The sequence below is a fragment of the Salvia hispanica genome, chromosome 1 (genome assembly GCF_029641045.1).
Source record: "Salvia hispanica isolate PSC_SH4W2 chromosome 1, Shi_PSC_v1, whole genome shotgun sequence".
Lineage (NCBI taxonomy): Eukaryota > Viridiplantae > Streptophyta > Magnoliopsida > Lamiales > Lamiaceae > Salvia > Salvia hispanica.
Genome location: NC_142692.1, coordinates 32,613,757 through 32,902,114, shown reverse-complemented (window position 1 = coordinate 32,902,114; position 288,358 = coordinate 32,613,757). Strand labels below are relative to the sequence as shown.

Genomic DNA, 288,358 nt, shown 5'->3' with positions numbered 1-288,358 from the left:
ACTATGGTGATTGGTGTTTTTCACTTTTCTTTTTTTGTGCAAATAGACTAGTCGGTAAGATTGATTGAATTTGAATTCATTTTAGTACTACTATAGTATTTTTTTTATATCTTACACACATATTATAAAAATAGGAGGAATGCTTTTTTATAAGAATCAATGAATTAATAAACAAAATTATTTTATCATCCTCTACAAACTCATGTTTCCATACGTATCTCATGGAATTTAACGGAAAAGATAATTCTGACATCATGTTAATGAATGTCTCATGGAGTCATGGTCGTGCTCGTGCATGCCCACTGGATCGGAGAAGACCTGTGTAGATGCATGTGAAAAGCTCATGAGATTGGTCTAATTAAGTTGGTCTTAAATTAAGACCGATATTTATTTTCAAAGAAAATTCCAATTTCTAATTGTCAAGATCAAAGTCCATTGGACGTGTCAAGATCAAAGTCCATGGTACACCCGTCGTACAAGGCATGAAGACTGACTTAACTCCATTATATTTAGCAATCAATTTTTAATTCACAATTTCTCATTCACTTATATTAGAAAAAATGAATATACCATAACATTTTAGTTGGAATAGCTCAATTCTGCGTATATAATTTCACAAAATTAAATCTTTTGTCAGGCATATTACCGAGACAAATTATATTAGCCAAATTAGATTACAACAATCCTAGTCAATAGTAGTACTCATTATGTCCTAAGTTAGACGTCACACTTGGATTTGTGTGTTAAGTGAAGAAAAAAAATACATATTTTTATATATTGATCGAGGTGAGAGATTTTTTCCAAAAAAGAAAATGTTGCATCTTTTATAGGACAAACAAAAATAAAGTGTTTTATCAACCTTGAGATTAGTCTAATTAAGTTCGTCCTAAATTAAGACCAATGTCTATTTCCAAATAACAGTTCAATGTCCAAATTCAAATTGTCAAGATCAAAGTCCACTATATATATCAAGATCAAAGCCCACGGTACACTTGTAATACATGGCAACGTACTTAGGTGGCAGAATAATCTCTCTAAATTAAAGTTGACGTCCTAGTGAAATTATGTAATTTTATGTTTCGCAATCTTCTTTGTTTAATGTAATTTTAGTATTTTTTTTTATTAGTAAATTCAATTGGAATTTTTATAAATATTAAATTGATTCAAAATAATGAATGTTGAACCGAGAAAAGTAGTTGCAAGTGAAACTATTGCGAAATTTCGTATCGGGACTCCGAAAAACAAAATGATAATTTAGCAATTAAAAATTACAATTAAATGAGTAAATCATTAGTAGGATGTAAAGCCGTCTTCCTAACATTTACTCCTTTAGTCCCATTTCAAATGGAACTTTTTTTTTTCACCAAAATTTTATGCAGTTCTGGTCCATGAGTTGAATGAAAAACAGAAAAAAGTATAATAGAGAGTAAAATATAAAAAATAATATTTTAATTTTATGAAAAGTATCATTTAGAATGAGATATCTTAAAGAAAATGTATTCGTTCCGATCCTAATAGAAATCTCATTTTTGACCGGTACGACTTTTAAGAAATTGTTGACTTTGTAACAGAAAATGGTAGAAAAAGTTATTGGAATATGAGTCTTACTTTTATGTACTCCCTCCATCTGCGAATAGGAGTCTCGTTTTTTCATTTTAGTCCGTCCGCAAAAAGGAGTCTCGGTTCACTTTTACCATAATTGTTGTTAGGGTCTCACCTTCTAGTAACTCATTTCACTTGCATTTCATTTAAAACTAATAAGTACATACAAGTGAGATCTCTATTCTATTAACTTTTTTTCACTCATATTTTTTAAAACATGTGCCGCCAAGAAATTGGGACTCCCAATAATAGTAAAAGTAAAATGAGACTTCTAATAGCGAATATGGGTGTATCACGTATTAAAGTTTATTCTCTAGTGCAATATGCCCATCGGCTTAAGTCGCCTTGTTCCTTTCAATCAAGTCATTACATATTGGAAATTCGAGAAATCAAAGTTGACTAACGACTTATAAAATCTAATAACCGATTACCATTGGCCACAACTCAAAAGATGAGAAGCCTAATTACAATGCTAATCTTACTCTACCTATTCACATTCACAACAGCAGCCTCCAAATACCGACTCATTTTAAACCGCGGCGATTCCATAACTGTAGGCAAAGAATCACAGTTCCAGACTTCCCCCGACGCCGCCTTCACCTTCGGCTTCTACAGCCTCGGCACCAACGCCCACTGGCTCGCCATATGGTTCACTAACTCCGCCGATAAGACCGTTGTCTGGACCGCCAACCGCGACCGGCCCGTCAACCGCAAGGGCTCCAAAGCCACCCTCCTTCGCGACGGCACCATGGTGTTAACCGATATCGATGGTGCCGTCGCCTGGCAAACCAAAACCACCTCCTTCGACGTCACCGCCGCTCATCTCCTCAACACAGGCAATCTTGTATTACAGAATCAAAAAGGAGATATTCTATGGCAGAGCTTCGACTCTCCCATGGACACTCTCCTACCTTCTCAGCCATTCACCAAGAACACTAGGCTCACATCCGTCTCAAGCCAAGCAAGCTTCGCCACTGGCACTTTCAGTCTCTACTTCGGAAACGACAACGTTTTGAGACTGATCTCCGACTCCCCGGACACCTCCACCACCTACTGGCCTAATCCGGATTTCGACATCTACAAAAACGGCAGAAACAACTATAACAGCAGCAGGATTGCAGTGCTAGATGATCACGGCCGCTTCCTCTCTAGCGATTTGTTACAGTTCAACGCTTCCGACGTAGGCCCGGGCATTAAGCGGAGGCTTACCATGGACTACGATGGCAACCTTCGGATCTACAGTTTGAACGCCTCCACGGGCTTATGGTCCGTCACGTGGCGGGCGCTGTCCCAGCCCTGCGACGTGATGGGCGTGTGCGGGAAGAACGCGATCTGCGTGTACGCGCCCCTCCTGCCCAAGTGCACGTGCCCACCGGGCTACGTTATGGAAGACGACACCAACTGGAACACCGGATGCAAACCGGCATTCAATCTAACCATGCTGCAGTCCACACGAGTTACCTTCCTGCAAATTCGTTACGCGGATTTCTATGGATTCGATTTCAGCATCACCAGCCCCGTCACGTTGGAGACGTGCACGAGCATGTGTTTGGAGGATTTCCGGTGCATAGCCTTCGGCTACCGTTTGGAAGGATATGGGCACTGTTTTCTCAAAAGCGCAATGCTCAACGGCTACGCGACGCCCGATTTTCCGGGTAGTATATACATCAAACTGCCCAACACTTTGGCGCCATCTAAGCCCAATATATTCCATGCCTCGAGCCTGAGGTGTGGCTCGGATGAGAGAGAAGAACTCTTAGGTTCCTCTTCAATGAATGATTTCAACGTGTATATGTATTCATTTGCAGCGGCCCTGGGGGCTATAGAGCTGATGTTCATACTCCTAGGGTGGTGGTTTCTGTTTCGAAAACACGGGATCCCAGCCTCGGTGGAGGCAGGGTACAACATGATCTCGAGCCAGTTCCGGGAGTACACCTACTCAGAGCTGAAGAAGGCAACCAAGAATTTCACAGAGGAGTTGGGGCGAGGGGGCTCAGGAGCCGTCTACAAAGGCGTCCTCTCCGACGACCGGGTGGTGGCGGTGAAGAAACTAGGCGACGTTTTTCAAGCTCAGGAAGAGTACTTCGCGGAGATAAGCACGATAGGAAAGATCAATCACATGAATCTGGTGAGAATATGGGGATTTTGCTCGCAGAGAAGGCATCGCCTCCTCGTCTACGAGTACTTGGACAACTTGTCGTTGGACAGGCATGTTTTCGGCTCGAGCTTCCTTTCATGGAAACAGAGATATACTGTTGCATTAGGAACGGCAAAAGGATTGGCGTATTTACATCACGAGTGTTTGGAGTGGGTGATCCATTGTGACGTGAAGCCGGAGAATATTCTTCTCGATAGTGATTTCCAGCCCAAGATTGCAGATTTTGGGCTGGCGAAGCTGCTGCAGAGGGAGGGGGATGGGTTGGAATTCACGAGGATAAGAGGGACGAAAGGGTACATGGCGCCAGAGTGGGCGCTGAGCCTTCCCATCACCTCCAAAGTGGACGTGTTTGGGTACGGGGTGGTGGTGCTGGAGATGGTGAGGGGGGTGAGGTTGTGTAATTGGGGGGAGGAGGAGGGGGACGGAGGCGGGCCAGTTTCCAGCTTTGTGAGGAGATGGAGGGGGGAGGTGGAGGGGGTGGTGGATGGGAGGTTGGGGGGGCGGTTTGGGCAGAGGCAGGCAGCAGCGTTGATTCAGGTGGGGGTTGCTTGCGTGGAGGAGGATAGGAATAAGAGGCCGAGCATGGCGACTGTGGTGGAGAGTTTGATGGCATGTGAATACGAAGAAGATTGAGTTTCTTTTTCTTCTTTTTATGTTTTGGACACCTCATTCATCGTGTTTGTTCTAATGTTATGGATGTTCATATATGGATTCTATAAAGAGTGAGTGATGATAACAAAAAGTGTAATGCATGTAAAATGACAACAGAAACAAAACAATATATTGGTAGCATCAATTGACGCTGCGGTAGTCATACAAATGAAGCAAAGCAGAAAATGTAAATTATTGTTCCAAGGATAACACATGCCCACGGTACAAAACTAAGGGACTTAACTGATATCCGATGAGAAGCCGCTCGTGGTCATGGTAGAATTGTATAAGGCAGTCTGCATCATGAACGAACACAGTTAAGAAACAATTGAATAGATCATTGAGGAAAGCTATTGTGATTCTTTTCAAGAATGAATAACTCAAGAAATTAGAAAGTGTCCTTGCATAACATTTATATTGGTCTAGAGCAAGTGATGATGTAGTGCCAACACAAATGCAGGTATACCTTGTCTCTTAAATTCACCAAGATGAGATGCTTCTCAGTTCCACCTGATACAAGATTGTAGACTCTCTCTAACAAAGCCTGCAAGTAGGATATTTTAATGTGATAAGACACCAAACAGTTAGTTCAAAGAAAGATATGTTGACCGGTTCTGTTGTATCCTACATAAATTTCTTGCTCAGAAGTGTTCCCTCAGCAAACTGTGAGCAGTTACAGGCTAATTAGCTGGACATACCTATGCCTCCCATTCTGACAATAGGAAGGATTTGTAGGTCGACTGACATGCTAATTAGGTTGTCCTTCATCAGTTATATAATCTCATCAAAACCGACCACAACATCTATGCCCGTGACTGAATCACTCAGATCTTCATCAAAACTAACCACAACATCTATGCTCGTGAGCGAGTCACTCGGATCTTCATCAAACTCAGTTGACTTTATTTTCTCCGTTAATCTCCTCAGCCGGTTTGAAGTTCAGACAATCATCTCTGTTGCAACCGTCAAATTCGTATTTTGGTTATATGTTTAGGACCAAAATTGACCTTTACTCTATAAATAAATATGAATGAAAAAAGTTAAATAAGCTAAGAAAGAGACTGCAAACAATCAAATCTGCTCTTAAGCATCACCCCACAAAAAGGAAGCACTATCCCTTGTATGATGAAACGCTGAGTTAAGAGACATGAAAACCTGACCCAAAAGTACTTCCACTCTTTCTATATATGGCATCCATCCAACATTTCCAAATTCCATGAGCAAAATTGATGACATACGGCCAATGTGGTCGCTTGACATGGGAAGTGAGGTCCTGTTCCTGTTTGATAGGCCCTACATACCATTTCTCCAAACACAATAAAGTAGTGGATTAGAGTAGAGTAGTTTTTCATTACTCCAAACGGTTGGTGAGCAATTCGGAAAAATCTGATGGATGCTCATCCGCTGCTTAATTTGTCACCACAAAACTCGAAGATTTGGTATTAATTTTGTAACAGAGTCAGGCGCGCTCCATTTCCACAGGAGCGGACGGCTTGATCGCATTTTGAATGCGTTTGTGACTGTGTTTTAGGATGTTGAAACTTGAAACGAAACTTTTGCAAAATCATGTCATACATTTTCTGTTTCGCATGCAGCAGTAATTAGGCCTAAATTGAAGCATTATACAGCCCATAAAGCGGTCCACATTCATTGCCGAAAGCCCAAAACGGGAGCCTAATAGAAGCGAGCCCATAAGGCAGTCCACAATATTTAATAATTAATCTACCATTACTGCAAGAATACAATTATAGTTATAGTAGTAGTAAAGGTATCGAATCACATAAAGATGTACAAATAATTTAATTGAGCTTATTGAGCTAAAGCAATAAATTTCAAAAGGGATGAAATAATGAAAGCTAAAATGGAATGAAGAAGATAAAGGACGAGGTTGGTCGTTAGTAAGATTTTTAATTTTGGATCATTGATCTTTGTTCTTTCTCTAGACAGAGAAATGGTTTTAGAGTGAAAATGAACTCTGAAGTGAATTGTTAATTTGCGGCAAAATAAAAATGTAGAGTGTTAAGGTTGATATAATAGTCAAGAAATATCTCCAATGATTTGTGACAATTATTTTTCTTATTCCGATATTGATATTTCATCTATAAATATTCTTTACACTCTTTTTTTTTTATTATTCTTATTTTAGTTTATAATTTTGACAAATTCTCCCATTGGGGTGGGGTGAAATGACCAAATCAAATAGTACTACGAAAAATTGACGTTAATGTGTAATCGATGTCATATTTAAACTTTCTACAGCCCTAGCGAAATTATGTAAATTTTTTGTCTCAATTATGCAATCTTCGTTGTATGATGTATATTTTTGGTATTTTTTTGTTTATTTGCAAATTTAATTAGAATTTTTATAAATAAAAATTGATTCAAAACTGTTGCAAAAATATTGTACTATCTTGATTATTGATGTTACCGATAAATAAAATCATTGTGACTAAAAGTTTAGGCTGGAGTTGGGGCCTGGGGGAGTGTTGTACTGCTTAATTGTATGCTGTCTAAATTTATAAAATATGAAATGAGTAAATCATTATTGGGTTAAAGGTTGACTTTTTTCTAGCAATAATGTTCTTTTGCATTATGGCGATTATCTAAAGCCGCCATATCCCTTTCAATCAATTCATTTCATACTCAAAAATTCCAAAAATCAAAGTTGACTTAACAACTTATAAAATCTAATAACGGAATTCAATTGGTCTCATCTCAAAGAATGAGAGGCATAATAACAATCACAATCTTCCTCTTTCTATTCACATTCACAACAGCAGCCTCAAAATCTCGACTCATTCTAAACCGCGGCGATTCCATAACCGTAGGCAAAGAATCAGAGTTCCTGACCTCCCCCGACGCCACCTTCACCCTCGGCTTCTACGGCCTCGGCACCAATGCCTGCTGGCTCGCCATATGGTTCACCAGCTCCGCCGACAAGACCGTCGTCTGGACGGCCAACCGCAACCGGCCCGTCAACCGCAAGGGCGCCGCCAAGGTCACCCTCCGCCGCGACGGCGCCATGGTGCTAACCGACGTCGACGGCACTGTCGTCTGGCAAACCAACACGACCTCCTTCGACGTCGCTGCAGCTCATCTCCTCAACACGGGAAACCTCGTGCTGAGGAGTCAAAAAGGAGATATTCTATGGCAGAGCTTCGACTCTCCCATGAATACTCTCCTACCTTCTCAGCCATTTACCAAGAGCACTAGGCTCACATCCGTCTCAAGCCAGGCAAGCTTTGCCACCGGCATTTTTAACCTGTATTTCGGAAGCGACAATGTGTTGAGATTGATCTCCGACTCCCCGGACACCTCCACCACCTACTGGCCTAATCCGGATCGCGACATCTACACGAACGGCAGAACCAACTACAACAGCAGCCGGATCGCGGTGTTAGACGATCACGGCCGCTTCCTCTCGAGCGATCTGTTGCAGTTTAACGCTTCCGACGTAGGCCCGGGGGTTAAGCGGAGGCTTACGATGGACTACGATGGCAACCTTCGGATCTACAGTTTGAACGGTTCAACTGGCCTATGGTCCGTCACGTGGCAAGCGCTTCCCCAGCCCTGCAACGTGAAGGGCGTGTGCGGGAGGAACGCGATCTGCGTGTACGCGCCCCTCCTGCCTAAGTGCACATGCCCTCCGGGCTACGTGGTGGAAGACGAAACAAACTGGAATACTGGATGCAATCCAATGTTCGATCCAAAGCTGCTGCAATCGAAAGCAGTGAATTTTCTGCAGATCCCACACACGGATTTCTACGGATTCGATCTCAACACCACGTTCCCCGTCACGCTGGAGACATGTAGGAGCATGTGCTTAGAGGATTTCCGGTGTGTGGCCTTCAGCTACCGTTTGTTAGGACAGGGGTTCTGTTTCATCAAAAGCGCGATGCTTAACGGCTATGCAGCACCCGATTTTGAGGCTAGTATATACATCAAACTGCCAGACAGTCTGGCGCCATCTAAGCCTAACATATTCCATGCCTCGAGCCAGACGTGTGGCTCGGAAGAAAGAGAAGAACTCATAGGTTCATCTTCAATGTATGATTTCGATAGCAGGAGGTTTAAGTGGGTGTATATGTATTCATTTGCAGCGGCGCTGGGGGCTATAGAGCTGATGTTCATACTCCTAGGGTGGTGGTTTCTGTTTCGAAAACACGGGATCCCAGCCTCAGTGGAGGCAGGGTACAACATGATCTCGAGCCAGTTCCGGCAGTACACCTACTCGGAGCTGAAGAAGGCAACCAAGAATTTCACAGAGGAGTTGGGGCGAGGGGGCTCAGGAGCCGTCTACAAAGGCGTCCTCTCCGACGACCGGGTGGTGGCGGTGAAGAAACTAGGTGACGTTTTTCAAGCTCAGGAAGAGTACTTCGCGGAGATAAGCACGATAGGAAAGATCAACCACATGAATCTGGTGAGAATATGGGGATTCTGCTTGGAGAGGAGGCATCGCCTCCTAGTCTATGAGTACTTGGACAACTCGTCGTTGGACAGGCATGTTTTCGGTTCGAGCTTCCTTTCATGGAAACAGAGATATGCTGTTGCATTAGGGACAGCCAAAGGGTTGGCGTATTTACATCACGAGTGTTTGGAGTGGGTGATCCACTGCGACGTGAAGCCGGAGAATATACTTCTGGACAGTGATTTCCAGCCCAAGATTGCGGATTTTGGGCTGGCTAAGCTGCTGCAGAGGGAGGGGGATGGGTCGGAATTCACGAGGATACGAGGGACAAAGGGGTACATGGCGCCAGAGTGGGCACTGAGCCTTCCCATCACCTCCAAAGTGGACGTGTTTGGGTTCGGGGTTGTGGTGCTGGAGATGGTGAGGGGGGTGAGGTTGTGTAATTGGGAGGATGGGGATGGGGGTGGGGCGCTTGCCAGCTTTGCGAGGAGATGGAGGGGGGAGGTGGAGGGGGTGGTGGATGGGAGGTTGGAGGGGCGGTTTGGGCGCAGGCAGGCGGCAGCGTTGATTCAGGTGGGGGTTGCTTGCGTGGAGGAGGATAGGAATAAGCGGCCGACCATGGCGACTGTGGTGCAGAGTTTGATGGCATGTGAATATGAAGAGGATTGAGTTTTTTTTCCTTCTGTATATGTTTTGGACTACTCATTCACCATTCTTGTTCTAATGTCATTCCGATAAAAAAAATACGATTAAATCACGAATATATATAGAAGATTATCATATATGGATTCTATAAAGGGTGAGTGATGATAACATAAACCATAATGCATGTAAAATGACAACAGAAACAAAACAATATATTGATAGCATCAATTGATACTGCGGCAGTCATACAAATGAAGCAAAGCAGAAAATGTAAACTATTGTTCCAAGGATAACACATGCCCACGGTACAAAACTAAGGGAGTTCATGATATCCGATGAGAAGCCGCTCGTGATCATGGTAGAATTGTATACGGCAGTCTGCATCATAAAAACTTGTCAGGGACGAACACAGTTAAGAAAATACGATGGACTGCTCGATCAACTATATGAAATTAGCACCCATTAAAGAGTTCTTTAAATAGAGCATGTCAAGTAACGAACAAGTATTTAGCAGCTTCTCTACGCCAAATAAGGGTGTGGGGAGTGGGAACTAGGGGGGGCTGACATAGAACAAAAGAGTAACCTACAAATATGGAGACTATCAGAATCACGAGATGGACCTAAATCTCCAGTATAGCTCAGAGGACAATAGGCAGAATCAAGTCATGAATAATGTAAACCGGGAATGAATATGATTGATCATCTGGGTATGATGGTTACAAATTCTCATACATGATTTTTATACAACTATTTCTTAGTTATGCTTTGGTGGAGGAATTTAGGCGACATGAAAGTCTTATACTACAAGACAACCTTGATGTAAATTTGGGGCGCTTAATTTTGATCTAACTAAAGCACCAAAATAGCATATATAGTATCTATGATGTTTTTGAACAGTAACTTTAACTACCTTTCAGGAGTTTGAGCTTGGCTTCAGTCCTTATATTTCATTGTCTCTTTCTGAAATCCAATTGTGGGAAATTGTTTAGCATAATCCTCAACCTCAAGTCGTAGCTTTGATAGTGCAGATTGATGAGTGTCTGACTTCATAGATGCCACAAAGTCCTTCAACTTGGTTCCTAATGATTGCAACAAATGGCTTTGTTATTAGAATTAGCATGCACTCGTAAGAAACCATGGTTATCAAAATTGGGACAGATGGGCATGTCAAGCAAGAGAGACAGAGAGTAAAGGTAAAATGCGAGAAATGACAGAAATAACAACCATTTGCGTCAGCCTTTATCTTTAGGGCCAATTTTACAGCTGCATCAAAGAACTCGGCAACTTTGGCAAAATCAACCTCAACGAAACCCCTTGACGTGAGAGCCGGAGTGCCTAGTAGAGATGTTAAGGATCCCATCATCATGAGTTAAATGGTATAAAATCAAAGCCGTCTATAATAGCCAGGGGAAAAGGCTTACCCATTCGAATACCTCCAGGTACCATGGCAGACACATCCCCAGGAACGGTATTTTTGTTGGCTGCAACATGCACAGCCTCCAAAACCTTTTCAACTCTAGATCCATCAATACCCTGCAGTTGATGAACAGGTAATTTTCATGCGTAAATTTTTCATGCTCTATGATTCAAGATATTTTGAAGTTCGTAACAAAAACATGAAACCGAAAAGTAGTTTTGCTTTCTAATAATAATACTATATAAAATGAATGTATCAGTTTAGTTAAATTGTGAAAATAATGAAAGGCATAACACTCATGTAAAGGCATTTTCACTTGTTCTCTCCTCAAAAACGAAGATGGAAGATTTTCCTAAAGAGTTGTCCCCTTTATCTAACTCAAGATATAGGATGACACTAGGGACCAACAAAGTTGTTTAACACAGACTCTAAACTGTAAATTATTAAATTTACTGATTCGTCTTCATGGAGAATATTACACTGCAGGAATTGCTTGAGAAATTAAAACAATAATATTTGCATAACTTCATCATATTGGACCAAAGTACTAAAATTTATCAAAGATCAAAATTTCCTGTTAAACTGATAATAGGCCTTACGTAGAACATGTATTTGCAAAGGATGAGCACCCTTGGCAAAAATGACATCATTCAGCTCCCAGTAGGAAATTTAGCAGTTATATAGCCTTTTTTTCTTTTAGGAAAGTCATATATTAACCTTGATAATACTTATTTGTGTTATTCTTAAGTTATAGCCCGAACGTGAACCATGCCACTTTTTAGCCCAATTTTAAGAACATTACAAATATACTAGCATGTACTTATCAGTTGTTCACTTATTAGCCAGCATCAATTTTCTGGCCAACTGAAGTCGACGTACATTTCCAGAAGCTATTTTTTCCAATATATTAATTCAAGTATGAATTGGGTAACATGACAATTCGATGCCGGCAATACATGTCAGCTTTAGCTGCCCAAACATTTGATGTGGGCTATTAAGTGAATAAAGGAGATAATGACAAGTTATACTTGTAATTTTTTAACATTGGGCTAAAAAGGCAAATTTTTTAACATTGGGCTAAAAAGGCACTACGGGGTCAAGTTTTGGGCTATAACTTAACAATACCCCTGCTTATTTTCCCAGAGATGAATGCTAAGATAACTACAGAAGTTTCTTACATGTGAAACAATTGACTAGAAAATGTCATTGAGGAAATCTATTGTGATTCTTATTAAGGATAGATAACTCAAGAAAATAGAAAGTGCCTTACATAACATTTATATTGTTCTAAAGCAAGTGGATAATGTAGTGCTAACACAAATGCGGGTATACCTTGTCTCTTAAATTCACCAAGACAAGATGGTTATCAGTTCCACCTGAGACAAGATTGTAGCCTCTCTCTAACAAAGCCTGCAAATAGGATGTTTTAATGTGATAAGACACCAAACAACTAGTTCAAAGAAAGATATGTTGACAGGTTCTATTCTATCCAACACAAATTTATTGCCCAGAAGTGTCACCTCAGCAAACTTTGAACAGTTACTTAGAACTTGCTCTTGATAAGCTTTGTATTCTGGTGTCATGGCCTGCAATTCAGAATAATAAGATCAGCAATTATCAAAATTATACTCCTATTTAAAAAAAAATCACTAGAATAATTGCCTGTTTTAGTGCAACTGCTAAGCCAGATATAGTATGATTGTGTGGTCCACCTTGAAGCCCAGGAAATACAGCTTGATTAATTTTATCCTCAAAATCATACTTCACCTGTAAGATGGAAATTAGTAATCTACTACCGCAGAATTCGCTTTATTCATTATGCACATTTTGGCACTTACACAGCCCCAAGCCTCCCTCACAAGCAAAAATAATTGGGGAGACGATAGAGCTTAATGTTTTTAAAAAAGATACCAGTGAGTAATATCAAGAAGACAGCAGCAGAAGCAAGAAAAATAAAATGATATAAGAACTCACTTCTTGCCCTTGTTTGTTAATTTCTTTAACTCCCTTCCTAAAAAATATCATTGCCCCACGTGGCCCACGTAATGATTTGTGTGTAGTAGTTGTAACTACATCTGCATACTCAAATGGTGACGGGATGACACCAGCCGCAACCAACCCACTAATATGTGCCATATCAGCCAACAGAATGGCCTTTTGTTTGTCACAGACCTGTCAATAAGGCAAAAAGAGTAGCAACATCAAGAAAATCTATTACTAGAAAAGAACAGATGGTATTCAATTATGAACCACAATAAAAAACAATATTCAAGTTTACCTTGCGAATCCGTGCATAATCATATAAACGAGCATAAGCACTTGCACCAGCAACAATCAGTTTAGGCCTGAAAAGTACCGCACTCTTTTCCAGCTGCAACAACAAGATTTAAAACTTCACACGTGCTGGATGATCCAAGAAAACCAGGTTGTAGAAGGAAAAGTAACTTTTTCCCCAAAAAATCTCACCCCATGGGCCATGAAGTACTAAATGGAACTACAAGAGGCACAAAGGTGGAAACCAAAAATGTTGACAGCAAGGACATACTACATTATAAAGATAATGATGGACTAAACTTTTGAAACTTTGGCATAGTTTTTAACAAAGCTTCATGGTAACACATGAAGGTGCCATTCATACGAGAGTCATGAGACATCCTAGATTCAAGACTTCATATAGGAATGATACCAGGTACCTGGTCATAGTCAACATAGCCAGTGCTTTCGTCCAGTCTGTAAGGCATTGTCTCAAAAAATATGGACACGGCACTAATCTTCTTAGTGTCAGTCTGTATATTCCAGAAATTTAAAGGAGCGTCAATAGCCGGTAAAAGATGTGCAACTAAAGGGAAAGAATGATAAAAATGGAACTTGACAAGCTTGGAAATACCTGATAACCATGTGACAAATGACCACCGTGAGGAAGATCAAGTGCCATTATCCTCTCGTGAGGTTTCAATAAAGCAGTATAAACTTGAAAATTAGCAGGAGAACCAGAAAGGGACTGCACATTCACTGCAAAGATAAGTATAGTAGTCTTGATGTCTAGTATAAAATGTTAACAACTAAAGTAGGAAATTGTGTTGATGCATGAAAAGCTCTTCATTTTATTATAAAGTTATATGTTTTGAGACTTGGCTTCATACCACATCCAAAACATAAAGGACAATTATGAAGAACCACTACTCATTAAGATAACAATAGCAATATATTATTGAAAATATAATCATTATCATCAATCATCATCATAGTCATGAAAATAATGCAACCCAGGAGCTCAGGGAGAATATTACTTTCACATTATATAAAGAGCTTTTGCAGATATATACCACTCCAAGGTAGTAGTTTTAATTAGCTATATAAGTGTCTCTTTACAGCTGACTCCTTGTTCTATGCAGATAAGGAGGGTAGCAACGAGATATCATAGTTTAGGTGTTTTTAGTCAAGAGCAGGGTACTTGCAGCATAACAAAATGCTTATGGATCAACTGGAGTATCAATATGTAACAAGCTTCATTGGGTATTTAGTGTCAGCGACTCAACATGAAGTTTCCAGATCATCAACATGCTTCATTGGGTGCTTATATTGTCAAGGAATTTTATTCCTCAGTGGTATGGAAATTCTAGATAGTACAATACAAATGGTAAACTGCTTACCACCCCATTTTTCAGGATCCAATTGAAACGTTTCTAAGGCACGCTTCTGACACAGTCTCTCTGCCATGTCAATGTACCTTAACACAGAAAGATTAAGACCATCAATGCTTAGAAGGTAAAGGAGAATGAGATTCCCTCCATCTACATATCAACCATCTAATTTCAAACACATTATGAAGAACTGAAATTTTTTTTAAAGAATCTTAGCAATGTTGCCCTCATATGCAGCTGAAAATCAAGTAGTAAACCTCTGTTCTGAGCTCGAAGTTACTTTCGAGAGGAACTCTGGATTATTGTTGAGGCGTGAAATGGTTTTCTATTTGTACATGAAAACCAGTGGTTCATGTGACTAATATAGACCAATTTCCAAAGTGTAATAGTAATTTCTATCTCCCTATTATCACTTATCAGTATATAACCAAGAAATTTCAAATAAATCAGTTCTGAATAGCATTCTGAGTCGCTGACACCGAGCAACAAAATCAGAATGCAATGTGTTATTTCAAACTGGAAAGATCCTCACGCGACAAAATAAACGAACACGGTACAGAGGATAACTTTCTACATACTCATTGCCTCCATAATATCTCGCACCAGGGTACCCCTCGCTGTATTTGTTAGTCATAACCGATCCAACAGCTTGCATTACAGATAACGAAGTGAAGTTCTCCGATGGTATAAGTTCCAATCCCTACACTCATATTTAGCTCAACAATCAAATATCAACACATCTTCCCAAAACGTTGCCAAATCAAATCTCATAACACGAATCCAATAACAAACATGGAATGTATTCGGATACCTTCCATTGCCTGGCCTTCTCAAGCTCAATGATGTCTGCGACCTCCGGATCCACCTCTTCCAGCGGTGCATTCAATTGATTTATCCACTGGCAATGCCGATTTCAAGGTAAACAAATACGTGCTTCTTAGACTAACAATTACAATAATCGGAGCTCATAATTATAAATACAGAAATGAGAAAGAGATAGTTACGGTGACTCGAGAGCTGTAGTGGCGGGTAGCAGCTGGATTCGCGAAGGAAGACTGTCACCAAATACATGAATGGCAATAAAATTTAGAAAGCGCAGTCGACGAAATCGGAGATGATGATAATGAAGATAAAACGAATAAACCTGACCGTGTAACGAGGGGAATAGAGAGAGCGAATGGAGGAAAGGCGCCGGAGAGCCATGGCCGCCGCAAAGTGTATTTTTTCTCACTCAGCTGAGAGTGTGTGTGTGTGTGAATGGGATCTGTGCTAATGAAGGAGGAGAGATCGGAAGTTGGTGTTGTGGGTTGGTGACGACGGGGAACGCATTATTCTTTTGCTTTTTATTTTAAGAAATTATAAATTGCCAAGAAGCGTTGAATCTATATAGTTTGCCGCTAGCCAAACGGGGGTCCCGACGGTATGATATATTTTTGTTTTAGGCCTTCATTTTCAACGATAATACATGAGTTAGAGTTTTTTAAAAAATCGTATATATATAGAGTTTGCAACGAGTTGTATATCCAGAGTTTGCAACTAGCCTTATATTTAGAGTTTGCAACGAGCCGTATACATAGAGTTTATATAAATAATAATAATAAAATAAAAAATCGCGTCGGACATCCGCCGGCGACGTCCATCGGTCTGCCACAATGGCGGACGTCCCATAGCCGTCGCGTCGGACGTCCCGGCAGCACCGCGAAACTTCCGTGTCCGCACCGGACGTCCGTGTCCGCCTCCATCCCACGTAATGGCGGACGTTCGCGACGTCGGGCACGCCGGTCTGACACCCTGCGGACGTCCGCCGCTATGAGTAAAGGCCAAAACTAGTCCTGAACATATGTCCGTCCATTTTATGATTTTGGTCATATATTCTTTTGAATTTTTGCATACGGAATATTTTAACTCGGATCACAATTGATCATATATTAATAATTGGTTTGGGTTAAAACCGTTTAAAAATCGGGTTAAAATCGTTTAAAAAATGACGAAATTGTTAGTGTAGGACCAATTGTTATCCGAGTTGAAATGTTCAGATGCAAAAATTCAAAAGATAAAATATATAGTCAAAACCGTAAAATGAGCATATATTCAGCATCAATTTTGGCATTTACACAATTAATATTTGTCCATAAAAAAACCTGGTGCATATCTCAATTTTTATATTTTATAGTATGTCAAATTTGGATTTTAATTTAAGTTACTACTATCTCTATTTTATCATTAAAAAAAAAAAAGACGTTTCTTTGGGCATCAAGATTAAGTATATACTCCATCTGTGACTCTGTCCAGTGTCCACTATAGTCTATACGTGAGGAAAATGATGAAATATTTATTAAGTTAGGTGGAAAGAATAAAATACGAACAAAAAATAGAAGAAAGGAGAAATAAATGAAGGATAAATGTGACACCCTACGGCCTACACATATGTGGGATATTTTTATCCTGAAAATGATAGTACAATCATAGAAATATTCAACAAGGCATACGATCTTTTACCGAAAGCAAATGGGCAACTAAGACTATGAAATATGATCCTATGTTCGTCACTACAAGTTTGTTTCCATGCTCCGGTTATCTGTCAGTCTCCTCCACACAGTGTTCCCACAATGCACCAATGTCACGATTGCCATGACATAGAGTAGAGGAATGCTGACGACACAGCCCCCAGACGCAAGATTTGCTAGTGTCTGCAAGGAGACCAGGGTTAACTCAAGACTAGGAGAAATATAATTTATACTACAGAGCATTACAGCAAATGATCTCAGATTTTTTAACTGAGAATTTCTACTTTTTCTTTCCCTCTAATGTTTTGAAGAAATTCAATACAGACATCTCATGCGTATGTATATCAATCTCAAACAAAACTATACAAATTTTGGCCTTAAGGAACACAAACCATTGAAAAGATCAACATAAATATTCGAGATGTCATAATGTTACAACTTTTTGTTCCTTGTGTCTCCCAAGGACAACAAGAACAATGTACAGACATAGAAACTAATAAACTAAATATAGTCATGGGGAAGATAGACCAATATAAAAGGGACATCTTTCCACAAGAAATTAGGATGTGTTCGAGTTTAGCATAAGTACCCTATAAAAACTAAGTTTAAACTAGCGACAATTATTTTCACAATGATCTGGGATGTTCATATGGTTTCCTATTTGTTAGATGGCAAACATCCATATCAATCAATGTGAATTGCATAAAAGCAGCAATAAAGCTTCTTCGCCAAATATGAGTAACAAAAAAACTCTATAGTTCTGGTAAAGCAGTATCAACACAGAAGCGGTGGTTGTTTGTTCAGTACCTCGTGGAAAGTATATAAATAAAACTAATGGTTTACCAAATCTATGTTTACTCAATCTCCACATTCGTGAGGCAAGGCAGACTGGCAGGTAAACAATCTGTAAACCCAGTAAAGTTCTACTTTATATACATATTGCTAATGATAGAGAAAAATGGCACTTACAAACAATCCAGCTGCTAGATGAACAACAGGAGCAAAATATTGGTCCTTTTTGTTTCCTTCCGAGTAACCATTGAATGCAATAACCATAGAGAATGTGTGAATTGTAACAAATGCAAGGGCCATAATAGCTGCGGAAAAGAGCCGTAAGCAGTGCTGTTAGAACCATGATATAAAAAAACATGGATAATACCACAGCAAACAAAAAAAAACATGTATAAATTGTGGATGCCAACTTTTCATCCAATACGATATCATCCATCATTACAGGGTTAATTCAAACAGTTAAATGCTTAAATTGCAGCAACAGTAACAATCTAAGTTAGAAATGCAACTAGATGTGTTTACATGAAATATCATCTAATATCTTCATGGCATTACTTGTTTTATCACTTTATGTGGACTGTATCACATTCAGCAGCAGCCTTTAACTAAACTTATAAAAGATATAGCAGCATCTTTACTTAATCAAACTGGTCAAACGCAACATTTCAATCCACACCAAACACACTAAATCTTGATGTAACTGAGGAAGAGCATCAATTCTTTGCAAGAGAAAACGCATGCAAACAAAGAGTCTGATGAAGTAAACTTCATATGATTGTAGAAAGTAAGTAAATTGGAGTGCTTATAAGTATGACAGCTGGGAGTTAGCTAGACAATCAAAGACAACTTGGGAGTGTGCATTTAAGAAAAAAAAACACTAGCTAGTGAATCTTGTATATATCATCAAACATGATATGTAACCAACATTTCATAATAAGTCATATGCTCAAAGTCCATGCAATCAGCTATATTACTCTTAGCCTTCATGCTTAAAATTGCATGATGTCAAATAAACCAAACACTTACCAGAGACAAGAAAAAATGGTATTTTTGAGCATTTTTCAACATAATATGTTGCTGGTCCAAATGCAGGAGTTAAAAGGCTTATGCAGAAGAAAACAGCATGAGCCACACCATGACCCATTCCACCAGCTGCAAGTAAAAAAGTAATAGCATTCAAAACAGGACAACAGCAGAAGGTATGGGTAAATTACTATAACCGAATAACCAGTTCAAGTTCAGGGGTTGGATTAGGGGAAGGAAGGTTTAGATAAACTGCATATTTCACATACAGAGTAATATATATGGAAAAGTTTTCTAAAGCATCCATCAACTCTTCTTTTTATCATTTCAGTAAGACCTCAGAAGTCTGAGTTAAGTAATTATTTACCCTGCTAAAAGTCTTATATATCTGAAAACTATTTCATCTTTAAACTGTAACCAAATTTATTAGCTTCCAGGATGAATCCTTTCAAGGTTCTGATGTCACTTGCAATCAATATTTATAGGAACTCTAAATAGATATTAAGAGTGTTCATTTAATATGGAAACTTGAATAGAGATGAAATGATTTAAATGATTCAGCTTGATATGAGTGGATTTCATCGACATACAGACACCAGGCTGACACTCTTTTCATAAAAATTTGACAAGTAGTGACAACACTTTGTATGTATCTTGACCATCAGAAGGCGGTCTACAGAACTGAAGGCTGGTCCAAAAAGTGCACAGATTGCATTCACATTTTCCCATAAAGGGATTCACGAATACTATAAAAAATTAGAGCTCATCAAAAGGGTTTCCACAAACATGACTAGGTAAGGAAATGGAGGACATCAGCACCCTTGCACACAGAAATACAAATACAATCCAACAAATGTACCAAGTGCAATTTGCATCTTATCAGTGATGTATAGGCGAGGCTTGGAGACTCTATCTGCATAGGCATCCAACATTTCTTCCATCCTCCTAATACAGATTAGTAAAACAAATGCTCAATAAGAGTAATTCGCGTTAAATATATAATATACAAATGATAACAAGTTAAGCAGCGGAAAAAAAAAGCAAATAAAATTACAAACAAGCTGCAGAAAGCAAAATAGAAGTAATGCATGACATGACAGACCGGGCCATATTTGGTGCATATTTAAATATCTATACACAGGAATGCTTATGAAATATGAATCGAGGAAATGCCTCTTCTACTTGATTGTCTTATTCATGGAAACAATGTGCAATCAAATACTGGCAATAAATGGGCTACAAGTCTCCAACTATAACATAACATCAGAATATTATACACACATCCAATCAGGATTAGATATACTATTTAGAATCAAGATTAATATTATTTGAAATCTTTGTCAGATGATACAAAAGCTGATTCCTTAGATCCCCAATCAAAGCAGAAAATGCAATATCAGGAAAGGAACAAAGCATGAGTAGTCTTCTCAATTTAACGAAGGCACACTCTGAGATGGAATTTACTGTTAAAAATATGAAAATGTAAAACCCGAAGTCAAATTCAGGGACATAAACTAAACCACTCCAATCTCATTATAATTTAGTCCATGTGTGACAAAAAAAAAAGAACAGGACGTGTCCCACACAAGACATGAAAATACATAATACTACTAGGTAATACTAGCATATATTTTTGAATCCACATAGCTATGCTTGCTTAATAAGATAAACGAACATAGATTTAACCATATGAAACCTTGATTTAACAAAAACAATAAAACTCAAAACCCTTGATAAATGGACAATTCCGTTTCCAAACTACGTACTCTCTAGTAGAGAAGGCCGTGAACCAACTCTTGATTTATGAATTTCTATTATCAGCTTATCATCCATGATATGATCTCATCCAACCACTAAAACTAAGAAACTAGAGCCCCTAAAAAAACACAGAATCCAACAATAACAAATTTAATTAAAAGCATTTCACGGTAAGTAATAACAAAACTAACTTGTTGACTCTCCACAAGAAAAGGCGGAGAGCTTCTTGGAGGGCAACGGAAGTCAAAATTAGAAGCGAATAAGGCCACCACGTCGCCGTTTTGAACGGTAGAAACGCTCTCCAGACTGCCGATAATGCAATGAGACTCATCAGCCATACCAAAGTACTACAATCAAAAAGTAGAATTCACAGCTCAAAAATGTCATCCTGCGGAAAGTAGGAATAGCCCTAATGCGTATGAATTTCCATAAATTCCCAAATTGAGAAGAAAGAGGGGGAAACCTGGAAAGAAGAGTTAGAGTGAGGAAGGGCTTGCGGGAAATAACGGCGACGAAGAGTGAGAGAGAGGGGCCCAGTGCTAGCAACGCGTAGCCGATCCCCGCCGCCACCGTCATCTTCCTACGCCGTAATTGAGCTTCCCTCTTGAGCTGAATCAACGCTTCTTTGGCTTGACTTTGCGTGATCTAATCAAATGTGGGCAGTTAGTTGAAGGTGTGCAGTTTAATTAATTGAATTTTGTAAACAAAAATGGAAGAAAAACTTTTTTGTACAGTGATTAATACTCAAGCAAACAGTTCATCGCATACTATCCAAAATAAATTTGAAATTGCAAATATATATTCAAAGAAAAAAAAAATTGAAAATTAATTTTCTGTATAAAAATATTCAATAAGATTGGGCAGGTAACGAAATTAAATGCTCCCTCCGTCCCACAATAATTGTCAATCTTTTTCATTTCAGTCCGTCAACAAATATAAATATCATACTTACGAGAATAGAATTTATTTTAAATATAATAATATTAAAATTATTATTTTTTCATTTATTCATTTTTTCTTTTCTTTTTTTGTGTTTATACATCCAAACCAAATTTAACAAAAAAAAATAAATCAGACCGAACAAAAATTCAAAAAATTAACCAAATTTTTAATTTTGATTTGGTTTGAATATGATATTCGATATTTGATTATTTTGTTCACCCTTAGGCCTTCCTCAACTGGGAAGGTGCAATGCATCACCGTTGGGATGTAGGGGTGGTATGATTTTATTATATCAAAATTACTATAACGCTTATAATGCATTCAAATTTTCACATTCATTTTATCATAGTCTCTCATTCATACTCAAACACAATTATCTCCTTAAAAAAAAAGTACCCCATCTCTTTATATAAATGTATCCGAATGGCAACAACATCGATGGTATTATTATTAGTACGATATGTATGCAGATCTTATAAATTTTTAATGCATAACATAACAATTAAAGAGGAATGAGACCTAGATGAGATGGTAGAATGAGCACGCTACTTCTAGCTCAAGCGTCGCAAGCATTTTCCCCAATCAAGATGTAACACCCGCCCTTTTTATTCCTAAGAAATTTGGAAACTGACCTATTAATTAATACGTATATATGTTTCGGGCCTAATTTTTCTTTTACTTCTCGTTATGATTAATCGTTGTGATGTTTTTTTTTTTGAGTAGTATTATCACAATAGATGTAGTTTTCTAAAATAAAAGTTCTTACACGAGTTCAACGTTTGAGTAGAAATAAAATAAATATAAAAATACTTTCCACGCCCTCCAAGTCTCGCTAAATAGTCACGCCTTGAACCCCGATACCTACACGAATGGATAAGAAGCATGTTAAATCAAGACGAGACGATCGACGAAAGCACATCACATCAAACACGCTTATCAAACGACGGCTCACGTTTTCCAAATGACGGCTCACGTCTTTTTAAGGGACGACACATAATATTCTTGCCATTTATGGTATTGTGAATGGTTGATTGGACAACTTTCATTTGGCAAAAAGTCCATGACTCTTGGACGATGCATTGCCTTCCTAAACCAAGCTATTAACCATGTAAAGCCATGCATTCTTTTCCTCTATAAATACTACACCACTCCTTCACCTACACTTTTGCTTCAACACTAGATTTCTCTAAACAAAATCTCATTTCAACTAATGATGCTAGCAAGTGCTTGAAGAAGAAGGATTTATTCTCTACACACTACATTCTTCTTTTTCCTTAAGGTAATTATCCTTAAACATTTGATTTCTTAAGCTTTTACTTCACTTTTGCATACTTTTGCATTTCATTACATCATGTAGTAAAACTTATCCAATTACTCTCATCTTTATCACCATTGTTAGACCAAGCTTTTCTCACAACTTTCATGCTCAACTTAGACCTTGAACATTGGACTCTTAGTCAATACCATTTTCATAGCAAGAATCTAGCAACACAGTGTATTAGCTTCTAAATCATCCTTATGCTAGAATCTCTAGAGCAAGTGCCAACAACACCAAGCTTTCATCATCTATCTCAACTCTAAGTAATAACCAACCATAGCCACTGCCCCAATGAGAAGGAACTCAAGATGGAAATTAGATAACAGAGAGATAAAGAACTTAGCCTTTAAGAGTGCACCGATGGACACCGAGCTACCGGAAGGCGCCGCTGCTGTCACCCGGAGCAGCCACTGCTGCTGCTGCTGTCACTGGGCGGCAGCCGCCGCCGCTGCTATCTCCGGCAGCCATCCACGACGCACACCGCGGCCCCGAAAGAATCACGCTGCACCCTTCCCCCCCTCACTCGACGAATTGGTGCCTGAAATCGAACTAAGAGTGAGGAATATGTGTGTGTTTTTAATCGTGAGTTTAAGTAGAGAAAAACCTACCTGAAAGTGGACGACGGCGGCGGAGATCCTGTGATGGGTGGACGCCGGCGACGGAGTTTCTTCTCCGGGAGGCGACCGAACTCCGTCGGCCGAGAAAGATAGAGAGATGCCGGGGGAGAGAGAGAGACGAGGCAACGGCCGGCGTCGCTCGCCGGCGACACCATGACCGGCGCGACGGTAGAAAGAGAGAGGGTGAGAAACGTGAGGCGAAGGGGAGAGGAAGAGGTCCCCCTCTGATTCAAAATCTGATCTTGAGTTTTATTAGGGTTTCTTTGATTTTAAGTATTTGGGCCTCTCTTTTGGGCCAATTAATTTTGTGGAATAGTCTCCTAATTATTCTAGTATGGGCCAATAGTTTGAGGAAAGGAAAAAAAAAAAAAAAAATGGGCTTTGAGCCTATGTGAGGAAATGGGCTTTATCTCAAAATTTTGGGTTTGATATCACTTAAAATGTTGAAGCCTTTAAATAATTAATCTTGTGATTAATTAATACTTTATCCTCCTTAATTAATTAATTTCTTGAAGTTAGGAATGTATGAGCTAAATGAACCCTCTCCCAAAAATTTATTTATTTACTTTAAGGTCTCTTATAAAATAGGGATCCCCAATTTAAATGGAATGAAGTTATCTTGATCGAACCCCGAACATAGGATGCATACTCCTTGTAGGATCATTTCATGTCATGGACCTTATGTATGTTCATAAGACTAATTTAAATCATTATACTCTTTCAAGAAGGGCATGCTCGCGGAGTTTGATTTCCAAGGCCAAGCTTTTGTAGCATTTTATTCGGAAGCTTTGAGGTGGGCTTTATATCCAACACATTAAGTGTGGATAAAATTATCAAATATATGAAATGATTTTTGTTTGATAAAATCGCACTTACTTTTTTTTCAAATGTTATCGTGCCATAAATGATTTGTTTTATGATGCCTATCTGTTTGGCGATGCCAAATGAATGAATGAATGAATCGAATTCGGCTCCAATAGGACCAAGTTCCTATTCGAGTTAGTGTACACAAAGGAATGGGCCGTGAGTCATCGTAAGGGTTGGCCGGTCAATGTGATCGTGGAAGGTGGCCACCTTCCCGACACACAATGAACTATCAGATATGGCGGATTGATGGAATGAACTTAGCTTGATCAAGCGAACTTTATGAAAATGAACTTAGTAAGCTCGGGCCTTTAAGAAAACCCCGTGTGTTACTGTGATGACATGATAATGACTTTTCTTATATATGTGTAACTTTTGGCAATGTGTTCACTGAGTACCTCGTACTCAGCCCTGCATGTATTTCTAAATGTGCAGGTTGAGCAGTGATGAAATGGTGGCTGAGTGGAGTTGGTGGTCGTCTCATCTCTTTTGTAGGGTTCTTGTGGCATATGTCTTCACACATATGGCCATGTGTTTACAACTCCTTCCGCTGTGCACTATTGTAGTATTATTTACTAGATGGATCGTAAGAATAATGATTAGTAACAAGTGACTGTGTCAAACACTCTTTTAAATCTCATCATCTTTCGTTGTCTTGTGAACCTCCTTTGTCTTATTAAGAAGTATGTGATTGTCTTATCGTTATTTCTTTTATCCCCTTTCTATCCTCTCTTCTTATTTCTCTCCCCTAGTCATGATTCACCGAGAAATGCTATCCTTAGCAAGGTGCGGTCGTGACACAAGATGCGCCTCAAGAATTTCAAGATGCCTCAAATCGAGGTACTTTTATGTATCAAGAACAAACATATGTCCGCTTCCAAATTGATCTCATCAGAGAAATTTGAGCATACAACCAACACATTCTAGCATTGAATTCAATCTTTATTTAATCTAATTTAAAGGATTTTAATTAAAGTAATCATGTTATAGATAAACTTATAATATTAGTTGTTTTAATTTTATAAATTGGTTAATAATTAAAAAGTAAAAATTATAAAATTGGTGGACTAAAATAATAGGATAGATATGAGTTGAGCCTTGAGGACTTAGGAGTGTGTGGCATGAATAAAATTTTAGGAAAATGATAATCCGATAGATAAGAAATAATACTATGTATGGACTTGGACATTTTTTTAACATACACTAAAATATATTCTATCACGGAGAAAGGAATTACAAACAGAAGTCATATTCATCGCAATTCACAAAACAAAATGCTACGAGGCATGAGATAATCTACAAATCCTACAAACATGGAGTACAAAAATTTCAGAGCTCCATTTTCAACCACAATTTAATTTAACAACCATCATTTAAAAGTAACAAGAAAACCTACTTCATGGAGTATTACTTTGAAACCAAAAACAAGCATAATTTAAAAAGTAATTAAAGTCCCAAATTCCCAATTCTAGCTTGAGCTGCTCGATTATGCGTTCGCAAACCAATGGAGAGCCCTGGCGATCTCAGACGACAAATATGCATCCACACACGCATATTGGACCTGCTCCGCACTCAGCCGCGGCGCATCCCAACGGCCCACCCTCACCCACTGCGGCTTCTCCACCTCCTTCCGCAACACAACACTCGCCAACTTCTTCATTATTAAGCCCACTGCTGTAAACATCCACCGCCATCCCCCTCAGGTCCACGTACCGAGCGCCGCCGCCGATCCCGTAGTCGGTCTGCAGCTTCTCCATGTCCTCCTTGATTCCTACGCCGTAAAAGCAGCACCAGCCGCTGAACTCGCCCGAGAGGAATCTCCCCAGCGATTCCGGGATCCAGTCGGAGTGGAGGATCTGGAACACGAGGCAGCGGTCGCCGACGGGGTTGCGCCAGGAGGCGAAGCTGGGGCGCCACTCGACGTCGTGGCCGACGGTGAGTTGGGTTTCGTGGCTGTGGAGGTTTTTGACGTCTCCGATCCAGTCGGTGACGACGGCGTAGTTGGCGGTTACAGTGGTGTAGATGTCCTGATCGAAGAATCGGACGTTGTAGGCTTCGTATGTGTTTTCGCGCATGGCGTACGGCGCGATGGTGATCGCCATTGTTGGAGTATGGAGCTCTCTTTTTTCAATTTGTTTTGGGGATTTACAGCAATCGGAAATTTGGAAGAGAGGAGTTCTCTTATAATTAGGGCTCGTACAAATTTCACGGATAGTCTTTCTTACAGAAAGTTTTGATATTTCTTTTTTTCTTTAATCGAATTTCATGGTTGGTAATTAATTTCATTACATATTTTATTTTATTAAGCAGAATTTTATTACCATCATTTAAACGAGATGAGTTCTCTAGGGCATCCAGGATGGGGCGCCCTATGCGACGCCCTAAGCCTCGCCCTATGCACTGCCACGCCAGCATTTTATCCTCCTCCCATTCCATCTGCAGTGGGGCGGACTATAGCCCGCTCTAAGCGACGCCCTAAGCATTTTACTTTTATTTTGTATTTATATTTTTAGGTTTGCAAATGTAAATAAAAATAAACATATAAAAACAACACAATTAAAGGAAAATTCTAAATTTACTTAATTAAAAAAAAGTTACAAATTAAGAAATAAAAAAAAAGCACTAAATACAAAAAAGGAGGCTAGTCTAGAGTAGTCCCAACTTACGGCTAAGGCCATCGATCATCCGCTGGATGCCTTCGATTTGAGCCGGGTTGGTCGCCTGCATAAGGGCGGTGTGCGCGTCCAACAACGTCCTGTAGTCGGAGGAGGCCGCCAAATCCGAGTAGGCATGGGCCGCAGTCGAAGTCGCGGACGGCGTTGAACTCGGGGTCGGCGACGGGGCCTGGTCAGGCGGCGCGGCGGAGGAGGATGTGCCCTTGCCCTTGGCAGCCTTGACGCTAGGGGGGACGCCGGGAGGACATCGGTGTGCCGGAACTCTCATCCTCGAACACCGGATTGTTGAGGTCCATTAGAGACGCGCCGCTATCGCTACTTGTATAATCAGCGAAGGTGCGCTTCGACGCCCTCCTCCTCGCCTCCGTCGATGGGGGGAATCACACCACCAACGAACTTCTGTTTGTCCCTCAAGAGCGCCCAACACTAGTAGTGCTTGAAATCGTCGTACAATGAAATGTACAACTGCATCGCTTTGTCCCGCACATCCGTGAGACTCTCGCCACTGCCATGCTCCCTCCCGCACTTCTCGTACTCCCCCGCGAACAAATTTACCTGCTTCTTTATTTGATCTCAGTGCTTGCGGAGCTGCTCCCTGTGGCGCTTGTAGGCGTACGCCGGCTTGACCTCGTTGTATTTCTCGGCGATGCGCTCCCAATACACAGTCACCTTCTGGTTGTTGGCGTACACCGGATCCTCCGAAACATCAATCCAACATCTCGTCAAGACGATGGATTCGGTGTCAGAGTAGTTAGTCCTTCCCGGGGCGAACTCTTCACACACCTCCATTGAAGGCAACTTCTGGGCTCGTACCTTGGTCCGCTTCTTCTTGGTGGCGAACCCAGACGCGGCGGCGGCGGCGGGCCGGCCGCGAGGTGCGGCGGTGGGGAGAAGGCTCCATGTCGGACAGCCCGTACGAGTCGGTACTGAAGTCGGGATCGTCGGGTTCTGTACCCGGCCATCGTGAACTACCGAACATCAGACTATTCGGATAATCTCCGGAATCCATTTTGCTTGAATTGTAGAAAAATGTAGTGTGAATTTGATAGTGAAGTGAGTGAAAAATGAAGTGAAAATGAGAGGAATATATAGGTTTTGAAAATTTAATAAAAAAAAAAAAAATGGAAACGCGTCGCATCGTCTGCGTCATCCACATTGGTGGACGATGTGACGGACGATTGGGTATCCTCCGCGCATCGTCTGCGGACGATGATTAACCCATCGTCTGTGATGCTGCAGTGACGGACGATGCGACGGACGTCATCCGCACCATTGCGGATGCCCTTACTGAAAAAACTCGGAGTGCAATTTTCTATACATACTCATATTACCATTTTCGTGGGAAGATTACCTATTTAAAGAAGAGTATTCTAATTCAATATCTCAAGAATCTAAATAATTTACATATTCCAAACAAACTACCTTTGTAATCTCAAGAATCTAATAATTACATATACCAAACAAACTACGGTACCTTTTAATTAGGGGAATGATATATTACGTATTTTATGTCAGATATTTATATGAGCACCACTTTTATTTAAAGTTTGGTTTATTATTTTATTAATCTATTTGAAATTATGAGACTACGAGTAAATCGAGCTTTGATTTTTATAAATTTTGTGAAATTAAAAATTTCAATACATTTTTTAATATATTAAAATTAAACTAAATATATAAATTGAAACAAACAATGTCAAAAAATGTGCGTTTAAAGAGAGTTATACTCACCTAAGTTATGTAACATATCATTCTTACCTTTAATTAAATATGGTAGAAGTACATAGGAGAGAATTTAATGATTTATAATTCAAAATATATTTAATTTGTGAATTCTATATTGTACAAATTCCTCATAATTTAAATATCTGGAAATTCAATATTTTTATTTTCCTAGCTCAAGCCTAGAGATAGATTTAACTAATTATTTGTGTTTATATAGAATAAATACCAATGAAATGCTGTGCTGTATACTTGTATTTGCACTCCATATAGTAGTGCAGAATAAATAAAAGTGAGAATGTATGAAAAATTGAAAATATACCAATAATATCATGGTTATACGAAAATTTACCAATAAAGATTGTGAAAATGAATAGAGATTTATTGTAAGTTAACAACATTAATACTTATATACTACTAGTAATAATCAAAAAAGAAAAAGTTACTGCACACAGTCAAAAGTGTTGGACATGGGCCAATGGCGTGTCGATCAAATATATAGTACGATCCTGACATCTGCCATTTTCTACCCAAGTTCATCCCTAGCCCGACACAGACCCGGGTTGACCCGATTCCGTCGCTTACGGTTGAGAGATTCTGTTCGTTCGTTGAGTCGATCACAACTGAAGTGAAGATGCGTTGGTCCCCTTTTCTAGGAATTCCGATTTTATTGGCCTTGCTCTCTTTCTTCCTCTTCAATTTCCCCCCTCTCAAATCCCCCACCAATCATCCTCCGCCTGTACGCTTTTCAATTTCACATCTCTGATCCTAATGCCATCTATACACTGTTTCTGATCCACCTCTCTTCAATTTTTTGTGCAGAGGCTATTCACCGCGGAGGAGCTAGCTCTTTACAATGGAACTGCTCAGCACCTGCCGATTCTTCTTGGTATTCTGGGGTACTGATTTGCTTTCAAATTATTCAAACAAGAAAAATCGAGTCCTTTTTCGTGGTTTCTGTTTATCTAATGTTGTAATTATCCTTTGCTTGGGTGTGATTAATACAGGTCGGTTTTTGATGTGAGTAAAGGCAAAAGCCATTATGGTGCTGGAGGAGGCTACAACCATTTCTCAGGAAGGTTACTTATTTCTTTCCTTTGATTGTTAAATTCAGACTTTCTCTTAGATGTTTTTGTCTAGTTTCTATGACGGATGTGTATATTATACGCGGTTCATGTTATATCGATAACTGCTCGAAATGCATAATTTGGAATTTTGATGTGTATAACTCATTAAAGTATCTGATTAGGCTAGATTTGAGTAATGTTGTTGATAGTAGAGGGAATTGCTGGATATATAAGAGTTTCCTTGGACTGTTTTGTGATTACCTGTTGGAAAGGGATTATGGTTGCATTCGGAGCTATCATTTGCTGATGCTTTTGGAATATAGAATCGCCGTCTAGATCTGAGTTTGATTTTATTAGGGGGTTTCTGTTATCTTATCCAAATAATGGCTTATATTTTATTAAAACTTGTTTGGAAAGTGTGGACAAATTCATTTTATTTCAAATGGCTGTATCCATGGATGGAGTTGTGGACGTATGGTTTTAACTCTTAGGACTATTTTGTTTGCACCTGTTGGAAAGAGTAATGGCTGCACTCTGAGCTATCATTTACTGATGCTTGTGGTATGAGTTTGATTTTAGTAGTGGTTCTGTTAGCTTACAAAATATTGGTTTTAAAATAATCAAACTCGTATGGAAACGTCGGGCAAATTCATTTTTTCAAATGGCTGTTTCCGGGGATGAAGTTGTTGATGTATGACTTTTATCCAAACTGGACATGCTTACCTTTTCTCCCCTGAATGGTCCGTCCAACTCCAAAGTAAGAATGGTTTGGAGAATCGTGGTCAGTGTTTTTTGTTGGTTGTGGTGAAGAATTCTGAAGGAGCTACTTTATAACATAGAGTTAACATACATTTTTTCTTGCATAGCTCTATTAAAAATGGATATCTAAATTGCTTGATTTGTTGAAGAATAAACAACTGAATGCTTCGAGATCTAAATGGATGTTGTAGACTTGTAGTGCAATCCTGTTTGGTAAGAGATGGCATTTTGTAATGTTGCCAAAAAATATCTCTCAATCTTATTTTTGAAGATTTATTCATTACTTTGAAGGGAGAAGGAATCTGATTTTCAAATAATTGATGGGTGAAATAATTTCCTATTCATGTATGAACCATGTTATGAGAAGATCCTATGATTCAAATGAATATAAAATAGGAAAAAGTTTTTTTGATTTATTGTTCTAAACCCACTAACCAAGTAAACGAAATTGATTCTCTTTTTGTAACAATTTCACCTTTCCCTTTTTATATTATCATGTCAACTTTGTATATTTTGTGCAATAAATATAATCTTAGATCAACGAGATTCATGAAGATGAAATTACCAACTCCCTTTTTGTATGCTCATCTTTGATTAATGATTTTCTTAGGGATGCCTCACGAGCATTTGTCTCAGGAAATTTCACTGGTAAGTAACTTCCGTCGTTTCCCAACTCTCTATGTTTGGGGTACAAGTGACCATAAAACAGTTGCATTGAGTAGTGCTTTACTGCATCAAGGACATTCACAGGAACATTCAACAACTAATTAGTAGGCCTCTAACTGGTAACATGATGTTATAAAAAAATACAAAATAAATGCTGCTAATAATGATAAATAGTAACAATAATACCTAAAAGTGTATAATAATAAAGCCTGGTGAGGATATATATAACAATAATTACAATAAATAACGGCATTAGCTAAAATTCAAAGTGATAGCATTTTAGAAAATCAAATTATCACTTGAAAATTTAGTACCTCAAGTTGTGATCAGTTTGTTAACTGTAAAATTTTCTTTGATATATTCACGTAGGAGATGGACTTACCGATAACTTGCATGGTTTGTCTAGCACTGAGGTAATTCATTTAATTTCACTTTTGTGTTGTTATTTGATTATTTTCTGTTGACAGTATTTCATGTTGGCATCAAAGAATCTGCTTATATTCAAATGCTTACTACCAGTCAGTCTCATAATTTAAAAGGCAATATAGGACTGCAGCTAACTAGGTGATTCAAAGTTCATGCTTACATTAGGAATAAATTAGTCATTGTTTCTATCCTTTCTTTTCAATTACCAGAAAAAAAGATGCATCCTCAAATGCACCGTATCTAGAACATGTCTTCTCTTACGGATTTATTGCTTCTCATTTTATAATTGGAAACCTTTCATGTTTGATTAATTTCCAATTTTCCATAGGTGAAAGGCATCGTTGAATGGCGAGATTTCTACTCCAGGACATACATGTATGTTAGTATTGCATTTATTATATATTTTTTTAAAAACTATTGGTGATACTATTATTATGTACGTGTTGAAAAATTGGCACCGGCACTAACCCTGGAAGTATATTGTTTTGATATATAGTTCTTTGGTGAATTAGTCGTTTAATCCTTTTAAAGGCTGATTCTTCACCCAAGCATATTTTATAATCCATATTTTCTACAATGTAAATAAAATTGGTCTCTCAAAGTCTTATATATTACAGATTTGTGGGTAAATTAGTCGGTCGTTATTACGATGCTGAAGGAAACCCAACAAAATACTTGAAAGGGGTTGAAGCAAAGGCAGCCAGAGGCGCTCAGCTGCTCGAGAAGCAGAAGAAAGAAGAAGCTAATGTAGTCAGCTGTAATTCAAGGTGGAGTCAGGAAGAGGGATCCGAGGTATAAGTTCTGTCTCACAAATTCTATTAATTTTTAGTTGTGTTTGCTGTGACTATTTGTGTCGGAGTGTATCTCAACTAGAACAATTACATTCAGGTATGGTGTGACGAAGGTTATCCTAGGCTAGTTCAGAGGCCCGTTGAAATAGCTTTGACGGGGAAAATGAGCAAGCGATGTGCTTGCTTCAAAGAAGACGAACTGGACCACGTCGGGTTAGAAGTCTATGACGGATGTGATTACTTATCCAAGACATGCCGATTATAGCACAGGTACAGCATCTATACTACTCTACGTCATGTTGTCAGAGTTTTGCAGTTTTGTCGCCATAATATCAGTCTCTCTACATCAGGTTTATCCTCCCGATAGCCCTGCTTCGGGCAGCCAGATTTGGAACAAGTATGTTTATTTCCCTTATGCAAAATTTTCCAAATCATTGAAGATATATATACAGTGGAGTTGTATATTGGCTGATAAAATTTTATGCACACAAATCTGAAATCTCTGCATGTTCTCTTTTCCGGTATGTGTGAATCCGTTTTTGGTTACTAACTAACTGACTAACTACTCTATCCGTCCCACTACAGTAGTTGGGGCATTTTTCCGGGGCACGCAGATTAAGGAATGAGTGTTTAGTTGTTCAATAAAATAGAAGAGATAATAAAGTAAAAAAGATTAAATGCTTTGTTTTTTGCCATAAAGAGAAATGACTCAATTACAATAGGACGATCGAAAAGGATTATGACTTAACCTATGGTGGGACGGAGGAAATATATAAAAATATATAGAAGGCATGAAAGGAATGAATTTGCTCTATAGTTACACATGAATTATAATTTTTTTCCTTCCGATTAAGGCCATACTTTTTCTCCTTATCCATTTGTTACTCTATTTTTAGCCAACTAATGACATTATGTGGACGTCGTAAAAGGCAAGATCTGAAAAATTGGAACATACCCCTAGTTTCATTTCACGCACACAACCATCGAAACCCGATCAACTATGGCCCGTGAGGCGCAGAGAGAAGCCACGCCTCTGTGTGGGGCGGGGCGGCGTCCGTGGACGGCTGAGGACGAGAGCGAGGAGGCGCCAGTGTGGACGTTTAGGGTGGTGGTTCTAGGGTGCACATCCTTCTTGTTTCTCTTGGTAGTGAACAAGTATTTGGTGACGGAGACGAGTGAATGCATCATGGGGATGGGATTGACTGTTGTTGTTGTGTATCCCTTAGGTTTTCTCATGGGAAAGCTTATCCCAAGAAGAGTGGTTTATTATCCCATGTTTAGATTGGAGTTCTGCACAAATGAAGGACCCTTTAGCTTTAAGGAGTATGCATTGATATCCATATTTGCTAACTTGGGTGCCACCATTGGTGGATTAACTTCTTCTTCTATCTATGTGTCCTACATTTAGGTTTTTTGTGTTTTTAGATATCTTTCTTGGATTATTTTGTGTTTTCCTATCTTTAATAGAATTTAATTTTATGAATTTTTAGTGTTTACTAGTATGGGCACTATTGTAGCGAATTTATCATAACTTTTGGAACCTTTGGTTGACTGTTGATTAATTCCATGACTTCAAAAAGTAGCGAATTAAGCCATAGCTTTTTTGGACATTTCTCATTTGTCTTGTGCGATTAAAATTTTGATGAAATTTGTATAAATAGATGATAATTGTTTGGAAATATCTTAGAAAAAATTAGTTCATCAACTTCCGAGAAAGTGGTTAAGGCTCTTTGTAGGACACCTGTGCCTTGTGAGATAATTAGTGGTGAATGAAATTCTCGAAGATATTACCAGATTGTATATGTAGTTTAATGACTTACGGCCTACTCTCAGACATCAACTAAAGCGATTTTGTATTATATTATTAAATTTTATAGTTTTATTTCTTGTTCTCCGTTGATTATTATCGTTTCTCGATCTCTCACTTCCATCATATTCTTTCTTTATACTACCTCCACCTCCGTCCACTAAAATTTGTCCCATTTTTTCATTTTCGTTCGTCTCTCAAAATTTGTCTTATTTCATTTTTACCATTTTTGGTAGTGGACCTTATATTCCACTACCCAAAAGTATGATCCACAATTCACTAATTTTTTCAACTCACTTTCCATTATATTTCTTAAAACTCGTGCCGGGTCAAAGTGGGATAAATTTTGGTGGACGAAGGCAGTATAAGTCTGATTCAATAAATTAAAGAGTAAAAGTCAATTTTGATCCTAAATATATGACCGAAATACAAATTAGGTCCAAAACATAAAAGACAAATGAAATCCGTGTTGATCAAGTTCATTTTTTATGGTTCCATCAATTTTTGACTGTCATTATAATTTACTCAATCATAAAGAATTGGTACATTACTTAAACAATTGGGCCGGCCCATAACCTACCATTGGAAAAGATCGGCTGCAAGAACCTAGAATTGGTACATTACTTAAACAATTGGGCCGGCCCATAACCTACCATTGGAAAAGATCGGCTGCAAGAACCTTGAATCACTTTAGTCACCAGGTTGTGTCTTTTGGAATACGGAGTATAATCTATTTTTTAATTGAAATTGTGTTAAAGGAGTAACTTGCTTTTACTAAAATGATCTTATTACTCCTCTTTGTTTCTTTTGCTAGTGAAAAAGTATTTGGCGACGGAGATGGTAGATGAGTGATAGGTTTGGCATTGTTCTACATTAAAGTGGTCGATTTCTAGATGTATGTACTATGTAGTGGAGATATAATGACAAAAGATATACAAGTTTCATCATAACGTTAATTGGTGAGACAATTGCAAAAGTACAAATGTTATGGTTTAATTTGCTACTTTTGAAAGATACGAGAACCAACTTATAGTCTAAAGTTATGATTTAAATAACATTTTTTCTTTCTTAATAGTGGAAATAGAGAAGAAGATAAATGGTGCACTAGGTACCTTAAGTTATGACTATGATTTTGAGCACCACCATTATTTAGTCCATGTTAGTATTACTTGTTTGTTTCATGTATAGATTTTATTAATTGTACTTAAAAATTAAAGTTCAATTTGTTCATTTTATTAGTAACTTTTAATAAACAAATAAAATAACATTTTTTTATTTAAGTTATAAAATCAATTATATGAATAACAATGTGAAGATATTAGAATCATACTAAACAAATAAACACATAAATAACATAACACTAATCATTGATTAAACGAGAACAATAATGACTAGTGATGTCCATATACAGTATACACTAACATACCATAATATTTCCCTACAAACATATCATAACATTTCACTATATAAGTCAAGCATTAATTAAACTAGTATCACCCACGTACTATGCACGAATCATTTTATTTTCTTCACACACTTATTTTATACTATAAAATAATTTTACGAAACAATAAACAATATCATCATATAAATTCAAAAATCATAAATATATATAATAAAAATGTATTAAATTCTCATTTTATGTATTATAGATATAGATATTGTTTGATAACAATTCTAAAAATATAAGTAAATTAAAATACTATGCCAATTATTGAATATTTAAAATTGTTATAAAGAATAAATTATTATAAGACAACATTCACATACACATATACAAAGAAGTATGTCAATAAATAATTAACTATTAACATAATAGAGAAAATATAAATTATACAGGTCCTATATATTGCTAGATGTCTTGAACGTCAAACTTGTATCTTTTTTCAACCTTCAATTTTCTTCATTTTTTACTACAAAGTGTCTGCAACAAATTTATTAATAGAATATGTACATGTAGATAAATATATACACATTATTATCTTATTTATTACTATAGTCTATCCAATTTTTGTGACACTACTTAATAGTATAACTATAACTTCATTGATAATGTAGATAAAATAAAAAATTGTGCTAAAATGAAGAAATATATTATGCATGTTTTTGAGTTAGGAATGTTATAATTTTGTCCTCTTTAAGAATTGCTAGAAATATTGAGATAAATTTTCCGAACCATACACATGCGGTACTCTAACTATTACAATCAAAGAAAAAGAACAACAATAAATGAAATATAAATTACAATGAAAATTATAAATTAAACTAAACTATAAGTCGAGTCGAAGAAAATCCGCTTTCCCCAAGACAAATTATGTCACGACTATCTCTCTTGGATTGTCGTATTATTATCTTAACTTGTAGAAACATCTCAAATCTGATAGGCACCGATAAACTCGATGATGCTCCAAAAATTGAGCAATACAATACTCCAAAATGCACAATAAAATATTGAGAGCTTTAGAGAGATTGAAAATTTTTGGTTGTGTATAATCCATTTACTCTATGCTTTTTATAGATACTTAAGATTGCGCTGGTAAGACACTTCCTAGTCGAGCTTTATTTCATTGCAATATAGTGACCCTATACACTAAAAAACCAAACCTTGAAACCTAAATCATAAACCCTTAACTTTAAGATATACTCATCATAACCACGATTCAATAAAAATTGCATAGCTTGAAAATTAAAATATGATCCATTAAACATACTACAATAAAATGTAAACATAAATGAAAACATATTTAAACATTGGAATTAAGTACATACTATAGTAATAAAATGTAAAACACCTTATTACTACTACAATTTAACCAATTACATTAGCCCTTGAACTCCAGCCACCTTTAACTCATAGAACGAATAATAAATTCATAGCCTAAAATACGAGCGGCGCCTTTGAGTCTCTTCGTCCTCCACATCTCTGGAGTCTCTTTATCTTCTTCAACTTCTTTTCAGTTCCAGAGCTTTTCTTCTTTCCTTCTACCCAACATTTTAATATCTAGAAAAAAATTGATCTTGAAGGTATGCAAATAATACCAACCCATTACCCATGTATCTCATCTCCGGTTTTCTTGCTGGAATCACGATGGAGGACTCTAGCAACTATGGCAAGGAAAATTGCGACGAACTTAGTGGAGATATTTATGAAAATTTATAGAGAGGGAAAGAAGTTGGAAGGAGTAGAGAAAATTAATGCCCTAAATGTGTGGAAGAAGAAAAGACAGATAATTTAGTGAATTTATTTATTATGGCCCGCATATGATTGGTTCCACCATTCACCATTCATTTGATTAATTTAAAATTATATAGAAATAAATGGATGAAATTATATAATGTAACCGTTATATTAAGTACTTAGTGGAGATATTAAGTACTTATTTAAAAACTAATAAAAATTTAGTTAAGGAAATGCTTATAGTTGGTCAAATTATTAAGAAACGTTCACTAAACAAAATTATTAAGAAACGTCCACTAAGCACTAATTTTAGTTTCATTGTTCCATTGTTCCGGTGAAAGTTTATCATTTTTAATAAAAGTATAATATAATTTTATATTTCTATAAATACCCCCAAAACTCCCCCTTTATATATGTATAGATATGAACATTAATTCTTTATATAATTTATGAAGATATCATTTTATGCTTGCTAGTTGCATAATAAAATAGTATTCCATCCATCCCATGAACCCAGGTCATCCTTTCCTTCCTCAAACTAAGGGGTAACAAATTCAAAAGAAAAATACTAATCACTAAGTATAATTTATTGATCTGGTTTTTCTCTATTATCAAAGTTCTGGAATTGACCGTTGATCTTCTAATTTCTTCTTATTCTTGTTCTTGCTCTCGTCATCTTTTTTCGATGATAAACACTTTACAAAGTCCACCACGGGCGATGAACATTTCTTCTTTTCCTTAGACTTAAAACCCTTATTCTTGGAAGTTGAATTTTTCCCCATTGCAAAAGTTTTATGATTTTTCCTAATAATTATCTTCCATTTAGGTGTGTTTGGGAACATGGAATTGGAACTATGGAATTGGAATTGGAGCCTCCAATTCCAATTCCATTATTTGGTATCACAAAAATGAATAGAATTGGAATTGAATTATAATTCTAAAATTTTTAATTTCATGATTTGAATTTTATATCAAAAGAAGAAAATTGGAATTCCAAAGTCATAAAATTAGATAGTTTTTACTATCCACTACACACATTTCACATAAACTACACACGTTACACAGATTACACACATTTCACACACACACACTTCACACGTTTCACACACTACACACACTACACACATTTCACACACTACATACACTACACAAATTTCACTCATTTCCCGCACTGCACACATTTACACATTTCAGACACTACACACGTTTCACACACTACACAAAATTCACAAACTACACACACTACACACATTACATAAATTTCACAAATTTCACACACTACACAAATTTCACACACTACACACATTTCACATATTTCACACATTTCACACACTACACACACTACACAAATTTCACACACTACACACATTACACACATTTCACACACTACACACATTTCACATATTTCACACACTACACACATTTCACACAGTACACACATTTCACACATTGCACACACTACACACACTACACACATTTCACATATTTCACACACTACACACATTTCACACATTACAAACATATCACATATTTCACACTCTACAGATATTACAAAAAATTCACACACTACACACATTTCACCACTACACACACTACAGACCATTCACATATTTCACACACTACACACATTTCACACATTTCACACACTACATACATTTCACATATTTCACACACTACACTCATTACACACTACACACATTTCATACACTACACACACTACACACGTTTCAAACATTTCACACACTACAAACATTTCACATATTTCACATATTTCATACGCAACAAACATTACACACACTACACACACTACACACATTTCACACCCTACACACATAGCACACACTACACACACTACACACATAGCACACACTACACACATTTCACACACTACAAACATTTCACATATTTCACATATTTCACATACTTCACACATTTCACACACTACACATACTTCACACATTTCAAACACTACAAATTCGAATATGTGTAGTGTACAATCCATTCCTCTATTTTCATACTAATCACGAAGAACATCAATTCATCACAGCCAAATTTCAACAACTAAATTAGATGAAATCAACTAATCAAATTTTCAAATAATTAAGATTCGTAATCAGACCAATTTTTCATAAAACGCAAAAAAGCTGAAATCAAGAAGATAAGACACAATTTAACATGCAATACAACTCCGTTATTCACCACCACAACCATCCGCGCCGCCCCCAAAACAAAAATACGAAATTGAAAAAATAAATGTGTGTAGTGTGTGAAATATGTGTAGTGTGTGAAATGTGTGAAGTGTGTGTAGTGTGTGAAATATGTGAAATGTGTGTAGTGTGTGAAATGTGTGAAATGTGTGTGGTGTGTGAAGTGTGTGAAATGTGTGTATATTTATCAAACATGTTAATTCAATTTCATATCAATTCTCATTTTACCAAACAATGAATTTGGAATTGAATCCAATTCAATTCCATAGAATTCCAATTCTAATTCCGTGTTCCAAATGCACGTAATTCGTATACAAGTATATTATCATGCATTTAATTTTCTTGGTTAAAATCTTCTTGCATTTGCATAATAATCCACACTAGATTTTTGAAAGGTGTGGGGCCGGGTATATTATTGTTAATCTAGTAAATTTCAATTAAATTGTAGTAATATTTTATGCATAGAATTGAATAAATTATAATATATTTAATAGTACTATCCCACTTGAATAAAAATAATATTCCATTCATCCCAAAAGATAATTAAACTTTATGGAATCCTAGGCACGAAACGCAACACTTATGTATTAAAAAATAGCATAGGATTCAATTATGAAATATTAGTTATGATTATTCTTGAAATAAAATGTTCAACTCAAAGACAAATTTACAGTTTTTAATTTATTTTTGTATAAAAAAAAGCTTCAAAAATTGGAAGTTTGAACCAAGATCAAATAATTAAATTCCACCATGTTTAGATCATAGACAACTATCCATTTTTCAAGAGTGATAACTGATAACTGATAAACATAATTAATATTTTCATAATCACATTCTATAATAATACTATAAAACAAAGAATGAAGCTATTGAGAAAACACAAAGAAAGAAATGAGCATAATTGATGCGTTTTGTGCCTTTAATCCCGCGTTTAACGGACAGCAGAGTGTGATTAAAAGCAGGAGATCCAACTCTTGACCGGCTGAACCACCACCAGCTCCGCCATGCTCCAGCCGTGGGCGGAGTTCCTAGACCTCTCCGCCCTTAGGCCTCCCGCCTCCCTCTCCGAATCGATCTGCCGCGTCACCCAAAACCTCCGCTATTTCCGCCGAAACTACGTCGTTTTGACCATAATCATCTTCCTCCTAACCCTCCTCACCCGCCCCCACTCCCTACTCTTCTTCCTCTGCCTCTCCGCCGCCTGGATTTACTTCGTCCTCTCCCGCGACTATCCCCTCCACGATCACAGATTCGCCATCGGATTTCTCGGCGTCGTCACTTTGAGCGCGCTGTTCTGGAATCACTTCTGGACGAAATTGTTCCTTTCCTCGATGATCGGAGCCGCCCTCGCGCTCGTGCACGGCGTTTCGAGGCTGCCGGAAGATTATTCCATCGGTAACCCTAGCGGCGGATACCGTTACGCTACCTTTTGAGAGGTGAATCGTTTCAGTATTTCAATTGGATTATTTGCTATTTCAAATTAATGCAAGTTGCGTTTGTTCAAATCGTTTTTATGTTGTTTTCAGCGATTGAATTTCATCAATATTCTTCATATTTATAATTAATTTTTTAATTCGTAGGAAAATACAAAATTCCACAACACTATTAAAAAATATTCACACATAACTCTATTATACTTTGTCAATACTAAAGGGAAATAAATTAAAAATAAAAGTTGCACACCTCATGGGAAAAAAGAATTTGTTGATCTCATTTTCCCATGAATTTATCGTGTGTATCTTTGGATTGGACTTAAAATTCTCTAAGTTTTTAGCATTGCTCTTTGGACTGAGTATCGCTTTTGACTTGCAAAATTCTCTAATTTCTTCTTCTTTCCCTGTCATCTTCTGGCAATGATATCCACTTCTTGAACCCTGCAAATATACTCTTTTTCCCACAAGTACGACACTCATTTGATGAAAATAAGTCCATGTCGATAAACTAAAATTTGTGATTTTTCCTAGTAATTATCTTCCATTAATTATGTACTTGTGTGTGAGATTCGTAATGTTGTATAATCATTAAGTAATTAATCATGCGTTTATTTTCTAGGACAAAATCTTGTGCATTGGTCTCCACACCAGATTTATGAGAGGCGTGGGATGTATAGTATATTATGTTCGATTTAATGAAATTGCAATTAATTTGGAATATCTTTTGCATAGAATTGAATATATTATGAAAATTTAATGAAATTGCAATTAATTTGGAATATCTTTTGCATAGTATTGAATATATTATGAAAATTAATACCATTGCACGGGAATAAATATGCTACATGTTTGCAATATATTGTGTTAAAATAAAAAGGGGTAAGATTATACTATTCTCTAGGGTGATTTAATAACATTACACGGGAACAAAATATATTAATTTATAAGTAAGATTTTTTGCATAGAATTTAATAGAACAGATTTTATGAAAGGTGTCGTGTATATTAGAGCAAATTATCAAAAAAATCACGAAGTTCAGAAAAAGTCTTTAACATATAGAGATTTATCAGTTTCTCGTGATTGAACTATTGTACCGTAAACTTTTCATGCATCAGACTTGTATACACATTATTTGGCACATATATAGATATTGATAATGAGTGATTAATTTGTCAGCACAGAGTTTCGGTTATAAGTCTAGACCATATTTTCTTATTTATATTATCCATTATGGAGTTGTTCGGTTTACAAGATTTTATCCCGTGATTAAATATGTATTATATTTGGTTCATGTGATTGAATAATCCCTAACTTAATCCTAGATGAATAATGATGAGATAATTAGTCATAGTCAATCCCATCCAACTAAAATAATCTCCCAACTTAATCCTAGATTATATCATGATACCATTTTATCTAAGAAACCAGACACCACCAATGTATCGATGTATTATTAGATGATGACAATTATTTTTAACAACAATATACACTCATTTGAAACAGAACTATATATAACACTAGAGTCGCTCACTATCTAACATGGATCAAGATTTGACGAAGTAGGTGCAGCATACCTCGACGTAAACCCTCGAAAATCTGGGTCGTCGGCTTCCCATTCGATCCCATCGTTGAAGTTCTGAGCATAGCTCAACGGACTGTACCTAAAAGCCTCAGATTGCTTGCCACGCTTTTTTGACTTCAAAAACGGGAAACTTATAAAGCTAGAACTGTTGGTGCTGCTATCTTTGAGCTTTCTTTGGTTTCTTGAGCGTGAGAATACGAGTTTGAAACACCCCCAGCATGAATGCATCTGATCTTCTCTTGCATCATCGTCACCGTCGGGAGATGAATATCTGTGTTTCATTTGAGGATTTTTTGCACATTTCTGCTAATGTTTTTTAAGTTATGGGAAGAGCCTGTGGTAGAGAAAAATAGGAAGATATATCGATTTGAGTTTTTTTTAGGATAACAAGAATATTATTGTGTCCATAAAATATTCTTTTGTTTTTGGCTCTTTTAGTTTATTAAACGTGGGAATTGCATTATTTGGTTTGGTGGATGTAGTACTTGTAATTATTTGATACCTAACCAGATATTTGATTTTCTTGTGAATTATGGTCAATCAGTGATTTCAAATTTGTATTTATCATTAACTTTATGGTAATTTGTGTAAATTGTTATCCACACAAAGACATCAAACTATAATCATAGGAAAATTCCTTTTGTAATATAATACAAAATTTAAATAATACAACCCCATCAAAAGGAAAGTTGTGCATCTACCCAAAAACATGGTTTCACATTTCAATAGTGGATGAATGTTGCGGAGATACTGATGCTCACAACGCAAAGTTTGACATTTTAATTGTCGCAACTATCATCGAATTTATGAGGTGTGCTAACAGCAAGACCTTAAATTCTACACGTATTACTTAGCATTTTTAGACGCACTGATTGTTCGATTTTTAGAATCCCGTCAAGTTCGTCGGTCTAACGGGTTGAAGGTGCTTCTATACATTAAGCAAAACTCGTTTGATCTGTGAAGAAAAGCAGCAATCTGAGTGCATTAGCAGTGGTGCTTATCTTGCGAAAAAATGAATTTTCTCAACTCCTGAGCCCATGATTTTGTCACGCGCTGAGCTAGCACGTGTAAAACATCCCGACATTCAATCATACGAGCTGGTGCGGTGTCATCAAAATCTTCGTCGTCAAATTGGACTTTCTCTCTCTCATCTCACTCTCTCTCTTCCTAGTCCCCAAAAGTTTGTACGTACGCATTGTTAAAACCTAAAATCCTCTCACCTAATTTACTTTACATCCATAAATTTCCACATATCATCACTCAATTGGTTTAACCAATTTTCATACCGGTTGATCTGATCGTCCCTGTTATCGGAGCGCAGAGGAGGTCAATTCTTCCGGTAATCATTTTCCTGCGATAATTGATTACAATTCGATTGTGTTGACCTATTACTTCCGATGATCAATTTTTTGATTGTTTATTTGATATTTCGTCTCTGAATTTGTGAATATTGCTACTGGTTTTGCTGTGCGGCAGTGCTTTCCTGTTTTCAAAGAGGGGAATGGCTGGAGTTTCTGATGATGATCAGGTCACTAGCGTATGCGGTCACTGGTTAGTTTCATTTCCGAATTTCCTTTTTTTTTTTCGAAATATTTATCTGTTTCTATTGTATGATTATGATTCCGAGTTTTATATCGTGGTCAATGTTTCTGTTGTGGATGTGGAAATTCGCATTTTAAGTGGTCAACCATCATCTGATTGTTTGAGAAATTTTGCAGCTAGAAAACTGTGGCAGATTGAGTGATTACACAATAAGATTATGTGCCTGTGTTTGTGATATTGTGATTTATGTTGAATCACATGTCTTTTCTAATCACGAGTTGATTATCGAATTACAATGCTGGTGCGGACTTTCAGTGCATCTCGAGTCTGTGTCGAATATACCGGCACGTTCATGTGATATGTGCAAAGAATTCTTTGCACTTCAACTCTTTTGCATTACTGCCTCACTTACTTTCGTGTACACAAATACATCTAAGCAATCATAGTATGTTTTTGGTAACGTGACATTCAGTTTCTATGTCAATTAAGATAACCATTTAAAATATAATTAAATCAATAAATACATTTTTCATATTAAGTACAGTTATGGTGCAGTGAAATAATGTGATGTACTTGCTATTGCATAGTATACCGAGCTTGGCTTTCCTAGTTTTCTGTTTTAATCTAAGCAGATTGGAGCAGAAAATCTAACTATCCACTACCCTTGACTGCTGATTTAAGCCTTTTAGTTGTTATTATTTCAACCAACTGTTTAACAAGCATCAATATTAAAGAAACTGTTAAATCTTCAATCTAGGAGTATTCTGGTCCTTTGCCTCATGGATGTGTGATTGAACATCCTTATGTTTAATTTTGTCCGCTTCAACTTTTGGAATATCTACATTGTGTGCTGAATTATTATACATTCGTTGCAGTGACAGAGCTATTCCATCTTCCAATATTGACTTGCATTTTGCTCACTGCTCCCGGAATCTGGAGAAGTGTAAAGTGTGTGGTGATATGATACCACGAAAACATGCAGAGGAGCACTTTCTGAGTACCCATGCCCCGGTATACTAATTTATTTCCGCTGTTTAAATTCTATGAAATTTATAAAGGAAATATATCTCTAGGAACAGGGACATCCAATTGATTGTCTTTGACATGGAATTGGCTTAATTCTTCATCACGTTGCATGAATGATTATGGCAAATGAACATAATTTTGTATGAAAGAATGGCAATCTAAGACTATTCTATGGTATGGGAATAAAGAACTTGAGTGAGGAGAAAAGAAAGCCCGAGAAATGGACCAGCCATACTGTCAAATCTACTATGAATTTACTATAAATGTGAGATCAAGCAGGTCTGCGAACTGTATACAAAATCTCTCGGTAATTGAGTCTCAATTCATGAAATCAAAATATCATGTGTTTACACCTCAAAATGTTTTCTACATGCACTATTGATCCATATTCTCTTTTAATAATAGAAATCTTTGTGTTTTATACTTTTATATCAAATTTATGTAACTGTCACCAACTATGCTAATTATTCTAAAAAGTCTCCGGAAGTAATCAACTTTTCAACTCATTTATAGTACTTCGGTTAAAATAACAATAGTTGTCTTGAAGAATGACTGCTTATAGTAGTATTAATTAATTACTATGATACTAATAGTTTAGAATGCTGTGTTGACGGAAGGATGATTTGTTTTTGCATCATTGTATTTGCACTTAATACATTTTTCTTGAGTCTCAATCGTAATTGTGTTGTGCAAGTTTATTGTACTCATGGCTTTTCAATTAATTGGCAGGTCTGTTGTTCCCTGTGCAGTGAGACTATGGACCGTGATATTTTAGATGTTCACAAAGGAGAAAATTGCCCGAAAAGAATTGTGACTTGTGAATATTGTGAATTTCCACTGCCTGCAATTGATCTATTAGAGCACCAGGTAGTAAGTTGTTAGTTTGATTTGTGATTTTCTTCATATGATTCAATGTGCTATTCATTGTTCATTTCAGGAAGTTTGTGGAAATCGAACAGAGTTATGCTACATGTGCCATAAATATATAAGACTTCGAGAGATGCATAGCCATGTAAGCAGATGCACTGGTCCTGTTAGTACTGTAGCTGAGTCATCAAGGTTAGTAGAATGTGATATTCATTTATTCAGCCTCTTGCTTTTGTGATATTATTTGATGCTTGGTTACTTTTTGTGTTATAAAAATTATTTTCAAAATTTGAGGTATGTGATTTGATAGCCCGACTACACAATTTGAGGTGATATGTAAGTGGATATTCTTTGTTTTCAGAAGACTGCCAGAGATGTGGTTTTAGGTGAAATATTTACTAGTTTTCTTCTGGATCATTTTTATCGTGTTTTCTAGTTGGTGACTCCCTGATAAGGTAGTCTCCTGTTTAAGCCTTGAAAAAAGTGTACCTGGGTTTTTCTGTTTCAGTTTGGGAAAAAGAATGATCGATATAGTGTCACTACTGAATATTTATGGGACTAATAGTAAATATAAGGGAAAATAGCCATTTAACTTACGAATTTTGGTCGAAATTCTTTCCGGACACATAAGATTTAAAAATGAAAAACTAAAGTTTCAGTTTTCTCAATTGTCCCAATTGTCACCACCCTGCAAAACGGCGCTCGCATGTATAAATTTGAATGAGCTGGCGCTTATGTGTATAGCTTTGATAAGGTTGTACATACGTGTGCTACATAACGTCATTTTCGTTTAAGAAACTAAAAAATATTAAAAAAATGTCTCTCTTTCCAACCCTATTTGGGTCGGGCCTGATTTTGAAACCAAGAGAGAAAAGAAAAGAAAGGGAGAAGGAAAATGAAAATAAAATAAAAGAAAATTCCAAGATGGCATCGTTTTGATCATCACCAAACGATGTTGTTTTGTTCATCTGATGTTTTGTCCACGTCGGGAATTCCGGCTGCCAAATTATCAACAACTTTACCCAAAAGTTGACTGATTAGATCATTGAGAAAATTTGGAACTTCAAGATTTAATATTCTGTTTTCAAACCTTAAGACACTAATAAGAATTTAACTAAAATTTGTGATTTAAATTGCTATTATCTATATTTATAACTATGTGTACATAGATTGTATGATAAATACTCCCTCAATTTCTTCATAGTTGAGTCATTTTTCCATTTCGGAAAGTTTCTTCATAGTTGAGTCATTTCTATATATGGTAACCTTTTTCTCTTTCTTACTTTACTCTCTCTTACTTTATTCTCTCTACTTTATTCACTATATACTTTATTCACTTTATACTTTATTCTCTCTACCTTTTCCTCTCTTACTTTTTTATCTATTTATTTAACACACCCGATATTCCTTTCTAAAACTCCGTGCCGAAAAGTTTCGCCTCAACTATGGCGAAACGGAGGGTGTAACTAATTCTTTCTTCTTTTTGTTTGTTTGTTATACTCTATTGGGTTATTACATGCATTGTCATGTTCCATAGGATCTTCCCCTTAATTATAAACTTCTCATTAATGTTGAGGTGCAATTTTACATTACTGTATTATTCTACACTCTACAGTTTGTCAGCCATTGCTTGAACAAAATCAAATTAGTAGTTCTGAAGTAATGAGTTGCTATGATTTCTTTCACAACATTCCTTAAGATTGTCAGTTAACACCAGACTCTAACGTCTAACATAATTAGAGTAAAATTCGGTGGTACTTGTTTTCTGTTTGATTTTAATTTTTACTCAGTTGAGGAATAGTTATGATATCTTTGAAGGAACACGAGAGCACTGGAAAGGGAAAGGGCTGCAGGTGCTCCGAGGAGGCAACCGCGTGAGTTTTCACCTAGGCGTCTACTGTTTACTATTGCAATAACAGGGATTGCTGTTCTATTAGGTTCGCTTTTCTTCCAGAGGAAGCCAGGCCCCACTCCAGTCAACTAAGAATGCTTTTCTTTCTAGGCTACTACTGATTACACCATCTTACTTGGTTTTACGTCTAATGTTGGCTGCGCCTGTGTAATTACCGACATGGTTATACTGTTGAAAGATTTGAGCGCATGGATCTTTGTATCAATCGACAGACATTATTGTTCCATTGGGTAAATAGTCTTATTTGTAAAAAGGGAACCGAATCTTATTTGAACCGGGAAAGAATAAATTGTCTGTTCTTCCAAATGCATACCTACTTATCAGTATTATGTTGGTATGTTATGAGATATTCTTGAGTGTTTGTAAAATGTTTGCCAGTTATTGTGCTATTCTTAATTTTGAAATGGGAGTGCATGATAGGCCGGAAGTCACGGGAATTCAAAATCAAACAAGCCCTAATTGGATATATTACGGTTGGGCTATTTTGTTGTAGGGATGAAGATAGCAAGAATGAGTTGCTAATAATAATGTTTATTTCTCAATGAATAATTAACAAAGAAGAGACATTTATTTTTGTGTGAGAATAATACAGAAAAACAAAATGACAGTATCGGCGAAGGCACGGTGAAAAGAGAATAAAAAATTAAAGAAGCAAAAGCAAAAAGGCATAAAGAATGCTTTTGAAGCTTCTTTTGAATGAAGCATTGGTAATTCTGCATTTTGTTGGATAATTGTTGGCGCAAGAGCAACTTTGTGCTCTTAGCTAAGAGCATAGAAGTGGGTCCGGACTAATTTTTACTCATTGTCCTTAACTAAGAGCACAATATCTACATCCGTCTTAGCTAAGGATAAGCTCAAGGGTCCAACCATTCTATTATTCAATTTAAATAAAAACATTTCCGCAAATAAGGATCACCCCAAAATGTCCTCTAAACAAATACAGTATATTTTTCATTTCTGTCATAAAGGGATATTTTAAGCATATACAAAACTGTTACCAAAAGTGATATAATATTCTCTCATTTTCCTCACTCTTTATACTATTATTATTAATCAATATTAATATTATTATTTTAATATTATAAATTAAATAATTAATTTATTTTTTAATATCATTCAAATATACTTAATTAAAATTATAGTTATAATTATATTTAATTATTATTAAAATAATGTTATTGTTACCATACTAAAAACTAGTTAATTAATAAATAATTATTGTATAATTATTTAAATTATGAGCTGTATAATATTATATAATAATAACTGTTATTATTATTATTATTATTATTATTATTTTATATTAAATTAATAACTAATCAATATAGTCATAATAAAAATTTCAATAGTGAATTGTATTCATAATTATATAAACAATTGACTATTTTAAGTTAGGTGTTTCAATCTTAAAATGAGTATAAAATAATTTAATTAAAAATATTCAATTGATTTAATTAGTTTTTATTATGAATGCAATTAAAAGGAAAGAAGAGAAAGGAGAGAAAAGAAAAAAAATGAAAACATAAACCAAGGAGAAAAAAGAAGAAGAAATGAACTACATAAATGGTACTTGATCTTTATTTCATATCGCTTTTGGTACCTATAAATGACATTTTTTGTACTTGATGCAAATTTCTTCCCAAAATACCCTCTAAACAAATACATTTTCTCATTTATGTCATAGATGATATTTTGGACAAACATAAAATTAGTACCAAAAGTGATATTATAATATCTTCTCTCATTCTCCTCACTCTTTATATACTATTCTTATTAATCAATATTAATATTATTATTTTGATATTAAAAATTAATAATTAATTTAATTTTAATATCATTCAAATATAGTAAATTATAATTATAGTTATAATTATATTTAATAATTATAAATATATTATTGTTATAATATTGAAAATTAGTTGTAATTAATAAACAATTATAGTATAATTATATAAATTATGAATCACATCATAGTATTATGTAATAATAATAATAATAATAATAATAATAATAATAATAATAATAATAATAATAATAATAATAATAATAATTATTGTAAATTGTATTCATAATGATATAACGGGTTGAATATTTTTAGTTAGATGTTTCAGTCTTAAAATGAGTCTGAAGTAATTTACTAAAAAATATTCAATTGATTTAATTATTTTAAATAATTAATTTAACTAGGCATTTTGTTCTTGATTTATATTATGAATGCAATCGATATGTCTGTGTAAAAAACTAAAAGGAAAGAAGAAAAAGAAAATAAAAGAAAAAAGAAGGAAGAAGAAATATAAACTAAGGAGAAAAAAGAGAGAAGAAAGAAAGATAAAATACTAAAAAAAACGAAGAAAATGAAGAAAAAAAAGTATGAAGAAGAAACTAAAAAAGAAATAAGAAAGGAAGAAAAAACAATCACATATTTGGTACTACTATTTAATAGAAATTTCCAAAAATATCCCCCATAACAAAAAAAATCACATGTTTGGTATCTGGGATTATTTTTGTCACGAGGTAGCAAAAACGATATAAAATAAAGATCAAGTACCATTTATGTGCGAAAGTGAAAGATCAGGTACCATTTACGTAGTTCAGAGAAAAAGAAATAAAAAAGGAAGAAAAAATAAATCACATATTTGGTATATAATTGAAATTTCCAAAATATCATCCATAACAAAAAAATCACATATTTGGTACCTAAGGTTATTTTTGTCTCGAGTACCAAAAACAATATAAAATAAAAATCAGATACCATTTATTTACGAAAGTGAAAGATCATATACTCTCCATTTATATAGTTTACTCTATTTAAAAATGTTATTGACATTTTTAGTTTTATGGAGTAAGATTTATAAAAAATCAAAGCTCGATTTGTTATTTTTTCAATTATTTGAAGTTATAGAGATAATAAATTAATTTCAAATTTTATAAAATTAAAAATGTAAATAATATTTTTTTAATGTATTAAAATAAAATTAAATATATAAAACAAAATAAATAACCCTAAAAGTGCGTGAAATAAGGATGTTGCTCATTTGTTGTTTATTTGATTATTTGATGTTATGGAGAAAATAAATTTAATTTTAAATTTTGTAGGCTAAACTTTTTGGTACAAGTTCAAGAAAAGAATATTGAGTGTGTTAAATAGATAGATAGAAAAATAGAAAGAAAAAAAAAGGTAGAGAGAAAAGTAAAAAAATGAATAAAGTAGAGAGAATAACGTAAAAAGTGAATAAAGTTGAGAGAATAATGTAAAAAGTGAATAAAGTAGAAAGAATAAAGCTACTCTTCTAGTATTTTTTAAAAATGACAACTATCTTCATTTTGGATCGTTCCTTAAAAATAGAAACTTTAGAATCTTTCTATTTTAAGACATGAATCCCACAATCTACTAACTCTATTTTTGCTACTTTTTCTCTTTCTCAATCTTACTTTCTTCATTTTTTCTTTTCCTTTCTCTTACTTTACCAATTCTTTTTACTTATTTTACCAATTATGCATTAAAACTGTATCGTTTTAAATATTTCTATTTTTTGTATACGGAGAGAGTACCGTGAAATTACTCAACTATAATATAACTTTTAGAAATGAACGGAACGGAGGACTCCACTGCCTCAGTAATAAATGGAGGAAGCACTATTTGCCAACTGTCAAATCTCCTTTTTCTTGCCTGTTTTTTTCTCCACACAAAGCAAATTATTGGCGTAGACTTGAAATGGCTGATGAAGCTCTGGATTTGCTACTGCAAACCTTACTCCAAATCTATAAACGCGACGATGATCTGACCATCCGTCGTGTAAAACTTCTAATTATATGCATCCACGACAAAGCTGTCATTTTGATGCATTTTGTCCAACATTTTCCAGAAAAAGAAGTAATAAGGGAGGTAGCAAATACAGCAAAAGAGATTATTGAATATCTCTTCTCCCCACAGAATCTATCAGCTGATTGTGGATCTGTCAGACTTTACGATCAGTTGAGGGAATTGGAAGAGGAGCTCGACTCAACTGTCGAAGATGTGGTTGACTACATACGTCAACAGAGTGATTCCCCTGCTGTCGGTTCATCATCAGTATCTACACTCGAGAGTGAAGTTGTGGATCCAGTGGTTGCAACGGAGCTGATTGTCGTAAATTCAAAACGGTTCAGGAGATTAGCCGAGAAAATAGAGTCAAGTGACAGAGAATTAGCAGATGTAGATCCGAGTGATACACCTCCACTCACGATCAAAGATGTTGCGGTTGGTTTTTCTGAAGATCTAAGTGACTCTACTGCTGCTACATCATCATCAAGACCTGCATCGAGCAAAGATGATGTGGTTGTGGTTGGTTTTGATGAAGATATACTACAGATGATGGACCGAATAACTGACTATTCATCCTATTCCAACCTACAAATCCTCTCGATTGTCGGAATGGGAGGTATTGGTAAGTCCACACTTGCTAGACATATTTTTGATCGTACATTGATTAAGCAACATTTTGATATTCAAGCTTGGGTCACAATATCACAAGATTATAGTGTAGAAAGTATTCTCTCTCAATTACTAGCTTCACTCAAACGAAAAGTAGATCCAGTTGGAAGGGATTCGTCGAAAGGATCCCAAGCAGAGGAGGAAGAAATTTACAAAATCTTATGGGGGAGGAGGTATCTCATTGTAATGGACGACATTTGGAGTGCGGAAGCTTGGGATCGCGTACGGATGCTATTTCCTGACAATAGAAATGGAAGCAGGATCATACTAACCACAAGGCAAATGGATGTGGCTACTGCCGTATCGCACAATATTCATAAGATGGATTTCTTGGATGACCAACAAAGTTGGCGTTTGTTCCAACAGAAGGTTTTTGGAGATCAAAATTGTCCTCTTGAGCTACAAAGTGTAGGGAAAAAAATTGTAAAAGGATGTGGAGGACTGCCCCTCTCAATTGTTATTGTGGCAGGACTTTTATCGAGGATTCTTAGAACGCCAAAGATGTGGCAGAAAATTGAAGTAAATGATGGGCACTTGGGATCAATATTATCTTTGAGTTACAACCACTTGCCTCAACATTTGAGGAAGTGTTTCTTGTATATGGCAGCCTTCCCTCAATATTATGACATCCATGCCTCTGAACTCATCAAACTTTGGGCAGCTGAGGGCTTTTTGGAATGTCACAACGAATCTGAAAGAGTAGAAGTGGTGGCGGAAGAGTGCTTGGAGAATTTGATCAAGCAAACTCTAGTTTTGGTAACTAGACGGAAAAGGGATGGTAAAATTAAAAGTTGCAGGCTGCATAGTATGGTATGGGACTTTTGTGTGAGACAGGCCGGGCAAGCGAAGTTCCTTCTTTCTGTTACGGACTACTTCCCTAATCCTATCTTGAGAAGGCATTTTCTTCCACAAGTCCTTCAAAACCATCGTCGCATAAGTGTTAGTTGGCATGATCTTAATCTTAAAGACTCCATGCATAGCTCATGCACCAATTCTATTATATGCATCCCACAGAGAGGGTATAGGCCCAAAGGCTCTGTACAAAACTTTACTTCACTTAGGGTCCTTCATGTTTTACGTAGAAATGACTGTTCATATTGGGAACTAGGTCAAGTGTTTGAATTGATTGATCTCACGTACCTTGCTTCCAATATTCCTAATAGTATTGTCCCTCCAGTTATAGCAAAGCTTCAGAATCTGCAGACCTTAATTATTTACAGATCTGATGTTCGTTTGCCAGTGGAGATTTGGAGTCTGAGTCGGTTGAGACATCTTATCGCCTTCTCCTTTCATCCTTTACTTCTTCCTGAAGGAGTAACTCATTCTCTAAATAGCTTACAAACGCTTTCTGTGGCAACAAACTTTGTATGTAGTGAAAGGATGGTGGATATGATCCCAAACATCAAAAAGTTGGGAATATGCTACTCTGAAGAGAAATTTAGTGCAGGCTATTATCTTGGCAATCTTGAACATTTGCTTCGACTTGAGAAGTTGAAATTAAAGATGCAGAGTTCATCTGTGCCGCATCTCTACGGTCTTACTTTTCCCTTATTGATGAAAAAGTTAGAATTGAGTGGCAGATGGATTTCTTGGAAAGATATGACAATTGTTGGTTCGTTGCCAAATCTTCAAGTGTTGAAACTAAAGAACTATGCTTGCTTTGGGGAACAATGGGAAACCATTGATGAGGGATTTGGTAATTTGATACATCTGCTTATTGATGAATCAAATCTGAAGTATTGGACAACTGATAGTAGCCATTTTCCGAGGCTCCAGTGCCTAACACTTCATCGTTGTCCATACTTGGATGAGATTCCATATGATATTGGAGAGATTCCAACACTTCAACTGATTGAGGTTGATGATCATAGCCAATCTCTTTTGGACTCGGCAAAAAAAATACAAGAGGAACAATGGGAATACGGAAATGAAGACCTAAAAGTTCATGTTAAGCGGTCCTGATCATCTTTCAAACCTGTCTGTGTGCTTCTTATCAGGTAAGGAACTCATCAAAGTTGTGATGTTTAACATCTTTTTTTAACTTTACAGAAATAAGATTGGTAAACTAAGTAAGTGGTTATGAAAATGCACACAGTTTGCCAATAGCTAAGCATCTTCCTATCTTTTTAACATTTCACAGTTTTTAGAATGTCGCTTGATTCCTGTCATTTTTTCTTCTTGTTTTTTCAGATGCAGAGCTTTGATGAGGCGGCTTAGCAGATATTATACTGATGAAAGAGGCAGAGAAATAAAGGTGCAGTGGTTGGTTATGTTTGTTTAAGTGTGAATGGTTGATAAACTCCTCCTTGCTTGCAAACTAGTTTCAAATAACTGTGAATGATAAATGTTTTGTTATGATGTTATAATGTATTTCTCAAAGTTAAATGTTTGTTTTGGATTAACATTTGTAGTTACATTTATTCTACAATCAGATGCGATTGTTAACATAGGGATGAAATCAGCTTCTAGGAATAGGACTGGTTGAACATCAATTATGTTCACACAAAAACATTCAATGTACTATATCATGATCATACCATAGATTTTGTATCTAGAAATAGAAAGGAAAACAATCCCAGCTGCATAAGTTAGAAACTGCCTTAGTTTGAACAAGCTATGCTCAAAATTCTACTTAGTAAAAGCAAATTGAGATATTTCTTCACCTCACAGTCGGCTTCGGATTCCAGCAACAAACATTTCTCCAAATCGTTAAATGTGATGATGATCTCACCACTTGTGTAAAACTACTAGCTATATATGCATACACAAATTATATGCCATGAATTAGATTGAGGATCTATATCAGTATAATAATATCTTTTCCATAGGCCATATTATTTAAACTTGCCCAGACAAATATGATTCCGAGTTTTATATCGTGGTCAATGTTCTGTTGTGGATGTGGAAAATTGCATTTTATGTGGTCAACCATCATCTGATTGTTTGAGAAATTTTGCAGCTAGAAAAGTGTGGATAAGATTATGTGCCTTGTGCTTGTGATATTGTGATTTATGTTGAATCACATGGCTTTTCTAATCACGTGTTGATTATCGAATTACAATTCTGGTGAGGACTTTCAGTGTGTCTCGAGTCTTTGTCAAATATACTGGCACGTTCATGTGATATGTGCAAAGAATTTTTTGCACTTCAACTATTTTGCATTAACTTTCGTGTACACAAATACATCTAAGCAATCATAGTATGTTTTTGGTAAGGTTACATTCAGTTTCTATGTCAACCAAGATAACCATTTAAAATAGAATTAAATCAATAAATACATTTTTCGTATTAAGTACGGTTATGGTGCAGTGGACTAATGTGATATACTTGCTATTGCATTGTATTACCGAGTTTGGCTTTCCTAGTTTGCTGTTTTAATCTAAGCAGATTGGAGCAGAAAATCTAACTATCCACTATCCTTGACTGCTGATTTAAGCCTTTTAGTTATTATTTCAACCGACTGTTTAATAAGCATCAATATTAAAGAAACTGTCAAATATTCATTCTAGGAGTATTCTGGTTCATTTGCCTATGGATGCTTGATGAACATCCTCATGTTTAATTTTGTCCGCTTCAACCTTTTCAAATATCTACATCAGTACATTGTGTGCTGAATTGTTATTCATTCATTGCAGCGACAGAGCTATTCCATCTTCCAATATTGACTTGCATTTCGCTCACTGTCGGATCGGGATGTATGGGCCCTTAGGGTTGGGTTTCAACCTTTTTTGTACGAGAGATATGTAATTGCAACCTCTAACCAATAATTAGATCATGTTTATCGGCGGAGGTGATTGGCCTCCACCTCACTTTGCAATTGAAAAAAAAAAAGAATTGAAATGGTGGTTTGTCTCTCTCGTCGGCCATGGTCTGTTGGTTGCCAACCATCAGCCAGACGGTCTCTCCAATGTGTTGATGAATCATCTAATGAGATTGTGCCATGTGGCACAATTTCATTGGTTGATCTTATTTTTTAAAAATTAATTTATTTTTTATACATTATATTAAAAATTTATAAAAAATTCTACCAAAATTCATAATTTTTCATCGTCTATAAATAGAGACCACATTTGCTATAGTTTTGCATATAAAAAAATCTTATCTTTTCTCATATAATCCTTCTTCTTTGGTATAATTTCTTATTTTGTAGTCCTCTTTGTTGTTCATTATGAATAATGATGAGAATAACATATTTCCTTCCCGAATTTTTGATCATTCTCCAGATTATTTTCCTAACTTTGATGTTTTTATAATTTTTAGTTTGTTATTTATTATTTTTTTTATAATTTTTATTATGCAATAATAAATGTTTCATTCAATAATATTATTGTTAAAAAAATAATATATAATGTTATAGTTGGATGGTCATTAATAAACCATGAAAGTATATTTGATTGGGTTGGATGAATATTAATGATGGATAAGATGATGTAGAGGAGATAAAAATAAATTCAATATTAAAAAAAATGGACGATTTGGTTGGATGTGTTGGAATATTTGACACACAACATATAGAAACGCTCAACAAGAATGAAGTTATGAAGGTATGTGGGAATAAAAAGCTTCTAACAAAGGTATTACTCCCTCCGTTCCATAGTAATAGAGTCATTTTGCTATTTTGGTACATTCCATAGTAATAAAGTTATTCCATTTTTAGTAAAAGTCAACATATTTTTCCACACCTACTTTACTCTCTATTACTTTTCTCTTTCTTTATCTTTTTACCTTTTTCATTTTCCACTTTATTTTTCCTTTACTTCTAAGTAATTGAGTCTAGAAATCAACACGGACCACTGGTCCAGCAGTGTAGATCACCTACACATTTTCCTCCACTATTTCCTACTCCACTCCTCACAAACATGAATAATGGGCCTCTGATAAACGATCTTGAGAATTATTATCAACTAGTATCACACCTGTGCGATGCACGGATTAAGATATTTTGAAACATTAATTTTAGATTATTAATTAATTAAACTTGAAATAATTAATAAAAAATTATAAAAACTTGGAGAGCATTAATTCACAAAACATGAACGTGGACATTTGAAATAACATCATTTCATTAAGTTCTAAGTTCTAAGAAGAATAAAAGGAATCCACATATCATACTAATTAAAAATACTACTCATATATTAGAATCAATCGAAATTATAACATTCGTGAACTACTTTCTATATAAAAATTATAATCGTGAATAAATAAATTTAAATCAATATTAAACTATTATTGTTATAATTCAACACACGTAATAACCACAAATTTAAAAAATTGACGTGCAAAAAAAAAAAAAATAGTTAAATGATACCAATAGTATTAAAATAAAAATAAATAAATAAATATTAAAAACAATTAAATTATAACATATTTAATTTACCAAGGGATATGTTAAATAATTACTAATGGCCATTATTCTAATAAAAAGACTATTAAGATTCTAATGATTACTATTGGAAATAAAAGTTATAATTATGATAATACAAAATAAATAAATTGTTGATAATATATTAGAGTGATATAGTAGAATATAGTTGTAATATCTAAGTGATTCAATACAATGGTCAAACAAATTAGTGAGGGTTACAAGGACCAATAATATGGGAAAGCTTAAACTTATTGAATAGTCTAATAGCTGATCCTTATAACGAAAAGAATAAATTACAATTAATCAAACTAATAATAATATAAATATTGAAGAAGATTAAACTAAAAGGACAATAATATAGGGAAGTGATGTAGTTCATCACCATGAATATATCTAATTTACAATGAATCAAGACTAATAATAATATTAATATTGAAAAAGATTAATCCCTGATATGTTTGGATATGAGTATGCCAACGGTGACGCTACACAAAAATCTCATCACATCATCGATCTTCGTCCACAGCATGCCCCTATACCTCATTCTATGATACAATTTGTCATCGAGAAAAGTGAAATAAAAACAAAACACACAACCGCAATGAAAATACAACAAATAGTAAACCTGAATTTGTACTAATAAGCCTCACTTCCTTAAGCATTGCACCAAACCTTGTGTGTAAACTTCACGGAAAAGTTGCTTGAATACTAATGCCCTGAGGGAAAAAAAAAAATAGTCCACAATTAATGATTTTATATAATTTGCATAGAAACTGAAAACAACGCATTAAACAACATACCACACTGTAATGAAAAATACATTGTAAACTGAGGATATTGTTTGGCTCTATGAGCAGTAGCTTCATAAACGTGAATACAACGAACATTGATTACCAAATAATTTGTGGAAGACTCTAGTTTACTGAGCAAGGTGTGGAATGTGGAATGGTTCTATGATGTCGACTTTTCTTCCTATGATATGAATTAAATATCAAACTTGAGTTATGTAATATAAAGCGGAATGTGTGTATAAGTATTCCTTCAAACGCCATATTTATAAGTAAAAGATAATCATGAGATGATTTAACTTCTCCAAATTAAAGTCTATTAATTTGCACCTTTAAATATGAATAATAAGTTTAAAAACTAAATAATTAATTTAAAGCAACGTTACATTTGCAGAAATTTATGTCATTTGACTATTTGTATTAATACTATATTTCAATACATTGAATAAATGTGGCGTTTCATACCTTAGTTTAATACATAATTCCTAAGATATGAGTAATAGTATTAATATAATTATGACAATTACAAATAAAGTTGAATGTAATTTAGTAAAAAAAATTTAATTGCATTTACATCCATAATATAAAATATAATTCAAAATATTCCAAAACTTGATGTATAGATTTATGACTTGATCTCTGCGACGACCTTTGGGATATCCCAAAAATATCTGACCTTTCAATATTTATTTTTTCATTTGACCCGATGCATCTTGGTTGTTTTTGTATCAAAATCTAGCATTTAGTATGTGAAATTGTTGGCGCACACCTGCTATGGCGTATGAAGCTGTGGATTCGCTGCAACAAACCTTACTCCAAATACTTCAACACCACGATGATGTCACCACTCGTAGTGTTAAACAACAAATTGTATCTATCCACGACAAAGCTGTTGCGTTGCAGTTAAGTCTCAAACATTGTCCGGAAAAGGAAACAATGAGGGAGGTAGCAATTGCAACTGAAGGGGTTATTCAATATCTTTTCTCATCAGAGTATCTATCAAATCAGAGATCCATAAAACCATATGACAGAGTTTCAGTTTCAGAACACTTGTAGCAAGTGGCTAAAAGGCTCGAGTCAACTGTTGAATATGTATTTGATAACCGCAAGAGCAACGATGTACATGTACGCAAACCGAGCGATTCTCCTGCTGTCAGTTCATCATCAAGTTCTGCACTCAAAAGTGGAGTTGAAGATCTGATGATTGCTACGGAGCTGATTGTTAGAATTTCAAACTGGTTGAGGAGATTATGGGGAAGATTAAAGTCAGCTGGGAGAAAAAGGTCACCTCCGAGTGATTCACCATCAATACCTCCTCCCACGAGCATATATGGTGTGGTTGGAGTTGCACCTACAAACAAAGATGTTGTGGTTGGTTTTGATGATGATATGGTACAGATGTCTCATTGGTCATAGCGGACGAAGAGTCCTCCCTATTGTTGGAATGGCAGGAATTGGTAAGTCCGAACTTGCTAAATATATTTATCATGATCCACTTATGAAATTCCATTTTGATATTCAAGCTTGGGTCACAGTATCACAAGATTATAGTACAACAAGTATTCTCTCACAATTACTAGCTTCACTTAAACGAAAAGTAGATCGAGTTGGAAGAGCTTTAATGAAAGTAATCGAAGCAGAGAAGATTGCAATTTACAAAATCTTAGCAGGGAGGAGGTATCTCATAGTAATGGATGACATGTAGAGTGCAAAAGCTTGGGAACGCGTAGAGAGCCTAATTCCTCATGATAATAATGGAAGCCGGGTCATATTAACTACAAGGCTAATGGATGTGGCGACTTATTCTGCCACTCCGCAGAGCATTCATATGATACGCTTCTTGGATGACGAACAAAGTTGGCGTCTGTTCAATCACAAGGTTTTCGGAGATCAAGATTGCCCTCTTGAGCTACAAAGTGTTGGGGGAAAAATAGTAAAAGGATGTGGAGGATCTGCCCCTCTCAATTGTTACTGTGGCAAGACTTTTATCCACGATTCCTAGAACTCCAGACTCGTGGAAACAAATTGAGGGAAATGATGGGCAGTTGGGATCAATATTATCTTTGAGTTACAACCACTTTCCTCCATATTTGAGGCCGTGTTTCTTGTATATGGCAGCCTTCCCTTGTGATTATGAGATCCATGCCTCTGAACTCATCAAACTTTGGATTGCTGAGTGCTTTATAGAATGTGGAAATGAATCTATAAGCGCAGAAATGGTTGCGGAGAAGTGCTTGGAGGATCTGATCAAGCAAAGTCTAGTTTTGATCAGTAGCCGCCGGAAAATTGATGGCAAAATTAAAAGTTGCAGGCTGCATAGTATGGTACAGGACTTTTGTGTGAGACAGGCCGGAGAAGAGAAGTTCCTTCTTCATGTTATGGACTACTTCCCTACTCCTATCTTCAGAAAATATTTTCTTCCACAAGTCCTCCAAAATCATCCACGCATAAGTGTTAGTTGGCATGATCTACGTCTTAGAAACTCTACGCATAGCTCATGTACCACTTCTATCATATGCATCCCGCAAAGAGGGTATAGGCCTAAATGCTCTGTACAAAACTTTACTTCACTTAGGGTCCTTCATGTTTTACGTAGAGATGATCGTTCGTATTGGGAACTAGGTCAAGTTTTTGAATTGATTAATCTCACTTACCTTGCTTTCAACATTCCCGATAGTATTGTCCCTCCAGCTATAGCAAAGCTTCGGAATCTGCAGACTTTAATAATTTATAGAGATGGGGTTCATTTGCCAGTGGAGATTTGGAAGCTAAGGCACTTGAGACATCTTATCACCTTCTCATTCCGTCCTTTACTCCTTCCTAAAAGAGTAACTCTTCCTCTAAAAAGTTTACACACACTTTCTTTTGCAACAAATTTTGTATGTAGTGGAGGGATGGTGGAAATGATCCCAAATATAAATAAGTTGGGAATATTCTACTCTGAAGAGAAGTTTGATGCAAGCTATCATGTTGACTATCTTATAAATTTGGTTCGACTTGAGAAGCTGAAATTGGAGAAGCATAGTTCATTTGTGCCTCGTCCGAATTTTGTTTTTCCTCGGTCGCTGAAAGAGTTAGAACTGAGTGGCAGGTGGATTTCTTGGAGTCATATGACGATTGTTGGTTCGTTGCCTAATCTTCAAGTGCTGAAACTAAAGAAATATGCTTGCTACGGGGAACATTGGGGAACCATTGACGTGGAACATTGGGGAATCAATGACGGGGGAATTTCGTAATTTGATACATCTGCTTATTGATGAATCAAATTGTTACAGAAGTCCTCCGTAACGGTTCCGATAACTATATCCGGTGAAGAATTGCGAAGCCCGGCGGCTCTCAGAGCTCGACGGAGATGAATTGCTGACTGATGCGGGGGGTTCCCGTCGACAGTTTAAGATTGAGTAACTTATGTTTGCACGTTCAAGTGGGCAAAATATTTCATTCATAAAAATGCAGATAATGAAATAGCCCTATTTATAGACTAAGGACCCTAGGGTTGATTCGACGTAACCTAAACATTCGGGAAAGAATCAACAAAGGAAACCCGAACGGGGCTTATAATACGCCCGACTCCACAAGGAATTAAAATAGTTCGAAAAATACAAAATTAAATAAACATGGAAACAAATACTAAAATAGTTTGCTGCATCTATTTGGCGACGAAGTCGCGATACTTCTCTGGCTGTTTGATGTTCTTCCGTGGCTTCAATTCTCAATCTGATGGCTCATTCGTCTTGTCTCCTTGCCCCATCTGCTTGCTTGCGTCGGGCGGTGCTTCTTCCTCTGCATTTGGACTCTGCTCCTTATCAATACTTACGTCCTCTCTCTCCGCCGTTGAGCTGCTCTCTGGTATGTAAGTTGTGTTCCTAACAACTCCCCCCTCGTTAAAGCCTTCCTTGTCCTCAAGGAAAAGATCCGGAAAACACTGTTGTAAAGGGTCAGCTGGCTCCCAAGTCGCTGATTCAGAACCATCTGACCATCGAACCATAACATGCTGAGTTGGTTCCCCTTTATGCCACAATACTTTGGAATCCACAATAGCCACAGGCCTGACTACTGGACGATCGCCGATGAAGTTCTCCGGTAATTGGACTCCCTCCAACGGTTCATCCCCTGCAACAAATTCCTTCAACAAACTTACATGAAACACACTATGAATACGGCTCCCTTCCGGTAGACGTAGTCGATAAGCAACCTGGCCCACCCGCTCTAGTACTTCAAATGGACCATAAAATCTCTTACTCAATTTTGCGGATAGCGGCTTCGCGGCGACAGAGTGTTGACGATATGGCTGTAATTTCAGCCACACAAGATCACCCACCTCAAACTTAACATTCCGTCGGTGACGATTGGCCGTCGCTGTCATCCTCTGGCGAGCACGTTCCAGATTGCGCCGAAGTTCAATCAAAAGCTCCCCACGTTGGCGAATCATGTCTGCAACCTTCGGCGGCGTCTTTGAGGATGGAAGCGCTACCACCAATGATGGTGGTTCTCGGCCATACAGATCTCGATATGGCGACGTACCAAGCGCTGCGTGATGGTGACAATTGAGTGCCAATTCAGCCCATGGTAAGAAATTCGCCCACTTCGACGGCTTATCTGCTGTGAAAGCTCGTAGGTACTGCTTCAACCCTCTATTTCGCACCTCCGTCATGGTAAGCAGTAGTGAGTTAAGCTTAGTGCCACTCAACCTCATAATCTCTTCCCACATGGCGTTCAAAAACATCGTGTCTCGATCAGAAACCAGCGTTTTGGGAAACCCATGATGCCGCACAACAGTATTAACAAATAATTGAGCAATACGCATCGCATCAAATCGTGTAGGCAACGGTGCGAAGTGAGCATACTTTGACAAACGATCAACGACCACCATTATGGTCGTATATCCCCGGGATTGTGGCAATACGGTAACAAAGTCCGTAGATACATCCTCCCACACCTGCGAAGGAACCGGAAGAGGCTGCAGTAAACCTGCAGGCTTTTGTGTTGAATATTTAGTTGTTTGACAAACCACACACTCATCCACAAAGAGTTTCACATCCTTGCGCATCTTAGGCCAAAAAAATGCTGCTGCCAAAAGACGGAATGTACGCTCATGTCCCGGGTGTCCAGCCGCAGGGGAGCAGTGATGCTCGATGAGCAATGGTCGCTTCGCCTCTGAATTTTCACTTAACAACACACGGCGATCCCAATAAAGCAAACCATCCACCCACGAAAGCCGTGGTGGTGCTTCGCCCTGTTTAATCTGGCGTGTGAGGTCCACCAGATCGGGTAGCGATGACGTTTCATTCCGAATGAGGTCCAGCACTTGCGGCAATGGGCGAGCCACAGTCACAAAAATTGAAGCTTCTTCCTGTGTTACTCGGTCATATACCTCAGCGCTGTGTGGGCTGGAGATAACGCCCGTAGGATCCTCCCCCTCTCTTCGCGATAACGCATCCGCCGCTCTATTTGAGGCACCCCGTTTATACTCGATCTTGAACTTTGATAGGCTAGTTTTCGTCACTCGGATTAGATCACTTTTCGCACTTATTAGTTGAATATTTGCATGATAATATGCTATTTTGGCAGGGAATTGAGCTTATGGATCAGAGGCATTGTAGAAAGGCATTTGTAGTGGAGTGATGCAAAAAGGAGGCAAAAAGTGCAAGAATTTGAAGAAAAAAAGAAAAAGGGCAAACTGCCTAAGCTGTCAGCTTGGCCAAGCTAGACCCGACGGGAAAATGCATGGTGCCACTTGAGCACAATTACAAGACTGCTTCCTTTTGCAACACGTGTCCACCTCCGTCTAAGGCATGAGAAAGTGGAAATATCTTTTGTTAAATGAGAGAGATGTAAAAAAATACTTAACTAAGTTTGGGACCAACTACCAAGACATTCCATCTATCATCTTTAGTTTTAATTTAGCTAACTCTCTCTCTAGAAAATACTCTCTTTCATTTTCAGAACAGGAATCATCTTTTGCTCACCATGGGGTGAAGTTGTAGTTTGTTTGTAGTGTTTGAATGCTCTAGCTCTTTTGTAGCACTTGGTTTGGTTGTACTCTTGCTAGCATCTAAACTCCATAGTTAAGAGTGTTGGCCTTATTTGCTGCATATTGAAGTAGTATTTATTGCTCTAAGTTCTTGTGTATTTATTGTTCTTGTTGTTTAGTTGTGTTTGTTAGCTAGTTGCTTAGTGCATTTAATTTTCGTTTTCATTGTTATAATTTAGTTATTAGCTTGAGTTTATATTACTTCTAAGTCTTATTTTCAGTTTGTGTTCAAGTATTTTGAAGGAAAAGAAAGCACCAAAAAATATTTTAAGTTTAGTTCTTGTTTGAATGTTTAGGCTTTAGCTTGTTATTTAGCTCTAGTGTTTGTTGCTTTCTTATTAGTTAAAACACCTTTTGAAACTTTTAAATCAGTTTCTCTTAGCTCATTTCCTCAATTGTGTTCGAATTTTGTGGAAGAAAATGGAAGGAAAAAACGTTTGTGCAAGATTGCCGGTTGATTTCGTGATTTCCGCCGTTTAGTTGGGTCCGATTTGTATGTTTTTGCATGGTTCATGTTGGTCTCGTTTTTTCAGCATTTCTTTCACCATGTTTAAGTGTTGTTAAGCTTCTTTATCTTCTTCATTGAGCCTTTAATTTTCAGCTTTTAATTTGATGTTTTCTATGCATGTTTTGGTTGGTTTAATTGATGATTTTGTGTTTCCAAGGTTTAATTAATTGTGTGGCAGCTATTTCTTTTCCTTCTTCATTTCTTGCGTGTGACAGGAATGGAATTAGGGAATTAGGATCACCTTTTAGAAGTCAAGTTCTTTAACCATTAGTTGGAGTGTTTTGTCCATTGGGTTTGCACATTGGATAATAGGGATTAGGGGACACAAAGTACAACACCTTTTCCCATCTCTCTCTCTCTCTCTTGTCACTAATTAGGATCTGATTTAATACACTCTTTCACCACTTCACACGCCACTTTAGCCTCCATTTCAGTTTTAGCTTTTAGACCATCTTTTAGGGGTCATATTCCTAGTTTTTATAGCATTTTCTAGCTTCCCTTTAGGAGTTCCTTTAGTTTTATTCTTCCTTACTTTTAACTTAGTTCCTTTTGTTTCTGAACTTAGTAACACTCATGGATTCCAATTTGTCCCTTTGCTGCTCTGTTTTATTTTCGTAGAGTTCTAATTTTCGTCATTGTCTGAGTTGACCAGTTTGTTACCTTGGCCAGTCTGCATTCCAGTTTATTTGCTTAATCTTAAGTTCGTTGTTTCTTTCCTTTTACTTTATTTTCTAGTTCCCACTTTGTTCGTAAGTATGGTTTAATTTCCGTAGTTAAAATTTTCTTTCCCTCCTAAATTAAAGCGTGGCTGCATCGCCAAACTCTTAAGTGTTGAATTACATAACGGATACGACCGTTCCTCATGGGATCGACATCCGACTTACCACATACTAATTAATAGTATTATGGGAAGTGGGAACGTATAAGTATTGTTGAATAGGAAGAACACGCGCCTACGACACGCGTGCAAAATCCCTTCCTTTCAAATGGCGCCGTTGCCGGGGAACGGTGTTGTTGTCTTGTTATGTTTTTCTACACTTATTGTATATAGTTTTTGACTTGTTTTTTTTTTGTTGTTTTTTTTTATTTTTTTTATTTTTAGTTTATGAGCAGGTCCTCTTCCCCAAGGCTGCTGTTCGATATTGAGATCGAGAAGACGACGAAGAGGCTGCGCAAGGAAGAACGTTTGAGAAAACAAGCTGAAACTGAGTTCTCTAGCCTGGGCAGTTCATCGACTTACCCAGTTCAGCAGACTGTCCAGTTTGTGGAGTCAGAGGGTTTGGAAGATACCGACGCAGAAACCGAGTTGGGCACAGACACTGAGAGTGCTACACCATTATGGAGATGATAGATCCAGATCCAAGGATATGTGACCTTACTAGTCATGTAGCCGATGATCCAAACAGCCCGATCAAGTTGCCCGATGGAACTCCAAACATTGAGATTAAGATTCCATTGCTCAATGTGTTGCCGAAGTTTTACGGGAAAGCCGGGGAGGACCCCTACAACTTCTTGAGTGAGTTCACTCGCTTATGTAGCATTCAAAAGAGGCCGCAAGGAGTTTCAGAGGATATATTTCGATTATTTGCCCTCCCCTTCACATTATCAGGAGAGGCGAATGCTTGGTTTGGAGGATTACCACCTGATTCTATCACCTCATGGGCCGACATGAAGAAGACATTCTTGGAACACTTCTTCCCTTCCACAAAGACCAATTCCATCAAGATGGAAATCACAAGTGTACGACAAGAATATGATGAATCATTGAGTGCATATTGGAGCCGTTTCAAGAGATTGGTTGAGTCTTGCCCCAATCACAAGTTCTCAGAAGGAGATTTGCTGCAATACTTCTACCAAGGAATGACCTTTGAGAACAAGCATCTTGTGAATTCATCAAGTGGAGGGGGTTTCACGATGCAAAGAGTTAGTGAGGCGAGGAATCTCATTCAACGTCTTGTGGATGTGACACGAGAATATGAGGATCCACAAATGAGAACAATAAGAAGAGGAGCATTTGTGAGTGCTAACACTGCTGACCTTGAGGTCAAGCTTGATGCCAAGATAGGAAAGTTGGAGAAGCTTCTCACAATGGTAGTGGAAAAGGTTGGGCAAGCACCAAAGCCCGAGATTGTTTGTGGAGTGTGTGGAAAAGGGGATCATACCACACCCTATTGCCGAGTCGAGGAAGGGCAGCCTATGGCCCAAGTGAATGCCGCGGGGGATTGGCAACATCGAGGCCAAAAGAGAGATCCATATGCACCTACATATAATCCCGGATGACGTGAGCATCCCAATTTTAAATGGACTGACCCGAACCAACAAAATCAAGGGCCACCACCACAAGCACATTACCAAGCTCCACAAGGACCAAATCAAGGAGGAAATCATGCTTATAGGCCGCCCCATCAAAGAGGACCTCCACCTGGTTTTCAGCAGCAAAACCAAGGCCAAAATCAACCGAATCATGCTCCAAAGCCACCTAAATCCTTGGAAGAAATGATGGGAGACTTGACCTCGTCCCAACAATTCATGCAAAACAACTTGCAAGCCAACAATGATGTGGTTCACAAGCTACAAGATGCACAACGGGAGCAAAAGATTAGTCTTGATCATCTTGCACGCCAAATGACACAATTGGCGACTTCCATCAATGAGATACGTGGGAATGGTGGAGGAATTCCGGCTCAAGTGCAACCACCAAGGAAGGAGACCCTCTATCAGATTACCCTTAGGTCCGGGAAAGAGTTGAAAGCTTCATTCAACAATAACTCAAACAACGGACCAGGGGAAACATTGGAACAGGAGGCCGGGGCCAGGTTGCCCAACACTGCACACTGCCCAAGTCAGGAAACTGCCCAGTTTGAACAGGTAGAGGATAGCGATGAAGAGATCGAAGTAAACATCATCATTCAACCTGATGGGCCTACACCCATACCTTTGAGACCAGAGGATGATTTTAGTGGTGTAGAGAAAGAGGTGCTCCAACCTCCTTTTCCGGGGCGATTTGCACAAAAGGCAAGGAAGGAGGACCCGATGGATTTCATGGCTATTTTAAGCAAGTTGGAGGTCAGCATACCATTCATGGAGGCATTGAAACTTCCCTCGGTCAGCAAATTCATCAAGGACTGCATTTCCGGGAAATCAAAGGCGGATGGGAAGATCGTGGTAGGTGAGAAAGTGTCCGCCGTCATCCAAAATCATCTTCCATCAAAATGCAAGGACCCGGGTATGTTTTCACTTCCGATTACTATTGGTGATGTTCATATCCCACATGCAATGTGTGACCTTGGTGCTTCTATAAATGTTATGCCTTTGTCTATTTATAATCGCTTGGTTGGAGTTGAAATGTCCGAGACAAAGATTGTGATTCAACTAGCCGATAGGTCTTGCATTTGTCCCGAGGGTGTGCTTGAAAATGTTATTGTGAAAGTGCATGAATTTCAATATCCCACTGACTTTTATGTGATTAGAATGAATGATATGATGTCTAGGGAATCTAATGGTGTGTTGTTAGGAAGACCATTTTTGCGAACTGCTAAGAGCATGATCAATGTGTTTGAGGGTACTATTTGTTTGGACTATCATGGTGAAAAATATACATTTGGTATTGATGATGCTATGAAGAGACCCTTGGATGTTGAGAATGCAAATTCTCTTGATATTATTGACCCGATGGTCCAAGATTACCTTGAGGCCGAGTTTTTGCAGGATAGGTACCCTATATCTACCATTGAAGAGCAAGCCGAGTTGGAGGAAAACGGTATGAGTGAGTTATTTAGCTCACAAGGATTGACTGATGAGGAGATAGAGGCAACCATCATGAAGTGGTGCAACAAATTGGAGCATGCAAAGTCTGCCAGCAACTTACCCAGTCCAGACGAACTGCCAGTCAGAGCAACCTGCCTAGTCTGAGGGCAGAGGAGGAATTGGTGCCATCGGAAGTTAGACCACCGAAATTGGAATTGAAGTCGCTGCCTGCCAACCTCAAGTATGTATACCTGGGGGAAAATGATACTCTTCCCGTTATAATCAACAGTGGATTGGAGAAGGGCTAAGAACAGAGGTTGATCAAGTTGTTGAAGGGGCACAAGAAAGCAATTGGGTGGACATTGGCTGATATCACGAGTATTAGTCCCGATGTTTGTATGCACTACATCAATTTGGAGGAAAATGCCAAGCCACACCGTGACCCGCAAAGAAATTTGAACCCGAATATGAGGGAAGTTGTATTGAAGGAAGTTCTCAAGCTATTGTCAATAGGGATCATTTATCCTATTCCCGATAGCAAGTGGGTCAGCCCCATCCACATGGTGCCGAAGAAGTCCGGAATTCAAGTTGTGGAGAATGCAAATAATGAGTTGGTCCCCACAAGGTTGGTGACGGGGTGGCGCATGTGTATTGACTATCGGAGATTAAATGAAGCCACACGAAAGGATCATTTCCCACTTCCTTTCATCGACCAAATGCTCGAGAGATTGACCGGCAAAAAGTACTTTTCCTTCCTTGATGGGTACAGCGGCTATTTCCAAATATTTGTCAACCCCGATGATCAAGAGAAGACGACCTTCACTTGTCCCTTTGGCACTTATGCATATCGGCGCATGCCATTCGGATTATGCAATGCACCCGGAACCTTTCAAAGGTGCATGATGAGCATATTCTCCGACCTTATTGAGGAGTGCATTGAGATTTTTATGGATGACTTCACCGTATATGGGGACTCCTTTGAGAAATGTTTGAGCAACCTCGACTTGTACTTGCACGATGTGAAAAGAAGAGCCTTGTGTTGAATTTTGAAAAGTGCCATTTCATGGTAGAAGAGGGGATAGTTCTCGGCCATGTTGTATCTGGAAGAGGAATTGAAGTCGACAAAGCGAAGGTGGATGTCATTGCCCAACTACCTTATCCCACAAATCAAAAGCAGATACGCGGCTTCCTTGGTCATGCCGGATTTTATAGGAGATTTATTAAGGATTTTGCTAAGATAGCTCGACCATTGACACGCCTCCTACAAAATGATGTGGAATTCGAGTTTGATGATGAATGTAAGTGGGCATTTCAAGCTTTAAAAGACAAGTTAGTCTCGACACCCGTGATTAGAGGCCCGGATTGGAGCATCCCTTTTGAGATCATGTGTGATGCAAGTGATCAAGCCGTTGGTGCCGTGCTCGGCCAACGTGTAGGGAAGGAAAGTCACGTGATATACTATGCTTCAAAAACCTTGAATCAAGCTCAAGGTAATTATGATACCACCGAGAAAGAGCTCTTGGCAGTGGTCTATGCGTTTGAGAAATTTAGACCATACCTCCTTGGGTCAAAGATCATTGTATACACCGATCACGCCGCTCTCAAATATCTTTTGTCAAAAAAGGAAGCCAAACCGCGGTTGATTCGATGGGTGTTACTACTTCAAGAGTTTGATTGGGAGGTAAGAGAGAAAAAAGGGGCTGAAAACAAAGTGGCTGATCATTTGAGTCGAATAGTGAAAGATGGAATTCATGATCCGGTCGACGATGCATTTACGGAGGAACACCTGTACACTGCCCAGTTCGTTAAACTGGGCAGTCTGGATGCTGGGAAAACCAGCAGAGAACAAAGAGCCTTGGTTCGGTGACATCGTGAATTATCTTACCACTGGAGATCTGCCTTCTTCACTGATCATCACCAAAGCTCAAAGAATGAAGATCCGTAGCGAAAGCAAATACTATTTTTGGGATGATCCATACCTTTGGCGAGTGGGAGCCGACCAAGTGATTCGACGGTGCATCCCCGAGCTCGATCAAGAAGATATCCTACTGCATTGTCATTCATTAGCATGCGGGGGACACTTTGGACCAAAGAGGACAGCGAGGAAGGTGTTGGATAGTGGATTCTTTTGGCCGATGCTCCATCGTGATGCTTATGAATTTTGCAAAAGATGCCCTCGTTGCCAATTTATGGGAGGACTTTCGGTTAGAGATGAGATGCCCCAAAACCCCATTATTGTTTGTGAGATTTTTGATGTGTGGGGGATGGATTTCAGGGGCCTTTTCCGAGCTCATTCGGGAATTCATATATCTTGGTGGCCGTCGATTACGTCTCCAAGTGGGTTGAAGCAAAGGCTACAAGGACTAATGACTCACGAGAGGTAGCTTCTTTCCTCAAGTCTACCATTTTTAGCCGTTATGGGGTACCAAAGGCCGTCATAAGCGATCAAGGTACACATTTTTGCAATCGCACAATTGATGCTTTGATGAAGAAATATGGTGTGCATCATCGCTTATCCACCCCGTATCATCCACAATCCAACGGGCAAGCCGAGATCTCCAATCGGGAGATCAAGCATGTGTTAGAGAGGACGGTGAATCCTTCAAGGAAGGATTGGAGTGCGAGACTAGATGATGCACTATGGGCTTACCGCACGGCATACAAGACGCCAATTGGGATGTCGCCGTATCGCCTCATTTTTGGCAAAATGTGTCACCTTCCCGTTGAGATTGAGCATCGCGCTTATTGGGCCATTCAAAAGATGAGTATGGAACCGGGAAAGTGTGAGGAGGAGAGGAAGCTCCAACTCCAAGAGCTTGAGGAATTTCGCCTTGAAGCATATGATGCCGCGATGTGGTACAAAGAAAAGACCAAGCTATGGCATGACAAAAATTTGAGGGGAAAGTCGTTTGGAGTTGGGCAAAAAGTTCTCCTATTCCAATCAAAGCTCAAAATCATGCCGGGAAAATTAAAATCCAAGTGGACCGGTCCTTACATCATCCGAGCAATTCATCCAAATGGAGCCATCGAAATTCAGGGAGTTGACTCTAATTCTCTACCCTTTGTTGTGAATGTTCATAGATTAAAAATCTTTTTGGAGCCTTCGGAAGCATATACGGTGGAAGAAATTCCATTGTATATGCCTCGGATTTCGAATTAGGGTGATAAAACTTTTCATGTAAATATTTGTTTTTACTTTTTTTTAAAGTTTTTTGTTGAAAAAAAAAACAAAAAACTAAAGAAAAATTTTTATTATGAAAAGAAAAAAAAAATTGATTATCTTCGCTGTTGAAATATTTGTAGTAGGCTTATGTGTGAGTTTTTTTTTTTACGTGCTGTACTAATATAAATGTTAGGGGCTGTGCTCAAATTTAAGTTAGGAAAAGTGGGCCCATTTGAATCACTTTGAAAGAAAAAGAGACGGCCCATTTGTTTTGTGTGATTTAAAGTGTCTCTTCAAATTCCCGCCACGACACTGACCGTCGTTCACCATGCCGCCCCGGCGATTCAAGAGGACGCCGGAGGAAGCAGCTGCTCGTAGAACAGATGCACCACCGCCGGACAGCCCGTCTCCCTCTGATGAACCGGCGAAGAAGGCACCCATGAAACCTCTGGTGAAGCCCAACCTCAAACCCAAATTGCCGGAGGAAGCACCCATCACGCGGCGCACCGCCACAGCAAGGAGGGCTGAGACCACCACTGCCACTCAGGCAAAAGCCACGGTTGAGATTCCGGCAGAATCTATCCTTCAAGAGCCGGGAGAAGATGACGCTGTGATGAAGGTGATTAATGAGTATAAACTTGATGCTGCACCACCGCCACCTTCGGAATCGACTACTATTTCCATAGATGAAATCCTCATCAAAGCCGCTGCACTCTTGGCGGCTGATTTGCGAAAGATTAAGGCGCGGACCAAATCCACATCCAAAGCTGCAGAAATGCCGAAAGGAAGAGCCCAAGCCAAGAGTTCCAAACAACCTGCCAGCCTCGACATGAATAGAGTGCCAGAGGACGGGCAGACTGCAAGTGAGCCCGAAGAAGAAGAAAATCAATCGCAGCCATCACCCAATGAAATTGCTGGAGCACAGGAGAAGCAACACGAGGGTGGGGATCCTTCCTTGGAGGAAATGGATGGTTTTCTGGGGGACGAGACTGTCGAAAGAGAGCAGAAACGAAAAGGAAAGCAGCCTGCCAAACCAAAAAGGAAGAAGGCTGCCCAAAGGACAGGACTAAAGCCCCGACCACGCGGACCAGTGATACGCACCCCCCCGGACAGTGACATTGAAGGGAGTTCATCCGCTGATAGCTCATCCAGCTCTGAGGAGGAGGAGCACCTTCGGCCTCCTGAAATTGCACCCCCGACCTGCCAGATCGCTTTGACAAGTTCTTCGTGGAGTTCAACATGGAAAATGCGGGATCTCTCACTGACTTTGATGATCCCAAGCTGGCGGACAACTACGACAAGCGGGATAAAACCCTCAAATTCTACAAATCTGGCCGTACGGTAGATTTCGAAACCCTTGATGAATTACAGGTGCATGATGAATTTGTTGAGTATATGGAAATGGGAGGGTTTACTTGGTTATTATTTTTGGAGTCACACAACTTACCAAGCGCACTTGTGGATGAGTTTTTCACCACTTATCGGTTTGAGGTGACCACTGATTTGTTCACACCTAGCGTGCACTTTAGGCTTTTTAACATTCACTATAACATGAGTCTTCACGAGTGGAGTGTGCGTTTAGGTTTGTATTCTATGAGAGAAATTATAAATGGTGAAGCTACTGGGCTAGAGTGTGGGCTACCTGGGAAAGACATTGAGGTTGACCTAAATGAGGCGTGGGTGAAGATCACAGGAAGGAAAGGGACTTACCACTATGCACGCGCCTTTGGGCAAGACATCCTAGACCCCGTCCTACGTTTGTGTCAAACATTCCTAGTCACAAACCTCATAGGAATGTCTACCGCATATTCTCGGATTCCGGCACCTACACTTTATTTCATTTGGTGTATAGTGAGAGGTGTGCGTGTGCATCTAGGCTTTTGGGTAGCTTATCAAATCAATGCAGTCAGCCGGCGTCCCTCTCGGCACTTCACTTTGTGTCATTTCCTTGAAAAATTCATTCATGATAATTTTGATTTTGGTGATTCCCCATCCCCCATGGCAGCCAATCCCCAAGTTCCTCTACCAAAGAAATTCAATTTGGAGTTTTTAAGGGATGCGGGTTTGATTCACATCCTTGGGGATGGCCCTCGGTTCTACACTATGGGCGAATCCCCCAATATGATGATTTCTCGTAGATGTGTAGGAGGTGGACAGGTTCGATCATCTAAGGACAACAAAGCAGCCGACAAACGGCTCAAGAAGCTGGAGAATAAATTGACAGTTGTACAAATTGCCCATGAGGAAGTTACAAGAGAGCTACGGGAGACCCGGGCCGCTCAAGCTCAAGGCCAAAAGGATCTCAAGGCTGACCTTGAGAGACTCATGCTAATTGTGGGGCAACTAGCTCAGCTTCAACCGCAACCAGCTCCTGCACTATCTGCTGTTCCAGAACCAGCCCCGGGAAAAGCATCAGCTCCACCACCACCTGCCGCTGCCGCTTCTGCTCATACCCCCCGCAAGAGGCGGGGGAGGTGATTTCTATCCAACTCTCTCTTCCATTTGTGTATATATGTGTTCTGTGTGACGTATGTGTTTACTTTGATGTTTTTGTAATTGTGGCCTTGTCGGCCTTGTTTGTATATATTGTAGCCTTGTCGGCCTTGATGCATGTGTTGTGGCCTTGCCGGCGTTTGTAACTATTTCGTGATGTTAGCGGGGTTCTTTCCTAACACTTCAATCAAACTTTCTTGAGGGCAAGCAAGGTCTAAGTATGAGGAGGGGGTCATTTTGTTATTAGTGGTGTTGTTTTTCGTCGTGTAGTTTGTGAAAATCAGTTTGTTAAGAAAGTGTCAGTTTTTCTTTAAAAAAAAAATTGTTTTTAGTCAAGCTTTGATGCATAAGCTTTGCAAAATATCTTCCCTTAAAACGAGCTTGAATGCAGTTGTTTTGCAAAGTTCTCTTTCCAAATAATGGGTTGTTGGATGACGTTTGTATGACGGAAAAGTAGAGCACCACTCATTTGTTTAACCTCAGTATTTAGGGCAGGTAATTCGGTCGGTTCGGTTAGAACCGAACCGACAACCCGGTTAACCGAGCACAAAAGTAACCGAGATTGAAGCACCGAAACCGAAACCGAATTGGCCTCGGTTCGGTTCGGTTCCTAACCGAATAGGGTCGGTTCGGTTCCGGTTAACCGAACCGGAACCGAATTATTAAAAAAATATATATATGCAGTTCATAGGTATCAATCTGCATACGAAAAATTCCCATCCTAGCCACCACCATTTGCGCTGCATTGAGTTTTTGGTATTTAAATTTGTAGAAAAAATTATGTAGGTGCTTTGTATTAGAAATTTAAAAAATAAAAACAACCTATTTAGAATATACTTAATAAAAATAAATATTAAATGTGTAATTCGGTTCTAATCGGTTCCAATCGGTTCTAACCGATTGGAACCGAACCGAACCGATAACCGAAAGACACCTTTCTTTTGGAACCGAACCGAACCGATAACCGAATTTTTCGGTTATCGGTTAACCGAGAAATGTGATAAACGGTTCGGTCATCGGTTAACCGACTAACCGATGACCGAAGTACCTGCCCTATCAGTATTTGTTTCTAAAAGTATAATAATTTCTACTATCTTTTTGTGAGTGTTATTGAGTGTGTGTGACTTGCACAATCTTGGATATCGCTTGGTCATTTTGGCAAACGTTAGAGGGCATTAGGATAAGCCACTTGAGCCTTAATTTTGTTGATAATCCTACCTAATGAGCTATCCCTAGTGATCCATTTTGAAGCCTAGGCCTTGTTCATTCATAGCCAAGAATATGTATTGCCCAAGCCACATGAATGCCTACATCCACACCCCAACTATGCATATTACACACTTGCTTAGTCAAGCCGAACGTGGTGAATCTTATCCCGTTTGAAGATGAAGAATGGTGTTGCCTTGAGAACCTTTTGAGAAAAAGATCAAGAAAATGTCAGAAAAACAAATAGAAAAAGAAGATCAGAAAAGAGGAGAAGAACAAGAAAAGAAAAGGAAAAGAAAAAAAAAAGTATGAGACAAAAAAAAAGGGGGGGGGCAGATGAAAAGAAGAAGAAACCTTGAGTCAAGAACAAGACAAAAGGAAAGAAAAAAATGGGAAAAGAAAGAGAAAACGAAAACATAAGAAGATGAAGAAGAAGTACGGGACAGAAAAGAAAGGAGCACAAAAAGCAAGAAGAAAAAGTTGATGTGCGACAAAGCTATATTTGAAGATCATAAGTTCATCATGCTTTGGTTTGATTTTTTTAAGTGTGTACACACTTCAAATGCATGGTTTCACTCTCTAAATCAAGCTTAGGACCCCTAGGATCCATCTGATGCAATTCAAAAGGTCCGTAAGCCCCGCTACAACCCTCTCAAAGCCCCTTTCGAGCTATTTTGACTAAGTGATATCTTTTTGAGTTCTTGTGGTGAGTTTTGAGTGAAACGCTTTACACTTTGAGAGGTGACTTGGGTGAAACTTGAACTTATGTGTAATGCTTAACGATCTTGACAAAACTGACAACATGAACCATATTTTGAGGAGAAAAATCAGTTGGGCTGCATTCTTGCTTGAATTTCGGGGAGGTTGAGTATGGTTTGTGTTTGATAAGCTTGACCCTTGTAGTTTTGTATATTTTCGTTTGAATCTTGTTTTATGTTTGTGTCTTGTACATGTCTATGAAAGGTTGTTTTAATTAGTGTGTTGAAAGAAGAGGCAAGTGACTTAAACTAGCAATTGAGTGAAAAGTTCAACCACATACTTGGGACAAATATGATTCAAGTGTGAGGAGGTTTGATAGGCTAGTTTTCGTCACTCGGATTAGATCACTTTTCGCACTTTATTAGTTGAATATTTGCATGATAAGATGCTATTTTGGCAGGGAATTGAGCTTATGGATCAGAGGCATTGTAGAAAGGCATTTGTAGTGGAGTGATGCAAAAAGGAGGCAAAAAGTGCAAGAATTTGAAGAAAATCAAAAAAAGGGCAAACTGCCCAAGCTGTTAGCTTGGCCAAGCTAGACCCAACGGGAAAATGCATGAAGCCACTTGAGCACAATTACAAGACTGCTTCCTTTTGCAACACGTGTCCACCTCCGTCTAAGGCATGAGAAAGTGGAAATATCTTTTGTTAAATGAGAGAGATGTAAAAAAATACTGAACTAAGTTTGGGACCAACTACCAAGACATTCCATCTATCATCTTTAGTTTTAATTTAGCTAACTCTCTCTCTAGAAAATACTCTCTTTCATTTTCAGAACAGGAATCATCTTTTGCTCACCATGGGGTGAAGTTGTAGTTTGTTTGTAGTGTTTGAATGCTCTAGCTCTTTTGTAGCACTTGGTTTGGTTGTACTCTTGCTAGCATCTAAACTCCATAGTTAAGAGTGTTGGCCTTATTTGCTGCATATTGAAGTAGTATTTATTGCTCTAAGTTCTTGTGTATTTATTGCTCTTGTTGTTTAGTTGTGTTTGTTAGCTAGTTGCTTAGTGCATTTAATTTTCGTTTTCATTGTTATAATTTAGTTATTAGCTTGAGTTTATATTACTTCTAAGTCTTATTTTCAGTTTGTGTTCAAGTATTTTGAAGGAAAAGAAAGCACCAAAAAATATTTTAAGTTTAGTTCTTGTTTGAATGTTTAGGCTTTAGCTTGTTATTTAGCTCTAGTGTTTGTTGCTTTCTTATTAGTTAAAACACCTTTTGAAACTTTTAAATCAGTTTCTCTTAGCTCATTTCCTCAATTGTGTTCGAATTTTGTGGAAGAAAATGGAAGGAAAAAACGTTTGTGCAAGATTGCCGGTTGATTTCGTGATTTCCGCCGTTTAGTTGGGTCCGATTTGTATGTTTTTGCATGGTTCATGTTGGTCTCGTTTTTTCAGCATTTCTTTCACCATGTTTAAGTGTTGTTAAGCTTCTTTATCTTCTTCATTGAGCCTTTAATTTTCAGCTTTTAATTTGATGTTTTCTATGCATGTTTTGGTTGGTTTAATTGATGATTTTGTGTTTCCAAGGTTTAATTAATTGTGTGGCAGCCATTTCTTTTCCTTCCTCATTTCTTGCGTGTGACAGGAATGGAATTAGGGAATTAGGATCACCTTTTAGAAGTCAAGTTCTTTAACCATTAGTTGGAGTGTTTTGTCCATTGGGTTTGCACATTGGATAATAGGGATTAGGGGACACAAAGTACAACACCTTTTCCCATCTCTCTCTCTCTCTTTTCACTAATTAGGATCTGATATAATACACACTTTCACCACTTCACACGCCACTTTAGCCTCCATTTCAGTTTCAGCTTTTAGACCACCTTTTAGGGGTCATATTCCTAGTTTTTATAGCATTTTCTAGCTTCCCTTTAAGAGTTCCTTTAGTTTTATTCTTCCTTACTTTTAAGTTAGTTCCTTTTGCTTCTGAACTTAGTAACACTCATGCATTCCAGTTTGTCCCTTTGCTGCTCTGTTTTATTTCCGTAGAGTTCTAATTTTCGTCATTGTCTGAGTTGGCCAGTTTGTTACCTTGGCCAGTCTGCATTCCAGTTTATTTGCTTAATCTTAAGTTCGTTGTTTGCTTTCCTTTTACTTTATTTTCTAGTTCCCACTTTGTTCGTAAGTATGGTTTAATTTCCGTAGTTAAATTTTCTTTCCCTCCTAAATTAAAGCGTGACGGCATCGCCAAACTCTTAAGTGTTGAATTACATAACGGATACGACCGTTCCTCGTGGGATCGACATCCGACTTACCACATACTAATTAATAGTATTATGGGAAGTGGGAACATATAAGTATTGTTGAATAGGAAGAACACGCGCCTACGACACGCGTGCAAAATCCCTTCCTTTAAAACTTGTACCCCAACAATTTCCGGACATAAAAATGTTGGTCGGGTGTTTGCACCACTTGATTTAATAATTCCTTCAAACTCTTTTGGTCACTTCGAATAATAAATTCCCGGCCTAGGAGATATTGTCTCCATTTTTGAACGGCTTCCACAATTGCGTATAATTCTTTATGATATGTGGAAGCCACACGACGTCTTGGTCCAATTTTCTGCTGAAAAAAGCAAGAGGGTGATCAAATTGAAGAAGAACAGCCCCAATACCTGTGTCTGAGGCGTCCGTTTCTATGCAAAAAGGAAGAGCGAAATCGGGCAGCCTGAGAACTGGTGCTGTCGTCATTGCGGTCTTTAAGTGCTCAAAAGCATCAGCTGCTCCCTCTGACCAAACGAAAGCATCTTTCTTTAATAAATCTGTTAGGGGTGCTGCGATCATAGCATACTGTGCAATGAAATGGCGATAATATCCTGTCAAACCCAGAAAACCCCTTAATTGCTTGACTGTCCTCGGTACTGGCCACACCGACATAGCTTCGATTTTGTGTGGGTCCGAAAGAACACTTCGACATTTTCACAAAAAATTGGTGATCCTGTAGAAGAGACAAAACGCTGGCCATATGAATCCCATGCGACTCCAGAGTAGGACTATATATCAGTATGTCATCGAAAAACACAATTACACATTTCCGGAGAAGCGGTTCGAAGATACTAATCATGGCAGCTTGGTAGGTGGATGGAGCATTGGTTAGGCCGAACGGCATCACCAAGAACTTGAAGTGGCCATCGTGAGTTCGGAAAGCCATTTTAAAGGTGTCCTCGTCGTGCATTCTGATCTGATAGCTTCGTAAAAAATTTAGCCTCACCAAGCTTGTCAAACAATTCATCTGCCGTGGGAATAGGAAAGTGGTCAGGCACCGTCGCCGTGTTGAGGGCCCCGTAGTCAATACAAAATCTGAAAGTCCCATCTTTCTTCCGAATCAACAAGAAGGGTGAGGAAAACGGGCTCTGACTGCGCTGTATTATCCCTTGCTCTAGCATGTCCCGCACTTGTCACTCTATCTCATTCTTTTGAAAATATGGATAGCGATAAGGGCGGACATTAATAGGTTTGGTGTTGGGCAAGAGGTGAATTCGGTGGTCAAACTTACGTCATGACGGCATGCCATGGAGACGATTGAACACCGATCGGTATTGCTCCAGCACGCTCAATATTGGTTCGGGGATGGCTAGGGGAAATTCGTCCTCTGTGCCGATTATAGCTCTCGGTTCCTGCTCCTCCAACTGGATAATTTCGTACAGTTCATGATCTGCTGAATAGGCGGTCATGAGGGCCAGAGTTTGACAAGAAATCTGCTTCAGACCCAAAGACATCCCCCTCAAGAAAACAGGCTGATCTCCCATATAGAACTCCAATGTCTTCTCCACAAAATTAGCCGAAACTTTCCCCAATGATTCGAGCCAAGTCATTCCCAGAATAACGTCAGGGCCGTGGTGCTCGAGAATGTGGAGGTCGACCAGAAATAATGTGCCCTGCATACTCAGCTTAGTTTGACGGGCAATATGCGTGCAAAGTAGCGAGGCGCCATTACCCACCAACACACGGAACGGTCGAATAGGTGTAAGAGATAAATGCAGCGCTGCTGCAATGCGTGGGTGGAGGAAGTCCATCGTTGCACCTGTGTCAATAAGGACTCGGACCTCTTTCCCTTCGATCGAACCAATAACATGAAATGGTATCGACCGTGACTGACCCTCTAAGGCATGGAGATGAGAAAGATCAGCTGTGATTACCTCGTCATCTGCCGTAGGTTCCCCTGCTGTCAGATCCTCTTCCTCTTCGATCTCTTCTCCCATGTAACACAACAACTTTACCTTGCACGCATGGCCCACCGCCCATTTCTCCGGGCAATGCCAGCATAATCCACGCCGCGATCTCTCTGACTTCTCCGCGTTGGACACCCTAATCGGTTGCGAACGACACCCCGAGGCTGCTGGCTGACCCGTCGGTTCAATTGGTGTGGTGCCGGCTGTACCTCCTGGGCCTATGGATACGGGAAAACGGCTCTCTCGACCCGACCATTGACGCCTAGCAAAAGAAGAGGACTGATGCTGCCTCTCCTCTTGTGTCGTCGCCAAACGCAAAGCTAGAGCCATTGCCGCTGCTAGAGTTGTCGGTCCCTGAAGCTCCACCTTTTCCTGAATTGGTTGCTTAAGCCCCGCAATAAAAATTGGTATTAGATACGCCTCCGAAAGATCCTCCACGCGGTTCAGATATCGTTCAAAAGTGGCATGGTACTCAGCTACCGTACCCGTCTGAACCAATTCCGCAATGAGACCCGTGTAATTCCTGAAGCTTTGTGGATCAAACCTGTGCCGCACATCTTCCAAGAATTCTGGCCAAGACACAAATTCATTATTTGCGGCGATAGTTAAATATCCACTCGGTAGCAGGTGGGTCGAATAATATCACCGCATAATGAAGGCGATCCGCCTCCAGAATCATGATGTGATCGAAATAATATTGGACACGTGAGATCCAATTTGTTGCATCAGATCCATCAAAGTGAGGTGCACGCATTTCTACTCCTTTTGGGTGATCCAAGTTTTGATGATGAAATCGACTACGACGCTGCGGAGGGTCCTACCATGTCGTGTATCGATCATCCAACTGTCTCTCATCTTCCCATTCCTCATGACGATTTGCCGGTGGGTCCCAAGGTGTGCGGTTATGGCGAGGGCCCAAGTAGTGGTGGTCATGACGTCCCCGACGGTTATTGTGACGACCCCCTCTGCCACGAAAATCACCATGGCCGGTGTTGTCACCACGGCGACCGCGACCGGGGCCCCAACGATTTCGCAGCCCAGTAGTAGGGTGTCGACCCTCCATCTCAAAATCTCGCTTAAAATGCTCTTCCTGATCTTCAAATTCCCAATCATCATTATCCCACTTATGACGCAGCGGTCCAGGATCATGAACACCCGGTTTCCCCAAATCGTCGACCCGGCGATCAGTTCGATCTAGCCTAGACTCCAATTTGTCAAATCGGTCCAGCATCTTCTCAAACCCCTGGGTCACCGGATCAACAATCACCTTTCCCGAGTTGCGCGACGTCCCACCCGAGCCCAGCGGTATAGCATTAGCGCCAGAAGGGATCCAAGAAGAAGATTCGTTAATGTTGTTCGTTTTTTATGCCATGAGTACTGGATGGAAGCACCAGATGTTACATACGTCCTCCGTAACGGTTCCGATAACTATATCCGGTGGAGAATTGCGAAGCCTGGCGGCTCTCAGAGCTCGACGGAGATGAATTGCTGACTGACGCGGGGGTTCCCGTCGGCAGTTTAAGATTGAGTAACTTGTGTTTGCACATTCAAGTGGGCAAAATATTTCATTCATAAAAATGCAGTTAATGAAATAGCCCTATTTATAGACTAAGGACCCTAGGGTTGATTCGACGTAACCTAAACATTCGGGAAAGAATCAACAAAGAAAATCCGAACGGGGCTTATAATACGCCCGACTCCACAAGGAATTAAAATAGTTCGAAAAATACAAAATTAAATAAACATGGAAACAAATACTAAAATAGTTTGCTGCTTCTATTTGGCGACGAAGTCGCGATACTTCTCCGGCTGTTTGATGTTCTTCTGTGGCCTCAATTCTCTATCTGATGGCTCATTCGTCTTGTCTCCTTGCCCCATCTGCTCGCTTGCGTCGGGCGGTGCTTCTTCCTCTGCATTCGGACTCTGCTCCTTATCAATACTTACATCCTCTCTCTCCGCCGTTGAGCTGCTCTCTGGTATGTAAGTTGTGTTCCTAACACAAATCTGAAGTGTTGGACAACTGATAGTTACCACTTTCCAAGGCTCCAGTGCCTAACGCTTTATTGTTGTCCATACTTGGATGAGATTCCATTTCGTATTGCAGAGATTCCAACACTTCAACTGATTGAGATCGACGATCAAAACCAATCTCTTTTGTACTCAGCAAGAATAATACTAGAGGAACAACGGGAACATTGGGGAAAAGAAGACCTAAAAGTTGTTGTGAAGCATTCTTGATCTTCTTTCAAACTTGAATGTATGCTTCGTATCAGGTAAAGTTTTCATAAAAGTTGCAAGGTTTGACATCATTTTTAGCAACCATACTTTATAGAGTAAGCTAATTAATAGGTTATGCAAAGGCACACACTTTGCCAATAGCTAAGCATCGTCCTCTCTCTTGAACATTTCTCAATTTGTAGAATGTTGGTTGATTCCTGTCATTTTTTCTTCTCGTTTTCAGATGCAGAACTTTGATGAGGTATCTGATACTGATGAAAGAGGCAGATAATTAAAGGTGCGGTGGCTGGTGATGTTTGAATGATTGATAAGCTCCTAATCTACTTTCAAATGATTCTTAATATTAAATATTGTGGTATCATGTATTTCTCATAGTTAAATGTCTGTTTGGACTGGCATTCTTTTTCACATAATTACATTGTATTACTCTACATAGTATAGTAGGGAGGAAATTGGCTTCTACGAATAAAAGTTAGATGAACATCAATCATGAGACTACAGAAATGTCCAAATTATTATATCGTGATCATCAACTAGTGATCAAAAGTTTAGCCAAAGATAGCCCTTTGGGTAATATTAATCTTTCTATTGTTTGAACCGGCTTATCAGTTTGTCCTGTTTATACTTTGTCATCTATTTTTTCTTGTTTGAACCAGCCAAACAATGACAGGATGTTGGAATAATTTCGTTTTCTATTACTTACACACAACAACATCCTATCATTCCCATATCATACAAAACTAGAGAGACAAAGACAAATTGTTTGGCTAGTATGGCTTATGAAGCTGTGGAATCCCTGCAACAAACCTTAATCCTAATCCTTCAACGTGATGACAATCTCATCACTCGTCGTGTAAACCTACGAATTATATCCATTCACGACAAAGCTGTGGTATTGCAGTTGAACCTCAATCATTTTCCAGAAAAGGAAACGATAAGGGAGGTAGTAAATACAACTGAAGAGATTATTCAATATCTTTTCTCCCCACAAAATCTATCTGATTTTAGATTTTGGATGCATAGAGCCAACTGTTAGACTGTTGGGGAAATTGGCTGAGGAGATCAATTCAACTGCTGGATGTGTGGTTGACTACTGCAAGAGCAACAACGTACGGCAACTATGTGATCCTGCTGCTGTTAGTTTATCATCAAGATCTTCACTCAAGAGTGAAATTGAAGATCTGACAGCAGCAACAGAGCTGAATAAGCAGATTGTCAGAATTTCAAAACGGTTGAGAAGATTAGCGGTGAAAATAAAGTCAACTGCTATAGAATTAGTGGATGAAGATCCGATTGATTCGCCACCAATATCTCCACACACGAGCACAGATGTTGTTGTTGATTTTAATGAACATCTGAGTGATTCTGCTGCTGTTGCATCATCATCAAGACCTTCACCTACAAGCAAAGATGTTCTGGTTGGTATTTATGAAGATGTGCAACAGATCATGGACCGGCTCGTTTGTGATGACATACTAGAAATCCAGGCCATCCGTATTGTGGGCATGGGAGGAATTGGTAAGTCCACTCTGGCTAAAATTGTTTATGACAATCTATTGATTAAGCAACATTTTGATATTTGTGCTTGGGTCACACTATCCCAAGATCATAGTACAGAGAGTTTTCTCTCGGTACTACTAGCTTCGCTCAAAGGAAAACTAGGTCTAGTTGGTAGGGAATCGTTAAAAGCAACTGAAAAACTGGAGCTTGAAATTAATGAAATCTTATCAGAGAGGAATCGTTTCATATGGAGTGAGCCAGCTCGGGATACGTTTCAAGAAATTTACAAAATCTTATGGGGGAGGAGGTATCTCTTAGTATTGGACAACGTTTGGAGTTTGATGGGAGTTCGATATCCCTCACGCTGGCTATTTCCTGACAATCTTAATGGAAGCCGGATCATGCTAACAACAAGACTAATGAATGTAGCTGCCCCTAATGGCCCCGTTCATATGATGCATTTCTTGGATGAGGAACAAAGTTGGCGTCTGTTCCAGCACAAGGTTTTCGGAGATCAAACTTGTCCTCTTGAGCTACACACTGTGGGGAAAAAGATTGTAAAAGGATGTGGAGGACTGCCCCTCTCAATTGTTACTATGGCAAGGCTTTTATCTATGATTCCTAGAACTCCAAAGTTGTGGCAACAAATTGAGGTAAATGATGGGCAGCTGGGAACAATATTATCTTTAAGTTACAATCACTTGTCTCAACATTTGAGAAAGTGTTTCTTGTGGCAGGCTTCCCTCGGGATTATGAGATCCATGCCTCTTAACTCATCAAACTTTGGGTAGCGGAGGACATTTTGGAATATCAAAAACGCTTTGATTTTGAAACCGTAGAAGAGGTAGCAGAAAGGAGCTTGGAAAATCTGATAGAGCAAAGTCTAGTGTTAGTCACAAGCCGGAAAATTGATGGAAAAATCAAAAGTTGCAGACTGCATAATATGGTGCAAGACTTTTGTGTGAGACAGGCCAAGCAAGAGATGTTCCTTCTTTCGGTTGCGGACTACCGCCCTACACCTATCTTGAGAAGACATTTTCTTCCACAAGTCCTCCAAAATCACCACCGTATAAGTGTTAGCTGGTCTGATCTACATCTTAAAGACTCTACACATGGTTCACGAACTACTTTTGTTATATGCATCCCGCAAAGAGGGTATAGGCCCAAGGGATCTGTAGGGAACTTTACTTCACTTAAGGTCCTTCACGTTTTACGCAAAAATGATCATTCATATTGGGAGCTTGGTCAAGTGTTTGAATTGATTGATCTCACTTACCTTGCTTCCAACATTCCCGATAGTATTATTCCTCCGGCTATATCAAAGCTTCATAATTTGCAGACTTTAATTATTTATAGACCTGAGGTTCATTTACTTGTGGAGATTTGGAGCCTGAGGCAATTAAGACATCTTATCGCCTTCTCATTTCATCCTTTCCTCCTTCCCGAAGGAGTAACTCTTTTGCAAGAAAACTTAAAAACATTTTCTCTGGCAACAAACTTTGTATGTAGTGAAAGGATGGTAAAAGTGATCCCAAACATAAAAAAATTGGGAATATGCTACTCTAGAGATAAGTTTGGCTCAGTCTATCATTTTGACAATCTTATACATTTGCTTCAACTTACGAAGCTGAAATTGGAGGTGCATAATTCTTTTGTTCTAAATCTTGAGAAACAAGTTTTTCCTCTATCGCTGAAAAATCTAGAACTAAATGGCGAGTGGATTTCTTGGAAAGATATGGCGATTGTTGGTTCATTGCCTAAACTTCAAGTGTTGAAACTAAAGAACTATGCTTGCAATGGGAGACACTGGGAAACTATTAGGGGAGAATTTGTCAATTTGAGACTTCTGCTTATTGATAAATCAAATCTGAAATGTTGGAGAACTAATTGAAGCCACTTTCAGAGTCGTTGGTGCCTAATGCTTCATCGTTGTCCATACTTGGATGAGATTCCAAAGGATATTGCTTATATTCCAACTGTTGGAAATAGAATTTGGGTGTCTCAAGGATGTTGGAAAGAGAATTAGGAATTCCCAACCTATTGGAAAGGGGAGATAGTATTTATAATGAAGAGTTCCAAGTTGTCTAGTCCCTAGATGCATTTATATTTCTTGCCCTATAAATACCAATATACATTGTATCCTCAAAACATAATTCAGTGAATAAACAATCTTTTCCAATGTTCAATATCTGATTATTCAACATGGTATCACGAGCAATGTTTCGATCCTAATTTTTTTTTTCAATCCAAAATCAGAAAGCTCGAACTCAGAATTTTTCTTCATCATCGTTCAGTACCTTTCCAGCCCTCCGGCCAAGATCTAGCAATATACGATTCCTTTTTTTTTTTCCAATCTCAAACCTGCTAACCAAAATCAAGTGATATCCAATTCAAATGGCCAAATCAATTGAATCAGTTTCAATAGGATTCAAACTCCTCAACAACAAATACGACAGCCTCCAGAGAGAAATCCTCAAGTTTGGGGATGATACAACAGCTGACGAAGCTTTTGGCATCGTCAAACAAGAAAGGCGTACCGCGGTTTGGAAGCCGTCGGTTACACCGACCGTCGAATCAGGGGAAGCAAGAATTGGGGCCGGCCTTGGAGCTCGATTCTGTCAGCCACCACCACCTACTCAGAACAGACCACCAGCCCCACCACACGCCCGGAATCAGCAGCCACCACAGCTACACGGTTACCAGCGGGAGGAAAGTACTGGAGCCGTCGCCACGGCGGGCAGCCAAAAGGCTACCTACGCCGGCAACGACCCCAGAATGACGATTGAAGAGCCAATCGGAGGTGGGTGGTGGGCAACGGTCGAAGGCGATGGCGATGCGGGGGCGACGGCGGAGATAGCAAGAGCGCGGTGTGGGAACGCAAGTGAAGGTATTGGGTTTGGGATTTTAATCCCAAACCCTCATTTGTCCCCTTTATTACAAAATCCCCCCCATACTTTACCCAGAACCCCCCCAAGTTCCGGAAAATTCGAAAAAATGCCCCATTCAGTCAATACTTACCAAACTGAACCCCAAAATCCAAATAAATCCGAACCTGCCAACCAATGTTTTTTAAATCCTGTTTTAGGACATAAAAATTGGTCTACCATGGATGATTCTTCTATAGCTCGATTGTGTAATGTACAATCTACTGGGGGTAAGAAAGATAAAAGATGGATTTTTGATTGCGGTGCTACTGATACTATGACGTATGACTTGGCAGATTTATGTAGCTTAACAACGTCACGGCGAAAATATGTTGAAACTGCCAGCGGAGAACTAGCTCGGGTGGAGGGCGCTGGCACTATTCGAATTTCTCCATCTTTAACTCTGTCCAATTGTCTTTATGTTCCATCTCTGTGCCAAAAATTGATGTCTGTCAGCCAAGTAACAAAGGAACTTGATTGCACCCTTTTGATGCATCCTACATTTTGTGTTTTACAGGGTATTCGGACGGGAGCAATTATTGGGCGTGGCACTGAGAACCACGGGTTGTACTATGTGGATGAGATTGCTCAATCGTGCAAAGTGATGTTAGCTCAAGGAACTTCAGAACAGGACCCCATGTTGTGGCATAGGCGGTTCGGACATCCATCTCTAGGTTATTTGAAAGTTTTATTTCCTGGTCTTGTTTCGACTTCGGCTTTTAATTGCGAGACTTGTGTTTTGGCTAAGAGTCATAGACAATCTTTTCCTTCTTCTGATACTAGAGCTGATTCTGTGTTTTCTTTAATACATTCTGATGTGTGGGGTCCGTCTCCTATTGTTGGGGGACATGGGTTCCGTTATTTTGTCCTATTCATTGATGATTGCACTAGAATGACATGGGTCTATTTTTTAAAAAATAAATCCGATGTCTTTTCTAAGTTTGTCGATTTTTACTCTATGATTCTTACCCAGTTCCAAACTAAGATCCAAATTCTTAGGTCCGATAATGGTGGGGAATTCGTGAACTCAAAAATGAAAGTTTTTTGTGCCGAAAAAGGGTTATTACATCAAACATCTTGTGCCTATACACCTGAACAAAATGGGGTAGCCGAGCGAAAAAATAGGGTTGTCCTTGAAATGACTAGAGCTCTCCTTCTTGATTCAAAGGTACCAAAATATTTCTGGTTAGAAGCTGTTGCTACTTCCATTTACCTTCTCAATCGCCTTCCTACTCGCACCCTAAGCATGAAATCTCCTCTCCAAGCCTTATCTTCCTTAGCCACAGTCCCATCTACTTTATCTCTAAAACCCCGTGTTTTTGGATGTTCAGTATTTGTACATATTCCCAAAAATGACCGTACCAAACTCTCTCCTTGTGCCCTTAAATGTGTGTTTGTGGGATATGGTATAAACCAGAAAGGATATCGATGTTACGACCCTAATAGTCGACAGATCATTACCACAATGAACTGTCAATTTTTGGAAAGTGAGTTCTTTTATGGTTCCCAACTTACGAGTCAGGGGGAGGAGAATATGATTGACTTCCTAAGTTGGTCACCTATGCCATACACAGCGGATCCTACTGAGAATCCAACTGAGCCGGCTAATATTGCCCCCGAGCAAGTCTTGAACAATATACAACCCGTGGAGCGCAGTGACCCACCGATAACCCCTCCGATACCTGAGGTAAACAATACTGCAATTGAAATTCCTGTTATTACTGATAATTCTCCTGAATGCTACCCAGTAGATGGAGATACTGGACAATATGTTCTACCTCGACGGATTAATCGTGGTGTCCCACCCAAAAGATATTCGCCGGAAAGGGGAGGGAAAGCAAGATATTCAGTTGGGAATATAGCCAGGGCAAACTTGACAAAAATGGCCAAGGCTTTTGAAGAAGCACTATATGAGGAAGAGGAGATTCCTTAGTCAGTTGAAGAAGCCATGAAGAGTAAAAAGTGGAGAGAAGCAATGCAAATAGAATTGAAAGCACTGGCAAGGAACCACACTTGGGAAAAATGTTTGCTCCCAGAAGGGAAACGTGCAGTAGGATGTAGATGGGTATTCACAATTAAACGAAGACCAGATGGGTCCATTGAAAGATACAAAGCTCGATTGGTTGCAAAAGGATACACTCAGACTTATGGCGTGGATTACTCAGAGACTTTTTCCCCGGTAGCCAAGATGGATACAGTTCGAGTATTGCTCTCCGTTGCAGCAAACAAAGATTGGCCTTTATATCAATTCGACGTTACAAATGCCTTTCTACATGGAGAATTGAAGAAAGAAGTCTATATGGAGAGCCCTCCTGGTTTCGAAGGAGACTTCAAAGAGGGAGAAGTGTGCCGACTAAAGAAGACACTGTATGGACTGAAACAATCTCCAAGAGCATGGTTCGGGAGATTTGGTGCGGCTATGAAGAAATATGATTATCAACAAAGCAACGCAGATCACACATTGTTCCTAAAAAGGAAAGGAGATAAGATTACTTGCCTACTGATCTATGTTGACGATATGATCATAACAGGAAATGATGAAGAGGAGATTGCTCAACTCAAGAAAAACTTGGCAACTGAATTTGAGATGAAGGATTTAGGAGCACTAAAATACTTTCTTGGAGTAGAAGTATTAAGATCAAGAAAAGGAATCTTCATTAACCAGAGAAAATATATTCTTGACCTATTGGCAGAAATAGGGATGGTGGATTGTAAGCCAGCAGAAACACCCATCATTGTCAACCATGGCTTGCAGATCAAGGAAGGTGCTCAACTAACAGACAGAGAGCGGTACCAAAGGCTTGTTGGGAAATTAATCTACTTGTCTCATACTAGACCTGATATTGCATACGCAGTCAGTATAGTAAGTCAGTTCATGCATCAACCCCAACATGAACATCTTGAAGCAGCGCTAAGGATAGTGAGGTATCTAAAAAGAACATTTGATCACGGTATAATGTTCAAGAAGAATGATCATTTAGAAATCCATGGGTACACAGATGCAGACTGGGCAGGGAATCCCGTTGATAGAAGATCAACCTCTGGCTACTTTACATTCGTTGGCGGAAACTTGGTTACCTGGAAGAGTAAGAAACAGAAAGTTGTGGCACTCTCAAGTGCAGAAGCAGAATTCAGAGGAATTAGGAATGGATTGACAGAAGTATTGTGGCTAAGAAGACTAATGGAGGAATTAGCATTGTTACCACAGAAAACATGTCAGCTCTTCTGCGATAACAAGGCTGCCATCAGTATATCAGAAAATCCAGTTCAACATGATCGAACAAAACACGTTGAAGTTGACAGACACTTCATCAAAGAAAAAATTGAGGCAGGAATTGTTGAATTTCCATTTGTTCGATCCAAAGATCAACTCGCAGATATTTTGACAAAGGCAGTTGGTGCAAGAGATTTCTCAGTAGCACTCGGCAAGTTAAGTATCGAAAATCCCGTTACTTAACTTGAGGGGGAGTGTTGGAAATAGAATTTGGGTGTCTCAAGGATGTTGGAAAGAGAATTAGGAATTCCCAACCTATTGGAAAGGGGAGATAGTATTTATAATGAAGAGTTCCAAGTTGTCTAGTCCCTAGATGCATTTATATTTCTTGCCCTATAAATACCAATATACATTGTATCCTCAAAACATAATTCAGTGAATAAACAATCTTTTCCAATGTTCAATATCTGATTATTCAACACCAACGGTTGAACTGATTGAGATCGATGATCATAACCATTCTCTTTTGAACTCGGCAAAAATTATACAAGAGGAACAGCGGGAAGTAGGATCAGATCACCTAAAAGTTGTTGAGAAGCGTTCTTGATCGTCTTTCAAACTTGACGGTGCGCTTCATATCAGGTAAGAAATTCATAAACCTTGCAAGGTTTGACATCATCTTCCTCTCTTTTGAACATTTCTCAGTTCGTAGAATGGTGGTTGATTCATGTCAGTGTGTTCTTGTCGATTTTTCAGATGTGTGGCTTTGATGAGGTAGTTTATTTGATACTCCATATTTTACTTGACTAAAAAGAGGCAGAGAATAAAAGGTGCAATGGAGGGTGATGTAAGCTGAAGTATGAATGGTTGATAAACTCCTATAGTACTAGTTTGCAAGCTACTTTCAAATAACCAGTGTTTTAAAAACAGGACCGAACCGGCCGGTTCGATTGGTCGGACTGCAAACCGGTGCATAGTCCGGTCAGGTTTGCACTATAAAACCAGTAGAGCATCAGGACCGCGAACCGGTGCTTGGAACCGGCTGGTCAGACCGGTTTGGCCGGGAACCGGTTTTCTGAGTTTTTAAAGAGTTTTTAAAATTTGAGTTTGGTGGGGCTTGAACTCCCACTCCACCACATGTACTTGAATAATATATTATGAACATTAATTATTGTTATATATTAAATAATTACTATTAGTTGTGATATGCTTAATATTAACTACCCCTCACTAAATTCTACTTTTATTTGTATAATGTATACAAATAATAGATTTTACCTAAGATTTAATATTATAGTATATATATTATTAACATAGTTTATTACTCCATATTTACTAAATACGGAGTAATACTCTAAACTTATTAATAAATCATGTTTAATTTATGTATTAACTAATAATACTAATATAGTACTCCCTCCGTCCCGCTTTAGCAGTCCCATTGACTTTTCTGCAATCTTTTTGTAAAAATGATAAAAAAATAGTTAAAGTGGAGAAATGGTAAAGTAAGAGAGACAATAATATAGATAAGACTCTTCTCTATATTATTCTCTCTCTTAATTTACCATTTCTCCTCTTTAACTATTTTTTATTATTCTTACAAAAAAAGAGCAGAAAAGTCAATGGGACTTGCTAAAGCGGGACAGAGGGAGTATATATTTATCCAAATTAACTAAAAATTCATGTTTGGTTTTATATATTGTCTATAATATTATTTCACCACATAAACAGTTTTGAATTAATATAAATTTTATTTATTTATATATGAAAAGTATGTACTTTTTTAGTTATTCTAATTAATAATTTATGTATTTAATTAGTATCATTTAAATTTTATCATTCACTTATTTTAAATAGTCTTCCTATTTAATTTATATACAAAGTTTAATATATGTTTTTGTTATATATTACTATTAATTATAATTTATTACTCATTAAATTTAATATACTTTGTAAGGATATATTTAATTAATTATATTTGCAAGGTAAAACGGTTCGACCAACGTCATCTTATTTCAGTGCTATACCACACCAACGTCATCTTATTTCAGTAAGCCTATCTAGGTTGTGAAATTATTCTTTTTCTTTGTTTAGAACTGACCGTGTTACCTTAAAGTGGACGATGCCCACAACCGGTCTACTAAAACAAAGACTTAGACTTTGTAAGTTACTTATACATTTAAATATGCAATAAAAATCCATTAAATGTAAAACATAACAACATTATGACAAAAATAATCTGTTTATTCATTTGGAAAATAAAATAAGAGTTTTAACAGTATTCAATCACTCGAAAGGTGATTTCTAGTATACAAACTCTAACAAAATCCAGGTGGAGGTTCCATGAAAACCGGCTTTGGTAGCTCCCCATGTAAGAAGGCATTAGTCACATCGAATTGGTGAAGTGGCCAATCCTTGTTGGCAGCAATTGAGAACAGTACCCTTACGGTGTTGATCTTTGCTACAGGCGAAAAAGTTTCATCATAATCGATCCCATGGGTCTGGGTGTATCCCTTTGCCACAATCCTGGCTTTGTATCTCTCCACCGTGCCGTCTGGCCTTCTCTTTATCGTGAACACCCATCTACACCCAACAGTCTTCACTCCTTTAGGCAATTTGCCTTTTACCCATGTATTGTTCTTCATTAGTGCCTTCATCTCCGTGATCATAGCATCCCTCCAGTGTTTATGTTTCATTGCTTCCTCCGCCGATTGTGGAATTTCTTCTTCTTTATACAATGCGGCCTCAAATGCTCTGGCCATCTTGGCCAAATTCCCTTGCACGAAGTTCGCTACTCCGTATCTACTCTTCTTTCTAATCTTTTCAGGAGAGTATCTCTTTGGAGGCACTCCTCTTGTGATCCGATTAGGAAGAATGTATCTCCCAGTGTCACTATCAACCGTGTTATCCTCTTCTAGGGAATCTATACTTACATGGTCAGGAGAAACTGTATTTTCATTGGGATCAAGAATTACCTCAGATATCATTTGAGAAGGATCTGGGGGCGGATGAGCTGACTCTGGTGGCGAGACCTGCTCGGCGGCAGTGACAACTGGTTTTGTTGGATCCTCAGTCGAAGAATTTGGAAATAGCACCACCCAACTTAGGTAGTCCGATAAACTGCCTGGATCACTCTCCCCCTGACTACTAAGGTGGGTGTGGTAAAAGAATTCGGTTTCCAAGAAGTTACAATTCATGGTGGTAACGATTTTTCTGGTGTGAGGATCAAAGCAACGGTATCCCTTCTGGTTCACCCCATACCCGACGAAGACACACTTGGTCGCACATGGTGATAATTTGGTTCTCTCGTGTTTAGGGATATGAACATAGACGGTGCAGCCAAAGACTTTGGGTGGAAGGTTTAGGTGCTGGGGAATTTTGGTCATTTTGGAGAGGATATCGAGTGGAGTTTTCTTGTTGAGGATTTTTGTAGGTAGACGGTTCATGAGGTAAACGGATGTGGCTGTGGCTTCGGGCCAGAAATGTTTGGGTACTTTGGATTCGATCATGAGAGCTCGGGTAATTTCTAGGATTGTCCTATTTTTCCTTTCTGCAACCCCATTTTGTTCAGGTGTGTAGGCACAAGATGTTTGGTGGATCATTCCTTTTGTTTTACAAAACTGGGCCATAGAACTATTAACAAACTCCCTCCCATTGTCTGACCTAAGGGTTTTTATGGTGGTATGAAACTGTGTTTGGATCATTTGGAAGAACAAAATAAATTTTTCCACAACTTCAGACTTATGTTTTTCAAAAAATATATCCAAGTCATTCTAGTGCAGTCATCAACAAATATCACAAAGTAACGAAAAATACCCCCAACAATTGGAGCAGGGCCCCACACATCAGCATGTATCAAAGAAAATATGGTATTCATACGAGTGTTTGTAAGTTTAAATGATTGTCTGTGGCTCTTGGCCAAAACACACGTTTCACAAGAAAAGTCTGTAGGAATCAAAAGGTTCGGAAAAAGAAGTTTAAAATAATCAGGAGAAGGGTGTCCTAGTCTTCGGTGCCATAGCCAAATTTCTTGTTTCGTGGACCCGTGAGCCAGCATTGCACTGCCATGTTGAGCTATCTCGTCCACATAGTAAAGTCCTTGCTTCTCAGTGCCACGCCCAAGAATCCTCCTCGTCTGAATATCATGTAATATGCAAAAAGTAGGGTGCATCAGAAGTGTACAGTTCAAGTCTCTAGTCACGTGACTTATGGACATTAATCTCTGGGAAAGTGTAGGAACATGTAAACACTTTGATAGGCGGAGAGTGGGAGAAACGTCAATGGTTCCCGACCCAACAACAGTGATTAATTCCCCGTTTGCAGTCTTAATATATGTATCGGTAACAACATCATAGCTACTAAAATCCTTCCGGTCTGGGGACATTGTATCTATGGCCCCACAATCAAAAATCCAACCCCGATCACTAGTTCTATCACCATTATAAACATGAAATGCAGCTGAAACATTTTCTAAAGGTGCAAAGGGGTTTTTTGATAAGAAACAACAAGTATTTGGGGATTTTTGAGTCTTTGTCAAAGTCTGGGGTCGGTTTTGATAATTCACACAATCTGGGGGTCGAAATTTAATATCATGGGGTTCAAACTGTAATAAAGATTTCTTATGGGGGATCAAAATAGGATAATGAGCAATAACTAGGGTTTGGTTTTAAACCAAACCCTCTACCTCCAATGGCGGCGCCGCTCCGTTCCTCCTTCTCGGCGAGATTGCCCGCCCCCCGTACGCCGCCGCCGCCGCCGATTGAGGCATGTGTTCCCGGCGGTTTCTCCTACCCCATCGCCATCTCTCTGTTTCCAGGCCCGGTTTGCCTCTGTTGTCCTCGTTCATCGACGCCGATGGCGAGTCTCGCCTGAGCTCTTGCCTTCTGTTTCTCCTCCCACCATTCTGGGTATCCGATTAGGAAGAAGCACTCCTCCTTGGTGTGTCTCGGTTTTCCGCAGTGAGAGCACATCAGCCGGGATTTATCCGGCCTGTTTCCCGGCCGGTGAATGGCTGCGGTGGGGTGTGGCAGTGCGCCTTGGTTAGGTCGCCGACTTTGGGCGGCTAAACCGTGCCCGATTCCTCCCCCCTAGATAACGAATCGGCGCTCCTGCCGTCGGCTCCTCCGGTGAGTGAAGGGGATTGACTGATGCTTCTTCGAGTAGCCTCCTTCTTCACATACCCATAGGCAGCCTCAACTGATGGGTGCGGTTCTTCCTTGAGGATTTCTCGCTTAATCGAGTCATACTCCTGGTTCAATCCTGTGAGAAACTTAATTAGTCTCTTGCTGCTGGAGAATTCTCTGAATTGGTCTACACCCTTGTCGCAGCAAGTAATCGGTTGTTTCTGGGAGCGATCGATGTTGATCCACAGCCCATTGATTCTTCGATAATATGTTTCCAGGTCGAGATCTCCTTGTCTAATGTTGATTGCCTTTTCTTCCAGGTCGTAGATGAGATATGGATCTGCCTTACTATCGTATGTGACCACAAGGCTATCCCACAACGCCTTTGATGTTTAGTGGTGTGCGAAATCGGCGATGATATCGTCTTTGATGTTATCGACGATCCATGAGAACACGACTAGATCGTCTTCCTCGCAGTCGTCATACCCCTTGCTTCCGGGTTCGGGGGGCTCCTTCCTGATGTGCGAGTAGGCCCCTCGGCCTCCTATTTTGACCTTCATCAATCTTGACCAGATTGGGTAGTTTTTTCCGTTCAACCTGAACGCAACGGTGAAATTCTTGCTGTTCCTTAATCTCGTTGGAGTTTTCAGATCATTCTTGGTGTCTTCTTCACTGTCTGACATTGTTTCTGATGTAGGATTTGGTTTCTGTGGTTGATTTGGCTATATGGGTCGAGAATTGGTATATTGTGGCTATGGTGATTTTGTTCTGAGCCAAGATCGTTCCTGCTCTGAGGCCATGATAAAAGGATCGGTAAAGAGGAAAGGTTTTGTATATTATTTTCTGATAATTACATTGTACATGGAGTACTATTATATAGGACTAGGGATTGCTCTACAAGGTAAACCTAATTAACATAATTACAAAGATTGCATATCTCCTATAATTGGTAAAGAAATAATCTACCCTTATCTTCCTCCTGATACGGTATATTCTTCTCCAACACCATGGTTACAACGAAACTGATTGCGATAAATACAAACGGGTTGAGGAGATTAGCGGAGAAATTAAAGTCAACAGGGTCAGGGAGAGAATTAGAAGTTGAAGATCTGAGTGATTCACCTCCACTCACGAACAAAGATGTTGCGGCTGGTTTTGATGATCATCTCACTTATTCTGCTGCTGTTGCATCATCATCAAGACCTACAAGCAAATATGACTTTGCTGAAGATCCGAGTGATTCACCATCGATATCTCCACCCACGACCAAAGATGATGTGGTTGGTTTTGATGAAGATATGCTACACATGATGGACCGACTAACTGACTGTTCATCCTATTACTACTTGGAAATCCTCCCTATTGTCGGAATGGGAGGCATTGCTAAGTCAACACTTGCTAAATGTGTTTATGATCATCCATTGATTAAGCAACATTTTAATATTCGAGCCTGGGTCACAATATCACAAGATTATACTGTAGCATGTATTCTCTCGCAATTACTAGCTTCGCTCAAAAGAAAAGTAGGTGGAGATGGAAGGGTTTCGTCGAATGGAATTGATGTAGAGAAGCTTGAAATTTACCAAATCTTATTGAGGAGAAGGTATCTCATAGTAATGGATGATGTGTGGAGTATGGAAGCTTGGGATCGCATACGGTGGCTACGTCCTGACAGTCATAATGGAAGCCGGATCATTTTAACCACAAGGCTAATGGATGTGGCTACTTCTGTTGCCATATCGCGCAACATTCATATGATGCGTTTTTTGGATGACGAACAAAGTTGGCGTTTGTTCCAACAAAAGGTTTTCGGAGATAAAGATTGTCCTATTGAGCTAAAAAGTGTTGGGGAAAAAATTGTAAAAGGATGTGGAGGACTGACCCTCTCAATTGTAAGTATGGGAAGACTGTTATTCGGGATTCCTAGAACTCCAAAGTTGTGGCTGCAAATTGAGGGAAATGATAGGCAATTAGAAACAATATTATCTTTGAGTTACAACCACTTGCCTACATATTTGAGGAAGTGTTTCTTGTATATGGCAGGCTTCCCTAAAGATTATGAGATACATGCCTCTGAACTCATCAAACTTTGGGCAGCTGAGGGCTTTATACAACGGCAAAATGAATCTGAAAGCATAGAAATGGTGGCAGAGGAATCTTGGAGGATCTGATCAAGCAAAGTCTAGTTCTGGTCACAAGCCGGAAAAGTGATGGCAAAATCAAAAGTTGCAGGCTGCATAGTATGGTGCGGGACTTTTGTGCAAAGACAGGCCGGGCTAAAGAAGTTCCTTCTTCCTATTATGGACTACTTCCCTAATCCTATCTTGAGAAGGCATTTTCTTCCAAAAGCCCTTCAAAATCATCGCCGCATAAGTTTTAGTTGGCATGATCTTAATCTTAAAGACTCCATGCATAGCTCATGCACTACTTCTATTATATGCATCCCTGAGAGAGGGTATAAGCCCAAGGGCTCTGTAGAGAACTTTACTTCACTTAAGGTCGTTCATGTTTTACGTAGAAGTGATCATTCATATTGGGAACTAGGTCAAGTGTTTGAATTGACTTCTCTCACTTACCTTGCTTCCAACATTCCCGATAGTATTGTTCCTCCAGCCATAGCAAAGCTTCAGAATCTACAAACTTTAATTATTTATAGATATGGGGTTCATTTGCCTGAGGAAATTTGGAATTTGAGGAAGCTGAGACATCTTATCGCCTTCTCATTTTATCCTTTACTCCTTCCCAAGGGAACAACTCTTTCTCTAGAAAACTTACAAATGTTGTCTACGGCAACAAACTTTATGTGTAGTGAAAGGATGGTGGATATTATCCCAAATATAAAAAGATTAGGAATATGCTATTCTGAAGCAAAGTTTGGTGCATGCCATTTTGGCAATCTTATGCATTTGCTTCGACTTGAGAAGCTGAAATTGGAGGTGCATTGTTCATTTGTTCCACATCTTGACAATCTTGTTTTTCCTCCGTCACTGATAAAGTTAGAATTGATTGGCGGATGGATTTCTTGGAACGATATGACAATTGTTGGCTCGTTGCCTAATCTTAAGGTGTTGAAACAAAAGAGCGAGGCTTGCTTTGGGGAAGACTGGGAAACCATTGAGGGGGAATTCGATAATTTGATGACTCTTCTTATTGATGAATCAAATCTGAAGTGTTGGACAACCAAAAGTAGCCACTTTCCGAGGCTCCAGTGCCTAACGCTTCATCGTTGTCCATATTTGGATGAGATTCCATATAATATTGGAGAGATTCCAACACTTCAACTGATTGAGATGGATGATCATAACCAATCTCTTTCATACTCGGCTAAAAGAATACAAGAGGTACAACGAGAAAGTTGGGGAAATGAAGACCTAAAAGTTATTGTGAAGCGTTCTTGATCCTCTTTTGAATTTGACTGTATGCTTCAAATAAGGTAAAGAAATCATACAAGTTGCAAGGTATGGAATCATTTGTAGCAACCATACTTCATAAAAATCAGTAAGCTGGTTAAGAGGTTATGAAACGGCACACACTCTGATTCCTGTCATTTTTACTTTGGTATTTTCAGATACAGATTTTGATGTATACTACCGACGAAAGAGGCAGAGAACTAAAGGTGCAATGGTTGGCGATATCTCTTTAATTATGAATGGTTGATAAACTCCTACTTGTTTGTAAGCTAGTTTTAAATCGCTGTGAATGATAAATATTGTGTTATCATGTATTTTCATAGTTAAATGTTTGTTTGGTTACACATTCTTGTTTACATTGTTTTACTGTACCTGTCAGGGAAGAAATTGGATTCTAAGAATATGATTTGGTTGAATATCAATGATGAGACCACAGAAACGTCCAATATATTATATCATGATCATCAACTACTAACGAGGAGAGAGTAGAGAAAGATTTATTTTGAAATATGGAAAATTGACATCTTCAGCTGGAACCGAATTGGTTTGGGGAGGGTATGGTAATTCTGATCCACTCCGATAAGCATTTTGCTTGATAAATTGTTCGCCTAGAATGGCTTATGAAGCTTTCGATTCCTGCAACAAACCTTACTCCAACTCCTTAAATGCCACAATCATCCCACCGCTCGTCCTGTTAAATGCTCTTTCCTCTTTCTCTCCTTTCTGTTATTCCCAGCTTCTCTTCTTCTTCTGGTTCCCTCTTTACCCATACTAGCATCACCATTTATTTCATAGTCGCATGCACGTGCATATCCATATGCACCAACTTACACTTACATGCATCCCTTTGCTTCTTCGACTTATTTAGTATTGCAACAGCATTGGTGGAGAAATGGGCCAATGTGACGTTTGGCGTATTGTGCAAGAGGAATAAAGGATTACATAACCTAGGAATTCTGTCGATTCTATTTTATATATGCCTCCATTTCTTTTTATCTATTCACTGATTTAGACCAAAATACATATGGATATGCATGCCTATCACCGAATTATGCTATATTGATGCCCTTTCTTCCTCTGTCTTGGACTTTATTTGGGTCTTACCGTCTTATCTTGATTTTTCATCCAGAGATTAGAAAACCGAGTGTGAAGATGAGCTTTTAGCCTATCATAACATATAATTTTGGATATTTTATAATGACGAGTGTATATAAATAAAACAAATCACAATTTTATCGGATTTCAATTGGTTTTTTTTTTTTTTTTTTTTTTTTTTTATCATGAATTGGATTAATAAGAATTGTATAACGAATGATCGAAAAAAAAATATTTTGCATAGTTGAATTAATTAGCTTTGTTCCAAGAACGAGTGGCAAATTTTTGAAATAATTGGACATTTACTTAATTACATGGACAACTTCATAAATTTTAAATCTTAATGATAGAGTGAATTATATTTTTGGTAACTAAACTTTTCAATTGTATATACTCAAATTTATAAATATTTCTACATGTCTCTAAACCTTGATGTAATATTATTGGAGGAATTTTGTAATTAGTAAGATATTTTTATCTTTTCTCACTATTTTTAATTCAAATGTATTTTTGATCTATTGTAAATATTTGCTCTCACTATTATTGAAAACATTTTTTATGCTCGAAGATATCGAAAAAGTGTTCTGGATTCTGCAAGCACGCTTCGCGTTTGTCAAATCCTCGGGTCATTCTTGGTATATGGACGTCCTCGCTGACATCAAATATGTTTGTATTATCATGACAACGTGATCATTGAAGATGAAGGATCAAATGTGGCAAATTGATTTCACGAAGAAAGAATTGCGAGTCCCACTGCAAGCAATCCACACCCACTAAAGTCCAAAAGTAGTCATAAACATAATACTCCCTCCGTCCCAGATAATTCGTCCCAGTTTTTCATTTCGGTCCATCCCATATAATTTGTCCCATTTCACTTTTACCATTTTTGGTAGTGCACCCTATATTCCACTAACTCATTTCTACTCACATTTTATTATAAAACTAATACTCCCTCCGTCCCAATAAATATGCAACATTTAGTTTCCGGCACATGATTTTATGCAGTGGTGTTTTGTGAGTTAATGAAGAGAGAGTAAAGTAAGAGAGAAGAAAAAGTAGAGAGAGTGTTGTTTCCATTTTAGGAAACGTTTTATTTTTATTGGGACAATCTTAAAAGGAAAACGTTTCATTTCTAATGGGACAGAGGGAGTATATAAAAGTAGGACTCACATTCCACTAACTTTTTCAACCCACTTTTCACTACAATTCTTAAAATCCGTGCACAGTCAAAGTGACCCGAATTATCCGGGATGGAGGGAGTATCTTTTAATGATTTTGGACTTTTGGTTCAAAATATAATCGTACCCCGGACAAATGAAAAGAATTAAGTAGTAAATTGAATTCTAAAACATTTTCTTTGAAAAACACTACTATAGGGATCAGGTCATTCGGGATTCACTAATTACCGGGACTTGGATCAGATCATTCGGGATTCACTAATTACCGGGACTTGGATCAGATCACTCGGGATTCACTGATTACCGGAACTTCTTTTGTATTACACCGCTACTGAGATGGCTAATCTCAAAAGGAACAAGCCAAATACAAAGGACAATTCAAGATTACAAGAATTCTAAGTACAAAAGATACAAAACGGAAACCCTAGCTCTAAGTCAGTCGAATACCAAGTTCCAACCGATTGTATTCTTGCACACTCAGTAGAACCGTTAGTAATCGAGACAAGCTCTGTAGAGTCAAACACTTAAACGAAAACACACAGAACTCAGAGACTTAAAGGATTTGGCCCAAGTCACAACAGTGACTGCACTAGGCCTCAGACCTCCCCAAATCTCAACCGAAAGTCACAAAGGAGAAACCGTTGAACGAATTAAACCACCATAGATCTAACCCTAAATCTCATAGACTACCGCACACCACGACCTACTCACACACGGATCAAACACCAATCGCTTGAATATCTGCTCCACAACATCATATCTCTCAAGAACATCTCCAATCACAACCAGATCTAACACCTAAGTCAGATCCAACCCTAGGCCTGAGTAGGAAATTGAAGAAGTGGCTTTACTCAAGATCTAAACTGAAGGATCTCTCTAATACTGAGAATGATCGGTGAAAACAGGAGATCGGAGAAGGTGACCGGCGACAACCGCCGGAGAACGAGAGAGAGAAAGTAGATAGAAGGCACAGCATATCGCAAGTGTGTGTGTGAGAGAGAGAGAGAGTGTAACTGAATGAATGAGGGAAAGGTAGAGAGGCGGAGTAAAACAACTCAGCACACAAGCCCAACCCTACATCCAACGGCTCAGCTCGGCGATCCGCGTGGAGTTGCCAGGTGGCGGCCATCGGTAAGTGATCAAATGAGACGGGCCACAAACGACATGGGCCATTCATTTAATTCATATTGGGCCTCAATAATAAATCAGCCCAAGGACTGAAGTCATTGACCTAAACCAAGATGTGGTCCAATTATTCAACAACTACCTTATCAGTTAGCATTATCCCTGACTACTTCTGCACCTTATTCAACAACTACCTTATTCAATAACTTTCCATTTGCCGTTTTCGATTCCAAATCAATAAGCATTTTGCTTGAGAAATTGCTGATATGGCTTATAAAGCTTTGGATTCGGTGCAACAAACCTTACTTTGTTGGAATCTATGCCCGGTCAATGGACTTTGACCAATTATAATTTTAACGAGACATTTAATTTTGTAAAATTAAATGATATAGCGTCGATCTACGTTCGGAGTAGATGACCGTGGTATATTTATTTTCTCAAATCCGATTCCCGGTGAGTGAGAAATAATTATTTAAAGTTGTGCAAAAATTGCAAACTTAATGAGCTATGAGAGGAGATTAGGGAATAACTAAGAGAGTTAATTATCCCACATTGAAAGTTTCAACCTTATTAAACTAGTATTTAATAAGAAGGATTATTACATGTAATAATTATAGTGGACTAAGATGGGCTGTAAGAGCCCACACGCGCGCGCCGCCCGCCCCGCCGCGAGCCTCGAGCCCTTGTCCTTGGATCTTGGCAATTGGTCTTTGGGTGGTCTTTGGGCCTAGTTGCGGGCTTGGCCCAAGTCTAGTGGGTCTAGTTCTTTTTAGACCACCACCGTTTCCACGTCAGCGAGCCAAGCGGGATGCCACCTCGTATGACACGTCGTGAATGAATCTAGAAGCTTCTAGACTCAGCCTCTCTAGCTCTGAGCGCGTAACGCCCGAACGTTACAGCTCGTAACCGACGACCGTTACGGTCTACCATTAATGACGGCCATTATGGCCGTTGACCCCCTGCAGTGGACTGAGCCTATAAATAGGCTAGCCATTCTAGCATTCTCAACATCAGAAAACTAGAATACACTCTGCATCATACACTCTCTTCTCCCTCTGCATTGTTCTTCTGTCGAAGCTCTGCCCTCTCCTCCATCCAGTTCGCCGGAGCTCTGCTGATAGCGGTGCTGCTTCATCAGAGACGTAGTCGTTTTATCTTTGGGGACGAAACGTCAATCCGAAGAGCACTACCGGGGCGTATCTCGTCTTGCGGAAAGAGGCCTCCTCGACTCGGCTATTTCCTTTTACGGTTCATTAGTTTCGAATTTTCCGTTGTAATTTTTGTTTCAGTTCTTCTTGTATTCCTTCTTGTAATCCCTAAATCTCCAACATACTTCAAATCCTTCAACGCGATTATGATCTCATCACTCCTCCTGTTAAACAACAGATTATATCAATCTACGACAAAGCTGTTTCGTTGCAGTTTAATCTCAAACATTTTCCAGATAAAGAGACAATAAGAGAGGTAGCAGTTGCAACTGAAGGGATTATTCAATATCTTTTCTCCCCACAATATCTATCAAAGATTAGATCCATAGACTCAATTGCCAGACGACAACTTTCAGATGAGTTGGAAAAATTGGCTAAGAAGCTGGAGTCAACTGTTGGATATGTGTTTGACTACTGCAACGGCAACGACGTGACTGATTCTGATCCTGCTGTTAGTTCATCATCAAGATCTGCACTCAAGAGAGATGTTGAAGATCTAACGATTGCAAGGAAGCTGATTGTCAGAAATTCAAACTGGTTGAGGAGATTATGGGGGAGATTAAAGCCATCTGGAAGAATAAAGTCAGCTGCTAGAGAATTAGTAGATGAACATCCACGGCCACGAGCAAATATGCTATGCTTGGAGCTGCACCTACAAACAAAGATGTTGTGGTTGGTTTTGATGAAGATATGATACGGATGAGGAGTCGGCTCATTGGGCATGACAGCCTAAAATTCCTCCCAATCGTCGGAATGGCAGGAATTGGTAAGTCCGTTCTTGCTAAATATATTTACAATGATCCAATAATCATGGACCATTTTGATATTCGAGCTTGGGTCACAATATCACAAGATTATAGTTTAGTAAGTATTCGCTCAAAAATACTAGCTTCGCTCAAAGATGAAGTAGATCAACTCATAGATTATAGTAAAGCAAGTATTCTCTCAAAAATACTAGCTTCGCTCAAAGATGACGAAGATCAAATTGGGAGGAATTCATTCAAAGGACACGAAGCAGAGGGGCTTGAAATTCACAAACTCTTGTTGAGGAGGAGGTATCTCATAGTACTTGACGACATGTGGAGTTTGGAAACTTGGAGTCACCTACAGGTGCTATTTCCTAACAATTATAATGGAAGCCGGATCATATTAACCACAAGGCTAATGGATGTGGCAAATTATTCTGCCTATTATTGTACCTCTTTGCCTGTTCATACGATGTGTTTCTTGGATGATGAACAAAGTTGGCGTTTGTTCAATCACAAGGTTTTCGGACACCAAGATTGTCCACTTGAGCTAACGTAGTATTGGGGAGAATTTTAAAAGGGTGTGGAGGGCTGCCCCTCTCAATTGTTACTGTGGCATGACTTTTATCCAAGATTCCTAGAACTCCAAAGTTGTGGCAACAAATTGAAGTAAATGATGGGCAGTTAGGATCAATATTATCTTTAAGTTACAACCACTTGCCTCCACATTTGAGGAAGTGTTTCTTGTATATGGCAGCCTTCCCTCAAGATTATGAGATCCATGCATCTGAACTTGTCAAACTTTGGGTTGCTGAGGGCTTTTTGGAACCTCGATATAGATTTGAAACCATAGAAGTAGAGGCGGAGAGGTGCTTGATGGATCTGACCAGGAAAAGTCTAGTTTTGGTCACTAGCCGAAAAATTAAAGGCAATATAAAAAGTTGCAGGCTGCATAGTATGGTGTGGGACTTCTGTGTGAGACAGGCCGGGAAAGCGAGGTTCCTTCTTCCTGTTATGGACTACTTCCCTACTCCTATCTTAAGAAAACATTTTCTTCCACAAGTCCTTCAAAATCATCCCCGCATAAGTGTTAGTTGGCATGATCTACAACTTAGAGACTCTACGCATACTCATGTACCACTTCTATCATATGCATCCCACAAAGAGGGTATAGGCCCAAAGCCTCTGTAGAAAACTTCACTTCACTTAGGGTCCTTCATGTTTTACGTAGAAATGATCATTCATATTGGGAGCTAGGTCAGGTGTTTAAATTGATTTATCTCACTTACCTTGCTCCCAACATTCCCGATAATATTGTACCTCCAGCTATAGCAAAGCTTCAAAATCTGCAGACTTTAATTATTTATAGGTATGGGGTTCATTTGCCAGTGGAGATTTGGAAGCTAAGGCAATTGAGACATCTTATCGCCTTCTCATTTCGTTCTTTACTCCTTCCCGAAGGAGTGACTTCTTCTCTTGAAAACTTACTAACGTTTTCTATGGCCACAGACTTTGTATGTAGTGAAAGGATGGTGAAAGTGATCCCAAACATAAAAAAGTTGGAGATTTGCTACTGTGAAGAGAAGTTTGATGCAGGCTATCATCTTGGCAATCTTGAACATCTGCGTAAGCTTGAGAAGTTGAAACTGGAGATGCATATTTCATCTGTGCAACATAGTTCATTTGTGCCACATCTGAATCCTATTTTTCCTCGGTTGCTGAATAAGTTAGAACTGAGTGGCAGGTGGATTTCTTGGAAGGATACGACTGTTGTTGGTTCGTTGCGTACTCTTCAAGTGTTGAAACTAAAGAAGTATGCTTGCTACGGGGAACACTGGGAAACCATTGAGGGGGAATTCGGTAGATTGATACTTCTGCAAATTGATGAATCAAATCTGAAGCATTGGGAAACTAGAAGTAGCCACTTTCCGAAGCTCAAGTGCCTAATGCTTCATCGTTGTCATAACTTGGATGCGATACCACATGATATTAGAAACATTCCATCACTTGAATTGATTGAGATCGATGATAACAATCAATCTCTTTTGCACTCAGCAAATAAAGTACAAGAGAAGCATAGGAAAGTTCCAGGAGATGATGGCCTAAAGGTTGTTGTGAGGCGTTCTTGATACTCTTTCAAACTTGACCGTGTCCATCATATAAGTTAAAGAACTCATAAAAGTTACAGTAGCAAAGCATCTTCCTCTGTTTTGAACATTTCTGAGTTCGTAGAATGTTGGTTGAATCCTGTCATTTTTTTCTATTATCAGATGCAGAGTGACACAGAGTGCGCAGGGCGAGGGATCGAAGATCCGCTTCTATTAATCTCAAAACCAAGATGACGGCTAATGACGATTACAACTTAATTTAAAGAAGGAATTCTAAACCCTAAAGGAGTCATTTACGATGACTTTAACAGTAAAAGGAAACTAATTAATAAAAGGAAACTAACTAATAAAATATAACTAATTAATTGGAGATTAAAATATTTAAAACAAATCACAAAGTTTCCTGCTCTGCATCATGCTCTTCCACCGGGGGAGAACTCGACCTCGAGTTCTCATGAAATCCTGGATCCGGGTACTGGGGTCCGACATCTGGTCTATATGCCGTCAAATCTGCCACATTGAATGTGGAGGATATATTGTAGTCCTTTGGTAAATCAACTACATATGCATTATCATTTATGCGTCGAAGGATTTTGAAAGGACCAATCTTCTTGGGACGTAACTTGTTGTAAGTCCCTGTGGGAATGCGTTCGCGCCTAAGGAAGACCATCACTTCCTCTCCCTCTGCAAAGACTTTGAGTTTCCTGTGTTGATCAGCTGCAGTTTTGTAACGTTGGTTCGATTTCTGCAGCTTCTATGTAACATCTTCGCGCACCGCCACTGCCCTTTCAGCGAAGTCATTAGCTGCATGTCTCTGTCCAAGACTAACTGGCAGCAAATCTGCTGTCATTGCTGGCGGCTTAGTGTACACGACTTCAAAAGGTGCGTGCCCAGTCGAGGAGTGAATGACACTATTGTACGCAAACTCTGCCTGGGCCAACGCTGCATCCCATTGGCGAGGTTTTTCCTGACATATAGCTCGAAGCATGTTCCCTAAAGTGCGGTTCACCACCTCCGTTTGACCGTCGGTTTGAGGGTGAGCTGTACTGCTAAAATTAAGGGATGAATCAAACCTCTTCCAAAGACGCCTCCAAAAATTACTTAAGAAACGTGTGTCACGATCTGAAGTAATGGACTTGGGAATGCCGTGCAATCTCACAATCTCCCTAAAGAACAATGCAGCCACTGCATCTGCATCATTCGTCTTGCGACATGCCAAAAAGTGAGCCATTTTACTGAAACGGTCGACCACTACACATATAGAATCCATTCCTCTTTGTGTTCTCGGAAGCCCCAAAATAAAGTCCATCGAGAGATCCTCCCATATATTTTCTGGTATTGGCAATGGAGTGTACAACCCCGTATTTTGTGTTTTTCCTTTGGCTGTCTGACATACATTGCACGAAAGTACCACCCGAGTGACATCTCGCCTAAGTTGAGGCCAAAAGAATTTTTCTCGGATTGCATCAACTGTTTTGTCCCTTCCAAAATGAGCTGCTAGTCCACTAGAATGCATATCATAAATGATTTTATCCCGCAATGAAACCCGAGGCACACAAAGCTGGTTTGCTTTCATTAAGAACCCATCATGGATGTGATAATCTGATTGCCCCTCTCCTCTCCGGCACTTCTCCCAGATGATGCCAAAATCCTCATCCCCTGCATAACAATCTTTCAAAACGTCGAAGCCCACAATTTCCTGGCCAAGGACCATGAGTAAATTATGTCGTCGACTAAGCGCATCAGCCACAATGTTTTGCGCACCAGACTTATGCATCAGTCGGAAAGGGAACTTTTGAATAAATTGACACCATCGTGCATGCTTGTCCACGCTGATCCTCCTTTGACTATTAATAAATTTTAAAGCCTCATGGTCTGAATATAAGATAAACTCTTTCCCCACCAAGTAGTGCTCCCAAGTTTTAAGCGCCCGAACAATTGCATAAAACTCTTTGTCATAAGTGCTCCACCTTGCGCGCACTTCATTGAATTTCTCACTGAAATAACAGATTGGTCGTTTCTCTTGCGACAAAACTGCACCTAAGCCTACGCCGCTTGCGTCACAATCCACCTCAAACACTTTGTTAAAATCTGGTAAGGCTAAAACAGGTGCAGTACATAGCTTTTCTTTGAGCATTTCGAAGCTCTCCTGCGCGGAATCTGACCAAAAAAATTTACCTTGCTTCAAGCAGTCCGTGAGTGGTGTTGCGATGCTACCAAAATGGTGAATAAACCGCCGATAAAAGGTGGCTAAACCATGAAAGCTGCGAACTTCTGAAGCTGATCTCGGGATAGGCCAATTTTTAATGGCAGAGATTTTGGCTTCGTCAACCTGAATCCCAGCTCCACTTATGACAAATCCCAGGAATAATAACTTGGACACCATAAATTCACACTTCTTGACATTTAAGAATAATTTGTTGGCCCTCAATGCTTCAAAAACTTGTCTTAAATGAGCAATATGTGCCACCTCAGTTGGACTAAAAATTAGTATATCATCAAAATATACTACAACAAAAACACCCAAAAAAGGTTTGAGAACCTGATTCATTAGCCTCATAAATGTGCTTGGCGCATTTGACAACCCGAATGGCATTACAAGCCATTCATAGAGTCCCTCCTTAGTTTTGAACGCCGTCTTCCACTCGTCCCCCGGCCGAATCCGTATCTGATGATATCCATTCTTAAGGTCCAGACGAGAGAACCATTGTGCTCCATACAACTGGTCGATCATGTCGTCCAAACGAGGAATTGGAAACTTGTACCCGATGGTGATTCTATTAATCGCTCGACTATCAACGCACATCCTCCAAGACCCATCTTTCTTCGGTGTAAGCAAAGCTGGTACGGAACATGGGCTCATACTCTCTCTAATTTGTCCTTTCTGTAGCAACTCCTCCACCTTATCTTTCAATATACCACTCTCTTGTGGACTCATTCGATAATGAGGAAGGTTCGGAAGGCTAGCTCCAGGAATCAAATCGATGTGATGTTGAATATCTCGTAGTGGTGGCAATCCTGATGGTGTATCATCTGGTCCAATGTCAGAAAATTCAGCCAACAATAGTTGAACTCCATGTGGAAGCTCGTGAGGCCGAGAGGTAGCTAACTTGGCTTCTTGTTTCACGATCAAGGCAAATGCAGTGTCAACACCCTTGAATTCCCGCTTCACGTCAAACCAAGAAGAGCACAAGGAAACCAATTCCTTGTCATCCGAGCCTGGTCGCTTGCGGTTTAATGGCAGCAAAATAAACTTTTTCCCTCCTTTTTCTATAGAATATACATTTGTTCTACCCTCATGACGAGAGTTAACATCAAATTGCCACGGTCTACCAAGAATTACATGACACACATCTAATCCTTCTACCACATCACAAATAACTTCATCGGAATAATTTCCAATTGAAAATGGTACCTTACATTGCTCCACAACCCTGATTCCACCTGCTCCAGATGTGATCCAGCCCAACGTGTACGAATGTGGGTGAGTTTCAAATTTCAATCCCAACTTTCGAGCCACTTTACCGGCAATGATGTTCTCCATACTTCCCCCATCCACCAACAAGGTATAAAGTTGACCTCCAATTGTGCCTCTCGTTCGAAATAATTGATGTCGCTGAGTGTTAGCATCATCAACTTTGGGTGCGATTAGCAGACGTTGACACACTCCAGCCAATTGCTTAACTTCGTCATCACAATCATCATCATTGCTATCTCCATCTGGTTCACAAAAGTCTGCCTCCTCATCATCTATCTCCTTCCCAGCAATATTAACAGTGCGTCTCCCCGGGCACATATTTGATGTGTGACCTGTCTCCCCGCAACGAAAACATTTACCCCCAAATGGTCGAGCATATGGGTTTGTATTTGGTTTGTTACCCACATGTGGAGTACCCTTATTGACTTCACCAGATCCCCTCTTTTCCACCGGACCATTCACTGGATTACTCCCATCGCCTCCTGATTGGCTGTTTGGCTGACCAGTCATCCTACTCCGGTCACCTCCCGAATTGGTTCTAAAGGGATTCTGTTGAATCATTTGTTCGGCTTTTAGAGCGAAGCCTTTAGCATCCCTCAAAGAATGGATTGCTTGAATGCCGATCCTATTACGTATCTGTGGCTTCAACCCATCAAGGTATCGCGCCACCTTTTGCGCCATGGTTTCCGACAACTTATTCCTGGTTGTAAGACGATTAAACTCACATGTATACTCGTGCACCGATCGAGTTCCTTGCTGGCAGTGTTGGTACTGTTGAAACAAGACTTGATCATAGTCCATTGGTAAAAATTCATCTACTAGCATCCCTCTCATTTTTCGCCAAGTACAGACTCTTGCCTTCCCAAGTTCCTCACGCTCTTGCAGCGTCCGATCCCACCAAGCAGAGGCCCCTCCTTTCAATCGACAAGCAACCATGCTGGCACGTTTTTTCTCTTGGACATCGGCATGCTCAAAGAACCTATCTACTTCAGCGACCCAATCTAAGAAACCCTCAATATTTAGAGTCCCGTCAAATGTGGGAATGTCAATCTTCAATCTAAACCCAGGTGGAGTCCTTTGCTTCCTCGGTCTTTCACAATCCCTTTCCATTACTACATGACGATCACCACCACGTCCCCTACGGAGATCCCTCATACGATTATTTCTTCGTATCGACGCAGATTCATTAACACTCTCCTCTAGCCCATCAGAAGTTTCACTATTATGACGTCGCGAACCCCCTGATCTTGTCAATGATTTTGAATGTCTTGAGCGTCTTGATGGGCCCGATTCATCAGATTCTGACTCAGACGATACATCCACCCGACTCTCCCTACGGAGACGCCGACCGTCCTTCCGTCTGATCCTTTCCGTCCTGGCTGTAGAGCCTACACCCACTTCCAAGACATCCAGCCTTCTGCTTACCCCTTCAATTTGCGTTTGTATGGCATCGAAACGCAAATCAAAGTGTTGCTCCAAACGGCGCAACAACGAACAATCTCTCATCGGCATAGGACCATCGCCGTGATCATGCCCACAAAGATTGCCTACCACGGAATCGTCAGCCATGGCTCTGGTAACACCTGACACAGAGTGCGCAGGGCGAGGGATCGAAGATCCGTTTCTATTAATCTCAAAACCAAGATGACGGCTAATGACGATTACAACTTAATTTAAAGAAGGAATTTTAAACCCTAAAGGAGTCATTTACGATGACTTTAACAGTAAAAGGAAACTAATTAATAAAAGGAAACTAACTAATAAAATATAACTAACTAATTGGAGATTAAAATATTTAAAACAAATCACAAAGTTTCCTGCTCCGCATCACAGAGCTTTGATGAAGTAGATTATCAGATATTCTACTGATGAAAAGGCAGAGAATTAAAGGTACCATGGTTGGTGATGTTTGTATAAGTATAAATGGTTGATAAAGTCCTACTTGCTTGCAAGCTAGTTTCAAATTACTGTGAGAGATATAATATTGCGTTATCATGTGTAGTAATATTTGTCAAAGTTAAATGTTTGTTTGGATTACCATTCTTGTTTACAATGCTCTACATAGGGAAGAATAGGCTGCTCTGGATTGTATAAACAACTGAACTGAGCATTCAAATGAAAAGAAGTGATACTATACGAGTGGAAAGGAACAACTTGTAAATATGATTATCTATGCTAAATTTAAAAATAGACGTTTCATATCGCCTCGTTTGACCCTATATAGATAAGTGGAATATGCCATGTAAGCTGATAAAGTGAAGTAATGGCAAATACATGTTAGTATGTGAGTGGTTAAAGATATACAGACATAGTATTAAAATTAGTTAATGCAGATAAAAGGATGCTAGTCCATGGTCCCAAAGCTCTGGGTGCGGTCCCGGGCTTCTGTTCAAGTTTCCGGTGCGGTGGCTCGGTCATGGATTGTACTTCTATCATATAAACTTTCCCATTGTTTGAAAAGGCTAATCAGTTTACCATTACTCTCTCTGTTTCTTGGTTTTTCACCCTTACCGTTTGCTATGTTTCATGTTTGGGATTTTTGTTCAACCAAATATGCTTCCCCAAACTCTTTTTTCTTTTGAGTTTTGTGTTTACGGGGAACCCATTTGAGTTTGGGCATTTTGTTTAATCCAAATTCGATTCTTCTAATTCTATATATTACAAGTCCAGTTGTGTTTGGACTAGTATTTGTTAACTTCAAACTGGCAAATACTATACAGAATACAGTACACGTTGAGGAGTAAATATTCGGATTTTAGTTCTATTTTTTGTGCAAATCAAGCTGAAGAAATCGATTAGAAATTTAGAACCGAAAATGTGAAAAGTATCCAAAAAATAAAAATTCAAAATATTAGCTAAGTTAGGAGAAAGAGCATGGAAACCAAATCTTTGTTCGGATCTTTGTTAGTTCCTCTTCCACACGGTTACCTACTTTATTTAATCGACTAGTTTGATAAAAAAGATATAAAAATATATGTAAAATAAGATAAGAAATACGGGCTTCATGTCAAGATATGCGAAAAGATATGATTTTTTTTCATTGTTGTTGATAGAACAGAAATTATCTAAATTTGTATAGCATATTAAATAACATGGCTTAACTTGACAAATTAGTGGAATACATAAATATGATTAAAATTATAATTTTGGTAAGATTGGGGAACGTCCTTGTCTTACATTGGACTTTGAGTATGAAACAATTAGAAATGTCCATATATAATTCTCTATTTTGGTATTACTAACTTATATATGTTGGTATATCATGAGATGATATATTCTTGAGTTTTCGAATGCCAATTTTGTGGTAACTTGAATTTCACAACAGCTAACTCCTGCTATCCGACATGGGAGTGCATAATAGGACGGAAGTCGTGCGAATGCAAAATCCGAACAAGCAAGAATGAGATATTTCTTAATCTATAATTAACTAAGCAGAGATTTATTTATAATAGCTGTTAGATTCCTAACATAACTGACAAATAAAATCTAAAATCCGAGAAGATAAAACCTAATCTAGGACTCAAAGGATGCAAAGATGGATCTATTCCTTTGTGGGCATGTGCTTGGCTCGAGTTGTGGTTCGCGGTCCGATGCAGTGGCTGTCGGGCTTGTGGCTTGTAGCTGCAGGCATGTATCAGCGGTGATAGGAGCTGAGTCCATAGAAGTGCACTTCATATCCCATATCCATCTAATTTTCAATCTATTGTTCTCACATGCTACGTCTACAATGACGAACATTTTTAGTTTTTCCTTTTTAATTTTTGGTTTTGTAATATGAAAATGTTGACAGAAAAGTTGGAGAGAGGGACAGAGAGTGCAGATAAAATTCGGGCTGCGTAAGAAGATTCAAGAGAGTAGGAAAAACACACTTTGGATTGCACTAGTATCTGCAACATTCTCCATACTAGAGGTATGTGATAGCAACAATAATTAGGACTTTAAGAGTTATTATCAACTTAATTATGACTTTATCTTTATTCTTTGAGACGTTTATGCTACTACTATATTGTTTTGACCTTTGGGATATGCCAAAAATATCTGACCTTACAATATTTTTTTTACTGGACTGTGTCCTGATACCCTACTAAACGTATATACAGATTAACAAAAAGGATTGATTGCTTTGACCTGATTTTGGTAAAATGTATTTTCATAATTTATGCATGATATCTAGTTGAAAAGTAGTTGGAAGTGAGACTTTATATGGTTAAACCTGTCAAAATTTTATTAGTAATACATACCGAATTACATTCCTACTTTTGTATGGCATAACTAGGGAAATTTTCTTAACCGATAAGCATTTTAGTTGAGTAATTGTTGGGCTGGTATGGCTTATGAAGCTATGGATTCCCTGCAACAAGCCTTACGCATAATCCTTCAACGCGACGATGATGATCTCATCACTCCTACCGTTAAACAACAAATAATATCCATGCACGACAAAGCTGTTGATATGAGCCTCGCTGGCTTGCCAAGACCTCGCGACACCTCTCCGAACGAATCAGCCTCTCGTCGACTGTATGGCCTGTGATGTTGGTAGCAAAAGGGCTGCGACATGGCACCCCGCAAGTTGTAACATCTGTAATACGAACATGCTTCGGAATATGGATGAAAATTGCAAGAAGTCGTTGTAGACATGGCATTCCTACAACTTCACAATATGGATGGATATGAGTTCGGCGTGAAATATGGAGGTGAATGTGGAATGAATGATGCCACAATTGAGGGCGGAAACTCAATTGATAAATCGATAGACTATTCGGAAACGAACACTTTGCTACAAGAATTCGAATAGGAAAAAAATCAAGAGTAAAAAAACTCAAGAAACACACTCAATTTTATTTATCAAAAACTCGTCTCCTTTCTTGCGCAAACTACACGCCTTTTATAGGCAAATTATGGAGTAATAAAATCTAACAAATCTCCTAATGAGATAACTACTAATTAAATAAAATTATTAAAATAATCTTAATCCTAATAAATCTCACTAGACTTTTAACGTAAATCCTAATGTAATATACTAATATAGACTACATAATTTAAATATTAAATCTAACTAAATCCTAACAGCTCCTAAACAAAGAATCCTAAACTATACTTACACTAATTCATAACTATTTCATGTAGGTGCATATTCTTATAATACAATAAAAACTCAATTTATCCAACAATATCTCCTGGCAGTTCTCGTTCTTGCCAACTTAAGACTTCGGGCCAAGATATGTTTCCTCTTTTCGTGCGTAGCTTCGGGATCGAAACGAGGATCACATCAGCTGTTGTGTTGCAGTTTAATCTCAAACGATTTCCAGATAGAGAAACAATAAGGGAGGTAGCAATTGCAGCTGAAGGCATTATTCAATTTCTTTTCTCCCCAGAATATCTATCATTTATCAAATTGTAGATTCACATACCTAACTGCCAGAATACTTTCAGATCAGTTGGGAATATTGGCTAAGGAGCTCGAGTCAACAGTTGAAAATGTCGTTGACTACTGCAAAAGCAATGATGTACGGAAACCAAGTGATTCTCCAGCTGTTAGTTCATCATCAAGATCTGCAGTCAAAAGTGGGGTTGAAGATCTGACGATTGCAACGGAGCTGATTGTTAGAAATTCAAACTGGTTGAGGACATTATGGGGGAGATTAAAGTCAGCTCCGAGTGATTCACCGTCAATACATCCACCCACAGTTGCTACAAACAAAGATGTTGTGGTTGGTTTTGACGAAGATGTGATACATATGAGGCGTCTGCTCATTGGTCATGGCCGACGAAAAGTCATTCCTATTGTTGGAATGGCAGGAATTGGTAAGTCCACTCTTGCTAAATATATTTATCATGATCCACTGATCATGGACCATTTTGATATTCGAGCTTGGGTCGAAATATCACAAGATTATAGTATACCAAGTATTCTCTCACAATTACTGGCTTCGTTCAAAGATAAAGTAGATCCAGTTGGAAAGGGTTCGTTAGACATTTACGAAATCTTATCGGGGAGGAGGTATTTTATAGTAATGGACGACATTTGGAGTCCAAAAGCTTGATATCACATACAGATGCTATTTCCGGTAAATGATAATGGAAGCCGGATCATATTAACTACAAGGCTAAAGGATGTGGCGACTTATGCTGTCTTGTTTGTGAACATTCATGTGATGCGTTTCTTGGATGACGAACAAAGTTGGCGTCTGTTCAATCACAAGGTCTTCGGAGATCAAGATTGTCCTGATGAGCTACGTAGTGTTGGGGAAAAAATAGTAAAAGGATGTGGAGGACTGCCCCTCTCAATTGTTAATGTGGCAGGACTTTTATCCACGATTCCTAGAACTCCAGACTCGTGGAAACAAACTGAAGTTAATGAGGGACAATTGGGATCAATATTATCTTTGAGTTACAAGCACTTGCCTCCACATTTAAGGAAGTGTTTCTTGTATATGGCAGCCTTCCCTCAAGAGTATGACATCCGTGCCTCTGAACTCATCAAACTTTGGGTAGCTGAGGGCATTCTGGAATGTCGGAGTGAATCTAAAAGTGTAGAATGTTGGAATCTATGTCCGGTCAATGAACGTTGACCAATTATAATTTCAACGAGACATTTAATTTTGTAAAATTAAATCATATAGCGTCAATCTACGTTCGGAGTAGATGGCCGTGGTATATTTATTTTCTCAAATCCGATTCCCGGTGAGTGAGAAATAATTGATTAAAGTTGTGCAAAATTGCAAACTTAATGAGCTATGAGAGAAGCTTAGGGAATAATTAAGAGAGTTAATTATCCCACTTTGAAAATTACAATCTTATTAAACTAGTATTTAATAAGAAGGATTATTACATGTAATAATTATAGTGGACTAAGATGGGCTGTAAGAGCCCACACGCACGCGCACGCGCGCGCCGCCCGACGTAGCCGTTTTATCTTTGGGGACGAAACGCCAATCCGAAGAGCACTAGAGGCTTCCTTGACTCGGCTATTTCCTATTCTACAGTTTACAGTTTCGATTTCCGTTTGTAATTTTTGTTTCAGTTCTTTTTCTGTATTCCTTCTTGGGTTGTATTATGCCCGCTTATATCTTGTAAATCCAGAAACCAACAATCGCAAGACGAGATATTAACTTGCTTTTGAAGGAATTTGGACCTCTAAAACTGAAACTAAACCTTTCGAAACCTTAATACATTTGCTTGGAGATGTCGACTGAATCCAATAACGCCGCTGCCACCACTCCGGCCACCACCGCCGCCATCATTTCCTCCACCATAGCGAACACTGGACCAATCCCCACAATGGTCCCTACCCCAGGGTTCACCTCTTCGTCAACACTATCGTGGGGGTTTTCGAACCCCTTTGGGCCCACTGTTGGATCATCCTCTAGTGGGTCGGTTGGTTCCACTTTTAGTGGTTCCTTCGGATCCTTTAATGGATCGAGTGTTGGGGCCTTCGGGTCCAACACGGGTATCGGTTCCTTTGGATCTGGTACGACCATGGCGGGCTCTATGCCCAACATGAATGGTGTGGGCTCTATGCCCAACCATGTTGTTGGCTCCTTCGGGGGCAACGGAATTGGTTCCTTCGAAGGACCAAGTGTGGCACCTTTGGCACCGAGAATGATGCCACCTGCCCAAAAACCACCTAAATTTGGAGGAGCTGACTTCAAGAGGTGGTACCAAAAGATGTTGTTCTACTTGACAACATTGGGCATCGCCAACTTCCTCACGGAGAACGAGCCGCCCACGCCAAGTGATCAAGAGACAAGTGTTGAGGTCATGGCGGACTATGAAGCATGGCGCAAAGGAGATTATCTTTGTAAAAATTTTATTCTAAGTGCATTAGATGATAGTTTGTACAATGTATACTCCCTTGTAACCACATCAAAAGAGATGTGGGAAAGCCTAGAGAAAAAGTATAGTATCGACAATGCCGCCGGTACGGAACATGTTGTAGTATCCAAATTCATGGACTACAAAATGGTCGACTCTAGACCGGTCATGGAACAAGTTCAAGAGTTCCAAATGATCATCCACGGACTCGCGGCTGAAGGGATGAATTTGCCCGACAACTTTGTGCGGTGCATACTCATTGAGAAGCTTCCTCCTAGTTGGAAGACTTCAAGCACTACCTCAAGCACAAGCGAAAGAAGATGAGTCTTGAAGACTTGATCGTGAAACTGCGCATTGAAGCGGATGTGCGCAAGATCGACCTAAAGGCTAAGGGCTTTAGTCCACTTGATGCCAAAGCCAACTTGTTGGAGCGGGGCGGTCCTCCAACAAACGCCCTCGCCCCAATCAGAAGGACAAGGGGAAGGGAAAGCAGCCTGCAAAGAAATTTGAAGGCGAGTGCTACAAGTGTGGCAAAATTGGCCACTTTGCCAAAGACTGCCGAAGCAAGAAGAAGAAGCCGGCAGCCCACGTCGTTGAGAAGGAGTTCAAGGACTGAATGAAGATGACCTCGTTGCCGTGGTCACTGAAGAAGTCAACATAGTTGACAACAAAGGCGGCTGGTACATCGACACCGGCGCTACGGCTCATGTTTGCTCAGATAAGAGCAAGTTTGCCTCCTACACTGCTGTTGAAGGAAGGAAGATCAACATGGGGAATCAAGCATCGTCCGAGGTCCTCGGCATTGGCAATGTGATCCTCATGATGACGTCTGGCGTCACAATCACTTTAAGGATGTGCTGCATATCCCGGACATCCGCAAGAACCTAGTGTCAGGATCAATACTAGTTAATAAGGGGTTTAAACTTGTATTCGAGTCTGATAGGTTTACTTTGTACAAGTTTGGAAAGTCCCTCGGAAAAGGTTATGTAACCGACGGACTTTTCAAGCTTAGTGTGGCTACACGCCTTGTTCCAAAGCCATTGGCTAACAATAATAATAAAGCATCTACTTCATCTTATTTGACCGAGTCCTCAAATTTGTGGCATTGTAAATTGGGACATGTAAATTCAAAAGCCGTGAAAAGATTAGTGAACTTAGATTTACTAAAGGCAGTTGAAGTGGGTAGCCAAGGCAAATTTGAAATATGTCTTGAGGCTAAAATGACTAAGTTACCGTTTCACTCAGTTGAACGAAAAACAAAACCCCTTGAATTAATTCACACGGATGTATGTGATTTAAGGATGGTGCAAACTAGAGGTGGTAAAAAGTACTTTATCACTTTTATAGATGATTGCGCAAGATATTGCTACATTTATCTTTTAAGAAGTAAAGATGAAGCAATTGAAGCGTTCAAAAATTATAAGAACGAGGTTGAGAATCAACTTGGTTGTAAAATCAAAGCGATTCGAAGTGATAGAGGAGGCGAGTATGTAGCCCCGTTTGAGGAGTTATGCAACGCAAGTGGTATAATTCACCAAACGACAGCTCCATATTCACCACAATCTAACGGTGTACCAGAACGCAAAAATCGAACTCTAAAAGAGATGATGAATGCGTTGCTACTAAGTTCAGGATTACCCCAGAACATGTGGGGGGAGGCTATCTTGACAGCCAACTATATCCTTAACAAAATCTCACTCAAAGGAAAAGACATCACTCGTTATGAGTTGTGGAAAGGAAGGAAACCATCCTACAAATACCTCAAAGTGTGGGGGTGTTTGGCGAAGGTAATGGTTCCCCCACCCAAGGAAGTCACAATTGGACCTAAAACGGTTGATTGTATCTTCATTGGATATGCACTTAACAGTAGTGCATATAGATTTGTTGTTCACAAGTCTGAAATATCGACTATTACAGTAGGAACAACAATCGAGTCAAGGAATGTCGTATTTCTCGAAAATACATTTCCTTGCAAGGACAAAGAAGAAGTCCTAATCAATTCTGAGACAAGAATTGAAGATGAGGCCACTAGTTCTAGAACAGTGGATGAAGCCACTAGTTCTAAATCCGCGGATGAAGAGCCTAAATCGCGCAAGCGAGTGAGGCATGATCCAAGTGATGCAGTACTAAGACGTGGTAGTAGGGTCAGAACACCAAAAACATTTGGTCCTGACTACATTGCTTTTATGTTGGATGAAGAGCCAACGTCAATAAAAGTAGCAATCGATGCCCAGACGGGTTACATTGGAGAGAAGCTATTCAAAGCGAAATTGACTCAATTTTGCTAAACCACACTTGGGTGTTGGTTGATTTGCCCGAAGGTGCCAAACCTCTAGGGTGCAAATGGGTGCTTAAAAGAAAATTTAAGGCCGATGGAACAGTGGATAAGTATAAAGTCCGATTGGTAGTAAAGGGTTTTAAACAAAATGAAGGACATGACTTCTTCAATACCAATTCACCTGTAACAAGGATTACATCTATCCGAGTGCTTCTCGCTATTGCTGCATTGCACAATCTTGAGATTCATCAAATGGATGTTAAGACTGCGTTTCTAAATGGTGAACTAGAGGATGAAATCTATATGGAACAACCCGAAGGGTTTGTAGTGCCCGGACAAGAGAAGAAGGTATGCAAACTGGTTAAGTCCCTCTATGGATTAAAACAAGCGGCGTTGCAATGGCACTTGAAGTTTGATAATGTGATGTTATCAAATGGGTTTAAAATCAACGAGTGTGACAAATGTGTCTATATTAAGAGCACTGATAACGGGTACGTTATAGTGTGTCTCTACGTTGATGACATGTTAATCATGGGTAGTAACACTCAAGTGATTAACGAGACAAAAGTCATGTTAAAGAGAAACTTTGACATGAAAGACATGGGTCTAGCCGATGTAATTCTTAGAATGAAAATTCTAAGAACATCCGATGGAATCATCTTAACCCAATCTCATTATGTTGAGAAGATATTGAAGAAATTCAATGCCTATGATGGCGCGCCGGTTAAGACTCCAATTGAACTCAATGTTCACTTGAGCAAAAATAAGGGCGAACCCGTTGCACAAGAAGAATATGCATGGGTCATTGGGTGCATTATGTACTTAACTAATTGCACTCGGCCGGACATTGCTTGTGCCGTGTACAAGTTGAGTCGCTACACGAGTAATCCAAACAAAGAGCATTGGAGAGCTCTTATAAGGGTTTGAGATATCTAAAACATACTCAAAATCATGGGCTAAACTTTTCGAGATACCCCCCGGTACTTGAAGGGTACTGTGATGCGAATTAGATATCTGACAATAAGGACTCACTTTCAACAAGTGGATACGTCTTTACTATTGGGGGTGGTGCTGTCTCGTGGAAATCCACGAAACAGACATGCATAGCCCGTTCAACTATGGAATCAGAATTCATAGCTTTAGATAAAGCTGGGGAAGAAGCCGAATGGCTTAAGAACTTCCTTGAGGATATTCCAGGTTGGTGTAAGCCAGTGCCTCCAGTGTTGATTCACTGTGATAGCCAAGCCGCTATCGGGAGGGCAAATAATGGCTTCTATAACGGTAAGTCTCGACACATTCCTCGATGACATAATACCGTAAGACATTTGATCACAACAGGCGTGATTACAATTGACTATGTGAAGTCAATAGATAATCTAACGGATCCGCTAACCAAAGGGTTAAATCGTGATCAAATGAATAAGTTTCTAGAGGGAATGGGTTTGAAATCCACAAACTAAAGAATTGTCATAGTGGTAACCCAACCATGATGACTGGAGATCCCAAGAACTTGGTTCAATGGGAAAACTAAGATATGAGAGTTCGTGTGAAACACTCATCTACATCTATTCCCTAAAGAGCAATAGAGTGTTAAAAAACTTGCCTTGTGGTGAGGATAAGTCTATGACTTTTAATGATTCCTAAAGATCTCAAGGATATTGAGTTCTCAAAGAGACCGAGTAGGGCAAGATACTCGAGTAGGAATCACCTATGTAAGTGTGAAGTATGGCCGCTTCAAATTACACACTTATGAATCCAAAGTGGTGTCCAAGGCCGCAAAAGACACAAAACGTGAGAACGGATGAGGTTGAGGTGTTTAAGTGTTAACACCATTGTCTCGGTGCACGCCGTGGGGGACTAGTTCAAAGCATAGCGCTACTAGGTCGCCTGTGTATCCGATGGCGTTGACTATGGAAGGTTCAAAGCTAAAAGCTACCTATCCTTATGCTTATATACCTCTCGAGGGTTGAGCTTGTGTCTGCATGCATATGCATTTGGCTATTTCCACTCATGTGGGGGATTGTTGGAATCTATGTCCGGTCAATGAACTTTGACCAATTATAATTTCAACGAGACATTTAATTTTGTAAAATTAAATGATATAGCGTCAATCTACGTTCGGAGTAGATGACCGTGGTATATTTATTTTCTCAAATCCGATTCCCGGTGAGTGAGAAATAATTGATTAAAGTTGTACAAAATTGCAAACTTAATGAGCTATGAGAGAAGCTTAGGGAATAATTAAGAGAGTTAATTATCCCACGTTGAAAGTTACAACCTTATTAAACTAGTATTTAATAAGAAGGATTATTACATGTAATAATTATAGTGGACTAAGATGGGCTGTAAGAGCCCACGCGCGCGCGCCGCCCGACCCGCCGCGAGCCGCGTGCCGCGAGCCTCGAGCCCGAGCTCGCGCCAGTGCACGTGCCCGTGCCCTTGCCCTTGTCCTTGTCCTTGTCCTTGGATCTTGGCAATTGGTCTTTGGGTGGTCTTTGGGCCCGTTCGTGGGCTTGGTGCTTGGGCCTAGTTGTGGGCTTGGCCCAAGGCTGGTGGGTCTAGTTCTTTTTGGACCACCACCGTTTCCACGTCAGCGAGCTAAGCGGGATGACACCTCGTCAGTATGACGCGGTAAGCCAACGTGGCTGACACGTGACGGTCCACGTCATGATCGAATCTAGAAGCATCTAGATTCAACCTCTCCAGCTCTGAGCGTGTAACGGCTCGTAACGCCCGACCGTTACAGCTTGTAACGCCTTGTAACCGACGACCGTTACGGTCTGGCATTGATGACAGCCATCAAGGCTGAGTTGACCCCTGCAGTGGACTGAGCCTATAAATAGGCTAGTCATTCCATGCATTCTACACACATAAAACACTAGAAAGCATTCTGCATCATAAGCGCTCTCTCTCTGCATTGTCCTTCTGTCGAAGCTCTGTCCTCTCCTCCATCCAGTTCGCCGGAGCTTTGTTGATAGCGGTGCTGCTTCACTAGAGACGTAGTCATTTTATCTTTGGGGACGAAACGTCAATCCGAAGAGCACTACCGGGGCGTATCTCGTCTTGCGGAAAGAGGCCTCCTCGACTTGCTATTTCCTGTTCTACAGTTTACAGTTTCGATTTCCGTTTGTAATTTTTGTTTCAGTTCTTTTTCTGTATTCCTTCTTGGGTTGTATTACGCCCGCTTATATCTTGTAAATCCAGAAACCAACATAGAATTGGTGGCGGAGGAGTGCTTGGAGGTTCTGATCAAGCAAAGTCTAGTTTTGGTCACTAGCTGGAAAATTGATGGTAAAATTAGAAGCTGCAGACTGCATAGTATGGTGCGGGACTTTTGTGTGAGACAGGCCGGGGAAGAGAAGTTCCTTCTTCCTTTCTTCCTGTTATGGACTACTTCTCTACTCCTATCTTAAGAAAACATTTTCTTCCACAAGTCCTCCAAAATCATCCCCGCATAAGTGTTAGTTGGCATGATCTACAACTTAGAGGCTCTATGCATAGCTCATGTACCACTTCTATCATATGCATCCCATGAAGAGGTCATAAGCCCAAATGCTCTGTAGAAAACTTTACTTCACTTAGGATCCTTCATGTTTTAAGAAGAAATGATCGTTCATATTGGGAACTAGGTCAGGTTTTTGAATTGATTCATCTCACTTACCTTGCTTCCAACATTCCCGATAGTATTGTCCCTCCAGCTATAGCAAAGCTTCAGAATCTGCAGACTTTAATAATTTATAGATATGAATTCATTTGCCAGTGGAGATTTGGAGCATGAGACAGTTGAGACATCTTATCGCCTTCTCATTTTGTCCTTTACCCCTTCCTGAAGGAGCAACTCTTTCTCTAGAAAACTTACAAACACTTTCCATGGCATTAGACTTTGAATGTAGTGAAAGGATGGTGGATATGATCCCAAACATAAAAAAGTTGGGAATTTGCTACAGTGAAGATAAGTTTGATGCAGACTATCATCTTGGCAATCTTAAACGTCTACATCAGCTTGAGAAGTTGAAATTGGAGATGCATAGTTCATCTGTGACAGGTCTGAATACTATTTTTCATCTGTTTCTGAAATTGAAGGTGTGTAGTTCGTTTGTGTCGTATCTTGACAATCTAGTTTTTCCACCGTCGCGATAAAGTTAGAATTGAATGGTGGATGGATTTCTTGGAAAGATATGACAATTATTGGTTCGTTGCCTAATCTTCAAGTGTTGAAACTAAAGAACTATGCTTGCCATGGGGAATACTGGGAAACCATTGACTGGCAGTTTGATAATTTGATATTTCTGTGTATTGATGGATCCAATCTGAAACATTGGAAAACTAGAAGTGGCAACTTTATGAGCCTCAAATGCCTAATTCTTCATCGTTGTCCATACTTGGATGCGATTCCACGTGACATTGAAAATATTCCAACACTTGAACTGATTGAGATCGATGATCACAACCAATCTCTTTTGTGCTCAGCAAATAAAATACAAGAGGAACGTAGGAAAGTTTGGGGAAATGATGGCCTAAAGGTTGTCGTGAAGCGTTCTTGATCCTCTTTCAAACTTGACCGTGTCCATCATAGTATAAGGTAAGGAACTCATAAAAGTTGCAATAGCTAAGCATCTTCCTCTCTTTTTAACATTCTCAGATCGTAGAATGTTGGTTGATTCCTGTCATTTTAATCTTCTCATTTTTAAGATGCAGAGCTTTGATGAGGTAGCTTATCAGATATTCTACGGACAAAAGAGGCACACAATTAAAGGTGCAATGGTTGGTGATGCTTGATAAAATTCTATTACTTGTTTGCAAGCTAGTTTCAAATAACTGTGAATGATATAATATTGTGTTATCATGTGTAGTATTATTTCTCAAATTTAAATGAATGTTTTGGAGAAATAGGCTGCTCTGGCAGAGTGGCAGGTACTTTGTCATTTGTCGTGTTTAAATGATCAACCCATAATATCTGTTATGTTTCCTGTATGTAGTAGTTGTTGTGTTTAAATGCCGCATCATTGGATAGCGACAAATGAATTTCTAACAAGTGGAAGGCCTATTTTCTGAAGAGAAGTTTGGTGCAGGCAATTATCTTGACAATCTTATACATTTGAAAAGTAAAGACCGACCCCTTTTAAAGGATTTATAGATATACTCAACTCAAAAGGCAAAATTGCCGAAGCACTTAGGGGTGGTGATGGTGCGTGTGTCTTGGCCAATGCTGTCCCCGGCTGCTGCTTAGGTTGCTGGTGTGACCGTGTGGTGGAACGGTCATGAGCTGTATGTTGGGGTTTGTATATTAAAAGATGCTTCGAGCGTATATGCCTTTGTACAGTCAGCTTGTGCATGTATACGAGAAACGCCACGTCCACTTGTTTACCTAATTATGAGAATAAATAATATAATATAATGGTTTATTATTGAAATATGATAAACAAGTCTAAGGCTTTTTACTAAGAAGGTCAAGTAGGGAAATTCGATGAATCTCCTCATGTGTTTTCCAGTAGGGGACTTGGCCATATCTAGTAAGAAGAAAAACGTATTCACAACCTAGATAGGCTTTGGCTACCTATTGGTACGGTTGCGGTGTTTGTGATAATTCTCTCTTACCTAAGACGAGATTAGTAACACCGGTGTGGTAAAGCACTGAAAGGATCTAATATGAAATGTATTCTTTATTGTTATCTACTGTAAGAATATATTTCGGAAAATTTTAGTATTTTCTAGTCTATGGAATTAATATCAATATTGTTTATTCAATCATACGCCACTTTGACTTATCAATATGTGAGAGTTTGTACGTAACTCAAGTTCATGATATCTTGGGCGGTAGTAATTGAATAACATGAAGGTATTGGAATATCATTTCATAGAATTCGCGTGCCCAGTGTGGTATGATTGAATCCCTAAGGGGTGATCCCCAAGAGGTGTTTGAAAAAGGAATTTATTATTCAGAAAACTGCGCAGTTGGAATTTATTCCACGAATAATAAATAAAGTTTCAAACTAGAAAAATTCTTTGGAGAATTAATTTAATTCTAGTCACATAGCAGACAAAAGAATTAAATTGACGAATCAAGATAATCTTAAACGCGGGAAATATTATAAAATAAAATGGACCCAAGTTATTTGTAATTTGGTGATTTAAGTGGGAGTGCAATATTATTCTTTAGTGGAACAAAATAATATTCCATTGATAATATATTAAATCATAGGTCATTTGATTTAATTAGTTAATTATCTAATGGGTGAGCCCAACACTTAAGTCATTCCATGGATCCCCATCCTAGCCCAACAAGTCCATTATAAATAGTGATGAGATATGGAAACCCTAATACACCACATACAAGACAACACACTCCAAAACCCTAACCCTAGCCGCCTAGAAATCGGCGCCTCTCTCTCTCTCCCTCTTGGTCTCGAATTTCATGCCTAGCACGTGGGAGAATTAGGGTTTTTATTATTGTTCTTGATCTATCCTAATTCATAGGATTAGATCTAGACAATTTCGTGTTTGTATTGGTTTTCCCTGGATCTCTTCAAGACTATTATTTGATTGTTCGAGATCCGCCCACACGGATGAGTAATCAAGGACAAGGGAATTGGTTGGAAGATTCACGGTCGATAAACCAAGGATCTCCGGGTGGTACATCTAGCAACTTCGATCCTATAATGGATCAAGATGAGGTAACAATCGAATCTACATCGAATATGCATGATTATGTGTTTATTTGATGTTATATCTATAGATCTATGTAAATTGCATGAAATTGGAGTCGAATGCATAATCACCTAAATAGATCCGGTCAAGGACCTGTTTGTTTTCCGTGTCTTCCGCTGCGGTAGTCTCAACACTGTACCGTATCATATAAACTTTCCATTGTTTGAAACGGCTAATCAGTTTGCCATTGCTGTTTCTTGGTTTTTCACCCTTACCTTTTCCTGTTTTCCTCCAACTCATACTCTTTTGAACTTTGCAATTCCAGAGCCCATTTTGTTCAGTCCAAATTCGATTCATTTGAACTTGTATGCATTTGTGTTTTGACATAGCATCTGGAGATGAGATATTTCTTGACAACTTCTCCACCTTACACTCAACGTTTTCAGTTTGCCGTCCCTGCAACTATCCTTGCTCCTTATCCTTACGTTGGTGATCTCACCACTCCTCATGTAAAACCACAAATTATATCCGCATCAACTGCAACACTGAGCTCAGATGAAAAAGTCTCTCTGCAGAAGTTGGGAGTGAATGGATGTGATGTACATGAACAATTATGAACATGGGTGCATTGGTCCTAAGAGCATCCCCATTCGTACTCTTATTTAAGAGTACGGAGGTAGCCCCGGACCCACTTTTACTTCATGTCCTTAGATAAGAGTACAACACACATATCCGTGCTCTTTCGCAAGGACAAGCTAAAGGGTCCCACCATTCTATTATTTAACTTAAATACTTCAATTACTAAAAACATTTCTATAATATAAAAATACATTAAAAAATAAAAATTACTACCTTTGTCCCTGAAAATTTGATACAGTTTACTATTTCGGTCTGTCCCTGAAAATTTGATACACTTCACTTTTACCATTTTTGGTAGTGGACCCCATATTCCACTAACTCATTCATACTCACATTTTATTATAAAACTAATACTTTAAAAGTAGGATCCACATCCCAGCGCGACGGCAGTTGGCTGTCGCCTTCTTCTTTCCTTGCGGACGGCAGGAACTGCTCGGCCCAGCGTCGGGGCTACCCAAGTTAGTTCCGGCAAGCTGGGTAGCCACATCATCGGAGACGCCATCGGATAGGGCTACCGACCTCGACCATTTGCTAGAGGAGCTGGAGGAAGATGCTACTACGCATCCCTATACTTCTCATGATGGCGCGCCTCCTGCTATAAGCTGAGGTACTTGAACGGTTTCAAGTACAAGGATTGGTAGGTCGCCAAGGCGATACTGATGATGTCGAGCTCGCTCTTGCCGCTCCCCGTCGACCGCTCTTCTTGGAGGTAATACCCTTGGAACTTATCACTTGCGTCATTGGCTCTGTAGATGCAATTGCGCACCATACTATCATTGCGATAGATGGTTTCCCCGGGCCGGTTTTCATTGTACAGACGAGTGATGCGCCACAAAAACGTTTCCCCGCTTTGGTTCGTCCCAGCGTCCGGATCTTCGGAAACTGCCAAGTAAGCTTTGAACATCTGCATCATCTCATCCGAAGTGTATGGGGTGCGGATACCACGAATATGAGGAGTAGGAGTAGGAGTAGAAGTAGGATTACAAGTAAAAGTAGGAGTAGGAGTAGGAGTAGGCGCAGAGCTGCCGCTCCCTCCCTATCCGGTTTCGGGTGCCCACCCATATCGCCCATCGGGGGCATCTTGGTTGTCCACCGGGTAAGGCCGGTAGCCACCCAAAACTTGAGAACCTTGGGTTTGAGGAGGGGCCGAAAATTGCGTTTCCGAACTAGGGAATGGCTCGGAGCCGAACCAATTGTGGTTCCAACCGCAGGAGCCGGAGGGGTGATCGCCGGAGCCGGACATTGTGTAGTGTGGTGGGAATTTAGATGAGAGAATAGATGGAAATTGATGAGAAAATAGATGAGAGAATTTAAATGATAGAATAGATGAGAATTGTGTAGTGTGGTGACAATTTTTTTTTGTTGAAGTGAGAGTATTTATAGATGAAAATGTGAATTTTGGGGAAAAAAATTGAAAAATAAATTAAAAGTAGGTAGAAAACGGATATAATTTATTGGGAAGTGGGAAAATATTATTTTTTTAAAAAACGTTTTTTTTTATTTTGAATTTTTTAAAAAAATAAAAAATCAAATTTGTCAATGGCTATATCATTGGCCAATCAGGAGATGCCACGTAAGGCTGCTCAGCCGCACGATGTGCTCTTATTTAAGAGAAGCAACGTGCCGCTGGCACGGATAGACAAGAGCCTGCTGCGGATGCTCTAAAAAGCCTCCTACAATGTCTACCAAGGGAGGCTCACCATTCTACGAACAAGGCCGTGGCACGCTGCCTCCCATGGATCTGGCACCCCCGCCCTCATGGATGATGACATTTTGCTCTAGAAATTTTGCAGATAAGTGTTAAGAGTTAACTATAGTGGTGTTTTATCATCAACTAGGAAGAAGAATCATATAGTAGTACTTTTGTTTGGCGCCGAAAATTAACTGTAGTCTACTTTGGCTTTATCTAGAGTGCCTCCATCTCCGGCGGGCCCTATATATTTACTACATTCATACTACCTCTGTACCACTCAAGAATAGAGAGAGAGAAATAATTGAAGATACTACCGAGGAGAGAATATAGAAATTGGACAATTAAGTGATAACCGTTTTTGTTTGGGGAGGGTATGGTAATTCTAATCCACTCCGATAAGCATTTTGCTTGATAAAATGTTCGCCTAGAATGGCTTATGAAGCTTTCGATTCCTGTAACAAACCTTACTCCAAATCCTTAAATGCCACAATCATCCCACCGCTCGTCCTGTTAAACAACAGATTTTATCAATCCACGACAAAGCTGTTCTGTTTTCCTGCAGTTTAATCTCACAAAAAGAAAGAATAAGGGAGGTAGCAAATACAACTGAAGAGATCATTCAATATCTTTTCTCCCTAAAAAAATCTGGACCCAACTTTCAAACCTTCAGATCAGTGGGGGGGATTAGCTGAGGAGCTCGACTCAACTATCGGAGATTGAATTCGAAGATCTTGTGGTTGCAACGGAGCTGATTGTCATAAATTCAAACCGGTTGAGGAGATTAGCCGAAAAAATCATGTCAAAGCGAGAATTACCCGATGAAGATCCAAGTGATTCACCATCAATCTCTCCTCCCTCGAGCAATGGTGCTGTGGTTGGTTTTGATGAAGACATAGTACAAATGATGGACCGGCTAACTAACCAATTTTCCTACCTACAAATCCTCCCTATTGTTGGAATGGGAGGCATTGGTAAGTCCACACTTGCTAAATCTATTTTTCATCATCCATTCATCATAAAGCATTTTGATATTAGAGCTTGGGTCACAATATCACAAGATTATTGTATACCAAGTATTCTCTCCAAATTACTAGCTTCAGTAAAAGGAAAAGATGATCGAGGTGGAAGGGATTCGTTGAAAGGAATTGAACAAGTGAAGCTTGAAATTTACCAAATATTATATGGAGGAGGTTTCTCATAGTATTGGATGATGTGTGGAGTGCAAAAGCATGGTATCACGTACAAATACTATTTCCTGAGAATCTTAATGGAAGCCGGATCATATTAACTACAAGGCTAATGGATGTGGCTACTTATACTGCCCCTCTCAGTCCTATTCATATAATGCGTTTCTTGGATGACAAACAAAGTTGGCGTTTGTTCCATCACAAGGTTTTCGGGGATCAAGATTTTCCTCTTGAGCTACAAAGTGTTGGGGAGAAAATTGTATAAGGATGTGGAGGACTGCCCTTCTCAATCGTTACTGTGGCAAGACTTTTATCTAGGATCCCTAGAACTCCAAAGTTGTGGCAGCAAATTGAGAGAAATGATGGGCAGTTGGAAACAGTATTATCTTTGAGTTACAACCACTTGCCTCCACATTTGAGGGAGTGTTTCTTGTATATGGCAGCCTTCCCTGAAAATTATGAGATCCATGTCTTTGAACTCATCAGACTTTGGGTAGCTGAGGGCTTTTTGAAACGTCAAAATGAATCTAAAAGCATAGAAATGGCGGCAGAGGAGTACCTTGAGGATCTGATCAAGCAGAGTCTAGTTTTGGTCACTAGCCGGAAGAGTGATGGCAGAATCAAAACTTGCAGGCTGCATAGCATGGTGCGGGACTTTTGTATGAGACAGGCTGGGCAAGAGAAATTCCTTCTTCCTGTTATGGACTGCTTCCCTAATCCTATTTTAAGAAGGCATTTTCTTCCACAAGTCCTCCAAAATCACCTCCGCGTAAGTGTTAGTTTGTTTGATCTACATCTTAAAGACTATATGCATAGCTCATGCACCACTTCTATTATATGCATCCCGCATAGAGTAGCTCTGAACATAAAATTTCTGGCGATGTCCAAGTAACACAATCTCCAATTTTTTTAATAATTACTGATATTTCAAGCTAAATTGTTGCATGATCTAATGATTATTCATATCATCATAGCAGGTACTATAATGCACTATTTCATTTGTTGCAATTTAGGTTTTATTTTTTTTCCTCCTAGATACATTTCTAGTCTAACTATCATGTGTGCATTTACATTCCCTATATTTTGACCCATTTTGTGTTTGTATAAGCACAACTGCATAGGTAGGGATTAGCTGTTTGCATCCTCGAAACTTTTTGCTTAACTTAGTTATTTAGTTTTCTCTTGTCTTTGCACTTGCTTGCAGATATGCTGCCTGAATCACTCCTTAGAGAAGATGATGCATCCTGCTATCAGGTAAAAGGATCAGTAAGCTTTTATAGTAGGTGAGGGCAAAAACGAATAAATTGGTTGAATTTTTAGTTGGTGGTATGAGTAGGATTGTTTTGATATATATCAACATAGTGTATTAAAAATATCAACACAATGGAGTAAAATATTTCAACATACTTACATGAAAACGTCAACACTGTTCTATTGATATTGTACATGCATTGCATCGAAAAAAATTTCATGCATTTATTGATATAAAATCTGTTAATTAACATATACAAAAATTAAAATAAAAATTATAAAAGTTCTATCACCCAATAATCATCGGAACATATTCAATTGAAAATCTGCTAATTAACATATAGTACTAAAATTGAAATAAAATTTATCAAAATTAGACGATATGCTTTATAAAATTCCAATTTGTAATAAATATTGTTAAAATAGACCATAATATTACTACCATCACATCAGCATCCACATGGGTAATTAGGGGCCTATTAAATCTTTTTATAGAATGTAGGTCAGGCTGTCATAAAGCCCACAATGCCACAGATACGGCCCATTAACTATATAACATCTCTCCACAAAAAATCACTATGCTTACATTTTCCCTTCTGTTTACCAGCTATGCATCTCTTTCGCCGCACCGATCATTCGGGGGGAGGCGGGACACTGCGAGGTGGGTAGTTTATCTGGGGCGGATGCCAAAGAAGAAATCAAAATTCAATCTTTTTTATTTAAAATATTGCTTGCTCCGTTACAAGTCGCTTACAATATTTTTTCAGCCTGAAACTTAGGAATTGATATTTAGAAATTAAGTGGGGTTGTGAGGAGAATAAAGTATAAAATAAAAAAAATTAGGAGATAAAAAAGAGAATAAAGTTTTTGGCAAAAAGAGAGGTCAAAGTAACTTGGGAATTATATATTTTGAACATTTGTAAGTACTAAATTTCAATTTATTGAAAATTAATATTTTATGTTTTTTTGTCATAAAAATGCCATATAAAATGTAATCAAATCAAGATAATGAGGTTATTGACACGTGATTTTATCCACTGCATAGTGATGAAAATTACATATATTTATTTATAGAGTGTAAAATATAATATTATGAGAATTTCAGAATACATACATTTAAATTCAAACCTAATTAAATTATTGGTGTAAAAACTATACTGATGTTTGATAAATCTTGGATAGTTGAATGACTTAATATGCTATGATGAATTTAGACATTGAAAGTCAAATCAAGATTAGTAAAATTAAAATGAAATGTAAGTACATTTTGATAAATTTTAAACCTAGTTTTAAAAAAATTACTCCATTTCTTATAATAAATTTAATTTTTCCAATTTTTGAATTATATTACTAATTATTTAATGTATATGTATATTAAATATATATTGGAAGCTTAATTTTTTTAGTTCTTTATGGAGAGGTCATATTCTAATGCTTTTAGCACCCTAATCCAAAATTAAGACTAAATCTCCACCCTTGGATTTTAAAATGAGTGGATGAGATTAAAGCTCACAAAATCTCAATAAATAGTAGACAAAATATCAACAAAAGGGTAATATCGTCATTATGTTATCATATGATAATTTTCGTGAGTGTTTTTTTATATCAACATTGTGTATTACAAATATCAACAATATGACATTAGAATATCAACACATATTTATTGAGATTGGACATGCATAATATTGAGATTTTGCCTACAATATATTGAGATTTTTTGTTGCATTTGTTGAAAATAGCTGCTTATCAACATGTACGAAAATTGAAATATAATTTATCAAATTTCATCACTCGAACATTGTCGGAACATATGCAATTGAGATCTCGTTGGAATCCTTATTAAATTATCTTTAATTTGATATATTTTTTGCGAAAAAATAATTTAAATTGAGAGAGTTACGTAAATTTAAAGATTTGAGATGATTTTGAGGAGGAAGAAAGTAGTTAGTTATAATTACTACATATAGGATTTGACATTAATACCCTTATAATTTAATTAATAATTATTTAAATTTAAAATATATTACACTTGGCATCATATTAACCACAGGATCTTCTAATCTAATGGTTAAAAATTGGTCTCAATTTGGGATTGATAATTAGTTAGCAATTGATTACATCCCCTTTATGGAGTATTATATTGTGTTAAATCATTGTAAAATATAGCGGAAGAATAAACAATAGTGGTACATTGGTTTAACTATATCATTTTTACAAAACGAGTGCTCAAAAGTAATTGGGACTGCTAAAGTGGGACGAAAGGAGTACTAATTTTTAACCTTTCTTTCTAAATTTCTTGATTTATTTGGATCAGCTCATAAATTTCAGAATACACTAACATCCCTATATATATGATGGACATAGGGCGCGTGCCTTTTATTTCCAAAGAAGGTTACATAGCTATGTTCACGAGTAACAAATCAACCCTAAAATTTAAAAAGAAATGAAAGAAGAGAATCAAATTAATATATCTACCTTTTTTTTTATGATAAATTCAAAAGTCAGACAATTGAAAAGTCACTAGGGCTCTATGATTGTTGGGCTTAGAGATTAATATAATTGTTGCCTAACTATAATTACTTAATCCATATTTCTTTAATTCTAGCCCATTTCCTTTCAATTATACACTAGAGAATTCCTTGTGGAGAGATTTCAAAACATATCTATACAATATATAAAAGAAAAGTTTTGGAAAAATTTACAAGATTGCCATTTAATTTTAAAAATTATATTAAATTAAATATATACTACAATTTAAAGGCTATTAAAAATATAAAAGGGGAGTTTTGGAGAAATTTACAAGATTGTCATTTAATTTTAAAAATTATATTAAATTAAATATATACTACAATTTAAAGGCTATTAAACAAGTGATTAATAGAGTGAGTGGGTTGGTTTTACGTGGGATTAAAGAATGGGTAACCGTTGACCAGGAATTTGGTAGTTTGATACATCTTATTGATGAATCAAATGTGAAGTATTGGACAACTGATAGTAGCCACTTTCCTAGTCTCCAGTGCCTAACGCTTCATCGTTGTCCATACTTGGATGAGATTCCATATGATATTGGAGAGATTCCAACACTTCAACTGATTGAGGTTGATGATCATTGCCAATCTCTTTTGAACTCGGCAGAAAGAATACAAGAGGTACAATTGGATTTCGGAAATGAAGACCTAATAGTTCATGTTAAGCGGTCCTAATCATCTTTCAAACCTGACTGTGTGCTTCTTATCAGGTGAGGAATTCATCAAATTTGTGATGTTTAACATCTTTTTTACCAACCACATACTTTATAGAAATAAGATTGGTAAACTAAGTAAGTGGTTATGAAAATGCACACAGTTTGCGAATAGATAGCTAAGCATCTTCCTATCTTTTTAACATTTCACAGTTTTTAGAATGTCGCTTGATTCCTGTCACTTTTTCTTCTTGTTTTTTCAGATGCAGAGCTTTGATGAGGCGGCTTAGCAGATATTATACTTGTAACATCCCGGATTTTAGAACCCTAATCTTTGAGCCCGAGAATTAATTGTGGATGACGTGGCATTGAGAATGCTTTTATTTCACGAGTTGATATGGTCGTTTTGAGTTAGGATTTGTGTTGCAAGTTTGAAAAGTCAAACCTATTTAATTTAATGATGTGGCATGTGATATATTAAGTTATGAGACTATGTGGCAATTTAATTGATTATGGGTGAGTGAGAATATTAGAGGAAAATTTCCATAAATACTTGTCACCCTAATTCTTATGATTTTCGAACCCTAGACCCCTTGGAGAAAGAATTTCTATTTGTCCGGAATTTATTTAATCCTTGGGATAATTATCCAAATTAAATTCCAAGAGCCAATTATTTCCTTGTTTAGAGATGGAAAAATCGAGCCCCCTTATTCTTCTAGTGATTTTCGAAAATCACTATATTTGGGAAGGAAGGAATTGTTTTATTGTATTTGATTCCTTACTTGATTTCCTTCCATACCTAGAATTTAATTATTCTACCAAATCTTTTCATACTTCAAGAGATCTTGCCATACTTTATTCTAGTCAATATTCAAGAATTCATGCCTTATTTAAAAAGGCTAGAAATCGCCCCTTGCCTTGTTGCATGGAGGATTTTCCTTATTTTTATTTTGCTCCATAATATCTTATTCTATATTATTAAAAATACCAAAACAAAGTCTTGGCTATTTTGAGAGCCTAATTTTCGAAAACTAGGGAGATTTGCCCTAGGATCTATTTTTGTTAATTCTTCTTCCCTACTTCACAATATTATTTTTATTTATTTATTTAATTGGGAGAATGAGATCTTACCAAATATTCTATTCTAATTACCTAAAGATCTTGTGGAACTCTATAAATAAGAACCAAAACCCCAACCCTAGCCCCCATTATTTTCGGCCCCCCTCACTCACATACACTCTCTCAATTTTTTCTTCTACATTACTCCATTAATCCCTCATCCTTTGAGAAGAAATTGAAGTTTAATCCAAGAACTTTGAAGAATCAAGGCTAATACTTGTTTTCTACCGATTGTTTTTCGCTAAAAAGGTATTTTCGATTAAGAGTTATGTGTGTTCTTCTTCTACCTCTTCTTTTCTTCTTCCAACCGATTAATCGGTCTTCTTGAACCCTCATGCATCTTGGTTGAGTGAAAGAGGGATAAAAAGGGATGTGGGAACATGTGTATGTGTGTGTGTGCCGAGAGTGTGTGGTGTGCACCGCGTGTGTGTGTATGTTGATTGTGTGGTGTAGTGTGTGTGTTTGATAGTTAAATAATATGGTGTGATAAACATGATCTTGATTAATTAGTAATGATAAGATAAATCGTTGGGAAGAGGGAAAAAGAAATGAGACATGCATGAGTAAGAGTAGTATTGAACCTAATTTGTGATATGTGCCTATGTGATTAAAAGGTGAAACTTTGGTTGCAAAGCCGGATAACGGAAAAGCAAATCTACTTGAAAACTAAGCAGTCGAGGTGGGCTTTATTCTTAAACTCTTTTATTCTTGCAAAATATTGATTGGTGTTATAAGGGTGGTTTAACTGTTATGCCATGCCTATATTTGTTTTATTGTGATATTGTGCCTGAAGCCTAGTTTGTGAGTTCGCTCCATTGGGCCAAGGTTTTGGATATGTTATACGAATTCGGGTCTGAGTACGGGCCGCAAACCCTACCAGGCTGTGTACACGATGGGATCGAGAGCCGTCCTTGCTAGTCGGCCGGTCTCGTGGGCGAAAAGTGTGGCCACACTTTCGTCGCACCATGGAATGATTGTTAATTGATGAGAAAATGGGAGGTTATTTTGACTGGCCAGTCTATGAAAATATATTTTGTGATACTCGTGATATTCTTTTATAACTGCTTAAAACTCGAGTTCACTTGGTAAGGGTGGCATAACTTATAAAAATGTTTTGGCAACGAGCTCACTGAGTATTTCAAAATACTCAGCCCTGCATGTGTTTTCCTTATGTGCAGGTTGAATGATGACGAGTGGTGGCGGGTGTTGAGCAGCTTAATTAATAAAAATGGATGTGTTGAACTCTAAGTGTGGTTGTGTCACCATACATAGCTATACTTTCTCTTAGTCGTTTTCCGCTGAATTTTTGATACACTTTAGAACTTCTTTTTGGAATACTTGCATCTTGCCTTCGGTTTGAAGCCTTAGTCTTTTCTTGTGATTTCGTCTGGGATAATGAGCCGTGCTCTTAAGATATTTTGATCGCCACTTATGATATCTTTTTTCCTTTAATCTTCTAGGTTAAGTTGTTGCATTTAATACTCTGATATCTCTTTCAATTCTGTTGGTTAGTACTCTTTAAATGAAACCCTAGTCTATGTTTACTCCATTAGAGTCGGTTTGGGTAGCAGCCGCCGCATTTATTGTACCCTAGGAGGGCGGGCTGTTACAGTACTGATGAAAGAGGCAGAGAAATAAAGGTGCAGTGGTTGGTTATGTTTGTTGATGGTTGATAAACTCCTACTTGCTTGCAAGCTAGTTTCAAATAACTATGAATGATAAATGTTTTGTTATGATGTTATAATGTATTTCTCAAAGTTAAATGTTTGTTTTGGATTAACATTTGTAATTACATTTATTTATTCTACAACCAGATGCTATTGTTAACATAGGGATGAAATCAGCTTTTGTACCAAAAAACAAACCTTTAGGCCATACCATAGATTTTGTATGTAAAAATTAAAAGCAAAACAATCCAAGCTGCATAAGTTAGAAATTGCCTTAGTTTGAACAAGCTATGCTAAAAATTCTACTTAGTAAAAGCAAAATGAGATATTTCTTCACCTCACAGTCGGCTTCGGATTCCGGCAACAAACCGTTCTCCAAATCGTTAAATGTGATGATGATCTCACCACTCGTTGTGTAAAAACTACGAGCTATATATGCATCCACAAATTATATGCCTAATTCTAATTAGATTGAGGATCTATATCAGTATATCTTTTCCATAGTCCATATTATTTAAACTTGCCCAGACAAATATAAACAAAAATAATAGTACAACACTTAGTTCAAATGTATAACAGAGTTTTTGATAAGAGTGATGCTAAATGGCCACATTATGGTCGGCCATAATTAGATTTTTCAGCTAAATTTAATGCACTTGAAAAGTATAAAAAATTTCAAGACTCTTCTACCCATCGCCTTAATTATTCCATCAATATTTTCCTCAACTTTCGATCCCTTTATACTTATCACTCTTATTTACTCATATTTTTATTTATAATAAACATTAACAATATTAAGTAAATGTGGTATAATAATATATTATAATTAAATATTTAATTTCTTTTTATAGTACAGGTCTAAAGTGTGTGTCACGTTTTGCACTAATAATTAAATAATTCCGTATTCCGTAATACTAATAGTATATGATAAAGTATAAATTACGTGATATAAAGTAAAATACAAATTTTAACATTTGAAATTGATGATAATTTAAAAAATAATGCATTATAATAAACTCAACGGCCGATAGCAAATACATTAACAAATATTAATAATAATAATTAATATATCACATTTCATTATTTAAAATTATTTTATTTTTTTACAAATTTCATATGAATAGTACTTTTGATGTTATCAATTACTTTTAAAAATATAAAATAATTTTATAGAATATACGATAATTATTAATTTGTGTACTAAGTATGCATATAATTGGAAAGGGTACACCCTCTGTTCCACAAGAGTATGCACTTTTAGTTGTGTACGAATTTTAATGCACTTTTAGTTGTGCACGAATTTTAATGCACAATAAACAAAGTAAGAGAGGGATAGAAGGAAAAAGTAAATAAAGTATTATTAGTGAAGAATGAATTTTACCTTATTATAAATAAAAAAAATATTCAAAATTAAAAAGTGTATTCTCTTGTAGGACAGACTAAAAGATTCTTTTAGTATCCAATTGTTTATTTTTCCTAATTGATCTAATGAATCCCCAACTAATCAATTCGAATCAATCAATTTTATTGCTAATGGATTTTTCCGTTTAAAATAAATTGAAAAATCTAAGCTTAGATCAACCACATCCCCAATTAATTGATTCCCCAATTAATTGATTGAATCTTCAATTTCCCCCCACTAATGGCCTAATCTAGCAAGTTCTCGCACTACAGTACTAATAATAAGTACAACTATTAGATTATCATATTATAAAAATTCATAATATTTCAATATGTAAAACTATGATAATTCATAGTATTAATTATAATAACATCATATATGATATAGTATATGCATCATTAATAATTCATAGTAATATTTTTAATCCATAATAATATCTTCATACAACTTTAATACATATACATAGTATTAATTAAGATACTACACCATATTATAATATTGATTAAAAAGAATTCATAAGGAAAGTGGGTAATTTTTAGTGGAGCGGATGAGTACTTGATAGTATTAATATGTATAACAAACTACTCCATCCGTCCCTCTCTAATTATAGCATTTATAATTTGGTTTTAGAATTTATGTAGTGTTGTTTGTGAGTAAACTATAGAGAATAAATTAAGAAAGAAGGACAATATAGAGAGAGTGATGTTCTATATTGAGAAATGTGTCATTTAGAGTGGAACATCCTAAAAAAATGTGTAATTTAGAGTGTGGCGGAGGGAGTATATGTTGTACTATAAATTTAATATTAAATATACTAAGTAATTAACATAAAACTACACGATATCAAACTTTAGCCGTTGTTAATATGAACTCGTGATGCTATATAACAGTCCATAATTTTGATAATCATAACACTAAATGATGTTAGAAATTTATATTACTCATATGATTTACAATACTTATTTATTTACTACTTATTCTTAATATTATTTTTTAGAATCGCAATTTGTTTATAATATAATTATAATTATACGGTTAGACTGGATCCATTTTGGAGTTTTACAGTAAATGTTACTTGCTCTGTTTCTTCATAGTTGAGACACTTTTTTTTTCCATAAAGCTTAAGCAATGGATGTTCAATGTGTTAAGGATAGATAATAAAGTACAAAAGTTAGAAAAATAAATCAAATAAAGAGTAAAATAAGAGAAAAATTAAATTAAGAGTGAAAAAATATTAATTATAATAATATAAAAATGATTTGATTACAGTGAAACTTTTCTAAATGAAAAGATGACTTAACCAGACTTGATATATGCAATAAACTTACATACTTCATTAGTTGAGAATTAATCGGACATTGCATTTAAGGATCCGATAATAATTATGTTTGGGAAATGGAGTTGTATATCCTCTCTTCAAAATTGGACGGATAAGGGTGATTGTGTAAAAATACTTGAGCACTATCTAACACTATTATTTTATAATATTATTTGTTTCAACTATTTACAAAATTGCCACCGTGTGGCCAGCCACATTGTGGCCGCATAGCATTATTGTTTTTGATAGCCAAAGCAGAACAAGTAAGAATGATGCTAAATGGCCACATTATGGCCAGCCATAATATTAAAAAATTATTAAAATTTTATGTAATTAATGCTTAATTGTTGAAATTTATTTGTTGAAATTTATGTATCTAGAAAGTGATAATTTTTTAAAGACTAATATACCCTCATATATTAATAGTTATGTAGTAGTAGAATATATTGTATTTGTAACTTAAATAAGTAGTGTTCGTATATTTGTATCCAACTAATAATACGACTTGGACTTCAAATTCCATTCTTCATTCTTGACTCAATTGGAAAATCAATAAATCCAAAGGCATGACGAAAAAAATTATTTTTCCTAATTTTATCCCAATGCCTACATTTAAAAAACATTGAACCATATAATTTAATGATTTTGATCAATTTTAACTATAATAATCTTTAATTATTATAAAATTATTTAGTAATCAAACATGCATTTACTTGTAATCAAACACGTACATATTTTAATAATTCAAAATAAGATACTAAAAATTATTTATCCAGATTATTTAATATGTACTGTATGATTAATTTTGAAGTATTAATAAAATATGCTTCTAATATTTCAATTCTATTATTAGTGATTATTTATGTTTAGCTTCACTTGTTTAATTTAAACTAATTTAGTTTATTGTTTATAGTATAACTTATCCTATATATTGATATAAAAACAATTCAATTTTAGTTATACTACATATTAACTTACTGTTTAATTATAGTAAAATAATTTAATTTTAACCAAAAACACATACTATAATACAATATTAATAATTTATCAAAATAATTCAAATTTAATTATTTACTAAATTTTAACTTTTATAACTAATTTTAAATATAATGTCTATTTAACCGTGGTGTTACTATAACACAACCTACTCACTAATAACTAATATAAGGAAATGTAATGCCATATAGTCACGACTTACTTTTGAAATTATAGAGAAAATTGATAAATTAAATTTTAAATCTATGTCTGTTTAATTATATAAAATATCAATAGTAGCCATCAATTGTTTAATATCACAATGCCACGTCTTACTATTATCATTAAGACATTTACACCAACATCATGAAAAATGTTCATAGTTCTCATATCTATTCCCTTGGCTATCCATGGATCATATTTTTTTCTACTTTATTCATTTTTTATTTCAATGTATATTTATATATTATGATTAAATTAAATATTCAGTTTAATAAAATTACGAGATTCATTAAAATAAAATTTTTATGTGCATATTAAAATAATTACTCCCTTCGTCCCACATAATTTTACATACTTTGACCCGGCACGGGTTTTAAGAAATGTAATGAAAAGTGAGTTGAAATAGCTGGTGGGATGTTGGTCCTACTTTTAAAGTATTAGTTTTATAATAAAATGAGAGTAGGAATAGGTTAGTGGAATATGAGGTCTACTACCAAAAATGGTAAAAGTGAAATGGGTAAAATTATGTGGGACGACCAAAAATGGAATACTGGGTAAAATTATATAGGACGGAGGGAGTACAATTTTATAATAACATTCTAAATTTTAGATTAAATCTACCATTTGAGATGCTATTAGTATATGAAACTAAAAAACTTAATTCGATTGAATATTGAATTTTGATTTTGGATTTAATGGTATATTTTTATTAATCTTAGTTTTATTTTAATAATTGAGAATGTAACATCTAAAAATGTTAACTAACACTAGAAAGTAATAGGAGTATCATAATATTCAAATAAGGTATGGTATATAATAAAAAGAATACCTACTTAAGAAAATATAAAAATAATAGTATATGAAACTAATCTACTTAATAATGATATAATGCTACTAATATATCATTACTGATTTATGGCCAAACTCACCCTATTAATAGTTTAGTACCATGACCTTTAGATGTGTTGAATATAAGTTAACATATTATCTACATAAGTTAATATTATTACTATTATATGTTGTTGTTATTATTATTATTATTATTATTATTATTATTATTATTATTATTATTATTATTATTATTATTATTATTATTATTATTATTATTATTATTATTATTATTATTATTAGTTATTGGTATATAATTGTATTATGTCATATGATAGTTATTTTGGCAATAATGATGGGGGTCCTATTCTAATGCTTATAGCATCCTAATCCAAAATCAAGACTAAATCTCCACCCATGGATTTTAAAATGAGTGGATGAGATTAAAGCTCACAAAATCTCAATAAATAGTAGACAAAATATCAACAAAAGGGTAATATCGTCATTATGTTATCATATGATAATTTTCGTGAGTGTTTTTTTATATCAACATTGTGTATTACAAATATCAACAATATGACATTAGAATATCAACACAAGGACAAGAAAATATCAACACATTTTTATTGAGATTGGACATGCATAATATTGAGATTTTGCCTACAATATATTGAGATTTTTTGTTGCATTTGTTGAAAATAGCTGCTTATCAACATGTACGAAAATTGAAATATAATTTATCAAATTTCATCACCCGAACATCGTCGGAACATATGCAATTGAGATCTCGTTGGAATCCTTATTAAATTATCTTTAATTTGATATATTTTTGCGACAAAATAATTTAAATTGAGAGAGTTACGTAAATTTAAAGATTTGAGATGATTTTGAGGAGAGGTAAAGTAGTTAGTTATAATTACTACATATAGGATTTGACATTAATACTCTTTTAATTTAATTAATAATTATTTAAATTTAAAATATATTACACTTGGCATTATATTAATCACAAGATCTTCTAATCTAATGGTTGAAAATTGGTCTCAATTTGAGATTGGTAATTAGTTAGGAATTGATTACATCCCTAATGATGGTTATATAATATTCTAGTAGTTTTTGTAATGTAATAATATTATATATTTTACATAATATATCGTGGGAATATTCTAATATACCAATTATTTATAATATTAATATGTGGCATATATAAATGAAATTAAACTTTCGATTATATGGTACAATTATAATAATATTAAGTAATTTTATGATATGCAATACAATTATATATATAAATGCATATTCAGGAAAAATGGCTAACAAATTAGAATAGCTAGCATGAACATTGTGTACAAGATTAGTTAATCTTATTTAACGTGATCGTAAAATATATCAACCATATGCAAGCGTACATACTTATTAGCATAATTTTTATATAATATATTGATATCTTTTACTAAGATATGGTATGATTTATTTCTAATATATCCATATATATTTGTTTAATGTATTGAAGATTGTACATAATTTAAAGATTTATCATTAATTTTCTTGGAAATAAATATTTGTCATTATTATATAGAGAATGTTATATATATAAATTTGAAGTCAAATATTACTTCTCCTAATATTTATCGAAATAGTGGGAAAAGGGCTATTATGTAAAATCAACTTAGCATTAATTATTACTATTAATTTATTACATTAACTATTATAATTATTTACAAAAATGCCACTGTGTGCAGTGGCGGAGCCAAGAATTTTACGGTGGGGGGCCCAAACGACCATTGAAATTTGTGTTCAGTGCTAATGAGACACGAAAACAGCTCGTACATAAGCAATATAAAAAGCCACAAGTGAAAAATAGATGATGAATATGTTAGAATATACTCCCTCCGTTCTATAGTAATGGAGGCAATTCTTTACGCACGGAGATTAAGAAAAATTGTGTTAGGTGAGTTAAGTAAAGAGAGAATAAAGTGAAAAATGAAAAAAGTAGAGAGATTAAGAGAGAAAAAAGTACTCCCTCCGTTCCCTCATAGTTGAGGCAGAACTTTTCGGCACGGAGTTTAAGAAATGAATGTTGAGTGTGTTAATAAATAGATAAAAAGGTAAGAAAGAGAAAAAAGGTAGAGAGAATAAAGTAATAAGTGAATAAAGTAGAGAGAATAAAGTAAGAGAGAGTAACGTAGGAGAGGGGAAAAAGTTACTATATATGAAAATGACTCAACTATGAGGGAACTTTCTGAAATGGAAAAATGACTCAACTATGAAGGAACGGAGGGAGTAAGAGACACTAAAAGTAGGTGTGGAAAAATGTGTTGACTTTTACTAAAAAAAGAAATGGTAAAATGACTCTATTACTATGGGACGGATGGAGTACTATAACACCAATTTTATTATTAATAATATATTTACATATTTATTAGACCAGAGTTATTATTCCAAATTTTTTATAGAAAAAAAAATAAATAAAATTGATTTTATTAATAGTATCATGTAACATTTAAAATATTTAGAGTCAAAGGATCAGTTTGTACTCTTAAATTATAAAGACCATTTTCTTCAATTACAATATAAAATGATTTATATAAAATTACGAGCGAAAAAAAAGTAATAATAGTTTCTAATGTAAGAAAATCTAATATATAAATAAATATGAGAACATAAAAAAATATTACTAAATCAAGAAAGAAGAAAAAAAACCAAATGAACAACAAGCATAGAACCTTACTAATATATAAAGCTAAAGATTCAAAAATGTAACGAGCATATTTTTAAATATGAAAACTGCTCTAGGAGAGTTTTGAACCTTGGAACTCACAAATAAATGACCAACACTGACACCAACTGCGCTAATTTGTTGACATGGTAAACATTGCATACGCATAAATATATAGTAATTAGGAAAATGGCTGAGGGGCCCAAGGGCCCCCCTAGACCCACCGTGGCTCCGCCCCTGACTGTGTGGCTGGCCATATTATGGCTGCAAAGCATTACCGAACAAGTAAATTATGGTACACATAGTTTGTTGGCAGACATTGAATTGGGATGAGGAACATAGAATTAGGTTGCAATAAATGATTAGAATTCAATTGTGTTGACCTAATTCTTCCGATGTTCAGTTTTTTTATTGTTTATTTGATATTTCATCTCTGAATTTGTGAATATTGCTACTGGTTTTGCTGTGCGGCAGTGCTTTCCTGTTTTCAAGAGCTACTGGGCTATCAGCTATCCAGATCAATCTTAGCGATACCAAATTTATTACAACACCACATGTATTATATGAATCTAAGCGAGACCAAATTTTATGTTGTGTGGCTGATGATGAGATCGCACAGATCAATCAATGATCGTCAATCCTCATAAATGCGCCACTCATCGGTTTCCGGATTCTCCTTGCTATCCATATCCAGTAGTACCATCAGCTATATAAGAATTTATAGGAGGAAAGAAGTCGTAAAAGTTTAGAAAATTAATGGAATAAAATGTGTGGGAAGGAGAAAGGGCTGGAAATTCATGGCGTTTTTCAAACGGAAAAACCCTTCATAAACCTGACATTTATTTTTAATAATCGACCGTAAAAATATTTTTTTATTCATCAACTCCCCTAAATTTATTAATAAAAGACAATTTTAATTAAATTATAATTTTTAATTTAAAATGGCAGTTTTGTAAATATCTCCAGAACTCCCTTTTTATATGTGTATAAACAGATGATAAAAAGAACTACGGAAATATGATACTCCCTCCGTCTCATAAAAATATGTTTCATTTTCATCCGTACCACAAAAATATGTGCATTCCATTTTTGAAAAATTATATCAATTTAATAACGTTGGTCCCACTATCCACTGACACTACTTTAACTATCATTTTCCTCCTCTCCTTATTACTTTACCAATTTTGTCTTAATTCTAATGCCATACTCATTGCCCATATTTTTTATTTCCGACGAAGTTGCTGTTTAAGAAATTCATCCGAAAATGTAATTTCGGAAAAGTAAAAGGACCAATTTGCAATTTCGAAAACCTTTAAAATTCTGTTATTTTCGGTTAGAAAATGAACAGACGCGCCTGTTCATGTTTATAAACCGATCCGATCGTTACTTATGGTTCTGATCATCTTCAACAATTAGCATTCGAAAAAGTTCAAACAATCTTCTGAATTTTATCCGATCGAATAGTTTGGTAGAACCGCCAAATTTATTTGATCTGAAAGTGTTTATCACGACTTTCAGATATCCGTTTTCTGTTCTATATATTGAATCTCCCCAACAAAGATCAAATCAATTTAAAATGTCGAACAAGGAAACGGTGAAGAAAGGAACGAAAGGTTTCGCGAAGTTGGATAAGTTTGGTGGCCAGGATTTCAGACGCTGGCAGAAGAAGATGCATTTCATGCTGACGAATCTCAAGGTCGTGTATGTTCTGAGTACTCCCATGCCCGAGGCTGTTGAAAACGAAACTCTGGAACAGACGAGGAGGCGGATGAAGTGGGAGAACGATGACTACATATGTCGTGGTCACATCTTAAACGGTATGTCTGATTCTCTGTTTGATGTGTATCAAAATGTTGAGTCTGCTAAGGAATTGTGGGATTCCCTCGAAGCCAAATATATGGCAGAGGATGCCTCTAGCAAGAAATTTCTTGTTGGTAATTTTATTAACTATAAAATGGTTGATTCGAGGCCTGTCATGGAACAATACAACGAGTTGTTGAGGATATTGGGACAGTTTTCCCAATATGATATGAAGATGGATGAATCCATTTCTGTCTCTAGCATTATTAATAAACTGCCACCTTCTTGGAAGGATTTTAAAAATAATCTGAAACATAAGAAGGAGGAGTTGAATTTGGTCGAACTGGGACATGACTTCCAAATTGAACAGTCCATACGTGATGTGGAAAAGAGCTCTGTTGGTAATGCTAAAAACATGGTTGGTTCTTCTGTGAACATGGTGGAAGAGGGTGAATCCTCAAAGGCTGGTAAAGAGAAACGTAAATTTCAAGGCAAACGGAAGTTTCAAGGGAATAACAGTAAGGAAGGGAATAAGAAGCCCAAACTGACTTGCTGGAAGTGTGGCAAATCCGGGCACTTCAAGAAGGATTGTAAGTCTGGAAAGGGTGGAGGAAAAGGGAAAAAACGAGGCTGGTCCAAATGGATCCAAGGATCCTGAAAAGCAATCAGGTTCGTTTTTTGTACCTAATGATCATTCGGTTGAGAATAATTATGCATCAATAATCTCTGAAGCATTTTATGTGTAGGATGATGATCTCTCATGGTGGATTGATTCGGGTGCAACATGTCATGTATGCAAGGATCGTCAATGGTTCAAGGACTTTAAACCAATTGAAGATGGATCTTCCTTGAAGATGGGCAATGTTGCAACTGAACCAATCAAAGGAATAGGATCTGTTAGCCTAGTATTTACCTCTGGAAATTCCTTATTGTTAGAAAATGTTGTTTATGTACCTGGAATTCGTAAAAACTTAGTTTCTGGTATTGTATTGAATAGTTGTGGCTATAAACAAGTGTTAGAAAGTGATAAATACATTCTGTCAAGGCATGGTAATTTCATTGGTTTTGGTTATCTATGTGGCATGTTTAAGTTGAATTTAGATGTCTCTTTTGTTAATAATTTTGTTTGCATGACTTCTACTAGTTCTAGTAATCATGTTAGTAAATCAGAATTGTGGCATGCTAGACTTGGACATGTACATTACAAGAGATTGAAAGATATGTCGAAAATGAGTTTAATACCAGCATTTGAGTTGAATGGTGAAAAGTGTAAAACTTGCATGTTAACTAAGATAACTAGACGACCTTTCAATAAGAATGTCAATAAAGAAACTAAGGTATTAGAACTTATACATAGTGATTTGTGCGATTTTCATTCGACTCCATCACTTGGTAATAAAAAGTATGTAGTTACTTTTATCGATGATGCTACTAGATTTTGTCATGTCTATCTATGTCATTCAAAAGATGAAGCTCTTGATAAATTTAAAATCTTTAAAGAAAGTGTAGAGCTTCATCATGGTGTGAAGATTAAAACTCTTCGCACTGATAGGGGAGGTGATTATTATGATCCAACATATTTTGAATCTACTGGAATAATACATCAAACGACTGCTCCATATACACCACAACAAAATGGTGTAGCGGAAAGAAAGAATAGAACGTTGAAAGAAATGATTAATTCAATGTTGTGTTATTCTGGCCTAAGTGAAGGATTTTGGGGTGAGGCTATGTTAACAGCCTGTTATTTGTTGAATAGAGTTCCTAATAAAAGGAACAAGATAACTCCTTATGAACTTTGGCATAAGAAACCACCAAAACTGAGTTATCTCAGAGTTTGGGGTTGTCGAGCAGTGCTAAGACTGACTGACCCTAAAATGAAAACCATAGGTCAAAGAGGTATAGATTGTGTGTTTCTTGGCTATTCTGAAAATTCTGTTTGTTATAGGTTCTATGTAATAGAACCCAATGACTATGTATCTGTGCACTCTATTATTGAGTCAAGGGATGCTGATTTTGGTCATGAGGATAGATTCACGTCTATACCTAAACCTGGAGACATGACTGTAAGGTCTAGTAACTCTGGTATAACTGCAAAAGTGATTGATACACCTCCTAATGTTAGGAGAAGTGGTAGAGCAAGAAAAGCTAAGTCTTTTGGAAATGATTTTCAATTGTACTTACTTGAAGGATCAAGAAATGAGATTAATTTTCAATATCAATATTGCTTTACTATTGGTGATGATCCAAGGACCTACAAAGAAGCTATGGCTTCAAGGGATTCTGCATTTTGGAAAGAGGCAATCTAAGAGGAGATGGATTCTATAATTTAAAATGGTACTTGGATACTGACTGATTTACCACCTGGTTGTGAAGCTTTAAATAGCAAATGGATCTTCAAAACGAAGATGAAGGTGGATGGAAGCATAGACAAATATAAAGTCAGATTGGTTATCCAAGGCTTTAGACAAAAGGAAGGCATTGACTACTTTGATACCTATGCTCCTGTTGCTAGGATTTCCACAATTAGATTATTGTTAGCACTTGCTGCTATACATAATCTTGTAATTCACCAAATGGATGTTAAGACTGTCTTCTTGAATGGTGAATTAAATGAAGAGATTTATATCAAACAACCAGAAGGCTTTGTCATGCCTGGTAATGAACATAAGGTTTGTAAATTGGTAAAATCTCTTTATGGACTAAAGCAAGCCCCTAAACAATGGCATCAGAAGTTTGATGACGTGGTGTTGTCTAATGGTTTTGTATTAAACCAAGCAGACAAGTGTGTATATAGCAAATTTGATGCTACCGGTAAAGGAGTTATCATTTGCTTATATGTGGATGACATGTTGATCTTTGGTACTGACCAAGATCAAGTTGATAAAACAAAGGCATTTTTGTCATCTAAGTTTGAGATGAAAGACATGGGGAAGGCTGATGTGATTCTTGGAATTAAGATCACACATGGAGAATAAGGAATTTCCATTTCTCAATCACATTATATTGAGAAGATGTTGGAAAAATTTAACTTCAAAGATTGTTCTCCAGTTAAGACTCCTTTTAATCCTAGTGCAAAACTCGTGCCTAATAAAGGAGTTGTTGTGAATCAGCTTGAATATTCAAAGGCTATTGGATCACTAATGTATACTATGATTAGTACTAGACCCGATATAGCCTTTGCAGTTGGAAAGTTGAGTCGATATACTCATAATCCAAGTTTAATCCATTGGCAAGCCATGAATCGAGTATTTAAGTACTTAAAAGGAACAATGGATTATAGGTTGTCTTATTCTGGATTTCCTTCTATTCTTGAAGGTTTTTCGGATGCAAGTTGGATCACCAATATGGAAGATCATTCTTCCACAAGTGGTTGGGTGTTTCGTCTTGGAGGTGGTGCTATATGTTGGGCATCAAAGAAACAAACTTGTATCACGTATTCAACAATGGAATCAGAGTTTGTGGCATTAGCAGCAGCTGGTAAAGAGGCTGGATGGCTAAGAAATCTAATATATGAAATTTCATTGTGGCCTAAACCGATATCACCTATATCTATCAGATGTAATAGTGCAGCTACCTTGGCTAAGGCATATAGTCAAGTGTATAATGGAAAGTCAAGACACTTAGGTGTTAGACATAGCATGATTCGTGAACTTATTATGGATGGTGTGATATCTGTGGAGTTTGTGAGAACTTACGACAACTTAGCTGATCATTTAACCAAAGGGTTGAGTAGAGATCTTGTGTACAAATCGGCTAAAGGGATGGGATTAAAGTCCACTACAAATCTCTGATATTAAGATAACCAATTCCCATTTAGTATGACACTAGATGCAGAATTCAATGTGGAAGACTTAATATTTGGAGATTGGAACACATTTGAAAATCGTCCCAAGGTATGTGTTCGGACCTACAAGTTTAGGAGGTTGAATGTATATATTCTATATAGTTCTTTTGAAAAATTGCAAATGTAGGTGCAAGAATAAAGGAGCTACCTATATAAACATGAAGTTTAGCCGCTTCAAGAAGCTGGGACTTGGTTTCGATATGTTTATGAAGGATAAGGACATGGGCTAGTAAAATATAGTGTCAAGATAGAACATATGCGTATGTAAACTTTTATGTACATTATCTTCGTGTATTCAATATGACTTCCCAAGGTTCAATCCTTAGTGACCCCCGGGGTCAGGGGCGGAGCCACGGTGGGTCCAGGGGGGCCCTTGGGCCCCTCAGCCATTTTCCTAATTACTATATATTTATGCGTATGCAATGTTTACCATATCAACAAATTAGCGCAGTTGGTGTCAGTGTTGGTCATTTATTTGCGAGTTCCAAGGTTCAAAACTCTCCTAGAGCAGTTTTCATATTTAATAATATGCTCGTTACATTTTTGAATCTTTAGCTTTATATATTAGTAAGGTTCTATGCTTGTTGTTCATTTGCTTTTTTTTCTTCTTTCTTGATTTAGTAATATTTTTTTATGTTCTCATATTTATTTATATATTAGATTTTCTTACATTAGAAACTATTATTACTTTTTTTTCGCTCGTAATTTTATATAAATCATTTTATATTGTAATTGAAGAAAATGGTCTTTATAATTTAAGAGTACAAACTGATTCTTTGACTCTAAATATTTTAAATGTTACATGATATTATTAATAACATCAATTTTATTTTATTTTTCTATAAAAAATTTGGAATAATAACTCTGGTCTAATAAATATGTAAATATATTATTAATAATAAAATTGGTGTTATAGTACTCCATCCGTCCCATAGTAATAGAGTCATTTTACCATTTCTTTTTTTAGTAAAAGTCAACACATTTTTCCACACCTACTTTTAGTGTCTCTTACTCCCTCCGTTCCTTCATAGTTGAGTCATTTTTCCATTTCAGAAAGTTCCCTCATAGTTGAGTCATTTTCATATATAGTAACTTTTTCCCCTCTCCTACGTTACTCTCTCTTACTTTACTCTCTCTACTTTATTCACTTATTACTTTATTCTCTCTACCTTTTTTCTCTTTCTTACCTTTTTATCTATTTATTTAACACACTCAACATTCATTTCTTAAACTCCGTGCCGAAAAGTTCTGCCTCAACTATGAGGGAACGGAGGGAGTACTTTTTTCTCTCTTAATCTCTCTACTTTTTTCATTTTTCACTTTATTCTCTCTTTACTTAACTCACCTAACACAATTTTTCTTAATCTCTGTGCGTAAAGAATTGCCTCCATTACTATAGAACGGAGGGAGTATATTCTAACAAATTCATCATCTATTTTTCACTTGTGGCTTTTGATATTGCTTATGTACGAGCTGTTTCCGTGTCTCATTAGCACTGAACACAAATTTCAATGGTCGTTTGGGCCCCCCACCGTAAAAATTTTGGCTCTGCCACTGCCCGGGGTATTCGAATGTATGGAATGTGTAATGTACTAAGGTGGAATTCAATCGTTACAATATTTTATTTATGCAAAAGCTTGAATGTTTGAGATGACTTGTTTTAGTTAATCAAGGATTGCACTAAAATAGGGAAGGATTGTTGGATATTTTAGTGTAATTGGATTAACTTGATCTATCGGTATTGTTATAACGATACATCATATAAGTATGGAGGCTGCGGAGTGCACACTTATTTGAATTCGTTATGATGTTAGGGGCGAAGCCCCTGAACAAATGAACGGGGGTCCGGGGGCAGTGCCCCCTGATAGCCGGGTCCAAGGGGCGGCAGCCCCTGCCTGGGGTCGAGCTGTTTAAGAAATTCAGCTTGGAAATTTTTTATTTCTGACGAAATTCTGTTAGTTTCGGTTAGAAAATGAACAGACGCGTCTGTTCATGTTTATAAACCGATCTGATCGTTACTTATGGTTCTGATCATCTTCAACAATTAGCATTCGAAAAAGTTCAAACAATCTTCTAAATTTTATCCGATCGAATAGTTTGGTAGAACCGCCAAATTGATTTGATCTGAAAGTGTTTATCACGACTTTCAGATATCCGTTTTCTGTTCTATATATTGAATCTCCCCAACAGATCATGATCTCACCACTCGTTGTGTAATAGCTACGAGCTAAATATGCATCCACAAATTATATGCCATGAATTAGATTGAGGATCTATATCAGTATATCTTTTCCATAGGCCATATTATTTAAACTTGCCCAGACAAATATAAATAAAATAATAGTACAACACTTAGTTCAAATGTATAATCTGTGCATGTCGTGACTAATTACTATTTGGATGTTTGGTTGAATAAATGCCAAATTAAACACAAGGCCAAACCTATTGTTTGGTTGACCATAGTCATAAGGATTGTAATGTTGTGCTGCCTCTTTTGCCCCTAGGGTTGCAGTCGAATTTCAGATTTGCATATTCATAAAATCGTGAATCTCCCTCTCAGAATTTAGACATTTGCGCGCCTTTTTTTCGGAGAAGTCTCACCCCCATCAGCAGCGATTGCAAAATTCCTCCAAGAGAGAAGATCTAAATCCCATCCAGGTTAGAGGATAAGAAAGTGGTTCGCTCATTCCCTGATTTACACTTGATTTTAGGTTGTGATTCTCGGTTTTCCATACTCTGTTCCCTATTTTTTTCTTGACGAGAACAACATAGTGGTTGTGATGTATGTTGAGCCTATGACACTGTAATTTCAATGTAAAATATTGGTTTGAAGGTTTACATTATCGGCTAAATTTCTTGCAATTGATGTTTTGTGTAGTTTGTTTGGCTAGCGCTACCGCAAATGTGTTGGTATGTTGTATTTGTTTAACTATGCTTACTGAGTTAGTTTGAATGTGACTCTTGCTCGTTTATTCTTCGAAGCTATGTCCGATTATCGAAGATTTGTACCCTCCGGAAATGGTAGCCAGAACACACAAGGTTTGGGATTTCATGAACAAAATCATGTCCTTAGTCTGGTTTCGTATGCATACTTACACATTTCTTTTACTTGATGCCCTACATTCCTCAATTTGTCCCAGAGAGAAGCCAATACCGAAGGGCGAACGATCGCAGAGCTGTTATTCCACGTCGTTCTTGGACTGACCATGAAGAGGCTGTCCTTGTGGCTGCCATGAAGGATTTGGTGGCCCGTGGGATGAAATCAGATAATGGGTTCCGAGGAGGCTACTTGGGCAAGATTGAAGCATGGCTGTGAAAGGAGTTTCCTAGAACTGACTTGAAAGCCAATCCGCATATTCAGTCTAAGATAACGGCGGTCAAGAAAAGCTACAACTTACTGGCCAAAATTCTTGACCGTAGTGGTGTCGGTTTCAATGTGCATGGAGATTTTAAGATCGATTGCGAAGATGACTAGTGGGATCAAATCGTTAAGGTTTGTTATGTTTAACTAGTCGTTGAATAGTTGGCACTATAGTCTCTCTTCAACATATTTTTCTTAGCTTGAACATACTTGTATCTTCTCACGCAGCAACACAGCGGTGCTCGCGGCATGCGCACGGGGTCATGGCCTTATTGGGAGGACTGGAAGGTTATCTTCGGCAAGGACAGGGCAACTGGTGGACAGGCAGAATGGGTTGCTGATGCGGCGGATAGTTCGCCAGATGCGCCTGTTACTGAGATAGGCGAGAGCAGTGACTATCATCCTAGCTTCGATGATTTTCTGGGTGAAGATGAGCAGATGCAGTCCATGTTTGCAAATAATGGTGTTGAAGACAGCAGCACGCAGAGCAGGGCGAACGCTACTCCAAGCGCTAGGGTGAACGCTACTACAAGCGGTGGGGCGAATGGTACTGCAAGCGGCCACCCTCCTCCAAAAAACAAGCACAAACGCAAAGTCCGGGAGAATGATAACGACATAGTTGAGCTACTCGGAAAGCTGCACGATGAGACCAACGCTCGTTTGGAGACTTTGTAATTACGCATTGGGTACGAGATGGATTTGGGTAAAAAAAGGGCGGAGATCTTTCATCATTTGGGCAACATACCAGAGCTGACCGAGAATGAAAGGTATGATCTGTGCGACATCATTGGTAAGGAGAACTCCCGGCTAGAGATCTTCATAGGACTTCCAGATACTTCGAAGGCCGTATATGCGAAGCGTGTCCTGGAGAAAGAGGGTTGCATCTAGCTGCCTTTGCATCGCCGCCTTTTTTTGTCTTATGAATATTATGGTCTTTTGCACAATTTCGGCCTTTATTAACCGGTGGTGTAGTATGAAGACACATCTGTAGACCAAACCGTAATTGTGGTTTTTGTGTGCATGTTTTAGGATGTTGTTTTGGTTATGTAATTAAGGTCGACGCTAAGACCTCTAAAAACTAATTAAGGTCGATGCTTAATTATGTCTATCTAACTTCAGTACCTTGCATCTTATTTGGTCTCCTTTTAATTTTTGTGAATGATATGCTTTACAGCTCCTTTATTGCAATATCGAACAACAGCTTGAATGGGAATGATGCAATGATTCATGAGTTAACCAGTCCATATACTTCTTATTTCCCCATTAGCTATATACACCAATCAGATACTGCAATGCAACTCCATTTAAATATGATAATGCATAATAGCTTAAATTTATTCATTATAATAGCCGCAAAAAACAACCTTGTGATACAATGAAAATCGTTCTTCATATGCAAGAACCTTGGACATCAAGATTAGCTAAAAATAGAGGCAAAATAAACTAGCTTAAGCTCCGATAATGAAGACACATGGCTACATATAGAGGTGTCTTTCCAAACGAGGCCATGCTCTTGTTATCCCATTTAAAAGTGGGGCTTCCCTAGCACCCTCCAATACATCCTTGGACTGTTCGATGCACATGAGTAGGCCAACGTGGGACTGTTTGGTGGCAACGGCCGAGGCAAAACACGAGAACTTTCTTCCTCGACCTTCCTTTCCACCTCTCCTTCCCTTTTGTTGGTCAACTCCCGGTCAAGAGAGTTGTTTCCCCGAACATCAGTTTGCGTCGGGCAAATGACAAGGGCTGGTTGCTATTCACTTCCCCATATTCAACATCCGGGGGGGCTTCATTCCTTTGCCAGCGCGCACCGGTTCTTGAGTTTGAGAGTCACTCAGCACGATCACCGTGTTATCTTGCTCCTCTTTGACGACTTTCAGTCAGAACAGCTCGTCGAGCTGATTGTATGCGGGATCGCCACGTCGGTAATAAGCTCCGAGAAGTGGGTTTCGCTTCAACAAAACCAAAGTATACATGAGATCAAAAAACCTTAAAACTCACGTCGAAATATGTAGTGATATACTTACCTCAAGAACTTGAGGCCAATTGGGGGCAGACACAATTACGATGTTGGTCGCCGCGTTCCAGTAAGTCCCCTCCAACGCTACGATCTCATTAAAAGTGTTATACCGCTTCTCCAGAAAATGCAAACGATCCACAAGATCATACCACTCAAATACAAGACCAAGCTGCTTTTCAATCGCAATCTTGGCCTCGGCGATGAAGTGGCTGGGAAAACAGAGCCCTCGCAACCTGCAGCAAGTTTCAACCTTATCATCGTCCAGATTGATGCGTAGAGGAATGTGCTTTGCTTGGGTAAGTTGTCTGACATTTTGTTTCGAAGAAGAGGAGTTGAAAGCAAGTTCTGTTTTGTGAATAGTATGGAGTATACATGGTGGCCATATATATAAAACGCTGCTTGATGAAGATACACAAGTACAAGTATTTAAGATTTTTGACATGTAACCACCCAATTAAATTGAGAGGCGCCGAATGCAGAGGGCAGTTTCATGAATTAATTGATGTTCATTGATGGTGTGATATAGAAGGGATGCACTAATTTAGTTTTTTCACTAGCAGACCCCTATTGATGGTGTGATATAGAAGGGATGCACTAATTTAATTTTTTCACTAGCAGACCCCTAGCTAAGGAGTAATGTCGTCTGTGATGGGTTGGTTCATGTCCAATCCACTTTCTTCAATAGCCATGTAAACATAATAACCTCAAACCTCTCCAATGCTAGCAAAAAATATTGATCCAAAAGGAGTTCACATTCAATGGAACACTACATAAACAGAGCTATATGCTGTAAAAAGTCTGATGAAATATTCTAAAAGTAAAAAATATAAAAAAATATTAGTATTAAAATATACAAAATGGAGTGCATCTTAATAATTTTTGTGAAATACCAAAAGATAATTATGTTCAATGCATCTCCGTGTCACGAAACCATCAAAGATAGACTCATTATTTTTTTTTCTATTTTGCTTACAAATTTTTCCACTCAAAGTGATTCTTTAATCATTCAATCAACGTTATATTACTATTATTATTTGATGCACTTAAAATTAAAAATTCAACATCATTCTCTATTTTTTAAAATATCAGTAATTATACTGAAAAACAGCACAAGATTTATTAGAAGCAATTTCAGCAACATAAAATATTATTACTATTGCTACTATACAAACAAAATTATTATTTTAAGAGCCAACATATTTGTTTGAAACGGCTACTTTATCAAAATAACACATATCTACACAAAATCATATAAATTAAGAAAATGAGATACATAATTCTTTTCTTTTCTAATTGTCTCCATCCCCGACCCTGGCAAGAAAAGCGTAAACAGCACCACAAAACATAAAATATGGTTTACAAAATAGTTAAATAGGTTAAATACAAAAACCACCGTCAATAAGTTTATGCAATGTAGGCATCCTACAATTCAAACGAGGCAAAATAAGTCCAGTTGCAAACTAGAATACTTTCCCTAAAACAACCTCCAACAGCAACAATACCAAACCTATGACAACCAACACAAAGCTCATTTTAATTTCAGCTTCACATTGGCCACAAACTCCACTACCGTGTCCCCTACTAGCTCTCCTTTCATTTTTCTCCTCATCGATATTGTGCACTGTTTTTGTAGGGCGCCATGTTTGGGTCAAGACGTAGTCGGGTTGCGTGCATCACCATTCCTACTATGATAATCGTCACACCAATAGAAAGACCCCGAGTGGTTTCCATCAGTCGGACACTTGTAAAACCACCTACCGCAGTGTTTGGCATCTTTCCCAGCACATAACAACTTCATCTTGCCTTGAACACAAACACACGCGGGTATCATGTCAATGTCGGTTGTTGTCGTCGACATTAGGAGGCTGTAAATCACAAACAACGGATAAAAGATCAGACTGTGTTAAACCTGCATTAATTAGCACAATATAGATATAAAAGAAAGCAGAAATTATAGCAGATTTTATATATGAACTACATGATAATACATATATTGTTCCACATTGAGTTAGCCTAATCTTCTCTCATTTGAGTCCAAGCAGTTGATGTCTCTATTTGATCAACATATTCAATTTCAACATCAGCATCAGCATCAGCATCAGCATCAGCATCACCATCAGCATCATCTACCACGTCAATCTGTCTATTGGGTTGTTGGTCATCTCACCACGAATAAAATTGTGGAGTAAGAAGCAAGCCATTATCATCCGGATTTGGATCTTGATCGGATAGAAACTAGCACTTCGCAGAATGCCCCATCTCATTTTAAGAACTGAAAAAACTCGCTCGATAATGTTACGAGCTTTACTATGCCTTAAGTTAAACAATTCACGAGCATTTTGGGGTCTTTGGTTACCGATGCTCCATTCCTTCAGATGGTAACGAACATTTCTGAACGGCGTCAGAAATCCTTCACAATTTGCGTATCCATTATCGCATAGAAAATAATTTCCTAAGAATACCACAATCGGTCAAGATGGTGATGTACTTATAAACAAAGAAGAATCAATTTTGAAAAAAACAAAAAGTGTCAAAGACAATGGTATGTTTAAACCTCTTGGCACCCCTAATCCCCTTTCTCTACTGACGGCATCCCTTAGCACTCGAGAATCGCCGGCAGAACCCTCCCACCCTGGTAGAAAATACAAGAATCTCATGTTTCGATCGCAGACTGCAAGAGTGTTTGTTGATATTTGGCCCTTCCGACTTCGATAGCGTGGCTTATCCGTGTTACTGACAAGGACATTTATGTATGTCCCATCCAAAGCGCCAATACAGCCCTACGACGGATCATGTATATTTATAAAAATTCAACACACAGTTCATTCCCTTAAAATGTTATTGTATTGAGACTAAATGTTCATTACCTTAAAATGTTTCCACCGATTATCAACACAAGTGTTCGTTACAGGATCAGGTTGTGGCAGGAGAATGGTATGAAGTCTAAGAACTGCCTTCAGCACAAGATGGACGTAATGCGATATTGTCTCCCCGGACCGCTTAAAATCAAAACCAGAAGGACGAATTTTCTTGTGGTGGGCTAGGATACTTAGAAAAATAGCTACTTGTTCCTCTAGTTATACATATCTTCCATCTCGCATCCCACCAACGTCTCTTAACAAGATACATAAACGACCAAATGCATTCTTATCCATACGTAAGTTCACGAAACAATCTATGTCACTAATTTTTGTGAGTCTATTCATATGTCTTACTTGTTGGGGCATCCTATCTTTATGTGAATACCTAATTAGATTCAGTGTATTACGCCGGCCGCAACGTGCAATTCTTTTCAGATATACGTGCAACAGGATAAGGGTATGCATATGTAAGAGTTGCATTATCTCTTCTACCATTAGGTGCACGACTTTGGAAAAACGAAATGGACGAGCCATTACCACAGATGGTAATACTAGCAGCAGGATCAGACTACTGCACCAACAAAAGTTTCAGAATACGACATCGGAATAACCACACAAGTTATCGGCACACCAAACGTAAAGTAGATCTGAGCAGCGATAATCACAATTGTCTACCCATTACAACAAACTTTGCCGAAAAGCCCATGGAGTATACGACACATTTCTACAGAGAAAGCACATAGACTACTTGAAAAGCTCATCAACAGACCTCAAAAGTAATATTCGCAAAGTAAAAAGGGATTAAAAGAAGACATACATAAGCAATTGATAATTTTTAAAAACTAGATCCAAACGATTGCTCATAAAAATCAAACTGAAATGTCTGCAGATTTGCATAATATGGTTGCAAAGAGGATAAAATTTTACCCTCAGCAATCTAAATCGATTCTCTTCGAATGAAATTCCGCGACGAGTTTTGAGGACAACCAATATCTTCTGCTAAGCGAGATCCTTCAGAGGCAGCTTTAACTCTGTGTTGCGTCGGCAAATTTGAAATAAAATCATGAGGTTATGCAATTGGGGTAAGATCCAACAAAAACGGAGTCAAATCTGCAGAAAACCGATGTTAGAGAACGAAATAACCTTGCGCTTCCCCAATCGAGCCCTTGAGCAGAAACTTCCGTCGCCGGTTGATGAAGACAAGCACTTTCTTCCCGTCTGTGCAAGAGGTTTCGCACCTTGAGCTACTTCACCAAATTCGAATTGCAGTAATGAGAATGGGCAATTGGGGAAAAGTGGGTGTTAATCCGGCACGCAGATCAATGTCAGGTTATAAACCCACCAAAAAATCGCGATTCCAACACGGTGATTATTGAATGAATAGTGTGGGCCTAGCACTTTAAACACGGCCCAATGAAGAGAAACATATATTAACCAAACACTATGTATATTGCAGTTAAAAATTATAATCTGACCGAAACCTACCGAAACCTAACAACCAAACGCGCTCTTAGGTGTAATCTTTCTCCTGTTTGAACGGGCTAATTAATTTGTCCTATTTATACTTTGTCATCTATTCTTTCTTGTCAACTTCATTTTCACCCTCAGCTTTTGGCTATGGGACTAGTATGGAAAGGGCCGGTTAAAGGCTCCATAGGACGCTGATGTCCAATTCGGTCGGTCTTCAAGAGCATGGCAATTGCCTAGTTGGGTTCACCATTGAAAGAGAGAAATTTAATCTTTGAAGTGTGAACTAACTTTCAACTGGGCTCTGCTTTAAGTAGTATGGAGTAGTAGTAGTTAATTTTCAACTAGGCTTTACTTACACTTTACAAAATTCAATATTTACACAATATACACCAGCGGCCAGATCAAATATAGAACAAACAAACAAGACTTTTGTGAGTGTCTACCTCAACTATTTGAGAAAAAATAATTTTGCCCATCGTTCACAAGCATAAAGCTTTTAAATTTTGAACAAACACCAATCCAGGTAAGGTAAGGTAACAAAACACTTTTAAGCCCAAAAATTATATTTTTAATTATAGGTAGCAAAATGAGATTTTTTTTTTGGACATTTCAAAATAGAACCATAATATTACTACCTTCTCATCTGCATTTATAGGGGTAAATAGGGCCTCTCAAATCTTTTTATAGATTGTAGGTCAGGCTTTCACAAAGCCCACATTGCCACAGGTACGGCCCATTAGCTACATAACATCTCTCCATAAAATCACTCAATTTTAAATATTGCTTGTTCCGTTACAAGCCACTTGCTCCGATACCGAATGACGCAGAAGCGTATGAGAATGACTAATAGATCAAAAACTCAATAAATTGAGAACTTTAGAGTATAAAATTCAGGGTGTGTTTGGGAACATGGAATTGGAGCTATGGAATTGGAATCGGAACCTCCAATTCCAATTCCATTGTTTGGTATCACAAACATGAATAGAATTGGAATTGAATTATAATTCCAAAATTTTCAATTCCATGATTTGAATTCCATATCAAAAGAAAAAAATTGGATTCAAAAATCATAAAATTAGATAGTTTTACTATCCACTACACACATTTCACACACTTCACACATTACAAACATTTCACATACACACTACACACACAACACACACTACACACGCTACACAAATTTCACACATTTCCCGCACCACACACATTTACACATTTCACACACTACACACGCTTCACACACTACACAAATTTCACACACTACACACACTTCACATATTTCACACATTTCACACAATACACACATTGCACACACTACACACACTTCACATATTTCACACATTTCACACACTACACACATTACAAACATTTCACATATTTCACACATTTCATACACTACATACATTTCACACACTTCACACATTTCACATATTTCAAACACTACACATTTGAATATGTGTAGTGTACATTCATCTATTTTCATACTAATCACGAAGAGCATCAATTCATCAATTCATAAAATGCAAAAAATCTGAAATCATGAAGATACGACACAATTTAACATGTGAAATGTGTGTAGTGTGTGAAATGTGTGTAGTGTGTGCTATGTGTGTAATGTGTGAAATATGTGTAGTATGTGCAGTGTGTGAAATATGTGAAATGTGTGTTGTGTGTGTAGTGTGTGAAATGTGTGTGGTGTGTGAAGTGTGTGAAATGAGTGTATATTTATCAAACATGTCAATTCAATTTCATATCGATTCTCATTTTACCAAACAATGGATTTTGAATTGAATTAGACCACTCAATTCAATTCCATAGAATTCCAATTCCAATTTCGTGTTCCAAACGCACCCTCAATGTAAAATTAATAATCAAAGTCTGTCCTTTTAGTTCAACAATTAAGCCTTTCTATAGGCAAAGAGAAATCCAAAACTTATGGAAAATAAATCTTAAAGGAAAATAACTATAAAAAATAAGCAAAAAGGAAAACCTAATCCGTTAAAAGGAAAAACAATTCTTCCTAATATTTTTTTTCCATCTACTAATTCTATAAATTAGGATATGAATAAAATTTAAAATATAATTTACTTAGTATCAAAGTCTTTTAGGTCATGCTTGGTATGATGGAATGGAATGAGGGTGGAATGGAATGGAGGTTGGAATGGAATGGAGATAAGAATGAAATATCAATTTTCTTTGCATTTTCATCCATTCACTCATTCATTCCATTACACCAAACAAATAAATAGAATGGAAGTAGGAATCACATTCCATTCTATCATACCAAATAGCACCTTGGTATTCTATAACTGCAGGGAATATTATATATTTTGAACATTTGTAATGATTTACTAAATTTAAATTAATTGTAAAATTAATATTTATTTTTTCTGTCAGAAAAATCCAATTTAAAGTGTAATCAAACCAAGATAATGAGGTTATTGACACGTGATTTTCCCACTGCGTAGTGATGAAATTTACATATATTTATAAAGTGTAAAATATAAAATTGTGAGAATGTCAGAATACATGTACTAATTAAATTCAAGCCTAATTAAACTATCGGTGTAAAAACTATACTTATAGTATTTGATAAAATTAAGAAATATGCTTTTTAAAACTCCAATTTTTTGTAATACATATTAATAAGGAGTCGTTGTACTATAATGAATTTCAATTTGTGATAAATATTGTTAAAATAGACCATAATATTACTATCATCACATCTGCTTTACAGGGGTAAAAATTAGGGGCCTCTAAAATCTTATATACAATGCAGGTCAGGATGTCATAAAGCCCACAATGCCACAGGTGCGGCCCATTAACTATATAACATCTCTCCATAAAATTCACTATATTTAAAATATTGTTTTTGCCGCTTGCAATATTTTTTGAGCATGAAAATTTAGTTACTTAGGAATTGATATTTAAATTAAGTGGAGTTGTGAAGAGAATAAATACTCCATAAAATAAAGGGATATTGGTCTCTAAAATCATGAACTTTGGTCAAATTTTGATATTTCCCGCGAACTTTAAAATTGATCAAAAAAATCACAAACTTTACATTTTGTTTGTTATTTCCCATGACAGCTCAAATAAGATATTTTTAGCAAAAAATCTTATTATACATGAGCAACCATGAAATATTTATGATATTTTAGATTACTTTTTAAGTTCGTGATAAGTAGGATAAAATGCTACCTAGAAAATCATGTTGATTTAGTAGTGTCAAGCAGGATAAAAAATCGCACGGAAGTTGGTTAGTTATGGTGATTGACACGCAACAAACAAAATGTAAAGTTTTTTATTTTTAGAACAATTTTAAAGTTTGTGGGAAATACCAAAATTTGTTCAAAGTTCATGATTTTAAAGACCAATATCCCTAAAATAAAAAAAAATACTAGGAGATAAAAAAAAGAGAATAAAGTTTTTGGCAAAGAGAGAGGTACAAGTAACTTGGGAATTATTTATTTTGAACATTTGTAATGATTTACTAAATTTCAATTTATTGCAAAATTAATAAGTATTTTATATTTTTTGTCATAAATAATGTCATGTAAAATGTGATCAAATCAAGATAATGAGGTTATTGACACGTGATTGCGATGAAAATTACGCAGATTTATAGAGCGTAAAATATAATATTGTGAGAATTTCATAATACATGTACTATTTAAATTCAAACCTAATTAAACTGTTGGTGTAAAAACTATACTGATGTTTGATAAATCTTGAGTAGTTGAATGCTTTCATATGCTATGATAAATTTAGACATTGAAAGTCAAATCAAGATTCGTAAAATTAAAATGAAATGTATGTACATTTTGATAAATTTGAAAGATAGTTTTAAAAAAAATTACTCAATTTCTTATAATAAATTTAAATTTCAATTTGTTTATTACATTACTAATTATTTAATGCATATGTATATTAAATATATATTGGAAATTTAATTTTTTTTTAGTTATTTATATTATAATGTGTTAAATCATTGTAAAATATAGCGGAAGAATAAACAATAGTTGTACATTGGTTTAACCTACAGATCAGTTCTAATCGAGTACAAATTAATCAAATTTTGATTTTTTATTGAGTTATTATTAATTTTAACCTCAATTTTTAAAATTTCTCGATCTATTTGGGTTGGCCCATGAATTTCAAAATGCACCAACATCCCTATATATGGACATAGGGTGTGCCTTATATTATCAAAAAAGATTACTTAGCTGTGTGTGCATCAAATCAACCCTAAAATTTAAAAATAAATGAAAGAAGAGAATCAAATATATCTACCTTTTTTATGATAAATTCAAAAAGTAATAAAGCGAGAACGCAGGGACTAAATAGCAAAACCGCCAACGATGCTGAGAGTATATATATGCAGGTGTGTGTATACTTCTGCAGTGTTTGTGTGTGAAAGGTTAGAACCCTTTGCCATTTCAAGGGTTACACCTCCACTTTCTCAACAACAACTTCGCACACAAGAGATACAATTAAACCCTCTATTGATCGAGGTTTCCCCTTCACGCCTCTTTCTCTCTCCTCCTATACATACGACGCACAGTGCCCGTATATATCTATTGTTTTGTACAGTGCCAGACCCGCTGGATGTGCAAGCGTGCGCTGCGGTAAGCCTCCATTGACGTTTCCTCAATTGGATTGATTGTTAGGTTTCTTACGGATTCATGTTTGATTTCGACTTCCTTGCTGTTTTGAGTGATTAGGTTTTTGTTTTCTCACAGTTGACGGAGGACTAGATGGCGAGTATTAGATCGAGCTTGCCGTCGAGGCTTCGGCAACTCCTCTCTAGTGAAGGGGCAATCGGCCCCTCTCTTAAACTTGACGCAGAGCCTGTACGCTTCATGTTCTTTTCTTTTTATTGCTTTTTAATAGTAGTTTGCGTTTGAATTTAATGATGTTTTATTGATTCTTTGCGGTTTTAGTTGTAGTATCAGGATGAGGGATTGGATTGAGGTTTGGTGATAAGTTGGATTTTAATTTGAAGTAACACATTAGGTCATTTATTTGTTAAATTTAGTGGATGGGGTTTGGAAGGATTTTAATGTCTTTTGATTTCATATCTATTGATTTCTATAGGCTTTGTAAAGGGTTAGCTTGACCAATACTATGTCAAGAATATTATTAGGTCGTGAGGAACTGCCTTGTTTTTTGTTCCAATCATTAAGCTAAATTTGTTTGTTCTGTATATTCAAATGTATTTGGTTAAAAATCATATATATTTACAGCACCAAGCAGCTCCTATTTTTTCCCTATGCTGTATAGTAATATATTAATATTCATGGTATACAAAGTAGTTTTTGTTGATCTAACCGTTGTATCATCGATGTAAAAATGTGTAAACTGGCGTTTCAAAGTGATGTGAATATTTTGGTTCTCTAGAAATATGGAAATTGATATTAACTTATGTTCTTAAGGGTGTTAAAAATCAAGTGCTTACAGAAGTACAGAACAATGTTCAGATTCAGCTGTTTTATGTGACCTCTTCTCTTTTGGTATTTTTATGTTATGGACATAAGAGCATAATGTTGGCAGCCAATATTCATGAATAATGTCTAAGACTCGATTTCCATTCAAGATAGAATCACTTTTGGCAATAAAGCCCTTAAGAGGGAGGGGAAGCCATTCAGTCAGTAGGGGTTGGCATTTAATTTAAGTATCAGAAGTCATTTAATACTAAGAATCTTGTGATCTTGTGATGACTGTGTTGTATGCATGTAATTGGGCCATAGTTAGCTGGATAGAGATTAGAGACATGCGCATCCGAGATATGTGGAAATAAGGTGTTTTCACATGTTAAGGTTTCGAAAGTGCAAATGCAATCTGTCAAGTTGGTGTTTCATATATCACCTGAAAATTGTTTGCTACTCATTGTTCATTATATAAGAATATTATGTATTGGTTACCACTTATTAGTATCTTTTTTAACAATATACAAGAAGCCTAAGCTTTCGTTATATAAATAATGCAACATCTAGATTCTAAAGATTCCTTAAAGTGTCGTTGATCCCCCAACAATACTATTGATGAAGTCCTGCTATAATTTTTACGGAATTGATAATACTGTTTTTCATCTACATTTGGAAGTCAAATGTGGAAACCTAATATGTGCTATAGTGGCTTGCCAATGCTTGATATTTTGTGATGCAGAAAAATTAGATCGATCCTATGACTTGTTATAGAATATTTAAAAAATGACAAATAAAAAAAATGTCCCCAGCAATATTTTTCAAATAAAAGAATTGCCTTTTTCTTGCTGACAAGGCCACACTTACAAGCTTTGTGATCATGTCCAGAAATGTGTTTGAACATAAGGGGACAAATGTAGATGCAGATGCAGATGCATTGCAAAGGGAATTTTTCTTGTTAAAACGGGAAGCTATTGTATGTTATTTATAATATGTATTATTTTCAGATGGTTTTGACTTTGTTAAAATGTCGAGTAGTCCTCTTTAGCCAGCCATATCTTGATATGTGATTTGAGAACCGGTTTCCTTGTGACATTTCCCCTTTATAGTGAACCATCCTTCTTTGTGCATCAGTAAACTAATACTTTGCGTACAGAAGGATAATTACTGCCTGAGTGAACTATTACACTCATTATGTTCAAGTACAAAGATATTGGTGTTTAACGGGTCGGTACATTAGATATCAGATGTAGATTGTTTAGTTGAAGTTTCTTAATCGGAATATTACTGAAGATTGATCTGTTATTGAACTGATTTATAAGAGGAAAAATATTGTTGTTTATTGAAATTTGATTTACTTGATGCAAGCAAACATTTAAAATCAACTGCAACTTCTTTCCTTTTAAAGTTGCTGTGTGCTAGCTTTGGTAATGAGCCTTGCATATTTTTTGCAGCCACCAAGAATAAAAGCTTTTATCGACAAGGTGATTCAGTGCCCATTACAGGATATAGCTATACCTCTCTCTGGTTTCCGCTGGGAGTATGGCAAGGTTGTAAAAATTTGCTTGTAATTTTGTCTTCCTCTTTTCATCTTTATAATTTATGCTCACAACTTTCTTTCTTTTGCAGGGAAATTTCCACCAATGGAGACCTCTATTTTTGCACTTTGATACATATTTCAAGACTCATTTATCTAGTAGAAACGACCTTCTTTTGTCAGATGACATCTTAGGGGATACCAGCCCATTTCCCAAACAAGCAGTTTTGCAAATTTTGAGAGTTATGCAGATCATCCTAGATAATTGCCACAATAAGAGTTCTTTCAGTGGTATAGAGGTAATATGGTGTTTGAATTCATTTTGGGTTTTATACTTCTTAGTTTCTCTAAAGTTTTGAATTCTTATGTAGCAATATTTCTGAAGTTTTCTAGCTCCTTTTGGGTTTTATAATTCTAGTTATACTAAAAAGTTTTCTTATCTTTTCCTCAGCATTTCAAGCTTTTGCTTGCTTCAACAGATCCTGAAATTATCACAGCAACTCTTGAGACTCTTTCTGCACTTGTAAAAATATCACCTTCAAAGCTGCATGTCAGTGGAAAGCTGGTAGGGTGTGGGTCAGTGAAGACTTGTCTTTTATCCCTTGCACAAGGTTGGGGTAGCAAAGAAGAAGGTCTAGGTTTGTATTCATGTGTCACACTACATGAGAGTACCCAGGAGGATGGACTAAGCCTGTTCCCATTAGAGGCACCAAATGACAGTGACAAGTTGCAGACTCGTGTTGGATCAACACTTTACTTTGAGTTGCGCGATACTTCTCCAAGCGACGTGGAAACTAGTGATAACACAAATTCATCTGGAGTGCGTGTAATTCAGATCCCTGATCATCAATTACAAGAACAGGATGACTTGTCACTCATGAAGTTTTGTATCGAGCATTATAATGTGCCTTCGGATCTCAGGTTTCCTCTATTAACCCGAATTCGGTATGCACGTGCATTCCGTACCTCCAGAATATGCAGGCTTTATAGCAAGATCTGTCTATTATCTTTTATTGTGCTTGTACAGTCTAGCGATTCGCATGATGAGCTAGTTTCGTTTTTCGCTAATGAGCCAGAATATACAAATGAATTGATTAGAATTGTGAGATCTGAAGAAAACATATCAGGGACCATAAGAACACTTGCAATGACTGCATTGGGTGCACAATTAGCTGCATATTCGGCATCTCATGAAAGAGCACGAATATTGAGTGGATCAAGCATCAGTTTTGCAGGTGGTAATCGTATGATTCTCCTCAATGTGCTGCAAAGAGCGATTGTATCATTAAATAACTCAGTTGATTTGTCATCTGTTGCTTTCATTGAAGCACTTCTTCAGTTCTACTTGCTTCATGTCATATCTTCTTCAAGTTCTGGAAGTGTTGTTAGGGGTTCTGGGATGGTACCGACCTTCTTACCCCTTTTAGAAGATTCAGATCCTTCTCGGTTGCATCTGGTCTGTTTAGCTGCAAAAACTCTACAGAAGCTCATGGACTACAGCAATACAGCGGTCACCCTTTTCAGAGATTTAGGCGGGGTGGAGCTTTTGGTTCAAAGATTACAGATTGAAGTGCATAGAGTGATTGACTGCACTGGATCAAAGGATAGCTCTATGGTAACAGGAGAATGCCCAAACTATAATAGTGACCAGTTATACAATCAGAAGCGATTGATTAGGGCATTGTTGAAAACACTTGGTTCTGCCACTTATGCCACGGCAAATTCTGCGAGGTCACATAATTCTTATGATGTTTCTTTAACTCCCATCTTGTCGATGCTCTTCAGTAACAAGGAAAAGTTTGGAGGTGAGATCTACTCCTCAGCTGTGACTCTTATGAGTGAAATGATTCACAAAGATCCGACATGTTTTAATGTTCTGTTTGACTTGGGCCTTCCATCTGCGTTTCTATCATCCATTGTGATTGGAGTACTTCCTGCTTCAAAAGCCATCACTTGTATTCCTAATGGTCTTGGTGCTATCTGCCTCAACTCCAAGGGTCTGGAGTCTGTAAGAGAAACTTCTGCTTTACGCTTCCTTGTTGACATTTTCACTGACAAAAAGTATGTGACGGCCATGAGTGAAAGCATTATTCCTCTAGCGAATGCTTTGGAAGAGCTATTCCGGCACGTGGCTTCATTGAGAGGTACTGGTGTTGATCTGATAATTGAAATAATTAATAAGATAGCATTGCTCGGGGACGCAAAGTACTCTGGATCGTCAGGAAAACCTGATGGAAGTGACGCAATGGATATGGACTCTACTGAATCTGATGACAAGGAAAATGTAGGGGATTCTACGTCAGATAGGGCTGTTCAAGTTATCAGTGATGAGCAGTGTATTCAGCTATACATCTTTCATGTGATTGTTCTAGTTCACAGGACGATGGAAAATTCAGAAACATGTCGTTTATTTGTGGAGAAGTCTGGCATTGAATCTTTACTGAAACTTCTTTTACACCCAAGTATTACTCAATCATCTGAGGGGATGTCAATAGCTCTACACAGCACTATGGTATTCAAGTGTTTTACCCAGCATCATTCAACTCCTCTGGCTCGTGCTATCTGCTCTTCTCTGCGTGAGCATTTGAAAGAAACTCTGTCTAGGACCAGTGCCAGTGCTGGATCTTTTTTGCTGGATCCCAAGGCCAGCCCAGACCCTTTGATATTCTCTTCCCTCTCGCTCGTGGAATTCCTCTTATTTCTTGCTGCCTCAAAAGATAATCGTTGGGTAACGGCGTTGCTTACTGAGTTTGGTAATGAAAATAAAGACGTACTGGAAGATATTGGCCGGATTCATCGTGAAGTTTTATGGCAAATTTCATTGCTTGAAGAAACAAAGGCCGAAGCAGGGGATCAACTCACTGGTACTGTTAATACTTCTCGACAGTCTGAATTTGGCATTAATGATGTCGAAGACCCAAGGTTGAGTTCCTTCAGGCAGTTCCTTGACCCTTTACTTAGGAGGAGGACTTCTGGATGGAGCTTTGAATCCCAGTTTTTTGACCTCATAAATCTCTATCGTGACCTTACTCGTTCCTCAAGTCTTCACCAACGACAGACAGTCGATGAACCTTCTAACTTACAGGTCGAAGTCAATCAGGAAGAAGATGTATCTGGCCCATCTGCTTTGATTGAATCCAGTTCTAGAAAGGATAATGATACCCAGAGGTCGTACCATCAGTCTTGTTGTGATATGGTATCATCATTATCAATTCATATTACCCATTTGTTTCAAGAGTTGGGGAAGGTCATGTTGCTTCCATCTCGTCGGAGGGATGATATGCTCACTGTGTCTCCCTCTTCAAAATCAGTGGCTTCTATCTTTGCTTCAATAGCTATGGATCACATGAATTTTGGCGGGCATGTTCATCCTTCTGGATCTGAGGATTCTGTTTCAACTAAATGCCGATACTATGGCAAGGTTGTTGAGTTCATTGATAGTATCCTTTTGGACAAGCCTGACTCATGTAATCCTGTCATATTGAATTGTTTATATGGATGTGGAGTTATTCGTATGGTCTTGACTACATTTGAGGCTACCAGTCAGTTGCCCTTTGCCATCAATAGGGCTCCTGCATCTCCAATGGAGACCGATGAAGGGAAGCAAAGTGATGTTGAAAAAGCTGATCAGCTGTGGACTTATGGACCCTCAGCTAGCTATGGAAAGCTTTTGGACCACTTGGTGACTTCGTCCTATATATTATCACCTTTCAACAAACATTTGCTTACACAGCCTCTAGTGCCTGGGGACATTCCATTTCCTCGTGATGCAGAAACATTTGTGAAAGTTCTCCAGTCCATGGTATTGAAGGCCGTGCTTCCTGTTTGGACCCACCCTCGGTTCCATGAATGTAATTATGAATTCATCACGACAATTGTCAACATTTTTAAGCATGTATTCTCTGGAGTGGAAGTCAAAAGTGTTGCTACTAATGCGGGTGGTCGTACTGGTCCACCCCCAAATGAAACAACTATTTCAACAATAGTAGAGATGGGGTTCACAAGGTCTAGGGCAGAAGAGGCTCTAAGACAGGTTGGTTCAAATAGTGTGGAGCTTGCAATGGAATGGTTATTTTCACATCCTGAGGAAGCCCAAGAAGATGATGAACTTGCTCGAGCACTTGCAATGTCTCTTGGAAATTCTGCAACAGAGACAAAGGAAGAGGGCACAACCGAGGATACTCCGAATGTTGAAGAGGAACTAGTGCAACTCCCCCCAGTTGATGAGCTGCTGTTGACATGCAGGATGCTGTTGCAAATGAAGGAGACCTTAGCTTTCCCTGTTAGGGATCTCCTTGTCATGATTTGCTCACATAATGAAGGCCAGGAGAGACCAAGAGTCATTTCCTTTATCATTGAACAAGTGAAGCTTTGTGCTAACATTTCCGATAGCGGGAATCAGAAAATGCTCTCTGCCTTCTTTCATGTTCTTGCTTTAATTCTCAATGAAGACTCAGCAGCACGTGAATTAGCTTCCGAGAGTGGTTTGGTTAAAGTTGCATCAGATCTTCTCCAGCTATGGATTAATTCAGATGGGCAGGAATCATCTCAAGTCCCAAAATGGGTAACTTCAGCTTTTATTGCTGTTGACCGTCTCGCTCAAGTGGATACAAAGTTAAATGCGGATGTGATAGAACTTCTGAAGAAGAACAATACAGGTAACCAAGCATCTATTGTCATTGATGAAGATAAGCAGAACAAATTGTCTTTGGGGACGCCATTGAAGTATTTAGATTTACTGGAGCAAAAGAGACTTATTGAAATTGCTTGTGGTTTCATCAGAAAGCAATTACCTTCTGAAACAATGCATGCTGTTCTGCAGCTCTCTTCTACCCTGACAAGAACTCACTCAGTTGCTATTAGTTTCTTGGATGCTGGAGGTCTACATTTGCTTCTTTCCTTGCCTGCAAGTAGTTTGTTCGTTGGCTTTGACAATGTTGCAGCTATTCTAATTCGTCACATTCTTGAGGATTCTCAAACCCTACAGCAAGCAATGGAGTCTGAGATACGTCATAGTTTCATAACTGTTGCTAACAGACAGTCTAGTGGAAGGCTTACTCCACGAAATTTTCTGTCAAATTTAAGCTCAGTTCTTCAACGGGATCCAGTAGCTTTCATACAAGCTGCTAAGGCTGTGTGTCAGGTTGAGATGGTTGGTGAGAGGCCATATGTGGTATTGATAAAAGATCGCGAGAAGGATAAGAAAGATAAGGAGAAAGATAAAACAGAGGAAAAGGAGAAACAAGCTAATGATACTAAGGTAAGCTCTGGCACCACAATATCTGCAGCTCTTGGTAGTGGGCATGGAAAACTTATTGATGCGAATTGCAAGAACTCTAAGACCCACAAGAAACCTCCTCAGAGTTTTGTCACTGTCATTGATGTTCTGTTGGATTCAGTTATATCTTTCACTCCTCTGGAAGATGAATCTGTTAGTAAAGTGGGCTCGGCATCAACAGATATGGAAATTGATGTTTCTGCAAGCAAGGGTAAAGGAAAAGCTGTTGCTTCCGTGTCTGAATTAAATGTTGCTAGCAATCAAGAATCCTCCGTCTCATTGGCTAAGGTGGTTTTTATATTAAAGCTCTTGACAGAGATTCTTTTAATGTATTCGTCATCTGTTCATATCCTTGTAAGAAAAGATGCCGAAGTTGGCAGCTACAGGGGAACTCCTCAAAAGGGTGTAAATGCTTGCTTATCTCGTGGGATTTTCCATCATGTTCTTCACAAATTTCTACCATACTCTAAAACTCAGAAAAAAGAGAAGAAAACTGAAGTTGACTGGCGTCATAAACTGGCTAGTAAAGCCAACCATTTTCTTGTTGCATCTGGTGTTCGCTCAACTGAAGCAAGGAAACGAATCTTCACTGAGATCAGTAATGTTTTTAACGAATTTGTTGATTCATGTAATGGTTTTAGGGTCCCGAGACCTGATATTCAGGCCCTAACTGATCTTCTCAATGATGTGATGGCTGCTCGGACACCCTCAGGTTCTTTCATTTCAGCAGAAGCTTCTGTTACTTTTATAGAGGCTGGTCTTGTTCACTCGCTCACCAGAACACTGCGTGTGTTAGACCTGGATCATACTGATTCACCTAAGGTTGTTACTGGAATTGTGAAAGTTTTGGAGTCGGTAAGCAAAGAGCATGTCCATGCGTTTGAGTCTACCAGTGCCAGAGGAGAGCGATTGAAACCTACTGATCCTAACCAACAACCTAGGGATGAAAATGGTGCTAGCTCACAAACTGCGGATGCTACAGTCCATGCTAATGAAAACTTAATGCCAACAGATGAGAATGAGTTGTTCCACGGTGTCCAGAACTATGGTGGTTCGGAGGCTGTGACTGATGATATGGAGCATGACCAGGATATTGATGGAAGCTTTGCTGCTGCAGAAGATGATTATATGCAGGAAAATACTGAGGGAACACAGAATCTTGATGATACTGTCGGGATAAGATTTGAAATTCGCTCTGGCGTACAAGGGAACCTTGATGAAGATGATGAGGATGATGATGAGATGTCTGGAGATGAAGGGGACGAAGTAGATGACGATGACGATGATGATGCAGATGATGATCATGATGATATAGAAGAAGATGAAGCTCATCACCTACCTCACCCAGATACGGATCAAGATGACCATGAAATTGATGAAGATGAGTTTGATGAAGAGGTGATGGAAGAGGATGAAGATGAAGAGGATGATGAGGATGGTGTTATAGTGCGATTAGGTGAGGGAATGAATGGAGTAAATGTGTTTGACCACATAGAGGTTTTCGGCAGAGATAGTATTGCCAACGAAACTTTTCATGTTATGCCAGTTGAAATATTTGGCTCCAGGCATCGAACCACATCCATCTATAATCTGTTGGGAAGAAGTGGTGATACCAATATTCCTTCGCAGCATCCACTTCTGGTGGAACCACATTCTTCACTGACTCCAGGTCCACCTAGGTTGTCAGGTGCAGTCATTTTACTTCAGTTTATTTTGACATTTTTTTTCAGCAACAGTATTTTTCCTCAACAGAAATCTTAATGGTGTCTTATTTTCATTTACTTCTTCACAGAGAATGACCGTGATGCTTATTCAGATAGAAATGCCGAGGGTTCTTTGTCACGGTTGGACTCCATATTCCGATCACTCCGTAATGGGCGTCAAGGACATCGGTTTAATTTATTGTCCAATGAGGGCCAATTAAGTGGTGGGTCAAGCTCAGCAGCTATTCCCCAAGGTCTTGAGGAAGTACTTGTATCCAGTCTGAGGCGTCCCTCCCCTGGAAAGACTTCAAATAACACTACAGTTGTTGAATCTCAAAATAAAAATGAAGAGAGTCCGTCATCTGAATTTACTGAGAGGACTGCTGAAAATCAAGGTAATTCCGGTGGTAATAATGCCCCTCCTTCCTCGGCGACATTGGACAGTACCCGAAGTACTGATAATGTTCCTGCTACGAATGATCCTAATCGTGGAACAGAATCGTCAAGTAGAGAACAATCTCAATCTGTTGAAGCTCAATATGACCACACTGATGTATTGCGTGATGTTGGAGCAGTGAGCCAAGAGAGTAGTGGAAGTGGGGCAACTCTAGATGAGAGCTTACGTAGTCTAGATGTTGAAATTGGGAGTGCCGATGGCCATGATGATGGCGGGGACAGACAAATTGGTGGAGATGCTCGAGTGAGGAGAGCTGCTCCATTATTCAATAATAATGCATCAATAGGAGGGAGAGATGCATCTCTCCACAGTGTCAGTGAAGTTTCTGAAGATCCAATTCGGGAAAATGATCAAACTGGCCCTTCTGAGGAGGAGCAACATAATCAGGATGCTGAATCTATCGATCCTGCTTTTCTTGATGCACTTCCTGAGGAGTTGCGTGCTGAGGTTCTTTCTGCTCAACCAAGTGAAGCTACACAGGCGCAAAATCCCGAGCCACAAAATAATGGTGATATAGATCCAGAATTTCTTGCAGCGCTGCCCCCTGATATACGTGAAGAAGTTCTGGCACAACAAAGGGCGCAAAGGGTGCATCAAGCCCAAGAATTGGAAGGTCAGCCTGTTGAGATGGATACGGTCTCAATAATTGCAACTTTTCCTTCTGACATACGGGAAGAGGTATGCATCCGGATGAGTTTATCCGTAGATTATTTATCATGGCTTCTCTTTTGTTCAAGATTAACATATGGATCTCCTGTTATTCTTATATTTTTGCTCTCTCTATTTTCCTTGTAATGCAGGTTCTCCTAACTTCCTCTGATGCTGTTCTTGCAAATTTGACGCCTGCTCTTGTTGCTGAAGCAAACATGTTACGAGAAAGGTTTGCACGTAGATATAATCAGACATTATTTGGATTATATCCCCGAAACCGTCGGGGTGAGTCCTCTAGAAGAGGCGATGGCTTGGACAGAGTTGGTGGTGCACTATCTCGTCGGTCTGTGGGTGTTAAGCCAGTTGAGGCAGATGGATCCCCTTTAGTTGACACAGAAGGTTTGAAAGCATTGATCCGGTTGCTTCGTGTTATTCAGGTACTCTTATGGCTTTCTTGAAGCTCTGCCATTGTATTCCTCTGTGTAATATATATGAATTAACCTGTCTACATTTTGCAGCCGCTTTACAAGAGTCAGCAGAGACTTCTCCTAAATCTATGTGCTCATGCTGATACTAGAGTTGATTTGCTAAAAATTTTGATGGACTTGCTGATGCTAGACAAAAAGAAATATCTTACTGATCTGAGTGCTGTGGAACCCCCTTATAGGCTGTACGCATGCCAGAGTCATGTGATGTATTCTCGCCCTCAATACGTCAATGGTAGGTATTTTTGTTCTATTTATTACTTCAATTGTAAGCCACTTCCTTATATAACTAACCTCCATTTCATTTACTAATTTTCTGGCTGCATTTATTACCGCCGATCTATTTTGAAGCACATTTTCCTTTATCAATTCCTCTTCCAGTTTAAATGGACTGTTGGTTTTTTTTCATTTGTTGGATGATATAGAATAGATAAGTGTGGAATGAATGTTTGCTTCTATGATCACATTATTAATATCTCGAATTTCTTTTTTCCATTTTCTTATTTTTTATAACTTCGATACATGGGATGTTTGAATATGCCACTTTCATGCATTTCTCCATTAACAGGTGTGCCGCCTTTGGTGTCTCGGAGAGCTCTGGAGACCCTTACCTACTTAGCTCGTAATCATCCTATGGTTGCCAAGCTATTACTTGAGTTCAGATTGCCACAGTTGGAGTCAACGAGTTCTGATGATGAACGGGGAAAAGCTGTTATGCTTCTTGATGAGCCGAAGGATGGGCAGGCATCCTTCACATTGCTGCTGAGCCTTTTAAACCAGTCACTTTATCTGAGAAGTGTTGCTCATCTGGAGCAGGTGTGTCATTGCTAACAACTTTAAGTAAACATGAATTTACCTAGTTACATTATCTTTGGGATTTATATGGCTTATTATTGTTCTGTTGCAGCTCCTAAATTTGTTGGATGTTGTTATTGACTATGGTGAGAGGAAATCAAATCCATCTAACGAGGCAGGTTCATCTGCTTCTGAGCAGCCATCTGACCCTCAGGCCTCTACACCTGTTGAGATGAATGTAGAATCTTCTACGGCTTCAGGAGAGGTTAATTCTTTGATGCAAGCAACATCTTCTGAAGGTGATAACAAGCAAACTGCTGAAAGTGTTCTGAACAACTTGCCTAATCCAGAACTTCAGCTACTGTGCTCACTTCTTGCACGTGAAGGGTGAGCTGAGATTTATGGATTTTTCACTACTTCTACGTTGTAGATCTATAGATACATATTCTTAAGATCTAAACTTGTGAACCTTATTGAACAATGATTCCTTCACTAAAATCAAGGAGTAACTCACCTAGTCACCTTTGCATTTATTTCTTTAGATTCTAGAGAACGCTTCACTTTTCTGGTTGAGATCATAATAAGTTTCTTCTGAAAAAATATGCTATAAATAAGACAACAGGGTGTTGTGATGGGATGGTCATATAAGTTCTTTCGTTTTCTAAATCTATGGTTGCACTAGAAGAGTTTGAATCTGATTTAACTAGCATATTATAATGATTTTTTTATAGATACAGTGTCTTGTTGAATGGTAATTGATTGTTAGTTATCATACAGAGTTGGGTCGATTTAGATTTCCCATTGGCTTTGTTGCTTGTTTACTGTTTGTTTACTTTTAACTATATGATTACTGCTTTCCTGAAGTTATGTTTGATTTGTACTGTTGCTATATTGCTCATGCAATTTGTAACTTTTTTCTTCATATCTCCAGCCTATCAGATAATGCATACACGCTCGTGGCAGATGTCTTAAAAAAGCTGGTGGCTGTTGCTCCTATCCATTGTCATCTCTTTGTCAGTGAGCTTGCTGGTTCAGTTCAAAGCCTTACCCATTCAGCAATAGAAGAGTTGCGCATATTTGGGGACGTAGAGAAAGCACTCCTTAGCACTACTACTCATGGGGCTCCAGTTCTCAGGGTCTTGCAGGCACTGAGCTCTTTAGTAGTTTTACTTCTCGATAAAGACAAAAAGCATCAGACTATCCCTGATACTGAGCATAATACTACTATTTCTCTAGTTTGGGATATTAATACAGCCCTTGAGCCTCTATGGCAAGAGTTAAGCAGCTGCATCGGCAAAATAGAGAACTATTCAGATGTAGCACCTGATTTGTCACCTTCTGCTGTTAAGCCATCAAACTCGGTGCCTCCACTTCCTGCAGGTACCCAGAATGTATTGCCATATATTGAATCCTTCTTCGTAGCGTGTGAGAAGTTGCACCCTCCTGGCCAGTCAGGTGCAGGCAATGATTTTGGAGTTGCTTCAGCTTCTGATGTTGACGAGGCTGGTGCATCTGCTAGTCAACAGAAGACTGTAGGAACTTCAATGAAAGGGGATGAGAAACATGTTGCTTTCTTAAGGTTCTCTGAAAAGCACAGAAAGCTTCTCAATGCCTTCATAAGGCAAAATCCTGGATTACTTGAAAAGTCATTTTCACTCATGCTGAAGGTTCCTCGGTTTATTGATTTCGATAACAAAAGGGCTCACTTCCGGTCCAAGATCAAGCATCAACACGACCATCACCACAGTCCTCTCAGAATATCTGTTAGAAGAGCTTACATTCTTGAAGATTCATACAATCAATTGCGTATGAGATCAGCACAAGATCTGAAAGGTAGATTGACTGTTCATTTCCAAGGGGAGGAAGGGATTGATGCTGGTGGCCTTACCAGGGAATGGTATCAGTTGTTGTCCAGAGTAATCTTTGACAAGGGGGCATTACTATTTACCACAGTTGGGAATGAATCCACTTTTCAGCCAAATCCTAACTCTGTTTACCAAACCGAGCATCTTTCTTACTTCAAGTTTATTGGCCGAGTTGTAAGTATTTCTCGTTTTCATCAGATGTGACAGAGAGCTGGTTAACAGGAAAATCTAATGCTTTTACTCATGTTACAGGTGGGGAAGGCACTATTTGATGGGCAGCTCCTTGATGTGCACTTCACTCGGTCATTTTACAAGCATATTCTTGGGGTTAAAGTGACATATCATGACATTGAAGCTATTGATCCAGATTATTTTAAGAACTTAAAATGGATGCTTGAGGTAATCATATTGAAAATCTCCCCTATCTCCTCTAGCTGATGTGCATGAGGCCTCAACTCAGTCTGTTTTTGTTGCATCTCATCTGAATTTTATATGCTGTCATTGCAGAATGATATTAGTGATATTCCGGACTTAACATTTAGCATTGATGCTGACGAGGAGAAGCTAATTCTGTATGAGCGTACCCAAGTATGTATATTTTCTGGTTGAATGACTTGATAGTCTTACAAAATGTCTTGTTTGCTAATTGAGTGGTCTTGTATTCAGGTAACTGACTATGAACTGATTGCTGGTGGTCGAAATATTAGAGTGACCGAGGAAAACAAGCACCAGTATGTTGATTTAGTTGCTGAGCATCGATTGACGACTGCTATTCGTCCTCAGATTAATGCATTTATGGAAGGTTTCAATGAGTTAATACCTCGTGATTTGATATCGATTTTCCACGACAAGGAACTGGAACTCCTTATAAGTGGGCTGCCAGACATTGACTGTGAGTACTCCTACTTTATCTTTTGCATCCCCTATCGTCTCTTGAAAACCCCTCTGATTGTGTAAGTTACCGCACCAACATTATTATAAACTAATGCAAATAATGAATGCCTTCCAGTGGATGATCTGAGGGCAAACACTGAGTACTCTGGTTATAGTGCTGCTTCCCCTGCCATTCAATGGTTCTGGGAAGTTGTTCAAGCTTTCAGTAAAGAAGATAAGGCTCGCCTACTACAATTTGTGACTGGGACCTCAAAGGTACTTCGCTATCTCCGCGTTTCTCTTTTTGTGGATCTAAAGTGTGTTAAAATCAAGCTTCCACTCGTAAACTTTCTTTCTGTATGCATATTTTAAGGGACCTTCCTAGCGCTTTAATGCAACGAGCCATATGCAGGTTTGGTATTTTGTCTTAGATCCTTTTGGGAACCAAAATGTCCATCCCTGACAATTCGATCAAAATATGCCACTTTTATTACAGTTAAAAACCTAAGCAGATTGGATTAGTTTTGGTAAATCTTTTTCTCAAGGAAAATGACAATATTAAGTTGCTGCACCTCTTATTATGTCATATTATCTCCTTCCATGACCGCCTTTATCTCTCTCTCTCACTCATTCTCACTTTACCAGTTTTGCATTAAAATTCGTGTTTTCAACTACTTAGTCTATTCGTTGTGGACAGAGGGAATATGTCTTATGGTTGATTTGTATTAAGCAATACTTTATGCTGCAGGTGCCGTTGGAAGGATTTAGTGCACTGCAAGGAATTTCAGGATCTCAAAAATTCCAGATTCACAAGGCATATGGCAGTCAAGATCACTTACCTTCAGCTCATACATGGTCAGCCTTTGTTTATATTGTTTTGTTAGTGTAGACGGCTTGATTTCCGATTGAACTCTAATCGTCGACGTTCTTGTATGCAGTTTCAACCAGTTGGATCTACCAGAATACCCATCTAAACAGCATTTGGAGGAGAGGCTACTGCTTGCGATTCACGAAGGCAACGAAGGGTTTGGATTCGGTTAAGTTGGCGATGAGGCCATGTCGACGCTATTGTATAGAAAATATTGTGTCAAAAAGGACAATTCTTAAGATTAATTAGAAAGCTGCTTTTGGTTAAAATGTCGATATTTTGTACAGTGCAATATTACTTTTTTTGGCAAGTTTTTTCAATGGAAGTTTTTTCAATTATTGTTAATGCTTGTCGATCCTATTTGGTATAATGTATAATCATTTACAGTTCGAAAGATGAAAGGAAGCTAAGCTTCCCAATTTTTTTGTTTCTATTTATATAATTTATTTACAATGTGGAATTAAATTTATATGTACGATTCTAATCGATGACCCTAATGTATTGATATTGTGGTTTACAATTATGTAATACGTGAAAGATATTTTATTCAAGTGATGGCCCAATTCATAGATGTACTATCGAATAGATTGTGTATTTATCCAAATTTCGTGTGTTATTTTATTTCTGAACATATGAATAATTGATCTTTTTGGTACTTGACATTAAGTAATGCATTATTTAGTTTAACCGGTATAGAACCCGGACGATGTGAACATATTGTTTAGGACTTATATAAAAAAAATGCCATACGTAAATGGTCAAAAAGTTTTTTTTTTTTTAAAAAAACATTCATTTACACCAAAATCATAATGAATTCATGGTACATGTAGTTTATTCTGAAGTAAGATTCTACATCAGATATGTTGCCATTTTGAAGCATGAAAAAACATACGCTGCAGATATTGTACTCTTATATATGACCTCACGAGACAGCCGACCCAAGAGGTCTATAATTTGAGTTTGCTGAAATCGACTTTCGGTAAGGCATATGAATAAGCTTCGTAGTTGATTTGCTGGCCCAACGAACTCAACTTCGTCAGAGTGGTGATGAGGTCCACCTGATAAATAACCACTTGATCAGCTCTCTAAATTGAGAGAGTTGTAGTTGTGATGATCAAAGTGATTATGTTATTAGCTATATAAAAAATGAGACTATAGTGACCTCATAATCTGTTTGTGATACTGTTTCACGGCTACGCTGGTATTTCTGGACCCACGGCTGTACTTGTGGATCGGCTGCAAGTAGGGCCTCAGTAGCAAGTTGGTCAGGACCAAAGAATGCTGACATCACAGCCACCTGCAACACGAGACAATAAGATTTGATGTTTAGATGGATGGAACAAGCTAGAAATTCGATAGAGGTTACATAGTTGCAGCATATGATCTTGTAATTCACCTGGCGAGGGCCAAAGCCGAGAGCAATGAATTTATTCTTTATTTCCTCAACAGAGGCTTTCTCCCATTGAGGAACCCTTCCTTCTGGATCTGCTTCTTCAGCATCTGATCTCCCAAACTGCTTATCAAACAGTCCCCACTGCATAAAATACAAAAAAAGGTTATTGCATTTTACAAATCATTATATTCCCATATATTAACTCCATGCTTATAAATATATAACTACATGCCCGAAGTTATTGTATCACTACATTATCAACTAGATATCTAGACTTGGGTTGTAATAATCAACTGAATTGTTAAGTATTAGTATTTGTTTTGAGATAACAGAAACCAGAGGAAATTCTTTCAATTGCTAATTCCATTGGATTTCTTGTTGAGGAGGAGTACAATCATCATTGAAAATTGAATGGTGAAGCGTGGCCAACACTGAACCAACCTGCCCACTCGAACCATATGCACTATACAGTAATGATCCTTTTTCTACATTCCCGCCACATTTCCGAATGGCTGAAGCAAGAAAGGTGGATTTAACTGCACTTTGAGCTGCATTGAGAGACAGGTGGATAATCTCACATTCGCTATTTCAGTCATAGGAAACACAGCAAACGAGCAAAAACACCATTTAAGGTGATATGAGTCCTTTATAATAACTTAATTGCAGTCATATTTCTTTAAGTGGACTGCCCTATTCAGTTTTACTGTTCTAGTTCAAGAGATGTAATAACGCAGAATGTTTCCGTATCTCGTGTTTCAGTTATTGAAGCATAATCGTAATTAATTCATGACTTAACCTCCTAATTGGATGAGATCTGCATATGATATAGGTCCTCCTTTGGAGTCCAAGTCTATTTCCTTCTTTGCCTCCTCCAACAAGCTTAAAGCTGCAGCAAGATTTTTATTTTCTGGTCTGCTAATCTCTGAGCTTCAGAAAGAAAGGAAAAACATAAAAATAGACAAAGAAACGTCAAGGTGAGTTTAAGCTCCATGCTCATGATTAGTACAAAACTTGATCAACAACAAATTGATGCCAAGTGTTTCAGATTGTCTTTAAAAAAGAGTTTTCTTCCAAGTTGCAAAGTGCATTTGTCATTTTGAGGTCTTCGATAATCTTATGAACTACAGTTGTGCAATGCAGTGCCTCATACTCTTACAGTCTGCTTTCATGTGTAATGCCAAAGGTATATAAGTTTACCTAAGCCGTATTGATCCATTGGGGCCGCCAGTTTTTGTTGCCTGTAAACTAAAGTTTTTCATTTTCCAAATATTTAACAGAGTTAATATGCAACATGCAAGATATAACAGACCTTATCATAAGTCACAGCATCATTGAGTGCCAAAGTTAAGACAGAGGGGACGAGATCTTGGTTTCCCTGCATGGAAATTGACATATATAACTAAGAAATGTTCAAATAAGATGCTAAGATAGCCATATTATCTTCATATTGCTACAAAAAGGAAAATTCTGCTGCTGCATTATCGCTTACCTTCAGTGCCCTATAAAGAACATCCTTGATTTTTGCTGAAAAATAGCAAGCGGATAACTAAGACGCATGAATAAGAAGAATTTTTCCAATTTTTTCCTATAAATCTTCTTACACTGGAATTCTGAACGTTGTCTGCGTTGTATCAAGTCTGCAGCATTTGCCACTTCAATTAATGAGCTGGATCTTGCTATCATGTCCTGGGAAGAGTCAACTGACAAATTCATGATCATATCAATCCTACAAACATGTACTATCACATCGAAAGAGGAGCAAAACTACTTTTCATTTGGTGCACTTGAAGTACTTGCTTCATGGATGAATTCACAAGTATCGTGACCATACTTTTACATTAATTTTCCCACTGATACGAAAATCTTCGAAATAAACTACCACTTGGACAGAGTATGTCATCATGTTTCTCAATTTTTGTGAGCTAAACTTACAGTACATACAAACTTTTTAAGAGAGTGTTTACTATTTCCCTTTCAACTGGATATGAATGAATTGTACTATCTCAAACTACAGAAATAATCCTCAATAGCAAATGCTATCTGATTCCAGCTACCACTACCTAATGCACATGTAATTTTTCACAACGAATTAATAGATAGAATAATGTATTAACAACAGAGAGAGCAATTGCAGAAATAATCAGAAAATATTGTGCAGCATTATGAGATTGAAGAGCGAAAAGACTGACGATGCCAACGGTTGCAGCACCGATGCAATGCAAAAGGCGCCGCCGCGAAAAGCGATCCTCGTGGCCACAATCACCTTCTAATTTGCAATTCACGGTGGCCTGACATTGACGAATTGTGATGAGATTGAGATCGTATATGACATGTTACAGCAAGTGATTGAATCGAATCGTGGACTTGTCTTACAGAGTGGATGTATCTGGCAGTGGGCATGGGTGCTGAGGTGGACGGCGATGGAGCCAACGACACCAGTGAAGGAACGGTAGAAATGAAGGAGACCATTCCCATCGCTCTCTCTCTCTCTCTCTCTCTCTCTCTCTAGAGTGTGAGTTAGTGTGAGTTAGTGTGTGTGTGTAGAAGAGAGGAGAGAGGAGGTGCTGTGTTTGCAATGCAATGCATAGTTTGTGTGGCAATCTTCATATTGCGTTATCCTTTCTCTATCCACCCTGGATTTCTCTTTTCCTATCTTTCGCGGGATATGTTGCTCGTTTTGTTCAACTACATAACTCGATGGGTCACGTCAAATTTAAATTAGGAAAATATCCAACTTGAGGAAAATTCACTATAAGCCGTAACTAATAGTACCAAATTTCGACCAATATTTTGTAATTTTAAAAATAGAGAAGAAATATGTTAACTTAACTATCAACGAAATATTCTATTTGATTTATCACAATTTTAAATTTTTTTATTTCAATTTTAAATATGTATGCTGTATTGTTTATGCTTCCATAAAAATATAATTTTTCATAAGTCCTACAAAAGTAATACAAATATTTCCGCATTTCCTTTTCCGTATGCTATTTTATCACATATCGTTGCAAACTTGCAATGTGCAATAATATTAATGACAGACTCTATATAATGACAGTGTTGTCACAATTTATTTCTAATCTATATAACAATATTCTGAGATGTTTTACCCTCTTACATAACCACACTAGAAGACTAAAAGTAGATAATTTTTTACTTAGCAATATAATGCAACAAGATTTGTTATTAATTCATGTCCAAAAAATTGTCAATATTTTTGGTGAGGAATGGACTATATAATTAAAAGAAAATGAATATTGTTTATACATTAAACAAAAAAAAGAAAAAAGAAAAAAGAAAGATACGCGCAACAGCAAATCTGGGTTTGATGACTGTTTTTTGATCCTCGTCGCAGCAGCTCAAATCAGTCGTTGCTTGCCAATTCTTCTACATTCATTGCCAGATTTCAATCCCTAGCTCGATCCCGCTTCTCGCCTCTAATTCATCGACTTCACTTCACAGGTCCGCACAGTTCCCCGTCATTTGCGATTCATTTTCACTTTGATTTTGGTGTAAAATGTGTGAATCGGTAGTTGACCTCGGTGATTTCGCAGAGATTTTGGTGGCCATACAAAATGCAGCGTCAGCCGGCGACAGTAGAGGAACAGTTGATAATAAAAGCAATTACAGAACAATGCCCCTGGGAGAGCCTGCCGAAGCGCCTTCAATCCACCTTGAATTCCAAGGAAGAATGGCATCGCAGGTTCGATTTTCTTATTTCCCCCTCGTTGGGTGGTAATTTTCTTTGGGCGACAATTTTGCTGGTGCAGTCAAGTTATGTTGACCAGTGTAGATTTTGTGTGTATCAGTTAAAAACTAGAAATCTGTTGATGCTGTTCGGCCAACTCATATCCGCATTCCACCTGTTTCCTGCTTGAATTTTTTGTTCCATGTGCAGTTTTCTGTGTTCTATCCGATTTAGAACTGGCCGACAAGTTCATACTTTGTTATTTAGTTTTTGGCATGATTCTGAAATACAGTACAACATATTGAACTTGTGCAAAAGAGGCCTGGCTTTCATCTGCTATGCACTCTGAATCAAAGGCTGTTTAATTTCACTTGCTGGTTGGATGTACTTTTAGATTGCTATTAATTTTAGATCTCATTTCACAAATTCTAAAGATGCTTCTGCTGGAAAACGGAAATAAGATTATAAAAAACCTCTTTTGATTCTTGAGTATTATTGTTTCAGAACCCTTCGACTTATATTTATAGTTCTAAACTAGAAATAAATAAACAATAAACAAGAATAACTTCTAAATATCACATATTCATAATGAACAGCTTCTTCTTTTATTATACCTAATGATCTTGATCTCATCTTTCTGTATGATGGAAGTTTCACTCCCTTTTTTCTTTAATCTTATAGAATGTGAGACATAGATATGTGTACACCTTTAGGGAGGTTAGTAGAACAGTAGTTGCGCGTTAGAATGTTCAGGAGTGTTCTGTTCTTCTGATTTCTTGTGCCTAGATTGAGATTTGAGATTCAGAAAGGCAAGATTACTTTGATATAGCTCAGTGATATTCGAATCAGTGATAATCTAGTGTCAAAAGAATAATGTAATTGATGCATGACATCTATATTAACTTATTGCTTTTGCTTATACTGTAGTATTGTGAACCTCCTTCTGTATAGAGTTTGCTGGAAAGTTATCATATATCATTTGGTCCATCTTGTCATGCAGGATAGTTGATCACTGTATCAAGAAAAGACTTCTCTGGAACACTTGTTTTGCTCGCAAAGTGAGCAAAGAAGGTGAATACTATGAGGAAATGATGCGTTATCTACGGCGGAACCTAGCGGTGTGTTTCATGAAAAACCTGTGTCTCCATTTATTCATTGTGCTATAGTTTTTAGATTTCATGGGTCAATTAGTTACCATAACAAATTTTCAGTTTGAATGTGCTTGATGCTGAAAAATGTAAGCTCTTGGCTGAAAATGTTATGTTGTCGAGCGATGAAGCCACTGAATTGTGAACATAAATGAAGTAAGGAGGGTAATCAAACAGTACAACTTAGTATGTGCAAGTAACAAGATATATGCTACAGCCTATAGGTATCCTCAGAAGGGGGAATGTCATTCTCAAGTGAAACAAAACTTGGATTTTGGAAGAGAGAAAGATTGTTTTATAAACTCAGGCCGTCTCATGTTTATTTTACTGTAGTCCAGGACAAAAGTTTTGATGCCTCCTGTTAATTACTTGATGAGATCTTTGTGCAACTGCGGGGCTAGGATATGAAACAAATATAATTTCCTATTATTGAATCTAATAGGTTTTCGTTCCTCTAGTCTTACTTAAAGGACGTGTGGTGTCCCATCTGTTTTAAATGTAACACTTATTCTCACTACACATTCATCACCTTTTCATTTCATTACCTTAGTATATCATTTTGATCTGTTTGGAATTTCCCACTCCTGTACTTATTTTTTATATATTGTTAACTCTGTTTTCCTAACTCTTATTCTCTTCCTGTAAAGTACTAAAGAAAATTAAACTTACTAGTAACTTGGTGACTGTTTTTGCAGCTGTTTCCCTACCATCTTGCAGAATACATTTGCCGTGTTATGAGGGTTTCTCCTTTCAAATATTACTGTGACATCTTATTTGAAGTGATGAAAAATGGTACAAACAATTTCCTTGATGTACTATTTGCTCTTCTTCTTTGCTTGAATAACACTTGCTAGTTTGACACACTCGTTGCTTGAAATTACATATATAGCAGCAGATTAGCTAGGTCTCCACTTTTAGCACCTAAAGCCTGAAGGAGTCAGTTTGCCCTCTTATACTCTTGATTCACTAATTCTTTGACCCTGCAATCTTCAGTTTGTTTCTATGGAAGATGTTAATACTAGTGATATCTGATTTCCTTATCAGTGCAGAATGGATGCAAGAACTTCCTTCTCATTGCTCATGTATCCACTAATAGAAACTCACTGATACACCAATTACACTTTGCATATTTATTTATAGTACTTCATATATGTATATATACATTGCACATTGCAAATGCTTCATTGGTAATGATACAGAGCAATTTTAACAGCGTCATAGTAATGATTTCAATAGAGTTAATGGAAGCTTCAGTTAAAGCCAACTCAAGAGAGCAAAGAGGTGAAACCTGTTTGAACACAGGGAAGCAAGCCTGAGATACTGCAGGCAGTATTGTGGACTTTCAGATGCAAAATCTGTTTGAATACTAGTGGGAAGAAACATAAGCAACATAGTAAATTCTGGACTAGTCTTATAATTTCTAAAGGATGGTTGATAAAATTGAATAAGATTGTCTGTTACGATTTATATACATTAATCAAAATTGATGTCCTTTAAAGAATGTAGGGGCCATAATCTACTCAAACTTCACTTCTATCACTCTAAATCAGCAGTTTCGCTTTTGTGGTATTTATAACTTATCTACAAATGTTTGCAGAACAACCCTATGACAGCATCCCCAATTTTAGCGCAGCAGATGCCTTGCGGATCACAGGGATCGGAAGAAATGAATTCATTGACATCATGAACAAGTGTAGATCTAAGGTATTTAGTGACAGCATATCCTGTCTGTGTATCATGTTAACTATCACAATGCTTTCAAATACAGTTCATGAGTATTCTTATTGTTTCATTGTCATGAAACTTATTTGAAATAGATAGCACCATGATTGGATCCATTAAGCAAGTAAGACATTTAGACAGTATCTGTAATTTTATTTTTTGAAACCATTAGTTAAGTAATTTTTTCTTTTTTTCAATTTCGTAATGTACTGAAAATTAATTTTCTTTGTGTTTCACTCTTCGTATAAAAGTGGTCCTTGCCAAAATCCCACAATGTTTAAGTGAATTATGTTCATGATTCTGAAGGGTTATTGATGGAACTGGTATGCCAAGCGCTACCACCCTCATAGTCCATAATACCCATCCTTGGCACTTTTATAACTTCCACTTGAAGCAATACTTGATGTTCTTATTACCATATAACATGATTATCTGCCCATCTAACTAGAGTTTAATTTTGTTGGAGCCTTTCAGAAAATTATGTGGAAGCTAAACAAGTCAATAGCAAAAGAACTCTTGCCCACAGAACCTGTGGACTTTGTGATTGAGCCATGGTGGGGAGTTTCTCTTGTCAACTTTACTTTGGAAGAATTCAAGGTTAACTGCCTTATAATTAAATTGACTCCCAAATGCATATTTCCAGAGGTAAAAGTCCAACTGACACTAACTCTTTGCCCACCTCTTGTATAGAAACTATCAGAAGAAGAAACGGCAACAATTGATAAAATCTGCAAGGAGGAAGCCAATTCTTTTATCCTTTTTGACCCTGAAATTATTAAGGGTCTATATCGCCGTGGGCTCGTGTACTTTGATGTTCCTGTTTATCCTGATGACCGTTTCAAAGGTACTATTTTCAGTATCTAGTTGGTAATTTTTAGATGAAATGAAATTTGAATATTCCTCTCACAGAAATTATGAAGAGTTATGGAGAAAAAGAATGTGTAGTTGTCCACTACCATTTTAGTACTGACATAAAACTTTTGATTTGATCTCTCTATTCTCTAATCTTTCACACTTAGCTGTTTCTTTCAAATGAAATGAATGCATAAAAAATTTTCATTAATTTCATCAACATTGTTTGGTGAAAGTATATATACAAAAAAATTGAGAACTGATTTTGGATTTATATGTCCAAACATGTACTGACCCTTAAAAGAAAAGTATTTGCTTAATGTTTACATGGTAATCTTTAGTTTCAGCAGTATGCTACTGATGATTTGCTAGTTCTCTGTCACATTAAAAAGACTACATAGTAGCACTTATGGTGGCATCATGTTGAACCTTGAGAAAAATGAGATGGGCAAGATAATAAAAAGTTACTCCCTCCGTTCCATGTTAATAGAGGCGTTTCATTTTCTGCACTTGCCTTGGAAAAATAATACTCCCTCCGTCCCACTTCATGTGAGGCAAAACTTTTTGGTTATAGGTTTTTAGGAGTGAAAAAAAGTAGAGAGAAAAAGTAGGAGAGAGGATGAAGTAAGAGAGAGATAGAGTGTTACCTTTTGTCATAAAGTGAAATGTCTCACTTATAGTGGGACGGCCTAAAAAAGGAATACGCCTCACTTATAATGGGATGGAGGTAGTAATAAATAGTTAGAGTGGAGAAAAAGTAAAGTAAGATAGAGAATAATGTAGAGAAGACTACATTATTCTCCACCTTTAACTATTTATTACTCCCTCTGTCCCATTGAAGATGACCCACTCGCCTTTTTGATTTGTCCCAACCAAGATGACCCATTACTAAAAATGGAAACACCTTTATCTCTACTTTATTCTCTCCACTTAACACACATAATAAAGCTGCATAAAATCCCGTGCCACCCAAGGAAGGGGTCATCTTCCTTGGGACGGAGGGAGTATTATTTTTTCCAAAACGAGTGCAGAAAATAAAATGCCTCTATTAACATGGAACGGAGGGAGTACTTGTTTGTATCACAATTGTCCTGTTCTGCTGATCCAAACTTATTTTGAGGAAATGCCTTCAATTTCTTAAACTGTTTGGACGACCTTATATCCTTGAAACCTATCACACACCAAAACTTTCAACGTTTCACTTGAGAAGGATTATCTTATAAAGTAGCAGTAAGGCATCGTAGAGTAACATAAGGACATTAGAAGGTAAGTAGTTGTAGACCTCTCATTGAACTAGGTGATTGTAGTTGGTACAACTGACAGAATTGCTGTCAAACTCAGCTTGTGAAATATTGGAGAGTTTTTGTTTCTGTTATATTGAGAAAGAAAGTAAATAGATGACATCAACAAGCCAGCAGAAATTCTATATAAAACAAGGGTGATCAATTTGCAAAATAGTGTTTGTGATTCTGTGCTTATATGTAAAACATACAAACTTAGAGATTTAATTATTTTTTTTCTTCTTATTTATGTTTCTTACAGTTTCAAGGCTTGAAGGATTTGTTTCAAACAGGGAGCAGTCATATGAAGATCCAATTGAAGAGTAAGACTTATCGATCGTTTATGCTTTTTTTGGATTGAAGCTTTCAAGTGTAAATGATTTCACATATAAATAATGCGGGTGGCGTAAGCAGGTTGCTATATGCTGTGTTTGTGGTGTCAAGCGAGAATTCAACTGTTGCTGAATTGGCATTGACTCTGCAAGCTGATATCACTCAGCTACAGGGTGCTGCATCTTTTGCTTGTCGATTGGGATGGGCAGTGAAACTTATTGATCCCGCCTCCATTCTTCAGGACACTTATTTGCCTGGATCTCCTAGAAGTATTCTCAGTGATGAAGAAGGTGGTTCTCATGGTAATATGGGCTCTGAAAATTTACTTGGTGATGGCAGCGGTCCTCAATCAGGAGATGTATTGTGGACAGAAAATTCTAGACCTGCTGCTGACTGTTCTCGTGTAGCTTTTGTTGTCGATGCTAATATAACATCATATCTTATGATGGGATCTGTTTCTCCAGGTCTATCTCTATTTCTAACCATTCTCCAAATACTTAAGTTTTTCATTGAATCTGCCATGTTGGTGTCACATTTTACTAAACAGAGAAATTTTTATCATAATGTAACTTTATATAGAATCTTGAATATGTGTGATTCAAAACAACATTATTCTTGTGATCACAGTTGAGGGTAGGGCTCTCTGTTGGGGTTTTACACTTCTTGGGAGAGTCCAAGATGGATTAGGTCCTTGTACTTGATCTTGATGAGCTTTCTCAAGTTTTACAATTAAAATTTCTTACCATTCGTCTCATGTTTTGGGCGATCAAGTATCCAATAGCTGAGACTATTTGTGGCAATGGCTGAAAAAGAAAAGATAGACAAGGAAAAAATAGAGACAATAAACACATTGGGGGAAATTTCTATGTTGTGTACAGCTTTTAAGTGGATGAACATCAGAACAGAGCACATTTTATTCTCAGTGTATTGTTACCATAACAGGTTAGTTATCCTCGACATCAGCTAAGTTCCTTACACAATAAGTCCTATATATTTAAACTCTCTTGGTTGGTTAGGTTTCAGAGGCCATATCTTGAAATAGATTTCTTGCAAAGCTACATCTCATAGGCATAAGATAACATATTACAAGCATCATCCTTATTTTGCTGAACTCCCACAAAGAGGATAATTTTGGAATTAAATAGATGTGACTATGAATGTAGTTGTATTACTGTTGCTACCTTCCAAAATGCATGGTTGGTGGTTGATGGAGAACAGACTTGGCATATCATATTTATTTCTTTCAGGCTGCTGAACTAGCTACAATGACAGGACATGGACTTAACATTGTTCTCTCTTGTTCGTTGCTTCTTTCATTTCTCTTGCCTTTTGAGGGTTCTGTTTTGCATCTTGTACTGCACTTCTGACTTTATTATCGCTTTAATTTGTAGCTGACTTTACATTTCCATTTATTATAGGTCTGAAATCTCATGCCGTGACACTTTATGAAGCTGGAAAACTTAATCACACAAGCATTTCTGACCTTTGCAATGATCTTATGACTCTGGAGGGTGCTAAATTTGAAGGAGAGTTACAGGAGTTTGCTAATCATGCTTTCAGCCTCAGGTGTATTCTTGAATGCCTAACTTCAGGTGGGATTGTTACTGATGGAAGACAGAGAATGAACAAGGAGGACACCGCATCTTTGGCAACTGATGCTTGTCAGGGTGACAGCTCTCAAAATGACGGTGTGAATAAAACAGAGTTCAATAATTGTTCTGCTGAGCTTCTCACTGGAACTAGTAATGATGATAATTTATCCACTACGTTTTCTAAAGAGACCAGTTCTGATGCAGAGGAGTCTAATTTAAGTGTTAGTTCCAAGTTTGACGAAATTTCCAATTCTGGCGAAAGTTTTACTGCCAGAAAAGAGTTAAAGAAAAGAAGGAAATACCGAGTAGATATACTTCGTTGTGAAAGCTTGGCTTCTCTGGCCCCAGCTACATTGAATCGTCTATTTCATCGTGACTATGACATTATCATGTCCATGATTCCACTTCCTCATTCTTCTGTCTTGCCTGGATCAAAGGGCCCTATTCATTTCGGCCCTCCAACACATTCTTCTATGACACCCTGGATGAAGTTAGTGCTCTATACTGCTCTCTCCAGTGGACCTCTTTCCATTGTTCTGATGAAAGGGCAGAGTCTAAGATTACTTCCTGCACCATTAGCTGGTTGCGAGAAAGCCCTTATATGGTCATGGGATGGATCTACAGTTGGGGGTTTGGGTGGAAAATTCGAAGGGAATTTAGTGAAAGGACGCATACTGTTACACTGCTTGAATTCTCTGCTTAAATACTCTGCTGTGTTGGTTCAACCTTTAAGCAAGAATGATCTTGACGATCGTGGAAATGTTGTCACACTAGATGTTCCATTGCCCTTGAAAAACAGTGATGGTTCAATTGCTTGTATTGGAGAGGAGCTGGGGCTAAGTGGGGAGGAATGTTCAAAGTTGAACATATTGTTGCATGATATCTCAAAAAAGATAAATTTGTGGACAATAGGTTATATTCGCCTACTCAGGCTATTTAATGAGAGATACTCAGAAACATGTTCAGTTGATAAAGACAAGTATGAATGGGTTGTACTTGGTGCAGAGTTCGGTATCCCGCTTTTTAGCCCCAAATTATGCAACAGTATATGTAAGAGAGTGGTTTCTTCGCAGTTACTTCAAACAGATTTGCTGGGTGAGCATCGTGAAGCAATGCAGGACCTAAGAGGCAGGTTGCTTCATGTTTGTGCTGAGTACCATGCAACAGGCCCTACTGCAAGACTTCTTTACCAAAAAGAGCACATTAAGGGAAGGGAATCATCTCGACCATTAATGAACTATGCTAGTGGAAGATGGAACCCAGTTGCGGATCCTTCTTCTCCTATTTCAGGAGCCTTAAGTGAGAACCAAAGGCTAAAAATTGCTAGCAGGCAGCGTTCAGGGACTGAAGTTTTGAGTTTTGATGGCAACATTCTAAGGTGCGTCTTCGTTGGCTATGCCTGGCTAGTCAGGACTGATGCTTTTGTGATTTTTACAAGTATTCCTATATCAGGTCTAATCAAACTTTAATTGACATTTATTTTTCTTCTCTCTATCTTCTCTATTTGGTTTCTGATCATCTATAGTATTTTCAGAACTTGTAGAAAGGTCCCATGATAGACCTCATCACGTAGGACTTCTTAGCCTGTTTTAGTGATTATTCTGGTTTTGTGGCAAATAAATACTAGAGCTCAGCCATTATGTGAGCTTTGTAGTTAGTAAACTTGTGTTTGATCTTCTTGAGGTCTCTAGTTCTGATCTAACTCGATGGGTAGCCCTTGATTCAATCAGTGATCCAGTTAAAGCTAGCTAACACACTATTTTCTGTATTCTTTCTGATTTGTGAATTCTATTTCTAGGTATGACTCATCTGCCCACAGCATTAGCAATAATATCCTCATCGAACTTAGGCATGCTCTGATATCATATTATAATTGGGGATTCTCCAACTTTATGAAAAGAGTGGCTTTAACAAATCCTTTATACTAATTCAGTGTTTGGGTATGCAATAGGCCACCAAAGGATCCAAAATGGACTATATTCTAAATTCAGGGATAATCAACTTTTTTGTTTTCCTTTGAATTGATAGGTTATGTAGGCTTGTGAACAGGAAGACCTATTCATATGTTATTAATTCACTAATTCAAATTTCATTATATTGTAGATCATACTCCCTAAGCCCAATTTATGAGGCTGGCGTGAGGCCCTTAGAAGAACCCGTCACCATTGGCACTGGGAAAGGTGAATCAGAGGATGCTGATAGCAAAGAAGTAACTCTTCCGGGTGTGAACCTTCTATTTGATGGGACTGAGTTGCGTCCTTTTGAGATTGGTGCTTGCCTTCAAGCTCGTCAACCAGTTTCCTTAATAGCTGAGGCATCGGCAGCATCTTCATCTTTGGCAGTCAAACAAAAAGTTTAGAATTCAATTCCTCATACTTCAGTTCAGATCTCCTTGAGTTCCCACATCCTATAATCTGGGTGTGTATCACGGTTGTTGAGGTAAACACCAAATTCTCTTCTGTACAATGCAATTGTTGCTAGTCTTACTATCTTAGGGAATTCCACATCTCTCAGCAACTTTCGACATGTATTTATAGGTATTTCGTTTCTGATTTTCCTGCTCTTTTTTCCTGTCCAGCTTCTGCATTTCAGCCTGGTGGTGATGGCTGCGTACTTGTGGTTACCGGTGGGCGGTGGTTGTCCCTGCAGAGTACTCCTATTACATACATGAGAATATTCTTTTCATCGACAATATACATATATATGTGAGGCGTTTACCCATCTGATTATGATTCATTTGTTCTAGTGTGTAAAAATGTATCAAGTCTTTTGGCAAAAAAAATTTCTGTTTGTACAATTATGTTGCTTCAAGTCTTTGGAATGTGAAGTATTCATTGACAGGCAAGTAGACGATGCAATACAGTTTAGCTGTTAAGACGTTTCTTCTCCAATTAATGTGTCAATTAATGTGTTGGAATTTGATCTTGCAAATTTTTCGATTATAACTATATTTATTTCTTTAAAAAATTAGTTTGTTCTAGGCTCCATTTTATTTTTCACTGACGAAGAACAGTTAGTAGAAAATGAATCAAACAGTGACCTGTGACATTTTGCATAATCAGCCAAACTTACGGTCATAAAGAAAAAGACATGAAATTATATTATAACAAAAGATTTAAGTATAAATGTTAATATGAATACTATTGATAGAATGTGATATTTTGAGGAAATTCGATGGTTTGGACTTTGGATTAGTCTATTTGTTAACTAGCGCTGGCCCATTTAAGAAATCGTAATAACTTGAAATAAAAAGTCACTAAAATCCAATTTCGTCAATTTGAGATATTTTCATTGTATAATGTTATTGAGATTTTCTATGTATATAGGTAATGTGCAACCTATAGAGATTTGTGCAACTCTAACTATAGTATATGTTGGAATTTGATCAGTTCGATAATAGACTGTCTTATTTTAAATATCCATATGCTTCGAGATGAACTTTTTAATCACCTTAAATTTGGATATTTACAAACAAATAATATTTTTATATACAAATCATAATTATAATTATAATTGAAAGTTTGAAAATTAGAAACCCAAATACTCCCTTCGTGTCCCATGCATCGTAATTGAAGCATATATTTAGGCATGAAGATTAAAGAACTAGCGATTATTTAAGACTTCATAAATGGTCTTTGAACTATGATTTGATAAATGATCTTTGACTGGAGCCGCCTTTAGCTTCTGATTTAATTCTGATAAATTCATTTATTTGTTGCTATTATAATTTTGTGTTAATATTGCGTAAGAGCTCTTATGTAAAAAATTTCTGCATACACCAACAGCACTGTTGCCCAAGGAAACAAAGATGTGTAATTGTTTTGCAAAAATTATTTTTTGAAATAAATGAGCTTTCACTTATAGTAGTAGTGCTATATAATACTCCCGGATTAACCTTTTTGCATATAAAAGTTCATTGATGCTGACATTAATTTAGTTGACAAAGATACATCCATCCTATATAAATAGGTTTAGAAAAGATTTTAGAGACTCAACTTTATTCATTTAATGAGATTTGAACCTTAATACTGTACTCGCTTAATGGGATTTTAGAATTTTATGGATCGAACAATTAAAATAATTCTTTATTTTTTTTATTAAAATGAGATTTTATTTGAATATCTCCCATGCATACAAAAGTTTATTATGCTAAAATTAATTGGTAATAAAGAGATATCGATGATGTCTAACTCAAGTGGTAAAGTTGAGGGACCATAAGACTCTTTTAACTTAAGTGAAAGATTTTGGCTTCAAATTGACTACATGTGGTATAATATGAATTACTCCATCCGTTCCATAGTATTGGAGACATTTCTTTCCGGCATGGAGATTATTGAGATTTGAATCATTTCACTTCCAAATCAAGTGGGATTATATGAAAACTAATTAATCACAGTATATAATAATTTCAGCTTGAGCCTAACTTCAGTATAAGTCGAAGCTTTCTTCTACACTAAAGTGTAGCTCCGCCTAACCAATAATGTCACAATATTTTTCCCTTCCTATTTAATTCGTATTTTTTCAATTTCTTGTGCACTGGCATATAATTAGCATAACTATTGTCCTTTTACACAATTAAGAGATACTATAAACAAAGAATAAGTGTCACGCCAAGTACTTTTTTTTCTTTTATATATCACACTTGAACATTCAATAATTATAAAATCGTCACACATCAGCAATTATGATTTTGGTCTTTAACAAATTTATAAAGAAAACAAAATCAACTAAGCAAATTTTACGAATCTGAATCTGTAGATACTTTGAAGATTCAGATGCATGTGACGAAAGCCAAGATTCCTTATCGCCTATGTTTATTGGTTGATGTGGCTTTACATGGTTGGATTTGTGGTTGTACAATCTTTTGCATTTAATTAAAATATAGAATAAAATCTTTGAAAGATAAATTTTAGGTCAACAATTCCTCCCATAGAATCCTTTAATATACTTATTTTTTTGTTACCTTCACCAAATAGTTACCCCTCAATTTCAAAGTTTTCTGCAAAAAGTCATTGTTCTTATTTGAATGAAATTTTTATATGACAACTTTTAGGATGATTACTCTCTTTAAAATTGGAATCTTGATTCTTGCTTAGTGGAGAATACTCGAATCTCACGACCTTCTAATTCAATCCTAAAGTGAAAAATAAAATTGAGAAACTAATTTATTAAATGAGTGCAAGGAATTGCAAAGGTAGATAACGGATAGGAATGTGTATATCAATAATTTATTTAATATTCACTAGAACAAATCTTTTTATTTATTCCGCAATAAGTCTTTATTAGTAGATGCACATATTTTTATGCCAAATTCGTTTTAGAGATCGACTTTTTTGTGGATAAGTGAACTAGATAGTGAAGCATTACGAGTTCTATTTCTACATGTACATGGACACCTCAAATATAAAAGATAAAAGGAAAATGACAGAAATTGCCTGCGGATTTATCGACTAATAATAATTATTTGCACTCAATTATCAACGGATCACTAATGAACTTTGGCGCTAGACATAGACGAATAGTTATAATTATGTGTCTTCAATTCTTTTGTGGGCTAAACTAAATTGGGTAAATACTAAATAAATCAACGAGAGAATTAATCAAGTTATACTCTATGATATTGTGGATAAAATTGAGTTTTATGAATGTTATTTGACTTTGTAGATAAAACTTGAGACTCAACTCTGAAGTTCGGACGCTACAATTGATTTTATCTTATGAGTCTTTTGGTCTTTTGGTCTTTCCAATGTGATCAAATGAAAACTTTAAATATTATACAAACTCAAAATTATGATCTGCACCATTGAAAAATGTCAACAGATCACAAAGTAGCATCAACGTGAAAATGTCAACATAATTTCAACGGTAGTCAATGATTGATGCTGTGTTGATATTGTGTTGACATTAAAATCTTGAAATTTTACACTGTGTTGATATTATATTAAAGTTGTGTTGAGGAGTTTTGAGTTTATACAATATATAAGTTTGCATTTTATCACTGTGCTTTTATATAAATAGTATCGGGTAATTAAGATCTAATTCATCTCAAATAAACTCAAAATAATCTAATCTTAATTATCAAAAACATACATTGAGATTCACAATTTCTAAAACGACGTGCAGCAATGCTCCACTTGTATTAGAGTCGTGTTTAAACTTCTAATGACGTTTATTAATTAAACTCTTTAATTAAAACACTAATTGATGATAGCAAAGTAATCGTTTTAAATAATGAAAATAATACGCGTTTTGGACTTGCAGAGATTTTTTTTTATTAAATTGGCTAATGGTTATCATGTTTAGTGTGAACATTTAATTAAGGATAATCATAAACATAGTCGATAAGATTGTTGATTCATTTATTCTAACAAAGCATTTTGAACTAACATATGATTGTATAATGAGAATGATTGGGTTAGTTGTAAGTTGTACCTTGTCAATTTTGAACAACCAGAACTCTAGGGTATTTGGTATGGATAATATCGATATATAATATATTTATAATATTTTAATATTTTGGTATGTGTTTGAATGTACGTGCATCCCTATCTGATTAAATTCTAAATGAATATTGATAGATTCTAAACTAAACTGAGGCTATTAAACTTCAATTTACCTCTAATTATTAAGGAATACACTATTTAACTAGTAATTGTGGTCTTCACACCCCACGCGAACTTTTATTTAGGAGTATCTTATTCTATTAAAAACACGAGGTCCTATATTTATAAAACTACGATCCAAAATATTTTATACTAGTACAACTTTTTTTTGAATACCACCTCTTAGATGGGATTTGTAATACGTATAAAACATAATTATATCATATGGAGTAGTATTAACTTATTATTCGATCAACTAAATAAAATTTAATAACATCGATAATTAAGATTATAGTTATAATTTCACCATGATTTTCGACGAGCTAGTTAGGACATAGAGTGATCTTTTTTCTCATAATTTAATACATTGTGTATCAAATAATGAATTATATGGAGTATATTTTAGATACTCTGCTAATCATAATGTCAATATATAGCTTAAATGGATAAAAAGGCATAACAATCACACATCAAATATGTACCTCGCAAACTAACCCAAAAATAAACAAGCGGCAATTGAATTAAATTAAAATATTCCTTTCCAATGGATAATATTTAGGGGGCTACCATTTTCCATGATTATAATGTATATACTAATTAATTGCAAAAATAATATATTTTGCATAAATTAATTTTGTTGCTACATAACATGGTGTCTGATTTATAAACGATTTTTGGTAAATGTTTTGCTTATATATTAAAAATGCAGATAATATTATTTTGAAGTACCATATTTGATAAGTTTGATTTAGTTGAAGAGTGCTTCAATTTGATTTTAATCAACACATTAGACTAAATTTCGGAACATATCATTAAAATATTAATGGCTAATTTCGTAAGAAACAGAAAAAAAGATTATTTGAAGAATAATAATTTATTCTACATATTATAATCCATCTTCTATTTTTCTGAGTTGAGGAAAAAGGAATTGAGGATCGTACGCACTAAATTAGTAATTTATGGAACAAGATCTAGTATTGTTTGGTGACATAATAAAGCAAACAAAACTGAAGTGACATATATTATTACTTACTTAAAATAACCATAATCAACAAAACTTTGATTAACAAATTCGAGTGGCGTAAATTTAAAGAACATGGAGATTTTGGGAAGATTAACTCTACGTTTGACCAATAATACAAAAATAGCAACTTGATCCCATTTGCGTCAGCATCCTTACATAAAATAAGAATTCATAAACCTAATGATGATTATTACATCTATTTACTTTTTTGTTGTTTAATCAAGAAAGCAAAGTGGCCACTTTTGGCAACTTCCTCCCATCACACAATGCGACAAACTTAATTTAATCAAAAAATTGATTTCTTCATCAAAAAACCCTTCACGCATCTCCACCGATCGTGGTTTTCACATTCACCCCCTTAATCAAAATTGAATCTTTTTTCTTCTTAGAAGAAGAAATGGATTACAGCACCACACGCACCAAGAATTTGGTGGGATTGATTGGTTTCAACAACATCATCAACCCCCATAATTTTCTTTAAAATTCTAATAATCTAATGGCAAAGATTCGCAAGTTGGTGTTCTTGAAAAACTAACATTTTTAATGTTTGTAAAGAAGGGCTTTCTTTGTTTTTGTTTTCCTTGTTTGAAAGAGGGTAAAAATTTGATCTTTTTTCCAGTGAATATTCATTGGATTTGACAAACTTTTTCCTTGGTTTATCACTCAACTCATTCTTGTTCATGAGTGTAACTATGCAAGATTCACTTTGTGTGTAGTGTAGTGTTGGTGGTAAATCTTAAGTTTTTCTTGTTTGTTACAGTTGACTATGGAATGGGAATCCCAAGAGGGTAGGCCCATTGCTTGGTAACAACTAACAAGAATCTTGACAGATAATCACAAGTGTGTGTGAGAGAGAGAGGAGGAGGAGAGAGAGGGATCTCATTCTCAAGTTTGTACCACATAATATAGATCTCAACCCTCAGATTCATACAACTTAGCCTTTTTTCCTCCTCTCAATTCCAAAAGTTCCTAAAGCCTTTGAAAGGAATTTTTTAGGAGTCAAATCAGATTCTCTCATCAATACCAATCATCAAGAGGCTCTCTTGGGATTGATTCAACAACCAAATTTCTGCAAATCGACAAAGCTTCACCAAGGGTAAAGTTTCATGTTTTTGAAGTTATGTAGCTTTTCATAAATGAAGCTTCAAAACCCAACCTAAAAGTTCATGTCTTCAACCTTTTTCCCCAGAAAAAGTTTGACATGTAGGTTCAAGTTTTAGTTGGTGGTGTTGATTTAGTTGGTTATTTTCCCAGATTTATCCATACTAAAGCTTTGTTTTTTTCTGCCCTGATTAATAAAGCAAGAATCTTGGTGAATTGAGATCTTTTTTGCCTATAGAAAAAATCTTTTGAGAGTTATTACTTTGTGTGTTGTGATGTTTGACATCCTCAATAATAACTACATGTTTGAATAGTTATCATTGAATGATCAATATGGGGTTGTTGAGCAATAACTTTTCCCAGTCCAACTTGATGAATTCATTACAATCTACTACTGCTGTTACTTTTCAACCATTTTGCTACTGGAGTTTCTCATATTGTTCATAGCATCTGGTTTGATTGCTTCTACTACTGAAATCACGAGTCTTGCTTGTTTGTGATTGAGTTTTGCAATTGGAGTTTATCATAGCAATTGTTTGTGATTGAGTTTTGATTGGTCTGATTAAATTGATTCAACATTTTGAAAGCAAGAATCTTGATTGAGTTTGGATTTGTCTGGTTTGATTGATTCTACAGTTGAAAAGCAAGAATCTTGCTTGTTTGAGGAGTATCGAAGAAATCGGGTGATGTTAGCAATGGAGGAAGGTGTTCTTCCAATGAGTAACATCCTCAGCAGTGCACCTGATTCCTTGATGGACTTTGATTACATGGATGAGCTCTTGTTGGATGGGTGTTGGTTGGAGGCAAATGGATCTTCCGAATTCCCACATTTCGACTGCACAACCCCGGTTTCCCCCTTTGATCCGTGCTTCTCCTGGCCAGCGCTCGAGTTCAGCAATGGCGAGCCCCCATCTAAGGTTGTCCAGGATGAGAGGAAGAGATCATCCTTCCCCGAGAATCTATCCATTAGCCAATCCCGAGGCACCCGGAAATCACAGCCCTACGTTGACATCATTCCCAACCCCGGGGTTTCCTCTGCTGTGGAAGGCTCCGAGCAGAGCAAGAGGTGGTGGATCGGGCCACGAGCTTCATTGTCCGTGATGGAGAGACTGATCCAGGCAGTTGGCTTCATGAAGAGTCTGTCCGGGAATAAGGATGTTCTTATCCAAGTGTGGGTGCCGGTTACCAGAGGAGGCAAACGCGTCCTCACCACCAACAACCAGCCTTTCTCCCTCGACCTCAACTGCCCGAAGCTGGCTCAGTACAGAGAGATCTCTGTGAATTTCCTCTTCCCTGCAGACGAACATTCCAAGGACGTCGCGGGGCTGCCTGGCCGGGTGTACAGGAACAAGGCTCCCGAGTGGACTCCTGATGTCCGTTTCTTCTCGTGGGAGGAGTATCCTAGACTTGGCCACGCGAAGCAGTTTGATGTCCGAGGCACTCTTGCTGTCCCGATTCTTGCACAAGGCAGCGGCGATTGTTTGGGCGTGATTGAAGTGATCTTGACCAAACAGAAGATCCAATACCGGCCAGAGCTCGAAAGCGTCTGCAAAGCTCTTGAGGTCTTTGCAAGTTTACACCTTCATTATCTTTGGCTTTTTGAGTGTTTTATCTTAGAATTCATTTTCTTGAACGCAGGCTGTGGATCTGAGGAGTCCTGAGCTTTCAAACACTCAGAAAGTTCAGGTAATTATCTCTGCATTCGAACGATCTCTCGATATTTTGATAGAAATCTATAGGGCTCAGCTCTCTCTATACACCGATGTGGTCCATTAGACTTTCAGTTCTCTTTTTATACCGATGTGGGATATTGTTATAGTTATTTTTGTTTCGTCTGCCAATACAATTTGCAGGCATCTGATCTATCTTACCAAGCTGCGTTGCCTGAGATTCTCGAGGTTTTGAGGTCCGCATGTGAGACTCACGGGCTGCCATTGGCGCAGACGTGGGTGCCCTGCGTCGTGCAGGGCAACCAAGGGTGCTGGATCTCGGACGAGAACACCAAAAACTGCGTTGCGCCAGTGGAATCTGCTTGCTACATAGGCGATCCTCGGATCAAGGGGTTCCACGAGGCCTGCTATGAATACCACTTGTTGAAAGGCCAAGGTATAGTCGGGACAGCGTTCCAGACGAACGAGCCTTGCTTCTCGCCTGATGTGTCTGTGTGTAGCAAGGCGGATTACCCTCTCTCGCACCACGCAAGGATGTTCGGACTGAAAGCTGCGGTTGCCATACGTTTGAGGAGCACCTGCACTGGCTCGGCCGACTTCGTCCTGGAGTTCTTCCTCCCGACAAACTGCAACAGCCCGGACGACCATAAGAGGATGCTTACTTCTCTGTCTACAATAATCCAGAACGTTTGCCAGACATTACGTGTCGTCACTGACAAAGAGTTGAAGGAGGAAGCTGCAATCTTACCACGAGAAACGACGTTAGCAAAGTCCCCTGAGACTAGGTTAGGCCCGCCCGAAGGCATGGTGTTCGTTGCAAACACTCCTGTGTCTTGTGACACGGGAAAAACGGGTGAGAAGAGACGGATCAAGGCCGAGAAAACCATCACACTCGAGGTTCTTAGGCAACACTTTGCCGGAAGCCTCAAAGATGCTGCAAGAAATCTTGGTGGTGAGCACTTTTTTTCTTCCTTCAAGACCAATGATACCCATTGATGTGTTATGTAACGTCTTTCGTGTTAATCGGAATTTCAGTGTGTCCAACGACGTTGAAGAGGATATGCAGGCAAAACGGGATACAGCGTTGGCCCTCTCGTAAGATCAAGAAGGTCGGCCACTCATTGCAGAAGATCCAACGAGTGATCGACTCTGTTGAGGGTGTTCGGGGATGCCAACAGAGTCTTCAGATCGGATCGTTCTACTCCAACTTCCTCGATTTGGCATCCCCGAATGCCTCAAGAACGTCGGGCGACGACAGTATCAGTCCCAACCACCCCAAGCCCTCCGAGCCACAGCCGGAGAGCAGCGTGTTGGCACCCCCGCCCGCTGCATCTCTTTCCCCTTCCTCGTCGGGCAGCCAGACCTCGGGCACGAGCCAGTGCTGTTCCAGCGGGGCGCAGCAGAATTCGAACCCCTTGAGCTCCGGAGGCCAGGACAACGCGTCTGGCAAAGACGAAGCAGCCAACAACAAGATACTCAAGAGGACTCGGAGTGATGCAAATCTACACTTGTGGAGTGATGGAGCCAAACAGCCCCTCCCGAGGTCCCACAGCCACGTGTCGTTCTCCTGGCCGGATAGGCCGGGAGGCGCCCTTCCTGCAGGGGAGGAGAGAGCACGGGAGAGGGACGGGCCGAGGATCAAAGTCACATATGGAGAGGACACCATCAGATTCCGGATGCAGAGCAGCTGGAGATACCATGACTTGCTGCACGAGATCTCTAGGCGGTTCGGGGTGGACAATGCCGGTGGCTACCACCTCAAATATCTTGACGACGACGCGGAGTGGGTGCTGCTCACGTGCGATGCTGATCTGGAGGAGTGTGTCGACGTGTGCTACGCAACGCGAAGCCAGACGATCAGGCTCGCCTTCCTTCATGATTCGCAGTCTCAGCTTAGTAGGTCTTTGAGCATTAGAGGTGGTGGAAGTTTGTAGTTTCTGCTGGAGTTTGAGCAGTTTGGAATCGGAGTTCTGTAGACAAAGTTATAGAACAATTTGCATTGTTCTAGCTCGAGCTCGTTAAATACTCGTTTAAGGGCTCGAGTGAAAACTACACAGGATAAGATGTTCATTTGTCTTCTCCAAATGTTGAAATTTGAAAAATTCTGTGGAATTTGACGTCTGTAAGCAAGAACGGAGACTTCCTTTTTTCATGGAAATTACTGTAAAACTTGCATTGTCCTTTAGAAATGTGATAAATTTCATTGTGATTAAACAATTGTTGATGAAAATGAATGTACATTATTAGAACTCTCTATTCTATAGTTCCCTCTGTTTTAGAACTTGATTTTTCTATATCCCTAGTATATATATACTGTATTTTTTTATTTTGGAATACTAGACATGAAATAGATCTTCTAAAGAACAAAACGTTTTTGAATAAGCCAATTTATTTGGGACAATGCAGATCAGTTCCTTTTCCTATTAGTGAATCAAACGTGTTTTCGCATTGAAATTATTTGCTGATGAAGAGATTTCAAATGAGTTTCTTGCGTCATAGTTATAGTCTTGGCAGTGGACAATACAAGTTATAATGCAAAATTGAGAAATGTAGTTTTCATAGGCGGAGTAATTAAATAAAGTAAAACATTGATTTTATTATTAAAAAGGCAAAAATACGCTTTTCCCGCTAACTTGGCGGGAAAATTGAAAATTCAGAATACCAAATTCAACTGCTTGAATTTGCTAATTTTATTCGTTGTTTATGTGATCGATTATTGAAGCAACATAGTCTAAACCGTTGTGATTACATTTCTTAGCTTCTTGCAGATACAGATCGGTGTGTTAATCAGCTTCCAAAGGTGGATTTCGTATGCCCAATTATTAGCTGAAGAAGAGGTGTGTGAATTATTTTCCTGCATAATTTTGAAGTGGAAAATTGCTGAGTCGATTGTGTTTTATTTTCACTAGCTCGTCCCAACCGTGTTCCAACACGCTGCAAATGGGGTTGGGCTCTTTGATTCAAGCGACGATGCGGATAAGGTATTGTGGCTGGTGATTCTAGCAGAATGTACAGCACTATTCAATTAGCCTAGATTTGTTCTTCAAATCGTGCTGATATGTTCTTCAGATTGTGGTGATTTGCTCTTCAGATTGTGTTGATTTGTTCTTCAAATTGTGCTGATTTGTCTAACCCCGCAGGTGGAAGCTGGTTCGAGAGCCGAGCCGCCGTTCTGGCTGGTTCGTGAATTGTATTTGAGACAGCTTATATTTATAAGGGTTCCTCCTTGTTTTGATAGAGAGTAATATATCTCATGATTCTCATTCTATTTAGCCCTAATTTATTGAGATGTAAAATCAATTATAATGCTTCGGTTTGAAAGCTAGGGCTATGAAACTTATTACTATATCTGTGCCAATTTGAAGTGATTGTGAACATCTAGCTTAGTTTTTGTTTCATGATTTGTTCATTGCTAGATCTAAAACAAGAGAAGAGATTGCATGTGGATTTAAGAAGCCGGTCTCCATATTTTTATGAGTTGGGGTGTAAGATTGCAGTATTGTAAGTCCTTCCAAAGGTTTCTGTAGTGTCTAAAAATTCTCATTTTCACCTGTATATACTAACCATTTCTTTGTGACTCGGTGGAAATTAAAAGAGAATTACTCTCCGATACTGTTACCTGCATTGAGCGTATACCTCATATTACAATTGAATTTTGTAACTTGAACTGAAAATTCTTAGTTCGTGTCGTTTCATAGGTTGAATAAAGTCTATGGATGTTTTAGTTCAATGTGTGAAAAGCCAGTCAAGCACATAAGCTTATTCCTTAACCATTGTGTTAATTCCATCAGTTGTAGTGTTCAATAATACAATGATAGATGCCTGTATCTAGCTTCAGGTTGCTGTTGTTGCACTGTTGTGCTTAACGGCTTAAATTATGTCACTGGTACACCATCAAGATGCAGTCTGTTTCGTTGCAGCTGTTGATTGTTGTGAAATGTATAGGAAAGTGAATGACCATTGTGTCGATTCCACCAGTTATACCTGTATCAAGTTTGCTCCCCCTTCAGATTGTGTTCAAAAATACAACATCTAGTTTCAGGTTAATGCCATTGCACTGTTGTGTGTAACAGCTTAAATTATGTCACTAGTACACCATAGAGAATCATAGATGCAGTCTGTTTTGTTGCAGCTGTTGACATTGTGTAAGTTCTTGATTTGTTTTGTACAAGCATGTTAGCTGCAGTATTCCGATTTCATACCATGCATTATAATAGGCGATAAAGTTATCACTCAGCTCACTTTCTTGTCTTTTAATGACAGAACCAGATATAGGGACGTGTTGGTTAAGGCTCATACGTTGACACTTACAATGACCCCCAAATACTTGACACTTTTAACTAATGAAGAAACAAAATGTGAGTCTGCAGAATTTGTGAACAGTTTGTACATAATCCACTTCATAGCTGAAAGTTTCTTTTCTGGTAATCTTTGACCATTAAAGGATATGTTCCTAATGGCTTTGTTCTCTGCTTATTTTTGAAGTGTATGAAGCCGGTCAATCCTCGATAGCTGCATTCAAGAAATGGCGGATGGGTGGACCGAGATTTCAAGCAGCTCCTGTACTTGGGAGGAAAAGAAAGCCAACTTAGATGGAATTCACATTCTCTCTTATCCATCCCAGGTCTCCAGCCAATATGAGTTTGATTTTGATACTTGAATGTCAATTCCAGCCAAATATTGTGTCATGTAGAGTTTCAAATGAGGTTCGATTTTACTGATTCAATTAACTGTAAGTTGTTACATATAGGAGGGTGATCTTTTGAGAACTATATTTAATATGAGACCATAAAACCAATCTTAAGAACATAATATAGATTTAACCCTGTGAATATCAATATTTAATATACCATGTCTCAGTCGAAGGATAAAATAGGGGGCAGAAAAATATACACACTAATTAACAGTTAGCAGTAGTTAAAATTAACCACTCCACTTATACTCTCCTTAAAAATTATTTTAAAATTTTAAATTTCACATAACTCTTTTAACTTAAATTATTCTTTTTACAATGTATATTTTTAAAAATAATTTTATGAGGAATGTCAAATAAAGAAGTTCGATAATGTTATGTTCCATCATTTTCATCTAATTTTGAATAACAATAAATATTAACATATCTATTATTGATATATCAGTATTATGCATGTACTAATATAAATTGATTTTATGTGACACAATATCAGTATATCTATATAGGTTTGTGTTAAAATGACAACCCCTCTTAAAGTGACATTGTGACACCACTTATACAGCAATACTATAAATGCTACACAACAATATTACAAACACTACACAACAATCTATAAATTGTTGTATAGTGTGTCGAATATTGCTGGACAAGAAAAATTGATGTATAAAGAGCAGCAATTTGCTGGCCGAGTTTTTCAGATTTTTTTTTCTTTTTTCTGCCATGTGGCAGCTTATTATTCATCCACGTGTACAAATGTTTGGCTAGGAATGGTGGTATGATGTTATTTTAAAGGGTGGTGACACCCTAACATGCCCCTATCTGTATATGCCATAATGATTTTTTGTGTCATATAGTGCATAGATATCAGAGTATCAGTATTATACATATACTACTATTTTATTTCAGACATAACACATACTCTTACTAATCTACATCAGTATTATACTCAATCCTGTCTCGCAGTATGAATCATATTTGATTTAGTCATGAATTTTAACAAATATAAAGAAAAGTGTGTTAAATAAGTTAGTGTAACTTTTAATTTTATAATAAAATGTGAATGAAATAAGTTGATGGAATATGAGACCTATCATTGATAAAAATGAGATATGACTGACATTGTGGGACATATAAAAATAACAAAATATGACTCTTATTGTGGAACTGAGGGACATGCATTCAAGCTTCTAAAAATTAAACAAACACTTAAATAAGTGAACAAGAGATAAATATATAAATAGAATATACATAGAGAGAGTGCAAGGGAAGAATACTCTCCCCTAAAATTATAAAAATGCGATAAAACAGTTTCCGAATAAGACAGCAAAAGCTAAATAAAAAATAAAAAAATGAATTTATAGTCATGATTAGGAGATTTTCAAATAATTCAACTTCTAACAAAAAAGGTTAAAAGCCTTCTCGCAAATAATTTGACCAGCAGCCTATGATTCGATTTAGAGTTAGACCACGTTCGCAACGGTATACTATATGTTATTTAGGTTCTAATCATTAATTCATAATTTTGACTGATTTTAATTATCTAGAAAGTATAATCATCTAATATTAATCTACACTGAGAAGATAGAATTAGATTCTGAAGTCCAACAATATTATATTAATATACTTTACCTTGCATAATGCATATATTCTTTTTTTACTTTCTAGAAGGAAAATTTATTTATGCATGAAATACTATTATATATTCCTAACAATTTAAAATTTAAGTGATGGAAAATAATTCAAATTCTAGAAACTACTCACTTTAAGAACTTAAATGTCTTATGAACTTACGAAATTAATACTAGTACTGTATAATAAGTTCCTAGAATTAAATTTTGAACTCATTGAATTAATTTGAAAGTCTAATTGTTTTTCGAGTTGGGAGATTTGAAAACTGAGATGAAATCCATACCTTCATGGCTTCTTATAAATGAAAAACACCAAAGCTTTTAAAAGAATAATACCGTGTTCATACTTGAATTATCTTTCCTTTTTCTTAATTTTCAATACCTGGCTATTCTTTAAGTAAGATAATAGTAGCATAAGTTAAGACGGACTTCATCTAGAATTACATTATTACTATTAGAATATTTTATGTTATTATTTGGTTATGCTTAAGATATACTTGTAGTAAAGTATTTAGTAAATAAAAGTAAAATTATCTTAAAGATTGAAATGGTCTTTAAATTATATGCCTAACAGAGCTAAAGTACTACTTAAATTTAATTTTTTAAATACAGACATTGGCTATATACACATATAAATAAGAAAGTCTTAGATATGTGTGTATATATAGAAAGAGGTGCATGCATATACTGACGTGACACAAGTAGGAATCCAACTGAGTCTAACCTTGAATTCACTGATATGTAAAACTTATATTAATGCAATAGGTGTTGATAATAATAATTAATAAAAAAAGGAACCTATAAAATACATAAATAGCAATAGTATTAGCCACGTGATACTAATCCTAATCTTTTGACCTTCTAATGGAAACATCTAGGAAAGAACATACTATAACACGGATTGAACATTGATTTGTCCATCTATACTTTCCTATCTAATTAGCTAATAAAATAATCCTACTTGTTCTTACATGCATGAATCTAGCTACTTCCACTCCCTCCCCAACCTATATATATACATATCATAACTTCGAACCCTAATTATCAACTTCATATTTTCCCAACAAATTAAATCACAAGAAATATCACAAACTTTGCACGATGTTTGAAAATGACGATTACTACCTCTCGGAAACGGATCTTGCCTTTCTCGATTCCATAAGAAGACATTTGCTGGACGAATCGCAGCCGCCCCACATGTTTTCCGGCGACACTCCACCTCTGGCTGCGGTGGTTGTGAAGCCGGAGCCGGAACTATCGTTTCCGAGCTTTGATGAAGCGGTAGCGGAGAGTGTTGGAGTAGCGGCGGCGCGTCAATACAGAGGGGTGAGGCAGCGGCCGTGGGGGAAGTTCGCGGCGGAGATAAGGGATCCCTCGAAGAATGGGGCGCGGGTGTGGCTTGGGACGTACGAGACCGCGGAGGAGGCCGCCTTGGCCTATGATCAAGCGGCCTACGCCATGCGCGGGTCGAGGGCGATGGTGAATTTCCCCTTGAGGGTTAACTCGGGGGAGGCGCCGCCGGTTAGGATTACATCGAAGAGGTCTGCTGCTTCTTCTTCGTCGTCCTCGGATAGTGGATCGCCGACAAGGAAGAGGAAGGCTGCGGCGGCGGCGGCTGATGGTGGACTTACAAAAAGGCCAATATCAGCTGTTTACCGATAGATGGCAAACTTGTTTTTTCTGATTCATATTCTTTATTTTTCCATTCACTAAATTGTTAGTACTACATTTCTTCAAATAAAGATGTTCCTTTTTTTTCTTTTTAAACCTACTTAGATGATATTATTCAAATTTATATGATATTTAATTAAGTTTATACACTCTTTAAAATAGTTTTAAGAGAATAAATGTCTATTTGCCAATTACACTTCAATTAATTCGACATGGTGAGTTAAGTAAGATTGAATTATATGAATGTTGTAAAATTGAATGAATAGTATAGCTTATACTTATATGAATCAATACTTAATCTTAGAATAATATAACGTATGATTAGTTTTGGTTTATGAGTCATGGCATTCTCTAGTGACAAAATTAATCTTAGATAATCTCTAACCAATTAAATCCCATGAACAATTTTTCACCTTCTGTATATACTCTATAGTTTGAAATTATACATCGAGCATGTGCATGCATACTAATGTGGCCAGTAGCTAGCCCAAAGTTGACACAAGTTGGAATCCAAATAAGTCTCATTCTTGCATTCGTACCTATAAATCAGCGCGAGAAATAGTCATTGGGTCCGCCGGTGAATACCCTTGCTAATTACCCCCAAAAAAATATACTAGCAACATAGAAGAGTAAAAGTAGATGGAAAATTAAGCCCATCAACTTGGTATATAGGAGTATTATTTAGTATCCAAAAATATACTACTACAAAAATAGGCACGTGTGATGAATCTATTGGAAACGTCGATGAAATTACCTCTATATTCTAAACATTAAAATACTCCTACTTGCTTATATATGCATGAACCTAGTTCCTATTAACACAACGGCGAGAAGTGTGTCACAGTGTCACTTGGGGTCAGCCGAAAAAGCCATCACATCTCAGTCCAACAAAAACTTTTTTAAAGACGAAAACGGCGTTTTGAGATTTTCTTTTTTCAAATTTACTTCGTAAAATTATAATTTACCCATTGTTAAAAAAAAAAAAAAAAAAAAACCTTCTCCTTCTGTATTCGTTCACTACATGTTGTAAATCATTTCGACCCAATGAAACCTCCACGCGCAGAATAATCTTGCTTTTTTAGAAACAGAAAGTTTTGCAAAAAGTGGAATATATCAAGAGACTCATAAATTATAAAACTAAAACTAGACAAAAGTTGATATTCCTCAATATCACATCACTCTTTGACGCATCTCAACTCTATGCTCCAGTTTTCTTCGAAATAGCAATAACATTGAAGTTAATCGAATCAGGGTTTTTCTGGATAAACATTTGAATGACTTTAGCAGCATCCTGCAGTAAAATTTGTACGTCAAAACATATTTATACGTATATAACCAGCACGAGATACGGCAGCAAAAACTACGAATGAAGCATAAGTTGCTAAACCACAAGACCTTAACATAGTGCTTCGAAAGCTTCAACTACAAACGAATCCTCAAAAGAATAAACATCACCTGTAATATGGTGTTACTCGAAGATGCACCGTGTGAAACAGGCCCAGCCCTCCTTCCATCTAGCTCATACAGTTGTCCTGCAAAATTTCCCGGATTATAAGTTAATATGAGGAGTTTGAGTGAAAAAATCTGTTCTGAGTAGGAAAGGCATAATCCAGATTTGTTGATTAACAAATCCAAGAATATTAGTTTTAAGTAGAATTTAGTATGCACTATGCTTTTGTTGGGGACATTCAAAATTTTACTACACTCCCATTCGAACCACAACATAGTGTGCAAACAGTGAACCTTGTCAATTGGCAATTCTGTGAGACGCGAAAGTAACCAGTAGTTTTGTTATATAGTTTAAACCAAAGGAATGTAGTTATCGACTCAATGAAATTAATAGTACTACAAAATATATACATATATGCAAAGAACAGATGAGCAAGGCAGTAATTCCGTCTTCCCTTGATGGTTGTCTAAATTCAAAAGAACACACTTCCACGTATTGAATTTACAATCATAAATTGAGTTTCAGATGTATCACACCAACACAAAGGGATAGAGAGGAGGGAGATATACCGTTCACACATGTAAAGCAGATGAAATGGGTGTCAACATTATCTGATGCCTGTCAAATTGAAATGTCGAAACACGAATAAAATAAAAAGGTAGTTCCATCAACTCAATCAACGAGTCACACAGTTAACTGAAGGTGAAAAATGTACACTTGGAAAAAAAAGGAAACAAAAACTATAGGTGTTTTAAATTTTATGCAAATGGCCAAATCTAACCTCAGTTTCACCAGCAGTTGCTGCAACTGAATGAGCATCTTCCATTTCTCTATCACTTTCGAGGAATTTCGCACGCTGCAGAATCATTTAGTCTTAAAAATACTAGATGGGAATAACGACATAGAAGATGGCAAGGCGCACGCTGACCTGTGACGCATCCATATTTGCAGTGTCCTTGAAGAATTTGTCCAGGTAAGACCCCTCGACTGGTGAACAGCACAATCCAAAATCAAAACAGACAAATGAAAACTTAAACATCACAGATCACAGTTCATTGAAGAAACATAAAGCATGAAGGACTGAAGAATATTCAAATATGTATCTTGAAAATAAACAAATTCCTGAACCCTTATATGGTTCGGGAGAGAGGAAATAAAAGCAAAGGATGGATATTCTTATCCTCATCATCCACTCGGCAACTAACCACAATACTGCTGATACGAATTTGGGGCAACCTACTGAGTTTCTGGTTTTTAGGTTATTCGGTTCAGTTCAATTGGGCTAGCTATTTAGTAAAGCACACATCTGAAGAAATGTGATCGTGAATCACACAATAGCTTATCTAATTGAAGTCACTCGATCCCCTAGAAGCTTATACCTGAGCAATCATTATTTAGCAGATATGATCTAAAAGTATATACTCCTACGAAATAGCGGTGCCCACATTTCCACTCTGTGCAAAGGTTTAATGTCAAAAGCTCATGTAGAGCAGAAGACTTCTCATGCTAAGCACAAATATTAGGTTAGGTTCTGAAAACTCCTCGTAACATGAAATTAATCACAATGAAGGCTATTTGGAACCTAAGAGCTTACCAAGTTTGATCTCAGAAGTTACATTACCAACAGCATGAAGAAGTCCAACAGTTCCACAGGCATTTCCCACAGTTTGCTTCATGAAGTAAGGTCCACCACTAGAAACCTGTTAGAGGTCCCATAAATTGCAGATATCATTACTCAGAAAGTAAATGGGCCATGTATATATTAATATACATAATTTAGTGTTACAGGAAAAAGGGTGAAAAACACTAGGTAATAAAAAAAATTCCATTAGTATATATGCAATTCAATTATTACAATCCAGGAATGGCCTAAGAGCAATACGAACCTAATGAAACACGTATTTATAATTAACAAACAGACTGCAGAGACATGATAGTTGCAAAAATCAGCAGATCATGAACCTGAAAAAAAATGGACACAACATGTAGTAAAAACTTGTAAATTCAATTGCAAGCATGATCTCTCAGCATCAAATCAGCTACCAATTCATCTAGGAATTCAAAATGTCAATCCAAAACAATAGGCTCTTGAAATGACTTTGAATTAGAAGGGCTAACCTTTGTCGAACTATCTTGTTGAATCCTCTCTTCCTCACTCTGTACAAATGCAGTATTGTCACAAACACAAAACACAAAACACACACACACATGAAAATCAGTACGAGATACACACCAAACGGCACGAACACTTTGTGCTCACAGTTAGACGAAAAATGGATTTTTAAGCAATTTATGAGCTTGCAACGGAATGCCATTACTGAATCCCCATTCAATTACAAAATTCACCATGTTTAAACTGTCCAAGGCTATGTCGTTAACGCTGACAATCAAGAAGAAGCTGCGATTTTCGAATCAGAAATTACCTTCGGAGTTATGGGGTAGAGAAACAACACAGCGAGCACCGGCTGTGGAACCATTGCCAAGAGCTCATCATCAAGTCCATAAACATCAAAGCACTCTGCCTCATCTGGGGAAACACCAAGTCCCCAAATAAACTGCTCCATTACAAGTAACATTCTTCAGTAACTTCATCATTAAACACTAAATCTCAATAATACAGTTTCTCACTCCATTAATTACTATTCCCTTTCTAGTTTTTCATCTCTGCTTGTTTTTGGTAATTTCAATACATACATGATCCATTACCAAAACCTATTTTACCCAAACACCCAAAATCAAAAAAATTAAGAATACATCAAATTGCTACGCTATAAAAACGGGAGATAAAAGGAAGCGCTGAATACCTGGTTCATAACATCAGGGTTTGCTTCAAGAGGAAGCCATCTCTTCGAAGAAGGGATTGTCGCCATTTTTCTTCCTACTCTCTTTTTCAGGTTTTTGGTTTTGCTTTGGGTTTTGATGTGATTGAGTTTATACACATTTAATCGGTTATATATATGCTGAAATAGTGAAATATTTTGTAATGGATAAACATGAGTATTATTCTTTAAATTCCTCTTTTTAATCTTTTACTTTTTATCAAATCGCACCTTTGTTAATTATACTTGCTTGAGCTGAAATTTGCTTATCATTTGCTTCGCCTAATGGATTCAGAGGAATGGGGCTGATAATTGTAGCAGATCAACAGAAAATAATCAAGTGCTAAACTTGCTCATGTTCAACTGGAAACACCGTAGAGAAGAGAAATGCATCACCTTCTTCAGCTAAAAACTAGTAAAAGGATTGTTCAAATATCCTTTTCCTTGATCCCTGTTTGCTCACAAATATCTAAACATGTCTACTGCAGCCTCTCTGCTCCAGCAATTCAACCCCTTTCACAATTCCACACCAATCTGCCTGAAATCAACCGCTATATTGTCTCCTCCAACAAAAAGATTACCTCCTACATCCGCTGCGGGGACCTAAATTCTGCTCTGCGAGTTTTTCAGACTATGAAGATGAAGAATACGGTCTCTTGGAACTCAATTCTAGCTGGGTTTTCGAGCAAGCCCGGGAAATTGAGAGAAGCCCGCCAACTGTTCGACGAAATTGCTGAACCAGACAATATTTCGTACAACCTCATGTTGGCTTGTTATTTCAGAAATGGTGATGTGGAAGCTGCCAAGGAATTCTTCAGAAAGATCCCAGTTAAGGATACTGCTTCGTGGAATACTATGATTTCGGGGCTTTCGTGGAACAGGATGATGGATGAGGCTCGGGAGTTTTTTGCTGCAATGCCAAGAAGGAATGCTGTTACATGGAATGTGATCATATCGGGATATGTTGAGAGTGGGAATCTAGAGTCGGCATTGGAGTTATTCGCGGAAGCTCCTATGAAGGGTGTGGTTGTGAGGACGAGTATAATAACTGGATACATGAGGAGCGGGAAGGTTGAATCGGCTGAAAAGATGTTCCACGAGATGATGGAGAGGAATTTGGTGACATGGAATGCGATGATTTCAGGCTATGTCGAGAATGGTAGAGGGGAGGATGCTTTGATGCTTTTCAAGAAAATGATGGAATTGGAGATTCAAGGCAATCCATCAAGCATGAGCAGTGTCCTTTTAGCTTGTAGTAATTTTTCCATGTTGAAATTGGGGAAACAAATCCATCAGCTTGTTTTCAAGTCCCCTATCTGTTTCGAGACGAAAGTGGGGACTTCATTAGTCAGCATGTATTGCAAGTGTGGGGTTCTTGAAGATGGATGGAAACTATTCATGGAGATGCGGCTTAAAGATGTGGTTACATGGAATGCAATGATCTCGGGCTATGCCCATCACGGGGTCACCCACAAAGCTCTCGATCTATTTAAAGGGATGAGAAACCAAGGAATGAAGCCGAATTCGAATACCTTTATTGGAGTTTTATCTGCCTGTAACCATGCAGGGTTAGTAGAATTAGGGGTTCATTATTTTGAAAAAATGCAGAAGGATTATGGAATTGAAGCAAAATCGGAGCATTATGCAAGTATGGTAGATCTTCTTGGTCGAGCTGGTAAGCTTACCGGTGCTCTGGATTTAATCAAAAGAATGCCTTTTGAGCCTCATTCTGCCATGTATGGATCCCTTCTAGGTGCTTGTAGGGTTTATAAAAACTTAGAAATTGCTGAGTTTGCTGCCACAAAATTGCTTAATCTCGAACCTAGTAATCCATTTGCATATGTGCAACTTGCAAATGTGTATGCTGCGAAGAAGGAATGGGACAGTGCTTGTAGAGTTAGAAGGGCAATGAAGGACATTAGAGCCATTAAAACACCTGGATATAGCTGGATTGAGATCAAGAGTGTGATTCACGAATTTAGATCAGGAGATGGGCTTCATCCTGAACTGAAAAACATACACAGAAAACTTAACGAGCTCGAGAAGAAAATGAAGCTGGCAGGATATGTGCCTGATCTTCAATCTGTCTTGCACGATGTCACAGAGGATGAAAAGGAGCGGCTACTTCTTCTGCATAGCGAGAAACTGGCCATAGCCTTGGGGATAATAAGCCTGCCACTGAGTGAGCCTATTAGGGTCTTCAAGAACTTGAGAGTTTGTGATGACTGCCATTTAGCTACGAAATATATTTCAGCAATAGAAGATAGAGAGATAATAGTTAGAGATACAACGCGGTTTCACCATTTTAAAAATGGAAAGTGCTCTTGTGGAGACTACTGGTAATACTTCGAAGCTGTCGGTGAAGCTCATTCCATGGCTTTTTTTTACCAAGTGGGCAATAAAGCTAATCATCATATGGTTTCAATGAGGCATGGGGTTGACTTGCACGATCGAAAACTCCTTTGATCTCCACCAGTAAGTTAAAGAAAACATCCTAATGTTAATACTGTATTGGTTTTTTTTTTTTACAGTTTTTCATGAATTTTATCCGTGTTAGATTGGAAAATAGGCCGATGGATATATTCTTCTTCATTTAAGTATCTCTTGGCTTACTGCATATGGGGGTTTCGAAGGTGTGCAAAATGAAGCTATTTAGTTCAAATTGTTTGCTTTATTTTCTTGTATTTGCTTAATGTGTTTTCTGTTTGTCTGGCAGAGATGAATGAAGAAGATAAAAGTTCTCAGATCAAAGAAGCATGAAAAGATGGAGAGGCACACTTCGGAATCATGACATTTGCAAATGAGTTCAAAAAAGCAGAGTATATAGTCTGAGTCCGAAGCACGAGAGCCCACATCTGAGAGCAATGGGCAGGTAACAATCTTAGGCCACTGGTTTTGTTTCTCAAGAAAACTGATAATCGAGTTGAGCTGGGTTGAGAAGCTGACTATTTAGTTAGTAAAAGCATTCATGTTCAGCAGCAATGGAAATCCTGTATGATTCCTACTTTATCCATGGGAGTGTAAATAATATTTGCAATGTTATGTTGGATGTGTTGAAAATGAAATCATTTTTTTGTTGGCAATATTCAGGCATCAAGATGAGAAGCCGGCCTCAAAAATGAGGCAGACGATGGCACGACTGTTTGTACCCAACATATATGAATATGATTATGGAAGCTGATGAATACCAAAGAAATGAAGAGGGAGATGATGTGGTTCGTGATCAAAAAGTTGGTGTGGTTCGTGATCCATATCAAGTTCCTGTTGGTCGAGGTACGAGGGCTCGAGCAAAGAAATTCACGTGCTTAATGGGCTCATTCATGAAGTTTGAGTTCAAGAATTGTCCGAGAGGCCCATTAAATAAGACGAGAAGGTGCCAAAGCGTCTTTTGCCCGTCCGACTCCAAAAATTCGAGTAATTGACTAAATTTTTTTGAATTCTAATTTTTTTAGAATTACATGTAACTTTTTCACCCAGAAAATATAATTGGTGAAAAATCAAGGCTCGATTTCCCTTTCATTTTTGCCTTGTGGATTTAATTTCATTATGAATGCAGTAAATTTATACATCCATTCTAGTAATTTTAATTTTTGTATTTTTCACAATGAAATGAGTTTATAACTCACTCCTATATTTGTATGTATGTATTTCTATATAAAGATAACATTCATAACTGGCCACATAACGTTACAAAATTATTGGAGAGAAATATTTTATGCTATAATATTTGAAGTCCAGTTATTTTTTGTGTTGCTCACATGGGCTTATCTCTATGGAATACATCTCTTGCATTCAGAACACGAAAATGGATATATTATTTAATCCGACATATTATTTTTGAAAAAGACCCAAGAAAACAACATCTTGCAGGTTACTAAATTCTTTATTTAGAGCACTGGTGTATCTTAATTTTACAAACCAAAATTCTTATTAATCTGAACGTTAAATTATGGAGTATAATGATGGTAAGAAATTATTTTTACTAACAGAAAAAACATTACAGATACAATGTCACATAATATGATCACAATTATTGGTTTCTTTTTAAAAATTCCAAACAGAATCAAACAAATAATATGGAATCAACAGATCAAAATATTGTAGTGGTGGTGATTTAAAAATAAAAATAAAAATGAAAATAATAAGTGGTGTTACATCATATATTATCCAAATTCTGTGGGCAGCTTGATCTATCTCAATCTGCGAGGATGATAGGGACTATCCAGCTGAGTTGATCTGTCAAACCAATTAATACAAGTAGATTTAATTTATATTTTGGTAGAATAGAATAAATTTATGAATATACAAATTTACAAAAAAGGTATCAACTATAGTACCACCTTGACCTTGCTCTTCGTTCCCTCTTTACTTCCGCCGGTCGCCAATAACGTCTGACTTTTTTCACGACTGAGGTTAAAAAAATATGGTTGGGAAAGTTAGTAGAATGAGTATAACTTTTCAATAAAATATGTGTGACATAAATTTATAAAATGTTAGAATTATTAAAAAAATGAAATGAGACATGTAATTGCAGCGGACCAAAAATTGCAGAACGAAATGCATTGGCGAAGATAGGAAGTAATTTTTCTCAAGAATTGTCACTTTTTATTCGTGTGCATGAGAGAACTGATATGAAAGTCGATTTTTCATGTGTACAGTTCTGTAATCTTTATTTGCGGCATTTAGATGGAGTCGGAAGTCCCCCCTTCTTGTCACATAGAGGAAGGAGGACGGGTTATCCACATTTCATGATCAACAATAACTCCATTTTTTTTCATTTCTAATCATTTTGATTTAGTATAATTGGATTACATACACGATTTTTGTGAAAAGTAATTTTATCTAATACTAATAAATTACCAATTTATAAAATCGCTATCATAATTAGCATGCTACTAATTAGTATGCTATATTAACTATAAGAAATTAAGTATTTCCCAAGTTAGATTTCTTTCCCAGCCTAATTAACCCAACAGTCTAATACTATAATTAACCCAACAGCCTAATTACCAATTTATAAAATCGCTATCATAATTAGCATGCTACTAATTAGTAAGCTATATTAACTATAAGAAATTAAGTATTTCCCAAGTTAGATTTCTTTCCCAAACTAATTAACCCAACAGGCAATTTTTGTTCTTCTTTCTTTTTTTTCTTTATGAGGAATCCAAGAAACCGATTCGTTATTATATTAAGTGACCAAATTAAATTAATAAACTAGCTATATGTGACGAGCTACATTAATTCATCCAAATTCCCCTATTCCACACTAAATTAATTGTATAACCTCTAATGTAATTTTTCCATCGATCTTCATTGAATTTATAACCCTTCCACAATATAAAATAGCATATCAAATCCGAAACAATCCGCATTATTGGGTTGGTGAATTTATACCCATCTTATGAATATAGTAATTGAGTTGGACACAATCTTTATTAACAAATAGTCTAAGATAATAAGTGTCACAACGTTTGTATTGCATTTGCAAAATTTATCTATGCTATTAATTATCTAATGTATCTACATTTTATTTCGTGTGTGTATATATATTTAGTAAAATAGTGCTTCTAATTTTTTTGAAACGTGAAATATATTACTAATATAAGATGAAAAAATTTGACAAGGTAAAAAATGTGAGGCAACACTACAATAACTTCATATCTTTATTTGGTAGGGCCTTACAAAGTTGTGGTTTGAAAAAAGTGGAAATCTCCCAAATAATTGCACCTCCCTCACTGCCCATCCTCTTCAATAATGTTCTCAATAATATTAATTTTATTCGTTACATGCAAACTCTATATAAACTTAGGTTCTACAAGAAACACTCCATCACTTGCTAGCTATCTCTCTCTCACACACATATCAATTAGATATGGCTAACAAGAATGATGATCGGTTGATGAAACTGACATTGACAATTCTTGTTGTTATGTTAGTTGTTGATATGAGCAAAGGTGAGTTTCAACGGTTCCAACCCTCAACCAAAGCCGATGGCACCGTCACTGCTTTGGTCATTGGAGATTGGGGGAGAAAAGGCGAATACAATCAGTCGCTACTAGCTCGTCAGGTATAAGGAGCACATCACAGAGAAACAACCTCTACTCTCCTGTTATGAAATTTTCAATTTAAATCATTGATTTGTGTGTGATCTATTGTCTAATGAATTTTCTCGTCAGGTTAATAGGTCATTTTCTCTTTTCGACGAAAACACACTATTTTAATTTTTATTTCAATTGCCAAGTTTTTATTATAAAGTACAACATATCTTAATGTTTCACATACCATGATCTAATTCATCCACATTAATTTTTTTTACTAAAGTCATGGCGCCATATTATATGGTTATGTATATATGTAAACATATGATTAGTCCACACATATTGGAGAAAAAATGGCTTGGAAGGATGTGAGAAATAGACTTTTCTCCTTTTCCATTAAATTTCTTCCTTTCTTAATTTTTAATTTTCTTCTTACTTGAACTTCTCATTTTGTTAAAAAAAATTATTTTGGAGAATCTTTTAGTCAAAATGTACCAGTCATAAAGTAGTGTGCCACCAGCCACATTGTCAATTCAACACTATAATGGGAATAAATTTGTTTTCAAGATATGATTTATTTATCAATAATGAATTAATGCATGGGCACATGTTAGTTGGATTAGATTAATTCAATCTAGCTCATTATTACTTTCTTGTACGTTCTAAATATTTCATATTATATTTTTATAATATGTTGATCTACACATTACTTATTTAGTACTGTATTTTTTTATTTCATTAATTAATATGCAAACATGTGTACATTTTCTATTAATCTTCCTTTTCACCTTGAATTCATTGAGTAATTATTTTGTGTGTTATTGTAATAATGAATTTTAATCTAAGATGTATTTTCTCATTGACAGATGGGTATCACTGCAGAAAAGATAAACATTGATTTTATCATTTCAACTGGGGACAATTTTTATCCTGGTGGATTAAGAGATGAAAATGATGAAGCCTTTTATCAATCATTTTCTGATATCTACACTTCTCCAGCCTTGAACAAGATGTGGTACACTGGTATATATTCCCTCCAAACTATATATATTTACAAAATCTTTTTGAGCGAATACCAGAAGAAAAAAAAAAGTGCAATTTGGTCAAATTTTGGTCCGTCGCACATTATGAAGTAAAGGTTTGTTCACAATAATCCATTGACAAAATATTTTGTCAAAATTGCATCTGATATGGTAACCGAGAAAATACACATGCACGGATGCACCTCCGATTAGTTATAAACGATGTCGATGTTTGGTTGGGAAAATATCAACAGTATATTACATGTAGGTGATCGGGTTTTTTGTTATGAGATTGTGCGAACAAATTCAAAATTCATGATTTTCAGACAATTTGCCCTTTTTCATTTTAATCAATTAATAATTTTTTCCTGTTTTGTTTAATTAAATTGTGTGCAGTGTTGGGGAATCATGACTATAGAGGTGATGCCATGGCTCAATTGAGTCCCACTCTCAAAGCAAGAGACAATAGATGGTTTTGCTTGAAATCTTTTATTCTTAATATAGGTTATATTTGCTTCCATAATTTCATTTATTTTTTTCTAGAAAAAAAGGCAATTATTAATATCCAAATAATATTTGGAAACAGATATTGTAGAATTTTTCTTCATTGACACAACACCAATGCAAGACAAATATTTTACTGATCCTGAAGATCAGGTCTATGACTGGAGAGGAGTCCTTCCTAGAGACAAATACCTCTCAAATTTATTACAGGTTCAATTTTCATTTATCATATTAATATTACTCTCTTAGTTTCCATTTAGAAGTCTCATTTGCTTTCTGCACTAGTTCTCATGAACTGACAACTCTCCCGTAGTAATAGATCAACATGAGAAGGAAATAGGTTTTGACGAGTAAGCCGATTTCTTTTAAATTAATAAATTAGAAGTTCAAGTTACTACATCTCCATAATAAATGAGAAACATTATTAATCAAATTATCAAAAAATAAGTAGAAAATGATCATGGGCCCAATGATCCAACAAAGGCCTCTTTCCTCACAGACACAGTGCTTAAAATGTCTTTTATTCTTTACACATTTTGTCCCATTCAATATAATTGCATTCTAGTAGTTGTGCATTTAATTTTCATATAACATTTCAAATAAGAAAATTGCATTTCAATTTGCTTTTTTCAGTCAAAGAAAATGACTTGTCAATTTAGTTTCTATTTTGTACCACATCTGAAAAAGTATGGTTACCAAATTCATATAATGTATAACGTGTATGTCTATATGTTAGTGTATAACTAAAATTGGAAAAATTAAATAGGATTTGGACGAGGCACTACGAGAGTCGCATGCAACATGGAAAATCGTGGTTGGTCATCATACAATAAAAAGCGCTAGTATCCATGGCAACACACAAGAACTTGAACAAAAGGTTCTTCCAATTCTCGAGGTTCGTCCGGCCGTTGCCTTTCTTCTATAATGATTTTCGATATAGCATTGTTTCATTATTTTTTATTTGTTAAGATGTTTTTCCTCTAATCAATGCAGGCAAACAAGGTTGATCTTTACATAAACGGACACGACCATTGCTTGCAGCAAATTTCTAGTTCTAACAGGTAATTAAACACTTTTTTAATAATTTAAAGAAAAAGCATAGTAATTTTTAATAGCTTATTCTAATTTTATATTATAAATTTTGGGCAGCCCTCTTCAATTTATAACAAGTGGGGCAGGATCGAAGGCGTGGAGGGGTGTGTATAATTGGCCCAACCCAAAGGAGATGGAATTCTTTTATGATGGACAAGGTTTCATGGGCATGGAAATTAATCAACATCAAATTGTTTTAAATTTCTATGATACTTTTGGCAATGTATTGCACAAATGGAGTGCATCAAAATCAATGTTCTCTACCATTTAGGTTGGTTTGATAATATTTGTAACTTCCCCATATCATGAATGGTACTCCTTCCGTCCCATAAAAGATGGCACACTTTCCTTTTTAGTTTGTCCTACAAAAGATGTCACATTTCCCTTTTTGGAAAAAGTTCTCTCTCACATGAATATAAAAATTATATTTTCTCTCTCCATTTAACACACAAAACAAAACCTCCTAAAATCCCGTGTCATTTTCAAAGTATGCCAACTTCTCTGGGACGGAGGGAGTATGATTTTAATGCCGAATTAAGCAAATTCAGTTCACTACTACATATTCTTTTTCTTTTGAGTAAAGATCAAATGTGGTCCCTAACATATGACCGTTTTATCAATTTGGTCCTTAACATTATCTTTTTGATTATTTGATCCCTCACCAATAAACTCGGACCCCAGTCGGTCCTCACTTAACAGAACCGTTAAAAAATAGACGATGACCGCAGTTTGACTATATTAAATTACTAATGGTAATTAATTATACCTAATTATAATTCTTTTCCTATTAGCAAAATTGGAAAAAAGATAGTATCAGTTGCAAAATGAAATGAATAATTTGTAATTTAATAGGAATTAAGAATTATAATTATGTATAATTAATTACCATTAGTAATTTAATATAGTCAAATTGCAATCACCGTCTATTTTTTGACAATTCTGTTATGTGAGGACCGATTCGGGTCCGAATTTATTTGTGAGAGACCAAATAATCAAAATGATAATGATAAGGACCAAATTGATAAAACAACCGTATGTTAGGGACCACATTTGGCACTCTTTTCTCTTCTAAAATATATATCCATAGTCATCTGAATTTAATGTCAAGCTAATTCTTTTTTTCTAAAATAAATACTCCAAGTCAAAATTGATGAGCAGCAAAGTGGGTCCGCAGCCAGAAATATAATTTTGTGGGGCAAAAATATGTATGGAAATTTATAGAATTTGAGAAGTACTCTTATTTAGAGATTTGGGGAAATTTAGAGAAATGAAAAGCAAATTGACATGTATTTAGAAATTCGAGGGGTGTTAACTTGCCACTAGAGATTATAAACGCCTTTCATAGAAGAAATAAAAACAAAATCAACATATAGATAGAAACGAACAACGGCCAAGAAAAAGAGTGAAAAGAGTAAGCACAATCAACAACTAAAATACCTATCAAGAAATGTTTCAACCGTCAGACAAATTTTTCCGTTTCATAACGAATCAATATTCTACCGGTTTATAAATCCAAAGCGGATTAGACAACACACTGATTTGTTGTCAAGTTAATAAAACCGTCCTGTCTGGTCTGATTTTTAGAAGAGGAAATATTGAATGGAAAATGATTGATCCTGTATTTATAAACTGTAAATAAATATAAATAAACTTTAAAAAGGAAATGAAAAATTGTTGGAAGTGAAGATATCATGGGATGGGAGAAATTAGAAACGAACAAAAACCTGTTTCAGCAAAAAATGGGACTCGTACCTATTGCCTTATTATCTTGTCGTCCAAAAAGGAAAATATAAAGGGAAGAAAAGAAAATAAAAAGTTCGGTCAAAAATAGGATAAAAGTAAAGTGAATTTTTTTGAAAACTTGCCATTATTATAAACATGTGTGAAAAGTTAGGTTAAAAAAACTTGTATGAGAATTTTAGTATATGAGATAATATGAATACTATAAGGCCTGATTAAAAAAAGGGAAAGACCTAAAAATATTAACATGAAAAATACAAAGAAAGATCTAAAGATTCGATTTTGCTTATCAAAATTAGTAATTGAATTATAGTAACTTGTAGTGAAGCAAATAAAACACAAATAATAATTGAATGAAAATGTAGCGTCCTTTTTACTAGAAAACAATCCTAATATAAAATCAAACTCTTCAATAATTGATGAGAGAGAATGAGAGATATCATCATATGAAAATCCCCTGGACACTATAATTACATACGGTAATCAAAATAATTATCATCAATAAACATAGATGGGGACAGTTTAGAGCTTTTGGTTAATTAAACATTGATTACATGGACAATAAAGTAATGATCATGAATTTGACTTGCAAGGTGTCACATGTAAGTTGTAACACCCTTCAATTGTAGGTAACAAACTTTAATTATGTGAGCTCGCATTCAAAATTAAAGATGTACTCTTGACAACACTGAGTTTGTATTTGGTACAATTATTTTATAATAATTTTTTTTATAGAAATTGTATCTGATATAAAAGCCAGAAAATTATATGATAGCGTGTATTCATAAAAGTGTGTTATTTGGCTAGACCGGAAAACATCAACCGTTATTACAATTACACAATTAGATTTTCGTCGTGGGATAATTGCCAACAAATTCAAAGTTTTCATAAAGTTCATGATTTTTGCGGAAATTGCGAATAATCCAAGCTCCATGGTTTTTTTTCTACTAATTTTAAAAATTGTTGAATAGGTTAGATTTTTTTTACGAAGATTCATGATTTTTTCAGCTGATATTTAAAATTATGAGATGAATTAGAAATTGAACAATTTTAGTGACATTTTTTAATGCTATTAAGGACGCTAATTTGTGTGTTTAATTATATATACCGCCAACACTTCATAAAATGTTCTTATTGTTGGTGTGTCAACTAAAATTCAGAAGTACAAATAGAGGCGTATTAAAAAAAGCAAAAGATTAATTTGCCACAACTTAGGAAAAATTCCTATAATGAAATTTTTTTAATTTTAAAATAAATTAAAATAAAAATAGTGGCTACTTTTTTTTTAAAAAGGCTGTATTTTGAATCAATTTTCCTTTAAAAATGTAAAAAAATAAAGATGGACCCCATAATGGTAATGAAAGCTGTCGACTAGATCGTAGAGCATTGGCTGTTTCTGAATAATTGGGTATTGCCATTTGGCCCACTTTCGATTCGATTACATTATCTGTTATATATATACACTTCCACATCACATGTGTTTTTTATCTTTACTCTATGAAATACTAATTTTATTGTGTTTATATCACTATCCACTATTTGTGGATATTCCAAACCAAATTCGATTCTATTCCCTTACCAAATTCGATACTATTCACACATTTGAAGTGAAGTCACTAAAATATCTTTTATATATGTGTGTGTGCTTCTCTCTGTTTGTGTCTGAAAATTGAGGGATGTTGAGAGAGGATAGGATGATGATGAGGATCGTGATGATATTAGTTATAGCTGTGATTGATGTGAGCAATGGAGAGTTTCCACGCTTCCAACAACCTACAAAAGCTGATGGATCCCTTCAAGTGTTGGTGGTGGGAGATTGGGGAAGAAAGGGTCACTACAATCAATCTCAACTTGCTCATCAGGTATATACAAAATTCACACACATATTATATTTGGGAAGAGTTAGGTTACAATTCCAATTTAAAATGAAAATTATAGACTGCGAAAGTGATGAATATGTTAATGATCTTTCTGATCTAATGACTGAAAATGATTTTTAGTTTTATTATTTATTTTAGCCGGTCTTAATATATTTGCAATACGTTCGTAGCTGTTAACTTCAAACACGATATTTGAAATGTTACGCTGGGCTCTGATCTTGCGTCCTTAATGTTTTTGGAGTTGCTTTGCTTTAGTATTTTAAGTTTAGGATTTTTCTTCTGTGTTTGCTATCTGGACTCTTGCTTGCCGTTTTTCAACAATTTTTGGGAGGGGTAAAATTGACTATTTACGTGTGATTGTTGGTGTGTGCAACTTTTGTGATTTTATTCCACTCTTCTTATTGGTTAGGACATGAAATGTATATGTGGTGCGGAAAACTGACAGAATATGGTGTGTAATTAAAATACGAAATTGCACTGAATTTTTAAACATTAATCCAAGTACTTAGTGTTATAAAATAATTAATTATAATATAAGAAGAAAAGTTAAAAAGAAAAGAAGGATTTTTTTTGCTCCAAGTAATGTCGATGATTATGACACATTTAACCTGATAATTTAATGTACCACTATAAGTTATTATTATGAAAAAGTTGGTAAGAGAATTGAATGAAGTGGTTGCTGCGTGTCAAAATACATAGCATAAATAAGAACGAAAAGTGTGACATAAACTTAGGTTGCGTTTGGAACTATGCTTGTCATTTCCATGTCTCGATGGTTTGTGTTGCGCATGAATTAATAAGATGTTTGGTTATTGAAGATGGGCGTGACAACGGACAAGATGGATATTGATTTTGTTATTTCAACGGGTGACAATTTTTACGACGACGGATTGATCCACGTCAATGATCCTGCCTTTCACCAATCCTTCACTCATATATACACGGCTCCTTCTTTGCAAAAGACGTGGTACAATGGTACTTTCTTTTTTTCTAATTATTTTTAGTTTTTAATTAATGATTTTTATTAAATTTTTTCAAAACATACATAGAAAATAATGTTGAGTATTTATTCCTTTCTTCACCCTAAATGTTGAAATTACTTGTAGTGTTGGGAAACCATGACTATAGAGGTGACGCCTTGGCACAATTGAGTCCAGTCCTCCAAGCAAGAGACAACAGATGGTTTTGTATGAAATCTTTTATTCTTGACGCAGGTTTGTAATTATAATTATAACCATACTTTAAATTAATTTTGATTATTAAGTAATTATTTAAATTTATTGTTGGAATTTTGTTACCTGATGTGCAGATATTGTAGAATTTTTCTTCATAGACACGACGCCGTTTCAAGACAAATACTTCACGAAACCAAAAGATCATGTCTATGATTGGAGAGGTGTCCTTCCTAGAGAGAAATATCTTTCAACCCTCTTGCAGGTACATATGATATTTTCGATTTTTCCGGTGTCAGTTTTTTAATACTTTTATCGGATTTTCTAGAATTTTTGCGATTTTCCCGATTTTGAACCAATACAACGCCTATTCACAATTTAGGACAAAATCGGAACCGTCTGCCTTTCGTGTTGAACCGGTGGATTCCGATCTAACCATAAATCTCTAACTATATAAGTGAATGAAATGCCACTAATTTTCTTTTCTTACCATATTTGTTAATTCTCATTTTTAAAAATTCAATTATTTTACTTACACGTCCACCAACAATAATCAAAACAAAGACGTAAAAAACTAAAGCATGATAAGTGATGATGACACAAGTCACACACATTGAATTTAATGCTGCAATTTCAAAACAAAACAAAATAAAGATTGACTATGAATAGCAATTCTTTCTAACTTTAAAAAGACTGTGACAGGTATACTTTATTAATATATAGTAGTATAAATTTATGCGTACGGGTGAATTAATATCTAGGTGGATGATTTTCTAAGCCGAATTTAATAAGCTTGTACTAAAATTTTGGGCCACTTAATTAGTACTACTAGAGATGCATAGTTAAATTATAACTGCGAGGTCGGCTCGGAATTGGACCAGCGATTCCGGTTTGGGAATGGTAACAGTTTTCGTGGGCGGAGTTAGAATTTGTATACTAGTTCCAGTGATCCAGTTCTAACTCCAAAAATTCTAAAATCATAATTTTTTATTTTAAAACCAAAAAAGTTGAAAATTCAAACTCTAAGGCTAGAGAGTAACTCAAAAGCAAAATCGTGAGGCTTAACTTATGAAAGAGGATAATATAATATTAATGTAGCGTTTGAGTGCGCATTGCTGAAGTCTAACACCGTTATGATATGATTCTCTTTCGAAAATTGAGTATTATGAGTTTTTAAATGGAAAACAATAAATTTTCCATGGACTAATTAGAAAAGTAAATTGTGATGAATTTTTATGTTTAAAACAGGATTTGGAGAGTGCACTAATAGAATCGAAAGCCAAGTGGAAATTAGTGATAGGTCACCACACGATTAAGAGCGCTAGTGATCATGGTAACACTCAAGAGCTTATCGATAAGGTTCTTCCCATTCTTGAGGTATGTATTTTTCTTATATGTGTGTATGTCAAATAATATAGAAACACAAATCTACAGGACTGATTTATTTAAATTTCAAATTAAGATTGGACTTTGTGCATTTTGGTATATCTTATTTATATTGTTTGTTTTTGGACTATAGAATCCGAACCAATATACATTTTAAATTGACGATACCAAATCAAATTCATGAAAATTGCTTCAAATATGTTATTTATAATAGTTCAAGCTAGATCAGTCTATTCATGATTTCGCATTGATATGTTCGTTTATTTTGATAGAATATAAAGTTTTATTAATGGCATAATAAAAAGATCCAATTATGAATAATTAATTCTATGGAAATCACAGGCAAATGGAGTAGATCTCTATATAAATGGACATGATCACTGCCTCCAACATATAGCTAGTCCTGACAGGTAATTCTGGAAATTATATTATGGCCAATCATAAAGCATTTTTCATTCGATTATTTTAAAGATAATTTTCTCACTCGAACATTTGACATCGTTCTAGGAATTTATTTATGAAATTACAAATATGTCTTCGTTATGATTCATATTAATAACGAAACTGTTGCAGTCCTCTTCAATTTTTGACTAGTGGAGGCGGATCGAAGGCTTGGAGGGGTGTATACGAGTGGCCCAACCCTAAGGAGATGAAATTTTTCTATGATGGTCAAGGTTTCATGACTCTTGACATAACTCATCATCAAATAAGTTTCAATTTCTATGATATTTTTGGTAGCATTTTGCACAAATGGAGTGTGAGGCCACAACCATCCATCATCTCCGCTATCTAAGATTATTTATTGGCTTCTGCATTATGTTAAAGAAATTATTCATGTAATATTATTATTTGGATAGTATGCTGGCCTATACCAGTCATATTATTAACTTTTATGCTCATCTTTATTGTTTATAATAAATATATTTTGTACTACATTTGAGAAATTGTTTACGTGGTGAAGCTTTCCACATTGAAGCTCAAATACAATTGTTCCTGAAAATTCATCGGTAATTCTGATTGCTCAAATGTGTAGAAATAATCGACGTGAGATGACAAAAGATATTGGAAGGGGTATTTAATCTGGGATTGTAAAATTTCAAAACTAAACAAAAGACATAAATTATACTCTACTCCACAAGAAATGATCTTTCCTGTTTTTTGTAAAGTCTAAAAGTAAGTAAATGATAGTAATAGTATTTAATTTTAACTTTTTTTTTTTATGTTTGGTTACTTTAATAATACAATAAATAGAAAATTTATATATTCACATAATACTTTACTTTTGAATGAAAGCTCCTTCTAGAACAATGTATCAAAAATCATTTAAATTAGATTATATCTAGATATCAGTGATAATTTAATGAACTAATTCTATATTTATTTATATAAAATAAAATATTAAATTATAGAGTGACATTGCTCCTGCATTTATTCTACAAAGGTGCAAAATTAACTCCTACAATTGAATGTATTGTTGGACAAGCCCATCAAGTTTGAGCTTATTGGTGGAGCGTTTCGGGCATCCACGGGATCTATGTAAAAATATGAGCCCAACCTTAATACGAGGTTCTGGGACCACCGATTCTGGTTCCAGTTTTGGTTCGGTAAGAACAAGAAAGGATTCTACGATCCGTTCCCAACCATAAATATGTGGTTTCAGTTCCAGTTTCCTCTTTAAATATATTTAAAACTAATTTCTCTCTACGATAATCAGATTTAAATTCATAAAAATCAATGATCCACCCTTAAAGTTGGGCTAATAAATTTTTACCGTGCTACTTTGTATGTGTCTGATTCCGGTTCCGAACCAAAATTAAAATGATCCGGTTACAATCGTGCACCTCTATATGACTGCTATGAAATGGATTAATTTTTTTCCTATGTAGCAATAAAGTTAGTTGCTAGAAAGTTAGCATGTCAATATAAATATCTCAATCTTAGAATAGCTATATATAATGGATATTCAATTTCAATTTTTGTTTACAGATGTCTTGCAAAAAACTCGAAGAAACTGGCCAAGAATTTCAAGAAACACATAGCCAGTTACACGTCGGTGGCTAACAGAGGTATGGACATAGAATTTTACATCCGGAGAAGAGGAAATTAGTCGCACAGAGGGGGCGAATGCGATCACCCCCGCCCGCCCCCTAATCCGCCATTGCCCACTAGTTATGTTGTTTAGATATGTTATTGCTAGCATTTTTGTTTGAGTGAACTACATAAATGGTACCTGATCTTTCACTTTCGCACGTAAATGGTACCTGATCATTATTTTATATCATTTTTGGTATCTATTAATTACATTTTTGATACTTGATGCAATTTTCTTCCTAAAATGCCCCCTGAACAAATACATATTCTCATTTATATCATAGAGGATATTTTGGGCATACATAAAATTAGTACCAATAGTGATATTATAATATCTTCTCTCATTATCCTCACTCTTTATAATATAATTATTAATCAATATTAATATTATAATTTTAAAGTTATAAATTAATAATTAATTTTAATTTATTTTTTAATATCAATCAAACATAGTTAATTATAATTATAGTTACAATTATATTATTATTATTATTATTATAATACTAAAACTAGTAGTAATTAATAAATAATTATAGTATAATTATATAAATTATGAATCATATAATATTATGTAAAAATAATAATAATTGTGAATTGTATTCATAATAATATAAAGAGTTGAATATTTTTAGTTAGGTGTTTCAATCTTAAAATGAGTATAAAGTAATTGAATAAAAAATATTCAATTGATTTGATTACTTTAAATAATTAGTTTAATTAGATATTTTGTCTTGATTTATATTATGAATGCAATTAGATGTATGTATAAAAAACTAAAAAGAAAGAAGAAAAAGAAGATAAGAGCAAAAAGAAGGAAGAAGAAACATAAACTAAAGAGAAAAAAAGAAAGAAGAAAGGAAGATAAAATACTAAAAAGAAAGAAGAAAATGAAGAAAAATGAAAGAAGAAAACTAAAGAAGAAGAAAAAAAGAAAAAAGAAAGGAAGAAAAAATAATTTCATGTTTGGTACTCCCTCCGTTTCTTCATAGTTGAGGCGGAACTTTTCGGCACAGAGTTTTAGAAATGAATGTTGGGTGTGTTAAATAAATAGATAAAAAAGTAAGAGAGAGAAAAAGGTAGAGAGAATAAAGTATAAAGTGAATAAAGTAGAAAGAATAAAGTAAGAGAGAGTAAAGTAAGAAAGGGGAAAAAGTTACCATATAAGTAAACAACTCAACTATGAATAAACTTCCCGAAATAGTAAAATGACTCAACTATGAAGAAACGGAGGGGGTACTATATAATTGAAATTTTCAAAAATATCCTTCATAACAAAAAAATCACATGTTTAGTACTTAAGATTATTTTTGTCACAAGGTACCAAAAACGATATAAAATAAAGATCAGATACCATTTATGTGTGAAAGTAAAACATCATGTACCATTTATTTAGTTCATTTATTTTGTTTATATATTAAAACAATAAAACAAAATTGAATAATATTTCTAAATTCAAAAAAGTCAAAAGGTGGTAGACAAAGGTGCATTTTTTTCAAACAAAACGGTGGAACGAAGGTTGAACTCCACAAAAGAATCAAAAAAGGTAAAACTAAAACCCAAAAATTTCTGTTCTCAAACTTTCACTGTTGAGTAAATCTGCTTTACCAGCTCCTTTTATTTTTTTTCTTCTCACAAACAATAAAAACAACACCTTTTGCTTCTCTGATCTTAATTCGTTCAACCAAATTAATTGGCTTCCCTCCCGAAAAAGATGCTGTGAGATTTACTAATTTTATTACTTGATTTTCATCATAAAATTAATTAAAATGTTTAATTTATATATTTGTGCACTCGTTTTTATATATGTGTGTTTATATTAGATTGAAAGAAAAAGCACGAGTAGTGAGACAACAGAGATAAACATGGCCGGCGAAGATGCGGTTGCTGGAGACAAATGTGCCGCCGGTTTCTGGCCGGTTCAGCGCCCCATTGCGCCGCCACCCGGGGACAAGCCGGTCGAGTGCCCATTTCCTAACTCCAATGTGAGTATTCTACATTTTCTTTCTAATTTAGATGATAAATTTGTGTTATTTGCATGTGATTATATTTATTAAATTGGGTGTGATATTCAAATGTGAGACGGATAAAAAATTTGTATTAAAAAAGTCTACTTAAAAAATCAACTTATACTCATTAATTAGTTTCAATGTTTGTGGTTGGTTCCCTACGTTGTTTCGTGATTTGTATTGTTGCTGGGTGATTGTGTTGCTGTTGTTTTTTAATTTTGGAGATTGAGTTGGACATCTTAGCTCGCCGATTTATGACTTTGAGTGACTACGTTTCTTGCATCACATGTATACTGATAATTTGCGAGCACAGGAGTTGCGATTTTCGAGTCGAAGAGATGCGGAGCCTATGAGTAAGAGGCGTCATAGTGTAAGTCACGACGGAGACCATCACAAACGCCTTCTCTTCCCCGACAAATCGCACTTCCTCAAGAAAAACGTCAATACTTCCACAAGTTTTAGATTTAATAAATTTTAAGCAACTCACTCACTGATATATTTCCATATAATTAATATAGTCATATGTATTGCTCAATTTCAATATTGTACATGTAAATATTCACGATTTAAATATTTGGTTTCGAATTGTTAGAAAAATGAAAATTTTAAATTATCATACTTGATGACGCCTCTTTCGTAATATCACCTATTAGGCCGGCGAACAGTATGATAGGAAGGTATTACAGTGTCAGTGCCATTACGAAAAGTGATATATATCTATGTGGTTTTTGTAAAGCATAATTAACAAAAGTGGAAGAAAAAAAACCTAAAATTATGGATATAATCTGTAATGCACTTTAGCATCAAGAAAGGCAAAATCTGTGATGCACTTTATGTTAATCATTCAACATCAGTACTTATTAAAGTGCTGAAGTGCATATATATAATATAAGAGCATCTCCAATGGAGGTTAGCGGATAGGCTAACCGATCGCGAGCGCTAGCCGATTCGCTGGCCGATCCGCTAGCCTTCATTGTGGCAATTTAGGCTAGCCGATGCGCTAGCCGCCATAGTAGGCTCAATTTCGGCTAGCCGATTGCATTTTTTTTAATGTATTTTTTATGCATTTTTTTTTATTTATTGCATTTTTTTAATGTATTTTTTATGCATTTTTTTATTGCATTTTTAATGTATTTTTTATGAATTTTTTTTTGATTATGTAATTTTTTTTAGGATGTACCTTTTTTTTAATTTAAATAAAATTATTGCATTTTCCCGTATCTGTGTCGTAAATTTAATTCCGTATGTTGCGTGATTGTAATTTATTTATTTTTTATAATTTTGCTGGACTATGGCTATGCTATTGCTTGTCCAGTTTCTTGTCCTGATGATGTGACATGAAAGGTTTCTTGTCCTGATAATGTGGCAGGAGGAGTTTTGGACTAGGCTATTGCTGGCCTAAAGCCATTGGAGATGTTCTAAAGTCTTTGAAATTGTTAGACTTTGTATGTTCTAATATGCAAATAATTTTTAACACATGTGTCTTTGTTTTCACTGTGTTAATTCTTTTAAGAAAAATGTTACTCCCTCTGTTCCAAGAAAGATGACCCCTTTCTTGGGCGGCACGGATTTTATGCAATTTTATTTTGTGTGTTAGATGAAGAGAGTAAAGTAAGAGAGATGAGATAAAGTAGGGATAAAGGAGTTTTCATTTTAAGTAATGAGTTATCTTGAATGGAACAAATCAAAAAAAAAAGTGAGTCATCTTTAATGGGACGGAGGGAGTACTACAAACACCGATAGGACAACGAATATGGACCACATATAATGATGTTTAAAAGAAATAAATGTGGTCCGTCTTGGAGTCTTTAATATAGAATTTCTAAGAATCCTATATTTGCTTTAAAGGATTAAATGGATGAATTTCAAATCAAACATATTAATCTAAAATGACGTCCACGTGAAATTAGAAAGTTCGTGGGTTCTTGACAAACTCATATTTTAGCCTTGTTTTATGGGTGATTAAAGAGTGCTTTTATTGATTTAAGATGTTAAATACAAGTTTTTCACCTTATATACACTAATTAGGTGAGTTGATGGGTTTATCGTAGTTTTGTGATGAAAACAGGTTGAAACGAGCCGAAGCTGAAATTCGAGGAGTTCTCCAGAAGGAAAACCCGACCGGGTGTTTTCCATCTCTCGGAACACCCGGTCGGGTGTTTTGAAGTGGCCTTGTGGACTCCAGGAGGAAAACCCGACCGGGTGTTTTCCATCTCGCGGAAAACCCGGTCGGGTGTTTTGCAAAACAGCGGGCTTCGGGAAGAAAACCCGGTCGGGTGTTTTGTTACCTACAAATCACCCGACCGGGTGTTTTGCTAATTGCCCTGATTTTCACTCCGAGTATAAAAGGGGTTCTAACTCAATTTAGAACCCTAACTTTTCCCCACGCCCAGAAACAGTTTTTCCACCTTTGAGAGCAGATTGAAGAGACAAAGAGTCCGATTCATCAACAAGTTTGAAGACGAAGACGATTTGCCATTCAATTCACCCTTGGGAGTACTTTTATTAGTTTACTATGTTCAATTCTCTTTCTATGGATTCTTCTTGTGGATTTGTATTGAATATGAGTAGCTAAATCTTTCGTAGAGTTTTGGTGAAGACTACAATGAACGCTTTTGATTAATTCAAGGACTTTTGATTACCTTTGCTCTTGTGATTTCTTTGTTTCGTTCTTGTACCTTTTCAATTCAATTGCTTAGCTACCAATTGGGTTTGTTGACCTAGTTTTGAGTAATCGAGAGATACCTAATTAGGATTGATAAAAGAATGAACAACACCTAGATAATTTGCATTCGAGAGAAGGAATTCTAGAGTGAGGGCTTTAGCCTTTTGTTTTAAGGAGTTAATTGTTGAGTATTAGAAGGAGACTTCAATATTAATGATTAATCAACTGATTAAGTGCACTCGAGAGAGGGCTTAGTCTAGACTAGCGGCTTTCCTAGTAATCCTAGAGACTTTAATTGGGTAATCGAAGTTGTTGATTTGTTCGCATCGTGTTCGTTGTAGTTGGATCCAAGGCTCTACCGTGTTCTCTTATTTGGAACTTTTCTTGGTTGCGCGCTCTTAGATTGTTTATGTTTATTTGTTTCTCAAAATCAAAACCAACTCTCCGGATTTTCTAGATAGTGTTCTAAATTGCTTCGTAGTACTCAAACCGGCACTTAGTCTTTGAGGATCGATAATTTAACTTGCCACGTGCTACATACCCCCATACACTTGTGGGTGACATTTTGATTGCAAGTTTAGCATGAGTCAAGTTTTTGGCGCCGTTGCCGGGGACTAATTTGCTTTTGTGTTTGATATTGTGATAAAATTGAGAATACTAGTTTAGACATTTACTTGCTTTATTTAGTTTAGTTTTCTAGTTTGGCTCTAATTTTCCTTTGTTTTCTCTCTTGTGTTGTGTAGGTTTTTATGCTCACGCGCTCAAGGCATCTACCCCTTGAGCCGATCAATTTAGAGATAGAAGCCGCCAATAGAAGATGAGGAGGACGAAGGAGGAGAGCACGAGCTCAACATTTAGTTGAGCCAATGGAAAATCCAAATTGGAACAACGGGGAGGTACCACCTCCACCTCCACCTCCCCTTAATCAAGATCAAATCATCCTCCAATTACAACAACAAATGGAGGAGATGAGAAGGGAAAGAGAGGAGGAAAGGAGAAGAGAGGCACCGGTTAGAAATGCATTTGGGAACGTCAATATCCCAATGCCACCCATTGATCCAAGAGTGAATGCCAACAATTTTGAGTTGAAGACGGCATTGATCCAATTTGTGGAGCAACGTGTTTTCTCGGGAAGGCCCACGGAGGATCCTAATATGCACTTAGCCAAATTCTTGCAGATTGCCAACACAACCAAGCTTAATGGGGTTCCCGAAGATACAATCAAGCTTAGGCTATTCCCATTCTCATTGACGGGATGTGCTAGAGATTGGTTTGATAACCTTGAGCCGCGCTCGGTTATAAGTTGGGACGACTTAGCCAAAAAATTCTTGGAGAGGTTCTTCCCTCTTAGCTCTACTCTCAACCTACAAGCGGAGATCTCCCACTTTAAAATGAAGAACCAAGAGTCTATGTTCGAAGCATGGGAGAGATTCAATGCTTTGTTGAAGAAGTGTCCTAACCATGGGTTATCTCCGGGCCATCAAGTGAGCCTTTTCTATAATGGATGCTCGGAGTTTATCAAAAGTCAACTAGACTTTGGTTCGGGGGGATCATTCTTAGACAAAGGGGTTGATGAGTGCAAGAAGATGCTTCAAAGGCTTGCATACACTAGCAAGAGTTGGAGCTCGGGTCGAGATGGCTCTATGCCGGTAGCTTCGGTTGTTGATTCGGATGCATTCAATCTCCTCAACCAACAAATGATGATTCTCAATCAAAAGGTGGATAGCATAAATTTGGGGATGGCTCCCAATGTAGAGCCTCAACCTACCGTAGAGGATGTTAATTATGTTCATCAAGGGGGAAACCAAGGAGGAAATCAACGGAACTTCTACAATTATCGCCCCAACAATGGGGGTGGTAATTATCGTCCGTTCTTCAATACACATCCAAATCTTTCGTATGGGAATCCTAATAATGCTATTCAACCAAGTGGGGTTAACAATTCACCTAGCATTTCAAAGTCTTCAAGTGATGTTACCAATGAGCTTCTAAAAGCTTTGATGGAGAAGACCGATGGGATTATGGAACACTCTACCGAGAGAATTGATAAAGTTGAGACGGCGGTGGTAGAAGTTGCTACAAGAATGGGGGCTTTGGAGCACCAAATGAGTCAAATTGCTCAAACTGTGGGTCAACTTCACCAACCGGGGCAATTTCCAAGCAACACTATTCCTAACCCAAAAGATTGCAAGGCAATTAATTTGAGGAGTGGAACAAGCTATGAGGGTCCCACTATGCCCGGAAAGGAAGCTATTGTTCAACCCGAAAAAGAAGAAGGAGAGGAAATAGAGATGGAAACACCACCGGAGAGCTCGCCTAAAGTTCAACCCGAGATAATTGTTCCTCCCAAACCCATGGAAGTTAAGCTTCCCTTCCCTCAAATGATACAAAAGAAGAAGAAGGATGAACAATTTTCAAGATTTTTGGATATCTTTAGGAAAGTTCAAATCAACATTCCTCTTGTTGAAGCACTTCAACAAATGCCGAGCTATGCAAAGTTCCTCAAGGATGTTGTCTCACAAAAGAGGAAATGGGGGCAATATGAGACGGTCAACTTAACGGAGAGTTGTAGTGCAATTATTCAAAAGAAGCTACCGGCCAAGAAGTCGGATCCGGGGAGCTTTACTATTGAGTGCACTATTGGAAATTGCTTTGTGGAGAATGCCTTGTGCGATCTAGGTGCTAGCATCAATCTTATGCCATTGTCCTTCTTCAACAAGTTGAATATTGGCAAGTTGAAGTCCACTAGCATTACTTTACAAATGGCCGATAGATCTATATCATATCCCTCGGGCATAGTTGAAGATATTTTGGTGAGGGTGAATGACTTCATATTCCCCGTTGACTTTGTGGTGTTGGATATGGAAGAGGATAGAGTTGTACCTCTTATATTGGGGAGACCGTTCCTTGCTACCGGGAAGGCCATGATAGATGTTTCAAAGGGAGAGCTTACACTCCGCCTTAATGATGAGAGTGTGACATTTTCGATCTATGAGGCCTTGAAGAGGCATGATGTGGAACCGGGAGGAAGTCTTCAACATTGCAATGTTGTGACCGTGATGGATGAGTGTGTTGGAAGAGTGGCACCGACCTCTTACTTGGATGATCAATTGGAGAGATGCATTTCTCACTCTATTTATTCTTCTCACTCTCTTGATATTTTAGATGTTAACCTTGAGTTGTTGGAATTTGTAGGTGCTTTGGACTCGGCTCAAGTTAATTACACCACTACCGAGAAGGAAATGCTTGCGGTGGTCTACTCATTTGACAAGTTCCGCCCTTATCTCATTGGGGCCAAGACTATTGTCTTCACCGACCATGCCGCCATCCGTCATCTTTTTGCAAAACAAGATGCGAAACCAAGACTTATAAGATGGATCTTGCTTCTTCAAGAATTTGATTTTGAGATCCGAGATAGAAAAGGGTGTGAGAACGTAGTGGCGGATCATCTATCAAGATTGGAGCATGCTAGTGAAGAAGAGAAGTTGAAATTGGTCATAAATGAAGAATTCCGGATGAACACTTGTTCTATGTGGCTCAAGGCAAGGTGGCATGGTATGCTAACATAGTGAATTATCTTGTTGCTAAGGTAGTTCCGGATGGGCTCACGGATTATGCAAAGAAGAAGTTTTTCCATGATGTGAAGTTCTATTTTTGGGATGAGCCTTGCCTCTTTAGAAGATGTGCCGACATGGTAATTAGAAGATGTGCTCCTCAAGAGGAATGGGAATCCATTATTATGCATTGTCACTCCGCACCAAGTGGGGGACATTTTGGAGCAAACCGAACTGCGATGAAGGTGCTTCAAAGCGGCCTTTATTGGCCAAGTATCTATGGAGATTGCCAAAAGTTCGTGATGCAATGTAATGAGTGCCAAAGGACCGGGGGGGTGTCAAAGAAGAAGGAAATGCCTATGACCCCTATTGTGGAAGTTGAGTTGTTTGATGTTTGGGGGATCGATTTCTTGGGCCCCTTTCCATCATCATGTGGCTATCAATATATTCTCTTGGCGGTGGACTATGTGTCTAGATGGGTAGAGGCTATTCCTACCCACACCAATGATTCTAAGGTTGTGATTAAGTTTGTCCAAAAGAATATCTTCACAAGATTTGGCACCCCACAAGCCCTAATTAGTGATGGAGGTTCCCATTTCAATAATCGATGGTTGACAAGTGTGCTTACTAGATATGGAGTGAAGCATAGAGTAACAACACCCTACCACCCTCAAGCTAATGGTCAAACCGAGTTAGCCAACCGGGAGGTGAAGCAAGTCCTAGAGAAGACGGTGAACACAAATCGAAAGGATTGGTCACTTAAACTTGATGATGCATTGTGGGCATATAGGACGGCTTATAAGACACCCATTGGGATGTCGCCATATCAATTGGTATTTGGAAAGTCGTGCCACCTTCCGGTAGAGATGGAGCATCGCTCGTATTGGGGTGTGAAGAAATTGAACTTGGATTTCTTGAAGGCCGGAAAGGAAAGAATGCTTCACCTCAATTTGCTAGAAGAATTTAGGAATGAGGCTTATGTCAATTCCTCTATTTACAAGGCAAGGTTGAAGACCTATCACGACAAGATGATTGAAAAGAGAGAGTTCTCCCCGGGGGATGCGGTACTACTCTACAATCATAGATTGAGGTTCTTCCCGGGCAAGCTCAAGTCCAAATGGTCGGGGCCATTCACTATAAAAAATGTGATGACCAATGGGACAATGGAACTTATTGGGGCTGATGGAAGTACTTTCATGGCGAATGGCCACAACATTAAAAGGTTCTACACAAGGGAGCAACAAGATGAGGTCTTCGTCTTGACCTTGACCGAATGATGAGAGCTTGAAGACCGTCGGGCAAACGACGTTAAACAATTGCGCTATGGGGGAGGCAACCCCTAGTAGGTATAATTTTATTTTATGTCAATGTGTTTTTCTCTCACTTGTAGGATTTTTCTTTGTTTTAGTGTGTGGAACAGGAAAATAGGAACAAAAGAGTGAAAAATGGAAAAAATGGTCGAATTCCAGTGGAAAAACCCGACCGGGTGTTTTCCATCTCTCGGAAAACCCGGCCGGGTGTTTTCCCCGAAGCACAAGGGAGTCCAGAGAAGAAACCCGACCGGGTGTTTTCCATCTCTCGGAAAACCCGGTCGGGTGTTTTGTCGCGTAAATAATTCTGCCGTCGCAGAATCACCCGGCATAAACACTCGACGCAATTCTCGAACCCTAGCTCCCCAATTCTCAAATTTCGGTGATTTCCTCTCAATTTCTCCCTTCCAATCTCACTTCTACACTCTATTAACTCTTCTACTCTCTCTTTTACACATTTTAAACCACTTAATTGGTGGAATTTGTGAGAACAAGGCAAGAGCTAATTTTCAAGTTCTACTTCTAATTAAGCCCTAAAGGTATGGATTTCTCCCTCTATTCTTCTCTACCCATGTATCATTGTTGAATATTGAGTGATTTATGGAAGATTATGATGATTTTGGTGCATCTCTTGAGCTTCAATTGTGATTTTGTGCTTAGTTTCTTTTGTTATATGCTTTGCTTGTTGATATGTAAGCAATTATTAGGAGGTGATGCCTACTTTTGTGTTTTAAATGATTAGTTTGATGATAGAGATTAGTGAAAAGTACTCCATGATGATAACTTGTTGAATGATTAGCTTTAAGCTAAGTTTGGGGGAGTACTTTTACTTTGGTTGATAGATTTTTCTAGGTTTTGATTACATTGCCATCTAATACTTGGCATTTGTAGGTACAATGGTTCTTTCAGCATCAGCATGCTCGGTCGCACTAAGAACTGCAGAAGAGCGGGCCAAATGGAAGGTTCTGGCTCGACAAGATTACAAGGTTGCAAGGCAACCTTGCCGAGCACTTCTACACAATTTGGGCCTACTACAATGCTTTGACGAGCTATGTAACGTGGGGGAACTCAATGGAATCTTCACAAGGGAGATCGTGTCCTACCATCGACTCACTCTTGAGTTCTTAACCACATTGGTGGTACAGATGCGAGGAAGGAATATTGTGGCCATACGGTTCCGGCTGAGGAACAATGAATACGAGCTGTCTATGGAGGCGCTTAAGGAGATTTATGGGATCACTACGGATGAGTATGACATGCCGATGGAGTTCAAGAACAGTAGATTCTGGAACGACATCACTCTTGAGACAGACGGGTTCAAGGCTGCCCGGGCCAAGAGCTCCATGATCCGGAACCCAGTTCTCCGGATGATTCAGAAGGCCTGCAACAATCATCCCTTTGCACGTGCCGAAACAGGGAGTGTACAGAAAGATGAGCTATTTTTGCTATGGTGCCTTGTACACAAAAGGCCAATGAATATGGTGCACTATATGGTGAAAAACATAGAGCGAGCATCGAAGAGGAGTACGGGGACTATATGTTGCGGTGCTGTGGTGGGCGCAATTGCGCGCCACTTGGGTGTGAGTACAAGGGGATTTGAGCCGGATATCGGGTCTACGGTTATGGACATTGAAGCACTCCGGAGATCACATGATCTTGGAGTAGATGGAGGCCAGGCCTTTTTCTTGCAAAGGTTGAAGGATCACTTCCCTCTTCCGGATCCCATCAACACGTACATCAATGGGCCCGTGGAGAGGAGAAATTGGAAAATGAATTCTCCAATCCACCAAACCATCGCAGCCCGATTCCCGAACATAAGATTTGAAGAGGTTGATCCTGATGAGTATGAAGAATTTGAACATGCGGCGTTTCCTGAGGCTCCCGAGGTCCCCGAGCACTTGAGGATAGGGCAGGCAAGTGAAGATGAAGATGAGGTTCGCGAGGAACCCGATGAAGAGATGCCGCCATATGGTGATGAAGGAGCCGGGACAAGCACTCAGAGGACAAGAAGCCGCCAAGAGAGAGAAGAAGAGGACTACTACTCGATCAACGAGAGGTTGGCACGTATGGAGCTTCGGCATGAGGAACAGTGGGCTCGGAACGATGCACGGCTGAACCGGTATGAGGAGAACTGGAGTCAATTTACCGAGTTCAACACCGCCCAATGGGCCAACCTCAAAGAATGATGCGCGATGGAACCGGTATGAGGAGAACTGGAGTCAATTTACCGAGTTCAACACCGCCCAATGGGCCAACCTCAATGCTCGGTTCGATGACTTTCGCGGCCCTTGGCAGTATCCACCTCCGCCTCCACAGTGAAGGTCCATGGGAGATCCACTCTCTTTCAAACTTATCCTAGCTTTGCGTGGAATAAGTTTGGGGGGGTGTCTAGTGGATTCCCTCTTCTATCTCTATCTCTCTCTATTTGATGATACCCCGTCTGTACCCCTATTCTTTTGATGCTATTTGATGATGATATGTGGACATGTAATCTTAATTCATGATATTCTTGATTGTGGATTTTGGGGAGTGTTTCCTTGTTTCTTTGTTCCAATTGTTTTTGTGTTTTTGTTTCTTTTTAGGAATGTTTTTCTTGTTTTCTTAGTGTGTTAATAATCTCCCTTGGGTAGAATGATAGTAGGGTGAGAGAAAGTGATGTTTGAACGAGTGTGAGGATTTGTTGGAGGAGTTGCCAATGATGATTTTGTGCCAAAATTTTTGAAAATCTTGTTGATATGGCTAAGTAACATGTAATCTTCATTTCAAATTGCCTAAAGTGAATCGCATGGTGCCTTGTCTTTTGCCAAAATGACCTTGTGAGAATTAAGCCTATACTATCACTAAATGTGTGTTTTATCTCAAGCATGTCATATGTTTCTAGAACTTGCTCGTGATCTCCTTGAGTCTACATAGTGGCTAGAGAGATAAGGGAGGATGTTAGGCCATTTTTATTAGCCAAATCCTAGTTTCACCCGCTATGTTAATAATCCTTGTTAGCCCACTTTGAGCCTATAAACCTTTTCTTTGACAAACCGAGGGGTTGGAATTGCCATGTGGTACTTTTGAAAAATCAAAGAGAAATGTGGAAGTGGTGTTGGCAAATGAAAAACAAGTTTGTTGAGATAGAAAAGAAAAAGAAAAAGAAAAAGAAAAAAAAATAGTGATGATACCATGCAAAGCATGGAGAAAGAAAAAAAAAAGAAGAGAAAGAGAAAAAAAGTTGAAAGCGAAAAATGGTGAGCAATTGACATTTGGTGAAAAAGGTGTGCCTTGAATGTTGAAAAAGAGGTATTGAACAAAAGTGGAATGTTGGTAGTTGGGAAGAGTCTAGGCAAAGCCTAGTACTAGCTAAGATTGGGGAAGAAAGTTGGTGAAGTTGAATAGGTCATGTCTTGGGGATTAAAGTCACTTTAGCCAAAAATTACCTCACCTATCCAAAGAGCCTACATTACAACCTATAGAAAAGACCTTTCGGACCTTAGATCTTTAATCACACCGTAGTAGAGGAGAGTGTAGATTTCGAGCAAGCATATGGTAAACTATGCATGAATTGATGATTTGAGAGTTATGTCATGAGCCTATACACCTTGAGAGTGAGTGAAACTTCTAAAATGCACATTGCATTTTCTCCTTGTGAGGGTGAATTGGCAAGGTTGAGTACATGATAGTAGCTTGAAGCAATACTTTATAACGTTATACTTGTATATGAGGCCATTGATACTTGTTGAAAACTTTATTTCTACTGAGGCAATGATGACACTCCAACATCCTTACATGAGTTTGTCTTCTTATTTTCTTCTTCTTGTTTAGGGACAAACAAGTGTTTAAGTTTGGGGGAGTTCACAAACTCATATTTTAGCCTTGTTTTATGGGTGATTAAAGAGTGCTTTTATTGATTTAAGATGTTAAATACAAGTTTTTCACCTTATATACACTAATTAGGTGAGTTGATGGATTTATCGTAGTTTTGTGATGAAAACAGGTTGAAACGAGCCGAAGCTGAAATTCGAGGAGTTCTCCAGAAGGAAAACCCGACCGGGTGTTTTCCAACTCTCGGAACACCCGGTCGGGTGTTTTGAAGTGGCCTTGTGGACTCCAGGAGGAAAACCCGACCGGGTGTTTTCCATCTCGCGGAAAACCCGGTCGGGTGTTTTGTTACCTACAAATCACCCGACCGGGTGTTTTGCTAATTGCCCTGATTTTCACTCCGAGTATAAAAGGGGTTCTAACTCAATTTAGAACCCTAACTTTTCCCCACGCCCAGAAACAGTTTTTCCACCTTTGAGAGCAGATTGAAGAGACAAAGAGTCCGATTCATCAACAAGTTTGAAGACGAAGACGATTTGCCATTCAATTCACCCTTGGGAGTACTTTTATTAGTTTACTATGTTCAATTCTCTTTCTATGGATTCTTCTTGTGGATTTGTATTGAATATGAGTAGCTAAATCTTTCGTAGAGTTTTGGTGAAGACTACAATGAACGCTTTTGATTAATTCAAGGACTTTTGATTACCTTTGCTCTTGTGATTTCTTTGTTTCGTTCTTGTACCTTTTCAATTCAATTGCTTAGCTACCAATTGGGTTTGTTGACCTAGTTTTGAGTAATCGAGAGATACCTAATTAGGATTGATAAAAGAATGAACAACACCTAGATAATTTGCATTCGAGAGAAGGAATTCTAGAGTGAGGGCTTTAGCCTTTTGTTTTAAGGAGTTAATTGTTGAGTATTAGAAGGAGACTTCAATATTAATGATTAATCAACTGATTAAGTGCACTCGAGAGAGGGCTTAGTCTAGACTAGCGGCTTTCCTAGTAATCCTAGAGACTTTAATTGGGTAATCGAAGTTGTTGATTTGTTCGCATCGTGTTCGTTGTAGTTGGATCCAAGGCTCTACCGTGTTCTCTTATTTGGAACTTTTCTTGGTTGCGTGCTCTTAGCTTGTTTATGTTTATTTGTTTCTCAAAATCAAAACCAACTCTCCGGATTTTCTAGATAGTGTTCTAAATTGCTTCGTAGTACTCAAACCGGCACTTAGTCTTTGAGGATCGATAATTTAACTTGCCACGTGCTACATACCCCCATACACTTGTGGGTGACATTTTGATTGCAAGTTTAGCATGAGTCAGTTCCATGAATCTCTTAATCTATATAATCATTTCATTGCACTTTTCATTAATCTCTTAAAATTGGTACCAAGTCAAATTATGAAATTGATATAGTATGGACAAATTAGAAAGTTTGTGGGTGCCATGAATTTAAATATGAAATTGATATAGTACGGATAAATTAGAGAGTTTGTGGATGTCATAAATTTAAATATAAAATTAATATAGTATGGAGAAAGTAAAAAATTAGTTAAAGTAGCAGTGTAGTACTCCCTCTCTCGTATTAAAAATAAAATGTTTTTCTTTTTGAATTGTTTTATTAAAAATAAAACATTTTCTAAAATGAAAACAACTCTATCTCTACTTTTTTATTTCTCTTACTATACTCTTTACTTATTTACGAAAAAAAAACACTCCATACAATCTCGTACCGTTTCTCAAATATTTCATATTTAATGAAACGAAGGGAGTATTGTTAATAAAAGTGGAGCTAAGTCATTAGTTATGTAACTTGTGGTGAATTTTTTCAAAAATATAAAACACACTAATTTGAGTGACAGACAAAAATGACACAAAAGAGACTTAACCTCTCTTTTTTTTTTTAGACAAAGAGTATACTCATTAGGCCAGGCCTGTGGTGGGTCTTATTTGGGTCTTCATTGGACTTGTGTTTTAGGAAAAGCCCAAATCAAGCCGGGTTGACCGAATAGATACATCTGCCATCATCAAATCACCATCCATTTTTTCAATTCTATTATAAGTATTGTTTTAATTTTCATACATGACACCGTTAAAATTATTCGTAGACATAGACTGCACTATTTTCCTATTATTTGAAAATTGGATAAAGCCAGTCCACCCCATTTACTGAATCGCGACAAACATAAAGATAGTATTTTCATAGGTCAAACCTTGAATAAATTCAATAAAACGAAATAAGCAAGAGCAATAAATTTTAAAATAAAAATGTTCAACTATTCAACTTGTGTCATTCGCAGACCAAGACAACCTAAAACTACGGATTGACTAAAACTTAAAAGATTCAAACACTACTTAAGTAAAACCTAATCATCAAATTACAAACAAGAATTTTCATAACCAAAGTACTCTCTCTAGGCATTAGAAGCCCCGACTTGTCATTTCAATACATCCCGATTAGAAGCATTAGATTATTTTTATGAAAAATGGTAGGTAGATCTCACATTCTACTAATTCATTTCACCACATTTTTATAAAATTAATACAGTATACAAAAACATATCTCACATTTTACTAATTCATTTCCCCACAATTTTTTAAAATTAATACAGTATATAGAAACAGATCTCACAGTCCACTACTTTTTCCATCCACTCTTCTTTATAGCATTTCTTAGAACTCGTGTTAAAATCAAATGAGACTTCTAATGCCGGACTGAGGGAGCTAAAATTACAATCAGTAAGGCGGCGGCGGCGGCTGATGTCTAGTGGTGGGGGCCCACACGACGTCGTTTGGCGGGTAGCTGTACACAGACGTCGGCACCGCCCCTCCACTCCCGCTGCCGGAGTTCGTCTGAGGAGAGTCACGATCGCCGGATTCGTGATCCGCCGGCTGCAGGCGGTGGAATGAGGGGTTGGTGAAGTTAACGCCGACGAGGTAGATCGTCCCGGCGGAGACGAGGGGGCCCACCACGTGGCCCCCGACCACCTGCCCCTGCGGCCCCGCCACCGTCACCGCGAAGGGCCCCGCCGCGGTGGCTCCGGGAGGGAGGACGGTGGCGGAGATGGAGAGGATATCGAAGCGGCCGTGGAAGGTGACGGTGGCGGAGGGCTGGCGGAGAGTGACGTCGGCGACGGCGCCGTTGGCGCTGAGGAGGCAGAGGCCGACGCTCCGCTTGCGGCAGAAGCGGGCGGTGGAGTCCACGATGTCGACGCCGCCGGGGAGCTCGAGGACGTAGGGGCTCATGGTGGCGTCGCGCGTCACGAAGACGGGCGGCTTCGGCTTGTTTTTAGAGCCAGGAGGGCGGCCGCGGGGGCGGCGGAGGACCTCGATCGTGGCTTCTTGGTAATCGGCGGCGGTGGGAGAGAACATGGTGGTGTCATCTTCTACCAATTTTCGCTTCATTTTTATCTTTAATTGGACTTTTTTGTATGTGTTGGAATATATATGAGATATATAGTGAATATTAAGGGTAGGGATGATTGGATGCAGTAGCATTATAGAGAGAGGTAGAGCAAGTAGTGTGAAGATGAGAGGAAGATGGGAAGAGAATAGTCTTGGACTTTTGCATTCATAAATTCTCTTCTTCAACATCTTTTTTGGTGGATATTCAATGAATGTTTCTACTTTCTTTTCTTTGTCGACACATAGTATATATTGAACTTATCGACATAAAATGTACAGTAGATTAGTTGGTAATTAGATATATAGTAGTAGATGATTTCTCTAGTGATGAGCTTATGAGTAGAAAAAGGACTTCACCATATCTATTAGTTTTTGTACGTTGATTCGTAGCATTGGATCTTGTACTTCTTGACTATATATATTGGATTTTTGTAGGTTAATTAATACTAGTATATGCCATGTCGATGTATAAATTTTTAAATAACTATGAATGAATTAATAAAAAAGGTACTATAAAAACTTAAATCAAGCAAAAAAATTGGTTAACTGATAATTTCGGATCGGCAATATTGGAGAGTAATGAGTGGCTGTTTAAGAATTGACTTGAAATTTGAAAAGGATGTTGGGGGAATACTTACATTACATTAAAAAAGAATGATACTGATTAATATAATAAATAATGACAATTATCAATGTGGAGGTCAATTCATATAGTACCACATTTAATTTTTAAGATTATAACTACAATCACGTGTTTTAAAGGCATCGAACAAATGAAGCCTTTCCATGCAACTGCAGTTCAAACTTCAAACTTCAAAGCATGAAACCACACTAATTTATTCAATTCATCTATATAAACAATATATCTGTGATTTAAATATTTATTAGATGTATCATCTATATATAAGGCTATGTATCTACAATTCTTATAAACAATTAACCCATGAGGTTTTCTAAGTATTGGGTCCGTCGGTAAATCTGTTGAAGAAATTGTCGTTGGACCATTTTCGGAAATAGACGATGGATAATTGTCCGTTAATTAGTAAACTCTGTTTTTTATAGTGTTTAAATTCCTCTAAAACCTATTGTCAAAATTTTAATACCCCACGTTTCTTTATAGTGAATTTACCAGTCCGATGTCATCAATCAGGCAATTTATTAAAATTTCATTATTATATCAGTTAGATTTTGGTGAAACTATCAACGACGGATGTAAGTGGGGTCGGGTGGGGTCGACCGACCCCACCGCCGTCCATTGAGGCTGCCAAGAAACTTAAGTTTTTTGACCTCCGACCCTATGCAGCAGCATCTCCGACCCCACACGGCAGAGCTCCACCCCATGGTTTGGCCTTCGTCGGAGTAACAGAGAGGACGAATCAGTTGGAGTAATAAGGAAGATTGGGGATTTGAGGAGAGAGACTGTAAAAAAGAATAGATATAGTCTGTAATAAAGGAAACGATTCCACTTCTTTTATTTCCAATTATTTTAATAATTAAATTAAATGAAAGGGCATCACGCACGGCCTATTTTTAAAATACTAAAATTAGTCGATCCCTTTTAACATCAACATATAGATGGCTTATGTAGTTAAAATTATTTGGGTTATAGATTAAGTCACCATGATCATTACAGAATATATATGTTATTACCCATAATTTCAAGCTATTTTTATTTCATTTATTGGATTTTTGAAGTTAATTATAAATTATCAAGCGATTATTACTTTTACAATATTGAAATATAGTAACTTTTAAGGGAGTTTATAATATTCGACCGAAAATGTATTTTCTGAATTCTTTTGAATAAGCTGCAAAAATATGTTGGGAGGTTGTCTTAATGCATATCGAGCGAGAAACATTCAATTAATACTATTACAAAATGATCAAAGAAATTTTTAAGTAGATTTTGTTAAATATAGATATTCCTAGGAAACATATATATCATTCATACCAAAAGATATGACTACACAATATGAAATATTTTTTTAAAATAATTATTTACTATATTTATAATTAATTAAATTAATTTTTAAAATAATCATTTAAATATTACTATTATTATTATTATTATTATTATTAATTATGTATATTATCCGACCCCACGAGCTTTATTTTCTGCGTCCGTCATTGGAAACTATAATGTGGAATAATAAGTAATACACATGCATATTATGAATACAAGGGAGTATTTTTAGAAGTCTAGAACTATTCCACCAACCAAGCACAAAGTAACTTCAATATTGGGTTTAATTTGCCTGCAGATATTGAGGAGTGGGCACCACTTTTATGCTACATTTTCACCCAAAGACGAAAATTTTGACACTTATCAGAAAAGAAATCAAAATGGGTGGCTTATTTTGATATGATTTCTATCTACTACGTTTCTAGTAAAATCATATCTGAAAACTTCATCTAATAAATGAGTTGGAGATTTTAGAGTACATTTCAGTCAATAATGAAATAAGCAATTTTATAAATAAAAAATAAAATATATGATAAACATACACATTTTAGATCATTTTTAGTTATATAAATTTAAGATAAATGAGTTATCAAATGTCATAATAGTATTATTAAATGTTCGAAGTTATTATTTCCCACATAAAGTACATAAAGTACACAGAATCAATTCATAATTTATGCTATCTCTCTGTTCTGAAAAGTTTAAATTTTTGGTTAAGCATAGATTAATACAATTGTTAAACAAAGATAGATGAAAAGAAAACGTAGTTTGTTAGTGGAAATTAAAGTCCACATTATTAGTAGGGTAGTGAGATCCAAAATCAGAAAATTCTTTGTTTTCATAGATAGACTAAGAAAGAAATAATAATTCATACTTTTAAGGGACAAATGGAGTTTGCTTAAAATGAATAGTTGATACACACTTGTTACCGCTATACATTCCCAATGTATGCAGAATTACAAATTACTACTGCATGAAGTTCTATCTTGTTTTTTAGTTTTCGACGTAATAGTGCTGATTAAAACCTCATCGTTTTGGTCGTTTTGGGGATGCTATTCGAAAAAGTCATGTCGAAAATCGAAAGATTTAAGCATATAATGGTGTTAATTGCTAACAATTTTAATTTGTAATTTTATAATATATTAGGCGTATGCATGAGAGTATAGAGCAATTGTGGAAAACATCAAATATTAGATTACAAAATTATGATCAATATTGGCTCATTCATCCGAAGCTTAATTTGATAAGAAGAATCGTAATATCAACGTCTAAGCTATATATGTCGTCGAGCCGGGTGAATGAATTGATTTGTGCAGTTTCAAAACAAAAATTCCTCGCCACCAACTTTGACTAGATGTTGTATGACTTACTAATGGCTCAACTACTAGGGTACTATCAACACCAGGCAATCCTTACTCTAATCTCTCATATTTTGTCGTCTAATAAATTATTTTAGATATATAATGAAATACATAACATGCACGTGCATAGTATATACAATTATTCCATACTCATTCCTTCTTTTAAGTATAAATAATTTTAGTAGTTGACTATATAAATTGAATACAAGATTAATAAAATAGGACATAGTTAGGAAAAAAAATATTAATTGTAGTATTATTAAATATTGATTGTGGATGAGGATACGAGGTGTCACACTATTTGGTGTTTCCGACGGAGTAGTTCACGCTTCAAAATTAACATATGAAGTAGAATTAGAAAAAAAAGGATAATCGTTAAAAACTCATAAAGTCAAAGACATACTGATATTCATTGAATACTCCACTTCAAGTCTTCAACAATAAATGTGTATAACAACATGGGCATCCGTAATATGTGGCGTGGGTCTTTATTTTCTCAAGTTATTGAAGCCACCCAATTTTGATACATTTTTTTTAAAATGAAAACGTTATTGTATATACCTTATTATGAATCCTACTTTATTTTTTCTTCTAGTTAATTTATAACAGTATTATTTTCTATCACGTAATAAGAGTCTTTTTCATTTTGATCCATCCCACCCAATACAAAACTACAAAATTAATCTTTCATGCTCCATATTCTTTGACTTATTTCACTCATATTTTATTATAAAATTAATACTCCATATATAAAAGTAAGACTTATATTCCACCAATTTTGTGCAATTACATTTCTAAAAATCGATGCTGAGTCATTAAATACGAACTCCTATTACAGAACGGTGGATACCATACAATTTTTTTACGAAACAAGAAATATATCTATAGATGTGGGATTTAGTAAGTAACATATATGGAGTACAAGATATGTTCAATATAAAGTTAAATTAATATGATGGATATAAGATGATTTCGACACTGAATTAAATTTTGAATTCATGAGAAACCCAAAATCAGAAAAGTTGCTACTTCATCAAAGCAACCGTAATAATGATGATCTAGAGCTCACGCGTCTCGTTTGGCCTTTTAACATTAAAAAAGTGTTTATAATTGATGAGAATCGTTTTAAACCCTAAACGATCCATGCTGCATTAGTTATATCTGAATCCATTGAAAATTGCTTTTTCAGTCATGAACTAATACTTATCAATTTTGCATCAATTGACGTGTGCCCACCGGATTGACGACACCTACCATTTATTCTTTATTTTTAATATCTAAGCCATTGCAAACGTCGTCGTGTTGCGGTGGAATTTGGTGTACCACATCGGTTTATGAAGGCATAGAATTTATTGGGCCCACGATTACTTTTACACTTACTTTGGGCCATAAACCCATAACTCAGGACACAATGCAACATATTATAGTCACTAGTAATGTTTTTGCATTTTTTTTATGTAAAAATATACTCGGGTTTATTATACGGAGTAATTAAACTATTGGAGTAATTACATTAGTGCGTTTGAGAATAATTTCCGGTTTATTATAATTAAACTATTTACAAGACTTCAATGCTGTAGAGTTCATAATAAAACTATCAATTAATCGGGTTTGAAATGAGTGTATTTTCCCAAAACAAATCATCAATTAGCTAGAATTATAGAATTAATTCATGACGCAACTATCTATCTCTCTTAAACCATAATCATTGATTAATGTATCAAATAAGGTCGCTATTCATAGGAATAGGTTCCATTCCATCGTTACTTTTATACTATAGGCTCCATGTATATATATCCAAACTAAAGTGAAATCACATTCTAAGATACTCAAATTGGAATTAGCCAAGGAAAAATTCAATTTGCATCAAATAATATTGTCTAAAGGTTCGAAATGATTGCATTGAATGTACAAATTTGTTCTTCATCCATTTGAGAGTGCATTTAGTCCGAAAAAATAGAAAAAGTAGGTAGGATCTTAAAATGTGCAATAAGTATATAGAGTATACATACTGAAAATGATATTTTATAAGTATAGATACCAAAAAAATATGCATCAATGAAAGTATAGATTCTAAATTTGTAATTTACTCTAAAAAAATGCTTGATTGTCTAAAACATGCTATATAACAAGCAATTTTTTATACAACAGAACCCTATCATACTGAAAAAACATTTGGAACTTTTAATTTATTTTTATGCACGTTTCATTACATCAAAAATCTTTTGTGGTAAAGATGTGCATATGTGTGCTAAGTATTATCTAAATTTATAAGTTTTAAATGTAAAATGAAGAACAAAGAGAATGATATAAATAAGTTTGCTATGAAATCTAAAGATGTTGACCACAAGTCACAACTAAGTTTGAGGAGCTCCGAAAACTTCTAGAAACATGTATACTACTGTATAAGACTAATTAAATTAAATTAAATTGTCAAACCCATTAAATTGGTGACAATTTGTGCAATTTTTCTAATAAGTAAACATGTTTAGTGACATCGACGTAATAATAGACAAACAGTTTTTATCAAACACATTTACCTTATTGCAAATGCATGATCACACATGTTTTTGAAAGGGACATGGTCATCGATCACCACTATAATTCGAACGTTTATCATTAGTAACTAAATTTGTGTATTTATTATATATGTACAATGTTAAAATTAATATCTAGATCATTTTGTTTTTTTATGAGGTCGGCGTCTACTTTTTTGTTCATGAATATACATATTGGTTGGTGGAGCTATATATATGGTGGGCTGGGGCACATTAATCACCCAACAATTAAAAATTTTTAAAGGAGAAATTTAGTAATTACACATGTTTATATGTTTAATCAAATATTATTATATTTACTTAAATTTGAGAATAGTTTCAACTTATATTCTTTTTATAGTTTATTTCTTGTATTCAAAATAGCGTTGCTTTTGTTGAAATAAAAAAATAAAATCTAGATATATGTGATATAAAATACATCTAGAAATGATCCAACTCTAGATGTTATGTCGTAAATTCTCTAGAATGGTAGACTAGAATAACTAGATAATTATTTAGGAAAAATGGAATATAAAATAAATTATTATGGTAACGTTCTATTATAAGATCAATAAGATTTATAAAAAAAAAGGGTTAGGGTTGAAACTTTTATTTGTTGGGATTGACCCGAATAGCCCGAAAAAAGTCATAATTCGATGACCCTAAACCGTAAATGGACTACACGCTCCACGTTTCATAAGTTGGTCTGATGACCCAAAAAATTTATAGGGATATAATTGAAAATTTATATCCAAAAAAAATGATAACCCAAATTATGTTAAAACCGAATAGCCCACAACCCCGATTGGGTTGGCCAAAATTAACCCGCCCGAGTTAATTCTCATTATTTATTTTCAATTTTCATTAAGCTTTTTCAAACTTTTAGAATTACTAAAAAAAATTTAAATATAAGTAAAAATATATTTTAATTCAATCAAATTTGAAAACCATACTCATTTTTTTTACTTTTACACTTTTTATGAAAATATTATATGTAAAATTTTAAAATAATCACTATTTAAGTAAAACATAAATTTTATCACTAAATGAGTTACATATTTAATTCGAATTGAAGTAATTACTCATTTATTCCAGATATAAAATGATTAATATAATATAGTAGTATTATTACTTAAAAAATAATAATATACGGAGTAAAATTTTTTGAGCCCGATTGACTTGATGGCTTAGCCTAAAACCTTAAGGGATTGAATTTGGATTTAAAGTTTATAAGATAGAAAATTTCGTCAGAACCCAAATGGTCCGAGAATTCGAGTAGGTTAACTCGACTGGGACCTATATATATTAAAGTGAAATTAATTTTGTATCGCTACTTTTTCACAAAATCAAATCATTTCTCAAAAGTCCTCGAGAATTAAAGCGAGTATTTAAATAGGGAGTGCGAGTTATAATTGTGCTTTATTTCATTATTTATATGCTCTACTAGAGGTGAAGCGCATTTTAATTACTAAGATATTTTCTCCTTTATTTCACTACATATTTAAATTGGAGTCATTATTGTCTATAATAATAATTGAATGTATATGGGCCAATGGATCCAAATCATGACAAAAGCATCAACAACACTAATAAATAATTGGAGATATTCCATTTACGCAAATGCTAATCAATCTTATGAATTAAAAATACAAGAAAGAACAACCACTAATTTTTATTTTATTTTTTAAATCCAAATCTTAAAAAACACCAACCAAGAACACGTTGACCAATTTTGCTGTGGTTCACAATTTTTTTCATCAATAATCAAACATCTCCGCCATGATTGGGTGGTGGCTCAGCCCCACCGAGTTCCACGGCGCGCCATCGCCAACCTGAAACTCCTCCGACTGAAACATGCATCCGCCGACGGCAGCGGCTGCGGCGCTAACCGAACCGATGCAGCTCAATATCTCATTGAGAGATCCGAGCCTATGCGTCAGCTCCATCATCTGCGCCGCCAGCACCGAGTTCTCCGCCTCCACACTCACGCAGCGCTCCGCGGTGGCGCCGATGCTGCTCCGGATCACCGCGTTCTCCTTCCTCAGCTGCGCCGCCTGCGCCATCAGATCGTCGAGGTGCTTCTGCTTCCGCATCCGCGACCGCCGCGCCGATTCGCGGTTCGATTGCATCCGCTTGCGCTTCCTCTGGTCCATCACCGGCGGCGAATCCGACGAAGTCACGCTCGATGTCGCCATTAATGAATTAATTGAAGTGATTGTGTGTGTTTTTGGATCAATTGAAGAATTAATCGTGTGTATTTGTATAAGGAGAGAGAGGGGATAAATTAGGGTTTGCGAATTGGGGGAAAAGTTTATGAGAAAACGTAGAACCAGTAGAGGAAGACGACGGAGAAGGATTGGACGAGATGGGTGCCGCGGCGGAGGGAGGAACTGATCATAAAACCGGACCGGAGAAGTTCGCTCAGAACGGGAGACATGGATGAATCTGGAACATCAACGGCGGTTTCTGCAACATTCAATGATTTTTTGGTGAAGTTTTGGGGTTTGTGAGGTATGAATTGAAAAACAAGTGGAGTATTTATTTTTGGCAAGATTGTATCGGAAAAATATGTGTGGTTGTTATGGAATTAACCAGAGAAACGAGGCGATAATAGAAAAAAGGAAAAGAGAGGGAAAATTAAATTGGAAAGCTGTGGGTGAGAGAAGTGGAAGAGAAGGGGCTTTGGAGAAGGGTGAGGGGTTTGATTTATAGGAAAGTGGTGGGATATTACTACTTACCAATAAAGAAAAAGGGATTTTGGAAAATAGGAGAAATGCGTGGTTAGCCATCCTAATGGGCTCAACCGGAATCGGTATCCAAATTCTATTACTTTGGTTCGGATCCAGAATTTTTCATTGATAAGCAGGAACATTCGATTAAAAATACTATCAAAATTGACAAAAATCGAAATAGCTAGTTATGTGTTCAATATCAAAACTATGAATTTACTTGTCGGATCCAAAGTTTCAATTTCAACACTGTAATCGTCTTATAATATATGGACTGAATTGAAATAGATTATACCGATTCTGAAAATTTTGGAATTATAATTGTTAGTTAACCGTTTGTTTGATAAAAATCAGGTGATTCGTGAAAGTTTAAAGTGAAATTCTTGAAAATAAAAGTATAATCAAAATCGGGCTAGGAAGTGGCAGATTTAAATTAAAATAAGAACGTGGGTTATGGATTCATTTGAAGAATGGTTGGGGATGAGGCATGTGGGGTGGAAATATGATGCCATAAACGTACAAGGCCAGCTGTGTGGAGCAAAATACGGTCACTGTGTCATCTATTTTTATCACTCAAATCGATGCATGATTGAACCCCATTTCTCAATAAAGTGCTTATTACTTTCACCCCCACTTCTCACTTTATCATTTCAGATTTTTCATCATTCACTCTCTCCAGCCTCTCCTTTCTGTTTTTTAGTTGAATATGAGAGAAACTAAATTATAAAATACTACTCCTAGTATATTAATTTTTGTCGAAAATTGAAATCACTCTGCTACTTATTATTGTGAAATATCTTAAAATTGAAATGCTGTCAAGAGGGAGTAGTAATACATTTAATATCATTTGTTTTATTCTTTGTTGTATTTAACTTTTCAACTGATTTTCTATTTTAGCCTCTTGTACTCCATCCGTCTCAGATAATTCGTCCTGATTTTTTATTTCGGTCCATCCCATATAATTTGTCCCACTTCATTTTTACCATTTTTGGTAGTGGACTCCATATTCCACTAACTCATTCCTACTCACATTTTATTATAAAACTAATATATAAAGATATGACTCACATTCCACTAATTTTTTCAACCCACTTTTCATTACAATTCTTAAAACCCATGACCGGTCAAAGTGACCCGAATTATCCGGGACGGAGGGAGTATATTTTATTCAATCTGTACTTAATTTACTTGTAGCAATAGTACTCTCTCCGTTCTGTAATACAAGTCTTATTTAGTTATGACATGAGTTTTAAGAAATGTAAAAGAAAATGAGTTGAATAAGTTAGTGGAACATGAGTCTCACTTATATATAGTTTTATGATAAAATATGAGTGAAATAAATTAGTGGAATGTGGGGCCTACTTACCATTTATAGTAAAAGTGAAATAGGAATCTTATTGTGAGACGAAGTGAAATAGCAAAATAGAACTCTTATTGTGGAACGGAGTGAGTAGTATTATCTAAAGAAACGTTTCAATTAAGATGGGAAGGATGTGGTCGAGATGTCTAGTTGTTTCTGTGAAATATATTTCGTTTCTAGATATGCAATAATATACAAAATTGTTAGGTCATCCCAATAGCACATTATCTCCAATTTTGTGCACACAGCACACACGTAAAGTGCTGTTAGGTTTCCATCAAGAAGTAGTGTTTTCTTGTTCTAATTCACATTCTTGTGGATTGTACTGAAAAAGAAATTTGTCGTTTAATAATATTATTTTTTGTATTTTGTCTATATTTGTGAAGTGTTTTGATCAAATCTAGATGCTTACAACTTGCAATTATATTTCCAGAAGTGGGCGGCTGATTTACCGTGGGACAATCTGCATTTGGTGGCATTCATAAAGTTACCAATAAATGTATTAGTACCAAGCAGCTGTAGAACTAGAGCCACACATTTTATGTTAAGTTTCTCAATAGGTTCAATTTATAGAAATTTAACAAATATCCATAAATTCTATTTTTATTAGTACTATAACTTATTGATAATATTTTTCATAATTAAAGCTAGCATAGAACAAATTCCAACTCTCAAATGTACTATTAACAAAAATCACAATATTTTTAAAAATTCTAATATAAACAAAAATTACTAAATTACAAATAGATAAATAAATAAATTTACCTAGTAGCTCGGCTGGTGGCTGTCCTGTACATTATTAAAATAAGTTGAATATTTGTAGGAGAGAGAGGACAGTAAAAAATCCTTAATCAGTCAACACAACCTTTGATAATCGCCAAGGAAGACTAATTTTTTTAATTATCTTTCTAAATATCTTTATGAACCTTTGCTTCCGACTAATCACATTTTGTTGCTATAATTATTACACGCCAAACTACATCTAGAAGAATGTCGATTAATGATGCATTATGCTACATACACAATCATCTAGACATCGACGTACTTTTGATTATTTTTTCCCTTTATTTCATAATTTTATTATCCTTTGACGGATTTTATTTATAACGTGATATTTATATGTACAAAAAAAATCCAACCATCACCTTGCTTTGATCTCGAGACGGACATTATCACTTTATCAAAAGCTGAGACGGACATTATGATTTAGCAGTACGTGTTAAAGTTCGAGAGTTTAATTAGTAAAGCAATTAGCAATCACTTAATAGAATCAACAAAATATATTAAATGTTTATATGTCGCTAATTAAATTATGGCTTTGCAATTGTGTATTTAATTTTTGTGAGTTACAATGGTCATGCAAAGTATGGTGTATACTAAGGTGCATGGTAGCTCACGTGTGCGATAGTTCACTGGATTAAGAGAGTTAGTTACAACCGAAGCTATTTCCAGCTGTGAAGATATAAAACGGAAGCTAAAAGAGAGAGAGTTTTACACCCAAAGAGAGAAAGGAAGAGAATTCGTCGATAGAGCAGAGAGGTTACTATCTTGAGTGTGTTGTAATCTTTGCTTCTTCTTGATTCTTTGTAGTTCATCTTTGAGAGTGTAAACTGAAGTGAGTAATACAATCGAGATCAAAACCTTTCCCGTGGATATAGGTTTATACCGAACCACGTAAAATCGAGTTGTGTTGTCTTGTTTTCGTTTTCTTTATTGTTCGGTGATCATATCAGCGCCCAATCCCTATCAAAGTGGCGCCGTCTGTGGGAATGTCGATGGCGCGATACGATGCCGAGAAGTTCGATGGCAAATCGGATTTTGGTCTCTGGAGAATTAAGATGGAATCCTTGCTGATCCATCAAAGTCTAGATGAGGCGCTCAAGGCGAAAGAAGATGATGATAAGGCTACGGGGAAGCGCCAAGAAATTCTAAGGAAGGCGCGTAGCACAATATTCTTGAGTCTTGATGATAAAGTCTTGAGAGAAGTGGCGCATGAGAAGACTGCGTGTGCGGTGTGGAAGAAGCTCGAGGAGCTCTACATGGTAAAATCCCTAGCTAACCGATTGTATTTGAAGCAGCAGCTCTACAATTATAGATTTGTGGAGAATAAGTCTTTAAGTGAGCAGATCGATCAGTTTGCAAAGTTTGTGGACGATCTGGAGAATGTTGAAGTAAAGTTGGAAGATGAGGATAAAGCAATTGTCCTCCTCAATGCTCTACCATCTTCCTATGAGCAGTTGAAGGATGCTCTGTTGTATGGAAGGGATAAACCCATCACGTTGCTTGAAGTTCAAACAGCCCTCAAGACCAAGGATTTTCAGAGGCAAAGTAGCTTTCTCCCTATTGGATCTGAGGAAGTATTGAATGTCAAGAAATGGAAGGGAAAAGGGAAGCGGAAAGGATGCTTCAACAAGGAGTCTCATGATGCTGATAAAGCCCAAAAGAAGGAGACAAGGAGCTGGCACTATTGCAAGAAACCAGGGCACATCAAAAGGAATTGCTTCGCATGGAAGAGGAAGCAGAATGCCACTGAAGGAGCAACACCAGGTACAACTGATCTAGTTCAAGATGAACAAAATATGCACATTCTTAATGTGGTGGATCTATTAGTGAATGTTGGATAGTAGTTTCAGGGTGTAGTTTTCATATTTGTTCTCATCATGAATGGTTTCAAGAGTTTAAACCCTCAACTGGATCAGTAGTTCTTGGAAATAATCAGACCTGTGCTATTAGAGGAATGGGCTCTATCAGATTGAAATTAGCATCTGGCTCTGTGGTCTTGCTTACTAATGTTAGATTCATTCCTGAAATTAAGAGGAATCTTGTCTCTTTGGGAGTCTTGCAGTCAAAGGGCTATGATTTTAGAAGCCAAGATGATCAGATGGAAATCTATTTTGGAAGTGCAGTAGTTATGAAAGCTATGAGGAAGTAGACCATATACTACCTAGATGCAGAGGTTATTGCAGGGAATGGCTATAGTGTTGAAAGAGGAGTAAGTGATCTCAAACTGTGGCATTCAAGGTTAGGACATCTGGGGCAAAAAGGCATGAAAGTCTTAGTAAAATAGAGGATTTTTAATCATGATGATTCTGCAGATTTAAAGAGTTGTGAGCAGTGCATAATGGGTAAGAGCAAGAAGCAACCATTTCCTAAGGGTAAGCATGTTGGGGTTTGTATACTAAAAGATGCCTCGAGCGTACATGCTTTTGTACAGTCAGCTTGTGCATGTATACGAGAAACGCCACGTCCACTTGTTTACCTAATTATGAGAATAAATAATATAATATAATGGTTTATTATTGAAATATGATAAACAAGTCTAAGGCTTTTTACTAAGAAGGTCAAGTAGGGAAATTCGATGAATCTCCTCATGAGTTTTCCAGTAGGGAACATGGCCAGATCTAGTAAGAAGAAAAACGTATTCACGACCTAGATAGGCTTTGGATACCTATTGGTACGGTTGCGGTGTTTGTGATAATTCTCTCTTACCTAAGAAGAGATTGGTAACACCGGTGTGGTAAAGCACTGAAAGGATCTAATCCGAAATGTATTCTTTATTGCTATCTACTGAAAGAATATATTTCAGAAAGTTTAGTATTTTCTAGTCTATGATATTAATATCAATATTGTTTATTCAATCAAACGCCACTTTGACTTATCAATATGTGAGAGTTTGTACGTAACTCAAGTTCATGATATCTTGGGTGGTAGTAATTGAATAACATGAAGGTATTGGAATATTATTTCATAGAATTCGCGTGCCCAGTGTGGTATGATTAAATCCCTAAAAGGGTGATCCCCAATGAGGTGTTTGAAAGAAGAATTTATTATTCAGAAAACTGCGCAGTTGGAATTTATTCAACGAATAATAAATAAAGTTTCAAACTAGAAAAACTCTTTGGAGAATTAATTTAATTCTAGTCACATAGCAGACAAAAGAATTAAATTGATGGATCAAGATAATCTTAAACGCGAGAAATATTATAAAATAAAATGGACCCAAGTTATTTGTAATTTGGTGATTTAAGTGGGAGTGCAATATTATTCTTTAGTGGAATAAAATAATATTCCATTGATAATATATTAAATCATGGGTCATTTGATTTAATTAGTAATTTATCTAATGGGTGAGCCCAACACTTAAGTCATTCCATGGATCCCCTTACTAGCCCAATAAGGTCCACTAAAAATAATGAATGAAAGGGAAACCCTAGCACACAATCTAAGACACCTCAAACCCTAACCCTAGGAGGCAAAGTCGGCGCCTCCTCTCCTCTCCCTCTTGGCATCGATTTTCGTGCCTAGCACGTGGGAGAATTAGGGTTTTGATTATTGTTCTTGACCTATCCTAATTCATAGGATTAGATCTAGACAATTTGGTGTTTGTATTGGTTTTCCCTAGATCCATTCAAAGTTATTTAATTGATTATCTAAGACCCGCCCACACGGATGGAGAATCAAGGACAAGGGAATAGTACGGAAGATTCGTGGTCGATAAACCAAGGATCTCCGGGTGGTGCAGCTAGCAACGTCAATCCAATGATGGCTTATGAGGTAACAATCGAATCTACATCGAATATGCATGATTATGTGTTTATTTGATGTTATATCTATAGATCTATGTTTATTGCATGAAATTGGAGTTGAATGCATAATCACCTAAATAGATCCGGTCAAGGACCTGTTTGTTTTCCGTGTCTTCCGCTGCGGTAGTCCCAACAACTGGTATCAGAGCCAATTTTTAGGCTCTGATTATGTATTTGATTAATTGAATTTTTCGAAAATTATAGTGTTAAAACTTGGGATTTTCGAAAATAATGCAATATGTGTTGGATCTATGTTTTTCTTGATTTTAATTTTGGATCTATGATATGATGTTCTAGATCGATGAAAGAATATTATGAATCTTGAATTTTATTCAAGTTTTTCACAAAAATATTCTAGATCTATGATGAACATCATTAGATCTATATATTCTAAGTAATATGTACTAGATTATATGTTTGTTGATTACATATATGTATGTGTTTAAGTGAATATATGTTTTTGAATCAAGAAATAAAGTGGTCCATGATTGAATACTTGGATCGATGAAAGAATATTATGAATAATTTTATTTGAGTTTTTCACAAAAATATTCTAGATCTAGCAAGTATTCATAGATCTATAGTTTTATGTTCTTAATATGCTAGAATAATTTAAATTGCTAAAAAGCTAGATATTTAAATATGCATATTTGATATGAACATAAAAGATTGTTACAAATTAAGAAACGATTAATTAAGATTTAAGATCGTGGTCACGCGAAGCGAGCGCGATGAATCAAGTTAATTAAAATCGAAAAACAAAAAAAAATAAAAATAAATAAAAATAAACTAGGGTTTCGAAAAACCCTAGCTTCACGCCGACCGGGAATCACGACGGAGAAGGAGCTCGGGGCGGCGGCCGGCGATGGTCGTCGACCAGAGGGAGCTCCAATCCAATGGGAGAGGCGGCGGACGGCGAGCGGGCGGCGGAACTGTCGTAGGCGTGTCGGATCGATCTCGATCCGACAGCGTGGGCCTCCGGTGGCTGCTGCAGCGGCTGACCGACGACGACCGGTGTAGGCGACGGTTCGGCGAGGCAGCGGTGATGGAGGCGCGTCGGGTCTGCCCCAGCAGATCCGGCTACATGGGCTTCCTACGTCGCTGCAGTGGCTAATCGACGCTTGCAGCGGCCGAACTCGGCGTTTCCAGACGGTGGCGGCGGTGGCGTACTGTGGCTCCAGGTGGCGGTCGACGGTGGAGCAGTGCCCGACGTGCAGAGGCGGCGGCGGGGGTCAGACGCGGCAGCAGCTGCTGCTGCGAGGCCCGGTGGCGGCCCAAACCCTAATTAGGGTTTTGGTCGCGTCGTCTCGTTCTTTGTTTTTCGTGTTTTCGTTTCGTTTCTTAACACGCAAGCTATTTATAATTGTGGTTTAAAATCCTAAACCTAGAATAATTAAAATATCTTGTGGGAATTAGAATGATTTTGCAATTAAGTCAAGATTCTAATTTAAAAGAGAATAATTGTCTTCTTTAAATATTGTCAATTGAATAATTAGGTCAAATAAATTGATTTAATTTGTTAATTAGTTGATTTTGATGGATTCTTTCCATCTAGATAATATCATGATAATTAACGTAAGGGAATTCAATGTTTGATTGATCTAAATTTTGGCTTTTCCATAATAGAATGGAATTTTAAAGAATATTCTCTTAATATGCTTTCTAAAGGAGTTGGGTGTGATTCAAAGTTTGCCCAAGAGCATCACGGTATATTGTGATAACTCTGGAGCTGTTGCAAACTCAAAGGAACCACGATCCCATAAGGCAAGCATCATATCATTCGGGAGATTGTACAGAGAGGTGACATACAAGTAGTCTTGCAACAGAAAACAACCTTGCTGATCCTTTCACGAAAGCCCTCTCGGGTGGGACGTTCGATCGTCATATGGAAGGGATAGGTGTTAGATGCATTAAAGACTCAGACCTGCTTTCTCTATAAGTGGGAGAAATTGAAGAAAATTGACAGTAGTATACTCGAAAGCATGTTTTGAGTATAAGTGGGAGATTGTTGGAACATATATACTAAAAAGCATTTTTCGAGTTTTTGAATTTGATAAATTGCTTGTATATTGTAAACACTCTTCATTTAATGAGAATAATAAATGTTTTCTTCACACTGTGTATTTTACTTTAATGGGTATTGACCGTATTTAATTATATATTAAATTATATAATTAAAGCGCCGGAAAGTAAAATCAGTCTAAGTCTTCTACATTGAAGGTTGGGTCGTGGAACAGGTCATCACAGTAGGTGGCCCAACCGGTACCTTGTAGAAGTAAAACTTTTTCACAACCTAGATAGGCTTTGGCTACCTATCGTGAAAGGTTGCAGTGTCCATCCGAAAAGTCGTCTTTACCTTGAGAATGACTAGTGACACTGGTGTGGTATAGCATTGAATGGATCTAAAGTATAGACACGTCTTTGTTGCTATCTACTGTAAGACGATGTCTTGGAGATTTAATATTTCCTAATCTTTGTAATAATATAGGACACACGTTATTTAATCATACGCTTCTTTGACTTATCAATAGGTGCGGGTTTTTCGTAACCCAATATTCCTGATATCTTGGGTAGTAGTAATTAATAACTAGTATGGTGTCAGTTTTATTATTACATTGAATCGTGTGCCTGCGCGGTTTGACTATATCCCCAAGAGGTGTTTGAGAGAAGTTCTATTATTCGGAAACCCGGCCGGTTTGGATTTAATCCAAGAATAAATAGAAAAGGAAAAGTATATTTTTAATATACATCTCGCACTAGACAAACTCTTGGAAATAAAGATATTAATTAATTTAAAGTCTATAGCAGACTACAAATTAATTAATGGATATAGAAAGTCTTAGACACGGGAAATAATATATTAAAGAGGTTAACCCAGATTGCTTGTAATCACGGATTGGATGGGCGGTCAATATTTCTTCTATAGTGGCACAAGAAATATTCCATTGGCCTTATATTAAATTATGGGTTATAATTTAATTAGTAAAGAAGGTCCAATTGGGGAGGCCCAATCCAAGCCCCATAGATCCCTAACCTAGCCCATCATAAACTCTATAAATAAGAATGTAAGGAGATGAGACATATGTTATCACAAACCCTAGCCTCCACACTTGGCTTTCTTGTCTTCTCCTTCAAGATTCTTATAATTTCTAAGAGATTCCTCCCACAAGGAATTTAGATCTATAGAGTTAAGGGTCATAGGTTAGAAGATCTTTGGTCTTGCATTCACAATCAAGCTTCAAGATCTACACGTGGAGAAGTAGCAAGCCACTTCGATTCTTTGGAGAATCATTGTTGTAAGTATTCAATAACATAATTTAATTTAAATTATGTGATTAATTGCGCAATTATATGTTTCTAAATGTTCAAGCATGAAATTGAATCGACTCACATAATCACCTAAATAGATTCTTTTGTGGATTTATTTGTTTTGCAATTTCCGCTGCGATTATCCCCAACAACCAGTTTGTAAGTTTGGACTTCTCTAGATAAAGGTTATTAAAATCGTAAAATTAGTTTTTCAGTAATATCGCGACTGGTCTTTACCGGAGCAATATTGCTGCGAAATTATAAGGATTGTATTTTAATAATGCTTAGAGGGAGCTATAGGAGGAGGTGCTTGTCCGGTTCGACCTTTCTTTAGAGGAGTTCACGCACAAGTAAAGAATCCTTAGTGCTTAATTTTATGGTTATACGCTTTAGCAGTGTTAGTCAGCCATGCCATTCTTATGGTCTCTGGACTATCTGTCGACATTGTGGCCAGTAAAAATAATGAATTTCTTGCATGAATATGACACGGCTTCCTAGTAGAAGAACGTTTGTGCTTGATTTTTGTGGATGTAAAATTGATGAGTTGTTTTGTGGTTATTTGCAATTCTTTGAAATTTTACATGTTTATATTATTGGTATTTGTTCTCAGCTTGAACGAAAGATGATTGACACTTGGGATATTTATTATGCCATACTTAGTTCGAGGAAGCATGACTCTGAATTGTTTAAGGAATGGAAAAGTAAACTTGATGTTGATCGTTTGATCAATGACTTGAAATTGATTCTCAGCAAGGATCGTCCGCCCACATACCATCTACAAGGAGAGGACAAGGAGTTTCGTGATCAGTGGCATACCGCGGAATGTCATCTCAAGGGCTTCGTTTTGGCCAGTGTTGGCAATGCCCTTGAGAGGTTTGACGAACCCAAAAGGCCGTTGGTCAACAAGCCCACGTGGTTTGAAGAAAAGTCCTCTAAGATAAGAGCTGGTATCGCTGTGAAGCATTTAAGGCATGATGTGTTTGAAGAGGGCCAAGACGTGGGGGTATATGCCCTAGTCATGCTTGGCTACTTCAATAAACTTCACTTGTCGGGGGGAAAGTTGACCCAGAAACCCAACAGATAATGATCCTTGATGGGCTTCCAGATAGCTTTAATGAAGTCATAAATGAAATTTTGTTTAGCGACAAAAGGTTATCATTTTTGGAGCTTTATAATAAGCTTGTGATTGCTCAAACAAAGATGAAAAGAAGGGGTGGACTTTCGAGATTTCGAGATGACCATGTTCAAGTCAGAAGAGTTTATTTTTGCTTTTATGTTTACATTGTTGAATTTTGAGAGTTTTTGATATTGTTTGGTTTTGATATCATATGGATTATTGATATGGAATTTTGTTCCTAGTTTATCAATTGTGTTTTTGGATTATCGATGTCATTTTATAATGCTTGCATTATTAGATAAATGAAATTTGATTATCCAATTATTTATGACATCAAATGTAACATGGTTAATATCAAAATGTTTACTTGTGATTAAATTTGTTGATTCAATTATTATGAAGGTTTCTTCTAGAAATATTGATTATTAAGTTTCTTTGATCCTTAAGTCTTTTGAACCATTGTTTTGTTGATGAGTCAATAGAACATTAATGTTCGACATGGATTCAATACAAAATAAAATGATCTAATGATCGCGTTTGTTCAAATAAAGGTGTAAGAAAAATAATCACAATAATTGATTACAAGGCAAGTAAATTAAATTCAACTAGAAACAAGATAAGTATTTATTATAAATACTAGAAATTCTTGTGTAGTAAATATAGTGTGCACATTAAATTTATTTTAATGTTCCAAGCCTAGAGTTGACTATTTGATTAGTTATTGTTTTATTTAATTTGTTGTGAAAGTGATAATTAAAATAGTGGGAGCTTTTCTTAATGAATAATTAAATTCTAAGTGTTTAATAAGAGCGTCATGGCTTGTTTTATTAAACTATGATGAATTTAACTCCAAGCACTATTTAAATTGTTTTAATAGCCTTAAAGAATATTGAGACTAGTATTTTTCTACTTTTAAAAGTGGGAGCTAAATTTTGTCTCATAGAATATTCATAAATGGAATTAAGGTAATGTTTGATAGAGTTAAAAGGGTTCACACCCTAGAATGAAAGAAGTGATGAATTGCACACTTTCTAAGACTCTAATAACATTAAAAGACATTTCCAAGTTAGCTATTAAAATTAGAATTGCTTTTGGATTTCCAAAGAAAGTATTTCTAAAGATCACAACAAATGGTTAAATAAATGAACTCTTGGAATTTATGACTATAAAACAAAGAATGCAATCATTCGGTTTTATTTTGTCATAAGGACTAATTTCCAATTAGTCATTGTGATGAGGTAATTATGTTCATGCATAAATTTACATCACAAGTTATATAGCAAGGATGATACCAAGTTAGGTTGGTATTATATAATTAAAGTTTTGGGAATCATATTCGACATGACTAAAACTTTATATTTGCTATAAGTATTCTACTTTAATTAGTAGAAGTTCAGAAGGATCAAAATAGTGGATTTTGATAGAGGAATATGTATAAGTGCACTTGAGAAAGGCACATAAAATTATTCCACTGGATCAAAGGGCAAATATTTTGATCAAATAATCGTGCTCCTTAGCAAGAATTAAGGTTATAAATTACAAGTATATTCTCGTTTTATGTACTCTAGAAAACTATGTTGTTAGATTCTTTTAAAGAATTATAGTTTTGAGTATATAGTGGCCAAAGCCTGCTTTGAGTATAAGTGGGAGAAAATGTGTTGTGAATGTGTAGCACAAGGCCAATAAAGCGGTTGGTATACTCGAAAGCATTCTTTGAGTATAAGTGGGAGATTGTTGGGGTTTGTATACTAAAAGATGCCTCTCGAGCGTACATGCTTTTGTACAGTCAGCTTGTGCATGTATACGAGAAACGCCACCTCCACTTGTTTACCTAATTATGAGAATAAATAATATAATATAATGGTTTATTATTGAAATATAATAAACAAGTCTAAGGCTTTTTACTAAGAAGGTCAAGTAGGGAAATTCGATGAATCTCCTCATGAGTTTTCCAGTAGGGGACTTGGCCAGATCTAGTAAGAAGAAAAAACGTATTCACAACCTAGATAGGCTTTGGCTACCTGTTGGTACGGTTGCGGTGTTTGTGATAATTCTCTCTTACCTAAGAAGAGATTGGTAACACCGGTGTGGTAAAGCACTGAAAGGATCTAATCCGAAATGTATTCTTTATTGCTATCTACTGAAAGAATATATTTCAGAAAGTTTAGTATTTTCTAGTCTATGATATTAATATCAATATTGTTTATTCAATCAAACGCCACTTTGACTTATCAATATGTGAGAGTTTGTACGTAACTCAAGTTCATGATATCTTGGGTGGTAGTAATTGAATAACATGAAGGTATTGGAATATTATTTCATAGAATTCGCGTGCCCAGTGTGGTATGATTAAATCCCTAAAAGGGTGATCCCCAATGAGGTGTTTGAAAGAGGAATTTATTATTCAGAAAACTGCGCAGTTGGAATTTATTCAACGAATAATAAATAAAGTTTCAAACTAGAAAAACTCTTTGAAGAATTAATTTAATTCTAGTCACATAGCAGACAAAAGAATTAAATTGATGGATCAAGATAATCTTAAACGCGAGAAATATTATAAAATATAATGGACCCAAGTTATTTGTAATTTGGTGATTTAAGTGGGAGTGCAATATTATTCTTTAGTGGAATAAAATAATATTCCATTGATAATACATTAAATCATGGGTCATTTGATTTAATTAGTAATTTATCTAATGGGTGAGCCCAACACTTAAGTCATTCCATGGATCCCCTTACTAGCCCAATAAGGTCCACTATAAATAATGAATGAAAGGGAAACCCTAGCACACAATCCAAGACACCTCAAACCCTAACCCTAGGAGGCAAAGTCGGCGCCTCCTCTCCTCTCCCTCTTGGCATCGATTTTCGTGCCTAGCACGTGGGAGAATTAGGGTTTTGATTATTGTTCTTGATATATCCTAATTCATAGGATTAGATCTAGACAATTTGGTGTTTGTATTGGTTTTCCCTAGATCCATTCAAAGTTATTTAATTGATTATCTAAGATCCGCCCACACGGATGGAGAATCAAGGACAAGGGAATAGTACGGAAGATTCGTGGTCGATAAACCAAGGATCTCCAGGTGGTGCAGCTAGCAACGTCAATCCAATGATGGATTATGAGGTAACAATCGAATCTATATCGAATATGCATGATTATGTGTTTATTTGATGTTATATCTATAGATCTATTTTTATTGCATGAAATTGGAGTCGAATGCATAATCACCTAAATAGATCCGGTCAAGGACCTGTTTGTTTTCCGTGTCTTCCGCTGCGGTAGTCCCAACAAAGTATACTTCAAAATCAATATTGGAGTATGCTCACAGTATCTGGGGTCCAGCCCAGCCAGCCACATTCAATGGAGGCAAGTACTTCATAAGCATCATTGATGACTATTCGAGGAAGTTGTGGGTCCAAATACTTAAAGAGAAGTATGAGGCCTTCAAGATCTTCAAAGAATGGCACAGAATGGTTGAAAGAGAAAGGGGTACTACTCTGAAATGCCTAAGGACAGAAAATGGGTTGGAGTACCTATCCTCTGACTTTGATAATTTCTGCAAGTTGAAAGGGATTCAGAGGCACAGAACTGCTCCTAGAAACCCTCAACAAAATGGCATTGCAGAGAGGATGAATAGGACTATTATGGCAAGGGTGAGGTGTATGCTATTAGCCTCTGGAGTTGATAAGAAGTTTTGGGGAGAGGCAGTTTCCACAGCTGCCTATTTAATCAACAGAAGCCCCTCCTCTGCAATAGATTTTGATATTCCAGAAGCAAGGTGGAATGGAGCTTTGCCTGACTATACTAAACTCAAACCTTTTGGTTGTAGAGCATATGCTCACATCAAGCAAGGAAAATTGGATGCAAGAGCACAAAGGTGCATATTTCTGGGCTACCAACCTGGGTGCAAGGCCTACAGATTGTGGTGTACTAAGAGTGGGAACCAAAAGTTATTGGTGAGCAGAGATGTGGATTTTAATGAGAAACTGATGCCTTGTGTCAACAGGATGATACTTTTGTTGTGGTGGAGTCACCAAACAATGATACTCAAGCTGAAGAGAAGGAAGCTGAGAGTCATCAAGCTCAGAAATCCCCCATACCAGCTGTTGCGGTCAGAAAGGATGGGAGGCCCAGAAGAACAAATAAGGCTCCTGTGAGATTCAATGATTATGAGATGGCCTATTTTGCTCTATGTGTGGCTGAGACTATAGAATTTGATGAGCCAGCCACATATGAAGAAGCAATGAAAGGTAAGGAATGGGAACAATGGTTGGAGGCCATGAAAGATAAGATTGAGTCCTTACTGAAAAAAAAAGACTTGGGAATTGGTGGATAGACCTGAGACTCAGAAAGCTGTAGGCTGTAAATAGATCTTCAAGAAGAAGATTGAAGTGGCAGAAGGCAACAAAGTAAGATATAAGGCAAGACTTGTTGCAAAAGGCTATTCACAAAAGGAAGGTGTTGATTTCAATGAGGTTTTCTCACCTGTGGTAAAGCACACCTCCATTAGGATTCTACTGTCTGTAATTACTTAAAGAAACTGGGAGCTGCATCAGCTAGATGTGAAGACAATCTTCCTTCATGGTGACTTGGAAGAGACAATATACATGGAGCAGCCTCTTGGGTTTCATGTAGCTGGGCAAGAAGACAAGGTCTGCTTACTCAGGAAAAGTTCGTATAGGCTCAAGCAAAGCAGCCGTCAGTGGTACAAAACTTTTGATGCACATCTCATGAATATTGGTTTCATTAAGTCTGCCTATGACAGATGCGTTTACATCAAGTCAGCAGATGGAAAGGCAGTAGCTTACTTGGTCTTATATGTTGATGATATGCTAGTTGGGGCTGAGAATTTGGCAGAAATTGATATTATAAAGCAAGAGCTCAAGAAGGAATTTGAAATGAAGGATTTGGGAGAAGCTCGAAGGATATTAGGAATGGATATTCAAAGAGACAGAACCAAAGGAGAGTTGTGGCTGCTGCAGACTGATTACTTGAAGAAGTTGATTCAGAGGTTTCAGATGGAGAATTCCAAAAGTGTATCAATTCCACTGGGGCAACATTTTAAGCTCTCACTCGAGCAAATACCAAAAACAGAAGAAGAAAGGAAATAAGTGCAAGATATCCCTTATGCCAACATTGTGGGAAGCCTTGTGTATTGTATGGTATGCACCAGACCTGACTTGGTGCATGGGATTAGTGTGACCAGTAGGTATATGAAGGAGTTTGGGAAGGATCACTGGATGGCTTTGAAGTGGGTTCTGAGGTATGTCAGTGGGACTAAGAATGTTGGAATCTTGTTCAAGCAGCAAGAGAGCAGTGAAAACCCATTGCTGGGGTATTGTGACTCGGACTATGCAACTAATTTGGACACAAGGAAATCTCAAAGTGGATATATCTTCAAGCTCAACAACAGTGCAGTGAGCTAGAAGTCTACATTGCAATCTGTGGTCGCTTTATCCACAACAGAAGCTGAGTACAAAACACTTACCGAAGCTATCAAGGAAGGAAAGTGGCTGAAGGGGATTCTTGGAGATTTTGGTATTGGGCAAGACAAGGTGAGGGTATTGTGTGACAGTAATAGCGCGATATGCCTATCGAAACACCAGTTCTTCCATGAGAGAAGTAAACACATCGACGTTCGGCTACACTTCATAAGGGATGAAACAGCCAGTGGGGAAGTCGAAGTGGTGAAAGTTGGAACAGAGGATAATGCAGCTGATGCGTTAACCAAGGCACTTCCAGTTGCTAAGCTACAGCATTGCTTAGAGCTGGTTAGTGTGTTGTCTCATTAAGGTGGAGTTGTGAGAAGGAAAGGGAGGATCTTGGTTTGTAGTTGTTGCATAGCTAAGGTGGAGATTGTGAGTTATAATGGTCATGCAACGTATGGTGTATACTAAGGTGCATGGTAGCTCACGTGTGCGATAGCTCACTGGATTAATGCTAGGAGAGTTAATTACAACAGAAGCTATTTCCAGCTGTGAAGATATAAAAAGGAAGCTAAAAGAGAGAGAGTTTTACACCCAAAGAGAGAAAGGAAGAGAATTCATCGCTAGAGCAGAGAGGTTACTATCTTGAGTGTGTTGTAATCTTTGTCTTCTTCTTGATTCTTTGTAGTTCATCTTTGAGAGTGTAAACTGCAGTGAGTAATACAATCGAGATCAAAACCTTTCCCGTGGATGTAGGTTTATACCGAACCACGTAAAATCAAGTTGTGTTGTCTTGTTTTCGTTTTCTTTATTGTTCGGTGATCATATCGGCGCCCAATCCCTATCAATTTTGGTGAAATACTATCTATTAAAAAATCAACCATTAGTTACCGTATGTCGTCATCGATTTAATCACGATAGGAAAATTATCTAAAACATCCATATCACTTAAAAATATGCACCTAACTATGAATCTTAAATTTTAAAAATAAAAAATTACTTTTCGTGGATAACTAGCTACTAGTGTATGAACCACGCTGCTAATCGTTTTCGAGAGAACAAATAAACAAAATCCTAAATAGGAGTAAATGCTAAGTGCTAATTAAATAAATTGAAGAAAAGTAGTAGTACTACATATTTTTGCTTACTCAATAAGTTTCTTAGTTTCTTTTTTTATTATAAGCGAAAAGCATCAAGCCTCTTATCTAAACAAAAGTTGAGTTTTTGTTTTTCTTTCTATGTTAATAGTTGTTTAGTGAAATAATGACTATGGCTGGCAAAATCTTGGTATGTCCCTAACATGTTATAATATCTTGTCAACTTTAAACAGTTTCATTTCTTTATAAAAACGTGATCAAAAACTACTTTTGAAATCTCCCTCTCTCTCTTTCTCTCTCATAGTCTCATACAGACAAAAAAGAAAATGAATAGAGACTGTGATTTCTAAACTGTATATTTTTTTGGTGTTTTAGATCATCTGTAAAGGTTTTTATAGAATAATTTACATTAAATTTAAATAAATTTTATAAATCTATAAAAGAAAATTGTTTAAAAAATATTTTTCCTAAGGGTTTTAGCCCCCACCTTACTTCCACATGGGTCCGCCCATGGTCTCGTACACACACGCACAATATAATCAGGGGCAATTTGATACAGAAGATAAATAAATAACATAATGTGATACTTCCTCCGTCCCAGGGAAAATGACCCCTTTCTTAGGCGGCATGAGATTTTATGCAATTTTATTTTATGTAAAATGGAGAGAGTAAAGTAAGAGAGAGAGGATAAAGTAGAGATAAAGGAATTTACATTTTAAGTAATGGATCATCTTGGTTGGGATAAACCGAAAAGGAAAGTAAGTCATCTTTAATAGGACGGAGGGAGTACATGTTTTTGGTAATCTGAGAAGACTATATATATTATGAGGTTTTGTGCTTCTATAAATGGATTATGAATATTTTTACCCTAAAAGAAAATTCAAGACTAATTGATCTTGGGCTTTTTAGACTTTAGTATTAACTAGTTTTGCTTGAGAAGACAAGTATGCTCATTTACATCCCTGGTCTATTTATTTAATATTTCTTTCGTCCCACTTAAAATAATGCATTACTTTTTTCAAGATGTCAGTTAAATTGACCTAAGTTTTTAATAGAAATATTTCATCGTTCCTTTATTATATCTATTTATTTTATTTTTACTTCATTTACAAAATAACTTTATATGAAATCTTGTGAAAATGTATACTCCATCAATTAGTGTGGGACACAGGTAGTAATATGATACTCTGAATAAGTGAGATTCTTGTTTTACATACATCTTTTAGGATACAATTAATTACAGAAAAGTGTGGAGATTCCAAATGAGTGGTCCATAACAACAAATCAAATATTTGAATCAAAAACTTCATTTATTTGAATTGAAATTTGGAGGTCCACAAAATTGCAACTTGGTTAAAAGCTGTTTTTAATGCATCGCAATGACAGTTCTATTTTTGATTATGCGTCTCTCTCCAATATGGGTAGGGGACCTCCTATATACTAGTACTACTATATAGTTGTGTAACTATTTCACTTTACAAATACGATCAATTTTAATATATCTACTAAAAATGGCTGAAAAAATGAATCGGAGATTCAATCTTAAACTTTCCATTCAGGATTAACAAACAGTATTATATTATGATGATGATTTTCAACTCTACTTAATGTGCTTATATAACAAGATTTGCTTATCATAAAGAAAACCAGAATTATATATATGAGACACAGGTCAATAAGATATAGAAATAAAGTCACTTCCTTATCATAATCTTGTTTCTTTACAAAACATGATAGTTGATTCTTGGTAGGGAAAAAGGTGAAATTAAAGAGGTTCATTTGTAGGGTATATTAAGCTATGCATATGAGAGTGCCAATCTAAAAAATAGATCTATTTACAGCTAAGAAATTTTGATTCACAATGAATATAAGTTTGTAATATTTTCAACCACTTTTAAAAAAAAATACTATGAGTCGTGTCATGTTTTTGAGAATCAATATCCTAACCAAATATGATATCTTAGTCAAATTTATCACTGTCTTTTTTTTTATCTCATATTGAAGTATAACTATTTTATCAGCTAAATTATAATTTTTTTTTTACTTTTGACTTAAAGACTCACTAGAAAACTATAGGATCTTTGAGATAAATTTCCGAAGGCAAAGAAAATACAGTTGGAACAAACTATATGGGCCAAACCAAACTGGGCCCACATTGAATTGGTTAAATTTAGCCCGCTTTCAGGCCCACTGTTAAGCCCACCCAACTCCCGAGAGTACATATAACAAACAAATAAACGCTTAATTAAATCTCAAAATTTGGGATTTGGATGGAAAATGCTTATTTAAATCTCAAAATTTGGGCTTTGATAGATAATGCTTAATTAAATCTTTGGATGGATAAATGCTTAATTAAATCTCGTAAATGCTTAATTAAATCTCATTATTTGGGCTTTGGGTGAAGGTAAACTTGCCATTATTTCCGACTCAAAATTAGAAAGAAATAGCCATAGGTTGAACTAGAGGTGCCCACGGTTTTCGGTTCCGGCGGTTAACCGCCGAACCGGAACCGTGACTTTTTTCTTGAACAGGAATCGCCGGAATTTGAACCGCGGGCCAGTTCCGGTTCCAGATTTTAAGAATCGAAACCGCCACCGAACCACCGGTTAACCGGCGGTTTCACGGTTTTGGTGGTAAAATCGGCGGTTTCGGCGGTTCCCGGCGGTTTTTTGATAGTTTTCGGACTTTTTTTAAAAAAAATTGAATTCAAATTTATCCAATTCCCCCCCAATTTTTATCTATAAATACCCCCCTCTATCCTCACTTACATTTGTCCCACTCAAATTTGAAAAGTTTAACTTTGAAAGTTTAAGTTAAGCTCAAGCCCTTTTCAATTTTTTTCTTTTTTCCCCTGTTTCATGTTTTTTTTATTTAGGTTCCGACTGCACTTGTAAATTATATCACATTGTTGTATATGTATTGACAATTGTAATGTATTGTTGTTCGTTACAACTCAAATTCAATAAAATTGATATGATTTTCACCTTATTCGTCTTATTTCAATTTAAATTATCCATTGTCTTGTTCTAATTTATAGTATAAATCCAAAATTCCAAATTACATAGCAAAAAAAGAAAAGAAAAAACCACCGGAACCGCCAAACCGAACTGGAACCGCAAGGAACCGTACGAAAACCAGCGGTTCGGAACCGGAAACGAAACCGGAACCGTCAAATAGCCTCATGGTTCGGTTCGGTTCCGAGAAATGTGGAACCGGCGGTTCCGAACCGGAACTGCCGGTTTACGAACCGTGGGCACCTCTAGGTTGAACTCCCTGTTAGAATAATTGAGTGAACAATTACATAAAGCTCTCTATGATGATTAACCAAGAACAACGGAGAAGGAGATAAACTGTAGAGCGGAAGCGTACCTTGATCCATGATGAATTGAAAGGCGGAATTGCTTTGCAGTGGCTATGGATCTTCCAAACGATCAAAGACATTTTTCGCAATAGTCTGCCGAGAGAATACAGAGATATCGAATGTTCTTCTGACGTCTGGGGACCATAACCCTAGCTTATATTTATATTAAATATAAACCCCTTTATTTTCTATTCGGTCCCTCATCAAATAGAAAGTCTCATATGGTATCTACACTTATTTCCATAACAAATAAATACACTTTAGCCCAAACTTTAATCTTTAATAGATCATTTTAATTGGACAACTGAAAGATAGCCATACACATTAAATTAGTCATATGGAAGCCCAAATTTTCAACACTCCCTTCTTTTCGTCTCTCACGCTCTGTCAAATTCCCTCTCGGCTATATTCCTTGGCTTTTTCATTGTGGAATAATCGATTATGGTGTATGAATATTGGAAAATACTTTATTAAGGTTTTTGAATTAAAAATACGTATTGCATAAATAATGCTACTTGTCCGTGAAAAATATATAGTTTTGTTATTTTCATTATGATTTTGTCAACAAATATTAGTCCTATTATAGAAAATTTCTCACAGCTTTTTCTTGTGTATTCCCTTATTTTACTAATTGCATATTAAAATGCATGTTATCCACAAATTAATAAGACTATATTTTGTGAAAGAAATTTTAATAATCATGTAATACTAATAATACAAATTTGGGGGTATGCCAGTGACTGATATATAAGTGATAACACATGCACACCTAGGGGTGGTTCGGTACGGTATACCGTACCGGGAGTGCCATACCGTATACCGTACCGAAAGTTACGGTATGACAAAAACCATACCGATACCGTACCGTAAGTTTCGGTATACCGGAGTTCGGTATACCAGAAATTCGGTATGGCAGTTTTCCATACCGTTACCATACCGTGTTATCGGTATACCGTACCGCATTTCGGTATACCGTACTTTTGCGGTATACCGAACTGCGATATGACATTACGATATACCGTTATACCGTGTTTTGCAGTACGGCATACCGTTATACCATTATACCGTGAAAAAATCTATTATATCCAAAATATTAAAAAAAAATCTAGTTTTCAACTACTTCAAAAAATAAGGTTCCCGATTTTGATTCTTTTATTTTTTGTATAATAAAAATTCTTATTTTTTAAAATTGTTTAAATATAACATACATAAATATAGGGATGTATTCAGGTCAGAACGCTAAGTATAAGTAAAACTCAAAACACTTGCAGTCCATTGGATCATATGATCTAATGGTTAGATTAATGCCACGTGTCATCTAATAATGTAGAATTTTAGACTAATAATGTAGCTCGGATAATAATGTAGCAATTTAGTTGAATAATGTAGCATTTTAGTTTAGAAATGTACAGTTTTAGTCTTACAATGTACATTTCTAGTCTAATAATGTACCTCGCCTAATAATGTAGATTGTTAGTATGATAATGTAACAAATCACAACCATCCAATCTAATGATCCAAGGGCTGTGATTTGTGCTGTGTTTTACACTAAGATGCTGTAAGGACCCTAACACACCCCTATAAATATATATTTATATTATATATATATATATATATATATATATATATATATATATATCAATCGGTATACCGGTATACCACGGTATACCGGTATGTATACCGAAGCATCGGTATATACCGAATCTTCGTTATACCGCGGTATGAGATATCTTATACCGTTACCGTACCGATCTCTATCGGTAAGGTATCATACCGTACCGAAAACTACGGTATACCGAAAAAACGGTATTTTCGGTATTTTTTCGGTACGGTAAGTCCGGTATTCCGGTATTTCGGTATAATTCCCCAGCCCTATGCACACCCATCACACGTGCAAATAACTTAAATCTGAAATTTCTTTTGTTTTCATCTCTAGATTACATGCTGTAACATCCCGAATTTCTGAATCCTAATTTTAGAGCCCTAGAATTTATTATTGATGACGTGTGAGATGTGAATTATTTGATAAATGAATTTATTGCATGAGTTTCTTTGACCGGGAAGTTTGAAAAGTCAAAATTGTTGACTATGTGATGTGGCATGTGATTTATTAAATTATGAGGTGAATTATTTGTTTAAGGGTGAGTGAGAATATTAGGGAAAATTTCCATAAATACTAGCCACCTAAATATTGAGATTTTCGAACACTTGGACTCTTTGGAGAGGGAATTCTATTTTTCCAGATTTAATTTAATTCTTGGGATATTTATCCAAATTAAAATCCAAAACCCAATATTTCCTTATTTTTATTGAGAAAATCGAGCCCCATATTCCCTAGGTGATTTTTGAAAATCACCTATGTTGGGAAGGAAACATTATTTTGCTTGTTTAATTGATTCCTTGTTGGATTTCCTTCCATACCTAAAATTTAAATATTCTACCAAATCTTTCCATACCTCAAGAGACCTTGCCATATCTTATTTTAGTTAATATTAAAAATCCATGCCTTATTTAAAAGGCTACTACACACCTATTTCCCTTCCTCCAATGGGAGAATTTTTATTTTATTTTGCTCCGTGATATTTTATTCTACTCCGTAAAATATACCAAACGAAATCTTGGCTAATTAAAAGCCATAATTTTCGAAATCCTACATGTCTTGATACCCTAGTCTATTTTTGTTAATTCTTCTTCCCTACTTCACAATATTTATTTATTTAATTGTGGAGAATAAAATCTTACCAAATATTCTATTCTATTTACCTAAAGACCTTATTGAGCACTATAAATAAGAGGAACCCCTAACCCTAGCCCCCATAATTCCCCCCCCCCCCCCCCCCCCCTCCCTTCAACGCTCTCTCCAATTTTTCTGCTATTCTCCAATATTTTGTCATCTTTTGAAGAAGAATTGAAGTTTGATCCAAGAATCTTGAAGAACCGAGTCTAACACTTAATTTCTACCGTTCGTTTTTTTCACAAGGTATTTTTACATTCATCTTCTTCGCTTCTACTCGATTCCTCTTCTTTCTAACCGATTAATCGGTATTCTTGAACCCTCATGCATCTTGTTGAGTGAAAGTGGGATAAAGGGGATATGGAAATATGTATGCATGAGTGTGGCGTGTGTGTGTGGCGTGGCGTGCGTGTATGCACGTGTGTGTGTTGTGTTTGTGTGGTGTGTGTATGATGGCAATATACTCTTGTATGACACATGTTGATATTAGATCTAGAGTTGAGATGCGAATGGAACTTATGCGATGAACATGACCTTGATTGATTAATGATGCTAAAATAGATTGGTGGAAAAGGGAAAAGCGTTGAGACATGCATGAGTTAGGAGTTTGTATTGAATGATATGTGCCTATGTGATTAAAAAGGTGAAACCTCAGTTGCGAAGCCGGATAACAAGGGAAAGAACATACTTGAAATCTAAGCAGTCGAGGTGGGCTTTACTCTTAAACTCTTTTATTGCAAATTATGAATGTGGAGAGATAAGGGTGGTTTAACTGTTATGCCATGCTTATATCTGTTTTGTTGTGATATTGTGCGCCTGATGCCCAGTTTGAGAGTTCGCTCAATTGGGCTATAGGGCTATGGATATGATTAAACGAATTCGGGTCTGAGTACGGGCCGCAAACCCTACCAGGCTGTGTACACGAGGGGATCGGGAGTCGTCCTTGCTAGTCGGCCGGTCTCGTGGGCGAAAAGTGTGGCCACACTTTCGTCGCACCATGGAAATGTTGTGATTGTGGAAATTGATGAGAAAAGTGGGGAGTTGTTTGACTGGCCAGTCTATGGAAAATATATCTTGTGATACTCGTGATATTCTCTTATAACTGCTTAAAACTCGAGTTCACTTGGTAAGGGTGGCATAACTTATAAAACGTTTTGGCAATGAGTTCACTGAGTATTTCAAAATACTCAGCCATGCATGTGTTTTCCTTATGTGCAGGTTGAACGATGACGAGCGGTGGCGGGTGTTGAGCATGTTAACTAATTAAGATGGATGTTTCAAACTTTAAGCGTAGTTGTGTCTTCATACATAGCTGCACTTTCTCTTGGTCGTTTCCGCTGAATTTTCTTTGAAACACTTTAGTATTTTTGAATATTTTGCACTCTCCTTTCGGTTTAGAGGCCTTAGACTATTTTGTGGTTTTTATATTGGAAACTATGTCATACTCCTGAGATTTTTTATCGTAATTTATGATACCTTCATTTTTCTTATTTAAGCTTCTAGGTTAAGTTGTTGTTTTAATGCTCTGATAGTTCCTTTAAATTTTTGGTCAAAACTCTTTAAATAAAAACCCTAGCCTATGTTAAATTCTTTAAGTCCGTTTTGATAGCAGTCGCCGCATTTATTATACCCTAGGAAGGCGGGCTGTTACATGTACTAACACTGTTATTATTTTCAAAGATAGAATTCTGCGTAGAAAAATTAATCATCGTAGATTTCGTGAGGAAATGTGCAATCTAAATAGATATCTCCATCAGCTTATAGCAAGTATCCCTATATATTAAAAGATACTACTATTCATACTTTGATATATACTTTAATAACCTTTTTCTCTTTATACATAATAAATACCTTTTATCTGCACAGCCCTAAATGTGGATTTGTTTTAGGAGCATGGATATGACATTTGACAGAAAGGAAATTTATGTCCTTGTAATACGGAGAAACACTTTTTTTTCTTCTCTTTTTTGCTGTTCTCATGATTATGAAGCTTAACAATTACGTTTTGTTATTTACAACACTTTTAGAATAATCCCATGATTATAAATCAAATCTTGTATTAATTGCTAGTTTCCTTGACTGGATGATTTTAGTAGGAGATGTACTTGGTAGTCTATTTTTAGCATACTATGCACCTTTCATATCACAATTAATGGTAATTATACATCAATCATCATAATTATGAAATATAATCATTTTACTATTCTAGTTAAATTAGTCGCAACCAAAGAAATATAGAATATATAGCTACTTTTTGTATGAATATAAAATCCCTCTCCAATGGCGGACGTCGGGTAGGACGTCGCCGACGTCCGACCGGACGTCCGCCGTAATGGCGACGAAGGGCGGACACGCCCGTCCCATATGCCCGTCGGATGGGCTCGGACGTGCGACCCATGGGCGGGCGGACGTCCGCCACTGTGGCGACGGTCGGACGTCCTGGTCGGACGTCCGAGTTTTAATTTAAAAAAAAAAAAAACTCTATAAATAGGGCTCATTGAACTTCATTTCATTCACACCATTTGTGTTGACAAGTTTCTCTCTCTAAACTCTATTTTCAAGTATATCTAGAATGGCGAGTAGTCGTGCGGGTGGTAGTGGCGGAGGCGCTAGTGATAGTGATAATAAATTGGATCTCGTTGTGGAAGAGGCGATTGATCGATTGCTCCAGTAGAGGCAGCAGCGGCGGCAGCAGGCGGCGGTGGCAGTACCTTGGCCGATCCATCACCGACGTCATGTACCCCGGGACCACATTGCTGCACATATTCGGTTGTATAAGGACTACTTTGCTCTGCCCTAAACCCTAAACCCTATTCGGTTGTATAAGGACTACTTTGCTCTGCAGCCGCGTTTTGGGATGTCGTATTCCGGAGATGTCTTAGGATGCATCGTCCGCTGTTTATGCATATCGTGGGTGCTTTAGAGAGAAGATACGAGTTTTTCAGGACAAGATGCGGCTGGCAAACCCGGACACACACCTTTACAGAAGTGCATTGCCGCAATCAGGCAACTGGCGTACGGAGGCCCGACCGACATGTTCGACGAGTACCTCCACATTGGCGAGTCTTCCGCCGTCGAGTGTCTGCTGAATTTTTGCGCGGGCGTTAGATCGATATTCGGGGATCAGTATCTTCGGCGTCCGAGCCCTGAACACTGCCAGCGGCTGATAAATATGCACGGGTCGGTGCACGGGTTCCCTGGGATGTTGGGCAGCATAGATTGTATGCATTGGGAGTGGAGGAACTGCCCCGTCGCCTGGAAGGGGATACACACTTTCGGCTTCAAAGCCAAGCATCCCACGATGATCTTTGAAGCTGTAGCTGACTACCGGCTGTGGATATGACATGCTTATTTTGGAGTCGCAAGGTCGAACAACGACCTCAACGTCCTCCAGTCGTCGCCCCTGTTCAACGATCAGTGCAATGGCGTTGGTCCCGCCATCAGTTTTGTCGCCAACAGCAACCAGCACAATATGGGATACTATTTGGAGGATGGGATATACCCAAACTGGCCCGTCTTTGTGAAGACGATCAAGCATGCGATCGGACCAAAGAAGTCCTACTTTGCGAGCCGTCAGGAGGGAGCGCGCAAGGATGTTGAGCGCGCATGTGGTGTGGTCCAGAGTGAATGGGGGATGGTGAAGGGTCCGGCATGACAGTGGTATATTCCCAACATCGGCGACATCATGTACGCATGTATCATTTTGCACAACATGATTGTCGAAAGTGAAGGGGACGAACTGACTCAGTGGACCAACGAATATGATACGGGTGCCGGTCCAAGCCACGGCGTGACCAGCGCGAATGTGAACATGGGGGTACCTCATGGAGAGATTGAGCGGTTGCGCGCCTTTGCCGACATGCGGCAAAGAGATGCCCATATTCGACTTCAGGAGGATATCATCGAAGAGGTTTGGACGCGGAGGGGTGGACATTGATGTGGTTGCTTTTTTTTATCTACTATGTAATTTTTTTTTCTTTTATGATGTATGTTTTTTTTCAATGAAATATTCGCATTTTCCCGTTCGTATTCGTGTCGAATTTTAATTCCGTAAATTTTAATTTTAATTGTGAATTTAATTTTATTGCGGGAAGTCCTATTGGGAAGTCCTGGGAAGTCCTACTGCAATGGGATGTCCTAGTGAAGACGTGACAGGAAGTTTTCGTGAGAAGTCCTAGTGGAAGTTCTAGTGGGAGGGGCACCACCGGAGACGCTCTTAATGAAAGTGAAAAAACTATAGTTAACATTAATATAATGTCCCCATCAGTATTATGCAATTGTAATAGTACTAGTTAATTTGGCCGTTATACTAATACATGAATTTATGAACTTGTTCATGTACTTGGACGGTTACAAAAATAAAACAATCATTTTACGATATAACATCTCATATACATGAGATAGTATTCCAACTTGAAGACACTATGTTAAGAGCTTTTGAGATTGGTTCCCTAGATTTTTTACAGTGTTGCAACGCAATGAATAGGTTAATCAAAAGAGGGGGAAGAGGGATGATTTGGAGATCACGAGTTCGAGGAAAAAAGATTTGTTGCGGTGTATTGATATTTGGATACATGGTTGGAACCCAGACATCTCCTTTCACTAGGACAAATGATTGAAAATTTTAACGACATCAGAGAGTGGCAAAACTCAAAAATCACAAGGAGAATGAGGGAATTCTGACTATAAATCCTTGGACATTATCGAAATTTACTTGAGGAGGCACATAGATCAGTTCTAGCATGGTGAACGTGCTCACAAGGAATAGTTCTCTATCTTATCACCTAAGCAGTGTGCTGAGTCCAACCTTTAGTTTAACTTACTGGTTGGTTTTGTGATTTCTGTTGTTCCTATTATTTTTTTGTTTTTTTGTTTTTATTCTTTAACACTGATTGGTTTTAGTAGGGAGGCCCCCGTCTGCTAATAACTTGTAGGATGTTGTTTTTTCCCTTGACTTTTGGAGTGGTTTGCATTTTTGTGTTAGAACCTTATCGATTATCTTGTTGAACTCTTGCTCACTAATTTTAGTAGTTCGAGCATTTTTCTGCTCCTATTACATAAAAAAGGATGATGTCGATAAATATGATAATGGACCTAATTTCGATTTCGTGCCCATATAGATTGAGAAAGCCGATACGTACGAAATACGAAAAAGCTTAGAGTAAGCACATTCTCAGACTCTTCTCTTCCACAGCCCATGTACACTTCTATTTCTCGGCCCACTTCATACATTACAAAAGCATATATTCTCCTACTCCCATGGCTTGTCTTCTTCTCAGACACCTTTATGTCCCTCTAACTTTAGACCTTCTTTTAAGGGTTTTGCCAAATTTAAGTAACTTTAAGCAATTCATCTATATATATTATAATCAACCCCAACTAAAATTTAAATATTGTTTGAGTACTTAAAAGGGATGCCTTTTATCAAAAGTAAAGAAAAACAATCACTTAGTGGGATGTGCTTCTTCCTTGATTCAAGAGACATGGAACAAACATAAAATTGGGGAGAATTCTTTTCACCTGAATTTTTCATTTTAAAGTTACTTTTCCCCTAAACGAAAATGAAATATTTACATCCCAATTACCAAGTCAACACGCAATGATGAGTGAGAAGAGTTTAGATGGAATTTTAAATCATTGTATTAAGAACTGAATCGCCTTTTGTCATTGTCAATTGGTTATTACTACTTTACTTCAAATTATATTAATGTAGCTGTATTTTAAATCACAACCACAAGCCTTTAGACCTAATAATCATAAGTAATCGTACAATTCTATCCCTTTCAATTTCTTTTTAGTTGATTTTCCGATTCAAAAATCTCTATATTTAATAAAGTAACGAGGCTTAAATTGATATGAAAAAGAAGTGGCTATGGATTAATCTGATCCTTTCACTAACATAGGGATATCTATAAAGTTTTTAGAGACGTGGGGGTTTGACTTTGAAATTGACTGATAATCAAATCTTTCCAATAAATTTAAAGAAAGTTAATAATTTAGTGATTTAAATGGTTCATATTTCTTTATGACGTCAGATTGTAGGGTTAAGTTGTCCTCTTTTTTTAGGGTTTCTTTTTGAAAAATCAAGTCCAAAGAAATATGCTCTTCTGACAGCTACTTTTCATTATTTTATAAGAATTTTATCTATGATTAGCATAATAATTGAATGAAATTTCCCTGTGTTAAACTGTTTTTCAGGCTAAAGTTATACATCCTTTTAGTATTAAACAATGTCTATATCGGTAATGATAATTGGTTCTTTTTAGGTGAGCAGAGATATAGTATTATTTCGAGGGTCTATAATTTGGGTATGATTATTTACTTTTATAGTGCTATATGATCAAGTAATTGTTCACAACATTCTATTATTATTAAGTAACATCGTGTATATATACAGAGAGAGAGATATTAAAGTTCTAAGAAAATGAGTGCTCAGACGATTGGGTAGAGAAAATTAGGACAAATTTGATCGAAATTTACTAGTTACTTAATTCCCTCAATTGTGAATAACTACTAGTAGTTTTAAAAGCAACCCTGTGGAAAAATAATGAAATGAATAAAGCCAGAGCTTGAGTATGGTTGTAGTTTTTGTTAGAAATCATAATGAGGTATGCAATAATTGCATTTAATTGATTTCTTTGGAATAAATTGTTCAACTTTTGAATTTATATATGTTATGAAAAGTAATATTGTAGTATCATTAAATAATATGCATTGATGCTGTTCGGTTTAAAGGATTATATAAGATTGGATTTTAAGTGTTGTTCGATTCAGTATATAATGTTTGATACTTAATCTCGAGACAATGTAACATAAGATTAGTCTAGACTTACGAATTCTATGTCTTATTGTCTAGTCTTCTCACTGTGACAATAAGACATAGAATTAGTCTTGGTTTTTCCTTCCGATCAAATTAGTCTCAAACAATCTCGCATCAATTGAATCTTGGATAAGTTAATCATTGGCAGCCAAATGACAAAAAATGGATAACAAAATTAGAAATGATCACATTTATGAACCTGAAATTGAGGGATCCAAATAAGAGCAGGCAAAGAAGCATGTTAGGCAGTGGTACAAACATTTATTGGTTTTGGTCTCATCGTTGGCCAAATTGAACACTGCTGCATGTGAGGGATATTTATTTTTTCATCATTTTTAGTTTTGGTTTAAAAAGTATCATAGATATTTTGATAACTGAGATATTGTCGATCGTCGGTGATTAAAAATTACAAAGACATTCTTTTTCTTTAAATAATCGACATAATAGGCTAGAAATAAATCTATTCGAGAGGTTTATATGAGAGAAATAATTTCAATGTTGAAGGAATTAAGAGCATTATATTCATCGAAGAATTGCCAACCATGCATTCATGGCATAAGAAGGTAACTAAAGTACGTGTAATCATACCATATTTCATATATTAATGTAGGTTAGTTTTTCACAAAATAATGCATGCTTGGTATTTACTCATACTTATTGATGTACAATCATGGTTTCAAAATCAATCTATTAGCTAGGTAGTCATTTTTAGAGAAATTAATGGTCTCTTATGATCATCCTACATGAGATAATATAAGTGTATATCAACTTAAAAATATGCTTATAAACAATCAAATTATTGATTTTTGTTCTGCATTTGCAATTAATCAACTCTAATATGGTTTAACATAAATCACAAGTCAACAAATGAAATTGTTTAATTGATTGTATACAAAGTTATTTCATTGTCTAAAATGCAACTTCATTTTTGTTGACGTTCGATAGTAGCACAGTAGCACCTAATTATGTCATCAAGCTATATTAGGGTTGAAATCTTGATCGACTACAGATAATTATTTGCAAAATCATAACAGATCAATACTTCAAAAATTATACTACTACTCATGTTGAATCATAAGTTTAGAAGAATACCAACGAACTGAGCAAAGAAAGATAACATTTTGTTAGTTAAATAATGTGGAATTATATGCTATATATATTTAGATAAGATGATAAAATTCAACATTAACTCATACTCTATTGAGCAAATCCTTCATACTAATTCTTAAAGTGCAAAACATATCATGATTGCAACATGGAGAAAATCATAATTCGGAATCAGATCCCTCTTCGATTCTTTATTAGGTGTACTATTTAC

The 288,358-nt window shown here is 37.0% G+C and overlaps 18 protein-coding genes, 2 long non-coding RNA genes, 1 other non-coding gene and 13 pseudogenes across 35 annotated transcripts; 24 read left to right on the top strand and 10 right to left on the bottom strand.

Annotated features, from left to right (window-relative positions):
- The first annotated feature begins 2,053 nt into the window (after positions 1-2,053).
- On the top strand, positions 2,054-4,465 carry LOC125220866 (putative receptor protein kinase ZmPK1). The gene has a single exon (XM_048122999.2). The coding sequence runs from the start codon at positions 2,054-2,056 to the stop codon at positions 4,391-4,393; it is 2,340 nt and encodes a 779-aa protein (XP_047978956.2). The 3' UTR covers positions 4,394-4,465.
- A 54-nt stretch (positions 4,466-4,519) lies between these two features.
- On the bottom strand, positions 4,520-15,874 carry LOC125221769 (serine hydroxymethyltransferase 2, mitochondrial). 2 transcript variants are annotated; one of them, XM_089062807.1, is made up of 16 exons: positions 15,675-15,874; positions 15,530-15,580; positions 15,337-15,423; positions 15,104-15,225; positions 14,535-14,611; positions 13,769-13,893; positions 13,575-13,667; positions 13,160-13,252; positions 12,856-13,053; positions 12,544-12,648; positions 12,402-12,467; positions 12,214-12,291; positions 10,886-10,997; positions 10,689-10,799; positions 10,375-10,543; positions 4,520-4,707 (listed from the first exon to the last, which is right to left on the bottom strand). In XM_089062807.1, the coding sequence occupies exons 1-15, from the start codon at positions 15,726-15,728 to the stop codon at positions 10,398-10,400; spliced, it is 1,518 nt and encodes a 505-aa protein (XP_088918933.1). In that variant the 5' UTR covers positions 15,729-15,874; the 3' UTR covers positions 4,520-4,707; positions 10,375-10,397. The 2 variants fall into 2 exon arrangements, with proteins under 2 accessions (XP_088918933.1, XP_047979968.2); XM_048124011.2 differs by lacking the exon at positions 4,520-4,707 and adding an exon at positions 9,656-9,842 and having other exon boundaries at positions 15,675-15,873.
- On the top strand, positions 7,119-9,582 carry LOC125220865 (putative receptor protein kinase ZmPK1). Its single transcript, XM_048122998.2, has one exon. It carries the CDS (start codon positions 7,134-7,136, stop codon positions 9,486-9,488), a length of 2,355 nt encoding a protein of 784 aa, XP_047978955.2. The 5' UTR covers positions 7,119-7,133; the 3' UTR covers positions 9,489-9,582.
- Positions 15,875-16,897: 1,023 nt separating the features above from the next.
- LOC125221770 (gamma-secretase subunit APH1-like protein) lies at positions 16,898-23,700 on the bottom strand. Of its 3 annotated transcripts, XM_089062805.1 has the most exons (8): positions 23,474-23,700; positions 22,314-23,403; positions 21,069-21,250; positions 20,797-20,952; positions 19,707-19,792; positions 18,851-18,976; positions 18,002-18,129; positions 16,898-17,215 (listed from the first exon to the last, which is right to left on the bottom strand). In XM_089062805.1, the coding sequence occupies exons 3-8, from the start codon at positions 21,179-21,181 to the stop codon at positions 17,075-17,077; spliced, it is 750 nt and encodes a 249-aa protein (XP_088918931.1). In that variant the 5' UTR covers positions 21,182-21,250; positions 22,314-23,403; positions 23,474-23,700; the 3' UTR covers positions 16,898-17,074. The 3 variants fall into 3 exon arrangements, with proteins under 3 accessions (XP_088918931.1, XP_088918932.1, XP_047979970.2); XM_089062806.1 differs by lacking the exons at positions 22,314-23,403; positions 23,474-23,700 and adding an exon at positions 22,067-22,158; XM_048124013.2 differs by lacking the exons at positions 22,314-23,403; positions 23,474-23,700 and having other exon boundaries at positions 21,069-21,315.
- Positions 23,701-25,832: 2,132 nt separating this feature from the next.
- On the bottom strand, positions 25,833-26,469 carry LOC125220864 (3'-5' exonuclease-like; annotated as a pseudogene).
- A 2,800-nt stretch (positions 26,470-29,269) lies between these two features.
- Positions 29,270-32,971, top strand: MAPR4 (membrane-associated progesterone binding protein 4). The gene is made up of 9 exons (XM_048119932.2): positions 29,270-29,482; positions 29,566-29,642; positions 29,751-29,822; positions 31,180-31,217; positions 31,605-31,648; positions 31,990-32,036; positions 32,279-32,453; positions 32,550-32,722; positions 32,803-32,971. The coding sequence occupies exons 1-8, from the start codon at positions 29,378-29,380 to the stop codon at positions 32,715-32,717; spliced, it is 726 nt and encodes a 241-aa protein (XP_047975889.2). The 5' UTR covers positions 29,270-29,377; the 3' UTR covers positions 32,718-32,722; positions 32,803-32,971.
- A 7,572-nt stretch (positions 32,972-40,543) lies between these two features.
- Positions 40,544-42,767, top strand: LOC125220863 (PRA1 family protein B3-like). Its single transcript, XM_089062799.1, has 2 exons — positions 40,544-41,080; positions 41,697-42,767. The coding sequence occupies exon 1, from the start codon at positions 40,649-40,651 to the stop codon at positions 41,075-41,077; it is 429 nt and encodes a 142-aa protein (XP_088918925.1). The 5' UTR covers positions 40,544-40,648; the 3' UTR covers positions 41,078-41,080; positions 41,697-42,767.
- Positions 42,768-43,725: 958 nt separating this feature from the next.
- LOC125223147 (uncharacterized) lies at positions 43,726-48,312 on the top strand. 3 transcript variants are annotated; one of them, XM_089062797.1, is made up of 6 exons: positions 43,726-43,998; positions 44,136-44,210; positions 45,077-45,212; positions 45,957-46,097; positions 46,165-46,286; positions 47,896-48,022. In XM_089062797.1, exons 2-6 carry the CDS (start codon positions 44,161-44,163, stop codon positions 48,008-48,010), a joined length of 564 nt encoding a protein of 187 aa, XP_088918923.1. In that variant the 5' UTR covers positions 43,726-43,998; positions 44,136-44,160; the 3' UTR covers positions 48,011-48,022. The 3 variants fall into 3 exon arrangements, with proteins under 3 accessions (XP_088918923.1, XP_047982106.2, XP_047982107.2); XM_048126149.2 differs by having other exon boundaries at positions 43,768-43,998; positions 47,913-48,312; XM_048126150.2 differs by having other exon boundaries at positions 43,773-43,998; positions 45,957-46,094; positions 47,913-48,312.
- A 3,356-nt stretch (positions 48,313-51,668) lies between these two features.
- On the top strand, positions 51,669-56,322 carry LOC125217812 (putative late blight resistance protein homolog R1A-3). 2 transcript variants are annotated; one of them, XR_007175819.2, is made up of 3 exons: positions 51,669-54,477; positions 54,671-54,734; positions 56,116-56,322. XR_007175819.2 is itself a non-coding variant. In XM_048119351.2 (2 exons), exon 1 carries the CDS (start codon positions 51,722-51,724, stop codon positions 54,440-54,442), a length of 2,721 nt encoding a protein of 906 aa, XP_047975308.2. In that variant the 5' UTR covers positions 51,669-51,721; the 3' UTR covers positions 54,443-54,477; positions 54,671-54,869. The 2 variants fall into 2 exon arrangements, 1 of the variants encoding a protein (XP_047975308.2); XM_048119351.2 differs by lacking the exon at positions 56,116-56,322 and having other exon boundaries at positions 54,671-54,869.
- Positions 56,323-59,407: 3,085 nt separating this feature from the next.
- Positions 59,408-62,105, top strand: LOC125220872 (putative late blight resistance protein homolog R1A-4; annotated as a pseudogene).
- Positions 62,106-66,519: 4,414 nt separating this feature from the next.
- On the top strand, positions 66,520-69,087 carry LOC148933648 (uncharacterized; annotated as a pseudogene).
- Positions 69,088-82,967: 13,880 nt separating this feature from the next.
- Positions 82,968-91,195, top strand: LOC125220871 (putative late blight resistance protein homolog R1B-16; annotated as a pseudogene).
- A 4,087-nt stretch (positions 91,196-95,282) lies between these two features.
- On the top strand, positions 95,283-96,650 carry LOC125191402 (uncharacterized). The gene is made up of 3 exons (XR_016134718.1): positions 95,283-95,947; positions 96,032-96,320; positions 96,409-96,650. It is a non-coding gene; the product is annotated as an uncharacterized LOC125191402 (long non-coding RNA).
- Positions 96,651-96,688: 38 nt separating this feature from the next.
- Positions 96,689-98,039, top strand: LOC125220157 (putative late blight resistance protein homolog R1B-14; annotated as a pseudogene).
- A 5,839-nt stretch (positions 98,040-103,878) lies between these two features.
- On the top strand, positions 103,879-106,627 carry LOC148933647 (putative late blight resistance protein homolog R1B-16; annotated as a pseudogene).
- Positions 106,628-116,207: 9,580 nt separating this feature from the next.
- LOC148933646 (putative late blight resistance protein homolog R1B-16) lies at positions 116,208-127,417 on the top strand (annotated as a pseudogene).
- A 1,941-nt stretch (positions 127,418-129,358) lies between these two features.
- LOC125224505 (putative late blight resistance protein homolog R1B-14) lies at positions 129,359-132,452 on the top strand (annotated as a pseudogene). The gene is made up of 3 exons (XR_016134706.1): positions 129,359-131,088; positions 131,524-131,573; positions 132,178-132,452. The product of XR_016134706.1 is annotated as a putative late blight resistance protein homolog R1B-14 (transcript).
- Positions 132,453-154,258: 21,806 nt separating this feature from the next.
- On the top strand, positions 154,259-154,897 carry LOC148933645 (uncharacterized; annotated as a pseudogene).
- Positions 154,898-157,267: 2,370 nt separating this feature from the next.
- LOC148933643 (uncharacterized) lies at positions 157,268-160,216 on the bottom strand. The gene is made up of 3 exons (XR_016134721.1): positions 160,034-160,216; positions 159,818-159,921; positions 157,268-157,894 (listed from the first exon to the last, which is right to left on the bottom strand). It is a non-coding gene; the product is annotated as an uncharacterized LOC148933643 (long non-coding RNA).
- On the bottom strand, positions 157,907-159,424 carry LOC148933644 (uncharacterized; annotated as a pseudogene). The gene is made up of 2 exons (XR_016134661.1): positions 158,897-159,424; positions 157,907-158,809 (listed from the first exon to the last, which is right to left on the bottom strand). The product of XR_016134661.1 is annotated as an uncharacterized LOC148933644 (transcript).
- A 4,563-nt stretch (positions 160,217-164,779) lies between the features above and the next one.
- LOC125220873 (E3 ubiquitin-protein ligase UPL2-like) lies at positions 164,780-180,643 on the top strand. Of its 2 annotated transcripts, none has more exons than XM_089062793.1 (17): positions 164,780-164,988; positions 165,103-165,213; positions 167,241-167,336; positions 167,416-167,622; positions 167,775-174,288; positions 174,394-175,439; positions 175,562-175,849; positions 175,931-176,132; positions 176,466-176,713; positions 176,805-177,079; positions 177,624-178,731; positions 178,810-178,956; positions 179,065-179,145; positions 179,224-179,449; positions 179,567-179,706; positions 180,179-180,285; positions 180,369-180,643. In XM_089062793.1, the coding sequence occupies exons 2-17, from the start codon at positions 165,118-165,120 to the stop codon at positions 180,469-180,471; spliced, it is 10,884 nt and encodes a 3,627-aa protein (XP_088918919.1). In that variant the 5' UTR covers positions 164,780-164,988; positions 165,103-165,117; the 3' UTR covers positions 180,472-180,643. The 2 variants fall into 2 exon arrangements, with proteins under 2 accessions (XP_088918919.1, XP_088918920.1); XM_089062794.1 differs by having other exon boundaries at positions 165,085-165,213.
- Positions 180,644-181,105: 462 nt separating this feature from the next.
- TL29 (ascorbate peroxidase 4) lies at positions 181,106-184,353 on the bottom strand. Its single transcript, XM_048120815.2, has 12 exons — positions 184,211-184,353; positions 184,065-184,175; positions 183,881-183,979; positions 183,293-183,377; positions 183,181-183,215; positions 183,001-183,066; positions 182,889-182,929; positions 182,488-182,618; positions 182,133-182,239; positions 181,695-181,832; positions 181,461-181,595; positions 181,106-181,356 (listed from the first exon to the last, which is right to left on the bottom strand). The coding sequence occupies exons 2-12, from the start codon at positions 184,164-184,166 to the stop codon at positions 181,246-181,248; spliced, it is 1,050 nt and encodes a 349-aa protein (XP_047976772.1). The 5' UTR covers positions 184,167-184,175; positions 184,211-184,353; the 3' UTR covers positions 181,106-181,245.
- Positions 184,354-184,958: 605 nt separating this feature from the next.
- On the top strand, positions 184,959-195,197 carry LOC125222697 (uncharacterized). 2 transcript variants are annotated; one of them, XM_048125454.2, is made up of 12 exons: positions 184,959-185,153; positions 185,246-185,394; positions 186,380-186,497; positions 187,223-187,319; positions 188,125-188,231; positions 188,724-188,846; positions 188,940-189,093; positions 190,644-190,704; positions 190,796-191,178; positions 192,133-193,684; positions 194,410-194,745; positions 194,885-195,197. In XM_048125454.2, exons 2-11 carry the CDS (start codon positions 185,267-185,269, stop codon positions 194,663-194,665), a joined length of 2,979 nt encoding a protein of 992 aa, XP_047981411.1. In that variant the 5' UTR covers positions 184,959-185,153; positions 185,246-185,266; the 3' UTR covers positions 194,666-194,745; positions 194,885-195,197. The 2 variants fall into 2 exon arrangements, with proteins under 2 accessions (XP_047981411.1, XP_047981412.1); XM_048125455.1 differs by lacking the exons at positions 184,959-185,153; positions 185,246-185,394; positions 186,380-186,497; positions 187,223-187,319 and having other exon boundaries at positions 188,716-188,846.
- Positions 195,198-200,485: 5,288 nt separating this feature from the next.
- LOC125220016 (protein NLP5-like) lies at positions 200,486-204,959 on the top strand. Its single transcript, XM_048122124.2, has 5 exons — positions 200,486-201,028; positions 201,670-202,595; positions 202,672-202,719; positions 202,887-203,655; positions 203,739-204,959. The coding sequence occupies exons 2-5, from the start codon at positions 201,720-201,722 to the stop codon at positions 204,635-204,637; spliced, it is 2,592 nt and encodes an 863-aa protein (XP_047978081.1). The 5' UTR covers positions 200,486-201,028; positions 201,670-201,719; the 3' UTR covers positions 204,638-204,959.
- Positions 204,960-205,441: 482 nt separating this feature from the next.
- LOC125220874 (uncharacterized) lies at positions 205,442-207,439 on the top strand (the record flags this gene model as incomplete). Its single annotated transcript, XM_048123007.2, has 5 exons — positions 205,442-205,540; positions 205,613-205,684; positions 205,844-205,944; positions 206,967-207,061; positions 207,189-207,439. Coding segments are annotated over 5 exons (474 nt in total), but the record flags the coding sequence as incomplete, so codon positions are not given.
- A 2,645-nt stretch (positions 207,440-210,084) lies between these two features.
- Positions 210,085-210,791, top strand: LOC125185141 (ethylene-responsive transcription factor 2 pseudogene; annotated as a pseudogene).
- A 960-nt stretch (positions 210,792-211,751) lies between these two features.
- Positions 211,752-215,076, bottom strand: LOC125222617 (ubiquitin carboxyl-terminal hydrolase 3-like). Its single transcript, XM_048125333.2, has 9 exons — positions 214,950-215,076; positions 214,569-214,700; positions 214,264-214,302; positions 213,740-213,845; positions 213,074-213,132; positions 212,927-213,001; positions 212,715-212,763; positions 212,151-212,227; positions 211,752-211,986 (listed from the first exon to the last, which is right to left on the bottom strand). Exons 1-9 carry the CDS (start codon positions 215,013-215,015, stop codon positions 211,894-211,896), a joined length of 696 nt encoding a protein of 231 aa, XP_047981290.1. The 5' UTR covers positions 215,016-215,076; the 3' UTR covers positions 211,752-211,893.
- Positions 214,904-218,532, top strand: LOC125222616 (Tetratricopeptide repeat (TPR)-like superfamily protein). Of its 5 annotated transcripts, none has more exons than XM_089062790.1 (5): positions 214,904-215,039; positions 215,260-217,439; positions 217,522-217,597; positions 217,681-217,836; positions 218,055-218,532. In XM_089062790.1, exon 2 carries the CDS (start codon positions 215,352-215,354, stop codon positions 217,305-217,307), a length of 1,956 nt encoding a protein of 651 aa, XP_088918916.1. In that variant the 5' UTR covers positions 214,904-215,039; positions 215,260-215,351; the 3' UTR covers positions 217,308-217,439; positions 217,522-217,597; positions 217,681-217,836; positions 218,055-218,532. The 5 variants fall into 5 exon arrangements, with proteins under 5 accessions (XP_088918916.1, XP_088918917.1, XP_047981287.1 ...); XM_089062791.1 differs by having other exon boundaries at positions 217,681-217,956; XM_089062792.1 differs by having other exon boundaries at positions 214,915-215,039; positions 215,453-217,439.
- A 2,262-nt stretch (positions 218,533-220,794) lies between these two features.
- LOC125223471 (purple acid phosphatase 4-like) lies at positions 220,795-223,978 on the top strand. The gene is made up of 7 exons (XM_048126635.2): positions 220,795-221,034; positions 221,872-222,028; positions 222,424-222,531; positions 222,614-222,741; positions 223,298-223,426; positions 223,525-223,592; positions 223,681-223,978. Exons 1-7 carry the CDS (start codon positions 220,840-220,842, stop codon positions 223,892-223,894), a joined length of 999 nt encoding a protein of 332 aa, XP_047982592.1. The 5' UTR covers positions 220,795-220,839; the 3' UTR covers positions 223,895-223,978.
- Positions 223,979-226,878: 2,900 nt separating this feature from the next.
- Positions 226,879-230,734, top strand: LOC125223472 (purple acid phosphatase 3-like). The gene is made up of 7 exons (XM_048126636.2): positions 226,879-227,225; positions 228,062-228,218; positions 228,350-228,457; positions 228,553-228,680; positions 229,664-229,792; positions 230,144-230,211; positions 230,375-230,734. Exons 1-7 carry the CDS (start codon positions 227,040-227,042, stop codon positions 230,592-230,594), a joined length of 996 nt encoding a protein of 331 aa, XP_047982593.1. The 5' UTR covers positions 226,879-227,039; the 3' UTR covers positions 230,595-230,734.
- Positions 230,735-237,924: 7,190 nt separating this feature from the next.
- Positions 237,925-238,031, bottom strand: LOC148933642 (small nucleolar RNA R71). Its single transcript, XR_016134806.1, has one exon. It is a non-coding gene; the product is annotated as a small nucleolar RNA R71 (small nucleolar RNA).
- A 4,424-nt stretch (positions 238,032-242,455) lies between these two features.
- LOC148933641 (uncharacterized) lies at positions 242,456-243,858 on the top strand. The gene is made up of 2 exons (XM_089066123.1): positions 242,456-243,553; positions 243,603-243,858. The coding sequence occupies exons 1-2, from the start codon at positions 242,573-242,575 to the stop codon at positions 243,744-243,746; spliced, it is 1,125 nt and encodes a 374-aa protein (XP_088922249.1). The 5' UTR covers positions 242,456-242,572; the 3' UTR covers positions 243,747-243,858.
- Positions 243,859-247,725: 3,867 nt separating this feature from the next.
- LOC125223989 (AT-hook motif nuclear-localized protein 28 pseudogene) lies at positions 247,726-248,857 on the bottom strand (annotated as a pseudogene).
- A 7,227-nt stretch (positions 248,858-256,084) lies between these two features.
- Positions 256,085-257,193, bottom strand: LOC125218380 (bZIP transcription factor 44 pseudogene; annotated as a pseudogene).
- Between the last annotated feature and the right edge of the window lie 31,165 nt (positions 257,194-288,358).

What these genes read in the sequence shown, in the direction of transcription:
- LOC125220866 (XM_048122999.2), top strand. Translation starts at nt 2,054, where the DNA reads ATGAGAAGCCTAATTACAATGCTAATCTTACTCTACCTATTCACATTC.
- LOC125220865 (XM_048122998.2), top strand. Translation starts at nt 7,134, where the DNA reads ATGAGAGGCATAATAACAATCACAATCTTCCTCTTTCTATTCACATTC.
- LOC125221769 (XM_089062807.1), bottom strand. Translation starts at nt 15,728, where the DNA reads ATGGCTCTCCGGCGCCTTTCCTCCATTCGCTCTCTCTATTCCCCTCGT. An exon ending in ACTACAGCTCTCGAGTCACC is followed by an intron (nt 15,424 to 15,529) that starts GTAACTATCTCT and finishes CGGCATTGCCAG; the next exon opens with TGGATAAATCAATTGAATGC. An exon ending in ACCTGGAGGTATTCGAATGG is followed by an intron (nt 10,800 to 10,885) that starts GTAAGCCTTTTC and finishes CATCTCTACTAG; the next exon opens with GCACTCCGGCTCTCACGTCA.
- LOC125221770 (XM_089062805.1), bottom strand. Translation starts at nt 21,181, where the DNA reads ATGACGGTGGCGGCGGGGATCGGCTACGCGTTGCTAGCACTGGGCCCC. An exon ending in ACTCTAACTCTTCTTTCCAG is followed by an intron (nt 20,953 to 21,068) that starts GTTTCCCCCTCT and finishes TTTTGATTGTAG; the next exon opens with TACTTTGGTATGGCTGATGA. An exon ending in ACCATTTTTTCTTGTCTCTG is followed by an intron (nt 18,130 to 18,850) that starts GTAAGTGTTTGG and finishes TCTTTTCCGCAG; the next exon opens with CTATTATGGCCCTTGCATTT.
- MAPR4 (XM_048119932.2), top strand. Translation starts at nt 29,378, where the DNA reads ATGCGTTGGTCCCCTTTTCTAGGAATTCCGATTTTATTGGCCTTGCTC. An exon ending in ATTCTTCTTGGTATTCTGGG is followed by an intron (nt 29,643 to 29,750) that starts GTACTGATTTGC and finishes TGATTAATACAG; the next exon opens with GTCGGTTTTTGATGTGAGTA. An exon ending in TACAACCATTTCTCAGGAAG is followed by an intron (nt 29,823 to 31,179) that starts GTTACTTATTTC and finishes TGATTTTCTTAG; the next exon opens with GGATGCCTCACGAGCATTTG.
- LOC125220863 (XM_089062799.1), top strand. Translation starts at nt 40,649, where the DNA reads ATGCTCCAGCCGTGGGCGGAGTTCCTAGACCTCTCCGCCCTTAGGCCT.
- LOC125223147 (XM_048126149.2), top strand. Translation starts at nt 44,161, where the DNA reads ATGGCTGGAGTTTCTGATGATGATCAGGTCACTAGCGTATGCGGTCAC. An exon ending in ATCTATTAGAGCACCAGGTA is followed by an intron (nt 46,098 to 46,164) that starts GTAAGTTGTTAG and finishes TGTTCATTTCAG; the next exon opens with GAAGTTTGTGGAAATCGAAC. An exon ending in ACTGTAGCTGAGTCATCAAG is followed by an intron (nt 46,287 to 47,912) that starts GTTAGTAGAATG and finishes ATATCTTTGAAG; the next exon opens with GAACACGAGAGCACTGGAAA.
- LOC125217812 (XM_048119351.2), top strand. Translation starts at nt 51,722, where the DNA reads ATGGCTGATGAAGCTCTGGATTTGCTACTGCAAACCTTACTCCAAATC.
- LOC125220873 (XM_089062793.1), top strand. Translation starts at nt 165,118, where the DNA reads ATGGCGAGTATTAGATCGAGCTTGCCGTCGAGGCTTCGGCAACTCCTC. An exon ending in ACTTAAAATGGATGCTTGAG is followed by an intron (nt 178,957 to 179,064) that starts GTAATCATATTG and finishes CTGTCATTGCAG; the next exon opens with AATGATATTAGTGATATTCC. An exon ending in TGGGCTGCCAGACATTGACT is followed by an intron (nt 179,450 to 179,566) that starts GTGAGTACTCCT and finishes AATGCCTTCCAG; the next exon opens with TGGATGATCTGAGGGCAAAC.
- TL29 (XM_048120815.2), bottom strand. Translation starts at nt 184,166, where the DNA reads ATGGGAATGGTCTCCTTCATTTCTACCGTTCCTTCACTGGTGTCGTTG. An exon ending in ATGCTGTGACTTATGATAAG is followed by an intron (nt 182,930 to 183,000) that starts GTCTGTTATATC and finishes TTTAGTTTACAG; the next exon opens with GCAACAAAAACTGGCGGCCC. An exon ending in AGATCTCATCCAATTAGGAG is followed by an intron (nt 182,240 to 182,487) that starts GTTAAGTCATGA and finishes CTCTCAATGCAG; the next exon opens with CTCAAAGTGCAGTTAAATCC.
- LOC125222697 (XM_048125454.2), top strand. Translation starts at nt 185,267, where the DNA reads ATGCAGCGTCAGCCGGCGACAGTAGAGGAACAGTTGATAATAAAAGCA. An exon ending in ATTTGAAGTGATGAAAAATG is followed by an intron (nt 187,320 to 188,124) that starts GTACAAACAATT and finishes AAATGTTTGCAG; the next exon opens with AACAACCCTATGACAGCATC. An exon ending in TCCTGATGACCGTTTCAAAG is followed by an intron (nt 189,094 to 190,643) that starts GTACTATTTTCA and finishes TGTTTCTTACAG; the next exon opens with TTTCAAGGCTTGAAGGATTT.
- LOC125220016 (XM_048122124.2), top strand. Translation starts at nt 201,720, where the DNA reads ATGTTAGCAATGGAGGAAGGTGTTCTTCCAATGAGTAACATCCTCAGC. An exon ending in GCGTCTGCAAAGCTCTTGAG is followed by an intron (nt 202,596 to 202,671) that starts GTCTTTGCAAGT and finishes TCTTGAACGCAG; the next exon opens with GCTGTGGATCTGAGGAGTCC. An exon ending in CAAACACTCAGAAAGTTCAG is followed by an intron (nt 202,720 to 202,886) that starts GTAATTATCTCT and finishes TACAATTTGCAG; the next exon opens with GCATCTGATCTATCTTACCA.
- LOC125222617 (XM_048125333.2), bottom strand. Translation starts at nt 215,015, where the DNA reads ATGGCGACAATCCCTTCTTCGAAGAGATGGCTTCCTCTTGAAGCAAAC. An exon ending in AACAAGATAGTTCGACAAAG is followed by an intron (nt 213,846 to 214,263) that starts GTTAGCCCTTCT and finishes GACCTCTAACAG; the next exon opens with GTTTCTAGTGGTGGACCTTA. An exon ending in CTGCTTTACATGTGTGAACG is followed by an intron (nt 212,228 to 212,714) that starts GTATATCTCCCT and finishes GAAATTTTGCAG; the next exon opens with GACAACTGTATGAGCTAGAT.
- LOC125222616 (XM_048125330.2), top strand. Translation starts at nt 215,352, where the DNA reads ATGCATCACCTTCTTCAGCTAAAAACTAGTAAAAGGATTGTTCAAATA.
- LOC125223471 (XM_048126635.2), top strand. Translation starts at nt 220,840, where the DNA reads ATGGCTAACAAGAATGATGATCGGTTGATGAAACTGACATTGACAATT. An exon ending in GAACAAGATGTGGTACACTG is followed by an intron (nt 222,029 to 222,423) that starts GTATATATTCCC and finishes AATTGTGTGCAG; the next exon opens with TGTTGGGGAATCATGACTAT. An exon ending in ACCTCTCAAATTTATTACAG is followed by an intron (nt 222,742 to 223,297) that starts GTTCAATTTTCA and finishes AAAATTAAATAG; the next exon opens with GATTTGGACGAGGCACTACG.
- LOC125223472 (XM_048126636.2), top strand. Translation starts at nt 227,040, where the DNA reads ATGTTGAGAGAGGATAGGATGATGATGAGGATCGTGATGATATTAGTT. An exon ending in ATCTTTCAACCCTCTTGCAG is followed by an intron (nt 228,681 to 229,663) that starts GTACATATGATA and finishes TGTTTAAAACAG; the next exon opens with GATTTGGAGAGTGCACTAAT. An exon ending in AGGTTCTTCCCATTCTTGAG is followed by an intron (nt 229,793 to 230,143) that starts GTATGTATTTTT and finishes TGGAAATCACAG; the next exon opens with GCAAATGGAGTAGATCTCTA.
- LOC148933641 (XM_089066123.1), top strand. Translation starts at nt 242,573, where the DNA reads ATGCGAGGAAGGAATATTGTGGCCATACGGTTCCGGCTGAGGAACAAT. An exon ending in CACGGCTGAACCGGTATGAG is followed by an intron (nt 243,554 to 243,602) that starts GAGAACTGGAGT and finishes AATGGGCCAACC; the next exon opens with TCAAAGAATGATGCGCGATG.